General features: G+C 40.9%; 3 protein-coding genes and 1 pseudogene across 8 annotated transcripts; 3 read left to right on the forward strand and 1 right to left on the reverse strand.

The window, feature by feature from the left end:
* The first annotated feature begins 984 nt into the window (after positions 1 to 984).
* Positions 985 to 96,533, forward strand: CD96 (CD96 molecule). Of its 4 annotated transcripts, none has more exons than XM_042957253.1 (14): positions 988 to 1,321; positions 3,538 to 3,891; positions 21,936 to 22,060; positions 31,509 to 31,719; positions 34,766 to 34,821; positions 45,986 to 46,076; positions 48,899 to 49,087; positions 56,474 to 56,566; positions 78,510 to 78,578; positions 79,098 to 79,181; positions 88,161 to 88,223; positions 89,033 to 89,119; positions 92,924 to 93,047; positions 94,975 to 96,533. In XM_042957253.1, the coding sequence occupies exons 1-14, from the start codon at positions 1,261 to 1,263 to the stop codon at positions 95,081 to 95,083; spliced, it is 1,716 nt and encodes a 571-aa protein (XP_042813187.1). In that variant the 5' UTR covers positions 988 to 1,260; the 3' UTR covers positions 95,084 to 96,533. The 4 variants fall into 4 exon arrangements, with proteins under 4 accessions (XP_042813188.1, XP_042813187.1, XP_042813186.1 ...); XM_042957252.1 differs by having other exon boundaries at positions 31,512 to 31,719; positions 88,158 to 88,223; XM_042957251.1 differs by having other exon boundaries at positions 989 to 1,321; positions 88,158 to 88,223.
* On the reverse strand, positions 39,799 to 41,848 carry ZBED2 (zinc finger BED-type containing 2). Its single transcript, XM_007098590.3, has one exon. The coding sequence runs from the start codon at positions 41,087 to 41,089 to the stop codon at positions 40,436 to 40,438; it is 654 nt and encodes a 217-aa protein (XP_007098652.1). The 5' UTR covers positions 41,090 to 41,848; the 3' UTR covers positions 39,799 to 40,435.
* LOC102967494 lies at positions 84,728 to 86,045 on the forward strand (annotated as a pseudogene).
* An 18,731-nt stretch (positions 96,534 to 115,264) lies between the features above and the next one.
* On the forward strand, positions 115,265 to 165,558 carry PLCXD2 (phosphatidylinositol specific phospholipase C X domain containing 2). 3 transcript variants are annotated; one of them, XM_042957255.1, is made up of 5 exons: positions 115,265 to 115,522; positions 115,707 to 115,986; positions 146,436 to 146,896; positions 152,106 to 152,347; positions 159,286 to 165,558. In XM_042957255.1, exons 2-5 carry the CDS (start codon positions 115,824 to 115,826, stop codon positions 159,443 to 159,445), a joined length of 1,026 nt encoding a protein of 341 aa, XP_042813189.1. In that variant the 5' UTR covers positions 115,265 to 115,522; positions 115,707 to 115,823; the 3' UTR covers positions 159,446 to 165,558. The 3 variants fall into 3 exon arrangements, with proteins under 3 accessions (XP_042813189.1, XP_042813190.1, XP_007098654.1); XM_042957256.1 differs by lacking the exon at positions 159,286 to 165,558 and having other exon boundaries at positions 152,106 to 152,414; XM_007098592.3 differs by lacking the exon at positions 115,265 to 115,522 and having other exon boundaries at positions 115,691 to 115,986.
* The last annotated feature ends 119,469 nt before the right edge of the window (positions 165,559 to 285,027 follow it).

The following is a 285,027-nucleotide window of genomic DNA, read 5'->3' on the forward strand; positions in this document are numbered from 1 at the left end:
TAACCACATGCACATCTCTGTTCCCCCGGTTACATTCTGGTCTCCTCAATGGCAGAGGTGATGCCTTATATCTTAGCATCATCCATATTACTCCCAAGTCCTTGCAGAGGGACAGATCAGTATATACAAGGTAGATCAGTACACCATGATGTCACGGTACACGATGGCAATATACATGATGACAACCTGGCCAGAATTCTCTCCCTGTAAAGAGTAACCACCTCAGGAACACAGCTCAGCCTTCTTGTTTGTCTTCAGGCTTGCTGGCTGATGCCTTTATTGTGTTAGTAAAATTAGAGTCACAGAATACTTCACCAGTTGTTCATATGGTTATATGTAAACACATATATTTATTCATTTTTACTCTTTGTTCATCAACCTTATGCTGTAGTCCTCAGCCTAATGCATGTTTTCTTGAGTCTGGAAGGCCTATTTTATCTCCAGCTGGAAAACCAATATCTGGCATCATATCCGGCAGGGAAGTCATCATATACTAGGACCCTTCCCTGAACCCCAGTCTGTCTTCTGTAAATGGAGGCAGCTGGGCAGATATCACAGGCGTGGTTGCTGGCTGAGATAGGAGATTCTTTGCCATTGGATTCAGATTGTTTCCGCCTTGCTCTTTCTGGTTTTTGGCTGAGGCACGGGCAAGTTCTTCTGCTCTCAGCAAAAAACGCCCTCCAGCCAGCTGGGTGGGAAGCTTCTCTGCCTGACCTCCAGCCTCGCCCAGATGGGGGTAGAAAAGGAACCCTCCTTCCTCTCCACCCCCCCCCCACCCCAGAAAATGAAGGTTTTCCTGAAATAGGGGTGACAATTTAAAATTGAGCAGAAAAATGGATATGAAAGACACTAAGCTCACATTTGTTAAATGACTTTGTGCTCTTGAAAAGAAATGTATAAAAAGCACATTATGAGTCGCTCTGCATGATTTCCTTTGTTTGGATTTTAGAAGCAGCTTGACTGACACAGAGATCCTGAAGGAGAGAATCTTTGGATCCTGAGAAGTCTTTTAACAAAGGTGATACACAAAATTTTAGAGAACAATTTCAACATTGTTCTGTTGAAGGTTATACTTAGCTCTGAACCACATTACTTTCCTGTCTACGTTTCATTTCCTGGGGTCTTGCCAAGTGATAAACAGACCCAGGCGTGCAGCAGGTTTGGGGTTTTTCTGCACAAACAGGGTAGCTGGAGTTTGCTTCAAGGCATCAATTGACTTCTGTGATAGTGGAGATGCTGGCGTGAGGCCTTCAGGAGACGATGGAGAAAAAATGGACATATTGTGCTGTCTGTTCCATCATCCAGATACATTTTGTCAGGGGTAAGGCTTCCACTTGTCCTTTCTTGTCAGATCGGCTGCTTTCGGGGTGAGTGGGGCCTCTGTTCATTTAAAATGCGTGCGACTGCGGCTGACATTGATCACTGAAGGCAGATCGTTGCTAAGGTTTTCAGTTACATATTTAAGTGGCAGCTTTCGCAGAGATGTTAAGAGTCCAGAAATGATTACTAACGAACACTAAAAACGAGAAGGGAATGAGTAGTTTGTGTCACTGCTCTGAGACATTTTCACCCATTTCCTTCCGAAGAGGACCTCTGGAGTAACTGGGAAATTGTGCTTCTCGGAAATGAAATGCTCTCCAAATGGTAGTGAGAACAACTCCAGAATACTAAAAAAAATCACAAAGCCATCAGTGCTCTGAGATCCTCGCTCATCTTTCTCTCTCTCTCAAGGATCCTGTTTCTTTTGTATGGAACAAGCATTACTCCTCCAAATAGCTAACGTCTTTGGGAGTTGAACATATGTTGAATTTTAATGCGGCATGTGTAGGTAAGGACCCAGAAGACAAAGGAGAGTCCTTATGACAGTGGGAACCCGTGTCTTCAGGGCCTATTTAAAAAAAAAACAAAAAAACAAAAAAAACAAACACGAGGAAAGATTAGTTCTGCATTCCATAGCATGGGAGTATTATAGTGAGCTTGAGTGTCTTAAGAATTAACTGTGCTTTACAGATACAGCAACGAAGATCCTAAGAAGAATTTCTAAATCAAAGGAGACTTTGGAATACAGTGCTGTGGATAGGATCAGAGTCGTATTATCAGGCAAAAGAGAGCTTACAGGGAACGACATTAAACTGTACTAACCTCTTTCCTACCCAAACTTGTGAATCCATAAAAGTGTAATAATTCCCATTTGTCAAGTACCTTAGAGAGCCTTGTTTCTTCTCCGTTGCTTGTCATCTTTTTATCTTTTTCCTTTGTGAGCTTCAGTGGGACCTGTCATAATAGTATATCATTCCTGTAACAGTGTTCCATTAACGCTAAAACGGAGGCCTCCACTATTGAAGGCATGTCAAAGGCTCAATGCTTAACATATTTTAAGTGCCTTATACCATGTGGTCAGAGAGCTGATGGGAGAGAATCTTCTTCTTTTATGTCTAGTATTTCAAAGTGTTGATTATTGATGATCCTGACCATAGTTTATCTTTAGTGGACACCCTGAGGTATTTTCTTTCTCCCCTCAGGAGCCCCAACTGCATGAAAATAAAGGTCCTTTTGATCTTCATATATTGAAAGTCAAATTTCTTAGTCTTCTCAACCAATTTGGGAGGCAGTTTGGAGGTTATGAAGGTTACAGAAAGAGCACAGACTCTAGGCAACCAAATTCAGGGTCTTTTACTGTGAGGTGTGACTTTAAACAAAGCACTTACTCATCTTGTGCCTCAGTTTCGTCTTTGGTAGAGGGTTAACAACATCATTCTTTGGTATGTGAGAAGGATTAAATAGTCTACTTAAAAGCCTCTTGAGAACATACATTTTTATTTATTTTTTATTTTTTTAAAATGTTTATTTATCTTTGAGACAGAGAGAGACAGAGCATGAATGGGGGAGGGTCAGAGAGAGAGGGAGACACAGAATCGGAAACAGGCTCCAGGCTCTGAGCTGTCAGCAGAGAGCCCGACGCGGGGCTCGAGACGGGGCTCGAGACGCGGGGATCTCACGGACCGTGAGATCATGACCTGAGCCGAAGTCGGACGCTTAACCGACTGAGCCACCCAGGCGCCCCTGGAGAACATACATTTTTAAAACAGCTACACACGTATCAGTTATGTTTTCAGTTTCAGAAAATATTATTTGTGTGTTATATGCAGCTGTTGATTCATCAAACCAAACCAAACCAAACCAAAACAAAACCAGCCCATTAGAGTCATTGCAAAGATAGCTGTCATAATGTTTGCTGGTGGGCTTCAGGTTCTAAATAGGCTTAATTTTATTCGCAGGTAGAGAACTTAAATTATTCTTTGGACAGACCAACAGACAAAGAGATCAATATTCCCCTAGCGTCTTTAATCAAATGCCTCCTCATTTGCATTGAGTCTCTGGTTTACTGTCAGGGTCACGCACAAGCTCTCTCCTCTACCTAAGGCAACCAGAGAAAAAAATTCCTCAGTTGCTCACCTCACCGAAGTGACCAAGCTTTTTAAATAAGAGTCATTCCACATGAATCACGTAAACTGATGGCTCATGTTCCCTTTTCAGGAGTATGGGGAAAAGCATCCAATGAAGAAGACATCTATGCTTTCCCTGGCTCTGATGTCAACTTGACCTGCCAAACATGGAAGAAAGACTTGTTGGTACAGATGCAATGGTCCAAGGTCACTGACAAGTTGGACCTGATTGCTCTTTATCATCCCCAATATGGCTTGCACTGTGCCAATGACAGTCCCTGTGAATCACTGGTGACTTTCACAAAAACTCCCAGAAATGTGTCAAAATGGACCCTGCACTTAAAGAACGTGTCCTCTTCATTCTCCGGGAAGTATGAGTGTAGCTTTACTCTGTTTCCAGAGGGTGTTCGGACTAAAATCTACAACCTGCTCATTCAGACAAATGGTAAGCATAACTGGTAGAGGGAAAGAATCCCATGCTTTCACTCAGCTCTCATTCATTCAACAGGTATGTATTCTGAGCCAACCACATGCTAAACGTGGTGCTAAGTTCACAGAAGTTGAGCAGAAAGAGGTATTGCTTAGAAAGGAAGACCGGAATTAACCAAATAATTCCACAAACAAAAGTAAAATTGCAACAGTGATAAGTGATAAGGACTACAATGGTCTTGTGAAAGAGCACGTAATCGCGGCAGGGAAACTGACCCTCAGAAAGCAACACCTGAGCTCTGAAGTCTGAGGAAGGAGTGGACATTAATACCATTTAGGATGTGGAGGTTTTTGAGTGATCCCTTACAGCTTGTGTAAGGGACTTTATAGTGTTTAAAGAAATGGGAAAATGCCAGCAGGACTGCAGTGCAGAGGTTAAGAGATGAGGTGGGAGATATGGCAAGGACCGGATCGTGTCAGATCTTGTCAGCAATGTTTCAAGGGTTTGATTTTTATCTAAGAGCCATAGGAAGACATTGAAGTATTCACCACAAAAGGATGGCCTGACATTTATAGCCTGGCTATACTTGGGTCATAAAAGATTTTGCTGGCTTCAGTATAAGAATGGGGTGAAGGTGGGCCAGAAGGGAAAGGTGGGAGTGAACTAGGAGACCGTCCTCGTGGCCCAGAGGAGACAGAGTGGTAGTTTGGGTAGACATAGAAACAACAAATTATGTGCTTTGGGCATAAAAGTGAGGGCAGTATGAGGGAGAGAGAAAAATTTAGGGTGACATCTGTGGGGGAGGTTGCCACTCACTGAAGGGAAAGGGAGCAGAGGAGGTTTGTGGGGGAAACTATGCAAGGTGCTTTGGATATATGATATATTTAGTACAGGGCAGGTAAAGGCACAAAGGCGGCTGCTGCACATGTAGCATTCACACATACTTGCTTTAGGGGGCTGCGTTTGGAGGCAGGAATTCTAAGCTTAAGTTCTAGCTCCTTTCTGGCCAGAAATAAATTTCACCTGGGGACCGTCATGTCCATTCTCTGAACCCATCTGGAAAATGATGATAATATTGCCTACCCCTAAATTAGTTGGTCCTATAGTAAATGATTTCCATTTATACTAATGGAAAAGAATGAAAATGAAAGCCAACAAATGGAACATGCGCTGGAAATGAAGTGTTTTTAACTCAGGGGCAAAGTGGCCTGATAATATAAGCAAAAAGCAACAAAAATTAACTCCTGAAGGCTGTCTAAAAGAGGCATGGAACTGCCCAGGACGGGCAGCAGGGAGGGATTTATTACCCCCATCACTTCCTCTTCTTCCTTATCAGGAGATAAGGTGGTATTCAGTCCACCTGTAGACGCGGAGCTCCTCTGCCACTACTTTACAATGCCCTGTTCCCAGTGCTGTTGTCCAGGAAAAAAGAAATACTTGAGTTCAATTGGGGACGGGGTGGGGTGGAGTTGAATGAAGAGAAACAAGGAGACCTGTGTAGAACAGTGCCTACCTGCCCATACCTTGAAGTCAGGTAGCCTGGATTTGAATGCTGGCTCTGTCATTTATTAGAAGTATCATCTTGGGGCGCCTGGGTGGCTCGGTCGGTTAAGCGTCCGACTTCGGCTCAGGTCATGATCTCACGGTCAGTGAGTTCGAGCCCCGCGTCGGGCTCTGTGCTGACAGCTCAGAGCCTGGAGCCTGTTTCAGATTCTGTGTCTCCCTCTCTCTGACCCTCCCCTGTTCATGTTCTGTCTCTCTCTGTCTCAAAAATAAATAAACATTAAAAAAAAATTAAAAAAAAAAAAAGAAGTATCATCTTTGTCAAGTTATTCAAGTCTCTAAGCTTTTGTTCTATTGTAGGAGAAACATGAATGGTTATAGTACCTCCTTCACAGGTACCATTATTTTGATGATAAAATGGGGTCATCTGTAAATCACTTAGCATACTTCCTGCCAGACTGGAAGAGTTTGGTAAAGGGTAGTTTTCATTAAGAAGAGTAATAATGATAATGAGTGAACTCTATTTATCAGTTCTTATTTATAATGGGTCCTACTCCCTCTCTTCTTGCATTTGTCTAATTTGGAACCCAGCCGAACATTGAACATATATTAGCCCAAGTACACATTGACCTTGGCTTTAGATTAAGATTTTGTACCTTTTCCCTAAATCTGTGAACTGTACTATTGCATCTCTGTGGGTCTAATGTCTACTCCATTGAGAATTGGCTTGATTCTCAATGGATTGATGTACCCTATAGGAAGTAAGTCATATGGGGACATGTCCTCAACATGAGGACAGCACTGGAGAAGAGGTAGTATGTTATCCAGAAAGGAGAGTGGTGTTGCCTTCAAGGAAAGTGTGTTCCTTGAAATAAAGGGCAATTCAAAGAAACTAAGTTTGTAGCTACTAAAAACTGCAACTCTCAGGAGAGGCAGAAGCCATGTCTACATGCTTTGTGGTTGGAAATATCCCAGATGATAACTTTGCTGTTGGTCAGCTGGACCAGATGAAAAAGAAAAATGGCCTCAATGTTAGAGAAATAGTTCTGCTACTGTGTATTGAGTACAAAGCGGGCAACATACAAAAGAGCAAAACAGAACAGGAAAAACCATCCTTCATTACAGAGTGACCAAAAATGTAAGCCTGGTAGAGTGCAAAGGGGCAGACACTTAACTCAGATGAAGCAGTTGCCTTTCGAAAGCCCTATCAAGTCCCCACCCAATGACACACCTTTTCCCCCTTTATTCCTTTGATCTTCACTCACTTCTTCTCCCATTTGTGCCATTTCCCTCGTACATCCCTGTGAGATGTTTGCAAGCTAGTTGGGTAAGCAAAGCATACGCGACGTGAAAACACTTACGAAGCTTGTGAACAAAGGTGAATTGAAGTGGTGTGTAAGAATCTAAATATGAAAATCTGAGGGACCACAGGCAGTTGGGACCTCTTGTTTCCTTTCCGTTGTGCTCTGAGCCATTCTGAGCCCTGTCTGTTCACAAAACAGTATATGCCTAAATTCTGTCCCTATGTTCCTGGGGCGGGGGCGGGGGGTGGGGGTTGCTGAGAAGGGATTCTGTTCTCTTGTCAAAAGATTTTGTTCCTTGGTGTGAGTTAGTGCTCTGAGGCTGTGGACAAGTATAGAAATGTAATAAACCGTTCAGCATTTGCTTCTTTTTCACTTTCACTTGACAGGGTTTTCTTCAAAGTGAGCTTTCAACTTACCCCAAGAAATGCAGTTTTCTGAGTTAAGCCCTGGGTTGTAGTAATCCAGGTTTCCTAGTTTGAATGCAGCTGGACCCGCAGTGCCTGAGATTGTATGAGCTTGATGTGTTTTAAAATCTGAAGTTGCTGGGCTCTGTTATCAAAGTGCAACATGATTTTAATTTTCCAGATCACTACAAAAGCCTTAGAGGGCTGTTGATGTTGTGACTGAAAACAGTAGGAGGAGAAGAAGTAGTGGTAATAGAAGGAGGAGGAGGAGTGAGAAAAGAAATACATAGCATCTAATAAGAGAAATATTCTATTCTGTTGTCAGTAAAAGAATATAATATCTTGATAATATAATCTTGATACTCTGAGTCTAACTACCTTGTCCATAATTTGTTCTCTGATATTTTTTTTCCAGTTTTACTGAACTATAATTGACATAAGACATTGTATTGGTTTCAGGTGTATGACATGATGATTTAAAAAAAATTTTTAACGTTTATTTATTATTGAGAGACAGAGCATGAGCATGGGAGGGACAGAGAGAGGGGGAGACACAGAATCTGAAGCAGGCTCCAGGTTCTGAGCTGTCAGCACAGAGCCTGACGCGGGGCTTGAACCCACAAACCGCGAGATCAGGACCTGAAAGGAAGTCAGGCGCTCAACCGACTGAGCCACCCAGGTGCCCCGGCATGATGATTTGATATATAGATAGATCGATCTATGTAGCTATCTGTATATGTGTATAGTGAAACGATCATCACAATAAGTGTAGTTAATATCCATCACCTCACACAGTTGAATGTATTTTTCCCGTGATGAGAACTTTTAAGATTCACTCTCTTAGCAACTTTCAAACATATGGTACATTATTATTAACTGTAGTCACCATGCTGTACATTATACCCCCAGAATTTATTTATCTTATAACTGGAAGTTTGTACCTTTTGACCACCTTCACCTATTTCACCCCCACTCCCTGCCTTTAGCAACCACCAATCTGTCCTCTGTATCTATAAGTTCATTTTGTTCTGTTTTTGAAGATTCCACTTATAAATGAAATCATACAGTAGTTGTCTTTCTTTGTCCACATAGTATAATGCCCTCAACGTCCATCCATGTTGTCACAGATGGCAGGATTTCCTTCTTTTTTTTTTTTTTTTTTTTTTTTTTTTTTACGTATGAATGATATTTCCTTGTACATTAGAATATTTTCTTAATCCATTCAACCATCAGGACGCACTTGGGCTGTTTCTATGTGTTAGCTATTGAAAATAGTGCTGCAATGAACATGCAGATGTGTATATCTTTTTAAGATAATGATTTTATTCCTTTTAGAAATATACCCAGAAGTGGAAATGCTGGATCATAGGGTAGTTCTATTTTTAGTGTTCTGAGGAGCCTCCATACTGTTTTCCAGAGTGGCTGCACCAATTTTACATTTCCGCCAACAATGTACAAGTGCTCCCTTTTCTGCATATCCTTTCTGATACTTGCTATCTTTTTGGTAATAGCCATTTTAACAGGTGTGAGATGGTATCTTATTGTGGTTTTTACTGGCATTTCCCTGATGCTTAGTGATGTTGGGCAATTTTTCCTTGCCTTTGGGACACTTGGATATCTTATTTGGAAAAATGTCTATTCAATTTCTCTGGCCATTTTTAAATTGGGTTATTTGTTTAGTTGTTGTTGAGTTGTGTGAGTTTTTTTTTTATATTTTAGATATTAATCCCTTATCAGATAACGTGATTTATAAATATTTTCTCCCATTCCATACATTGCCTTTTCATTTTATTGATATTTTTCTTTTCTGTTAAGAAGCTTTTTAGGTTGATGCACTCCCATTGTTTATTTTTGCTTTTTTTGCCTTTGCTTTTGGTGTCAAATCTAAAAAATCATTGCCAAGGCCAAAAAAACCATTGCCCCTATGTCTTCTTCTAGGAGTGTTATGGTTTGGGGTCTTATGTTCAAGTAATTAGTCCATTTGATTTGATCTTTATGTATGGTTTAAGACAGGTGTCCAGTTTCTTTCTTCTATCTGCAGCTATCCAGCTTTCCCAATATCACTTATTAAGGAGACTGTCCTTTCCCCATTGTGTATTCTTGGATCTTTTCATAATAATATTATTATAAGTTAATTGATCATATATGTGAGTTTAATTTTAGGGTCTCTGTTTCATTGATCTATGTGTCCGTCTTTTTTTTTTTTAATTTTTTTTTTAACGTTTATTTATTTTTGAGACAGAGAGAGACAGAGCATGAACGGGGGAGGGGCAGAGAGGGAGACACAGAATCAGAAGCAGGCTCCAGGCTCCGAGCCATTAGCCCAGAGCCCGATGCGGGGCTCGAACTCACGGACTGAGAGATCGTGACCTGAGCTGAAGTCGGACGCTCAACCGACTGAGCCACCCAGGCACCCCTATGTGTCCGTCTTAAAGTTTCTTTGAAATTTGCTTATTTATTCTGAGAGAGAAAGCACAAGTAGGGGAGGGGCGGGGAGAGAGGGAGAGAGAATCCCAAGCAGGCTCCATGCTGTGAGCACAAAGCTGGACCGGAGGGCTTAAACTCACAAAACTCTGAGATCATGACCTGTGCCGAAACCAAGAGTCGGACGCTTAACCGACTGAGCCACCCAGGTGCCCCTATGTGTCTGTTTTTATAGCATAGTTTGTTCTTGAACTTGAATGCTGACTCTTCTTAAATTCTTGTATTCAATCTTTATCCAACAAATATTTTGTGTACTTAAGGTGCTAGGCACCAGGAATACAATACAGACATGACTGTCATCAGGAATCATGAAGTTCAATGGGAAGAGACAAAAAAATAGCCAAATAAGCCAAAAAATGTCAAACTGCAACAGTGAGACGTGTTCTTGTAGTAAGAAAGTAGTGTTTTGAGAGGATATAATAGGAAAATCAAGAAGGGTTTCCTGGGGAAGTGATGCTTGAGCCATAGTTAACCAGGTCAATGTGGGGAACACAGCTTTACAGAAAATGGGATGTATAAAGACTCTATTGGTAAGGAGATAGTGCAATTGTGGGGGGGTTTAAAAGGTATTATGTCTTGAGCATAGGGATTGAAAGGGAAGCAGTTGAAGATGAGGCTAGAGAGATTGAGAGGTCCAGTCAGGTTTTATCTTTATCCTAAGAGCTGTGGAAACTAACTGATAGATGGTGGTTTTGATTTTTTTTTTTAATTTTTTTTTTAACGTTTATTTATTTTTGAGACAGAGACAGAGTATGAACGGGGAAGGGTCAGAGAGAGGGAGACACAGAATCTGAAACAGGCTCCAGGCTCTGAGCTGTCAGCACAGAGCCCGACGCGGGGCTCGAACTCACGGACCGTGAGATCGTGACCTGAGCCGAAGTCGGCCGCTTAACCGACCGAGCCACCCAGGCGCCCCTGATTTTGTTTTTTTAATTGTGGCAAACGTATAGAGAATTTATTGAAAAAAGATACAGAGGATAATGTAGAGCAGTTAAAAGACAGGGCAGAAATCTAAGCGAGAGATGCTAGTAATTGAGTAGAGTGGCAGTGAGGTACATGGGGAGGAATGTTCAAATTAGAAGTATATTTGGGAGGGGCACCTGGATGGCTCAGTCAGTTAAGTGTCCAATTCTTGCTCGATATCTGCTCAGTTCAGATATCGTTGAGCCCAGTTCATGAGGTTGAGCCCAGTGTGGGACTCTGTGCTGATAGTGTGGAGCCTGCTTGGGACTCTCTCTCTCCCTCCCTCTCTGTCCCTGCCCCCCTTGCTCTCTCTCTCTCAAAATAAGTAAACATTTTTTTTAAAAACACATTTAGAAAAAAAGAAGTAAGTTTAGGATATTCACCCCACAGGATTTGGTGTTGGATTGTACATGTGGAATGAGGACTAAAAAGCATTGTCAGGAGATGCTTTTTGTTTCAAGTATGTGGAACAGAAAAAATGGGGGAATTAGTCACTGTGTTAGGAAAAACTAGAAGACAATCAGATTGTGCAGAGATTGCTTTGAGTCTGATTTTGTACATGTTGAGTTGGACATGAAGTTGACACATTCAGGAAATCTCGAGGAAATAGATGATAGATGATAGATAGATAGATAGATAGATAGATAGATAGAATTCCTGTTCTAGAAGAGAGGTTTAAGTTGAAGATACAAATTGGTGAGGCATATGAGTGTGTGCTAACTGAAGTTTGGGGAATGAAAGAAATCATTTAGGCAGAGAAATTCGAGGGAGAAAAGCAATGTGGCCCTTCAGCAGAGTCCACAGTGAGAGACGGAGAAAGATACATCTTTAAAGGTTCCAGAAGAATGGCTGAAGAGGCAGCAGTAAAATCAGGAGAGGAGTTGGCTCACAAAAACTGAGAATAGTAACATTTCATGAAAGGAGAGGCTGTCAATTCTGATGTTTCTGAGAGGACAGCGTGGTTATTGGATTGTATTTAGGAACAGGATGGTATTGATCACCTTAACAGAAGCTGTTTTTGTGGCATGGAAGAAAGATGGAAGTCGGGCTGTGGGGAGCAGAGGAGTGAGTAGGAGGCAAAGAGGCGGAGACAACAAATGTTGACACAACTTGTAAGAAGTTTGTTAGTGACCAGAAGAAGGACATACGTGCCTAAATGAGGGTTGTCATTGGCGTTGTGGCGTTAGTGGTGGTGGTTTTAATTAATGCAAGATGCTTGACTAAGCTTCAAAGCCCAGTCAAAGTTGAAAGAGAGTAGTTAAATACACCATAGAGAAAGTACAATAAGTAAACTAAGGTTTTGGAGAATATAGGGGCAGTGGGATTTATAATAGCAGTACTACAGCTACCCAGAAATTGGAAAAAGGGACCGGTTTTAAAAACTGTAACAGCAAAGGGGCGCCTGGGTGGCTCAGTCGGTTAAGCGTCCGACTTCGGCTCAGGTCATGATCTCACGGTCCGTGAGTTCGAGCCCCGCGTCGGGCTCTGTGCTGACCGCTCAGAGCCTGGAGCCTGTTTCAGATTCTGTGTCTCCCTCTCGCTGACCCTCCCCCATTCATGCTCTGTCTCTCTCTGTCTCAAAAATAAATAAAACGTTAAAAAAAATTAAAAAAAATGTAACAGCAGGGAAGGAAATTGGGATAAGTGCATTTGAGGAGGGCGTTGCCCTCATCTATTTTCTCTAAAATAGGAAACAAAGCCACCTTCAGGTAGAGAGAGGGAGGAGGCTTCAGAAAGAGATTGGAGAGAGTTTGAAATACCATCTATGAACAGAGGGAAAATGAGTTCACAAGGTAAATGTATTTGGAGTTTTGGTCAGGGTTGAACATCCAGTTGAATATGGTAACAAATTGTAGTGAAGACAAGTGTTTGGCTGCTTGGGTCTGGGCATTCAACAGTAGATCATTGGAGAGGGGTTTCTGGGTGGCTCAGTTGGTTAAGCATCTGACTCTTGATTTCAGCTCAGGTCATGATCTTGCAGTTCATGGGTTTGAGCCCTTGAGTCGTAACAGCATGGAGCCTATTTAGGATTCTCTCTCTCTCTCTCTCTCTCTCTCTCTCTCTGTCTCTCTCTGCCCCTCCCCTGCTTGTGTGAGCACTCTATCTCTCTCTGTTAAAATAAATGAGTAACTGGGGTGCCTGGGTGGCTCAGTCGGTTAAGCGGCTGACTTCGGCTCAGGTCATGACCTTGTGGTTCATGAGTTTGAACCCCCGTGTCGGGCTCGGGGCTGACAGCTCAGAGCCTGGAGCCTGCTTCCGATTCTGTGTCTCCCTCTCTCTCTCTGCCCCTCCCCCACTCTGTCTCTCTCTGTCTCAAAAACAAGTAAACGTTAACGTTAAAAAAATTTTAAATAAATAAATAAGTAAACATTAAAAAAAAGTAGATAGTAGTAATTCACTATTGTTGGATTTCTTGTATATTAGTGGGGAAGGGAGACGAACCAAGGGATTTGGGATATTAGCAAGAATATTGCTGAAATTATGGGCTATAGAATTTTAGCTCAATAATGAGGGAAATGAAATAAAGCTGATGGACTGGGAGAAAGTAGAGATCAATTCATTAAAAGACTCAATGAGGAGAGAGAACAGTTGAGATGAAGTTAGTTGCACAAAACGACTAGCAGGGTGTTTGCAAGTTTGACTTAGTGAGTTTGTAGGTGGAGCAAATATGTATGGCAGAAAAGGTCCAGATGTGATCAGGGGAGTGGATGGCATAAGTGGAGTAGGGACAGCGGAGGTAGCAGTGGCAGGACTGAGAGACCAGGTAACGGATAGGACAACGGCACTGTAACTGAAACCACTCAGGATTATATAAGGGGTTAGGCTGGCTAAGGGTGTTGCAATCCAGATACCAGCATCTTCAAGGAATAATGGATGATGATTGGGACATTTGAGTGGGCGTTGACAAGCTTGAAGGACCAGATAGTAAATATTGTAGGCTTTGTCCCTATAGCCCAGTCAGAATTGTTCAACTCTGCCATAGCATGACAGCACCTATAGACAATACGTGAGTAAATGGGCCTGGCCGTGTTCTAGTAGAACTTTATTTACAAAAACAGCCACCAGATTCAGCCCACAGGACACAGTTTTACATTTCCTGAATTAGAGGATAATAGCAGTGAATTTGGGGAAAGAGGGATTATTTAGTTTTTCTCAAAGTGTGTTATATGTAGCTGGCAGTACTCATGATGATTTCAGATGATTCATCAAAAAATTTTAAAACTTCTAATTGTGGAAAATTTCAAACATGCAAAATTATATAGAATAGTATAATGAGTTCCCATGTACTGAACATGCAACTTCAACAATTATTAACTCACAGACAATCTTGTTTCATTTAAACCCTTAGCAACTGCCACCTCCCAGATTAAGGAAAATCCAAGGTATAGTATTTTTTTTTAATGTTTATTTATTTATTTTGAGAGAGGGAGAGAGAGGGAGGGGCACAGAAAGAGGGAGAAAGAGAATTCCAAGCAGGCTCCATGCTTTCAGTGCAGAGCCTGACGTGGGGCTTGAACCTAAGAACCGTGAGATCATGACCTGAGCCAGAATCAAGAGTCAGATGCTCAACCAACTGAGCCACCCAGGTGCCCCAAAATCTTATTTTAGAATGAGTCTTTAAAAGATATATATGTTGTAATATATATACACATATATATAAAATAAAGCCATGATACCACTACCAGAATTAAAAATAACTAGTAAGTTCTTAAGACCATTAAATATCCAGTTGGCCTCATAGTTGTTATTTTTACATTTTGGTTGTTTAAATTAGGATTCACATAAATCACATAAAGTATTGGGAATCATTTGAAAAATGTCTTTTAATCTGAAGATTATTTTATATTTATTATTTTTCTTTTCCAATATATTTGTTAAGTAAATTTGACTCTTTATCCTGTAAAATTACCCACAGCCTGGATTTTACTCTTATGTCCCATGGTATCTCCATGTCCCTCTTTCACTAGTTAGGTATAGAGATTTGATCACACTATTTGTGTTTTTATTTTTTGTTTTTGGCACAAAAACTTTATAGATGGTGTTGCACAGTTACATCAGAGGCACATAATGTCTAGTTGTGTGATGTTAACAGCCTCTGGTAAGTATTGCCTAGATCCATTAATTCATTATGGGTTGATAAATAGTGATGCTCTAATCCTATCCTTCTTTCATTTTTTGGATGAAGTCTTCTTATAGAGAAATTTCCTCTCACAAATCAGCTGTTTATTGGATGTACAGATTGTATCAGAAATGCAGGATACTTGATTCTTTCCTTTTATTTATCAGATTTAAAAATGAGTTGGTTCACTAGGATTCTTACAAGGTGACCAAGAAGTATTCTGTGTTAAGTATTACGAATTCATATGAATTTAAACATATTGATGAATTCCAGCCCATTATTATCCTTATTTTTGTTACGAGAGTCCCATATATAAAATCTATTTAATCCTTTGTGATGTAAGTTGCAAATATTTTCCGAGTTTGTCAACTATCTTTCCTTGCTTGTGATATTGTTTCCAAATCAGCTTAATTCTTACTTTTATGGAAAAAGTTTCCCCATTCTCATATTACATACAAATTCACTCATGTTACTTCTAACACTTGCATGGATTTTTACTATCATTTAAATTTGTGATGCTAGGTTTCTAGTATTAAAAAACTGTGCCCAAGTTTATATTTTTATATATCTCTAATGCTTTTTTCCTATTTATTCTGTTTTTCCTTTCTGCAGCTTAGAAATTTTCTATTGACCTATATTGCATTTCACAAATCTTATTTTTTGTGATGTCCAGTAAGTTTTCAACCCAATCAAATTAGTTCTTAATTTCTGATACTATATTTTAGTTATTGTTTTGAGTAGATTTTTAATTCTTTGATGAGATTGCCCATCTTTTCATTTACTTTCTTCATCTTTTTCTTTATTCTTGAATATATTAAAGAGTTATTTTAATATTCTTGTTGGATAACTTCAATGTCAGGGTCATTCTTGTGTCTGTTTCTATGTTTCTCTCTTGCTTTCTCTCTTTTTGCAACTTCCTCCAATATTATCTCTTCCTTTTGTTATTATTGTCGAAGATAAACCCAACAGAACAGTGCAACAATTAATGGTTTAAAAAATTTCATGTTCTGGGGCGCCTGGGTGGCTTGGTCAGGTGAGTGTCTGACTTCGGTTTGGGTCACCATCTCATGGTTCGTGAGTTTGAGCCCCAGGTCGGGCTTTGTGCTGACAGCTCAGAGCCTGGAGTCTATCTTTGGATTCTGCGTCTCCCTCTCTCTCTGCCCCTCCGCTGCTCACGCTCTCTCTTTCTCTCTCTCTCCCTCTCTCTCTCTCTCTCTCTCTCCATACACACACACACACACACACACACACACACACACACACACACATACTTACCATTTCCAATGGTCTTCATTCCATCTCATGGAGTGAAGTTACTGTTTGGTATCATTTCCTGTCAGCCTAAAGAACTTACTTTAGAATTTCACATAAGACAATCTACTTGCAAGGAATCTTGTGTTTTTTTGTTTGTTTGTTTTTTTCCATTTTAATTTCGAAGGATAATTTCACTGAATGTAGCGTTCTTAGTGGGCTGTTTTTTCTTTCAGCATTTTGAATATGTCTTCTGATCTCCTTTGTTTCTGGTGAGAAGTGAGCCATTAATTGTTTTATTGGTCTCTGCGTGCGATAGCTTTGTTTTGTTTTGTTTTGTTTTTCTTAGTGATTTCAATTGCGGCTTGCATAATTTCCTCTTTGTTTCTGGCTTCCAGCGGTTTGAGTATAATATGCCTAGGTGGGTGTCTCTTTGAGTTTACCTTTTTCGAGTTTTAAAGTTCCTGAAAGTGTAGATAATTTGGAGGAAAGTTTTTAAGTCAAATATGAGGTTTTTGGCCATTTTTTCTTCAAATATTTGTCCTGTCCCACTCTCTTTCATCTCTCTATGACTCACGCGGCATACATATTGGACACTTTATACTGTCCTCTATGGCTCTGAAGCTCCTTCTCCTTCAATCCTCCTTCTCTCTGCTCTTCAGATTAGATCACTGATATTAATCAATATTCAAATACACAGATTTTTTTTTTATGTTTATTTTTATTTATACTGAGAGAGAGATAGAGAGCAAGTGAGGGAGGGGCAGAGAGAGGGAGACAGAATCCCAAGCAGGCTCCATGCTGTCAACGCAGAACCAGATGTGGGGCTCAAACCCATGAACTGCGAGATCATGACCCGAACCGAGATCAGGAGTCGGACACTTAACCAACTGAGGCACCCAGGTGCCTCTCAAATATACGGATTCTTTCTTCTGCCATCTCAAATTGGCTGTTGAGAATCCCAAGTAAAATTTTCATCATTTTTGTTATTGACATTTCAACTCTAGAATAATTATTTGGTTCATTTGGTAGTTTTCTATTTTTCCACTAAGATTCCCTATTTATTGACTCATTTTCATCATATTTTGTTTTAATCCTACGAGCATACTTATAAGAGCTGCTTTAATGTCTGTTAAATCCAATGTACTACCTATTCAGAATCAGTTTCAACCAGCTGCTTTTTTTCCTGAATAGAGATCACACTTTTCTTTTTTCTTCATGTGTCTTCTTTTTTGTTGAAAACTATACATTAAAGTAATAATAATAATAATGGGAGGACTCCGTATCTGGTGAAGTTTTTTAAGTGTTTTTTTTAAATTTTGGTAACTATCCATATTTAAATTATAAAATCGGTTTCCTCTTGATATCCCTGCTCAAGTTTTTATTATAATTCTTATGCCTTTAGTTTGGTTTCCACAGAGTTGCCTTGCATTGACAAAGTCCTTTGGTTGGTCCATCAATGAATTTGACAAAAATTGTGCTCAAATTCCTCCAGCCCACCAGGCTTCCACCTGTACATATAAATGTTGGGTAGGGGCAGAGGGGTGGTTACAGGGTGCATTCAAAGTTGCAGATAGTAATGGGGTCTCCTTTGGCTTTTATTTTCCAGTAGGCTCTCTGAAGTCTCTTCACTCACCTGTGCATTTTCCCAGGCAGCCCAGGATGGGTAGACAACTGCTTTCAGCTCTTCTATGACTCCCTAATTTCCAGAATCTCCATGTTAAATGTCTCTCTGGGCTACTACCCACCCCAAATGGAATTTGCAAACCCAAGCTAACCAAGCTGCAGTTTTTCTCTGTTTCCTACCAGGTGTGTGCCTGTTAACTAACAAAGCGTATGATCTTTACGCTCAGACCTAACTTAAGTCTGCCCCTTCTGGAAGAAAAGCTGCTGTTTGTTGTAGCCAACTCCAAAATGCGAAAATTACTTTCTCACTGGCCATGCTGGGCAAGGGGATAGAAGGATCCCCAGGCAAGAAGGCTAAAGACTCCTGCTATTTTTACTGAACTTCTAGCAATTCTTCAAGAAGAAATGCTTCTCGATGGCATGTTTTCCTTTGGTCCTGAAATGGTGGTTTTAATACATATGCTCAGTCTTATACATGTTTTCAGCCACCAGAACCTCAATCCAAGCCTTGCCCCATTTTTGATATTTACCTTTTCTTTGTTCTAAAATATATATATGCATTACTGCTCTCTTCCTTATAGCAATGATTTGTTTTTAGTGCTAAAAGTAGACATAGATTCAAGTCACCCCAGCTTTTATGTAAATGCCTCTTGAGTCCAAAGTGTATTCTATTGGAGAATCCGCAGGAAGTGCTCATGGGAGCAATATTCCCTGAGTTCTTACACGTGGCATCAACGGGTTTTATGTAGTCTTTATGTTAAAAGGCTAATTTTGCTGAATATAAAATCCCTAGCTCACATTTTCTTTCCTTGAGTATATTGAATATGGTGCTACATTATTTTCTGGCATAAAGAGTTGCTGTCAGAAGCTAATAATAATCCTATTTTCTTTCCCCATAACTGACTTTTAAAAAATACCATTATAATAATGTGCTTAATGTCTATTATGAGCCTATTTTCCTACTTTTGCAGTGTAATCTTTCAATATGTATTTTCTAATCATTATGCTTTAAGAGATTATACTTGAATTATAATTTTTTAGTATTTTTGTCTGCCTACTGCTTATGTCATTCAGTGTCTTCTATTATACATGCTTTTAATCTTCTTTGCTTATCTTTTTTCTCTTATTTTAAAATGTATTATTTATTAATTTACTTTAAAATTGCCCTTTATTCAATTTAAAAAAAAAATTAATGTTTATTTGAGAGACAGAGAGAGAAGAGCAGGAGCATGGGAGGGTCAGAGAGAGGAGACACAGAATCCGAAGCAGGCTCCAGGCTCTGAGCTGTTAGCACAGAGCCCAACGCAGGGGTCAAACTCACAAACCACGAGATCATGACCTGAGCCGAAGCCGGATGCTTAACTGACTGAGCCACCCAGTCGCCTCACCCTTTATTCAATTTTTAACTTTCTTTCACTGCATTAGCTTTTGGGCTAATATGTCCTTGTTTTTCTTGTGGTTTTCTCTTAACTTCTAAAATAAGTTATTTCCAGCTCTTTCCTGAATTCTCTCACCTATCTGTGCTATGCTTCCTTCTCTCCAGTTGATTCATTTACCAGTCTGGCTAAAATTTTTCACAGCTCGTATCACTTTTCTTATCTCTTTTATCTCATTTTCAATTATTAGGGTATAGTTTTTATTTATTTTGAAGTTATCTTTGTCTTATATGCTGTCATTGTTGTGGGGATGTTCTTTTGTTCCCTTTTCTCTCTTTTTTTGTAGTATCTTTACCTGTGATTCTATCCCATCCTTTTCCTATTGCTCACGCTTAAGGTAAATGCATGCTGATTTTTTCCATGGAAGAGTGGGCCAGGCTAGCTTTTCTGGGGTGTTCAGTGTCTCTAGAGCCATATCTTCTGTTATTTTCAAGGGAAATAATATTCCATTGTACTTTCTGAGATATACTTCCTCTCCTCCTATCCCTCACTTTTATCTAAATTGCCTGTTTGCTTTCTCCTATTGGACCTGTCCGGTTTAATTTGGATTCTACTCCCAGGGGATTCTTCTCAGTGGAGGGATATGTCTGAAAAGCACCCTCTGTCCCGGTGCTGACAAGCTTTTCCTTGTTTCCCTCGAAGGCATGGGTAATCTAGTGCCTGCAAGCCCCTTTCTCCATTTCTGCTGTTATTCTCAGATTAGTCCACATGTCTTTCTAGTGATTATCTGTTGCTTTTGGAGGGGAATTCCCTAGTTCTGAGGGGCATCAGAAGCCCAGTCAATTTTCCTCTGTTTCTTTCTGCTCAGTTGCTGATACCACAGTGGTTCAGTGATTTGTCCCCACCTGTTAATGGGAATATGTTGTTAATTGGTGTCTCTAGAAATACAGCCTGTATGTTTTTACGTTTGCTACTCTAGTTACCTTGTCTGTTTTTATAGGCAGCTTCAGGGATATTAAAAAAGTTAGGTAGTTGCATTGCCAACTTCCCAGCATCTGGATGAACTTCACAAAAGTTTAATACTTATATATTTGGGTAAGGCACATTAAAATATAACTAACATATCAAGTGAATTTCATTAGTATTAGTGCCTAGTTCTAAATTAGATATTAGTGCCTAGTTCACTCTCTGTTTAAAATAAATTTATGTAAGTACAACAATTACAGAAAAAAAAACATTTATAGTAATTTTAAGAATAAAATTAAATAGTAGTAATGATGTGCAATCCTGGCAAACAATTTTGGTGGTGGTATACAAATCCATTTGGAAGTAGTGTTATAGCTAAATTGTTTTCACCATAAAGGACAGGCTTTTTTTTTTTAATTATGGGGTTGGAATAATGTTTGGAAGCAGTAATGAAGAACAAGGACAGCAGCGATCCCATCTCCTAATCTTGAAGAAATAAGGGTACAAGAAAATAAACAACCACTATTTGAGAATGATACAAGGAAGTTGTGCCCTAATGGGAAGGCCAGGTTTCAGTTTAGGAAGGGAGGAGGAAAGAATTATCAGTAAACAGGATAGCTACTATTGCTGAGAGATTGGAATATCACCGAGTTCTAAGGGTAGACATAACATTCCAAACTGAGAAATACCCCACTTAAAAAAAAAATAGGCTGTTGATAATAATGAGAGTGCTCATACCCCATGATCCATTAATTATACTTCTGGAAATTTATCTTAAGAAGCTGAATGGTCAGGGGAAAGCTATTAGTATAAGGATGATCCTTGCTATATAGATTATAATAGCTTAAAATCCCACACTGAAAGAATACATGATCCAATGTGTTGGAAATGACAGAACAAATGATGGTGTATATAAGTGACAGAATGACATAAAGTCTCTGAAAGTTTTAGCTACAAATTGTTTAAGAATCGTGCAAAACATTTGAAGTAAAAATACAATCATGCAAAACATTTTAAGTAATGTGTATTAGTTAAGAGGATTGCAAAGTATGAGAAAACATATACATATAAACAAGATTTGTATAGACGTGGAAACAATAATATTTTCAGGATATTAGTATGATAGAGTTCTTTCCATTTATCAATTGTTTTTTGATCTTACTGTAGTTTAGTTACAAATGTGTCTACACTTTCCCAAAGAGAGGCTATGAAACTGACATTTATCTCAAATTACGTTAAAAATGAAAATCCATTAACAATGCTTCTTTAGAGTTTCCTCGTGTATTTTTCTATATCATCCGCTCTTTGGAGGAAGGTTTATAAGGTCTAAAAGGACAACTAGACATGAAGGCGGTAAAAAGATCAGTGGATGTCAGAGTTTGGCAGGAAGGAGGGACGAATAGGTGGAGCACAGAGGAATTTTAGGGCAGTGAAACTATTCTGTGTGACACTACCATGGTGAATACTTGTCATTAGACAGTCATCAAAACCCATAGAATGTACAACAACAAGAGTGAGTTCTAATGTAAGTAAACTATAGACTTGGGGGTGATCATGATATCTCAATGTAGTTTTATCAGTTGTCGCAAATGTACCACTGTGGTTAAGGGTGCTAATAGCTGGGAACATTGTGCACGCCTGGGGGACAATGGGAACTCTCTGTACTTTTCACTCCATTTTGCCATGGACCGAAAACATCTCTTAAAAAAATTACATCTATTCGGATTTTTAAAAAGACAGTTCGAGGTCAGGTTATAAAGTTTTACATTCTGACTGATCAAGAAAGTATGATCTGAAACCTAAAGCACAAACTTTGGGGCTAAAGCAGAGGAACATTTCAGATTGTGAGTTGGATTCTTTAAGAGTAGTTTCCTGCAAATTTTCAGTGACTCTCAGTGGTTCTATTTAGACAATGAGGACCTTAGTGGGGTTTTGCCTTGTCATAGGTGTGCCCTGAGGGTGGATAAGTCTCTATAGTAAAACTGTTCCTGTTTCTCTCATAAAAAAGCATTTCAGAAACCAATCGCATATTCATGTCTTTGCCACCTATGTTTTGTTATAGTTACACAGGATGAACGGAGAAGCAGCCATTTAATAGAAGTACAGATAAATCAGACTCTGGAAATACCATGCTTTCAAAATATCTCCTCAGAAATTTCGTCTGAGTTCACCTTTGCATGGTTGGTGGTAAGTGTTGTCCTTTTCAGTGAATAACTGCAATGATCTTTAAATATTAATGAAATAAAAATGAATAACAAGTAATAATAAGGAAGGAAGCACACAGGAGGAAAGCAGGCATTATGTGGAAGGTGGGGGACTGGCGGGGGAGGGAAGGGAGGGCACTAAGATTCCTTCTAACTCAGCAAGCCTCCAGGTCTATGAATACAGTAATTTAAAAATTAGTTCCTAAAGGTTAGTTTCTATTTCAAGCTATATACCAAACCATGATTACAGAGAGGCAAGAGTATGATGGTGCCCTGGAGAGGAGCCACATCCAGCAGAAACCCCTTCTCACAAATACTTGTTTTATAAACAACACGTACAGAGGGAGAAACCTTTTTTCCTAGAACCCTTGCTGCTGCATCCTGGGGAATACACAGCATTTCTTTAGATCGGGAAAGACAAACTCTAATGCTTATAAGATATAGGCAGAAGGGGTACCTGGGTGGCTCAGTCGGTTGAGCGTCAGCTCAGGTCATGATCTCATGGTTCATGAGTTTGAACCTCCCATCGGGCATTGTGCTGTCAGAAAGCCTGCTTGGATCCTCTGTGTGGGTGTGGGTGTGGGTGTGCATGCGCATGGGTCTCTCTGCCCCTCCCCAATCATACTCTTTCTCAAAAATAAATACACATAAAAAATAAAATAAAATAAAGATAACCATAAACACAGTTTTGAGAATCACCTAATCGGGTATTTCTTTAGATGATCCAAAATATGATTAATTTTTAGATTGTCATCAAACACAGGTTTTAAAAATTTTTGCAGAACTCCTAGATCTCCATGGATGTAATGGCTGATACAATTTATAAAATACTGTATCTGCATAAATTATAATGCATATTATAAGTTACCTACATTTGTATGGACTATCTTGGAAACTAGACCCTTCCTATGCAAAGATTTCTCTGAGGATGTGCCAAACCCAAAATAATAGACTTGCAAGGAGGCCTTAAAATGCAAACTACGGATGCAAACAGCAAACAGCTTTCACTGTCTAGATATTTTTTGAATAGTCAGGATGAAAAGAAAAAAATGTTCGGAAATAACTTTCTCAAAATCTTCTGAGAGCTACGGCGTCTCTTTGTCATCCATCAGAAAACACTTTTTTCCTCCCTTTATAAGGTTTGGTTTCTAAAATGCAAGTCTTCCTACCATTACACGTATCATTAGTATAATTCAATTGGTCTTAACAAACAATCGCAGAAAAAAGTTGAAAAGTGGAAATGGTCTCAAGAGGGCAGGAACTGGCTATACTAAACGTTACAGCAATGGAAGTGTACTATCTACACCTTGCTTGCGCTATTCCTGTTTCCCACCAGTGGGCAAGAATTACACTGTAATTATCACAAATTCACTATCAATGGGAATAATCAAGTTTAATCGCAATCAATAATAATATACTTTAACAAAGCTTAACTGTAGAGATTTATGCTGGCGAGTAAGTTGATCTATAGTGTTCTTATCTTACCTAAAGGGTGGGTCATCTGTTTTTCTAAGCAAGTGTCAACTGAGCTTCTCCAGAGCAAAAAGCTGTGCCCCTCATTTCAAAACTCCGTAGCATCTAATTAGTACTTAGAACACAGGCCCTCAATAGAGAATAAATAATTGAACGGATCTGTTTCTCTGTTTCTCTTTGTCCCTTTCCCTCATAGTCCTATTCATTGGACTCCTGTTAAACTGATGGTCACTAAATTCACACTGGCTATTCAAATGGTTAATGAGCAGCTCATTACATACCAATCACCAGATAACTGAGAAGACAACTTCTATCTAGCAGTTTCCTTCAAAGAAATGAAGGGGACTATGCAGACCTTATCTTTGCATCCTGCCAGGACCTTCAGGATAAATGAGGGACAGAGAGAGGGCACCTAAGGTCGCACAGCGAGGCGATCTTAAACTTCTAGAACCTCAAGCCATGCTGTCACTTTGAAGGATGCACCATGATGCAGACAACTTGAGGGATCTTTTTGATTTGAAGAAATCTCTCTTCAAAGGGAACATTGTATTGGCAAATGTGCTGATGAAATTCCTACTGTGCATTCCCTCTTTAAATGTCAAAATCTATTTACCCCTCTAGTTTACATCTGTGCTCCACAGTGTTGGCAGCTGTGGGGTTCAGCAAGCCTGACATGAAATCATCTAGTGTCCTCATATTAGGACAGCTTTTCAAGTCATGACTGTGACAGGTCTGCAGAGGACATAAATACCACCCCCCCACCCCCAGTATTTAATCTCTTATTAAATGGGCAATAATCATCTCTTAACCTTTTGTTAAATGAGCAATAATAGTCCTAATAAGACAATTGTTTTTTAAAACATGCTATAATGTGGAATTTAGAAAAAGGTTCAAGAGTGCAGGTGGTGAAGACAAAGTAAAGAGTGTAGGAACCTACTGGACTGAACTCAGTCACTCCAGGAAGCTACAAAATGCTCCCACTTCAGAGGCTGCACCAAGCCCTGGAAACGATTTTATAAACTACGATTATTGTAGTCGAGGTCACTGAAAAACAAAAGTCATGTCTTCTGTGTGGAATTTTATAAAATCTAATTAATTCTGTTAGGACCCTCATGACAAGGGTTATCATTGGGATTCTCAGTTATCATTTAAAAAATGATTTTCTCTGTGTACCTGACCCCATGCAATGGCTGTGTTAAATGTGTCCATGGAGTGGTTTCTTAGCATTTGGAGAAGTTACATTCCAGGGTGGTGAGTAGACTGAAGTAGAAAGGCATCAGATGCAAATAGCGTATCCAACATTGATGTAGCGTGAGTGGTCATCAAATAAACACAAAGGGTTAATCTGTCAGCGGGCACTGAGGGTTTCCGTATATGATGGGATGATGAATAAGAAGTCATAGGATGTTTATGTTTAGAGGGAATGCAGTTGGTAGATAAGGGACAAGTAGCCGTTTTTCCAGTTTATGTCCTGGGGCACAAGGGTATGGTCATCTGGGAAATCCTTCAGGCTTATTCCGGGAGCTTCTAAATAGAGTCTAATATTCTGTTTTCATTCCAAAGTATCACCCTGATTTCCTACAGTATAAATTTCAATTCAATCCTGCAAACATCTGTGAATCTGTTTTGAGTGTTAGGTCCTGCAGGGATACAAAATGACATCAAATATATTTCCTGCTATGAAATACAGCTTCAGTAAAAATGTAAAAAATGGCAGCATAGAGGGAGAACGGTTTGATTCTGAGCAAATGGACCTGGAAAAGTTCTTAGATTATATTTGAGCTGGATAATTAAAGAACAGTTGGCCAGCAAACCCCAGACGTGTACTACACCAAGATCTGGGACCCGTGAGTACAAGTTGGTAGTGGGGGTGTAGAGAGGTGCTGAGGGAATGTTTGTTTCTAAAGTTTGTGAAGAAGGAGAGACCCATGATTTTTCTCCTAAACATCAGGAAAAAAAGGAGAGGACTCTATCAGGTTCAAATAGTTCAATATTAGTGATAAAAGCACATGACTAAAACCTAGATGCTTATGTTTCTTTACATCTCTATAAATGCATCTTTTCCATATACTCTTCTTTAGTATTTGCAATGTTTTATGTTTAAACAAAAAGCGGACTGGCATTATAAACAATGTCAGCTTTCCATGCCTGTGGGAAGCCTTGCTATTCAGAAAATGAAACTGTCACCTTCTACCTGATAGCTGCTGACCCCAATTGTCTTCACCATAATCAGAAATAAAGTGGTAGCCAACCCACAAAGAACTGACAACCAATTGCAATGACGGGAAAAATATTGTTCTGGTGCTCTACAAAAGTGGACGTGGGGAGCTTTGCAAGCAGCCTGCTTTGACAGCACTCACTGGATGGAAAATAAATGGAGGAAGTGTGAAGATAAGAAGCAGTTTGGAGATAAAGAAGTAACAATCGATAAAATTAACAGAATTTATCGAATGAGCTCTATACTATAGCTCAATGCCTGCCATGTGGTATGGTCCTCACAGACCGGTCTGACCTGGAGCTCAGGCCAGCCCAGAGATGAGGTAATATCACTAAATCAAATAGTACCAATGCCTCTTTTCTGCATTGGAAATTCTGATTATAGTACAAAAACAGGAAAGCACCCACAAATCATTTTAAGGCTTGTTATTAAGGTCATGAAGGGACACAGGAAGAGTTTTTCATGGTTCAGTACTACCCTGTCCAACCCTCATCATCCTAATTATTTTTCCCAACTCCTGTCCAAAATGTAATTATCCATTTATTTCTCTTCTGTGGGTTCTGATTTTTTTTTCTCGTGAATTTGTTCTTCTCAAATAGACTATAAGCAGAAAAGGCAAGGACTGTTTGTTCTACTACTCTTATGAGGCTGAATATCGCAGTCATTAACAGCATGACTTTTGGAAGGAAATTGTTTTCAAAATCCTGGCTCTTGCCATTTACTAGCTGTGTGACGTAGGAGCTAGGATTAGAGTGAGGTGAGCAAGGTCCTCTCCTTAGATGCAAATTTTAAGGGACTGCCCCCCAAAATCAGTAATTAAGGTACATATTTTAATGAAATATTTTTTAAAATCAAAACTTAGAGGGGCACCTGGGTGGCTCAGTTGGTTAAGTGTCTGACTTCGGCTCAGGTCACGATCTCATGATTCGTGGGTTTGAGCCCCACATCGGGCTCTGTGCTGATAGCTCAGAGCCTGGAGCCTGCTTCAGATTCTGTCCCTCTTCTCTCTCTGCTCCTTCCCCACTCATGCTCTGTCTGTCTCTCTTTCAAAAATAAACATTAAAATAATTTTTAAGTAAATAAATAAAATCAAAACTTAGAGAAAATGCATGATGAATAAAATATCAAAATTTCAAATAAGCATAAGCCGTTGTTTGTCTGTTTTGAGACCCTGGTATGCTGTCCAAGGAGTAGTATTTTCCAATTTGCCTGTGGTTTCTGGGACTTCATGGCATCATGTCCCCCATGGCCACAACTTTACATGGTCATAAAACATTTTTTTAATTGTAGATTTTTTTAATTAATTTTTCCACTTGGTCAAAATATGGGAGAATATTTGAGAAGTGCCTACAGGTGCACACGTTTTTCCTTTTGTCTCAGAATTCAGTATGACTTTGGATATGTGGCCTAAACTAAGTTTTACTTCTTCATCTGTAAAAGGGGATGATTACAGTATTGACTTTATGCTGGTATTGTGAGGTTGTAAATAATACAACTGAACAGCTTAGCATAGTACCTATACTCAGTACATATTGCAAGATAAATCTTTAAAGGATCCATTTTATGACTCTCTATAATGCTTCAGTTTAGCCTTGCAGATAGTGGATGCTCATGAAGTACAGACTGATCATCAGCGAGGCTGGAAGACAGTCTGTATTACTTGAGTAGCTACTGAGGGTCAGGACAAGCATGGTATACTGTATGTATGCTAATTCAGTCTGTACTCTTCATTAAATCATATGGCTCCTCCAATGTGAGAATCCCATTAGGTTTTAGAAATATTTATTAATATTTTAGAGGTGCCTGGGTGGCTCAGTCAGTTAAGCATCCGACTTCAGCTCAGGTCATGATCTTGTGGTTCGTGAGTTCGAGCCCCGTGTCGGGCTCTGTGCTGACAGCTCAGAGCCTGGAGCCTGCTTCGGATTCTGTGTTTCCCCCTCTCTCTGCCCCTCCCATGCTCACACTGTGTCTCTCTCTCTCTCAAAAATAAACATCAAAAACAATTTAAAAAACGAAATATTTATTAATATTTTTTAAAGTTATCTAAATTAACAAAACTTTTTAAAAAGGCAGGCGGGGAGGGTGCCTGGCTTAGACAGTTAAGCGTCCAACTCTTGTTTCAGCTCAGGTCATGATCTCATGGTTTTGTGGGTTCAAGCTGCCTGCGCAGAGTGCGCTTGGGATTCTGTCTCCCTTTCTGTCTGGCCCTTCCCTGCTTGCCCTGCTTCTGTCTCTCTCAAAAAACAAAAAACAAACAAACAAACAAACAAAAAACACCTTTACACATTATCCAATTTTTTTCTTTGAAAAACAAGAAAAGAAGAAAAAAAAAAAAAAAAACCTGGCAAGAATAAAGATTCTGTACAAGACCTCTTACCAGTATGTTTTCAGCAGACAAGGTTACCTAAGATCATTATTAGGTAAGATCAGAGGTATACTCTCTGACCCCTATCACCAAAGGTAGATCACTATATTATGAAACAGCTTCTTCATTCAACAAATTGTCCACACCTCTGTAATCTACAATGTATATAAAGGCCTCTGGCTTCCTGGAATTCCTTTAAAATTTTTCATTCCACATACTCAGAAACGAAAAAACAAAACAAAACAAAAAGTTCTTTTTATTGTTTTGTGATTGTTTGGTTTTTATTACTACGTGTTGTCTCTGAGGTTTAACTTCCCTGGACCTGGGCATCCTCTGCCTTTTGATGCCCTGACTTAAGCACCTTCTTGCTTTGTTTGACCTTTGAGCAAATTACTCAACCTTAGTTTATTCCAGATTGTCATAGAAATAAATAAGACTCAAAAGGGGCGCCTGGGTCGCTCAGTCGGTTAAGCGTCCGACTTCAGCTCAGGTCATGATCTCACGGTTTGCGAGTTCGAGCCCCACATCGGGCTCTGTGCTGACAGATCAGAGCCTGGAGCCTGCTTCGGATTCTTTGTCCCCTTTCTCTTTGCCCCTCCCCTGCTTGGGCTCTATCTCTCTCTCTCTCCAAAATAAACATCAAAAAAAAAAAAAAAAAAGACTCGAAAGAACTTTGCACAATGTCTAAAGCATAGTGTGTGCTAAATAAGTTTAAGCTATGATTAATAAGAATATAAAACTTTAATAGTGGTTGTAGCATATTATTAGTATTAGTTTCCCCTCTTCCAGCTCCAGACATTTCATTGTCTGCCTGGGCTCCTTTTTCCCTCACCTCTTCTCTCATTTGCTGGGTGAAGGCAGCCATTCCCTGCAGATTCTTGCCTGGGCCCCCTTTATAACTCCTCTAGCAGTTAAACTACCCTGGCCCAGCCACACCCAGCAACACAATAATGGAAAAACAGCTTTTGTCTCCCTAGTTTCCAACCTCAGCTTCTGACTGCCTTTCTTCCCACTACAAAGTAACAGATGGAAGTGTTCCCAATGGGGAGACATTTACTAAGTGGCCAAAAAGCATTTTGAGCTCTGAAGATCCTCACAAAAAGAGAACCTGTGAGTGAAGCAAGAGTTATAGAAGTTAGCTCAGTGTGCAGACCTGCGGGGGGAGCCTGCTTCCTTAATTATTGGCCTCCAGATCTGCAGCCATTGAGTGAACCGCGTCCATTTTCTTCTGTCACCACCCAATGCAGAGGGCTCCTTTTTGGGCCCTGTCTCCAGAATGTAAGCTGTCTCCTTTTAATTTTCTATATGCTTCTTCACTAGGAAGATAGTAGCACAGAGTCCTAGGTCCTTTCTTATTGTGGGGTCAAAGGTATGTACATTGTTTCAGGGTAAGTCTCCGAGCAGGGCATCACTGTTTACAAACAGTACTGTCTATGTATCTGTATGTAAAGCTGATAGCAATCTTAGCCCATGTCACCTAAAGAATGGTGTCTTACGTAAGAGTTTCTACTAAGTATATTCTGGAAATATTTATATAAACTATTTAAATAAAGTCTGCCTTCATGCTTCCGCTGTTTCTGCTCCCAGATCATACTTGAATTCTCTAACTCTCCTAGCTTCTGTTTCTTCTACTCTGAATATGTATAGTGGTGTTGTTTTTTTTGTTTTTTGGGGTTTTTTTTGACAGATTTAAACCAGAGGTTCCAAGTGACAGATCTTTGTTTTCATTATTTCGTGACTTCTCCACCAAATGCATTGCTGTTTATCTCAGTTCTCTCCGTTTCCCCTGATCTCTGCACATAATGATTGATTAATCTGTTGTTTAGAGTTAGACCAGTGGTTCTCAGACCTGGATCCTTTGAGGACCTTTTTTTTTTTTTTTTTATAAATTTTTTTTTTAACATTTATTTATTTTTGAGACAGAGAGAGACAGAACATGAACAGGGGAGGAGCAGAGAGAGAGGGAGACACAGAATCTGAAACAGGCTCCAGGCTCTGAGCTGTCAGCACAGAGCCCGATGTGGGGCTCGAACTCACGGACCGTGAGATCATGACCCGAGCCGAAGTCAGACGCTTAACTGACCAAGCCACCCAGGTGCCCCATGAGGACCTTTTAAAAAATGTTCCAGCCTGAGTTTCATCCCAGAACAACTGAGGTAGAATCTGCAGAGGAGAAACTTGGTGTGTCAGAATGTTTTCAAAGCAACTCAACTGAGAATATTCAGTTATTTATAGAAGAATGAGATCATAACCCTTCCTCTATCCTTGTGCCCCTCAAGCGTCCCTTCATCACCAGCCCTTAGCACATTTACCGACACTGACCAGCATGATGATTGCCCAGCGATCTCGTCCATGGAAATTCTGGGTATGGCAAGAAGAATAGGAGCTTTCCTTTATAAATGTATGAATGGATATGGAATAGAAGAACCAAGGGCTTCAAATAAACTCTGATTTGTGGAATTTTAATTAATATTCAGAGTCTACCCTTTATGTGTCCTCTATGAAGATAGCATAGAAATAAAAAAGAGAAGGGCAAGGACCATGACTAGTCAGAGGGAAGGAGGCAAGAAAGTGCCCAGGGCACAAAATTTAAGAAGGCACTTACTCTCAGATACCCACCCTGCACTGATAGGGTCCTGAGAGTGAGTGCTAAGAGCCTCTTTACTTCATCCTGGTCCTGACCCCATGGGGAGCTAAAATGAGACCTTTTCCAAAGGAAAGGTGGAAGGGAGGACAACCATAATCATCCGGTCCAGATGAAGATTTAATTAACAAAACGGATACAGCACATCTTAGCATTAGGATTCTTGAACTTTGGGGCACCTGGGTGGTTCAGTCAGTTAATCGTCCGGCTCTTGACTTCAGCTCAGGTCACGATCTCACGGTTTATGGGTTTAAACCCCACATCAGACTCTGCACTAGCAGTGCAAAGCCTGCTTGGGATTCTCTCTCTCCCTCTCTCTCTCTTTCTCTCTCTCTGTCTCTGTCCCTTTCCCGCCTGTGTGCTTTCTCTCTTGAAATAAATAAACTTAAAAAAATAGATTCTTGAACTTGAAATAAGAATTATGATTTTTCATTAGCCCAGTGCTGTGCCCTGCAAATCCCACTGCTGATATGCACCTTATGGAAAGTTATGAAGGGGAAGTTCTAGTCAGAGGAACATCAAGTTTCTATTCTTGTTAGGAGAGGGCGACTCTAGTCATTGAAAGTCAAGTGTAATGATCTTTTCTCTAGTAACATAGCAAATATCTCTTAATTTCACTTCTTCATCCATCACCTGTATTTTTTACAAGATACAAATGAATTAATGCATGTGAACATCTAGTCTGGAGCTGACACGATTGAGTGCTGAGTAACCGGGAATATTTCTTTCAGCAGGAAGATAACGGAACTCAGGAAGCATGTATCACCCAAGGTCACTCCATCAGCAATTCCACACTATTTAAAGACAGAGTCAAGCTAGGTACAGACTATAAACTCTACCTCTCTCCAATCCAAATCCACGATGATGGCCGGAAGTTCTCCTGCCACGTTATGGTCAGACCTGGTAAAACCTTGAGGAACTCCACCACAGTCAAGGTTTTTGGTAAGAGCTTCTGTTCTCTGGACTCCCTGCTGTCCTCCTGTCCATTTTTCCTGCCTTGTTGTCTCCTACAGAGAAAGTGCTCCGGTCTCTGGAGAGCAGCCCCGCAGGGTAGCTATTCTAGAGCTCTGTTGCCCTTGATACTGGCATTCACGTTAGGGGTGAGGATAAGGGTGGGGAGTTAAAGAATGAGGATTGAGTTAATAGAATAAAATCACACTGAAAGCCATAGAGTGGCCAGTCTCCTGGTGACTACTCCTTATTTACAACTTTAATGTTTCCTGAGAATACTGGGAATCTCTTTAATTATAGCTGCCAAAATCTAATTACTGAGTTGTCTAATTGTCTTGGTTGCTTGCTGGAGTGAGGCAGAATAGGGACAGTGTGAGAAAAGGAAAACGATAAACACAGCTCCAGAGAAACTGTAGGAGTCCCCCCACCCCCAGCAGGGCCAGCTCCTCAGTGAAGGAGCCTGCAGGATGGCCCTCTGTCCCTGCATCCACTGAAGTGTGGAGCGGAAATATCCACGATGGCCCACTCAAGTTTCACAGGCTCTGCGGGGAGCAAATTTTCGGAAAATGTGAAAATTCTATTTTGCTCAGTGAGGCCAGGTGATATTAGTAAATATAAAATCCAAACCCTTGGCTTTGGATTGTTTTCATCTTTGTCCCCAAGAACTGTGTTTTTTACCAAGTCATTTTTAAGTGAAGGCAAAGAGAAAAGCAGTGATGTGGATGAGCCATTAATTGTTTTTGCAAATGAGGGAACTGGAGAGAAAATAACCTCACAAAACCTGAGCACACTAGCTACTAGATTTTCCCTCAGTTCTCTGAATGACCAGACAAATGAATAATCTTTGTTTTCACTTAGAATCTTACGGCATTATTAATAGAGATCAGAGAATTCAGTATTTTGAGGGAAATACAAAGACTGTAGTTCATAAAGATGGAGGCAGCTACAGCCAAGATTTATGTAGTTGGAAGTCTCTTGTAGATATTCTTATGTCTCTCTCTCTCTCTGGCTCCCTTTCCTTCCCTCCCCCTCTTTCCATCTCTCCTTGTGGATGGTCTAAGAGATAATTGATCACCCCTAATGATCATGTTGCTTATGGAGCCTGAACAGTGCTCTGTGAAGAGGTGGGAAAGACTGTTCATTTCTTTCATCGATATCGCTGTCGGCTCACTTACTGGGGCGTGACTGTCTTCGAACAAACACAAAGCTGACTCATCTGGCCTGACTTTAGGCAAATCAATGAAGGCAGCTATCCAGGATGTGAAAACACGTGTCGATTCTAAGCTGGGCAAACCATGTCCGGTTTGACCAAGGGTTATTGCACCCCAACTTGATCTAACTGCCTTGTCAACACTTAAACCACACCCTCTATCTCTCTGTGGCAGAGACTTCCGTCTTAGTCTTGAATGCTTTTTGATCTTTCACATCTTCCTCTTATCACCCTGTGTCTACACCTCTCTGTCTCTACGTCTCTGTTTCTTCTTTGATCTCCTCTCAGTGGATGCTTAAAAATAGGAGATTCTGCCTGCCTGTTCATTCGATTTTCCCTGCTTCCTTTCTTTCCCCTTTAGCAAATGGGCCAGCCAGGCTGTGCTTGGCCTGTCTCATCCAGTCCTTAGACTCTTTGTGTGTGCCACGAAGTATATATCCTAGTGGCCCTGGCATGGAAGTATAATACATGTCTTATTCCGAAACCACTCAGCAGTCCTCGGTGATTCTTCAAATAGGACAAACCAAAAATAAAAATTTGAAACTTCAAAATAAATACCCAAGTGTAGCACAGACCCACTGCAGTGTGGTTGCCCTAAATCCACTTTATTTCTTCGTCCTGAATAACACCTCCATCTGTAACAGTGCAGGGGCCAGAAGCTTCCCTGGCTCCTTTGCTACTTCTTGCTCTCCTCTCACTGATCTTCTTGACTTTACTTTCCTTAGCAGGGCATCACCTGCTATCCCAAGTTCGCTCCTGCCCCCTTCTAAGCCCTTAAACCTGATTGTCCTGAGCCTCAAAAGGAATGTCTCTGTAGCACCCCTGCAACTTTCAGTAACTGTTCTTTCTTTCAGGTCCTTCATTCCAATGGTATCTGTTGCTAATATGAGGTCAGAATGGCCAGAATACCCCTCCTCGCATTAGTGATTTCGGGTCTATCTTGGTTTGGGTTCCCCAAAAGAAAATACTGAGACAAGGATTTGAGTTAAATTAATTTATTTGAGGAGTATTTATTGAAGGAATTTATTGGGGGAAGCATCAGAAGAGGAGTCAGAAAGCCAAGGAAGGGAAGGAAGATAATGAAATATACGTGAACATGCCAGTTACCAGTGTGGGCTCAGAGCTCATTCCCACCAGGGAACTCTGGAGGAATACACATCAGAGTTCTCCCAGATAAAGGTAAGGAAGTTGGGGTATTCTCCAGCAACTCCCTATCTGTTCTAGCCATTAGCTCACTAGACGTCCAGTTTGCCCTGCTTGTGGACTGAGTGAGCTCCCAGAGGCCCAATAAATCCCTAAGAGAGGGTCACAGGTATGCCCGACAAAAGGCCTTCAGCAAGTAGAGGCAAATGCGTCTAGATGTAACAGACACTGACAGCCTGCGACAGGCTTACTATTTCTCCAGTGGTTCACAGACAGCCTTGTCTGCTGCACTCAAGCACTGACTTGAAGCCACTTTGGTTCAACGTAATGTACTCAATGTCTACTTTGTGCTGGTCACTGGCAAGTTCTAGAGATGGAGGGATGAATGAAAATAGGCTTCAGGGCACTTACAGTCTAACAGGATGTCAAAATCACTGAAATATCCTCCGATGTATTCTAAAATCTGTATTTTCCATGAAAATGTCAATTTCTTAAGGACAGTGAAGTTGATTTGTCCACCTTTGTTTCGTAGGCCTTTAGCATACAGCTGGGCACATAGTGGATGTTTAATTAATATTTGATGAATGATGAATACACACACACACACACACACACACACACACACACTAGTGGCCAGGTAAGATGGTATTCAGTGACACTAATTGTGTTTTATTTGCCTTTAAGCTAAGCCAGAAATCCCCATGATTATGGAAAATAACTCTACGGATGTCTTGGGAGAGGTGAGTCACATTAAAGCCTTTGAAAATCTATAGTGTAATATGCCAAGGTGTGTTTGGTTACATCATTGTCAGAATATCTTCTCAAAGGACCTTATTCCTTGGCCCTCAGCCAATTAATTGCTAGTGAGGAAGAAGAGAAGCTGAGTTGATTCTAGAGCCAAGTGGAAATCCTTACTTTCTGACTTAGGGCTCTCAGAACATACGATCTGTAATCCTTAGTCCTTAAATTTTCTGGAAGAATCATCTCAATAGTTTAAACTTCTCTTTAATGAAAATTGGAGAAGCTAGGGAAGGAAAAAATAGGACAGAAAGCAGTGTGAATCTTAGTGTTAGAATGAGGCTTTTGTTCAGCTGGCATTTAATTCATTCTAATCCACTTGCTGTACCGGCCCTTCTTATAGTCTTTGGTTTGAAGTAACAAGAGGAGAGGTGCCCTTCTATACTCCTTCAGAACCCTGCCTATTTCTTAGGCAGTAGGAGAAAGGGCAGGTGAAAAAGGAAAGTAGAGTAGGGCTGTTTGCCTTCAGTTTCTTGTAAGTGATTCCCAGCCTTGAGTCACTGGGATCTGGGCTCACTTGCCAGCTCTTCTTGTTGGCTGTGACCTTGGGCAAATTACTTCACATCTTTTTCTATCTTTTTCTATCTGTATGAAGAGGATAAGAAGAACATCTGCATATTGTTGTTGTTCTTAAGAATTAAATGAAATACTGTATGAAAAGTTCTTAGTATGCTCTATGGCATATATTAAGTGCTCAGTAAACATTATTACTGTTGTTTTATTGTTATTACTACTATGTGTGTTAATCAGTTGTCTCGGGGCATTTTGACTTAATTCAAGCTTTTCAAAATCCCAAATAAAATAAATATTCTTGTGAACTCTCAAACATTTTCTGCTACATGAGATGAGAGAAAATTATACTCATATTCTAATTTCTTCTAATCCTGAGAACACTACATAACTTATGATTTCTGATCCTGCTGAATATAAGTCATTTAATTTGACAGCTATATACAAATCATAGCTCAAACTCTATGGGATGGTTTTAGATGGGCATATATTTGTGTCTTTTGTTGATTTTGTGTATTAGTCTCTTAGATAATTGCTGTTATAGTCCCGAGTATATGAAAAAAAATTAAAATTTTTTTGTTCTTCCACAATTAACTCCAATTTTATTAGTGGACATCATTTCAATAGTTTGAATAAAACTAACAGTCTAACGGCACGTTTGGCAGGTATTTTTGTTTCTTATATGGTTCTTCTTATATGGTTCTTTATGCCAATGTTTACAGGTAATAAGGACTCAATCAAGATACAGAACCGTAAGATTGGATCCTAGAATTCCAGTTTAAAAAAAAGGACTTTCTCTTACATGTTATCACATTTCTTCTTCTGTACCCATGCTTACCTAGGTGCTGACTAGGACAGTCAGAGAACCTTCCTTCCTGGGGAATTAGTAAATAATCTCTCACCAACTCTATTTAACCAGCGACAGGACACGGCTTGTCTGTGGATCTTTTAACATTTTGCCAAACGTTAGTAATTTCTTACTCTAATATTCTTAGAGTTCCCATTGTATTTTTAATAGCTTCTTAACTCTTCAAAGTCCTTCCACATGCTTTTATTGAGTGATGCTCTGAAATAGGTGGGGCATCCATAATTTTACAGATGAGAAATGGTGGCCTGAAGAGTCTACACAACTGGCTGAGTCACTAATAAAGAGCAGAGCTGGGATGAGAATTTAGTATGCCCATAATCAGGTAGGATGATATAATGAAAGGAGACCATGATTCAGGGGCAGACAGAACTAATATCAAATCCTAATTCGACCATTTCTTGGCTACATATCTTCATCCAATAGTTAACTTCCATGAGTCTCAACTAAGTCATCTAAAACTGGGACCAGGATTAATATTTCATGGGACTCTTAGGGGAATTAAATTTACGCATAGTAATGGAGTATATTGAACATAATAGATGTCTCAGGAATATTTCTTTCCTTCCCATTATTTATCATTCACCTGCTCCCTTTCATCCACTGTTTCATCTGAAGATATATTCATAAATCTCCTATGTGATTGATTTTGGGAGACAGTATGTGATAATGAAAAAACAGAACATAGATTGTGGAATCTGATAGACCTGGGTCTGAATTCTCCTCTATCACTTATTAACTCTGACCCCTGGGACCTCAGTTCCTTAGCTTCCTCATCAGTGAACACGGACAATGATCTCAACCTCCCAAGAGTGATATAAAGATCAAATGAGAGAACACATGTAAAGTATCTGCCATCTGGCAACCATAAGTATTGGGTATGGTAACTTCCAGCCTGACCCTTCATTTCTTAGAGATTAACCAATTCAACCTGCACTTACTGCATGCCTACTATGTACTACATATTCACTCCACCAGCAGCCCTTGGAGTTAAAGTAATAGGGATTTGGTCAGTTATGAGTTATGTTTTCCAGCATTACTAAAGCAATGAAGTTTATGGTTAATTTGGTTTTCCTGAAAAATCAAAAAGCTCCCAAATTATTCTAACCATGACACTTCTCAGGTTTAGACATGCCAGCAATATCCAAAGAGAGTGTTACTCCTGTGGATGTCATGTTCTTGTGCATTCTGGGGGCAAGGCTTCACCAGGGCTCCAGCATGGCATGCAGGCTCGCCTCCTCAGCTGAGATGGAAAAGGAGTCTTTAGCTGAAACCTCAGGGCCCCTTCTTGTAGCAGACACAGTATTCGAATAAAAGATGCTGGCCCAAAGAGCCCTCAGCCCACAGACCGTGGCCCTGAATGGCCTACTCTGATGATGTAGCAAAAGAAGGCACAAGAGAGATACATGAAAACCCCAGAGTTTATTCAACAGTTCGGTCTTTCCATGAACCACATACGTCTCTCTTTTATACCCGGGCTTTCTGCTTTAACCCCTTCATCTCCATGGGTCTTGTCCTCATCACTCTCTACTTTTATTATGTTTGACAAAAGTTAAGTGAAAAAATATATAAAGAGAACTACCTAACATGAAAGATAGGAAACAAAAGTAGCTGGGGTTAAAATGCCTGAAAAGGAAGAGAAATGAAAATCATAAGAGCCATGTAAAACAGACACCATAATCTAAAAACACACATTACCATTCAGCAGGATGGTTCTGGTGTCTGTTTGCAGATTTTGATTGTTGCTCTTTATTTAATTGTGGTTTTGCAAAGCCTGAATCTGTGGATTCTTTGACCTTCTTAAGCTTCATTTCAAATGTATGGGTGTATGTGTGTTTAAGATTAGGTATTAGAGCTTCTTCCTCTCCCTCCTTCCCTCTGACCTCCCTCCCTTCTTTCCTCTTTCTTTCTTTCTTTCTTTCTTTCTTTCTTTCTTTCTTTTTCTTTCTTTCCCTTTCTTTCTTTCTTTCTTTCTTTCTTTCTTTCTTTCTTTCTTTCTTCTTTTCCTTCCTTCCTTCCTTCCTTCCTTCCTTCCTCCCTTCCTTCCTTCCTGGAATCTTATGGAACAATAAGGCTCTGATTCCCAATGTCCAGTCATGGGACTCTCAGTGGCCCTCATCATCATTTAGAAGGTGAGAGTCCCTGAGTTTTTACCTTAGCTGGAGAGGGCCCTAAAAATGGCACCACATCCCTTTGGAAAACCATATGGGAAGTGAAACCTTTAATATCAGGCAAGTTTCTAGAAAAAAATAAGGAGATTACAAGCCTACAGTACAGTCTGGGATTTTCACAAGCTATGTTTGGACTTGTGCTTGTTCCACAAACAGCTCACAGGGAAAACAGATCTGGGTGTTAGAGCTGCTGACAGTCTAAGAATGAGCAAGCAGTAAGAGGGAGCCACACAGGTGAGGACAGAGGGAAACAAGACCCCATTACTACACCAGGATCTTGTCCACTTTCTGGGAGGCTGTTGCCCATTAAGTGCTTGGATCTATCTACAAGATAATGAGAAACTGTCTTTATTAGCTCTTGTCTCCCCAGCTCCCACCATCCCTCACTCCACCTCCAACCCAGTAAAAAAAAAAAAAAAAAAAAAAAGGTTCTAGAGGAATCATCCAAATAAAAGTCAGCTCCAACCCAAAGGCCACAGTCATTGCCACTTTGGTTTAATCTATTCCTGAGTAACCATATTAGGCATACCCTCAATAGATTGTTCTTTCCTTATGGACTGGTAGGTTTCCTTTTTTCAAAGCATCTTTGAGTATTTAAAAACGAACAGTTTTTTTTAATATTTTTATGTTTATTTATTTATTTTTGGGAGAGAGCACATGCGCGTGCTCCCACAAGTGGGGGAGGGGCAAAGAGGGAGACACAGAATGTGAAGCAGGCTCTAGGTTCTGAGCTATCAGCACAGAGAACAATGCAGGGCTTGAACTCACAAACTGTGAGCTCATGACCTGAACTGAAGTTGGACACCTAACCGACTAAGCCACCCAGACACCCCCAAATTGCACAGTTTTTTTTTTAAAAGTCAGGGAACAGTTGGCATGTAGCCAGCATCTCAAAGGCAGGAATAAAATCCAAAACCTACTGTTCAAATGAATGGGTGGTCTGTGGGGACAAAACTAACGCAATTTAACTCATTAAAATTGACCTCAGAACCTCAGAAAATGTTCTCTGCCCTTCAGTCTCCCAGATAGTCTTCATCTCTCATCTTTCCATGGTGAATTTTTGAGGAGGGATCTGTCTCTCTTCTGCCATGTCACACTTCTTCTCTGTCCCTTTTTCTTTCTTTTTTGGTTTTCTGCCTCTGTTTTTTATTTCTCCTTACTCATCGCCTCTCTCCACCTTTCTTTTTTCCTTTCTGAGTTTCTCTCCTCTCTTCTTCATGATCTCCCTCTTTAACAGACCTTAATATGAAATTAGATTATATTTTTAAATATTTATGAATAAGTTTTTACCTCCTCTATTCTTAACGTTTCTTTCGAGTGAGCTGAAAAGTCTTTAATTCTCTCTGTGCTGATTATACATTAATTACGTACGTGTTGCATTGTTGAAAAGACAGGACTCAGTTTCTGCTGGTGACACAGCTTTAATGTAAGCAGACGATACAACACAGCACCAGTGGCAGAAAAGACCTACATCGGATGGGTCCCGAGAACTCAGGCTCAAGCTTCTATGTGCTTCCACAGCTGGGCCCCACAGAACAAGCCCTGTACCCAGTTCTCCAATCACCAGCAGTATGTGTGCAAAGGCCTCAGCCCCAGGAAGCCTCAGCTCTGCTCGTGGCAGAGTCCCTTAGAATGAGCTGGTCACATAGGTACATTCCAGCTACCTGGCCAACCTCAACTATCAGAACCCTCAGCTCCGCAAACCAAATGCTAGGCATAAATCCCATTATTTTCACTCATCACCACTGACAGTATGGTCCATTCTGCACCCAAACTCACAGACCCATGGTAGCAAAACAACATTGATCTTCAGTTAATACATTTTGAGGTTTTGATCAGGACAGCCTTCAGGGGCCCTGTAGAAGTATTTGGTCAATTCAGAACTGCTGAGATTAACTCCTATTATGCACTCTTTCTCTTAAAAACAAAATACTTTATATTTAAGCTAAAGTGGCTCTTTGCTGGGAGCCTGAAGTCTGTGTCTTCAGAATAGATACCTCCCAGGCTGATTTAAACAAAATGGAAAGGATGAGCTGCTGCAGGCTGCTCTTGCTCCCTCCGACAGGCTTCCTTCTCAGCTCTCACCTTCCACTTCATCTCCAGGATGGCCCTTTCTACCTCTTCCAGGGCTCGCTCTCTCCTTTCTACTGCTCTCTCCCGCCATTCCACTGCCCTCTCCCTCCTAAGCACCTCCTTTTCCCTTTGGCTGGCCCACAAAGCCAGGGTCCCCAGCTGCTCCAGGAGCCGGGCCCATTCACCCTCAATACCCATGGGGAGCTGGGGCCCCTGGGACCTGGAGTCCTTGCGCTGCCCCACCTGACCATGGCCAGTCTTCTCCAGCTCTTCTCTATGCATGCTCTTCAGATGTTTCCACAAGGCTGTGGTGCCCACGTTAACCCCCGGGCCGCGGCTCACCTGCCTGCCACACAGGCGGCAGGTGGCATATTGGTTGGGGTGGTGGCCAACACGAACAGGGGCCAGGTGGAAATATTCCCAAACCTCAGAAAACCGGGACCCCTTGTTGTTCGGCAGAGAGGTGGGCATGGCGCTCGCGAAAGGGCCAACCGGTTCTCCCTTCTCACTGATTGCCTCTTCCTCCTTCATCTCAAGGTCTCCTTTTGCCTTCATCCTGGTTCCCTCCTCTTCCTCCTCTTCCCGCCTCATCCTGTCTCGTCTTTTAACAGCTTTCCTTGAGCCAGAAGTCTTGGCTGAACCACAGCTAAGGCAAAAATGAGTAATTGGGAAGGGACTGCAGTAACTCTTGGGGATTCACAGCAATGGCCAAAGGCTGGCCACACCTGGTGTGATGTTTCCTCCTTTCCCCTTCACGGGAGAGTCAGGGTGAGTCAGAGCCACACAAAATGGCCTCCGAGGCCCCCAGGTACATTCCCTCCAGGCCCCAGATATGTATTGATCCCTCCTTGTGTACACCAGAACGACAACACAGATTAGTCCAGAAATTACAAAGTTCTTCAGTGAATTCAGGGTTCTCTACATCAACCACTTTCACGAGTGGTTTTTGAATATTGAAAATGTTAGGTTTTCTCCTGATTGTCCAATGTTTCTGGCTTCCAATGTTTCTATGGCCCTGGAGGTCTACATATGGGTTTTGGAGGTTCTGAACCCTCAGGTTGCTCGGGAACCCCAGGGCTGGGGCAACACTTGTCTTCCTCAGTGTAGGCAGAAGCAAGCACAGAGAGATGCTGGTGTGAAAGACACTCACACTTCCTAAGAACTGTTGGAACAAGCAGTCCAAATGCTGGGTAATAAAGTTCCCAATGTGAGATCGGTTTGCCCTTAGCAAGGTCCCTCTGGGGCTGAGATTCCAAGAATTCCAGCAGACTTAGCTGTTTTCAGCAGGAGGAGCTGGCCCACGCAGAGGAGAAGGACATAGAGCACATCTCAACCGACTTGTCTCCCAGCAGTCCTCAGCAAGTAGCTTACACTCTGCCTTCCCAGGGGAACCATCACCTGCAAAGCCAATAGCTGATAAGACCTCCTCGACAGCAGCTTACTCTAGATGTTTGGCTTTTGCACCCCATTTAAGTAAATAAATGGACAATTAAATTTTTAAAAATAGCCTGTTTTCTCCCTCCTTTTTTGGGTCATTTATTAAGTGATTGAGAGCTTTATCCTCCAAGCTTTGCAATCCCAAACAGTTGGTAAACACTCTCCTCCCTCCCTCAGCCCCACAGCCCTACAAGTGGGTACTTACAGGCAAGCAAGGCCCCGAGCTTGTCTCTGATGGCTTTGGTGCAGGGTGAGTGCTCCCACACACTGGGTAGCTATTAGCTGACTTCTGCCCCCAGGAGGAGGGCACCCACAGGTCCTGTTCCCTCCCACTTCCAGGGAGGGTACCTTTCCAAGTGGGCGTGTCTCTGCCTGCCCACACAAAGATGCACACATTCCTCTGTACCCCTCCCCCACCCCGGAAAATAGATGTTCTGGCAAATGTTATGTAGTAAAACAATAAGTCAAGCACCTACTAGTCTTGGTTCTGTTTCCAGATAACTAGATCATCTGGCCTCTCAAGCAAAGAAAAATATTTAAAAGAGGGAAAGGGTGAGGTTTCAGCAGAGAAACCACACGCCCCAGTAACACCTGTGCTTTCAAATGTTCTGTCCAGTTGTCAGACCATGAGTCTCAATTTTTGGTTCAGAAACTCCGGATGTTGTAAATACAGTCAGTAGAGAAGCCGGGGAGCCTGCACAAAAGGGAAGATGAAGTGAAAGGAATCCTCCCAAGTTGAAGGAAATGTGACAAGTTGAGAAGCAGATTTGCGGTTGCTTTTTATTATATTATGTAACTAGCATTGGAAAAGCTGAAATGTTATTGGCTTCTATTCTCAGTTGGAGTGAAATAAATGAATAGTCACAATTTAAGCACAAATTTTATATTTACGTATATGCTATATTTATATATGTATATTTTGGAAGGAGAACCTACCAAGAGGAGACAGGAACATTTTAAAGAGGGTGTCTGTGGAAGAAAAATCCTTGAGTTATAGAAGAAAAGAGAAATGGCAGAGTAGAAAACATGCCAAGACTGAAAGACAAATTTCAAGTGAAGAAAGAAGGTTGAGGGGAGGAAAGACTCCAAATAGAAATGAAGAGTTGGTAAACGAATAGGGGAACTTAAAAAAAAAAAAAAGATTTCTCTTTCTAAACTCAAAAGCTATTTTTTTTTTAAATGAATCTACGAGAAGCCCTTTTGAAAAGGCTCTGCCCAAACTTAGGCAAACTGAATCTGGGCTGACTTACAAATGGTCAGCATTTGAGTATTTCAGCTGTGGAAATAAGGAAATGATCATTCTTACAGCCAGATTTGGACCTACTTTTCCTGATTCCTCAGTCTCCTCGTGCTACAACCTTCCACTGGCTTCCCTCTACTTCCAGGACAATGTGCCCAACTCACACATTGGCCTACGAACCCATTCCGTCTGTCAATCTTTGTGAATTCCCCGCCACTTTCAACCACAGACCACCTGTAGCGTCCAGACCCATCTCTTCCCTGACTGCAAACTATTACTCTGCTTTCTAAGTTATTCCCAGAATTCACCTCTTTCTGCTCTCCTACAGAACTGTCCAAATACTTTTTGCCACTTATTATATAATTCTTTGTGCTATTGCTCACATATTCCATGTGTACCGAGAAAAAATGTGTTGAAGAAACCAGTTTTTCGCTTGTCTCATGGACATGACAGCCACACCGTAAGTGAGTGAGTGATTCTGACTCCTCAGCAGAAGAATGTGTGCGTGTGCACTTGTAGGTGTGTGCACAGACTCTTGTGCGTATATGCTTCATAGTTTTTTTTTTATTTTCACATGTTTTTCTTCCTACTCATGTGGAAGGTCCTACTCATGTCTGCTTGCACAGCAAAACCATATAAGCTTGGTGTTTCATAAGAGGTTTTACTTCAGTTTGAACTAGTTTAGTCTGTGGTTTTTCAATTTTAGAGAGACTGGGAGGTGTTCAGGACATCAAGCACATTCCAAAACAAAGTCTTGGAACACAGTCTGGAGGTGGTATAGAGTATTTGAAATCTGAATCACTCCATAAAATCCGAGTTCAGAGAATCCACTAGAGTTAAAGCTTTTTAACGTTTTTATTAAATTGACAAGAGATTTCTTCAGTGAGCCAGTTGCTTTTATAATATAATGGAACCCCTACTTGTTCCTGATATTACCATATCATCATCTTATGGTAGGTTAACCGAGCATGGAGAAAATGAGTCATGAGAGAGGTTAAAAGTATTGGCATTAATAAAAACCTTTACAACTTGTTTCTTAACATTTTACATCCTTTTGTGGGTCACTTGAAGGTAAACATCAATCTTTGGCATTTCATTGGATTAAATAAATTGCACTCTCTTTCTTTCACTAAATAAGAATATATTTTAGGGAACCTGGTTTTATTTTTGGCTTTCTAGGACAAAAAGTGACATATGTCATGGGTTTTTATTCCTGTCACATGTCTCCATTGTCAAGTGTGGCATGAATGTGAAAACTGGGAGCTGCAGCGTTCACTACCCACCATTTTGGATTCCACAGATAGTCGCTTCTGAAAGTCTCATGTTTGCCTTGGGCTTTTGGTAGTGGTGTGGAGGGATGCTAAACTGCACTTCAGTAGGATCTCACCAGAAAATTCTACTTTAGTGTCCTTCAATTTGGTGTTTCAGCTCTGCTCAGGACCAGATTCTTTGGGCGCAACTAGTCTGTGAAGAAATTGGCACACCATGTATTATGTATGGCTAATTGTTCTTTACTAGTTAACTAGTAAATTCATCAGTTGTGGAAAATATTTGAGAGCTAAGAACCAAGACCAGTCATATATGAAATACATACATCTCTTGATGAGACAACAAACAACTCTACGTGGTATTATAATTGGACGGTGTTGGGGTGCTTGGGTGGCTCGATCAGTTAAACATCTGACTCTTGATTTCAGCTCAGGTCATGACCTCATGGTTTGTGGGATCGAGCCACACATCAGGCTCTGTGCTGACAGTGCAAAGCCTGCCTGGGATTTTTCTCTCTGTGTCCCTCCCCTGCTCACATGCATACACACTCTCTCTCTTTCTCTCTGTCTCTCAAAATAAATAAATAACATAAATTAAAAAAAAAAAACCTCATGCAGTGCCATGTTTAAAAAAAGATCAAAATACAATTTTATAGTGTCTCAGATAAAATAATAATAATGAAATCCAGTAATTCTTTTTGGGTATTTTCACCAGGATGTTGAAAAAAACGCCATCTCACAAAGAACAAATATGGTGTTGGAAATAAAACATAACTAAACCTATCTCTAAGCTACCTGTTCTGTTTCTCTCATATTTCAGTACAATGTGTTTTACCAGAAAATACCTTGGACTGGAAATGGGGTAACTTAGTTCCCAGTTGTGCCATCAACTACATTCCACTCTCTTTAACCATCCTGTGATTTCTGTGCCTTGGTTCCCCCATCTGTCAAATGGCAATGATAAGTTGTGTCCTACCCCACCCTAGAGGACCGTTAAGATGATAACATGAAAAGTCAATTGCATAAACTCTTTAGAGTCAAAAGTGAGATATTCACAATAATGGTTTTTGTGGTTATTGCTACAAATAATACTTTACATTATTTGGGGAATGGAAACAACCCAAATGTGGATATCTTTTAGCTTAGAGTGTAACAGAATATTCTTTTCTGGTCTCTGACTGTTAGAGCTTCTTCCTTTTTAGTCTTTGGCTTCCATTTAGCACTGTTTTATTCTTCTTGGGTAGAACAGTGATCTTCTTTTTCCAAAACCCAGAGTCCAGACTTGCAATATTAGTCTAGTCCTAGATTCTTCCCAAGTTGACCTATGCTTCCACCCATGAGTTCATGACATGTCTATAGGAGACAGTCTATTTGTAACTCACTTTTTCACATAAGCTCTGAAAGGTAAACATAGCCTTGTTGAAAGTGTAGAAAATTGTTTTCTGCCAATTTGCCCCATGTGACGGCTGGCCGGGATGTAAGGGGTACCATTTTCTGCTGAATTTGCAAATAAGCCTTTCTGTGTTCTGCTTTTACCCCCAGAGAACATTTACCTGCTCCCTGAGGAATGTATTTCCCACAGCAAATCTCACGTGGTTTATAGAAGGAGGCTTTCCTCAAGGTGAAAAAGAAGGTAAGGAAATCAGTCAATGGAAATGGGTTTGGCAAAGAAAGAAAGAAAGAAAACAAAGAAGAATAGAAATTGCCATTTCCTGAGCTGATCTTGGCATTTAAGAACAATTCTCATTCCAAGACAAACATCATCTTGCCTACCAGATGCCATTTTCTGATACCCTATCTAGTGCCTCGAAGAGGATGGGAGTGGGTAACATTTTCCAAAATTAAGAAATACCCCTGATTTCTTTCACTCTCAACTGTTAGTCAAAGCAGATCTCTTACATGAGGGCAAAGAAGTTTAATTCAATATATACGTATTAATAATTTCATTTAATTCAAATAACTTGGCACCACTGATTCAAATCAATAAACAAATACTTGCCACTTTTTCTTCTAAGGATCTGAGTGGGGTGGGGAAGACTAGAGGAAGTACATATAAAGGACTAGGCTTTATGACAAGGAACTCCACCAGGAGGATTAAAAATTCTCGGAGCAGGGACACACACTGAGACAAGCTCCAATGAGAATGCATAAAGCCGTATTTTTCGTAGGCGATAAACATGGCAGCCTGTGCCAGAACAATCCCAGCCAGCCCCTGCCTGGGACAACAGACCTTCTTCTTCCTCCTGAGTCATTTTTTTCTCAAAGCTCAATATGTTTTCAACAGTAACTGAGTCACATAGCTCTTGCTACATTGTTATTTTTAATGGGTAAAAATAAAAAGTTTATATTGATGAATGATCGTATTGATCCACTGTATTCATTTTGAGACTATTACTGGTTTTGTTATTCACTTTAAAAACAATTCATCCATAATCATGACCGGATGCAATCCTGAAAATCTTTCTTAAGGGTCATTATAGGTATGGTCTCCTGTTAAGTAAGCCCTGGTTTGATGTGCCCATTACTCTTCTGGACCATAAGGCCAGACACTGTGGTCAGAATTCTACCACATGTAGTTATTACTTTGGTAAGTAACAACTTCAAAACTAGCATTTAGAGCCTTTAGTGTAAAGAAGCCATAAGGGTCCAGAAAGTTCTGGCCTACAGTGACAGATGGTTTTACGTTAATTTCCTGCTGCCATGTGTGCTATTTGGAGGTTGTACTAACAGTGGCAGTTAAACAGTTTCTATTTCTAAAGGAGACTCACAGGACCCAAATGACAATGGCTATAAATCTACAGCTTATTTCAGGAAAAGGATACAATATAACAACACCATTAAAGTAAGGGTATGCATCCCGTGTACAGATTTACAGCAAGGGGGGCAGTGAAATCAGGCACAGGCTCCTTTGCAAAGGGGAGACAACCAATATGGCACAGAGCACCTTAGAAGCAGGGAACTCCAAGTGGAGTCTTGGCTGAGCTTGTTTTATATTTTACTTAGGTGGATTCCTGCTATGTAGACACACTCAACCGCAGAGCCTTCCCAGATTCTAGCCTGGGCCAGGTGCAAATCATTAATCTTACCGGTATCAGTCAACAATAAACAATGCTGATGAGCTAAGACAACTGACCCCCGAGTTCCTTGGACCCACGGTCACCAACAAAGCAATGCTATTAATCAACACATTCCGTACTTTGACTATGGATCAGTGCCATGCAAGAGCTTGAGCCAAACAGTTTAGGGTAACTCCAGGCCTGGTGGAACAGACCCTCACTGCCCAGAAGCTGTGGTTTGACCATTTTAGACTCTAGGTTACCGTAAACTGAACCATCCCTGCCGGAGACCTGCTCCAGCAACCAGGGGTTCCCGAAGGATGAACAGCGTCGGTGAAAAAGTGAAAATAAAACAAAACTAAAAGAAAAAACAAAAATAAAAATGGACACAGACAACAGCAGTGTGTTGAACTGGCCGATTGATTGCGGCAAACGTGGCATTATATTTGCTAGTGATTTCCTTGTAGCATACGTCATCTGTGTTTTGCTAACATTACCTAATTTTGAAAATGTTCCTATGTGTAATCAACCTTTAAGAAATAACATGGCGATTTTCTCGTAATGTTCCCTCATACCCTTTGATTATTGATTAGTTTCTTGCATTATTCCATTATGCATCTGCGTTTATGTATAATCTATAGAGCGTTTGCTCTGCTGTTTTCATGAAAGGTCATCTATCGCTCAACACTTCAAGTGGAACAGTTACAGGGACATGACCTCTTGGTTGTTTCCCCAAACCATTTGTGGTTTGAGGAACGAAAGTGTTCGCCTGGGTCTGAGGTGCCAGGAGGGGGCCAAGAGGGCCTTAGAAACCCACGCCTTATACATTCTCAGAGAGACCATGCACCTAGGAACTAATGAACCATTCTGTACTTTAACCGACTGGGTTCAATCATCATCTGGCATGCCTTCTGGGGGCCAAGTGAGCCTAGGGGTTAGAGTGACTTTGCCTGTAGATACACTCCTTAGGAGTGGGGCTTTCAAATCCATATGTCTCTCCTTTTTTGGCCTCGTGTGCTGGCAAATGCATGAGGCTATCCTTCCTGTAAGTAGAGGAGTCTCCATAGGGGATGGCAAGGGCTAAATGTAAGGCCGCACAATTTCTTGCGGAACCTTATTTTCTTTCCTAATAGTTCTTTTCCCAGGGGGCCTGTCGAGGGCAATTCCCCAACAGACAATACCCCAGGTACTTTTATTAAAGCCATATTACCTAAAAGCTTCCAAGAAGCTTCATGGTCGGCGGGCCGCCTTGCAGTCACCAATCCGTCCACAGCCTGGGCCTTGCCATCAGGCTGGGATAGCTCAGCTTCCAGCACATCCCCAGCCATTCCTTGCCATCACTGTATGGCTCATAGCAGAAAATGTTGCTGACCGATCTTGTTCTTAATCTGTCTTCTAGAAATATACGTTACTAACGAAGAGAGAAAAGACAAAAGTGGATTTTGGGAGCTGAAGTCTGTTTTGACAAGGGTGTATGGTAATAAGCCAGCCCAACCAAACAACCTGACCATCTGGTGCATGGCTATGTCCCCAGTCCCTGGAAATAAAGTGTGGAATATCTCGTCTGAAAAGATCACTTTTTCCTTGGGTGAGTTGTCTATTTAATAAGGTCAATAAGGGGCGGCCAGGACTGCCATAAGCTCAGAACATTTCTAATTAGAACAAATAGAGTGCTCATTATTTCCATGGTGTTTTAATCTCGGAAGACTCTGTACACAACTCAAAATTACTAAATTTCGTAGGATCAAGCCTCTTTTGATGAAAAATGGGACTCTGCTTAAAAGAATTTCTTCAAATAAAAAGCAGCTGACTCCTGTTTCTGAAGAATTTCTAGTGAATATGGCAATTTTTTCAAATTTCATTAATAATAATGTTTTGTTAATCTACCATATAATGAAAATTAACACTAATACATTGATGATCAAGAGTGATTCTTAAAATCCTAAAATCTCTTCTGAGTCACTAACAACCTTCAATTACATATAACATTTATAATTTTAATACTTAGGAATGGATAAACCATGTATGAGATATAAAAAGCTTGAGGATAAAGACTGTATCTTAATGATTTTAGTGCCCCTAAGTTGAAGCACAGAATTGGGCAAATAGAAGATTTTTATGACTTGAAAATTGATACGTAGGATCATTCTACTTATTTACAACATTTGACGAACCGGAATATTGACTACTCGAAAACTGACGAACTAATGGAGATTTTGCTACACAAAAGATGTGAACAAATGTCTCAACAAATGCAGTGACAACAGATTGCCTATAAAAAATAGAAGTTTGTAATGACAACTAGCAAACATGCATGTATAACAGCAAAGTAATACTTAAACAGATTTGTTAGCCGTTATCACAACTCTGCAGGACCGTTAACATCTTTTACCACCTTCCTATTTTCAGAGAAATTGTAGTCTGTAACATACTCATAAAACCCAAGGTAGTTTATAAGGGAAAGTTCCTCTTTGTTTCAAGGCCAGTGTCTGCATCTTGGGTCCTACCCGGCCCTTTCATACAGGCAGCCATTTGGTTCCCGGGAGCCTTAGTTGGGAAGAGTATGTGGCTCAATACACATCCGTCCCCCTGTTCAGAAGTAGGTGCCATTGTGAATCTGGGACAGTGGCATCATGCCTGTAATGCTGCCTGTGTATATGTGTACATACACACACACAAACACATCTCCCTCCGAACTTTTAGTTAATCATCCGGAAATGATCATGGGTTTACACTAAAACATCCACACTCAATTTTGCCTAATTCCCTCAGAAGTAAATGCACCTCCTTTCTAGAAGGCTAGACACAGGCAAGGCTATGGTCTTAGAACGGGGTAAAGGCAGCTGGTTCTTCTATAGATTTGCCAGTAACTTTGGCAGACTTTAAGGCCATAAGCTAAAGACCAAACAACCTCAAATTCCTATGGAGAACCTTATTCCCATCACAGACAGAACCATATTTGAAAAACCAGTCTTTTCTGATGTTAAAATTGAGCTTGTCTTGATTTAAAGATTTTATTTTTTAGAGCAGTTTTAGGTTTACAGCAAAATTAAGAGGAAGGTACAGAGATTTCCTGTATACCCTTCCACACACATGCATAGCCTCCCTTGTTATCAACATCACTTACCAGAATACGGTTCATTTGTTACAACTGTACACATCATAATCACCCAAAGTCCATAATTTACCTTAGGTTTCACACTTGGCGTTGTACATCCTGTGGGTTTGGATAAATGTGCACTGACATGTACCCATCATTACAGCTTCAAAAGGCCCTAAATTTTCACTGCCTTAAAAATCCTTTGTGCTCTACCTATACATCCTTTACCCCCATCCCCCACCTCTGGCAACCACTGATATTTTTAGTCTTTACAATTTTCCCTTTTCATAATGCCATATAGTTGGAATTACACACTATGTTGCCTTATCAGATTGACTTCTTTCATTTGGTAATATGCATTTAGCATGTTGTCTCCATGTTGTCTCATGGCTTGACAGCTTATCTTTTTTAGTACTGAATAATATTTCATTTTATGCATGTACCATAGTCTAATATACCCGCTCACCTACTGAAAAACATTTCAGTTGCTTCCAACTTTGGGAAATTAGGAAGAAAGCTGCTTTGAACACGCATGTTCAGGTTTTTGTGTGGGCCTGAGTTTTCGATTCCTTTGTGTGAATACAAAGGAGTACAATTGCTGGATTGTAGATAAGACTTTGTCTAGTTTTGTGAGAAAACACCAAACTGTCTTCCAAAGTGGCTGCACCATTTTGCATTCCCACCAGCAGTGAATGGGAATTCCTGTTGTTCCACATCCTCATCACCGTTTCATATTGTCAGTGTTATGGTTTTTGGCCATTCTAATAAGTGCATAGTAGTATCTTGTTATTTCAATTTGCATTTCTCTGACGACATGTTATATGAAGCTTATTTGCCTTCAATATGTCTTCTTTGGTGAGGTGTCTATTAAAGTCTTCAGCCCGATTTTTTAATCAGGTGGGTTGTTTTCTTACTGTTGAGTTTTAAGTGTTCTTTATATATTTTGAATAATAGTCCTTTACCAGATGAGTCTTTTGCAAATGTTTTCCTCCCAGTCTGTGGCTTCTCATTCTCTTGAACTGTGCTATAATTTTGGGATAATAAGGGAGAGCACTGATCCTGATACCCAAAGCACACCATAATTCCAATTTTATAGGACAGTCCTTGATCTAGTATAATTTTAGGCTCTGAGCAGATGGTTATTTTTAAATTGTCAAGTGAATTTTTATCTTTCACGATCAAATATTAAAGACAATAAATCTTGAAGAGTTCAGTTTCCCAAAGTTATAGCTTACATTCTGGTCATATTCTAGCATATATCTTTAAGAATGATTTAGAAGATGCAGTAGTCTCTGTAAAGCAATGTCATCCCTGGATCATACTTCCTTACTTGTTGCAAGTTCTTAAACACTTAGTTCCAAACACTTTCTGCTTGTGGGGGCACTGCTGGGAGCTTTATGAACCCTGAAGAAAACTTCTGATGCCTTGTGTAAGAGTTACTGCTTTATCAGGCCATTACTGTTGACAGATATGGAGATGAAAATCTAGAAGAAAAATCTAAAGCAGAGAAATTCTGAGAATATTACAGAGCAGAAAGGAGGTTTAGTAAGAGGAGTTTTGGTTTCCCTTTGCTCCCAGAGAACAGTTAGAAGCCTGAAATCTAACAGCTCTCTGAGCTGTTCCCTTCCCCACCTATCTCCTGGTCTCCCAGTGAGTTCAAATGCTCAGGGATTCTTATTCTAGTAAACTGAGAAAGGGAAAGGGGTCGGCGTAGGGTGGTCAGTGGCTCATCAGGCATCTATTTGAGTACGAGGGCCTACAGATTCCTGTGATTCAACAGTGAATACATTTTTTAAAAAAATTCTTTCCAAAATACTTTACCCTGCTGCTACCAAACCCCAAGTTCAGCTGCCCCTCACTCAAAAGGCCATCAATACTCAAGAGAGTTTTGACTGGAAAAGAGTATGAGCTTTGTTCAGGAGGCCGGCCACCTGGGGAGAAGATGGACTCTTGTGCAGAGGCCGACTCTGTGGTTTCTGCCTAGCCTAAGGATGTTTTAAAGGGGCTTAGGATTGGTAGGGAGGTTCAGTAGTCTGTAACATTTCTTGATTAGGTGCAGACTTGGCGGTAACCAGCTAAAGACCTTATCTCAGTGCTGGGGGTTGTGTGAGGGAATCTGCTACCTGTTTCCTTTTTCTTTTATATATATATATATATATTTAGAAAGAGAGAGTGAGCAAGGGAGAGGGGCAGAGGGAGAGAGAGAGGATCTTAAGCAAGTTCAGTATTCAGCGCATAGCAGGACACAGGCCTTGATCCCACTGCCCCGGGATCTTGACCTGAGCGGAAATTGAGTGGGGCGCTCAACTGACTGAGCCACCCAGGTGCCCCTGCTTCATGTTTTCTGAAGGGCAGGAGTGCTCTGTTCTTTCTAGGAAAGAATCCAAAATCTATAGATATACAAAGGAAGGTTAACCAATCGCATGGTCTCAGGGGATTTGCTGAAGTTTAAAGATACTCGCTTAAGCAGGAGAGGCAGAGGTAGCTTCACTGCTAGCCTAGCTTATCAGAATGTCTAAAATTGTAGCGCTGCAGGGCCAATTTTTTGGTATATAGAAAGAGTTACTTTTGTTTTGTTTTGTTTTGAGGTGGAGGGGATGTTTTGTTTCATTTTAAAACAAAAGTTGAGTGCAAATGCCCCCTGGGGTGGGTAATGTCCTCACTGTCACCAGCTGCCATTCATCATTAAAAGGATTTCCATTTGGGACAGAAAAGAAAGTTGTGTATGTCTATTTTTTGGATGTGGAGACAGGATTAACAAGGGATATGTTAGTAGTGGGGCAAGAGAACCACTGAATGTTGAGGTGGAATATGCCAGACAAATACTTATTTCATGATTTTTCTCATACCCTGACTGATCCTTAGGATCCTGGGGATCCTAGGATATCCATTAAGGACTTTTTTTTTTAATGTTTATTTTATTTTTGAGAGAGAGAGCATGAGCAGGGGAGGGGTGGAGAGAGGGGCACAGAGGATCCGGAGCAGGCTCTGAGCTGATAGCAGCCAGCCCAATGTGGGGCTTGAACTCACTAGCTGTGAGATCATGACCTAAACCGAAGGATAGATACTCAACCTACTGAGCTACCCAGGCGCTCCAGTTAAATACTTTAATATATACATGCACATTACCCAAGGATCTTGTTAAAAAGCAGATTCTGATTCATTAAGTTGAGGTGGAGGGGCAGGGCCTGAGATCCTACATTTCTAGCAAGCTCCTAAGAGACACCATGGACCACATTTTGAGAAGCAAAGACTTTGCAAGGCCTGGAGTCTGGTTCATTTCTAGGTGGACCAGCTAAGGGCTGATTCGAGCTCTGAGGAAGTCCGAGAACTGACCAGCTGCCCTAGGGGACAGACACCTGGCCACTACTGCCCATGAGGATGGTCCTGGGCACCCTGCCAGGCCTGCTGCAGATAGGACACACTCAGGAACAGATGAAGTTGCTTTCGGCCAGCAGCTTAACCACTTACAGCATGATGGCAAATGTAATGGTCTGAAAACTGGCTGATATCTTCCTGCCAAATTCTGCATTTGAGTTTTGGGAAATAGGTTTGTTTTTTTTGTTTTTTTTTCTGTTAAGCTTTAGCCACTCTTTTCTACACCCCCTGAGTTTTGTTTTGTTTTCTTTTTCTTTGGTGTTTTGTTTTGTTTGTTTGTTTGTTTGTTTGTTTTGGCTGCACATTTCATCTTGAAAGCTATGCATCATTTTTGTTACAGAGCAAAGAGTTCATCTTAAAATACAAATCTTGCAGTAACAACTCCCTGATACACTGTAAGGTTCTGTGTGGCAAGAACTTCTCAGATTACAAAGATATGTGGTGTTGAAATATGGCTGAATAACATCTTAAAATAGAAATGTTCCATCAATGAAAAATAAATGCTTCCTATTGTAGAAATCCAGGAATGAGCACAACCTATCAACATCTTCTTTTCTAGGAGTCAACAAACTTTCTGTTTTTATCTGCCAGATAGTAAATATTTTATGCTTTGTGGACCATATGGTCTCTATCACAATTGCTCAGCTCTGCCATTGTAGTACAAAAGCAGCCATAGACATTACATAAACAAATGGATGTGGCTGTATTCCAATAAAACTTTATTTACAAACATAGGCAGTGGGTGGATTTGACTTGTGGGCCATAGTTTGCCAACTTCTGTTCCAATCAATCTACAGAGAAAAACACCTAGGCATTATTTTTCCAGGCCCATGTTCCATCTTATTAAGGTCACTACTTTGGAAGATGATGCTTATTATGCATCAGCAGTCAGATAATGTACTTAAAGTTGGTCTTCTCTCTTCCAGGGTTAAAAAGGAATCTATATTCATTCATTCATCTACCTGCATTTGCCAGGAATCAGAAACACAGAGATTTCACAATCACTTCTGTTGAGGGGTATACTGATGATATAGAGCAATAAGGCTTTTGCTAGGGTAAACACTGAGGGCTATGAGCACATTGCAAAGATCCCTAGGGTCTTTCAAGTTTGAGAAGGTGCATACCAGGAAGTCTGCGATGGGTAAGTATAAGGAAACAGCATATGCAAAAAGAAATAATCCACAGAGATCGGATTGAAATATCACCTGTTGGGTTGAGGGTATGATTTGAGATGTAAAAATGATAGGCAACTTCAGGAAATGAAGTGGGATTGTAATGGGGGGAAGAAAATAATGATCAGATTTGTATGTCGTGCTGAAGTGTTCAGATATGTTTCAGATGGTTCGGGTGGAGGAGGATGGTCATTCCACCAGCCTGTTTGTATACTCTCCATGTGACTTTCTCCCCACCCTACACCCACCTCCTCAGAGGTTAATAGCGAGGGATCATTTACATGATAATATGATAACCGGTCAGAGCCAACTGTGAGCATTACCCACAGCCAACAGCAACAACAATACTGCCAACACTGAAAATAAAACATGGATACATCTTGATTACAAAAACAAATTCCTTCCAACGTTCTATGTGCTATCTGGTGGCATAACTTATATATCCTTTTCCCTTAAAGCAAATTACAGACTAGAACCAATAGTATAATTTATAATTAAATGTCCAGATAATAGACACAGCACACCAGATGTGTGACATTACATCCAATGTCATTATATGTAGAAAATCACAAAATCCCCTAGCCTGAAAATCATTTAACCATATTTAACCCAGACATTCCTAAAGTTAATAGATCCTTCTGGCATTTTTGGATTGTTTTATACTGCTAATAGGACTATTTTACAGTTCAATAATAGAAGCTTAAGGAGGTGGCGTATGTGTATAATATGATAAAACAATGTATTCTAGGTTCCCTTTCACCCCTACCTGCCCCCACACACATTGAGAAAAGTTATAGCCAAATAAAAATTTTGTGACCAAAAAAAGGCATCTGAGAAAAAGCAATAATAATGCCATCAGTCTTAGGTTCATTGACGTTACATCCAGTTGGAGCATTACATCGTTGTTTCTCTTGCCGATAAAATTTTGCAGGCTTGTGGATTTGTAAACTGTATGATTACTTTTCAAATACTTCACGATATTAGCTGCTATAATTATTTTACCAGGTCTTGGTTAAATGTTATTTTCTCCAGGAAGCTTCCCCTGACCTTCCAATCTCGGTTGGTACCCTTTCTTTGCACCCCCGTGGCACCCCGTGGCACTCAACACAATGCCTGGCTACCTGCCTGTTATCCAGGCTTATGGTCCTTAAACGCAGCCCGATGTCTTTGTCATTCACCGCTGCATCCCACAGCCTTGCATGTAATAGGTCTTCATTAATGAATTGTTAGATGAGTAGACAAAATTGTGGGGGAAATTAAGTCAATACATCATCCTTCTGTTACAATATTATGGTCATCATTAATATCCATTTCATCCTTTCAGGCTCCATGAACCCTCCGACAGACTCTCCGCTTAATGTTGTCACACCTACCCTTGGCACCCGAACTTCTCCAGCCAACGGAGTATCTCCTACAAGTAAGCATGTTTTCACACAGCCTTCCTTTCTCTTTTTTTCTTTTTTTAATTATTTTTTTTTTAATTTGAGTATAGTCGAGACACAACGTTACATTAGTTTCAGGTGTACAACATAGTATTTCAACCTCTATGTTGTGCTGTGCTCACCACAACTATAGCCACCATCTGTCACCATACAACATTGTTAAAATACCACTGACTATATTCTCTCTGCTATGCCTTACATCCCCATGACTTACCCCTTTCATAACTAGAAACCTATATCTCCCACTCCCTTTCACCCATTTTGCCCATCCCCCCTCTCCCTTCCCCTCTGGCAACCATCAGTTTGTTCTCTGTATTTATAGATCTGATTCTGCTCATTTGATCATTTGTGTTTGTTTTTAGATTCCACATGTAAGTGAAATCATATGGTATCTGTCTTTTCCTGTCTGACTCACTTCATGTAGCATAATACCCTCTAGGTCTCTCCATATTGCTGCAAATAGCACATACGGATGCATAATATTCCGTCTTCCTTATCCATTCATCTATCAATAGACCCTTGGGTTGCTTTCGTATCTTGGCTATTGTAAATAATGCTGCAATAAACATAAGGGTGCATATATCTTTTTGAATTAGTATTTTCATTTTCTTCGGGTAAATACCCAGTGGTAGAATTATTGGATCATATGGTATTTCTATTTTTTATTTTTTCTTCATACTATTTTTCCACAGTGGATGTACCCATTTACATTCTCACCATCAGTATATGAGAGTTCCTTCTCCAACACTTTTTATTTCTTGTCTTTTTTATTTTGATTCCTCTGACAGGAATAAGGTGATATCTCATTGTAGTTTTGATTTACATTTCCCTAATGGTTAGTGATGTTGGACATCTTTTCATGTGTCTGTTGGTCATCTGTGTCTTCTGTAGAAAAAAATGTCTGTTCAGCACCTCTGCCCATTTTTTTTTAATTCAGACTTGTTTTTTAGTGTTGAGTTGTATAGGTTCTTTATTTTTTAAGCTTTTATTTTAATTGCAGTTAGTTACCATAAAGTGTTATATTCGTTTCAGATATATAATATAGTGATTCTACCATTCCATACATCCTCTGGTACTCATAATGACAAGTACACTCCTTAATCCCCATCTCTTATTTCACCCATTTCCCGCCCCCCCCCCCACCTCCCCTCTGGTAACTATCAGTTTGTTCTCTATAGTTAAGAATCTGTTTCTGGAGTTTTCTCTCTTTTTAATCTTTGCTCATTTTTTTCTTTCTTCACATGAGTGAGATCATATGGTATTTGTCTTTCTCTGACTGACTTATTTCACTTATCATTGCACCCTCTGGCTCCATCCATGTTGTTGCAAATGGCAAGATTTCATTCTTTTTTACGGATGAATAATATTCCATTGTATATATGTACACTACATCTTCTTTAACCATTCATCTATCAATGGACACTTGGGCTGATTCCATAGTTTGGCTACTGTAAATAAGACTGCAAACATGTATGTATCCCTTTGAATGAGTGTTTCTGTGTTTTTCGGTAAATACCCAGTAATACGATTCCTGGATCGTAGGGTAGTTCTATTTTTGATTTTTTGAGGACTCTCCATACTGTTTTCCACAGTGGCCGCACCAGTTTGCATTCCCACTAACAGTGCATGAGGGTTCCCTTTTTCTCCACATCCTTGCCAGTGCTCGTTGTTTCTTGTTTTTGTTTTTAGCCATTCTCATGGGTATAAGGTAATATCTCATTGTAGTTTTGATTTGCATTTCCGAAATGATAAAATGAATAATGTTGAGCATGTTTTCTTGAACCTATTGTCCATCTGGATGCCTTCTTTGGAGAAATGTCTGTTCATGTCTTTTGTCCATTTTTTAATTGGATTTTTGTTTTTTGGTGTATAAGCTCTTTACATATTTTGATTATTAACCTCTTATTGGATATATCATCTGCACATATCTTTTCCCATTCAGTAGGTTGACTTTTTGTTTTGTTGATGGTTTCATTTGTTGTGTAAAAGCTTTCTATTTTCATGTAGTCCCAATAGTTTATTTTTTTCTTTTGTTTCCTTTGCCTTAGGAAGCATCTACAAAAATGTTGCTGTAGCCAATGTCAGATAAATTACTTCCTGTGTTCTCTTCGAGGATTTTTATGGTTTTAGGTCTCACATTTAGGCCTTCAATCCATTTTTAATTTATTTTTGTGTATGGTGTATGAAAGTGGTTCAGTTTCATTCTTTTATGTGTAGCTGCCCAGTTTTCTTAGCACCATTTGTTAAAGAGATTTTTTCCCATTATATATTCTTGCCTTCTTTGTCATAGATTAACTGGCCATACGAGCATGGGTTTATTTCTGAGATCTCTATTCTGTTCCACAGATCTATTTTTGTGCCAGTACCATACAGTTTTGATGACTATAGTTCTGTAGTATATCTTGAAATCTGGAATTGGGATACTTCCAGCTTCGTTCTTTCTCAAGATTGTTTTGGCTACTCAGGGTCTTTTGTGATTGCATGAAAATTTTAGGATTATTTGTTTTAGTCCTGTGAAAAATGATGTTGGTATTTTGCTAGGGATTGCCTTTTGGCATGTAGCACTGAATTTGTAAATTGCTTTGGGTAGTATGGACATAAAATGCTGTTGGTATTTTGATGAGGATTGCATTGAATCTGCAGCTTGCTTCAGATAACATGGACATTTTAACAGTATTAATTCTTCCAATCAATGAGCATGGAATACCTTTCCATTTGTGCCATCTTCAATTTTTTTCATCAATGTTTTAGGGTTTTCAGAGTATGGGTCTTTTATCTTCTTAACTAAGAAGTTTATTCTTAGGGGTTTTTTTGGTGCAATTATAAATGGAATTGTTTCTTAATGCCTCTTTCTGAGACTTCTCTATTAGTGTATAGGAAAACTACTGATTTCTAGGTATTAATTTTGTATCCTGAAACTTTATCAAATTCATTTATTACTTCTAGTAACTTTGGGTGGAGTCTTTAGGATTTTGTCTACTTAGTAGCATGTCATCTGCAACTGGTGACTATACTGTTTTACTTCCCATGAGCTGTCCATCCTTTAACCAAGCAGATTGACAGAGAAAACATTTTCAGAAAATCTGTATGATTCGTGTTCTTTTATTATCTATACCATTTTAGGTAAACATAGTAAGTACTATTCTTATGGCTTTAAAGAATTAACATAGCTTCCAAAGCCTTTCACTTGAAGCTCTGGCAAGATTAGGGTCAATAAATATGCGGTGAGAAATTTCAATTCTGTATTTATTATTAAATAGGTTAATAAATTGACAGTCTTCTTCTAGAACTGTGTTCTCAGTGGGGTGTTTAAGAAATTGGTTATAAATGGGCATCCTGTGGATCAGATGTAGTTAGATAGTTTTAAATTTAAATTTGTTCTGGTTCAAATTAATTTTGACAAAGTTGACTGGTGAGGACTATGAATTCAGCCTCCCAGTGGCATTATTAATAATGGAGGTCAGGCTGGGTCAGTGTTACTATGGCAAAGGGATAGCAGTGACTTTCAGAAGGTCGTATTGATGCAAACAAATCATAAATTCCCATGTCTGTGGCCTTTGTGTTTAACAAAGAACCATGGTTACTTTCTTTAATACAAAAAAAATGTATATTCTGTGTAGAGGAGTACAGTTCTCATTTCTTATTTAATTAAAACTATCAATTTTAGCTCAAAATGAGAACTGAAATTGAAATAAAACAAAAGCAGTTGGTAGAAATGAACAATTCTTTCAGACTGTAGCCTTTTGGCATACAGCCTGCAGTCACTGTCACAGGTTGGTACCTCTCAGAAAATGAAGCATGTGGCAGGGTGCGAAATGTCTGCAAATCACCCATCAGAAATTTTACATCCATCTGACTTTTCCTAGTTTGTAATGTTTTGAAATTTTTATTTGAAGCTGATTTTTCTTCCACTTCTAACTCATCATTCGGCAGTAAACTATAGTAGATTATGTTACTCTTCATTCAACAAATATTAGCATATTCAAAAATAACGCCTTAAATTTCTTTAGTACTCCACGTATTATCCAGTTATCCAGTGCTACATAACAAATTGCTCCCCAAATTAGCAACTTTTAAAACATGTATTGTCTTACATGATTTTAGGGTCAGCAATCCAGGAGCAGCTAAGCTGGGTCATATGGCTCTGTTTTTTTCATGGGGTTGTCGTCAAGTGGGGATGGCTGGGTCTTTAGTTATCAGAAGGTTTGACTGGGGCCGAGGGTTCTGCTTTCAAGTTTGAGCATGTTGTCCGAAGGCCTTCGTTCCTCACCACATGGTTTCTCTCCATAAAGGTTTCTCACATTATGGCAGCAGCCCTCCCTCAGACCAACTAACTCAAGAAATAGAGTAACCAAGACGAAAGCCACACTGCCTTTTTATTGCACAGAATCATTTTGTTTTATTGTATCTGTTAGAAGTGAGTCATTAAGTCCAGCTCATACTCAAGAGGAAGAGACTTAGGCTCCACCTCTTGAAGGGAAGAGTATCAAAGAATTTGTAGACAAATTAAAACCACCATGTCCTGTCATTTAGAAAATATTTGCACATAAAATGCAATGTGGTTTGATCTTTATTATGAGAGGTAGACAGAGCAAGCATTATTGTCCCCATTTTCCAGATGAAGACACTGAGATGCTGAGGGCTTAAATGATCACACAGCTAGTAAGTGACAAAGTTAGTATTCACACCAAAGTCTTCTGACTCTAAATCTAGTTCTATCCACATGTGATACCAGGTTGTCTCCAACTGGTCTGAACACTTCATGAGGACAGGGGATATATGCTTAGCACAGAGTAGACACACAAAAATACTAGTGGAATAAATGAATGAATAAAAGAATTAATGAGAATACTGTTCCTTCACTATACAAATGTCATTTAATAGATTCCATGCTGTCTTGAAAAAGAGATGATATTTTGTTCCTGCCTTCAAAAAGGTCGCAGTGTACTTGGAAAGAGATAATATGTGCACATAAAAATGATAATTCAAAATAGTGAGGTGAAAGGTGTTACATCTTACAGAATTAAAATGCTCAGGGAGAGGTGCAGACCAGCAAGTCTCGGGTTTTAAGTAAGGAGAGATCCCATGGGTACATGGAGTCAAGAAATGTTACTAAAAAGAGAAAATAAGATGACCCTTTAAGTATGTGTTGTATTCATTTGACTCAGTTGAGAGCTTGAAGAAAACATTCTAAACCAAGAGAACAATGTGAGTAGTTGAGCGTTGGTGAGGATGTGGGTGACAATTTGACAAAATGTTAGTAGATAAGCTTGTGTCAGTGGGTGGGATTGTGTAGCAAAGAAGACTAGAAAATGCAGAATAAAGAGAACCTTAATCCCCAGCCTAAGGTTTCTCAATGTTCTCCCAAAGGAAATGAGGCTGAGAGTTCAATTAATATTTTTTAGAAAGGAAGTGATATAATTCATTTACCAAATATTCATTAAGCTCTTACTATGTCCCAGGTACTGTTCTAGGTACTAGGAATACAACAGGGACCAAAAAGAGAAAACAACTCTGCCCTCATGACATTAGCATTCTGCCAGTTAAAAGCAGAAATTCATTTCTTCTAGCTGAGTTTTCCACGGGGTTGGGTTAGTTGACATACACAACAACTTGGAAGGAACTGGAGGGTATTGTGCTAAGTGAAATGTCAGTCAGAGAGACAGATAGCATATGTTTTCACTCATATGTGGAACTTGAGAAACTTAACAGAAGACCATGGGGGAAGGGAAGGAAAAAAAAAGTTACAAACAGAAAGGGAGGCAAACCATTAGAGACTGTCAAATACAGAGAACAAACTGAGGGCTGGTGGCGGTCGGGGGCTGGGGGGCAGGGAAAATGGGTGATGGGCACTGAGGAGGGCACTTGTTGGGATGAGCACTGGGTGTTGTATGGAAGCAATGAATCATGGGAATCTACTGCTGAAGCCAGGAGCACACTGTATACACTGTATGTTAGCTAACTTGACAATAAATTATTAAAAAAATAAAAATAAAACATGACTTGCATAATGCACGTGTAGATCAAATTACCATGATGTACACTTTAAATACCTTAAAATTTTATTTGTCAATTATACTTCAATAAAGGAATGAATAAATAAAAATGTGACTTAAAAGACTACTAAAAAAAAAAAAGAAAGAAAAGAGAACAACTATGCCCTCATGACATTAATATTCTGTCAGTTAAAAGCAGAAATTCATTTCTTCTAGGTGAGTTTTCCATGGGGTTAGTTGGCATACATTAAAATGCTTCTATCAGACCAAACATCATTCTTATTTCTGTGAAGAAATGCAAGGAAAGGAAAAAGACATTTGTTCCCTTTAAGAAACCTGCAATATAAAATAGTTCTAGTATTAGGGAAGGAGAATACAGTCAAATAAACATATTTATCAAAAAGCTGGAACATATGTTACTTGAGCTATTGTCACACTAAGCTGATATGGTTGGGAAAATCCCGGAGAGTCACAAGAGCTCATTAAGAAAAGATCCTACCACACTGAACCTCAGGACTGTTTGAGATCAGTGGGTCTCACCAGGGAAGTTTTGCCACTCTCCCTCCCAAGGACATTTGTCAGTGTCTAGGGCCATTTCTTGTTGCCACGATTGGGGGAAGGGTGCTACTAGCCAAGGCCAAGGATGCTGCTACATAATGTAAGGCACGGGACATGACAGCCACCACAAAAAAGAATTATCTGGTCCAAATGTCAACAGTTCCGAGGTTGAGAAACCCTGTTTTATTTTTTGTTTTTTTTAATATAATTTATTGTCAAATTGGCTTCCATACAACACCCAGTGCTCATCCCAGCAAGTACCCTCCTCAGTGCCCATCGCCCACTTTCCCCTCTCCTCCACCACCCATCAACCCTGTTTGTTCTCTGTATTTAAGAGTCTCTTATGGTTTGCTTCCTTCCCTCTCTGTTTGTAACTTTTTCCCTCTTCCCTTCCCCCATGGTCTTCTGTTAAGTTTCTCAAGATCCACATATGAGTGAAAACATATGGTATCTTTCTCTGACTGACTTATTTCACTTAGCATAATACCCTCCAGTTCCGTCCACATTGCTACAAATGGCAGGATTTCATTCTTTCTCATTGCCAAGTAGTATTCTATTGTGTATATAAATCACATCTTTATCCATTCATCAGTTGATGGGCATTTAGGCTCCTTCCATAATTTGGCTATTGAAAGTGCTGCTATAAACATTGGGGTACAAGTGCCCCTATGCATCAGCACTCCTGTATCCGTTGGGTAAATTCCTAGCAGTGCTATTTCTGGGTCATAGGGTAGATCTATATTTAATTTTTTGAGGCACCTCCACACAGTTTTCCAGAGCATCTGCACCAGTTTGCATTCCTACCAACACTGCAAGACAGTTTCCGGAGAAACCCTATTTTAGATCAAGGCTCAGGTATAATAAGAGTAGCTAGTTCTCACTTTACAAAATCTGGACCTCTGTCAAAATAATAATAAATTATGTTTGGAACAATTTTCAGTCTGAAATGTCAAAAAAATGTTAAATCAGTGGCTCATTATAGCTAAATAAAACTTATTTTCTTAGGATAAACCCCGAATTACTACTGAAAAATCCAAATTTTGTCTTGAAAATCTGGAGGGTGATTGTGAAATCACACAATGTCTCAGAAGCTGGGAGGATCCACCCTTTGTGTTCTTTAAGAAAGGAAGCAGGATGGAACATGTCATGGAAACCAACTTCAAAAGCCTATGGTTTCAGTCCAAATTCTAAGATGGAATGCACCGTATAATTCAGTCATAATTATTAAGCTACATGGCTTGCTGCAAACATCCAGTTTGTATCTTTTTTTTCTTCTGCATCGAAAAGGTACTTTTTAAACAAATGTAAGGTAATGGAAACAATATTCTTCTACTAGAGAAGAACCTTATAACTCAGAGCCAACTGTAAGAGTTACCCAGGGAGCCCCGTGCATTTCAACCTGAACTGATGGTGTCTTCTGAGTCCCAGCTGCAACGGCAGCACTGTCCTAGGAAAAGACATGAGGCTGACAAGCTAAATGGGGAGATGAGACAAGCCAGTGGGATGGAACAGTCAGAGACACCTGACCAATCTCAGGTGGGGCAGTACATGACTCCCACTGCTGAATAGAGCTCTATGCCTTCTAACTCTGACTTGGAATTGGCTACAGGTTGTGTGACTTAAGAGAACAGGCCTCAGAAATTCCAGCAATCGTTCAAGACATTCATTCATTCGACAAATACACATTGAGTGCCTACAAGGTGCCAGGAACTTTAGAGGTGCTGAGATACAGTGATGAACAATACAAGCAGGGACCCAGTTGCACAGAGCTTACAATCTAGCAGGACCCACTTGCCTAGCATCCTCTTTCACTGCCCACAGAGCCACAGGCCTTTTGGCTCTGCCTCTTTTTATGACTGCACATGACTCTTGGACCTGATGATGTTGGTTTTGATATTAAGCCTTCTCTCAAGCTTTAGCTGGTCCTCACAGTCTAGATCCTTCTACCCCCAAACACTTCGAATAAAATACCAGGTCCAGGATGATTCTAACCATTGTCTAACTCTCCAGACAAGCACACCTGATCCTTAGCGGGTGGGGGATCAGACACTGAAAGGTACAGACTGTTGGCAGCAGCTTCCCAGGGGATGCACCAAAACTACTGATTTATGAGAAAGCATGTCAGAATGGCTGAGGGATGACACCAGAAGATATGCCATCGGACAAGATTGTCAAATGTAGATCACTGGGGGAAGCAGATCACAAGATCAATCGCAGGTCGAGATGTTGGATGTTAAAGTAAGAAAGGGCTCTGGAGAAAGCTTGCTAGCCTGCCAACGTAGAGGACTGCTGGTAACAGCGGAGGACAGAATCAGGGAGGTCTGCACAGGGAGCTGGAAGGAAATATAGACTCAGGTGGAAGAAAGATGAGAGATGGATCTTCAGACAATTGTCCTGAGCACAGATATAAAATAAAATGAGTGTCGGGCATGAGAAGACAAGCAGGGTGAGTGCTGACGGTGCTCGTTGGGTGGGCACAGCTTGCTTAGGTGAGGTGCCAGGTGACGGTAAGCTTCAGTTAAGGGCCAAGGATTTGGACTGGAACAGAATGCCAACAAAGAGCCACCGTGGCTTTGTGAGTATGTGAAAAATATGGGTGAAATAGAGGTGATGTGTATGGTAAGTGGTAGAAGCAAGGGTAGAGCATGCAGACCAAATGATGCAGATTCTAAGCGATGTAAAGTGATAATGATCTGAACTAGAGTGGGCGTATGCAGCAATGGAGAGTACTTCAACAGAAGATCCAGCATGGCTGGTTTGCCTAAATATGAGGGATAAATAAAAGCTTTTTAGCAGACTATCATACCAGTTTTTTGCCTGGTAATTACCTAAATCTTTAACCAACTACCCCAATTATATTATAGTATTAAGCAATAATATTAATAATATCTGTTAGTATTTGAGTGCCCCTGATGTGCCTGGCAGCGTTTTAAACTAGTAAATGTATTATCTCTTTTAATTCGCCCAACAACGCAATGCTACAGGCACTATTATTATCCCCATTTTACAGATGAAGCTATTGAGGCACAAAAAGTTTAAATAACTTAACTGAAGTCAGAGAAACAGCCCTAGATCCAGAAAAATTGCTGGAGCCCAGACAAGTTTGAGAGCCTGAGCCCTACTGCCTCTGACAGTACAGGATGGGTGCTCAATAAATATCTTTAGACACTGAATAAATCCATTCCCGTGTGAAGCTGGTATAGCTGATATGAAAAGGTCAACATGACAGTTATGCCTATATTAATCTTTCTCTTCTCTGGATCAGTGTTTTCTGAGAAATGCAGCCTCCAAAAGTGGGGCTAACATTTCCTCAGTCAGAAATAAATTGGAGAAAAAATCCTCTTCCATCCATTATCCTTCCCTTTTCAACATTATTATAATATAATTTCATTGCCCAGAGATATGTACAGAATTCATACAAAACTCCGGCGCTCTCCTTTAATCCTGGGAAATTCTCATCATTGCATCTTCTCAACCACCTTGCACCTGGGGCTCATGTTGCAAGTTGTTAAAGAGTTTCTCATTTTTTTCCATACCCATCCCCCATAAGCCAAGGGTAGCCTTCTTGATGACTAGTTTACTTTGAGTATTTGTTTATCCAGTTTTCCTGCTTGGGAGCAAGGTAGCTCTGGGGGAAAAAAACTATCAGTTGACCTATTCTTCTGTTCATTTCATAAAGTATTGAGTGTCTTTAAACACCCGACACAATGTGTGATGAGCTCTGTCCTGCTTCCTGTCATTTCCCCCAACCGGGTCCTAGAAACCCTTCCTAGACCAGAAATCCAGTAATACACACTGCTTTAGCCATTCAGTGAACACACGTTCCCCAAACAATCTGCCTCCCATGGGCAAAGGGTCTTGAGCAGAGATTAAGATTTCACACCATATATTTCCTTTATGCTGGTGTAAAGGTCAATATGCACATAATCCTGACATTAGGGCTTGATGAAGCCAACTCACATGTGTTTAGATGTAGTTGATGGCCTATATTCTTTTAAGTGCAGTTCTCCAGTTAATATCATTATGAGTCTAAAGGCTCTTTGTGCTGCAGGTGCATTGATGGAGTATAGTAACACATTTGCAGGAAAGGCTAGGTGGCTATGTGGCTAGATACTGTCAAGAGAATAGAATGTCAAGTGAAAATGTTACTATCTGAAAAAACAAATTATATTTTCAGATTCAGTTTTACATAGAAATAAGGCAAAGTCTTGGGGAGCCTGGGTGGCTCAGTCGGTTAAGCGTTCCACTTCTGCTCAGGTCATGATCTCACCGTTGATGAGTTTGAGTCCTGCATCAGGCTCTGTGCTGACAGCTCGAAAGTTTGGAGCCTGCTTCAGATTCTGTCTCCATCTCTCTGCCCCTCCCCTGCTCACGCTCTGTGTGTCTCTCTCTCTTTCTCTCAAAAAAAAAAAAAAAAAAAAAAGTAAGGCAAAGTCTCGGACCTTTGAGCTTGACAAACCAGATCACAGCAGCAACCTGAACTTACAAATAACTTTCACTTTTACATTTTGTTGAATAAATAAGCTAAAGTGGGTAAAATTAGCAAAAAAAAAAAAAAAAAAAGAAAGAAAAATAAAAGATTTTTCCTTTCCCCATTATTCCCTGTCCAAATGAGCTCTGTTGAATAATTTCTCCCTAGACTCTGAAAGCTTTTTTGGTGATTTTCATATCATAAATGTTGTCTGGTCCCTTTCAGACTCAAGAACAGACTTGTGTCAATAATTAAAAAGCCTTGACAAATGTAGTGTCAAAACTTGCAAAAACTAATTTGATCCAGAACTTTCTTCCCTTTCTGCCCACTGTGTGTTGGTGTACCTCAGCTGCAGAAGCCTGGGATGCGAGGTTGTGTGTTTTATGTCTGTGGAGGGTGGAGAAAATGTCTCTTTGATTGTCCAGCTCAATCCTGTCTTCCACTCCTGGTTCGGGCCTCGCTTTAGGGGTCATAGCATGCAGAAGAGAAGAGAGCGGTAGATGAAAAAGACCTTCCTTGTCAGGCTGACTGCAATCTGATGTAAGTGCCCTGTGGGTGGGGAGAATAAAAATTGCCATCTTGACCTCATGGGGCACTCTGGCAAATTTCTCAGAAATTTGGGACTGGCCCGTGGCTATTGTCCCCTTGATGCAGGATGCAGGTCCTGCCTCTCCACCAGGCTTCTGTTTATTATCCCCCTATAGCCCATGAGCTGCTGGAGGTCTGTCCCCTTAGGAGCTGTTTGCTCCTCCAGATATTCCTGGGTGAGATTTCTTTCCATGGCATTCTGTTTTATCTGAGAAAACATGCCCCTTGGCCTCCTATTTGGTGGAAGTGCTCCTCTTCTCCAACAGGGCCATATCTCTCTTCTCAACACTACTAGTCAAGCATAGGCTCCCAGTGTAGTCTCTTTAGCCTGAGTCAAGCACTGGTCCTCTTCATCCCAAACTCCAGGACACGTAGGCCAACAGCTCTGAGTAGTTCTCTTGAAACCACACTTCACTTGAGCTAAGGTAAGGGGGCAGGTTCTTCTTTTACCCACCACCCACGTGAGAGGGGACCTGACTCGTAGCACCCTGACAACTCTCTTTAAAAAAAAATCTTCACTGCGCCTAAGATGGCTCAGTTGGTTAAGGGTCCGGCTCTTGATTTCACCTCAGGTTATGATCTCCTGGTCGGTCTTGAGATCCAGCCCTGCCTGTGTTGGGCTCAGTGCTTCAGTGCTGAGTATGTAGAGGCTGCTTAGGATTCTCTTTCCCTCTCTCTCTGCCCCTCCACCACTTCTCTCTCTCTCTCTCTCTCTCTCTCAAAATAAATAAGTAAATATACCTTTTAAAAAATCCTCACCTGGGGCACTTCTGCCCCTATCAAGTCTTGAGATTGATGATGGACCATAGTTAACAGAACACACTCCACATGCCCCTCATAGGTGGTCCAGAACTCTGCTTTAGAAGTGACAATGACTTGCCCTATAAAATCATTCTTAGCCTCTGGAACCTCATCTAAAACAAAGGTACAAAGAGGTCCATTTGAAAATTCTCTTCGGTATTACTCCTTAAAATTCAGCTTTTAAAAGAAAGTCAGTGAGACCAATGATGATCTATCCAAAAAGGAAGTCAAGAAAGCAATCACATTTATAATAACATCAAAAAGACTAAAATACTTAAGAATAAATTTAAGCAAGGAGGTTAAAGACTTGTACACTGAAAACTATGAAACACTGATGAAAGGAATTGAAGGAGACACAAACAAATGGAAAGACATCTGATGTTCATGGAATGGAAATTTTAATATTGTTAAATTGTCCATGCTACTCAAAGTGATGTACAGATTCAGTATAGTCCCTATCAAAATTCCAATGGTATTTTTTCACAGGAAGGGAAAAACAATCCTAAAATTTATATTCACAAGAGACGTCACATAGCCAAAGGAATCTTGAGAGAGAACAGCATTGGAGACATCATACTTTCTGATTTCTCAGTATACTACAAACCTTTAGTAATCAAAACAGTATGGTGCTGGCATAAATACAGACACATAGATTGACAGAACAGAATAGAGAGCCCAGAAATAAACTCAACCATATATGGTCAACGGTTTTTAACAAGGGTGCCAAAAATACACAACAGAAAAGCATAGACTCTTCAATAAATGGTGTTTGGAAAACTGGATGTCTATATGCAGAAGAATGGAATTACAGCATACACAAAAATCACCTCAAAATAAAGTAAAAGACTTAAACATAAGACCTGAAGCTATAAAACTTTTAGAAGAACACATAGGAGAAAACCTCCTTGACATTGGCCTTGCCATTGATTTTTTAGATATGACACCAAAGCCTAGGCAACAAAAGCAAAAACAAGCAAGTATACTACATCACGCTGAACAACTTCTGTACAGCAAAGGAAACAACAAATGTAAAGGTAACCTATACATTGGGAGAAAATATTTTTAAGCCACATATATGATAAGGGACTAGTATCCGAAATATATAAGGAACTCATTCAACTCAATAGCAAAACAAAAAACAACTCATTAAAAATAGGCAAAGGACCTAAATAGACATTTTTCCAAAGGAGACATACAAATAGCCATCAAATACATGAAAAGATGCTCAACATCCCTAGTCGTTAGAGAAATGCAACTCAAAGCCACAATGAGATATCACCTCCCACCTGTTAGGATGACTATTACCAATAATAATAATAATGATGATGATGATGAAAATAATAAAAGATAACAAGTGTTGGTGAGGATACGGAGAAAAGAGAACTCTTGTCACTCTTGGTGGGAATGTAAACTGGTGTAGCCATTATGGAAAACAATATGAAAAACATTATGGAAAACAGTTTTTGAGGTTCCTCAAAAAAATAAAAAAATAGAACTACTATGTGATCCATTAATCTCTATTCTGGGTATATACACAAAGAAAAGAAAAAAAAAAAAAGAAAAGAAAACCAGTCACCTCTAAGAGATATAGAAACACCCTAAGCTTCCATTGGCAAATGAATGGGTAAAGAGATTGTATGTGTGTGTGTGTGTGTGTGTGTGTGTGTGTGTGTGATTCAGCCTTAAAAAAAAAAGAGAGATTCTGCCATTTGTAACAACATGGGTGAACCTGGACAACATTACACTAAGTGAAATAAGACAGACAGAAAAAAACCCTGCATGATCTCACTTATAAGTAGAGTCTAAAAGAGTGAACTACATGGAAGCAAAGTGTAGAACAGTAATTCCCGGGGCAAGGAAGAAGAGACAATGGGGAGATGTTGGTCAAAGCGAACAAAGTTGGAATTATGTAGGATTAATAAGTCTGGAGATCTAATATACAGCATGATAATTATAATACTGTATTGAATATTGGAAATTTGGTCAGAGTAAGTTTCAGGTGCTCTCATCACACAAAAAAATAAATTGTTACTATGTGAGGAGTGATACGTTAATTAGCTGACAATACTAATCATTTCACTATGTATGTGTATATCAAATCATGTTGTTACCTTAAATATATACACTTTTTATTTAAAAAAGAAAATAAAACCTGAGGCAAGGAAAATAAGAGCAAAAATAAACTATTGGTACTACATCAAAATAAAAAGCTTCTGCACAGCAAACAGTCAATAAAACTAAAAGGAAACCTCCTAAATGGGAGAAGATATCTGCAAATGATATATCTTATAAAGAGTTAGTATCCAAAATATATAAAGAACTGATACAACTCAATACCAAAGAAACAAATAATCCAACTAAAAAAATGAGCAGAAGACATGGATAGACATTTCTCCAAAGATTCAGATATCCAGCAGACACATAAAAAGATGCTCAATGTGACTCATCATGAGGGAAATATAAAGCAAAACTACAATGAGATATCACCTTACACCTGTCAGAATGGCTAAAATCAAAAACACAAGAAACAAGTATTGATGAGGATATAGAGGAAAAGGAACCCTCTTGCACTATTGGTGGGAGTGCAAATTGGTGCAGACATTGTGGAAAACTTGAAGTTCCCCTGCAAATTGAAATAGGACTACCTTACGATCCAGGAATCTCACTACTGGGTATTTATTAAAACACACACACAACTTATCTTTGTCTAAGTTGTGCGTGCGTGCGTGTGTGTGTGTGTGTGTGTGTGTGTTTTAGTAAAAACAAATAATCTAGCCCTAGAATTCTGTGTCTCCTTCAGCTTGAGATGGATACTTACGTAAATAAAACCCACCAGGATCATGGTCACATTAATGGAGGAAGAAAATGGGTGGTAAGGAAGAGCAAATATCGACAAAGTTAGCCTGAAAGTTTTCATGTTATATCCAATTTATTTTATTTCCACTACTCTCCTTTTTGCTCACTTTGCTTCACCCAAATTGGCCTTCTCACTGTTCCCACAGCATATCAGAGTTGCTTCCACCTCAGGCCTTTTTACTTTTTCCCTCTGCCTAGAAAATTCTTTCCCCCAGGGGCGCCTGGGTGGCGCAGTCGGTTGGGCGTCTGACTTCAACCAGGTCACGATCTCGCCGTCCGTGAGTTCGAGCCCCGCATCAGGCTCTGGGCTGATGGCTCAGAGCCTGGAGCCTGTTTCCGATTCTGTGTCTCCCTCTCTCTCTGCCCCTCCCCCGTTCATGCTCTGTCTCTCTCTGTCCCAAAAATAAATAAACGTTGAAAAAAAAATTAAAAAAAAATCATCTGGAATCTTAAAAAAAAAAAAAAAGAAGAAAATTCTTTCCCCCAAAATCTACATGGCTCCCACTCTCATCTTCTCCCAATCTTTGTTCAAATGTCATCTTCTCAATGAGGCTTTCCGTGACCACCTAATTCGAAACTGTAGCCTCCTCTATCTCCCTTCCAGTCCCCTTTCCCTGCTTTATTTTTCTCCACAGAATTTTTTTAGCATCCTGTAGAATTCACTAGCTTGTCCCCACAAGAAAGTGAATCCCATAAGGGCCTTTTTTTTTTTTTTCAGTCTGATTTGTCTGCTGAGGTATCTCTGTCACCTAGAACAGTGATAACACCTGGCTGTAAGTAAGTATTGATAACTCAGTAAATATCCTGGAGCTTAAGGATATTTTTTTCAAGCACAGAGGAGGAAGAGATTAACAAAGGAAAGGCTTCAGGGAGAGCGGAAGAAGGCTCTATAAAGAAAATGGCACCTGGTCAGGGCTTGAAGACAGGGCAGTCTTACAATGGGAGGCTGAGAGAGGATGATGGCAGAGACACACAGACTATCAATTATCCTGGGAGGTTGTGTGCTGGGGACCATGATTGAATTCCAGAGCTACCCCCTGGTTCTGCAGCAAGGCCAACTATACTTTATAAGTCTACCAGAGTGGAATGAGTATAGTCTCTGGTGTCAGACAGGCTTGAGTTCAGTTCCTATCTCTGCTGACTACTAGCTGTGTAATCTGGACAAGTCATTTTACCTCTCAAATACTGTTTCCTCACCTTAAAAACCAGAAGTTAGTATTATCTAGTTCATATGGTTATTCTGAGTATCAAATATGTAAATGCATAAAGAACAACTGTAAAGCTAGACCCACACAAGCCAGTCTGGAAAGGCATGCCATGATCAAAACAAGAGTCCAGCAAAGAAAATTCATCTTAAAATAAATCAAGACCTCTACTTGTATTTTTTATTTCCTTGAAGGAGGAAACAATGACCAAATCACAATTTCTTTTTTTTTAATTACCATTTTAACTTTTATCCTCCACTTACCTTGCATCAACGACTGCTCACCTGTCTCTCTCATTTGATACAGAGTAAGTTCATATTAAATGATCTTTAAAATTTTAAGTTGTTTGGAAAATATTTCAGCATTTCCCCCAAATTAACCCTCCATGAGACCTCCAGCATTTCCCTTTGTTTCCCTTCTCTGGCAGTGAGAGGGACAGTCACCAGGAAGATGGTAGGAGTCCAGATGAAGAGATTCCATTCTGTTTCATAATGTCACAAGGAGCCAACCAGAATTAGCTCTTAAAGAACATGATTCTGTCTCCTCCATTTAACTCAGAACTGACTAGAGCTGTCTTCTAACCTAATTGAATTTCTAGTGATAACATAAAGGGGTAGTTTTTAATTTCCGTGGAAAAACATTTTTAAGTTGAAATAGGAATGGGCTAGGGAAGTTTTGAAACTTCTCATCTAACCTCATGGCAGTTTTCAAATTAATATAAGCAAGACATTTTGCACAAAGTAGTGTTTTTCTCCTAAACCCCTTCTTCTTTTCTGAAACATGGGTTATTATTATGTATCTCTGGATACTTGCAAGGTTTAATAACAATAAGCATTCAAACTGAAGAACATATAAGCAACCAGCAAACAAAGCAAACAACTCTGTCACTGGGTTTGGCATATTACTCGCCTACACAGTATGTCATAATATAGAACCAAGTATTGAGTGCTGAAGAGGCTTTGCTCTATTATGAGTATAAATATAACCTTGAAACAGAAAGACAAAAAAAAAAAAAAAAAAACTGCTTTATTCACATGCTGAAATACATGATCAACATGAATCTTAAAGACTTGGCTAAGAGGAATAGAAATAGAATTCTTTTAAAATGCTCTATTTGATGTCAAAAGACCGCCAATTATGTCCTCTTACAGTTATGGATCTCCAGGCCAGGCCCTAGGAAGAGATTTCTTCTAAAAGCAAAAACAGCCAAACAAAACAACGCTGAGAAACAAGCAGTGTTTCTGCCACTAGTGGGCCACAGTTTGATCACTGTCCTCTGCGGCTGAGGCCATGGGTGTGCACTGTGACAAGCAGTGGCTCACAATCTCATACTCAGTTCAGTTCATCACACAGAACAAACCCTCCTTGAGGGCTTACAAAGGCCCAGCCCTGATAGACACGTCCCACACGTTGCTATTGCTAACAGTGCGTGAGACCGCCTACGGGGTCTTTGCACTGTCTGTGTCCTCTGCCTAGAGGCTCCCACCACCCCTCCCCTGCTCCCACTCGAGTCTGCTACATTCCCCAGGGAAGCCTTCCTGAGACTCTGCATAAGCCGTTTCCTCTTTCATGTGTCCTCATATTTGGACTGGTTTCTGTGATTCTTTGGTTGATGTCCATATCCTCTGAACTTCAACTCCAGAGGAGTGCCGCCAGTCCCAAGCACAATGCCTGGAAGATAGAGGCTCCCAAATGCTGGGTCAATAAGTGACAGAACAGAGGAAGGGGGTAGCAGGAGATAACAACATGGAGAATGTTGGAGGTCAGGTCATGTAATGCCAAAGGGCCTTGAAGCATAGTGTAAAGCCAAGGGGAGTGAGTGGGATTTAATTTACCTAAAGTACTAGATAGTTTTCTAAATGGCTTCAGCTCTGACTTGCACATGAGGATCAGGGTCTCATGGTAAAGGGATCATGCTTTCAATAACCTGTGCAACCAGGTACAGACCCTCAGGCCAAGACCCAAACCAAATTCAGCTGGAGACCAATAAAACTGAAATGAGCTTGGACTTCTTAGCGTTATGACGGGGTGTCATTGATCCTTTTGTTCCCAGAAGCTTATTGGCACACATTCAGCCCTCAACAAACTCTGCAGGCCTGTGAGAGGAAGCATAAAGCTGCACTGATATGTATGCCAGGCAAGAGACACAGTGACACAAAGATCAAGGTGGCATGTGAGCCTGGGGCAGTCAGTGTTCCTCCTCTCACGTGGTCCAAGAACAACATGTAGATGCAGTGGAATGAATGAATTCTCCTTTCCCTGCAGTAAACTTGCAGTAAGCTAAGATTTATGTCACATTATTTTCTGATTCTCCAGGAAAGAAATTTAACCAGTCATTTTAATACACATGAAATTCTCAGTCACGTTATCCCATGTCATCAGGATTCCACTGATTCCTGACAGAATTAAATCACGTGGAGCTAATGGTCAGTATGGGCAATCACTGGCTGGGGAAAGTGTCCATTGCTTGTAAGTAAGAGGTATTTTAAAATGTGATTGGCAGTTGCTTATTAGACTGAGATTTCTAGGTAACAGCAATATTGCCTACAAATAAATACAAAGGTCTCTGATGATTACCTCTTAGTTCTTTTCTTCATCATTATTATCACCATTGTTATCATATCACCACTTTAAAACCATTCCTTTCTGCTTTCACTTATGTAATCACTCAGTGAATTCTGTGGAGGTTAGGTCTCAGAATGAGAGGGGAGGGAGAAGTAAAGGAGGAAGGAAGGAAGGAAGGAAGGAAGGAAGGAAGGAAGGAAGGAGGAATGGAGGGAGGGAGGGAGGGAGGAAGGAAGGGAGGGAGGAAGGAAGGAAGGAAGGGAGGGAGGAAGGGAGGGAGGAAGGGAAGGAGGGAGGAAGGAAGGGAGGAAGGAAAGAAGGAAGGAAGGAAGGAAGGAAGGAAGGAAGGAAGAAGAATGAATGATACTGGTCTGTGGGAGGTGAGATAATAGACTGCCACCAACAATAAAAGTTTCACTCTCTCCTACATGAGGAATTGAGTCCCAGAGTAAAGAGATCCTTCTTTTTGTCCTTCTGAGAATTTCTCAAAAACTGGATAGAGTCTTTCTTCTCTTTCTCCTTCTTTCTCCCTTTTGCTTTCACCTCTTCTTCCTCTATTAATTAGGAGAAACACCTATCTCTCAGTATTTCACAGTATCCAAAGATTACTTATGACTAGTCGTTTCTATCCTTCTATGCAATTTTTCCTTGCCTTGTTTTAAAAAGGAGATGAGGTTACTTTAAAAGTACATCACAATACAGAAATTTTAAAATAGGTTACCGAAGGAATTGCTGCAGACAGGGACAAAGGTAGAGCCATCTCAGTGAGAGAAATAGAATTCAAATTCATTCTGTGATCCAGTAGCTGGAATGACACAGTCATTCAAGAACCCAGGTTTCTGGCAGTTCTGTCACCTTTCATTCGTGGGCTTCTATGCCTCCCTGCATCATAATATCTGATAGTACATGAGGGAAGATCATGGAGGATCTTACATGGGAGGTTTTATACATCAGGCCTTGAAATGACAACCATCACTCCTATTCACGTCCCATTGACTAAGACATCGTACATGGCCATAGCTAACCGACCGCACAGGAAGCTAGGAGATGCAGTTCATGCACACCAGAGAGAAGAATGGGCTTGGTGGTCAGCTGATAGTCTGCCACGCTGACCTTTATTCTCACTAAACTCTGGGAACAAGGGCAGTGTTTCTCTCTCCATGTCATCCCCAATTCTCGTACACACTGAGCACTCAATAAGTATTTGCTGGGTAAATGAAGCTGTGCATATTCAGTATTCAAAACATTTTTTCTGCCACCCTGATGCTTGTTGCCCATTTTAGTTCCTCATATGGCACCATCTGAAGCAGCCTCTAACGCATCTCCCCATATCTGACTATTCACGGAGTTTGGGCAGAGCGTGTCTTTGGTGTTCATTAGCAGGATTGCAAAACAATTGTTGTTGATCATTTCTCTAAATTAGTTATAGATGCATAAACCATGAGGCCAATTTATCAATGTGTCCTACATGTATTTTTTTTTTAGGGATTTGATTACCCATGTTTTTTTTTTTAATTTTTAATGTTTATTTATTTTTGAGACAGAGAGAGACAGAACATGAACGGAGAGGGTCAGAGAGAGAGGGAGACACAGAATCTGAAACAGGCTCCAGGCTCTGAGCTGTCAGCACAGAGCCCAAGACGGGGCTCGAACTCACAGATTGCAAGACTGTGACCTTAGCCGAAGTTGGACGCTTAACCGACTGAGCCACCCAGGCGCCCCACCTATGTTTTTTATTTAAGCATGTGATTTGCCAGAGCTGAGGTACCTGGGAGGCTGGGATACCATTCACTACTATCTAAAGCTTACAGGTGAATGAGCATACTGACCACCATACTATGAGGATATTTTTCAGAATATTATACACAGTATACAGTATTCTTTTTTAAAAGACAGGTGAGAAATTTATTTTTTAATCATAATAAAAAGAATTGCTGTGTTTCTTTTGAAAATTGACTGTTGTTATGATGGCCACAAACGGCAGAACATATACTCTTTATTTCTTGGCATTGTTACTAGAAAGTTCTGATGAAATGTGGGATCCACATCTGTTAAGAGTACATGACATCAAGAAATGCATTTTGTGTACCATCCGCACTCAGGTTTAGACAGAGGTTAACATACTTTTTCTAACCATATTTTCCTTGGCTTTAGTTTCCCTTTCTATCTACTTCTTTTGTCTTCTTGAATTGAGTATTTATGTATGCGACCTTAAATATATTTTTGAAACAAAGCAGAAATACACAAAAATAAATGCATTAAACATTTGTTTTCCCAAGAGATAAACCATGTTTTCAAATGGAGTGTGATTGGTTACTTTTCATTTTCAATCTATCTTGCTTCATCCCCTGAGGTATTTTCAAATGAATATGAATTCGTCTTTCACTTTGGGAGGAAAAGAGAGAGGAGAAGAATGGGAAATGATAGACTGTGAACATGGGGATGATTTTGAAAGCTAAGAACTAATGTAGATATGTAACCATATTGAGCATATTAAAATATGTACAATCGTGAAAACTCAGTACAAGGTAATTTCCGTGAGGACAAGCACCTCATGTTCATTGTTGAATGTAGACTGGAGCCTGGCACACAAAAGACACCAAAACATCATATTTTGAAAGTGTGAATGTGATACACTTGGAGAACTGAGTTAATATCACAGAAATGATATTGAATATTGGGTATGTAGCCACGAGCATATGCCTTTTGGACTCAGTTGCATCGTTTATAAAATGAAGGCAGTAGGCCCTGTATTCACCAAGGTTCTTTCTGATTCTGATATTCCATGCTCTGCATGCCACCCTTGTTAATTACAGTGGCATATCAAACATGGGAATGTATATACCTTAACACTTTGGGAAATTTGTTTTCAAAATAGGATATCCAGCTACATCATCAACAACCCTTGGAGACGTGGGTACATCGACTCCAAATACCATCCCTCAAAGTGAGTACAGCAAGGCTTTCCTTATGTGACTGAAAAGAGACAAAACACAAGTTTTAGTATAGCTATGACAATGTTGAGGTTTGGGCAAAAGGCTACAATTTTCACTTAATGTTTGATATTTTGGTTTTGAGTTGCTCAGTGGCAAATTGTAATCTAAATTGTGGCTATATATTGATATGACAATCACTGTAATCTTAAAAATATGGGTTGGTGAATTATTATACTGTACTTCTCATTTCTCATGGAATTTTAAGATAACATTAAAGTAATCTTGACAGTACTCCCAGTGATCTGAGCTGGTGACAGGAACAGAAAAAGAAAGAAAATCAGTGACAAGTCGGCATTAAACATAAACTACGGAGCTTTTGCTTAATATGCCAGCTGTGTTCCCGTGTAGGAAAGCATATTTTCAATTTCAGATTTCCCCAAAGTCACATAGATTAAAAATTCAGCACATCAAAGTAAAGTCAAATTACAGCTGTACAAAAAAGGTTGGATTCTGAGAATTTTGTCTTTCAGCCAGCAACTCCAATGCAACTACCCAAGGCTTCAACTACTCCTGGACCTCGAGCGGGAAAGATACCAAAAACTGCACACGTGACTGTGAGTCCCTTGGGGTCTTCTGGACCTCATTAATTCATCCTACACCTATAATGGACAACCACTATGTGCTCTGTTCATAATCATATTAACAAACACTAAACAAAGCATCTACTGTGTTTAAAGCACTGCTGCAGTTAGTTGCCAGGGATACATCTGTGAACAAAACAGAGCTAAGTTCCAAATTCTAGCGGAAGAGAGACGGGCACACGGTGATGAGTGATCGGGAATAAATAAAGCAGCGGAGGGAGACCATGAGAATCAGGTGTGAGGGTGGCTTGCTGTTCTAAATAGGGTGGTTTTGCAAGGCTTTACTGAGGAAGGTGACATCTGAGTAAAAACATACCTAATGGAGACGAAAGAGCAGGCTATGAGTGTATCTGAGGAAAGAGTGACGTATCCAGAGTACACATATCACTAACGACAATGAGAAGAGGGGGCCCAGTGTGAGGCACAGAAAGGGTCTGGCCATTTAATCTGGCTGCCTCTCAGCAGCCTGTGCTGATGCTGCTTTGGCAGGTAGCGACAGGATCTAAAGAGGAAGTGCACTGCCTCTTAGTGGTAGAAGACGAGGATCTGTCTGTGTGGTAGGCGAGTGGCAAGGGCTGTGGCTGCAGCAAAGCCCCCAGGGGCCGCTGGTGCAGAACTCTGGATTTCGCTACTAGGCCCTTTTGCACAAAGAGTGAAGGTGTGTGTCTCTTTTAGGGAAGCATTTAAGTTGTACATTTAAAGTCTCTAAAAGTCTTTGATACCCACTGGCTCAGTCATCTCACTGCTGGGAACTTGTCCTTAGGAGATTAATCGAAGAGCAAAAAGCTGGGAACTTGTCCTTAGGAAATTAATCGAAGAGCAAAAAGGAACATGTGTGATATTGCTCTTTGTCGCATTAGTTATTGATTTGATCTCTTTTGTGGACTTCAGGTGCACACATTTGGATTAAGCATAATTCTTAATTCAGGACACACTTTCACCATTAGTCCGTGCATGATTTAATTTAGTGTAATGTATTTCTTTTAGTATATATGTTAATATAATAGACACCTGTGAATTCAGTGCCCAAGTGCAAGAAGTGAAAGGTGCTCAGAAGACAGAGCACCCCCGGAGATCCACAAATAAGTGTAACCAGAGGTGGCGTGGCACATTCCTGTGAAAAGAAGAGGCAATTAGCAAATGGATCCGGAAACATTGATTATTTATAAGGAAAAAAAAGTATTAAAATATATGTCTGCCATGCACATGACAGAAAAATAAGTTCCGCGGTGTATATGATCTTTATGTCAAAAGCAAAACATTAATGCATGTAGTAAAATAAAAGTGAACTTCCTTTTGGCTTTGGGGTAAGGAAGGGCTTAAAAAAGAGACATAAAGCACGAACCATAAAAATGATAGAAAAGCTAGAATATAATAAAATTAAGAAAATTATTTTCATCAAAAGACACCTTAGCAAAAGTAAAAAAAAAAAAGGCAAGCTATCGTGTGGGAGCGGATATTTGCCACATTATATAACTGATCACTGAAAACTGATCAAGAATACATAGTTGACAAAGGAGCAGGACTTTATACCAAGAGTATATAAAGAATGGCTACAGATCAATTTTGAAAAATGCAAAAACATTAGAAGATGAGCAGAAAGGCACATCACCAAAGATATACCACGGTGGCTAGAAAGCATCCAAAGAGGTGCATAACCTAACAATCAGGAAATGCAAATGAAGACTAGAATCAGATAGCCATTTCACATATAATCAATCAACAAAAATTAAGAAGTCTGAAATTGCCAATTTCTTATATATTGCTAGTGAAAGTATAAACTGGTACCATCATTTCCCATCATTTTGACATGATATTTTAAAGCCAAACATTTTCATACCCTATCAGCCAACAATTCCACTCCTGAATGTATACTCCACCCCCCAACACACACGTTAGTATACGTATCCAGGAGATGTGTACACAAATGTCAGGGAAAACACTGATAGCAAAAACTATACATAACCTAAATGGCCATATCCAAGAGAATAGATAAGTTGTTGCATAGTCCTAGAATAAAATACTGGAGAGCAATGAAAAATGAGTAGATGACAGCCACATACAACAGCATGAATGAATCTTAGTAACATTGTAATGAGTCAAAAAAGTAAATGCCAGGTGACAATATATGGAATGATATTTTTAAATAAAATTTTAAAGCAAGTACAGCCAGACACCATGTGGCTTAAGCATAATATATGATAAATACTTAAAAACTGTAAAAGCAAGTGAATAATGGACATAGCATTCAGAACAGCATTTGCTTTGCAAAGGGCATACAAGGAATGAGACAAGAAGAAGGCATAATGTTTATAATTTATTATAATAGTCCAAAAATCTGTGTGTGTGAGTAGGGGTCTGAGGGTGTTAAGGAAAAATATGTCCAATAATAAGAGAATATGGAATAAGATGAGATCATAATTCAATGCAATATTATGAAGCCAATCCAAACAATAGCCATACTGTGCTAAGCTAGCCAGTACATCTTATTGTATAGACAAGGGTACTTGCTGGAAAATTTTTACCCATCAGATATAAATTGAAATTAAAAATCTTAGATCGGGGATGAAAGTCCATACTTAATAGACTAACATTTATCTTCTATGGTGTTAACATAAAATTAAGTTTCTAATGAACTTGACGAAACTCTCCTTTACCTACACTAGTTTGTCATCCTTGATTCTTGATAGTATAATACAAGTTAAGTCCATGAGATCTTTTTTGTTGTTGTTGCTTACTTGTATCCTCAGTGCCTAAGGTATATAGTTGGTGCTCAACAAATATTGTTGAATAGATAAATGAATTAATACTTGTTGGTTATGGGGGAAATTATGTAGCAATGCTGATAAAAGATTATTGGACAATATTATAGGAAAAAGCTGAACTCCAACTTAAATTTATGCTATAATTACATATAAATTATCCCATACTTTCATTCTCAGAATAATCCTTGGTGTCTAATGATTTCCTTTATTTTATTTATTTGATTTTTTATTGAAATTATACTGAAATGTAAGATACACAAGAATAGGGACCTAAACCTTTTCCTGCCTTGTTCACTGTAGTATCATAATGACTGTAGCCATGGCAGGCATACAATAGGTGCTCAGCAAATATTTCTTGAACAATTGAAAGAATCTGTGTACATGTGGATAAAGACAGGGAAGAAAATACATACATACACGGTGAAAAGAAATGATCTAGGGTGGCTCAATTGGTTGAACGTCCGACTCTTGATTTCAGCTCAGGTCATGATCCCAGGGTTGTGGGATGGAGCCCTGCATTGGGCTCTGTGCTGAACATGAGCCTGCTTAATATTTTCTCTCTCTCTCTCTCTCTCTCTCTCTCTCTGTCTCCCTCTGCCTCCTCCACCACTCATGCTCTCTCTCTCTCTTTCTCTCCAAAAAAAAGAAAAGAAAAGAAAAGATCACTTAATTGGAGTTTTCGAACTTTTTGTTTGCTTTAATTAAATTGTTATTACAATATTATGTGTGCCCAGAGTAAAAAATAATTCCTGTTCATCCCATGCATCATATCATTATGAAACATAGAGGCTACCCAAAGTATTTTCTGCCCCAGAAACTGGAAAACTAAAAGTTTCCAGGAGTGCAGGAAAGTGCTTTATAATTTACACAAATATATTCTTGGTCTTTTTAAGATTTCATAATGAAATGAACTATTGCCATTCTCCATATCATCTGTCCTTTCCCACCTGAAAACTTCATTTATCCTCAAACATCTCTTTATCATTCTTACCATAATAGAGCCTTAGAAAATGTGAAATCTAAGAAAGGACTCTGAAACCCAACAAACAAAATTTTCTCAGCAGTGAAAACCCACATTCCTACTTATGCAAATAAGAATATCTTGTTTACTAGTTGCCATTTTTAATCCATAAGCTTAGAGAAAGAAATTCCCTACAGTGAGTTGCTCTATTTATAATCATTCACAAAAACACATTAGGATCCGACAAGTTAACATTGATTGCTCACTCCCAAACTATTTTTGAAACATGTTTCTACTCGTTGGATTGGACCGTAATGTGACATCCAATATTAGATGATGCATTCGCCAAGATTCATGACAGGCATTGGTAATAGGATTTTTTTTCCTTCTAGTATGTTTATTTCAGTAGATTTATGAAATGTTCACAGGCAGATAAAGAATGGTAATGGATGGATTTCTGGTGAAATAAACCCACCAACACTGTTTCTAAGGCTCTTGCTATTTCCGAACACATTCTAATGGGATATTTGCTTATACATGCATTTTGTGTAGCTTATATATATTTGGATGTCACTAGAAGATTGTGAGTGCATTGCATTTTCACTAATTTATAAGTATATGTTTTCATATATTCTTTTGTTGTCATTTTATCCACTTGAGAATATTAGAATCTAATCCTAGTCCAGCTTCCAAGTTTCCAACAGTCTGGAACAGAAATGTGTATTTTACTTGAACCACTTATGAAATGGGGATACCAAATCTGACTATCTAAATGCCCAAAATATATAAGGTTAATAACATCCTGAGACATTTGCATTTTGACATTCAAGTGATCAGGCCATGGAGCAGAAAAGTGAAGCTTGATTACTTTTTTTATTTCTGTTTTCCCTGCCATCCATCGGGTCCAGTGGAGCCTAAAGCCACATGAAACTCAGTCAGTCTGTCTAAGTTAGACAAGCAGAAAAATGATATGCATCTCCACGGGCCTCTATGCCTCCAATTTGCCTCATTAACAAAATCAACAAGCTCACCATTACCTCACACACGTGCATGGCCACACACACACCCACACACACCCACACCTGGGCCTCAGAGTACTTGTTAATGACTTCACATAGGGTCTTTATTTTGTTCTTTGACCAAACATTCCTGTTTCTTCAAAATTTATGTACTTTTCTTCGCAAATCTTGCAAGTGCATTGTTTTCTCTGTCCTTGATCCTGGTTGGTTCTTTTCAGGCTTTTGGTAACTGTGCCGAATAATTTCATAGCAACCCCTTCTACTTTCCATAGGCAGAGGGGATGGAGAAGCTGGAGTTGAGGGGTTGAGGGTCAATGGCAAGGACATAGCAATGCCAGAATCTACAACAGTGTTGGGCCCTGCTCCTATTTCAGGCTGCACAATATTCCCTGCAGTCTTGATGTTCCCTGTTGGCTATGATGCTGATTCTCTAAATTCGCCACTCTTGTCCTCAAATTCGAAAACCTTATATGTCTCGGATCACTTCTCATTCAATTTTCCTCTTCTGTAAAACACTGTCCTCCTCCCATTCTGTTACCTAGGTCCTGATTAGGTCAGCTACAAATTAAAGATTTGTTTCTCTGATTTTCAGTTCTATCTTCTGTTAAAATGCCAATTTCTGAGGGCATCATGGGTCTCTCCACAGATAGCACACAAGTCTGCCTTTCCAGAGATCATGAGTGTCATCTTTTTTCATGGTCAGGAAGAGCATGAGGGTCTCATCTATAGACGAAGTGGTCGTGACAAGAACAAACATGGTAATTAGTGCCAACATTTGCATCCTGGTATAAGGAGTGGTGCTGTCCCAGTGCATATTTACCCTGAAGAGGAAGAGGGGGTAGACAACCAAGATCACTGAGATCCCTGTATCCAAGCCCTGCATCTCTGAGTATTTCTTGCCACCCATGCCATTGTTTCAGGACAAAATCAGGGACAGAAGAATTCAGAATGGCTTAAGGATGATTGGATAACTGAGACAAGTCTTGGTAAATGTAAATGTAAAAATGTACATGCAAAAATGATGCCCAAATTTCAGAGAAGTTCAACTTACATCAAAAACCATACAAAAATAATAGAAATTATCTGTAGCTTTATCAAAAAAGTAGCAGTTTATCTTCAGGTACCTATGGACTTTGATATGGCACTAAGTAGGTTTTCCTGCAAAGGGAAAAGGTGCCCGACATGTCATAATATTATTGACAACCATAAACCGGCTGCAAAAATGAATGTCAAGAAAGTTTTTGCAACTAAGGAAAAATACCATGTTGTCAAAATTGATTCTGCTTTTACCGTAGAAGAAAAATATCCCTTTATGGTAGAAAGACATGCCAAGGCACATAGGTTCCTTGTTGAACAAGCTTTTCCCAGTGCTAAATTTAAATCAATTATGGAAGAATCCGATGTTATGTTCAAGGAAGAATATAAAAATTTATTTGAAAAACTCCAAAAACACAACATCCCTGTGTTCATATTTTTGGCTGATAATGGTGATGTACTTGAGAAGGTTATCCATCAAGCTGGGATTTATCATCCAAATGTCAAAGTAGTGTTTATTCATGGATTTTGATTCAAATGGAGTCTCAAAAGATTTAAAGGAGAATTAACTCATGTATTTAACACACATAATGGTGGCTTGAAGAACACAGAATATTTCAATCAATTAAAAGAGAGTAGAAACATAATTCTGCCGAGAGACTCTCAAAGAAACTTAAGGATGGCAGATGGAGTAGCCAATGTGGAACACATTCTGAAGATTGGATATCTAAATGATAAAGTGGATGAGCTTTTAGAAAAGTATTATGTTAGTGAGAGATGAATCATTAGAGGTAGCCAACTCTATCTTACTGAGGATTCTATAAGTAAGTATTCTTCAGGAAGACCTCTTTCCTGTGGGAGCAATTGATACAACAATTGCTCATCTCTTTGTCTCGCTGAAAGACTCTTATGTATAATACATTCTCGCTCTTAAAGTTTTTTCTTTACATTACCTAAGTGTTTTCAGACATGCTGAATCCATCAACTGGAAGCTCCTTTTTCTTCATCTCTCTCAACACACTCCCCACTATATTTTTTTAACAGATTAAAAACAAATCTTAAAGCCAAAATTAGAAAAATAACTTTCGCTTTTCCAAATGGATTCTTATGTTTAATTTTATCACACATTTTCTGAGGAGTCTTTTTACACTTGGAAAATTCCTAGAAGTCTAAAAAGGAAGATTTATGAAATGGCAAATAATTTGCATAATTTTAAGTCCTACCATTTTTGTAATTTGCGTAGATCATGCCGATGGTATCACCATCTCCTGAAATTGTGCTATGCTTGGTTATTTTGCCTGAAGAAAATCAATATTGACCAGAAAAGATTGGCATTCTAGATTTGGTGAAAAAACTGTTGTTTTTTACAAATGGTCTGTATGTACTTGCTGATGATAAACATGAAATGGAAAAAAGAATCTTAATACCCACTTCCCTGAAAGGGTTACTACTTGTTCAACTATTTATATCTCAGCATAAATTAATTTATCACATCCTTTCTTACAAACAGACTTTGAAAGATAAAAAATAAAGTATCAAGCTCTAAAAATAAGTAAAGCAGGCACCAAATTGGGCAAAAAAATCTTGTAAGCTTATCTGGAACAATTTGCCTTCTTCCAAATTTTACCTAAATCCAGTCCTGGTCCCAATTTCTTTTTAATTAGTTGTTGTTATTTGTTACTCAAATCCCTAACTTAATGGCTTAGCCTTTTAAAATGGGATTTTAACAAAGGGCTCAGTCCATCATCACCTATTGACCTTGGTATTCTTTCTAGAACAGCAATAATAAAAATTAATCAAGATCACTTGTGCAGGGTCAGATAATTGTACTGAAGATGAGAATGTCTCCTTGATCTAGTCACACTCAAAATAGCTGCGTGCAAAACCCCCTTATTTCTGGGGTGACCCCCCCAGTGGAATTAGCTATGGCAGACTGCACTGTAAGCCATCCCTGGAGAGCATGTGGCCACACCTCTTTGAAGGGCCTGATAATATACCTTCAACTGCCATTGGCACCCAGGGAGGAACCAGGAAAGAGGAGGACTAAGGACTTTTTTTTAATGTTTGCTTTGGTTTTGCTTATTTGCTTTGGTCTTGACACACAAGAAGACACTTAACTTGGAAAATCGTAGATGCTAATGTTTTAAATAAATGAGCATAGTGTTGTTCTACCAATTGCAACTATGTGCGACTATAGCTATTTTACTTTACACTACACTATAGGCCTGAAATGCACAGCCTGCCAACAAGTGGAACTTTGCTGCCAGAGATGGGGAACTAAGCAAAATGAGTCGATAGATCTACTTCAAAAGCCATAGGTACTTCCTGAGTTTGCTGCCATCGACTCAAGGGGAAGGTTTGCTTCTGAATCCATCAAGACGACTCACACAGCAGCTAGCGTGGCCTATGACCATAGGGGGCTGATAATTCATATTGACACAGTTCAGTTTTCATAGCCAAACAAGAATGTCAACTTGTGCACAAATACAAATTATTTTGTTCCCTCATGCGTGTTCTACCAAGGTCTTCAAAGTCCTGTTGGCACCTTTTCTCAACAAAGGGCTACCATAACTCAGCCGGGCTTTCATTCTCTCCCACCCATTGGATGGACAAGAGAACAGTTACAACACACTCTCTGTGGCTAAAGGAACCTCTCCTAGTGTTTTCCTTCCATTCCTTCTTCCTGCTTCTAAGTGGCAATAATCAAAACCTTCCCTATTGGAGACATCTAGATCACAAGTTTTCCCTCAACTCCTGCTTTATTTTGGGACATTCTTATGTATGCTGCAGCGTAGTTCAATGATTTTACTTTACATATGCATTAATAATATTTTTTGTTTTATTATTTATATAAATTACTTATATATTATATATAAGTATAATATATATATTATATATATGTATATAGTATATACTATATATATAATATATATTATATATTATATAAGTATATAGTATATAAGTATAATATATATTATATATTATATAAGTATATAGTATATAAGTATAATATATATATTATATATATTACTTATATAAATTATATGCATTAATAATATTTTTTGTTTTATTATTTATATAAATTACTAACTTCAAGTAAAGGTCAAGAAAGGACAATAAAATAACAACTCTTATGCAGCTTGACTCTTCCAATATATTCTTCCCCTAGCAGCTCCATGGATGCCCAGTGAAACAGACAGTTCATCCCCCTCAGGTGTAGGCTCAACAATTCAAGGTGAGTACTTGGGGGAGATTTAGGGTCAAGGAGTATAATGACCTGCTTTATTTGGGCAGAGGAGGAAAAGCAAGGACAGGTAAGAAACCAATCTCAGGTATTTAAAAGTGTACCTTGATGATGAAAACAGCAATAAATAGAACCAAAATTTTTCCCAGTCACGATCATTCAAAGAAGATAGAGACCAAGTCTTAGATTTTTTTTCCTCTATTTTATTTCACAATGAAATCTACAAAATAGCATTACTCGGCTAAGCAAATTCATTAAAATTTTATTTTAAGTGTTAATTTTCCATTAGAAAATGAGATGATTTGTCAACAGAGATTTTTCTACTAAAATGTCGCAAAAGAAGTTTTGTTGACTTTTTCAAACACATTCGAGTGGGAGAATTGGTATTTTGAGTGGCTGGACCCCTGATGCCCTGGGAGAATAGAGCTAAGTCAAATTTTTCTATGGCTCCAACATAAGACATTTTCCCATAACCACTTAAATTTCTCATGGAGATTCTTTAGCAGATATTGTTTTGTTATATGTGCTATACAGCTTCTCTCTCTCTCTCTCTCTCTCTCTCTTTTTTTCCTCTAAACCAATAGAAGGTTTCACTCCTTTGGTAGCCGTTAGATCCTAAGATCCTAGCCTTGCTATAAATTGGTCCTAAGAAAACTTTATACATAGTACCATAGGAGCATTTAGGCCATTAAAATTGAGCCCTTCCAAGTAGCAAGTGAAATCTAATCATGATTCTACACCGCTTGATGGGGTTGAGGTGACTATTAGGATCAGTTCGGGTGTGTCCTATATATCTCTAGGTGATGTCTTCACCAGCACAACCAGAACATCTTCAGAAGTTCCCACAACTGCCAAATCTACTAACAACAGTCACATCCATATCACTGGTGAGTCATTTACCTGTTTAAAAAATTGTGTGTCTTACTCACTCAACAAATAATTTGTCGAGTACCTACCATTTGCCAGACCTGGTGTCGGTTGTTGGATATACACTGTGAAAGAAGTAGATCTTTCTCGTTTTGTATGTAGAAGAGACCTGCGTAAACATTGGCCTTCTGAAGATTATAATCTATTATGGATGATATACAGCAAGTAATCATATAATTAATTTGTGACAAATGCTATGAAATAGTACAAGGCATTGTCAGAATATAACAGAAAGATCTGATTCTTACTGGGAACAAGAAAGGAGCCTCTGAGGATATATTGAAATTAAAATCTGAAAAATGAGGAAACCTAGCCAAGTGAAAAGTAGTGAGAGCATTTTATCCTGCAAAAATATATCTGAGACCAGAAAGATTGTTGGAACAAAGAGTATTTATATAATTAAACTAATAACATTTTGTCAATACTAAATATGATTTCTTGTTTTATCTCATAAGAGATCAAGGCCCTCCTAACCCAGGGGCATTATCAAGTCTTTCACTTCAGGAGGTGGTCACTTGACTGGTGAATGTTCCAGTTGGGTGCCCAGCTTATTTTGCATCGAAGGTCATGCAGTCCTCAGATCATTGGAGTATCATCCTGCGCACCACACAGCACTAGGACTGCAAACTGAAGGCCCAACAGTGTCTTTCAGATATTGGTGGCTTAAAACTGCCTGGTTCAGTGATGGGCAAGATTGGAGCCCTGCTTCTCCATTGAGACATTCCTGAAGTCAGCGGTCTCATTTTCTGTATTTGGTAGGGAGAAACATTTTAAGCATTGATGTAAGACCCCTTTAAAACCTTTTGTTCTTGGGGTGCCTGGGTGGCTCAGCTGGTTAAGTGTCCAACTCTTGATTTGGGCTCAGGTCATGATCTCACAGTTCATAGGATTGAGCCCCATGTCGGACTCTGCACTGACAGCATGGAGCCTGCTTGGGATTCTCTCCTCTCTCTGCCCCTCCTCTGCTCTCTCTCTCTCTCTCTCTCCTTCTCTGTAGCTCTTAAAAATAAATAAACAAACATTTAAAAAGTAAAAAAATAAATAAAACCTTTTGTTTTTTTATGTATCTGTAACTTTGGGAGTAAAATGTTGTGTCCCACCATGTTACCAGTGTAGAGCCTAGTAAATTTTGACTTGACTAAAGTAGAACTTTGTGTAGTCTTGGGTTAGCCATCTGTATGATTGTTTCCCTTATGATTGTGATAGTCTAGTCTTTACCAGTTCCACTACTTCCATGAACTATTGTGAACTAGTCACCTGCACATACAACATAGCAAATGGGTGTGCATTATAGGATTACATGGGCTTCCAGAGTGCCCTCAGCATGTGCTTGGACAAGGCTGAGGTAGGGTGAGCCTCAGGAACATCCTAAGTCTCTAGGTGTGTGTCATAAACATGACAATGTCATATGGCTGCAGTCTAAGCTATGTAATACATAGAAAAGACTTGGTAACTAATATTTTGAACCCAGTTTTGCCTATATATTTTGAGACTTTGCTTTATAAAAAGCAGTATAATAAATCTGAGACAATAAAAGAAATTAAAAACCTGGTCTCTACCTACAAACAGTTGACAATTTAGTTGAAGGAATAAAAAAATTAATCCAGATAATTCTGACATAAACTGGATATTTTGCCCAAATGATCTACATAATCTGAAGAGTAATCAATAATGTATAAGGAATTTCACTGGAGTGTTACTAGAAATAACAAAAGCCTGGGAAAAATTTAACCCTTGAATGTTAAGAAACTAATTAAATAAACCATGATATGTCTATACACTGGGGAACTAACCACTCATTTAATCAAATAAGATAAAGCTCTATATACCTCCATGGAAAACATTCCAAGAGCATTTTTTTAAGAGAAAGAAGCCAGTGACAGAACAACTTGTATAGCATGCCCTCATTTGTAAGAAAAGAAATACATATTCATTATATATATATAATAAATATAAATATATATAATATATAATATATATGTAAATGTATATAATTATATATAAATATATATGTATATAATATATATAAATATGTATATAATATATATATATATGCTTAGATATGCATAGAAAATTTCCAGTAGGATACATAATTAGCTATTAAAATGTTTTGCCTCTAATGTGGGTTACCAGCATCTAAAGCCATAAGGACACTTCCTTTTTCATTATAGTTTTATATTTCTATACTGTTTTTTTTAACATTTTAACATTTTTAACATGATTTTAAAATGCTTTTCAAAAAGGAAAATATTAAGTAACTATGTAATTATAGACATCCCCTTTTATTGTCTGCAGTAAAATCAGTCTTATTTCCTAAGAGAGTTAATTTTCTTAATTCTTCCTTCATGTTAGAAAAAAAGTAAAACAGTCTGGAATATGATATTTACATTGCCTCTGGTCTAAAATCAACAATATTTGAAAGTCTTTGATTCACACAGCTTGACTTAGTGTTCAAATGCTAGAAATGTAATGAATAAATTGAGTGTGGCTATAATCAGAGGGGTAAGAAAAATCAGTCTACATTACACACCACTATAATTTCTACCAGTCCTTTACTTTTTTTAATGTTTATTTTTGAGAGAGAGAGCAGGGATAGGGCAGAGAGAGAGGGAGACAGAATCAGGCTCCAGGCTCTGTGGTGTCAACACAGAGCCCAACGCGGGGCTCGAACTCAGAGACTGCGAGATCACGACCTGAGTTGGCTTAACAACTGAGCCACCCAGCAGCCCCTCCAACCCTTTACTTTTGACTTCCGCCCTTTGCAGACCACAGAAAGAGCAAAACTATCTGGCTTTTGCTTTACTCCTTTGGTCACTTCTCCCCTTTCTATTGCCTAAATGTAGAGAAGGAGGAAGAAGGAAAAAGAGGGACAGTGGTAGAAAGGATTAAAAACTCTCTATTCTGGATATCATGCCTCAAGTGACATCCAAACGAAAAGTCTTAGGGGCGCCTGGGTGGCTCAGTCGGTTAAGCGGCCGACTTCGGCTCAGGTCATGATCTCGCGGTCCGTGAGTTCAAGCCCCGCGTCGGGCTCTGTGCTGACAGCTCAGAGCCTGGAGCCTGTTTCAGATTCTGTGTCTCCCTCTCTCTGACCCTCCCCTGTTCATGCTCTGTCTCTCTCTGTCTCAAAAATAAATATATGTTAAAAAAAAAAATTAAAAAAAAAAAAAAAGAAAAGTCTTAGATGATAGTCTCTTGAGCATACAATTCTATAGGTATTATCCAGGCCTTCTCGATTTGGGACTCTCAAGGCATTGGAATGTTACAGTTATAATGCCTTTTACTCTTTCTTCCTCCTCCTAATACACTCAATAAATTCCATAAAGCATTTAATGACTCCTTAAAGAATAGGAGAAGCCAAAGGTAGGGCATTATTTCACATATAAAATTTCCTCTACTGGAGTAAATTTGGGATACAAATCTACAGCTTATCACTTTTACTTCTTCCTTCTTTCAAATAACATTTCATTGCCATCATGTGCCAGGAATTGTTCAGGGCCTCAGGAAAATGAAAGGGAAAAAAAAAAAAAAAGATGGATTCTGGAACATTCTAACATTCTAAGAAAAACATTCACATAAACAGTAACCTCAGAAACTCAAAAACAGAAGTGAGAACAAGGTATAGATATGATCCCAGAGCATGACTGGAGTCAGTGGTGGACCTTGCAGAAAACATGTTCCAGGTAGGAGAGAGAGTTCAATTAGTCATGCTTTCTAGTTGCCAAAGTTTGACATGAAAGTTCGTCTCTCTATGCCCTTTGCAGGTATCGTGGTTAATAAACCTAAAGACGGAATGTCCTGGCCAGTGATCGTAGCAGCCTTGCTCTCTTTCTGCATGGCATTGTTCGGCCTTGGAGTGAGAAAATGGTGTCAGTACCAGAAAGAAATGTGAGTATCATACTGAATCTGCAGGAACAGAGATGGTTTCTCAGTACAAAACATTCACGCAGCACTTGAAGTATCACTCCTGTCCAGAGTTCCCCTCCTATGTAACTGAGGAAATGAGGCTTGGGGAAGCTCAGAGAAGCTTCCCAGTTTGCTGAGCACCACACACAGCTGGGACTAGTTACAGAACTTGTGACTTGGGGTCCCCCTCTGTTCAGTTGGTGACACTCGTCAGATGGGACAAGTCAGTGGGCATGAAATGAGAACTGAGCCTTGCCTCACCTCAAAAACTAAAACTGATTTTTCTTTTAATCTTCATTATTTTTTTCATTTTCATGCATCTCTGAACTGCCTGGGCCCAGCTGGGCCTAGATGCTCAAGTGTGAAATTGAGTGAGAAAGGTAATTTTAAGAAACTCCATCTGCTTTTCAGCAGAATGGGCTTTTACCGCCCTTTTCCCTTTTCCCCAAGGAGAAAAGAAAGTAAATGGTGGGTTGCCCCCCTTTTGTCTTATGGAAATATTTTCCAAAATTCTTTTCCTTTCAATCAGCAATCTGCAATGACATGTAAGATTAAGCCTCACTTTTCTGACTTGGCTATTTGGGATCCAGATTAGACTATGATTGGAGGAGACCCTCCAACATAGAGAGCGTCTCTTCCACATCTCTTACAGCTACTATCTAAGATGCCAGTGCCCACTGTGCAGGACCTTCTACTTAAAGTATCCTTGAGCACTCTATAATCATGTGCAGGGAGTGTTTCGTGGTGAGAAAAATAAAACAAAATTAAAAAAAAAAAACAACACTAAACCAGTAGTCAGAAATTCTGGACTTTTATCCAAGGACTACACTTTGGCTACCATATACCTTGAGGAGTTCTTAATTTCCCTGAAAAAACACAGATGCAGATTTCTTAGAATTTTTTCCACCTTTTGATATATATTGTCTATGCGAAAGCATCAGAAAACCAGGTAATAGGCATCAGATATTTTTATTAAAGTGAGAAAATGGGAATCTGAGATTTTGAATTGATTTTTTTTGATTATTCTGTATTCAGATGTTTGTGTTATATAGAGATGAGAGTCTCTCTTTCTCCCTCCCCCTCTCCCTCTAAATTTTTGGAGAGATTAAGGTGCTGTGGATTTACTGAGAAGAGTTGGAGGTGTTTGAGTCAGAGACATAAATGTTCTCACAGTTGTATTTCTGTGTCCTGATGTCAAGAGAGCTGGAGCATTTGTGCTGCTCACATGGAGGCCTGATACACTTCAAAGAGATGAGTTGTGCTAACATGAAACATTATATAAAGATGCCTTTAAGAATGTTCACAGATTCAGATGTAAGGGATTCTGGCATTAACCATCCAGTACCAACCAACTCAAGGACTCAGAAGAGCTTTTCTTCCCACCTCAAACCTATCCCCACAGTATACAGCGAATGTGTGGGTGAGGGCTGGGGGTAAGGTTGGCAAAGGGATTATTTGAACAGCTTCAGTCTTTGGTCCCAGAAGTTAAAAATTGTGTCTCCGGAGGAGTGTTTTAACCCACATAAGAGAAACACCTCTTCTATTAAGAGGCAGTTGCCATGGAGAGTGTAGGTTCTGGTTCAAAGCCTTAAATTGCTGGTCTGGTTCTCTTTAGCAGGTTGCTGAAGACCTCTGAGCCTCAGTATTGTCTGTAGAATGGTGAGAACAATATCCAATCCCTAGATATGAATTAAATAATGTCATGATAAAAATGCTTTGCCAACTATAAAATACCATATAGATATTAATTAGTGATACTAAAATAATGCAGATAACAAGCAGAAGGTTATGCAAGGAAAAATTCTGAGAGGACCGGTGGGCATGTCTCTTGCTCTGTTTCCTACTTCCCTACTTCCTTGAATCACCGCCTCACATTCTCAGCAATGAAAGAGCAATGTTTTGTTCCTAGCATGGAAAGACCCCCGCCTTTCAAGCCACCTCCACCCCCCATCAAGTACACTTGCATTCAAGAGTCCATTGGAAGTGATCTGCCTTGTCATGAGATGGAGACACTCTAGTCCCTTGAGATTTTGCCATAGAGAACTCGGCTAGAATCCTGCAAGAAGGTGGACATTGTGCTTTATTAATATAATTGCCCTCGAGCCAAGCCTGTACTGCAGCTGAAGTGGATGTCAGAAGTGAATGACCTGTTTTCCAAGCAACCCACCCTCTTTCATCTGCACATGCCTGAAATTGAGCTAGAGTGAGAGGTTATGTCACACCCATACCCAATGCAATCTGCAGAGATTTTCTTGTTTATGTTAGAAGTGCAAATCAGACTGCTGTTGTTAAAAAGTATTTGCAGTGTTTTTATTTTTCATTTTCGTTCTCTGACTGAGGTGATGACAATGGTTTCAAGCATATGTCCATGCCAGACCCTCTTCTTTTTGGATATCTGCCACCATGCTGAGCTATTTACCAAAAGTGTGATAATCTCTGAGGTTTGTTGCATTTCCTAAGAAAATTACAAAAAGAAGAAAATGTGCAAGTTCTAGCAAGAGTTCCAAATAATTGCAAGTTGTCTTTGTACTGAAAATATTTTGCTTGTGGAGGAAAACAGAATACCTTGCACAAGAACACCAGTCCCAACCCCACTTCCTCCCACCATGTTCCACCCAGCCTTCTGCCCCATGGGATGAGGAAGGATCCAAGGGAAAATTAGCTAATGACCAAGTAGCCTAGTAGACACAGGTAGCACTTCACTTGCCTCTAAAATGATCTGCACTAAGAATGGTCTCATCCTTAGCTTTATCTGTACATATGTGTGTGTGTGTGTGCATCTATCAGACTATTACAAACTGTTGTGTGAGTAAATAGGTAGCCTAACCCCAAATCAAATCCTGTAATTCTTGTTCTCTTTTTCATCTGGGGACTCTCCCGTTCATCCAATCTATACGTTTTGATCTGTCTTGAAATACGTACAGGTTCAAATCAGACTAGCATTGATGAATTAATCCTGCTTCTCCCGTGTTTTACAAAATAGTTCAAACAGAATGCAGAGGTGATGGAAAAGAAGCCTAGTTAGCCAAACTTGTTCTGTAGTCAGCAATAGTTCCTGAGTGAATAAATTGCTGATGCCCTTTGTCCCTCTCAGCCACCCCCGAACCTCTGCCCTAGGAAGCAAGAACAGATGTTGCTGTCAGATATGATAGGGAAATGCTGCAGGGATTTTAATCTCGAAAGGAACATTTAGTTCCTTTGTGCTTTTCCCTGACTATGTGTGAGAATAACTCGGAGAGTGTGTTGATGCTTTTTGAACATCATGGCTGTCCTACTCCGGAACAATTCAGTCAGAATCCCTGTGGAATGAAGTCCTGGCATCAGGACTTCTGGGTGATTCAAGTGTTCAGCCGGAGTTGAGAACTACTGAACCAGCGGAAGTCCTTTCTCATTAATCAGAATCTTGGTGGGGCGCCTGGGTGGCTCAGTCGGTTGGGCGTCTGACTTTGGCTCACTCAGGTCATGATCTCACAGTTCGTGAGTTCGAGCCCTGCGTGAGGCTCTGTGATAACAGCTCAGAGCCTGGAGCCTGCTTCAGATTCTGTGTCTCCCTCTCTCTCTGCCCCTTCCCCACTCACGCTCTGTCTCTCTCAAAGATAAATGAACATTAAAAAATTAAAAACAAAATCAGAACCTTGGTTAAGTGCTTATTTCTTGTGGTGACCAGCCTCCAGTGTGTCCTGTGTGATCCTTGCCTCTTATATAGTCCCCTGTGATAGTGACCGCAACTGACTTCTGTAGCTGACCAGGGCTAGGGTAAGGCAAGCAAGACACCTAGGGTGTAAACGGTAAAGAGGTGTTCAAATCCGGGGCCACACTCTTCCATGGGCTTGTAAATGAGTACCACTCCCAGGCCTAGTATAACCAATAAGAAGTCACCAGAGTGCGATTTCCAAGGCTAGGTCATAAAATACGTTGCGGTTTCTACCTTGATCTCTCTTTGACCACTGTGTCTGGAAGAAGCCAGTTGTCGTGACGTTGATGACACTCAGGCAGCCCTGTTGAGAGGGCCACCCGTCAAGGAACTGAGGCCTCCTGCTAACAGAAAGTATCAACTAGTGAGCCATCCTGGAAGCACCTCCTCCAGCCCCCACATATGTCTTCAGTTAACTGCAACCTCAGTTGATCCTTTGACTGGGACCTCGTGAGAGCCAGAACCGCCCGGCTAACCTCTTCTGAATTCCTGACCTGCAGACACGGTGTGAGATAATAAATGCTGGTTCTTTAACACCACTGACTTTGGGTGTGATACGCTAGGCAGTAATAGATGACGAGTACAGCCCAATGAATGGCAAAATAAACTAATGTTTGCCTGCCTAAATTGCCCTCAATTCCTCATTAATTCTCAAGAAATAAATAAGACTAACTTCATATACGTATGACTGTTGCTCCATATGTAGTCATTTTTATTTAATACAACCTAGTCTTTGGTAATTTATGTTCAGGTAGTTGTGGCTTTGTTTTACTGTCTCATTAGAAGGCATGAAAACAAGCAGAGGGGTTAGGGTGGAAGGGGCAGAGTTGGAGGATGTTTAGATTGTTTCAGTAAAGGAATGGACACTTTTACAGTACAACACAAATCCATGTCATTCTTCAGTCTGCCCTATGACAGATGTCTCACAGTGTTTTTAGATCAGCTCCTCTTGGAAGTGCCCCTCTTTTGTCTTAGAAATAAGTTCTGGTCGGCATTTGCAAATTCGTCTCCAGTGTGAATACAGTGAGTATCTGCTTACCCCCGAGAGGGACATGCATTCGGTGGGTCAGAGGAATTCTTGACAAATCTGCAAAATAAAGACACTCGAGATGCTTTCCAGGCAGGGCTGGGATCTTGATCTCCCTCATTTGACTAAAATGACATGGCCATCTCACCTGCACCTTAAAATTGTGTGTAAGTTCATAGAACCTGTCTTCAGCCAGCAACCCCTCCCTCCAGAGGTGGAATTACTTCTTTCCCACATAAGAAACAGCAACACTAGGGGCACCTGGGTGGCTCAGTCGGTTAAGCGGCCGACTTCGGCTCAGGTCATGATCTCTCGGTCTGTGGGTTCGAGCCCTGCGTTGGGCTCTGTGCTGACAGCTCAGAGCCTGGACCCTGTTTCTGATTCTGTGTCTCCCTCTCTCTCTGACCCTCCCCCGTTCATGCTCTGTCTCTCTCTGTCTCAAAAATAAATAAATGTTTAAAAAAAAACAAAAAAGAAACAGCAACACTAGAGTCGAATCTCCAAGGTTTCTGCGTGTCTTCATCACTGCCTTCATTTTCACTGAGACGAAGCCATGCATAAGCATTTTCACACCTATTTCCAAAGCACAGTGTGTTAGACGCACTTGTTCAGAAATATCTGCTTCCTTACCCATAAACAGCCCTTGACTTTGGGCTTGACCATGTGATTTGTTTGTGACAGTGGAATATCATGAGTGTAACTAACCCAAGACTTGAAAGGTGCTTGTATGATTGGACTCACTCTCTTGTTCTCAGCCATTACCATGAGAAGAACATTTTCAGTCTAGCCTGCTAGCTCCAAGCAGAAGAGAGACCCATACAGCAGAGCAGAACCACCCAAGCCAAGCCCAGTCTAGATCAAACACCCTCCAGTCTACCTCAAAGGTACATAAATTAAATATTGTATGCTCCTGAAATTGTATAACTGTTACACTGCATTATTATAACAATGATTAACCTATAAGGTCCAGAGGTAGGTATATTTTGGTTCATATGCAAATATGGTTCATATTTTGGCTCATATGCAAGTCCAGAGGTAGGCATATTTTGGCCTATATGCAAGTGCCTAGAGAGAGAGATAAAATGTGCATTCATCAAATAGTCTTTTGAAAAAAAAAATTCAACCTAAGTTTTGTTTTAACTGAAGAATATGTGGTTGGCTGGACCAAATAACTTCGCATTATAGGTCTTTAAAATCATAAAACCTTTGGCTAGGGTGGGCATTAGAGGTCATATTACAAAAAAAAGGAGTTAAGAAGCTCTGTGAAATTGATTTGCCCAGTATCACATAATTAGAAGTGATAGAGCCAAAATGATGGAAATCCAATGTCTGATTTTCTAGTCCACAGTGTGATCAATCTCCATTATATCAGAATATTTCATTGCTTTGGTGTCTCCTTTTACTATAGACAAGAGATGTTTTGTGTGCATTTAAGTAAATATTGATTTTTTTTAATGCCCAAAATTGTTGACAGAAAACAAAGAAAAGTAGAAATCATTGATCCCTGAGGGTAGAATGGCCAAGAAAGTGTGGGAGGAAAAAAAAAAAAAAAACAAAAAACGACTAAGAAAAGAAAAAAGATTAATCAAGATCAGAAGCCAAAAAGTTTAGAGAATCTGACAAAGGCCAAAGATAATGAAAAGAATGTTGTCTCAGAAGCTCTGAACAAGTGAAGAGGTTCTCGAGGACAGCCCTCTTGGCGTTCTGATTTAAGGGTGTTGGCTTTGCTTGAACTTGAAGATTGACTCCGCAGAAATACAGAAACTTTGTTCTCTGAGGGCTGACAAACACAGCCTGAGTTTTTGGCAACAGCAAAGCTTGAGTGTGCAGCAGAGACAGCTGGAATGGTGAGTGAAAGTTACCACCATGGGAGAAAAAGACATTAACTGGCAGAAATGGGCTGATGTACCAAAGAGAAACACAAGATGAGATGGTGAAAACAGGTCACTTTATCTCCCAGCTCCTACATAGGGACCATTTTCCTGGCATTCTGTGATTACTCACAGAATGCCAGGAAAGCATGAGCAGAGAGCAGGAGACTAGGTCCTTAGGCAAGATCAGGGCCAGAGCACGCTTTTGAAATTACTCTTAAACTCGGTCTAGTGCTTCGGTGATGGGTCTGGACATTAGTCGGGTGCAAATTAACACAGGAATGAGAACACGGAAGAACAGAATACAATTTTTTCTCCTCCACCAGCAACTTTGTACTCTTCTAACCTCTGTTAATGTTCTTCGCCTGGTCGGCTCACTCACATTCCTCATGTTTGCCCAACGGCTCTGTGAGATTGTGATTATAGGGAGGCACACTGAGCAGAGTAACAAATCCAAGATCACAGCATAAAGAAGAGAACACGGATGGGGTTGCATCCAGCTACCCTTGGTAAATGCCAGGTGCATGTGCACTTTTGCCTTGAACTCTGTCAGACAACTCCCAATTTACTTTCTAAAGAAGTCCTAGCAACAAATAAAACTGATTACGGTAATAAAGCCATTCGGCTGTCACCAGAAAATACTCAAAATTTCTGGGAAGGCAGAGCAGAGGGGATGGAACAACAGTTACATGAATCTTGACGAAAGATTTGGTGGTGAACCTGATAACCTGGGAACCACGCACAAGACGTAGCCTCTCTATGCTGCACTTTTTCTGGTCAAGGCATAAGTATCTGCTCATGCTGAATGGTAAGAGGAAAAGAGATTTGAGAATCCCATCTGTACTGGGTGTTGTATGGAAACCAATTTGACAATAAATTTCATATTAAAAAAATTAAAAAAAATAAAAAGTTACTGGAATAACAGAAAAAAGAAAAAAAAAAAGATTCCCATCTGTGGTAAAACCATTTTTTGCACCACTAGGTTGGGATCAGCATAATTTTACTCTTATAGGTAATTGGGTCGCATTGGATTTTTGTTATACATAAACTGTTGCACTGATTCAGAGGGCATGCTTTGATGCCTCATAGATCTGAATCTGGCATAATTTTAATAGGAATTGATTTTAATTTCTGTGGCCAGTTAATAGAAAAGTATGACAAGCACTGTTCCTGAGTACCTCTTTTAGATGGCCATTTAGGGTTTGTAGATTTCAAACTCAAGAAACTGATATAAAAAATATCTAAGAACCACACCCTCCTTGCCTTCAGTGAATATAGAATTTAATGGGAGAGACAGATATTTAAACAAATAAAAACATATGAAAAGAAGAGAGATGAATAGAGAAGAGGGTATCATATCAGGGACAGAGTATGAGAAATATTTTCAAAAAGCTTCAGAGAGGAGACTGTCAGTAGAGGCAAAGGCATGAGACATAGTTACAGGACTTGAAAACCTTACCTAAGGATTACATATACAAAGAATATAAGAAGGACTAAATAATGAAAATCTCTTAACATAATTTACCATATAAATAGGGCTTAAGAAGAAAAATATACAATTACTCTTAAAAGGTGAAGATGCTTAAAAGGCCTTTGGCAAAATTCTGTGCCCATTCTTAAAACTCTTGAGAAATGGTATATTTCCTTAACCATATGTTTATACATAATATGTGTGCATATCTATATCTATATATATGTACATATATATGCTATTATAGTGCATAGATATTATTACTATATAGTTATATTTATACATATACTATGGTACATATACATATATATGTGTTATAATATAGTCATAGTGCATATATACTGTAACTATTACTACAAATATAACTATAGAAATATGTATGTGCTGATACAATGAAAACAAAGATGGACACATTGGACTACTTAAAAATAAAGCAATTTGCATGAAAAAGATCAAAGTCAAAGGCAAATGATAAACTAGGTGAAAATATTCACAACATATATTACAGATAAGGGGTGATAAAGAATTTACAAATATTGAGGATAAATAAGTTTTAAAAACCTGTGGGAAAATGAGCCAGATATGAACCAATGATTCACAAAAAAGAGATAAAAATAACTTGAAAAATTGTTTTTATTTTTACATTTAATTTAAATCCAAGTTAGTTAACATACAGTGTAGTACTCGTTTCAGTAGAACCCAGTGATTCATAACATGCATATAACACCCAGTGCTTATCCCAACAAGTGCCCTCCTTAATGCCCATCACCCAATTAACCCATCCCCCCACCCACCTCCCCTCCATCAACCCTCTGTTTGTTCTCTGTATTTAAGAGTCTCTTATGGTTTGCTTCCCTCTCTGATTTTATCTTATTTTTCCTTCCTTTCCCCTATGTTCATCTGTTTTGTTTCTTAAATTCCACATATGAGGCAATCATATATTTCTCTTTCTCTGACTTATTCAGCTTAGCATAATACATTCTGGTTCCATCTACATTGTTGCAAATGGCAAGATTTGATTCTTTTGATCGCTGAGTAACTGAGTAACCCTCCACAGTATCTATATACCACATCTTCTTTATCCATTCATCAGTCAATGGACATTTGGGCTCTTTCCATAATTTGGCTATTGTCGACATTTTGTAAAAATAACTTAAACACTTGAATAAATTCAGTCCTTGATATTAAAAGAAATGCAAATTAAAACTTCATGAAGACGCCATTTCTTCCCCATTCATTCATGAAGAATTTCAAGTGTTTGACAGCATGCTCTCTTATCAAGGCTGTGGAGAAACGGTTACCCTCACATGTTGTTGAAGGGAATGCCAAATGGTACAACCACTATGGAGAGGAATTTGACAATATCTAGGAAAATCATATAGGAAGTTATCCTCTGACTTAGCAATTTCTCTTCAGGAATTTACCCTGAAGCTCTACTTCCAACAATATCAAATTTCATATGCACAAAGTTATTCTTGGTGGCATTATTTGTAACTGCCAAGAATTGAAAACTATCTAAATGTCCAAACATAGGAGATAGGTTGATTACACTATAGTAAATACACAAAATGGAGAACTGTACAGCTGTCAAAAGAAGAAAGAAGAAAATCTCCATTGACTGGTATAGAGTGATTTCCATGAGATAGTATTAAGAAGAAAAAGCAATGTAAAAAGACTGTATAATAGGTCACCTGTCCATAAGAAAGAAAAATTATAAATGTATAATTTATATAATACGATGTCCAACCATCCTTCATTGGTGGTGTTAATTTTGATTGTATATGTGTGCATGTGTTGTGTTTTAAGTATATAGACATGGCTATCTTTCCCAGGTATGTCTTTTTTTTTTTTTAATTTTTTTTTTTTTAACGTTTCATTTGTTTTTGAGACCGGGAGGGACAGAGCATGAACAGGGGAGGGTCAGAGAGAGGGAGACACAGAATCCGAAACAGGCTCCAGGCTCTGAGCTGTCAGCACAGAGCCCGACGCGGGGCTCGAACCCACAGACCGCGAGGTCATGATCTGAGCCGAAGTCGCTGCTTAACCGACTAAGCCACCCAGGCGCCCCACCAGGTATGTCTTTTGAAAGGACCAATGAACAAGATATTCTAGTAGCAATGAGCACACCTGGCACTCAAATTCTGCTCAGTAACATAATTTCCTGCTGAAAGGAATCAGAACTTTTCTTTTTTTTTTTTTTTAATTCTTTAATGTTTATTTATTTTTGAGAGAGACAGAAAGCAAGTGGAGAGGAACAGAGAGAGAAGGAGACACAGAATCCGAAGCAGGCTCCAGGCTCCGAGCTGTCAACACAGAGTCTGACACGGGGCTCAAACTCAGGAACGAGCCTCGAGATCATGACCTGAGCTGAAATCAGAAGCTTAACCGACTGAGCCACCCAGGCGCCCCGGGAATCAGAACTGTTCAAAGCAGTGTCTGATTGAGGGCAAAGAAGATATAGTATGATATGGAGTATTTTGTTATGTCAGAAAATAAGAACGTATTCCAAAAAACACTGGGGTATACCCGAGGGATGTAAGAGTTAGCTTGAAGGGTCTCCTATTGGCTAAATCTAGGATAATTTGAATACTGATACAATTAAGTATACTGATGAATTGGAAACCATTGAAAAAAAAAGCTGAAACTTATGAGTCCTTACCAGTAATAGATGATTGGTATATAGGCAAGGAGAAACAGAGAGAAAGAGAAAAGGCAGGGGTGGGGGGTGGGGGTGGAATCACAGTAAAGATGGGATCAGGCTAGATTCATCAACAACTGCTAAATCAAGGAGGAAGTTTTGATGACAATTACTGTATTTACATGGTCTCTAAGGATTTGCCAGAAGGATGCTTATTAGTTACAAGAGAGGGAAAAGAAACAGTAATTATGTAGTGGAGAAGTTAAATGACAACTTGACCAAGTGATCAAAATGAACATCGCCAGTGAGGAGTAGATGAACATAGCGCTCCTCCAGATGTGATACCCTAGGACACAATATCACCTATGCAGTATTAAAGCAGAGAACAAATAAACTGAATCCAATCACTGAGTAACATCAAATAAATACAAAACAGGAGATGTCTAAAAGATGAAGAAAGGCTCTCGAAAATATTCCAGATTAAAGGACGTAAAAGGATATGCCGATTCATTGAAATATCTAACCTCAGACTGGATCCTTTACTGGAGGGGAAGAAAACCTACGGAGAAAATCTGACAATTCAGATCTGACATGTGTCAGATCAGCTGACAAAATCAGACTACGGGCAGAAGACTAGAGGAAGGTATTGACAACTCTGCTGTGGTTATGTAAGAGAATATTCTTATTCTCAGGAAATACATACTGAAGTATTTAGGGGTAGATGGCCATGTATGTATACATATGTATACATATATATGTATGAGTATGTATATAACATATGTATATATGTATAAGTATGTATATAATGTACTCTCAAATGGACGTGTGTGTGCGCGTATGTAATACACACATACATTCATGCATGCACATATACGTACAGAGAGAAAAGCAGATGGTAAAGATATTAACAATAGAGGATTCTAAGTGAAAGGAATGTCTGGGGTTTTTTTTCTGTTTTTATTTTTGCAGTCTTTTTTAATGTTTGAAATTATTTCCAAATAGAAAATTTTTTTAAGTGCTTAAGTAAGACCTAATAAATAATGCTTAATTTTACTCGAAACCAGCCTACCTTATCAGACTTCGCAGCCCTTAGATGATATGATAAGACACAAAGATCTTTTAGGTCGAGGAACTTTTGCTTGACTATTCTCTGGGAGTTATTTCATCTGAAATTTCAGGAGAAAATAAATGAGGATTGATCATGCAAGTTGGCTGTTTTTATTTCATTTCTGGGTCTTATTCTGCCTTAGGTACTGGCTGGGATCCACCAAAACTTCAATCAATTTTTCTTTCTTAAGGAAATGAATAGAGCCCTTTGATTTTCCCAGGACTCCGGGGCAAGCTTTTCCTCTTACCATTAAACCATTTCATATCAAAGGAGACTAAGCTGTGTCCCTCCAGACTTCACCCAAGAGAGAGGCTTCAGTTCTTCCTAAAACCCTCGGGCAGCTGTTTTTGTTGATACCCTGGTAGAAACTATGGAAACAGATCCCTCACTCAGAGCAGTGGCAGATGTAGGCTTCCCCAAGCAGAAGCTAGGAGTAGAAGGCCCCTCAATCCCTTCCCTTCTCTTCCTAGATTACTTCGTCCGTCACCCACAAATGTTCGATAAACAGCTTGACTGATACATGTTTGTTCAATAAATACTTCATTTGAAGATACTCTCTGTTTTACTGAGACCAAACTTTTTCGTTTGCTGTTTTTACTGTATTTAGTGCAATGTTTAAATGAAAGTTTTCAAGGGGCGCCAGGTGGCTCAGTCGGTTAAGCGTCTGACTCTTGGTTTCGGCTCAGGTCATGATCTCACGGTTCATGAGTTTGAGCCCCGTATCGGGCTTCATGGTGACAGTGCAGGGCCTGCTTGGGATTCCCTCTCTCTCTGCCTCTCTCTGTCTCTCTTGCTCCCCTACTCGTTCTGTCTCTCTCTATAAATCAATCAATCAATCAATCAATCAATAAACTTTAAAATTTTTTTAATAAATAAATGAAAAATTTTAGGTAAGGAAATGCCAGCCATGAACTCCTCTCGAATGTCCTTAAGAGTGTTGAGTTGTTTTGTACAACTCAGCACGCTCAGAGTGAGGGCAAGGCCCGGGACAGGTTAGCACTCAAATACTGTCTGAATGAATGACAGGGGACAGTGAATGGGTGACTAGGAGAGAGAAAAATGCCTTGTGGAACAGAGAATTTAGCTGAAACAGGACTCAACATGGTGAGCTGAGTTTTTTTTTTTTTTACTTACTCTGTGTCACAGATGAATACATCCACTTAACATCTATGTTCTTCAGAATTTTCTTGGGGCACGTCAGCCAGACCAGGGCCTCAGTCTGGGTGTTTGGCAGTGATACCTTAGATTGAACAGGCCTCTGGATCAAAGTTTCGCTCAGTTTGATAGAATCAGTCATGTATCCACATGTGCGGAGGAAAGGCCAGATCCTGGGAACCAGTGAAGACTAAAATAAGTACATATGAACACCACGAGGGGTGATGGGAAATGGGGAGATGTTGGTCAAACGTTACAAACTTCCTGTCTGTAATAAGTTCTAGGGACCTAACAAACAGCATGGTGACCATAGTTGACAATACTGTATTTTATACCTACGAGTTGCTGAAAGAATAGATTTTAAATGTTCTCACATTAGCAACACCAAAAATGCACCTAAGCAAGGTGAAAGGTGTGTTAACTAACCTTATTATGGTAAACATTACCCAGTACACACGTAACAAATCATTACATCATACACCTTAACCGTACACATTGGTATGTGTCAATTATGTTTCAATAAAGCTGGGAAAATAAAAAAGAACACCAGTTAGCCAGGTGAGGAACCATGGTCTGAAACTTTGAGAGCAAGAACAGATCTCAGTGGGTCAAAGGATAGCCATGGAATTTCTACAGGTGAGAGTCTTCCCTAATCAAGTCAAGAGCAGAGAGTTCAGCCATAGAAAGGAGATCTTTGATCCTCTCCTCTCTTTAAGGAGGCTGTTATGTCTCTGATGGCAAGAAAAATTTAGCCCATATCCTGGGTTTTCAATCTGCTGTTGCCCCACGTTGCCTAAGGTTTAGAAAACGGACACTGTTTCAAGCTTTGGCCTCAAATCCACCCATAGTCTTGTACTTTGCTGAACCAGGTTGGAGAATGAACCAAGAGAACTTTACTGTGTATATCTGGATTCTTGGTGACTTTCCCTCAGACCTGAAATTTTCATATGAGGGGACATGAATGCTCATCAATACGAATATGTGCCAGGAAGGGCTCCAAGCCACAGGATAAACTTAGCACATCTAGAACATAATACATGTATAGATATAATATACATGTATAGATATAACAAAATTTGAATGGATTCATAAAAAACAAACTATGCAACTTGAAAGAAATGTCATGATCAGTGCTTGCCAAATGGGGCTCTGGGCAGTGTGCACATCCTCTTCTTCATGCTTGGTGGAAAGGTTGAGAAGTTCTGCCCTAGGACTGCACACGCACCAGTCCTGTCACTGTGAAGCTGTTGGAAGCCCAAAAAGGTGACCCCCATCCAGGTCATTCATACTCCTCATTCTGAGAACTTTTAGCAAGTGTTTTCTGAGGCTGGCTTCCTGAGGTCTGAGCATCTCATCCTGGGTACCAAATGTGAGGAGGGGCTAGAGAACATTTTGAGCTGTCTCACAGGTAAGAGTGTGTGACTGGTTTAAATCTCTATTAGAAAACTCCCAAGGGGCGCCTAGGTGACTCAGTCCATTAAGTGTCTGAGTTCGGCTCAGGTCATGATCTTGCAGCTCATGGGTGTGAGCCCCGCATTGGGCCCTGTGTGGACAGTGAGGAGCCTGTTTGGGATTCTTTCTCTCCCTCTCCTTCTGCCCCAGTCCTGCTCTCTCTCTCTCTCAAAATAAAATAATAATAATAATAATAATAATAATAAAGAACTCCCAAAATCACATCTCAAGATTTGGGGGATAGCAGCATGGTTTTAGGATATCAGGTACATATTTACATATAAAATGTTCCACTAGACCCAGTTCTAGCAAAGAAGTCAAAGTGAGGAAAGGTAATAGAGAAGAGAGAAAGGAAAAGCTTAACTCTGAAAAGGTAAAAAAGTATTTGCAGCTGGAATGGGTGGAGGAACAAAATATGGTTCAAGAGACCAAAAAAACTCATCTAGTCTAATCTATCAAATGCTTCAACCTCTTCTAACACATTACTATCATCCTCTTGTTGCCAAACTTGGCTTGGATGTTTCCAATTGCAGGGACTCATAACTTCCCTTATTTCATTCTGTTGCCTAACGCTGACTGCTAGAACATTCATTTTTATACTTGGCTGAACAGAAAGATGTGTGGGATAAACTTTACTTTCTTTTTTACTGATGCTACTAAAAGGAAGCAGAAGCTGTGGGGACCGATAGATTGTTAAGACAAACTACAACTTCTGCCATGAAGCAAGATGTGTGGCTGGGTTGGGGAGTTACCTGCAGAAAATTAAGCTAATCAGAATCCTTTGATACCAAATTGTCAAACAGCCAAGAAACATACTAAAGTCTTGACTATAACCTACTATTCAGAGAGCGTGGATAAGGGAAAAACACTAAAGACTCATTATTTCTATTTGTACTAAAATTTATATACCATGTTTTTTTTTTTAAATTGTTAGTCAAAGTAGATTTCTCAAACTTGTAATTTTGTTTTCTTTTAATGTTTTTTATTTATTTTGAGAGGCAGGAGTGGTAGAGAAAGGGGGGAAGGGGAGAGAGAGAGAGAGAGAGAGAGAGAGAGAGAGAGAGAATCTCAAGCAGGCTCTGCTCTGTCAGCACAGAGCTCGACATGGGTCTCAGTCTCACAACACGAGACATCATGACCTGAGCCAAAATCAACAGTCAAACACTTAATCCACTGAGCCACCTGGGCACCCCTCAAACTTGTAATTTTAATATTAAAATTGGGAGAGAATGATAGTATCTGCTCTTAATTGCTCTGATATTTACTCCACAGATAATGTGTCATCATGTAATTTCCACCTAATGTCTGCAACCCCAAATACAGAGTCAGGTCATTAGAAAGAATGCATTCTTCTTTAAGATCAAATTTGCTAAGTAAATAACAAAGGTACAAAAACCATTCTAACTGTGACTGAAGGTCAAGTGTTTACTAGTTTACAGTAGTACACACAAGCTCTCCTAATAGTTGATGTCATTCACAATGCCAAGAACCTTGAGGTGGGATAAATAAGGACAGCAGTTGGTGTTCCTGGCCACTTAAGCCAAGATCAAGCATTTCTGCCAAAACATGCTTCTCTAATTGCATACATTTACACACAATATGGATAAGAATTGGTTACTTTTCCATTCGTCCTAGTCTAACTTTTTTTTTAATGTTTGTTTATTTTTGAGACAGAGAGAGACAGAGCATGAGCAGGGGAGGGCCAGAGAGAGAGGGAGACACAGAATCCGAAGCAGCTCCAGGCTCTGAGTTGTCAGCACAGAGCCTGATGCAGGGCTTGAACTCACAGACCGAGAGATCATGACCTGAGCCGAAGTCGGACGCTCAACCAATTAAGCCACCCAGGTGCCCCGTCCTAGTCTAACTTTTTTGACAGAGAAATTGACATCTCAGAGTCTTGATATAAATAAAGCATTTGGGACATTAAAGTCCTTCTGGGAGCTTTTTAAAGGGCAGGAAAAGAGGGGTCACCCCCAGGGGATTTAATTCAGTAGCGTTAGGGGGGTGTAACGTAGGAATCCGTATTTTTGCATAAGTTCCCCTTGGTCTTACTGGTGGTGCTGGTAATGGGCATCAGTTTTAGGGTAATTGAAACTGAAAGGAAATTTACCGTGTGCATGAAGTGTGCCTTTAGTACCAGAAGGTGGCTCCATAACATATTAAATCAGGCATTTTGCCACTAGTTAACTAGGTTTTGAGGCCTTTATTTTCTCTCAATTACCTTTTTGGGAGGTAAGGAAGAGCTGAAAAAGGCAAGCAGAAAAGGATTCAGGAATGTGGTGTGTGGAAGGAATAAATGGATATTAAATGAATTTTAAAATCATCACTGGTTATTAGCTCCTCTCAAATGTATTATAGCAAGTGTTGTTGCTAAAGGAAATTTTCCTTGAAGTATACTAAACAAAACAAAACAAAACAAAACAAAACAAAAAACCCCAAAACTGGATGTCCACTAAATATAAAAGACACAGAGGCTCTCAGGATCTTCCTGAGCACTAAGCTTTCAAACCTGGGACAAACAATCTTATGGCCGGCTACTACCACTATTCACTCTCATTGACAGAATCCCAGTCGTGAGCCATAAATTCCTGGTGGACGGGAGGTGATACCACACACCAACACTTCCTGTTTCAGCTTCTGCTGCCCTCTTTCCCAGTTCCTCAAAGACACTCAGCTGGGTATCAGCAGGGCATGGGTCACAATGACATGGTGTCTGGCTCCAGCCTAATCAACAAAATAACCGGACCCCCAGCTCCCGATTGCACCCGTGATGTCAGAAAAGTCTGTGATGCACCCTATGGGTTCCTAAGGCAATGTTCTTGGTTCCCGCCCTTTCCTTGCAGGCTCCTGAATGTCTCGAGTTGCAACAATGATGTCACTCTTCCTGGAGGTAATTGCTGCTGCTGTTCACCATGTCCTCAGCACCACCCATGTTGGTGACATTTCTTCATCCTACTCTGATCCTTGTTGCACAGTGTTTCAGCTTGAATTGGGGAAAGAAGGTCTGGAATGACTAGGGATAAGCTCTGCTGATGTGAGACACAAAACAAAGCAGCCTACATCCCATATATCAGTTACCTGCCTCCTCATGTCAGTCCTTCACCCTCCCCACACCCTCCTGGCAGGACAAAAAATATATATATATATATATATAAAGGAGACACCACAGTGGAACTCAAAACATCCTGTAACCTCACTCACCTCTTGGCAATGCCACTGGACTAAAAGCATTCCTAGATTGTGATTCTCTTTGAGGTCTGTTCCTTTCCCATCTAGCACACAGACTGGGAGGTAAGATTGGGTCTTGGATTTGGAGGCCAGAGACAGCCCCAGCTGCACTGTCATTAAGTCAACATATTCCCCCTGTGATTTTTAGGGTGCCTTCAATCACATAAAATCCAGGCTGTCTAGCCCTGCCAATCACACATGGCCAAATGGCAAGCCTTTTGGGTGTTTGCTCTGGGACCCTCACTGTTCATTTATGACATGATTCCAAAGAACACGAACCCTGTTAGACACTTTCAAAATAGAATGTAGCCTCCAAAAGAGGGCAAAGCCTGCAGTCACCTCTTCAGGAATTGAGCGGGGTCCTTGATCAAGTAATAGACAAAATGTCCAGAAAAGAAAACGAAGTTTGCAGATATAGAAACAGATTTGGTAGTAGGTAACAAAAGTGGATGAACAATTTAATGAGACTTGCAAGTGATAAAAAATTCTTTCAGAGCTAGTCAGCCTGTCCACTCGGGCTCTAGAATTCTACATCTTTGGAGATGAGAAGTGGGGATGAGAGGCAAGCACCGTAATTAAGAAAGTCTATGCATTTCCTCTCTGTGTGCCAGAGTTTCTGCATGCTTTCCCACTTTTTTCTTGCTTAGATGACTGATGCCAATGATTTACTTGGAAGACTGTGTTTCTCCATCTGTTCTTCATTATACTGACTTATCTTCCTAAAGTACAATGTGAGTCATTTTACTCCCCTTCTCAAAAATCTGCAATGGCCTCTTTTGTCTATGGGGCGGGGGCGGGGAAAGGTTCACAGTCTTTAATATACTTTGGTCGTAAACAATCTTTACCAGATTTAAAACACTAATAGGTAACATAGAATGGGAAGCCACTGGCATAGTGATCAAGAGACTTGGTGTCACAACTCTGCCACTAACTAGCTATGAGATCGTAGGCAGAATTACTTTCTAAGCTTTAGTTGTCCTTAGTAAAATGGGGATAGTGATAGTTAACTCACTGGGCTGTTGTGAAAGTTCAGTGAGAATGAATGAGTCCTATTTCCCACTTGTTCCACGTACTACCACTGTAGGGGATTTTCCATTTTTCTTTCTCTGCCATTCACTGTCATAGCTTTGCTGCTCATGGTTTCTCATCAGCACATCCCTTTCTCACTCCAAAACCCTCCACCCATTTTCCACTTGCAGAAACTTTTTTCAGAATTCCAGTCTGCATTTGAATGCCTCCTCTGATAATGCATCCCTTGGCCCTCCCTACCCCCAGTCATCAAATTGTATTTGTCATCCTCTACGCATCTCTATCACCCCTTCACGCCATATCACAATGTGTAATTCACAGATTTCACTCCCTTTTCTCCTGAATCCTGTATTATCTGAGATTCCTCAGATGCCAAATTTCACTTAACTTTTCCTCCATTCCTAGCACCTAGCAGAAATATTTGTACATGATAAGCTCTCCATTCCATGAAAATTATCCCAGTCCTTCCATTAGTTTGGTCCTCCATTCCCTTAGTAACTTTTATAATATATTGACTAAATCCCAAACATTACTTTTATTTTAAAATTATTTTCCCAGAGCCCAAATTTCCATCGACTGATGAATGGATAAAGAACAGGTGGTATATTTATATAATGGAATACTACTCGACAATGAAAAAGAATGAAATCTTGCTATTTGCAACAACGTGGATGGAACTAGAGGGTGCTATGCTAAGCAAGATAAGTCAGTCAGAGAGAAACAAATATTATATGATTTCACTCATATGTGGAATTTGAGAAACCAGATGAACATTGGGGAAGGGAAGGAAAAATAAGATAAAAAACAGAGGGAGGCAAACCATAGGAGACTCCTAAATACAGAGAACCAAGTGAGGATTGCTAGAGGGGAGGTGGGTAGTGGGATGGGCTAAACGGGTGATGGGCATTAAGGAGGGCACTTGTTGGGATAAGCACTGGGTGTTATATGTAAGCGATGAGTCACTGGGTTCTACTCCTGAAGCCAAGACTACACTGTGTGTTATCTAATTTGAATGTAAATTTAAAAATATATATATTTTCCCCTAAATATCTCTGGCATAGTATACAAAATCCCACTGATAATTTGGTTTCCATTACATTATATGAAAGAAAAATCATTATCTTATACTTACAGATTCTCAGCTGAGATTCTTCACGCAAGTTTTTTAAATTACAAAAGCGATGTAAAAATATTATAAAACCTTGGAAAAGAAAGAGCAAAAGCAATACACGTTCCCACCTATCAAACATGAGCCTGTAATCTAAGGCTTTTGCTACCTACGAGTGTGGTCTGAACCAGCACAGCCACAAACTTAGGAATGCAGAATCTGTGCCCATCTCAGAACAGTGCAATCAGAATATGATAGATTTACACATTAATGTGTGAAAATCACCCCTCTAAGACACGACAGAGAACCCCCAAGCTTCTGCCTCCTTCTAACAAACAGCACCCGCTAGACACCAAGTACAAATACCGTGATTTCATCTGCAAGATCTCTCCCAGGACTGACTCAAGAATATATGAAAAACATACGAAGAGAGTGTTGCCTTCTTTGGAGCTGTTTTCTTGTCCAAATCAAGTAGTTGTGATCAAAAAAGCTGCCAATTTCATAGAGGTGCAAACCTTCTCGTCTTCAGTGATTCCACTTCTCTTGTTTTTGAATTTTCACAGTGCTGTCTCTAAGTCTAAAGTTTCACGCTTTTTTAATATGCTCACTCCTTCCTCGAAGAGCTCAAAACTCAAGGGGAAGAAAAGACATTGAAATGGACATTCCACAATAGAGCTTAAAGCACACGTTTTGCTTGCCTTGGCCAGTTTCATAAAGTTTTGTGTTTAGAAATTCTTTTTAAAAGGTTTGAAGCTCAAGGAAAGCCCAGAAAGGTGACATTTCAAAAGTAAATGTTGTGCTCGTCCTTTACAGAGTGATTTTTCTCTGAGGAAAAAAAAAAAATTGTGGACTCAAACAGACAACATATTCTCAATATCCTGTGGTGTACTTGAAAAAAGAGCGCTATATTGAAGTGCCCTTTAAATATCAGAAGATACATGATAAATAGTGTACACTTTCTTTTTATTAAACAAGGGATGGGGCGCCTGGGTGGCTCAGTCGGTTAAGCGGCTGACTTCGGCTCAGGTCATGATCTCGCGGTCCGTGATTTCGAGCCCCGCCTCGGGCTCTATGCTGACAGCTCAGAGCCTGGAGCCTGTTTAGGATTCTGTGTCTCCCTCTCTCTCTGACCCTCCCCCGTTCATGCTCTGTCTCTCTCTGTCTCAAAAATAAATAAACGTTAAAAAAAAAATTTAAACAAGGGATACTCCTCTAAGGGGGGAAAAAACTTTCTGTAATACCATGCAGCTCAGAGCGCTGAAAAAACAGGCTTAAATGAATGTTAAAAATAGCCTAGAAGAGGAACTTTGAGTAAGATGTCAAAAGGGAGTCATAGGCAGCAAGAGTTTTGTGTACTGAAATGCGGCTGGGGCGCAGGCATTGCTGCTGTGGGGGTGGGGGGGTGGTCATTCGGTGATTAAATGTCAGCCTCCAGTTTTCCCTCAGCAAAGCTTGCTGTTTGCTTTTCATATAAGCCCCTCCTGAGTCAGCCAGGAGCTGCCTGACCTGAAGCCTTCCAGGGCCTCACTATCAAGTTCCAGGTTGTTTTTCTTAATTTGCCAGTTTGCCAAGATGTTTCTGTTATTATCAATGTGCAATGTTCTCAAGTCATTAGAGACCCTATAGTTTACCACCATGAAAAAGTACCATTTGAAGGAATAGGGAATATTGCAGAAAGCATGGAAATGGGTTTGTGTGCCTACAAAGCCTCTGGGCTTGAGGATTTCATTCCAAAATAGGATTTCCAACTAGTGCCGACATAGGAACTGCTCCCTGAATGCCCCAGCAACCCTCCCTGCCTTATGTGGGTAGTGTGAAGAGCAAATGGAAGAAAGAATTTGCAAGAAGGTTTCAAATAACAAAATAATACAAATGTAAGTTATCACGATCCCCTCCTCCGTAAAATGGGGAAAAGGGGCAAGTGAATCTTCATTATGTAACGGTTGAAACAAACCATCCTTGACGTTGTCATCCAAGTATGAGATATTGCACGTTTCTCAGCCTCTTTACTTCCCGTATGTCTGCTGCCTCTGTGGTTTATGGAAAGTGTAATACGTTCTATGTAATTGTCAGCGTGTGTGTGTCTAGGGGAAAGAAGGAAGGAAAGAGACATTTGTGGTCGTGTTCAACATCTGAGTGCTGGCTGCGTGGAAGGCCGGAGGTAAGACCTGTCTGAGGTCTGACCAGCCCAGGCCAGCAAGTTTCCCTGCCTGCAGTCCCCGCAGCGGCGCCTGCCGAGCTTCACTGAGGCAGGAGTAGCGGAGGGAGGGGACCCGGCCGCGGAAGGGTGGGAGCGCTCGGAGGGGCAGCCCGGGAGGGCGCCAGCCAATCGGAGCGCGCTCCGCCAGCGGCCAATCACGGGCCGTGTAGCCCGGCAAATCTGCCCGGCAGTGCGGGGCGGGGCTGCAGGGAGTCCGGGTGCCGCCGGTTACACTTCTGAGCGCCTTCGGGAAGCCACAGGGCAGGGGGAGTGTGTGCTGAGAAGCCGGGGGAGGAGTAGTAGGCAGGCCCAGCTTCGGTGCCAGCCCAGTGACACACTAGCGGGGTAAATCTGGCTTGTGATGTGGCGGCCGGGCGCTCACGTGTGTGTAGACCCACCGGCTTCTCTGTGTGCCGTGTGGGCACCTGTCGTGTGAGTGGCTCCGGGCGTGGCTGCTCGTCGGACGTTCAGTTTCTGTAAGATTTATCTCTAGGGGCCTACCTAACCCCGGCTCCAGAGGGGAACGTAAGAAGTTTAACGGAGCCAGGTCTGAGCAGATTAAGGGAGTGGAACAGTGGCTGGGCCAGAGAGGGTGGGGACTGCGGGTGCTGGGGGGTGGGTGTGGGGGGTAGGGAACCATCTATTTGCCCCGTCTCCCAGGCAGAAGGCCCTTTGGCAAGACTGGCGTGACAAAGGTGGCTCTGGAATGTCTAAAGTCTGGACCATGATGATCACGGAGTGAGTGGCACCGGGCAGTTTGTTGACTGACAAAGAGGGATGCTAGCAGTTAGGAAGGTAAGGAGGAAACTCAGGATGGGGACCATCTGCTCCCCCAACCCCACCGGGACAAAGACATCATCGGAGGTCTGCAATGCCGACTGGATGGCCTCGCTCCCCCCTCACCTCCACAACGTCCCCCTTTCCAATCTGGCAATCCCAGGTACTCTTCTATTCCTACTTGTTCCCACTGTGTTTGCTTCTGCCATTTTAGTGTCATTAATGGATTGGGTTGCTTTTCTGTTGCGCTGAGAAAATAATTGTCAGTGACCTTACCAAACCTCTTTTTATTTCCAACCGAAACTTAACACTGAAGCAGCTGCCATAAACAGATTTAAGTACACTGCATCATTGGCAAAAGAGACTCAGAAGAATGGAACACCATTTCTTGTTTATTTGTTTGTTTGGTTTTGTTTGGTTTTGTTTTTACTTGATAGCCTCATTCTAAGAATGTTACATTCTTAATGTTGGAACCAGGCCACATGAGGGGTGCATTTACCTGAATCACTTAAAGAAAAAAGGAGAGCTCAAGAGTAATGAATAAAGAGCCATTAACAAATTTTTGATCTGGATCAAAATCAAAACTGAAAAGTATTTCGTGTCTCATTCATCTGACCTTGCATAGACGAAAAACAAACAAAGAAACGAAGTAAACAAAGATTAACATTAGAGAACAGGTTCAGAACCAGGACTGAGTATAAAGACACATGTTTTTGCTGTTGGAAAAGCCAGAATTAGAGAATACAAATGCTCATCAGAGGTCACAGGCAGTCATTAGGTGTGATGAGCTGGTGTTTGAAGATTTCTCTCTATATATACAGGTGTCTGCCTGACTGATCTAGAACTAAAGCCTTGAAAAGCACTTCTGCTCCAGCCACTGTTTCTCGCCTGGGGGTTTTATGCCTTGGCATCACTCTCATTAAATTTATTAAATGTGTCCTCTTCCTTCCGCTCAAAGGCTGGTTAAAGCATGGTTTCTAGGGAAGGACGTGTGGCCTCCAGTGATCCTGGTCTGCTGTGCTGGACAAAGTTCCAGCCGCCTCAACTTGAAAAGTACCCCTAGGGGCAGGGGAGGAACTACTGCCAATGTTTCTCCCACCTGGAGACATAACAGTTGATGTTCACCCCTAGACTACCAGACAAACTCCCAGGCATCCCTGGGAGCAGTCTGATTTTTTAGTGGCTGAAAAGATGACCTCATGCAACCCAGATCTTTGCTTTCTATGCATGAGGAAGAGCGGGGCTGGCTTCAGATGCAGCCTTTTCCTTACTTGCCTCTTCTTTTGGAGGTCTTCCAGGTTCATTGTCCCTGTGGGCTCTTGCTGCTTTTGAGCAAAGAGAGGGCTGCTAAATCTCTTTATGGTTATGATCACTTGTGTTTTATCAGCCATTGACTATAGCTCCTTGGGAAATGCCTGATGGTCATGCTCCTGAACAGGTCTTTTCCGTGTTTAATTGACGCCTGTGGAGTCATCACTGAGATGATGCACAGGCTTCTTTTAACATTAGTCATTTGTCTTCGGGCTTTCCGGTGGCATTGTTTGGTCAGATGGTGTGGCAGGTAGTATGTGTTTGCAAACAGCATGGCATCTTAGGCAGGCCCTAAATGGCTCTGTCATTCTGGGCATGTCCGGGGTAGGTTGGAGCTTCCTCCTTCCTGTTGTACTTTGGACGGCTCAAAGCACAGCAGCAGCTCTGCCTGTGGCCTTGCACTCTGACACCGTGACTCCAGAAGGGAGCTGGGCATTTGTTCTGCAATCTATAGGGTATCTCTCTAGAATTACTAGAATTGCCAGGGGAGGGGGGCAAAACAGCCAGAGCCTGATGCTGTAACTGGAAATGCTATGATTAGCCACCATGGAAGACACAGGATTTGTTCACCCTGCTTTGTGAAGTCTGGTCCTTCTATGCAGGGGGAAAAAAAAGAAAGAGAGAGAGAGAGAGAAAGGAAAAATGACCTTGACTCCTCTGACTCCTCAACATGCTGAATTCACTTCTGTGAATGCCCTTTTCCCAGCAGTGGAAGGGGCTTGAGTATATGTCTGCATAAGTCCAACACAGGAAAATCACATATTAAGTGCTAGCCATTTATGGACCCACCCCCACCCAGCCCTGCCCCCTCCCCACCGCTTTTCTTTCCCCTACCTCAAGCTTAATATTCCCTAGCTAATGGCTAGCAGTCAAGCTATGCCAAGGCTTGCTGAGAAATTCTGAAATACAGAAGGCATTCAGGAAGTGGTATTCATCATCTTCCCCCCCCATCTGCCCTCATCCTCTTCCCCTCCATAATCACCTTCATCATAATAGTTATTATTTACTGAGCACTAACCTGCAGAACCCACTGGCAAACATTGCCTCAGATCTTTACACCTCCAAGATAGGTACTAACATCCTCATTTTGGAAATAAGAACATTCTTGTCCAGAGAGGTTAATTTTTTTTAAGATCACACAAATAGTGAATAACAGTACTAACATTCAAGCCCCTATCTAGCTGGCTCCAAACCCATACACTATCCCTGTGCCTCCGAGGGGGGCCTTGGAAAGGGCAGAGCAGCTGTGTGTGTGTGTGTATTGGGGGAGGGGGTGGTAGTCTCTAGCTAAAAACCAGTTTTCACAGACTGCCCTCTGCAGCAATGAAATAATTTTTAAAATCAGGTGGTCTTTATCTGAGTGATTATGTATCACTGGGAAGAGATAGATACTCATATTTGTATAAATATCATATATCTGAGTAATATATATTTTCATGTTTATAATTTCATATGTATATATGTATTTTATATGATATATGTGTGAGTGTGTGTGTGTGTGTATATATATACGTATATGTATATATATATACATGTATATAGATATACATATATATATATATATATATATATATATATGTATATATATATATGTAGTGGTACAGAAGTATCCCTGTTTAAAACTAAAACCCAGTAAGTTTCAAATTCAAATGTATTGCTTAAATCTATTTTGTGTGGTATGTATGTGGGCGTGTGCTCCTGTGTCTGACCGACGATGTGGGATGTCTGTAAGATTGTGTCAAATCTGTCAGGATGGGGGTGGGACAGCAGTGACCTGGGAAAGGTCAGAGAAAAGGCAATAACAGAACTGGAATAGAGTAAACTGTTAGGTTCAAGTGCATCGGCTGCATTTGCCTAAGTCGTGATGGGAGAGAACATGTGTGAATGTGCACCTCTCAACAAAGCCTTGATGTATTATTTTACTTACACAACTGTTAAGGACACCTGTTAATGGCTAACATCACCCAAATATATTGAAATATCCCGGACAAGAACCTCAGAATGAATCTCATTGCCAAGTGTTTAGAATGACTGGGGACCCCAAGGGTAAAGGATCTGGAAATTGCAAAAATCAGATTTTTAAATTAGGCTTCAAAATCTACATATATTTTCACTGATGTTAATGAAAGCATGATATTCTTTTTGGACAAATGGACTGGTAGGAAAAATTTTTTCTGTAATTTGCATAGCTTTTAAATGAACTCTTTTTTTGTATTTTAGTGTATTCCTTCTCTTTTAAACCATGCTTTCCCCCTTCTTTTTATTGAAGGTAAACTCTTTAGTCTATTGGAGAGAGCCTTGAACTTAAGAAATTTGATATTGTTGATTCTGGCTGTTTGATACTGAAGAAGTATCTGAATTGCTCGGGACTTAGTTTCCTCATTTGTAATTAAGACATTGGGTTAAATTAAATATAGAGTCTTTTCCAAATTAAAAATACTTTGATTAATTGGAGGTTTTGTTTCTTTTTTAATACCTGTTCTTTACCTAAATGTGAAAAGAGATGGGAAGAATGACTTATGTTAGGTCTAAAAGCCATTTCTTTTAGGCCTCTTTAAAACAAGAGATGATTTTGGCATGTGCAAAAAAGTACTCACAATTGCCAAAATGAAGCAAGGCCCTCTCACTTTAGCATCCTAAAAGGGACTGTAGATAAGCTGACCCTGAGTGCGTTTTAAGAAACTTCCGTGCTTAGGCCTGGGGGAAGACCCAAAGATGAATTAGGCATCAACCCTAGTGTAAAGGAGCTTACGATGTAGTTTTATATACATATATTACTGTACATAATGAAAAATGATTGGGGTAAATATTAAAACAGAGATATAAAGAAGGTGTTATAGAGGCACACGGAATAGAAAGATTAATTCCCATTAGTCCCTACTTTTCAGATGAGGAACTGCTTTGTTGAAAAAAATGGCATTTAACCTTAGATTTGAAGAATGGTCAAAATTTCAAGGGATGTGGCTAGGAGATCTGGGTTGGAAGGGGACTTTCCTGGTGAAATGAGCCAATTAAGGTAAGGGATGGGGGTATATACGGGAAGTGGTTGAAGGACCGACTTTCTTGCCTCCCAGTAGTGCTTTGTTAGTACCTGTCTCCTAGCACTTCTAATCACATTATTATTTTTAGCTATCTGTCTTCCACATCGTCTATGAACAACTTGCACACGGAGAGTATGACTGATTTCTCTTTATAATCCTAGCTCCTAGTACAGGGAGGTATCTTGGTCATTGATGATGAGTGAATAATGGAATGCATGGAACTGGGGAGTAAGGATGCTGGAGAGTGGCTTGCTCACAGCCACCATCCTGTTCCATTGTGATCAGAGCTAAACTGAATAGGTCAGTGAGGCTTACGTGGTGCAAAAACCATATGAAGCAACCTGAATGTTTTCTGACCATTTCTTGTTACTTCTGCATAATGTTCCCATAGCTCTAGATAGGCTCATCACTGAGCCCCGTCAGAAATGAAAATTCTGGGGGCACCGGAGTGGCTCAGTGGGTTAAGCATCCAACTTCATCTCAGGTCATGATTTCACGGTTTGTGAGTTCAAGCCCCGAGTCGGGCTCCATGCTGACAGCTCAGAGCCTGGAGCCTGCTTCGGATTGTGTCTCCTTCTCTCTCTGCCCCTCCCCCACTTGTGCTCTGTCTCTCAAATAAATAAATAAATAAATAAATAAATAAATAAATAAATGTAAAAAAATGAAAATTCTGAGGCAGAGCAAAATGGTCAGGAGGGTCAGATGCAGAATTCTGATGTAACTTCTGTCCTAGGAACAATTCTTTCTCCCGGCATCCTCTCTGCCTCCTTTCTTCCCTTGTCAAATTTCAGCTTCTCGTGTTACCTGTCTGGCCTCAGCCTCAGTTTGCTCTCATTTCTCATTCCCCTCTTCACCTTTCTTCCACTGACCTGGCTTCTCCCTTTCCAGTGTCAGCCCTTGCTCAGATGCTCCTCAGTGCTCTCCAATTCCCAGAACTTCTCCGTTCTCATCTTACTGATGATCATCCCCTTCTTTACCTTTCTGGAATTCTATCCTTGTCCCATGTCCCATGCAGCTCTTCCTTTGGCCACGTGGTGATTTCTTTAGCTCTTCTCACATCCCACACGCATGACATGTAGACAACATTACTACAGGGGCAGGATCATTACTCAAATCCTGCTTTGGGAAGTTGGATTAGGTCTGGTGCATCTAACAGAGATTTGGGGACCCAAAACAGCATAACATACACTGTGGTACAAGAAGTTTAGGTTGGCTCTGCTTTGAGGGTAGCATGAACCATGAGTTGGCCCTAGAAAGAAACCCATCCTCCTACAGGATTTGAGGCTGTGGAAAACCAAGGACCAAGCTGAGTTTACCAGGATTGAGCCAATCAAGCAAAACAATCTAATGGGACCAAAATGGACTCTTAAGTGAGAATAGTTTTAGTTGGTTTTCATTTTTTTTTCCCTCTGGGTGGTAATGGTGAGTAATAAAAAGAGGCTATGACTTTGGTGTTCTTATTAGTAGCTGTTTCTTCTAATTCTAAGAAAGCTCATCACATCCTTAGATTTCCCCACCCTTGCCCCCCAATCACACAAAAGCCACAAGAAATTCAAGAATCACACGTGTCTGTAAGAAGCAGAACCATGGATTGGTTTAGAGCATTAATGCTAGAGCCACTCTGTCTGGATTTGAACCCCAACTCTGTCCCTCATGACTTTGTGACCTTGGGCAAGTTACTTAACCTCTCTGTGCTACAGTTTTCTTCTCTGTAAAACAAAGATAATAATGGCACTACTTCATTTAGTTAGTATGACAAATAAATTCATTCATATAGCGCGCTTAGAATAGTTTATGTCACAAAATAATGTGTCTTTAGAAAATTAATTATGATGGTCCTTTATTAAAAACCTGCACCTGGAATGGACAACCAAGAAAAAGTATAAGATCAATCCATACCCTAAAGTAATTTGCAGTCTAGTTAAGGAGCTGACCTTCCAATTAAGCCATGTGGCTCAGTGTTCCCTGTCTGATCAGATCAGGATAACTTGGTCATCCCCTCAAGGGACTTAGAATTAAGGGAAGGGTACCTGGAGGGTTGCCCAGGATGTGAGTACCGAAGGAGCTGTAAGTTGCAGGATGAGGGCTGACCAAGAGAGCCAGGAACTCCTCTTCAGCTACTTACTGTGTCCTCTCATCCCACATTCAGCTGTCCAACTTTGTCATCTGCAGCCATCCAAAGACTTTGGAAAAGACACAACTCTCTTTGACAGGACCACACTGGGAACTCCTCTTCTGCTCTTCTCATTTCCCCATCACTGGCCCTCCTTGCCTAGTCATTGTGCTCCCAGCTCCAGAGTAGGGATGTTACAGAATGCTTTCCTTTGAATAGGTCTTTTTACATACTTTATAACTCTCTCCGCAGCCATCAGAATAACCTCACAATCTTCAAACACACACACCACCACCCATTGGCCAGTGCAGGCACACTGAGCTCTGACCTTGGCCTCACCCTCAGAAGAGCCCAAATTCTCATGCCTCTTACTGTTTTCCCTTGATAAAGATCCTGCAAAACATTCCTACTGACCTCTCAAATCCTAGGAGCCCACGGCCTTCAACTACAGGCTGCTGTTTCAGATTTGCTTCTGAAGCTGAGAATCGGCTTCTATCACATGAGCTGATCTGGCCACCACCACCACCCCCACCACCCCCTGCCCCCATCTCTGTGGGACAGGTTGGCTCCAGTCTCTCCCAGGCCCCTAAGAACTTCTAAGTTCAGGCACACTGGAGGGAATGTTAGTGAGATGCTTTGCCTTTGGGAAAAGATTGGACCTCTTTACAAATGCTGAGTAACCCTAATTAGAGTTTCAAACCATGTCTTCAGAGGAGGGATTATTTATAGACATTGTAGTAGGTGTGTGTGTGTGTGTGTGTGTGTGTGAGAGAGAGAGAGAGAGAGAGAGAGAGAGAGAGAGAGAGAGGGAGGGAGGGAGAAGGGAAGGAGGGAGGGAGGGAAAGGATTTGAACACACATGGAGAACCGAACTGGCTGGGTGGGTTTGAGCAGTTCTGTACCTGGTTGAGCAGCGAGGGCCCTTCACCTTCTCTCAGCTATGGGAATTTGGATTCTATTGCTGAGTGCCCAGAAGGATCAATCAGCCGGTGGAGGATTACATTAATAGGCCTCTGGTAGCTCCAAGATGAAATGGGTTTGGCCCCAGAGGCCTTGCATTGCTCTAAGGGGGAGATATAGGTTGTGCTAACCGTGAAGGGTCAGCCAGTCTTCCTTGGATGCATCTTCTACTAAGCAGCTGGAATTTTCTAAGAGAATGACAGGTGTTGTTGTTGTTGTTGTTGAATTTCCAATTATCCTAGAACTATTGGCTATAAGGTATTATTTTTTTCCAGAGAACGTTCTGTCAGTAATTTTTTCCTCTGTACAGACCTGACAAGATCAAAATAAAGAGAGAAGTAGAAGCATTTGTACCCTGTAAAGCTAACGTCTAGGGGTGCACAGCAGTCTGCAGTAATGGTGGAACTGAACAGTTCTTAGACTCTGTCAGATTGAGATGAATATTTTATGAACATGTATGATTTGAAGGCTTTGTTGGAAGCAATATTCTTATAAAGTATAATTGAAACTGGATGAAAAAATGCCAGAGATAAAGGTGAAGACAGTAGCCCTCCTTCATCCCTGGGTTGGAGTTCAGGTCATTGACCTGACAGGAGGTGCCCGTATGGATCTTCATAAGAAATACGTGAGCACATTGTGTCAATTTGGCTAAAAATAATTGCAGGTGCTTAATCTTGGTTTTCCTTACCTACATTTGAAAAAATGTACTCATTTCAAGGAAAATCATGTACTCAAAGGATATTCATTGAGCACCTTTTGTGCCAGGTGCTGTGTTAGATGAGGTGAATATGGACAGCAGAAGATTCTTCTCCCTTCTCTTCATGAAGTTATGATCTTAGAAGAAAGTCAAAATTCAAACCCTAGGGAGAAGAATGAGTGGGGTGCTGTAACACTCAGAAAGCCGGTTCCCACTTCCGTTGCTGGTAGGAGGCAGGAAGCCCAGTCAGTTGGGCTTTCAAGGGATGACCTTTGTGGAATCAAAGAGCAAGTAGTGAATAGCCAGGTGTTACAGGTAGAGGGAAGATTGTCACAATGCAGAGGTACTGTGGAGCGAGAGATTAGCGTGACCTTGAGGAAACCCGAGAAGTCTGGTGTGGTCAGAACATAGACTTCATTTAAACAAAGGAACAGAGACGAGGCGGGGAAAGTAGGCTAATGAGCCTGGTGTGCCATGCTAGATTAAACCTTAAACATTATCCCAGGGCAGACAGCAGCCATTGAAAGACTTGGTCAGGAATGGGTGAAAAGCCCTCAAGTAACCTCATACAGATGAATAGAAACAAAGTGACACATCAGTTATTAGGAATGCTGAGGGATAATATGGGAAACTTATTTCTTTCATTCTATTTAGTACATACATATCGATTTCCTCTCACATGCCAGGCCCCCTCCTAGACACTAGTGGTTCAGTGATGATCATTACACGCTGCTCCTGCCTACAAAGAGCTTACACTGTAGTGGGAGAAATGGACATTTAATCGAGCAGTTATACTGGATGTGATGAGTCACTGCTTTCCTAAAAAACAAAACAAAACAAAACAAAACCTCAAGTAGTTCTAACACAATATACTATGATATATTATGTAGAATGATATAGTTGGAAGGATGCACAGAAATTAGCCCCCAGGATAAGAGAAGCAAGGAGAAGTGTTCTAGGAGAGGAAGCAATATGGGCGAAGACCTCTACGAGAGAAAGTGATCCACTAAACACACCAGAATCGTTCACACTAGTTGTACTGTCGGTTGCAAGGAGGAGAGGGGCAAGGAATAAGGCGGCAAGACACAGGGAGGTCTAATAAGGCATGTTAAGAAGGTGAATGACAAGGTCAGCTTCATGTTTTGGAAAGACTGCTCTGGCTGCAGTCCACGAAATGTATTAGAGTTGGGAGTACTGTCGCCAACAAGACCAGTGAGGTTGTTGATGGGGCCATCCAAGTGGGAGGAGATGTGGGCCTGAGGACAGGGACAGTGTGCTTGAGGGAAAAGGGGAGACACTGGAGATATACTGGAGCAAGTATCCATAGGACTTGGCAATTCATTGGAGGGTGAAAATAGGGGCAGAGAAGAAGGAGCAAGTTACAGGTGATGGAGGGAAGCAGGTGTGCTTAGTTTGGGGCATGCTGAGGTCGAGGTACCTGTGGGACTTACCAGAATTGGGAGAAGGGCATAGACAGCACCCAGTGGAAATTATTGCAGAGCTCAATCTTACTTTTCACAATTTGCCCAACCCTCTACCCTCACCCACAGCTACTATTATATCTAATATAAGATGATTTGAGTTTGAAATTAGTGCCTTGTATATATGTATGTATGTATGTGTGTGTGTATATATATATATATATGTATGTAAAATCATATATATATAATTTTACTTTGTTCAGGAACTCTGTCCTGAACTTCTAGTCCCAAATAAGCAACCCTCGGAAGCTCATCTAGCATTCACTCATTCTGCATGAGTTCTATAATGTCTTGTTTAATGATTTCTTCAACTATAGTGGCAGTTTGGGGGCGGGAGTCGAGGTTAGCTCTGTGCACTCCAGCACAAACCAGCTGTGAAATGGAAACTTTAGTAACTTTACCATGTCATCACATCCCATTTATGCCACACACTCATATCTAGGGTTACACTAAAGGCTTCATAAAAGCAGGAGAATTTTGTAGTAGAATATTTAGTTTAATATAGGTTTTTCTTCTACCTTAAACATTTTCTACTTTTCCCCTGAACTTTTGTATTAGTCTTATTTTTGTGTTAAAAACTGAAAAGTTGTTAAAGAGAATGTGATTATCTTAGAACTGAGAAGGCTTATCAGGGGATGATCAAGTGCCCTTTGTGAGGTGTTACTCTACCAATGATGATGCCATCTGTTCAGATACAAAGCAGAGTGATAATTAGCAAAATAGAGAAAAAATTTCTTATTAATGAATTACCTATACAATCTCTTACTTTGGGGTGGGGATCAGAGTCTACTGGATTATCTGAGGAAGAGTCTTTCAAAAGAAAATAGATACCCATCCATCTGTAGAGGACTGGGTGCTGGGGACCCAGGTGGCTCAGTCAGTTAAGCATCTGACTTCGGCTCAGGTCATGATCTCATGGTCCATGGGTTCAAGCCCCGCGTCGGGCTCTGCTGATAGCTCAGAGCCTGAAGCCTGGTTTGGACTTTGTGTCTCCCTCTCTCTCTACCCCTCCCCACTTGTACTCTGTCTCTGTTTCTCTCTCAAAAGTAAATAAACATTAAAAAAAATTTTTTTAATGCCTCCCATACACGGAATTGAAACCCCTTTGACTCACATAAACCCTAGGATGTTGAGGCCAATTCAGAGAATAACTAGGGCAGTTGGATTCTCATGGTGCCCCGCAGAGCCCCTGTGAGGCTTGGTGCCCCTCAGGACTCCTTCCTCAAGGCCAGAAGTGGGGACTGTTGGGGCAGACCTTTAACAAGCCCTGCTTGTATTTGTTTGACATATAAATACCTCTTTTGACAACATTCCAGGTCTGAAAAGCACCACTAAAATCCCTGATTTACTCCAACTGTCTAGCTCATCCAGCCAGGGAGGTGTAGACCAGGAGTAGCTCTCTGGATTCCTGGGCTAATATTGGTCCTCAGGCAGTGGGATGCCTCTTGGCTTCTGAGTGCATAAAAAGAAGTTGATCAGCATCCTCTGCTTTCCAGTGTTTTGCCTTACCCAGTTGCTTTGTTGCCTTGTGAATAATTCTGAATTCAGTAGGCACCTGATTAAAAATTAAATTGGTCACATGGCTCTCTCAGATTTTCCAGGCAGATTGACAGTTATTATTAATACTCTACCACATGTCCTATGGAAAATAATCCAATCGGATAGGTAAAGTTTATCCCTTTGGGCCAACAAGGTTTAAAGATGTTATTCTGTGGTTTGGGAGTCCGCTAAATGGTCCCCTGATCTCGAGCCTTGGACTCATGTTGACTTGATTCTGTAAAGCTCAAAGATGCCTCAGCCTTTCTGCACTTGTCAGCATGAAGTCAAATTCTCTACAAATGCTGTATTTTCCCCAAGGACCTAATTCAGGTGTGTGACATTGGAGACCCATGTTATTAGAGATGTTATTAGAAAATACTTTACACAGGCATAAGTTGCAGGAAATCTACTCTCTGGGACTTTTCCTTTTAAATTGTTCAATTCAGTGTTTTATTATAGCTCCTCCTTTAGTCATCCTTTTTGGTTTATTTTTGTCCTGTGTGTTTTCTGACATATTCCTCCTCGTTGACCCAAATAACTCAAGCTAGGACAGATGGAGATAAATGGAACAAGGTATATAGGTGCTGGGGGTGAGGAGGTGCAGACAGTGAACTCAGCCTGTTTAAAGAGGATGGATGGACCAAAGAGAAGTTTGGGAAAGGATCAGAGTCCCTAGGCTTACCTGCCCTAGGCAACTCTCTCATCTGTTCATTCAAGCAATCATGCTTCCATTTATTCTACATACATGTATTCAGTGCCTACTATATGCCAGAAACTTAGGAACTGTAGGGTTATGGGTGTGATAAGATATGCTCCCACCCTGAAAAACTCACAGTCAGATGGCAGTGACAGATATGGAGATAATTGCCACACAGTGTCCTAGGTTCATCACGTGTGGACAAAAGTCCGTGGGAGCACAACGAGAAAAGCGGTTGAATCTACTTGGCGGAGTCAGTGAGCTCACAGACAAATGATTGTGACATGGGTCACATACAAGTAATTAAAATGAAAAGGCAGGGGACAATGAATTTATTTCCAAGGACTGTGAGGGTTTTCTGTTTTGTTTTGTTTTTTTAAGCAAATCTTTTGCTATATCCCGTAACCACAAGGCCCATTTCTTATATATAACTTAGCAAATAGGTATGTTCTAAGCTCAGGCCACAGACCTACTTTTCATGCAAAATTACAATTTGTTCATATCACATTTCCACATTCATAGAGATGAAATACCTGATCCATAACACAAGATGTTTTCTATAAAAGCTGCCCTAAACATTTTCATCATCTAAAGACATGTTCATTTTTAGGTCTGTTCTTAATATTTTTTATCTCTATTTTTAGTTTTTATACACATGAGAAACAGGGTAAAAAAGTAGTTCAGAGTAGTCAAGAAGGGTTCTGTTTTAGCATACTAAGGATCAAATCCTAATTACTAGTTACATTACCTTGAATGAAAAGTTTAATCCCTCTGTCCCTTAATTTTCCCATCTGTAAAATGGAAATAATTACAGTATCTACTTCATAAGCACAAGGTTAGAGAAAACACAGTCCATAAATCTGCCCTCACTCTGACATCAATTGCCAGTTTGGGGGTCTTCAAGATCACCCTTAGTTTTGCCAGATAATTTGCTAGAAGGACTGACAACTCACTGGAAACTGTTATACTCACAGTTACTGTTTATTACAGCTAAAAGCTACCGGTTAAAATTGTCCAAGTGAAGAGGTGCACAAGACAGGGTCCAGGACAGTTCCAAATGTGGAGCTTCTGTTGTCCCATCTCCTGGAGCTATGGACAGCACTACTGTCCTGGAATTGATGGGTGACAGTACTGCTGGCCGGGGCAGCTCACCTGAGCCTTGGGGTCCAGAGTCTTTACTGAGGCTCCACATGGCTGACCTCAGTATCCAGCCCCTCTGAGGTCAAGCCTATATCTACATGACTCAAAGCCATTACCATAAATCTCATCCTTAGATTTTTTTGATGTGGCTCCAAAGTCCCCAGGTAAATAAGGATGCTCATATCAGGCAAGCTATTCCGAGGGTTCCAGAGATTACCTCACCTCCCAGGGCCAAGGAAAAAGACCAGCCCTCTCCTTGGGCAAAGTTACATTCTTCTTTCTACACAACAAAGTTGTTTCAGAATTGAATGAGATATACCTGCAATGTGCTTAGAATGTTGCTTAACACAAAATAAACATGAATTTTGGATACACAGCTATGTTATTAATAAGCCTTTTTGATTGTCCAATGTATACCTAGCATCATACTGGATACTATAGGAAATCTTTGAAACATTAACGAGGTGTAGTGTGTAATCTTGTAGGAGAGATACAAAGGTTCAAGTAAAGCAAATGAGAGCAGAATGTGGTGAATGCAACAGTAAAGAAGTAAGCAAAGTGTGCTAGGGACCTGGGAAAGGGAACAGGTACTTGCAGATGGGATTTAAGCTGCCCTGGGAGGACACCTGGGAGCTGGCGGAGGATGGGGAGGATTTTGATATGGGGAAGAGGGGCATCCCAGACACAGAGAACCCAAGGAATGAAATCAGAGATGGGAAAACAAGGGTACCTTCAGGGGACAGAGGAGTGACAGAAGGAGGTGGGAAAGGACTGGGCAGACAGACTTAAGGCAGATTGAGAGAGGTTTTCAGTGTGGTATGGAGCACTTCATGCTTTATCTGGCAGACTGTAGCGAGCCAGTGGCAATTTAGGGACCAGAGAAAACCCTGAAAGAAAATGCAATCCCTTTTCATAACTCCAGTCTTTGTACCCGCTCATTCCTCTGCCATCACACATCACAGCCTCCCTCCCGACAGCCCCCACTTCACTTGGCCCAAGACAACTCCACCTGCAAGAAACAGCTCAGTGTCATTTCTGTGCACACCTCCATTAGGGGACGCATTGTATGCCATTGGGACTGCTTACCTGTCTTTCCACTACACACGGCAGTGTTTTGTCACCTCTATATACTCAGTGTTTGGTTCAGAATAAGTACCTTGTGCAAATAAAAAGGAGGGAGCCAAAGAGAGGGAGATGGAATTTGGAAATATCTACAGAAAATTTAAGGAAAAAGAACACATATTTCTAGCTAATTTAAGGAGAAACTAGGACACAAAGAGAAAGTAGAAATACCTAAGGTAAGACAAAATCTTGTAAGTGCCTAGCAAAGTCCTCTCAGGGTATCCCAAGGCTTGATAAGATGAGAGATGAGATGAGATGAGATGAGATGAGGTGAGATGAGATAAGATAAGATAAAATAAAATAAAATAAAATAAAATAAAATAAAATAAAATAAAATAAAATAAATAAAAATAATAGAAGAACTTACTTATATAACACGTATAAAGCATTTACTAGGTGCCTGAGATTGCTGCACTTGATTGATGTAAATCTGGTTAAGCTTTACAACCCAGTGATGCAAGTGCTATTATCTCCATTTTACAAATGAAGAAACTTGAAGTTCAGAGAAGTTAAGCAAATTGCCACAAAAGTCCTGATAACAGTACTAGAATCGTAAAAATTAGATCTTGCCAAATTCATTTAAGTGCTCTTGAGTAAAAGACATTTATGGAGATGGAGATTGACCCAGTGCTGGACTGCAACTTCACTTCCTCTTGTTGGTCGTAATAAAGAACAGTTTTCTCTTCATCCGAGGCATTTGTTTCCATGCCAGGACTCTAATGCCTGAGTACCCATGAGGATGGTTGTGTTTGAAAGACTGCCTGCTAACCTGTTCCGGCTGAACAAGCCACATCTTTTTTTTTTTTTTTTTTTTTTTCCAAGACCAAACATCTAGGAGACTTTTTATTGACTCAGAACAGAAGCAGCCCAGTGGTTTAAGTGGTCTGTGTAGTAATCGCCCAGCAAGGTTCCAGCAGAGAAAAAAATCTTTCTGCCTTGATACCAGAAGATCAACAGAGGCTTTGAGCATGTGTGTAAGCTTGTCAGGACACTCATCTTCCAGAGTGGGGTGTGTTTTCATTCACTTTCCCTGCTGTGTGTAATGTACAAATTTCCTTTAAACCTATCATTTCATGTAATTTAGACTGCTACTTGTTGGATTTCTTCTCCTCCCTTTTCCCTTTCCTCTGTCAGAGTACCAAGCTTAGTCTTTCATTTACAGGACAGAGAAAAAAATCCTCGTTCCTGAGGGGACCTAGCCGAGGAGCTTCCCTGGATTGTGACCATTCTGCAGTTTGTCAAATGAATCTTAAAATAACCCTGCCCTGTGAAAAATTTCAGCCGAGCTAAGTGACAATGAAGGTGTTTTTTTTAAAGTCCCCACAATAAATTTCATAAAGATGTCCCACAGAGCCATCAAACGCCAGCCTTTGGAGTGAAAGGAGCTGTCACATAAAGGTTGAACAAGAAGTGAGCTACTGGCCAGTGTGTTCAACGTGCAGATCCACCGCTAGCCAATCGCAAGATGGGAAAATGAGGACCTCCACCTGTGTGAAGGGGAATTTCTCCAGCAACTTCACAAAATGCTCAGATGAGCCAAAAATAAATAAAAGACCACCCCTCAGGCTTGGATTGATTTGCTTCTTGCAAATATGATGAGTCAAGTCCATAAGCACATTTTCTGCTTAAGTATAGGCCGTATGAAAGAAACGTATCTTACTGCTTTGCAATGATTAATAATCCTTGTTAAAATAGGGTCATGAATTCCGTTAGTGAACTGTTACTAAATTGGAATCATCCGGTTCTTAAGGAAGAAGAGATCCTAAGGCTCATTTGACCCACCTTCCTAAATTTGCAAATGGAGCGACCAACCTCCAGTGTGAATTTGCAATGTGAAGTTCACACAAGTAATCAGAGCAGAACCAGCACTGGGATTGAAAGCTCTGAGCTGAGGAACGACAAAGAAAATGTTTCCTCAACTGAGAGAAGGTTACAGTGCCCTCGTGTGTCCCTACATAGAAATTATTCATGTCTTTACAAAATAGAGAGTCACTTTAATCTCTCCTTCAAGTTCCTGCATTGGGATGAGGGCAGGTATTTAGCACTAAAAACAAACCCTGCGATCACCATGTTTTAAGTAAATATGCAGTGCATTTGACTTATTTAATCATTAAGGATACGGAAGCAACAATATCCCTAGAGCCGCTTTGTGTGGATTCTGGTTGAACAGACTTGGATTTCTGTCCCAGGCCACTTGAGATCTCTGTAGCCCTGAACTAGTCGCAAAACCAGCCTGCCCCTCAGTTCCTCTTCTTTAAAATGCTGGTAATCACTGCCCTGCAGGATTGTGGCAGAGATGAAAATGTTGTGGGATCTTTTACCTCAATCCCCGGGGTTCGTGGTCTCGCCACTTGGAAGAATGAAGAAAGAGGTGGACACAAAATGAGCAGCAGGCAAAAGTTTATTAGAGTATAAGATTAGAAAGGAAGAACAGTAAGAAAGCTCTCTTTACAGAGAGGGGGCATTTGAAAGTGAGTGCCCACCGATAATAGGAAAGGGTCCTTGTTTTATAAGGTTCTGGTCATCCCCACCCCCCCAACTTCTCCCTTGTTCCTTCTCACATTTACCTTTATTGGCTGGATAATTAACTCTAGGTGTTGGGTTGTCCATTCCTGATTGGCTTGTTTCCATTGTATGAGGGATGGTCTAAGGCCACATCATTCCTTGTGGGTCATAGGTTTTATGGTCTACTAATTTTTAGGTCTTTTGTCAAATTCCTGAGAGAAATCGGGGTGGGGGGGAGTAGGTGGTCTCTGTTACATTCTTAAGAGGAACCTTATGCCTGAGGGGGTTTGCCGTGGTCAGACACTCCCAGCATTGTTCCAAAATACGTGTTTTTCCCCACCCAGGACCTCAGGTCCTATCCTTTCCCTCTCTGCCTACTGAATCCTATCTTTTCCTATCATAAAATGAGATCGTGTAAGCAAAATGCCCAGCTGGACATTTGGGTACATAATAAATACTCAGTAGTTTGAAGTAGTTGTTATTGTCAGACGTGAGCCCTTACCAGGGATCACCTGCCGAGTACATGAGGAAGGAATGGAATGCAAATGCTGGGGAGGTGGACAGATTGTCTTTGGGATACTTTTAGCTCTCCGATAAAGAGGTTTGCATCAGCTCCAGGGGCAGAGGGAAAAGGAGTTAATTTTTAAAGAAATATGTACTCGATATATGATTCGTCCAAAATAAATTCTTCCTTCAGATGGGGAAATTTAAATGGAACTAGGCCAAATGGCTCTCCCATAGGTGAAATTTCTTTCAGAGATAACATCTGGTCCCTGGCACCAAGGGTCCAGCAATCAAAGAAAAAGTTTCTACTCTGAAAAAAGGTCTGAAAATTGGATTTATTTATGTCATTGACCCAGTTCTTTTCGAAGTCTTTATTTTTTGAGAGGGGTAACTATATTCAGATCAATAAGAGCAGAGGTGAAAAACAATAGCTGGATGAATTCATCCTTTGATTTTAATTTGCCTTAACTGTTTATTTGATGAAACAAACTATCTCAGCCTAAGTGTTGGGCAGAACTGCAGTAAATCAAGTTCTTGCCCCAACGAGCGAAGGTTCCCTCCTCCCTCCAGTAATTCTCACAGCCATCCTTTTCATACACGTGGGAGGGAGATATCATTACATACACTACAAGGAGACTTGACTTTTTTTTTTTAATTTTTCTTATGTTTATTTATTTTTGAGAGAGAGGGAGACAGAGTGTGAGCCGGTGAGGGGCAGAGAGAGAGGGAGTCACAGAAGCCGAAGCAGGCTCCAGGCTCCGAGCTGTCAGCGCAGAGCCCGATGCGGGGCTCGAACCCACGAACCGTGAGATCATGACCTGAGCTGAAGTCAGACACTTAACCGACTGAGCCACCCAGGTGCCCCGAGACTTGACTTTTAATTGTTAGTGGAAGTGCAGAGTCTGGCGATTCTGTCTGTACCTTTCAGGAGCTTGTTGGAGAATTGAGAGAAATAGTCCAATAGTAGGTGAGCCGGAAAGGTGGTGGGGTGAAGGAACACGTCACCTATGCATTGATCCTCGATCTTTTTTGTCCTTACATCACTGGGGAAAAGGAAAGGAAAGATTGGGCCGGCCTCTGTTTTCTAAATGCTTATTCTAGATACCATTGTCCCTGGGAGGTTTCCTTAGATGATGGCACTCTAAGAACAGACAAAAGGCTGCTCAGAGCTTGCAAGCCTCGCCCCTGGGGTCGTTCATCCTTTCTGGGAATCCGGTGCCTTTAAAGAAGGCAAATGCACACACGAAGCCAAGGCATTTATTATTTATGGGCAGCTCATCGAGCTTACCTCTGTCTGTGGAGGAACAGAATGGAAGCGTGTGAGTCCCAGCAGTGAGACACCATGCTCAGCAGCACCGCGCAGCGGGAGGCAGCACGCTCAGCCACACGCGCAGCGGTGCCACGTCAGCTCCAGAAGGCTCTACTCTGCACAGTTGCGGTGCTCTTCTGGGCAGTGGCAAGCTTGAGCTGGACTCGCCTTGTGGTTGTGAATCTTTAGTCAACTAACAGAAAGGTATTGCCTTTCTGAAGAGTTTACTCACACTTGCAAGTCTCCTATTTGTATGGATTAACTGAACAATGTATAGTGTGGCTGCTCTCGTGACCTCAGTAGCATTTGTGAAACTCGCTCTTCCTGGCGTTTGTCTCCTTTTCTGCATTGTGCTCTTGTGTCTTGATACATTGCCTTTCTCCGTAGAATGGCCCTAAAATGTATACATCTTGCTTTTATGGATGCTTAACCTTGCTAGCCCTGTGATAGGGTTTTAATTCCAGCATACTTAGGAAAAGACTTTTCGTAAAGGGATCTTTTTGAAAACCATCTCAATCAGAGAGAAGCCTCCTCCTGCTTTCCCACCTTCTCCCACCTTCATGTGGCACCACCCCCACTCCTCAGCCAGGTGTACCCCCTGCCTGCAGACTCCAGCCCAAGCAGGGTACCAGAGGCAGAGAGGGACAGTCCCGCGAAGGGGAGCCCTGCTGTGACGGGACCATAAGCAGGGCTGGACAGAGACACAGTTTGCTTTGAGCAGCTTAATAGTGCAGCACCCCTTCACTGTCTCGTTAAACCCTACTGGTTCTCGACTTAGAGAAAAAGGCAGAACTGAGACGGTACCACACCTTTGAAAACTCCCTATTAGGTTTGTTCCCTCCCCTGAGTCTCCCTTGAGCCCTGCAGCCCCTGTGATTCCCTCTTTGTTCCCCCTTCAGATTCCCAGCCTTCCTCCGGGCCTCCCACCCTCCTGTCTCCCTTTCCTCAGCGGAGCCCTTCAGGGCCTTCCAAGTTTCTGTCTCCAAGCTCGCGCGTCCCACCCCCGCTTAATACTGCTTCAAGTGTGTCTGAAGCCGTTGGTGCCCAAGATGAATATTTCAGCTGTGCTTAGCAAACAAAAGATACCACAGTTACCAGGACTCACTCTGCTTAGAGGAGAGTATGTATTAAAAAGGACCTTTTTTTCCTTATCACATGTTCATATTCGAGATGAAGAGTTTACTATGTCCACTAAAAAGAGCTTTTCTTTCTCTCTCTTTCTTTCTTTCTTTTAAAAAAATCTTGCCTATTTTATAAGAAGTCACTGGTAAGAACCTGTGTCAACTGGCACCAAATCTGCAGTTTACCCAAGGTCCCCTGTGGACTGGTCCCTTCAGCTCCCACTCTGCTGGTGCACCCATCCACATGGCTGTCCCTGGGAGCCTACAGTCCTGGCAGAACTGGCCGTCATGAGTCAGGAAGATGCCAGAGAAGGAGCTGAACGGGCGTCCACAGAAAGAGCTGAACAGTAGGGGATCTGGAGTCCAGTTGAGCCAATGATCTCTGAAGGGCCAGAGGGGTCCCTCGTACTCCTTGTCACCATCTGAGTCTGAGAGTGGACACTGGTGCTAAGGGAGTGAGTAGTTCCTAAATAGCTCTTCTTTCTAAACTTGGCCTTGCTGATAAGTTCCATGTGCATACTGAGGTGTATGTTTAGCCATTTCTAAAATTAAGTAGTGGTGTCTCCAATCCTTCAGATTCTGTGTCTCCCCCCTCTCTCTACCCCTCCCCCACTCATGCTCGCTCGTGTGCTCTCTCTCTCTCTCTTTCTCTCAAAAAGAAACATAAAAAAAAAATTGTATGAAGAACAGAGTCATCTGGGTTCTAGGTAAATCAAGGCATAAAATCCTCTTATTTTCTCAGAAAAAATTTAACCCTTTAAAATGACTTAACAAAGCATCCGACTCTTGATTTTGGCTCAGGTCATGATCTCATGGTTTGTGAGTTTGAGCCCCATGTCAGGCTCTGCACTGACAGCGCAGAGGCTGCTTGAGATTTTCTCTCTCTCTCTCTCTGTCTCTCTCTGCCTCTCCCTCCCTCTTTCAAAATAAATAAATAGACTTAAGAAGATAAAAAAATATATATTTAAAAAATAAATTAATTGGGGGCGCCTGGGTGGCTCAGTCGGTTAAGCGGCCGACTTCGGCTCAGGTCATGATCTTGCGGTCCATGAGTTCGAGCCCCGTGTCGGGCTCTGTGCTGACAGCTCAGAGCCTGGAGCCTGTTTCGGATTCTGTGTCTCCCTCTCTCTGGCCCTCCCCCGTTCATGCTCTGTCTCTCTCTGTCTCAAAAATAAATAAACGTTAAAAAAAATTTTTTTAAATAAATTAATTAAATAAAATGGCTTAACAAGGCACCAGGCTGTCATCTCTGAACCTCAGAGATGGACGGACAGTATCTGGAGGAGCTATTCAGCTGGGCCTCTCAGGTGCTGATCCCAGTTCCATTTGGGATCTGTTCTCTCTTCCTTTCCTCCCTAAGAGATGGGAGAAGATTAGCCTCTTTCTTTGCTTTAACACGTAATATCTTTTCCCTTTTTAAAGTATGATACTGCTTCTCTTCTGCTGTTTGCACTTTGGGTCTAGTTGAGCCTATATTCCTACCCAGAAACCTTCTGGTCATATGAATGACGTAGCTCTGTTACAATAGAGTGTAAGCAAGGTTGTGGTCTTTTGTATTTGGGTATCCTTAATATCCTTTAGTTCTTGCTGTTTGGGGAAGGGGAGGAGTCTTCCTTGCAGCTCAGATCTTATTAACTTGCCCTGGACATTTTTTTTAGCATCTGTATTTTACCTTAATTTGGCAAAATTAATTTGACATTCAGTGCCATTTTCTGCAGCATCAGCTCCAATGGGTAACTGGCAAAACAACTGCATCTGTTTTCTTGCAAGCTGCCTGCATTACTCTGGTCTCACTTGACAGGGTATAGGCTAATAATCAGGGAAAGAACATGTAAATGACAAACCATGTGACTCAAAGTTCAAACTGAGATAAAATAGACAAGCCCTAATTGAACATTCTAACATTCCTAATAGACAATGCATACACTTTCAATGTATGTTTTAAGAGCAAGCTCATAATGGACCAGACTGTCCTAGGTGTCGATAGAGATGATACGATTAAGTCCTGATAAAAGTCTGGAGTTTACGTGGAGTTTAGATGGCACCTTAAAAAATGAGCTCAACATAATAATTGTCTTTAAAAGAAATTTTGCATAATAATTATTATGTTTACTTGAAGCTCTCTGTTGATATTAGTAAAAATACTTCCCATGAAGTGGTGCCTTTTTTTTCGATTCTTAAAAGCATACTTTTCGAAGTAATTGTAGCATGGTGTTTTTTTCCTCCTGAATAAGAAGTTTATCTGGACTTCATCTCAGATGGGCCAATTTTAGTGTCAGCATATACACACAAACATGTACATACAAGCTTTGGTAACTGTGAGACATTAGTTCCAAACACCCCTATCATGACCCCGCTATGAAGGCTCACTGGCTAAATGTTTGCTGTAACAACTTGTCAATTCATTTCACCTGGAATTCACGAGTCAAAATCCCCTCAGAATGAATTCACTCGTGTGGGCTGGCAAACACCTTGAAGTTGCAGGGATATCCAGGGGAGAAGATGGAGAATGTTGTTATCCATGGCTCAGCGGCTCACCCAGCAGGCTTGAGTTATGTGGATGTGCTCTCCACTTCCCATATCGGTGAGAATGTCTTCTAAAACAGTCAAAAGCCTATGAATAAAACAGGTGAGCCCAAGAGGCCTGGAAAGCCCATACATGCAAAGAAAATTAGGGGGTGATGAAGCATATTGAGAGAGGCAAATTAACATCAACGTGGTCATGCCCCTGTGCCTAGGAACTATGCATCAATATTTTCAAATGTGTAAGAAGATATGGAGAAACTTCTGAAAGTATTGTTGATTCTGGTATTTGGTGTTTAAACTATATTATGGAAAAATTCTTTTCTTGGATGGGTATCTCAGTGTTTGAGTGTTGCAGCGATATTTGTGAACTCTGATGGGTCGGGAAGGCATTGCCGTTTTTTCCATTTCAAATAATAGAAAGAGGCTGGATTTGTTTTTCTGTACTTGTTTTAGTACAGAAATCTCTTGAGGATGTCTAATGCTATGATGTTAAAAATAGAAAGTTCAAGAATAAAGAATATCCTTGGAACTTCCTCTCCTATACTTTCAAATTCTGTAGTCAGTGTGTTTATTTATTCCTGAGTTATTTACATTGGAGCAGACTAGAGATAATTTATTATTTTATGTTTAGTGCCAACTTACACTTAAACTGTAAATATGATGATCTGAACTTCCTCTTTTTGGTGTTGGTTCTGGATGTAACCTAAAATAAATCAGTTCAACTGCTAATTTCATTTTTCCTATTCAACCGCCACAGTAGATCCTGAATATAAAATGTTTAATGAAGTTTCACAACATTATTTAAAAACCGGATAATATCATCCAAGTGGAAGATGACACAAATTCTTTAATAGTGAAATAATAATAATGATATGTTTGAGCTCATTCTGTTGGCCAGACTCTTCCAAATGCTTACCTGAGTTAATCATCTAACCTTAACCACAAACCATTGATGTTGGTACTGTTGTTATTTCCATTTCACAAATGAGGAAACTGAGGCACAGCACTTCAGTCCCATAGCTAGTAAGCAGTAGAACCATGATTATGAACTTAGGCAACCTGGCACCAGACCCCATGCTCTTACCCACTGTGGTCACTCTCCATCTAGCTTATTCAGAGCTATGGTAATTCATCAAGTTGGGTCTCAGGACTGAACATTCCTCTTGCTCAATTGGTACCTTGTAAATGTCAAGTCTGGGTCCTTTGGGGCTGAGGAGGCAGAGAAATTACTTGTTGAACTTGGAGATGCCTAGTGGGAATATTCAGAAGATAACTGGACAAGAGGGAATCGAGTTGGTTCCCAACTTATGAGTGTTCTGGCAGCAGGGAAGAGAACCTTCCAGTACTGGGGCAATTTATGGATAGATGACCATGGAGAAACAGTTGCTGGAAGCATTGAGAGACATGCTGGTTAAGGATAAGAAGAGGTGCAGGGCCAGAGGTCCAGCCCGGACAAGTCAGATGTCCATTTGGCTACCAGAGAGTTCAGTCTAGAGTGATATTTCTCAGCCTTTTGTTTTTTTATCACTCAAGGAGTCTCTTTAGCCATTTCTATCCTGTTCACCACTCCCCCTCCCTCCACACACAATGATATTTTAATACCACAGATATAGTGTATATCTGTTGAAGTACTGTGTTGCTTTATACATAAAAAGAGTGGGATTTTTTCATCCCCCAAGAACCGATTTCTGTCCCCTGGGACAGAATATCACCCCATTGAGAACACATAGCCTGGAGGCACTGAGAGAGACATTGAATGGTGTGTGGTGGGAGTATGGGTTTCAGTAAACCAGCTTGGAGGGGGCTAATGGGCTTCAAAGTTAGAAGGGCTCACCAAAGGTGAAGTAGTATCTAGGGGGTGGGTGGGGGAGGGGGGGAGAGATTTTCTTAAATATGTGAGGTCAGAAGTTCTTTGTCATGGGGTCACCATCCCCACTTCCCCAGTGCCACCCAGAGATGTGATAAGGCGTTTCTTTTTCTCCTCCTATTCACTTAACTCTCGTCTCAGTCTTCCTTCCGTGGCTGTAGGTCACCGTGTAATCTGAATTACCATTGTGTTTTCATGAAATGTATCATTTCAGGGTGTGTGGTTTGAATTTCCTATTTTATGTAGAGACCAGCTTCCCAAGAAGCTTGCTTTAAATTCCTTTTAATTAAGTGAGTTCAGGAAAAAAAAAAAAAAAATGGCTGCTACTCCAAATTGCAAGAAATGGGTAATGAAAATGCTGTAACTAAAAACTGCTGTGTTTTGAGTTGAGATCTAGTACTTCCGAACTAACAAGCCTCAGAAAGAATCAAGTAGCAACTGGTATTCCAGATGAAGAGCAAACTGGTTGTCCCTGATGCCCAGAAGACCAGCTTATTTTCTTGGACCTGTTCTCTTCGACAATCTTGTAACCTAATGCTATCCAGGAGAAAATAACATTGAGCACACAGCTTGCTAACTCTTCCCATTCAGATCTCTTTCCTCATGATTTTGCTGCCACGATGACTTTATTCCGAACTCTGTAACCCAGCCCCTATCTCAAAGGTCCTTATTAACCTTACATAACCTCATTGAATCACTTACTAGAAAGCATGGTAAGGAAAGCTATGTTCTCCCAATATTTTTCTTCTTCACAAACAAACAATGGTTATCCAACTGATCAAAAGGCAGGAAGTAGGAATTCCTGGAATGAAAGATATGGTGAAGAAAGCTTCTACCAAGATATGGGAAAGGCAGTCCGCCCGATTATTATTTGAAGATGTGAAAGTGCTAGAAGACCAATGGGACAAGGTGATCCCAGAAGTCAGAGAGCTTGTTGGGAAAAGAGGACCTGCTATTTATGGCAGCAGGTGTCAAGCCTGGGTGCACAATAGAATCGCTTGGGGGTTTTCCAAGTTTTCCATTCTCAACGCCCACCCCAGAGAAATTCTGACTCAATGGGTCTGGATTGGGTCTTAGGCACTGTTGTGTTTAAAAGCTCCCTGAGAGGATTCTGATGTGTACCCCCTGATTTAGATTTCAAAGTGTTTTCACATACTTTAGCCAGGGTTTTGTACACCTAAAAACAGGAAAGGGAAACATTTGTAATGCCTGTTGATTGTATAAGGGAACAGTAGGAGAAAGAGTAGTAATTGTGAAAATGCAAGGTGAGCAGAAAAGAATTTTCCAAATATTGGACAAAAAAACCTCACCTTTGTAGGGCTAACGTTAGAGATGCTAGCAGTCCATTGAGTGCAGAACATGAAGGAGGAGCTTGTGTGGCCACATTTCTTGCTCTGTGTAGACTGTTCCTGAGATGACAACAAAATCCCCTACCCAGAGTCTGAAAATAGTCATCTAATATTTGATGTCTGGTAGTTCCTAAACCTTATTGAGTCCACTCTATAAATGAGAAGTATGGGAGGAAAGAAGAAAAACATTTGTTGATAGTCAAGACGTATGTCAGAAAATATCATGTTAATATTTCCAAGTCCATTTTGGGCGGTGCACATGATCTGCATGTATAGGCAGAAGACGTGCCCCAACCGTGACCTTCACAGCTTTCAAATAGTTATAAGTAATAATTCCACACATGAAAGTGGCGATTGACAACCTTGGTTATAGCTGAAGGAGAAGTAGAGCCAACACGGGGCTCTCCCACTGGGGGGAATAGAAGTCAAGTCACAAGGAGGCAGAAGAAAAGTAAGTTGTGATCAGAGAGTAAGAATTCAGAAAGTAAGATACTGAATTTTAAGATGTTAGAAATGGGTGATGACAAAGCTTAGGCTGTGACCAAGAGAGAGAGTGGCAGCTCCTGTGAACAAAGTAAAAGCTAAGCTGTTGTCTCCATGTCCACCAATAGATGAAGAGGGACAGCACTTCAGGTGCAGAAAAGAAAATCTTCCAGACCCTAAATATTTAAGATGAGGACTTCCAATTAATTACCCCTCCTCCCTCCAGTTTCTAACTCACAGAGCATGGCTAGTAAGAATAGCAATAGCTCAGCACTTCTACATGTCAGCATTGTTCCAAGCACACCGTACCCATTCCAATATTCACAACGAGTTTTGTGACAAGAGGCACTGTTAAGCCCATTTCACAGATGAGAAAACAGAAATAGGGTAAGCCGCTTATCCATTATGGGCTACAAATGCTGGAGAGAAGCTGTAGACAGGGTTAGGTGAGAGAATATTTTATGGAAAGTTAAGTTCAGCTAAAGAAGTGGACTAAGTCCAGGAGGAGGCCTGCCTATCCACGGATATTGGATACCAACAGATGCCAGGCTTCGTGTAGAGACCTGGTGAGAGAGGAGTCTAAACTAATGCACAGGGATCATAGTGAAGAGTCCTGAACACCGGTGTATGGAGTTTGAATCTGATTTGGAAGGGGGGAAGGAAGAAGAAAATGACATAATCAGCACTTTATCTTGAGATGATTCACTTTTGAATATGAACAAACTGGAGAGAGGCTGGAATGAAAGGGATTAGGTCAGGGTCCTTTTGGTCCAGATTATATGACAGATAATGAGTGTATGAGCAGGGGGGTTATCCGTTGAAGGTTAAAGAAGAGGTGAGTTTGATCTATGTTGCAAAAGTCAAATGCAAAGTTTTGGTAACTGGGTGGATGAAGAGAGTGAGGGAGAGGGGAGAATAAAATCCAAGGTTTCAAGTTCGAGTCACTGAACTACCAACAGAAACTCAGAAGAGGCACTTTGAGGGGTGAGAGGAACAGCGTGAGTAGCTGGACTCTGAAAATACGCGATTTGATGTCAGTGAGCAGGCTATCGAGGTGGGAGAGTTCAACAGGAACTTGGAAACACGTTTGGAATTTAGAATCGGAGCTTGAAACGAAGATTTTGGTGTCATCTGCACAAAGGTGCTATGGGAAACCTGGGGAATGGGTGAGATCTCTGGAGGCGGGAAAAGGAAGAAAATAGAGAACAGATCCTTGGAAAATACTTACATCTGGGGGCAAGGAGGAAGAGGAACCAGCAAAGGAGACAGAAGGAGAGTGGTAACAGAAGAATAGGAACATCTAGAAGTTTGCATCACAGGACACATGGGGATGGAAGGTTCCAGAAAAAAAAGCTGACTTAGCAAACCGTCAGAGAAACCCAGAAAAATTAAGCCGTTTGGGTTGGTTGAAAGGTTCTAAGGATCAGGAGGACAGGAGATGGCCTCAGGCGGGAAGGAGGGAGTGGAGAAAAAGAGGCAAAGGCAGCAGGGCTGGGCAACCTTGGAAAGTTTGAGCATGAAGAAAAGGAAGACAGTGGCTGCAAGGGATAAGACGTGAGGGAAAGTGCTTTGTTTCCTTCTTAAGGTAAAAGGCACCAGTTAAACCTATGTTAGAGATCGATGAGCCACAGAGAGGGATGAGTGAGGATGCATAGGTACTGTCGGTAGTTAAGCAAAAATAAGTAAGCAGCAAAAATACTGTCCACGGCAGAAGTCCCAGCAGGATGAGGTCCTAAAACTGTTTCAAACCTTATGATAAAGCAAACCAGAGCTCATGGAGCTGCCGTCCTTAACTCCCACACAACAATAAGGCCAGGGCCAATTAAACAGGCATTTCCTCCTCTTCTGGAGGAATGCATGAATTTAATGCACGCATCCCAGGGCAAAGGGGGAGAAGGAGCCGTCACTATAGGCAACCTTAAAAAGTAAAATAACTTCTATCGAGTATAGGAAGAAGAAATCTTGCTAATGAATTCAGGCTATACAATATTAGGATTTTCTTTTTATAAGAACTGTTAGCAAATTGCGTGACTTGTAAATATTCTATGTGCAGGAGAAGGGAGGGTATTTTTACCCTGTGTTTTGAAAAACAACTAGTTAAACGCACTCAGGCCTGAAGGTTACTTCACTCACTCTATATGAGGTAAAAGCTTCCTGGGGAAAAAAAACCAAAAAAGGTGGAAAAGCAAAAATATTGGTAGTGGTTAATGAGTGATGGCTGGCTTTGACTGCTGTAGGTAGTGTAGGTAGGACAATGCTGTAGAACATTCAGCAATCTGTTCCATTGTCCCATCCTTTCCTATCAAGGGGATGGAGGGGTGTGGCACTGCACATAGGATGTCAGAAAGGAAAAGAGGAATTGGAGAAGGGAACAAAGAGATAGACTCAGTGTTCCTAAGGAATGTGCACACCCTCCCTCTTCTGCGGGATGGCCTGGGCACCGTGTGTGTCCCTGTGTATTCAGAAATGGTCCCTGGGGCCCCATTGCTGTCACATTGCTGCACAACCCTCGGGCATGAAGAAAAGCATTGGAGGTTGTTAGCACATCTCTGTCTGGAGGTTGAAACTGGGCTCAGCACCAAGAGAACACCAGAAGGGATTTATCTCTTCTCTGTGCTTGGATAATGGCTATTCCCTGAGACCCAGGGAAGAATTAAGTTCAACGTGTGCCTCACACTATATTACACACTCAGTCCTGAACAGCTGGGCTGCTAGTACAATTTAAAAAGAAGAGAGAACTGGCTGTTCACCATCAATGTATAATGTATTCATAATAAATCTCTCAATGAGGAGGTATAAAGATTTCCTGTTGCTGCATAAGCCAAAGGAACAGAGCATTAGGCAAGTATCCAGTGAGTCTCATTAACAGAAACAACCAGTACGGAAAATCCAGGGGGACTTGCTCCACATTTCTGTTAGTAATGGCAATTTTTTTACCTGAAATATGCTAGTAATTTTCTCGCTTGTAAAATTGACTTTGCCTAAGGATTAATAAATATGCTTTTTCTTAATAGTTACTGAATACCCTCCATGTTCTAGAGACTGTATAACAAAACATTTCTTGTCACCTTTTTTCTTTTTTGCTTTTTTGCTTTATTTCTGAGAAGATAAAATAGTAAAGCCATCCCAGATTGATTTATTTTAAAAGAAAATGGAAATAACATATATTTAAAATTTAGTCAAGGGGAACCTGGGTGGCTCAGTCGGTTGAGAGTCCGACTTCGGCTCAGGTCATGATCTCACAGCTCGTGAGTTCGAGTCCCGCATCGGGCTCTGTGCTGACAGCTCAGAGCATGGAGCCTGCTTCTGCTTCTGTGTCTCCCTCTCTCTCTGCCCCTAACCCTCTCGCATTCTGTCTCTGTCTCTCTCAAAAATAAATAAACATTAAAAAAAATTAAAATTTAGTCAAAAGAATAATTGATAATAATGAACCCTATGAATTAAAAAATTTTGATTCTAGGGGCACCTGGGTGGCTCAGTCAGTTAAGCATCTGACTCTTGGTTTCAGCTCAGGTCATGATCTCACAGTTTGTGAGTTCGAGCCCCGAGTCAGGTCTTGCACTGACAACCCGGAGCCTGCTTGGGATTCTCTATCTCCCTCTCTCTCTGCCCCTCTCCTGCTCGCACTGCCTCTCCCAAAAAAAATAAATAGACTTTAAAAAATTATAAATAAATAAATAAATAAATAAATAAATAAATAAATAATTTTGGTTCTAAAATGGGTGGTACTGGTTAAGAACAAAGTTAGTAAGGTCAGAACAAGGACATTCTCCTCCTACACTTTGCTTGCAAAGTGCAGTCACCTATGCGGGGTCCCCAGTGTCAGAGCCAGTCACAGAGCCATCTAGCTGCTGGTAGATAGAAACCAATGACAAATGAAAGATATCTGTCAGAGATAATTTTCACACACGCACGCGCGCACACCCCCCCCCCCCACACACGATAACTTTCACTTTAAGTTACTCCTGAAATTTTTTCATACCAGAGTTAGAACTGTGTCTGTCATAGTCACTTAGACTTTCTAACAATAAGATCATCTCAGTGTCTAGGTGGATAACTACCCTCTTTTCTCGAAGGCAGAGGAATGGAACGTACATTTGATCATTTAATAGACAATTTGACTTTTTAAAATATGTGTCCAAAAAGAGGGTTCTGTTGAGTAACCTGTGTTGAGCTCTTAAAAATCATTATCTGATTTGTCAAGAAATTATTCCCACTGACTCAGGTGTTTACAATAGTAAAATAGCATGTACAATAACATAAAAAATAGTATACATAATAGCAATTGTCCTCTTTAAAATTCTGCCTTTCCTGGAATTTAAATGCCTGTCCCAGAATGATCGAGATAGATGTAGGGTTTTCATCTTTGTGTCAATGGCTGCATGAATAAAGCAGATATGCCAGCATTAAGCCACCTTCTGTAAGAGACATGTCAGCCACCTCAGTTTGTCGTCTTAGGAATATTCTTTAGCAAACATCTTTGTTTTCCAAACATTAATTTATTTCCCCAGAATAGCTTTCCTGAAATGAAATTACTGGATCAAGTGGTATGAATATTTTAAAGCTCCTCTTTCTCAGCATGTTTCTAAGCAGCTCTCCAAACGGGTATTTATTAATTCACCTTCTGTGAGTAATATACGAGAATTACAGCCATATTCCACGCTTAACAAGCTGCTAATAAGACTACATGACTTTTATTTGTGCTTATAGCAAGCTTGGAAAGTTCTGCAAGTGTTCATTTACATTTTTTGTGTGTATTTGCTAATTTTGAGCTGTTTCCTTATCAGCTGGCTTATTTTTCCCAGCTCCAGTCTCAACCGCTTTTCTCACCTCTGTTGCTTTGCACAGGCTCACATGATTCATTTAGCTACTGGGTAGATGAAAAGTCTCCAGTGGGGCCTGACCAAACCCCAGCCATCAAACGCCTCGCCAGGATCTCCTTGGTGAAGAAGCTAATGAAGAAATGGTCCGTGACTCAGAACCTGACGTTCCGAGAGCAGCTGGAAGCTGGGATCCGCTACTTCGACCTACGTGTGTCTTCTAAACCCGGGGATGCCGACCAGGAGATCTACTTCATCCACGGACTTTTTGGCATCAAGGTCTCGGATGGGCTGATGGAGATTGACTCATTTCTTACACAGCACCCCCAAGAGATTGTCTTCCTGGATTTCAACCACTTCTACGCCATGGATGAGGCCCACCACAAACGCCTAGTTCTCCGGATCCAGGAGGCCTTTGGAAACAAGCTGTGCTCAGCCTGCAGCGTGGAGAGCATGACGCTGCAGGCCCTGTGGGAGAAGAAGTGCCAGGTAAGCGGAAACAGACATGCTTGCAAGGGCACGAACGTAAGTCTGTCTGCTTTTTATTTTATTTTTCACCTATTTTGAGAGAGAGAATGTCCAAGCAGGGGAGGGGCAGAGAGAGAGGGAGAGAGTATCCCAAGCACTGCCAGCATGGAAGCGACTTGAGGGCTCAAATTCACAAACTGCAAGATCATGACCTGAGCCGAAATCAAGGGTTGGACGCTTAACCGACTGAGCCACCCAGGAGCCCCCCTTCTCCCTTTTCTATATCACCAGCTGGAGGGCAGCTCACCCCAGAGCTCTTAGGCTGGGGGGCAGAGATGATTTGGAGTGTTCAATGTACACACACCAGTTCCTGGGTGCTTGTGAACTGGGATTGACACCTGCCAAGTATTTACAATTTGCTTGGCAGACTGTTGGAAGCATCTAGGTTGCCTTTGAATGGCCTGGCCAGAACCAGCGCACAACAGTGTGGTGAAATTGGACCAGTTGGTGATTACCACTTTCTTTATCTCCCATAGAATCCCATTTTCAGGCTCCTACTTCCCCTCAGGGATAGGCCGGTCCATTCTGCCTCTACCTCAATGTCAGAAAATCCCTGCATTAGCTGACAAAGCATGTAAATGATTCAACTCAGAGGCTTAACATTTTAAAAGGCTCCCTTCACAGATTTGGGGTCATGGCTGGAGAGAGTTAAGGAAGGAAGAGCTCAACAAAGGGATCCAGGCTGGAGAGAATTCCTAGATCCCTTAAGCTTAGTAGAGCCTCCAAACTAGGCTTTGAGGAACGTCCAGAAAAGGAATGTGGGCCTCAGATATATGCTGCTCTGATCCCACAGGATGATAGATAATGGGAGAGGGGAGCTTCAGGAAAGGTCAGCCTCCCATTTGGACTATCTTTAAAAAAAGAAAAAAAAGCAAGTCCCTTTCATTCACAGCTGCTCACTTACTCCTACACGCACATCAACCAAAGCATCTTAAAGAGGCAGTTATTTTTGAACTTGGGGAAGAGCTTTTAATTAAAAATCAATTAAAGCTTTTTCACTTGCAAATATTTATTGAACACCCAAGTATGTGCCAAGCACCAGTCTAAGCACCTGAGATAAATTAGTAAATAAAACAAAGATCCTTGCCTTCATGGGGCTTTCATTCAGGTGCAAGGAAATAGATCATAGATCATCATCATAACAAAACCATTACAGAAAATGCTAGAAAGGGATGCAAGCAATGAAAACAGAAAGGCAAGTGTGATTAGGAGGAACCAGCGTTCTGTGGGTTGGAGGGTCGATCTCAATTGTAAATAGGTTGATCAGGGTAGACATTCGAGGGAGTTAATCGTGTGGACACTGGGGGAAGAACTTTGCCAGCAGAGGAACCAGCCAGTGCCTGACGTCTTTGAGGAGAAGCAGGGGCACGGGGCTGAAGAGCAGAGCAGCGAAGATCAGAGCCCGTGGGTGATTGGTTAGGTACTCCGGCTCTCACTCTGAGGGAGGAAGGTTGTGAGAGGGTTCTGAGCACAGGGTGCTGTGTCCTGAATTACACGTTAATGGAGTCTCTGTGTCTGTTAGGAAGAAGCCAGGGGTAGGAGGGAACCGGTGAGGAGAGCATTGGTAGTAAGTGGTCAGATTTGGAATCTACCAGAAGGTGGAGCCAACAAGGTTTGCTAGTGGACGGGATTCAGGGCGCAAAAGAAACAGGCTTCAAGGTTGCCTCCCAGGTTTGGCCTCAGTAACTGGAGATGCCAGGTGGTTTTGCACACCTATAAAAGGGCTAAATAAACGTCTTTGACTCCACAGAGGCTAATGAGTTAACTCTTAGTATCTCTTAAAATTTCTCTAAACCACTTTTCCTCGCTGAAACTTTGTGATAGTTTGCCAAATATTTATCACACCTCTGCCCCTGAACCTAAGTTGATATTTTTTCAGACTCTAAGGCCTAATTTGGAGAGATTTTTCTCTCAGTGGAGTCTCTCTTACGATATGAAATAATAGTAATAACAATGTCACCTTAACAGCTAACATTTATTGAGCCTCTCTGCTCCGTGTTTGGTACATGGATTGGCACATTTAATCCTCTCTGCAGCACTATGAGGTAGGTGTTTGTTATTATCCTCATCTTATAGATGAGACTTACAGAGAGGCTAAGCCTCTTGCCGGAGAGAACATTGCTAGTGAGTGGCAAGAGCCAGGATCGAGCCGCAGCCTGCCTGGCTCCCCAGAGCTCCCGCAGCTTCTGATGCCGTCCCAGCGCCGTTCCCTCACCTTGGTGGTTTTCACAACAAATATCGTGGGTTACGCTCATAAAAACATGTTCTCCTTATCCATGAGCCCCTATTATCAGAGAGTCACAGAGAGCAGAATGGAAGAAAGGGCTAGAGACCTGTAGGAGGGCCTTTGAATTTGGGATTCAGGTAAGAACAAATCTGAGTAAAGCTAAGTTTGATAATCAGATATCTGTCATAAATATAGATTTAATACTTTGTGCCCAGGGAGTATCCTGGATGGAATGCCTTCCTGCATACGAAATTGTTTGGAAGTCTGCAAGAGTAACAGGTTATCTTCAGGAATACTGACTAGGACAGACAGTGAATTTCTAGCAGCAGGGGGACGAGCTATCCTCATTTTCAAGTATGGGCTAATCTGTGTCTTCCAACTACCACACACCTCAAATTACGAAGGGAAGAGATTACGATGACATATCAGAAAAAGGGAGCCTGTCATCCATTTGAATTGGAGGATCTCCCTGTTCTTCGCTTCCCGAAGTTTTCCTTGCTGTGTCTCTTCTTAAAACCTAAACAGAGACCTCACAGTCATCAGTCACCTACCCTGTGCTGGTGGTTAAACTTTAAATATTCATTATGTAATGAGCTGCCTGGCATGTAACCCCCTGAGTATTTTATCACTACAATTTAATAGCACGAAGTGTACTACCATTCAGTCAAATTTCATTTACCCGACAGTTACGTCCCAGCTCACTGATACATGTGCATAGCGGCTATGGGTTTTGAGGTACAGTGAATTAGAAGATTTATTCTACAATGTGGCAGTATTTCGAATCTTAATGAGAAGGTGGGAGTACATAACACTCCTAAAATACAAAACGACCGATATACAATTGCAGGATAAAACTGCCCTACCTGCACTCTATGAAGAGAGGGGTTTGTAATCAATCAATTGAAAAATAGTACATAGCATAAATCTACAGCCCAGGGGCCGCCAGTAAAGGACCCATCAAAATAAGAGGAGGTCAATCAAGGAATAATTCTCAAAAGAAATTTGATTTCAAATCTGAGCCTCAAGAGAAACCCTGAACATAAATTGCTGAGCTGGAAGGGAGAGAAAAATATAGCAGGGCAATGGAGGGAGGCAGATGCGAAACACAGGCCCTGGGGCAAGAGTTACTGCCCTAGAATTCCATAGAATAAGGTTGGTTTGCTAGGTCAGCCTCCTGCTGTCAGCAGAAATTCTCCCTATAACTCTTAGGGTCAGATTGCTCAAGAAGTCTCTTGAGGAAAGGCATAAAGCCCCTTTTGTACAATTTGTACTCCTTACACCTTTTCCAAGGCAGACTAAAGAATAGCATGCTCCTCTTATCCCCTGACACTGCTCAGGGTCCAGGCAGCTCTGAAAATGGCCTGCCGGAGAAGGATCGCACAGCCTCCCGCCTCTCCCACAGTCCATTTCCAAGGCCAGCTTTCTCCCCTTCCCCAGGCTGGAGACCCCAGCCTTCCAGCCAGCCAATTACACCGCCAGCGGGAAATCCTCCCAATCTCCCAGGCAATCTGCTTACTATGAGCCTGTGATTAACCTCATTAACACACGTGTTTACCACAGGCATCATTAGCAGTCAGTCAGACATTACTCAACACCATTAAAAACAACAAGAACAACTATTTGCCTGTTGGGTGCATCCAGCCTGGTGCACCCTTGCTCTAGGCCCCCAGGAGCAGTTGGTCAGGCACCTTAGTCACTAGCTAAACACACTGCAAAGGAGACACACATTCATAGCCTTCCTTCTTGGGTGCCTGGGGGATTATGCTCTCGGGCTAGCTATCTGAGGATTGCGGTCCAGGGAGTGTAAACACGCTGGACATTCCTCCAGGAAGAGATTACTGGTGCCTGGGAGCAGGGGGACTCTATTACTTCTAGAAACCTAGGCAGCAGAGCTCTGAATTGGGACAATCAAAATAGCAATTCCCTGTCCCTCAGCTGCCTCTCAGAAACTAATTAATGCTGTGACTGTGGCTTGCTAATTATTTTCAAAATCACTACCAGTCTCCAGAGGCCCCGCTGGAGACCCATTGCCTCCTGGAAGTCATCCCTGCCTGGAGTAGTGCCCTCCCACGCCCTCGTGGGAAGGGTTATTTCATTCAGTCAGCTCGCACTGTTGAAATTCTAGGTACTCCCAGATTAGTTCAATGTGTTGGTCACAACCCCAGGAGTGTCAGTTTCACGACCGTAGGAGCCATAACTTGTAGACCGCACCAGCCACGGGGCTCTCCATCAGGGGCTCAGAGCCCCAAGGGAAGGGGCATGGGTAGAATTTAAGTAGGCTGTGAATTTGCATAGGAAAAATCTACATATTTGTTCCCTGTCACCTTTAGCTGAAAATTAGTATACTCATCGACAACGAGTGCAGGCAGTCAGCCATAGCACTATCGGCCGTACGGGTGACTTTGTCCCCATAGAAATCACAGCTATTTCCATATTACATTTCAGTTATTTGAAATATCACTTAAATTCATCATTAACTCAAAATGATGGAACTTAGTGCACTTACAACAAAATACTTTTATTTAATGTGAAGCATATACATTAATTTATTATAAACTTAATAATATGTTAATAGCTATATTTCACTCTTAATAATTTCTTTTGTAATCCTATTTTATTTTATACATTCATTTAAAACATAATCTGAGAAGGGGTTTGGGATTTTGTCATACTTCTAGAGGTGTTTGTGACAAAAATAAAGCTAAGAATCTTCAAGTCATATACAAGTACTTAAACCTTTGCTTACTGATTTTTCTAAATACATATATAATATATATAATATAAAACATATTATAATTAATATAAATATATATTAAATATAATGATTTAATTTCTATATGCTTGTATTCGTTTGTCTTTAATCCTAGCAATCAGGACAAAGCAGGGAGTTAACACTCAGCTTGTTCATAAATTGCTCTCCTTTTTCTGTTTTGAATGTTTCAGGTTCTTATTTTCTATCACTGCCCCTTCTACAAGCAATACCCCTTCCTGTGGCCCGGAAAGAAGATCCCAGCGCCCTGGGCAAACACCACAAGTGTGCGCAAACTAATCCTCTTCTTGGAGACCACTCTGAGTGAGCGGGCCCCACGGGGCTCCTTCCATGTCTCTCAAGCGATTCTCACGCCCCGAGTGAAGACCATCGCCCGAGGCCTGGTTGGTGGCCTCAAGAACACTCTGGTTCATAGGTAAGAGTTTGCTTCCTCTAACTTGAACACTGACAGTACAGAGCCTGCTTGGGATTATCTGTCTCCCTGTCTCTCTGCCCTTCCCCTGCTCGTGCTCTCTGTCTTTCTCTCTCTCGAAATAAATAAACATTAACAAAACAAAAAAAAAAATTTGCTTCCACCCCAGAAGTAAGGTTTAAAAAAAACAAAACAAACTTGATTCTCTTTTGAATCAACAGTAAAATTGTATAGTTTGAACATTTAGAATAATGACAAAACAGAAAACCTTATATTTGAAAAATCTGTGCATTTGAGGTGGTTTGCATTAACTGTGGCCAAAGGATCTCTGAATACTTTGTTGGAATATACAGTATACCGTAACTACTCTCCGAACTTTGATGCTAAGGCAAAGCACTTTAAGCCAACAGCACTCTGTTCATTTCTGGCACGTGGTCACACTGTGAACTTGCCCTGCCCTTGCAGCCGGCCCAAGTACTCACTCATTTAAGAAGCATTAAGTGGGGCGCCTGGGTGGCTCAGTCGGTTAAGCGTCCGACTTTGGCTCAGGTCATGATCTCGCGGTCCGTGAGTTCGAGCCCCGCGTCGGGCTCTGTGCTGACACCTCAGAGCCTGGAGCCTGTTTCAGATTCTGTGTCTGCCTCTCTGACCCTCCCCCGTTCATGCTCTGTCTGTCTCTGTCTCAAAAATAAATAAATGTTAAAAAAAATTAAAAAAAAAAGAAGCATTAAGTGAGGCAGCTGTGCTAGGTGCTAGGTATGCAGAGATAGCCTGGCACGGTTTGTCCCTTCCATAGTGACCATGAATCCTAAGAAGCAACTGAGGATGCCACCTGCACTGTCACAGCTTGAAATACTTCCTCAGAGCACAATTTATTCTCACTGTACAATTAGGTAGGAGAAGCTCCGGATACTTATATACACACACACACGCACGCGTGTGTGTGTGTGTGTGTGTGTGCCTATGGATATGGATATGGATAAAGGGAATGTTATAAATACATTTGGATAACAGGGCAACCGTGTTATCCAAGCTGAGGAAGTGTTGGGGTGATAAAGGATATTTACAAGACTCACTTTGGTTCCTGAGTTCCAGGTGGTAAGCACCAGCGTTTACATAGAGAAAGGTTCTTCCAAAAATGTGTCCCTGCCTGCTTGGTTCTGCATTTGGATAGCATCATTCCAGATAACAGGAGTTTACCTGGCAGGAGTTCACATAGCAGGGAGCACCTGCACTTTTGTTCGCTGCTGAAAATTCCTATGTTGCCTTATGTTGGCCACGAACAAAACCAGAAACCCTTACTTTGTGACTCTATTAAGTTTTGACTAAATTACTTGTGCTGAACTTGGAAAAGAGAATGTCATAAACCAACGATATATCTCTGAAAGACCCAGAATTACAAACTTTCTTTTTTTATAATATATGTTCATGTATCCACACTATTTTCCACATGCGTTTGGTAAATTTATGGATTAACATTATTTATTTATTTATTTATTCATTCATTCACTCATTCATTAGTCCAACAAAGATTGAGTACTTGGGAGGAGCTAGGTCTAAAGATACAAGGTAAACAAAAGATAAATAAATAAAATACACAAGGTAAACAAAAAATAAAATAAAGATACAAGGTTAACAATATAGTCTCTGTCCTCATGGAACTTAAGTCTATCAGGAAAAATAAACATGTACATTTCTATAAACATTGTGAAAATAACTATAATAAAGCCTGTACAAGGAGCTGTACTAATAAGGGAGAGGAAGTATTTAAAAATAAGGATACGTTATATCTGCATACTGTAACTCAGAATATGAATTACCTTCTTGCAGATGTTTTCATTTCATTCTTAAATTAAGCCAGCCTCCAGGTGGGCATATTGTCTAGAGCACATTATTGTCCCCATTTCAGATGGGACTCAGTAAAGTTAAGTGACTCGGACCCACATAGCTGGTAAGGGTCAATACTCTGAGACTCTGAGTCAATACTCAGAGTTAGGGTAAAAGCCCTAACTCTGGACTTTGGATTATTCTAATGTTGCCCTTTTCCATATTTACCACTGACTTGAATATAGCATATTTCATTGCTCTGCTCCTTTCTGCTCCACTGGCCTGTAATTGTCTTACTAGTACCTGAATCTGGTCGTATCTTCTTGATTACAGCTGTGAACCCACAAAGTCACAATGTCTTGCATACTTGTCAACTCCTAGAACTTTAATCTGGCTGCAAATGAAGCACAAAAGTCTTGACCTTAGTGGTAATGATGGCGGCAAATGCCCAAAGCCAAGAGATCCTAGTGTGCCGAGCCCTTGCCCACTGATAGCAAGCAGGTGTCTCGAGACTGGAAAGACACTTGGGCCTCTCCACCGTGCTGGTCTCAAGAATAGTACATGGCAGCAAGCATTGCCAGGCCTCCACATCCACAGATGGGAGAAACTCAGTCAAGAGTTTGTTCCCAAACCCCCAGCATGACATGCAGCTGTTATTTTCTCTGGGCAGTTGAAGAAGCATAGCCAAGAAGCAACTCCAACATGCCAAAAGTCTGTCCTAACTAAGGTACAAGGGTGCTGTCAGACTGGTCCTGGGCACTGGTTATCAGCTGCACCAAGAGGAAAAAGATCAGGTATATTTTCCCACAAATGTAGAGGTGCCTTTTTTTTCTTTTTCAGTGGGAAGTTAACCTAACTCTTGGGTGAAATTTTGGACCTGAGATCTTGTTTGCTATGGTTCATCACCCTGAAAGGAAGCCATGAAAAATACAGCCATTCTGACTGAATGTCTATGGTAGTTGCCCCTAGATTCTTAGAAACCTTGGACTCACACTGAAATCAACTGGAAAAAAGGTTATGCCTAAGCCCAAGGACAGAGCAGCCATGAGGCCATACAAAGGGACACAGACTGAAATCAGAGGCCTGAGACTGAAACCTGACTTGGTCCCTGTTATGGGCTGAATTATGTGCCCTGGAAATTCATATGTTAGAGCCCCAGGCCCCAGTTTCTCAGAATGTGACTGTATTTGGAGGGTCTTTAAAGAAGTGATTAAGTTAAAATGAGGTCGTTAGAGGGGGCCCTAATCCAGTCGGACTGGTCTCCTTATAAGAAGAGGGAATTTGGACAGAGAGACTCCGGGGATGGGTGTGCTCAGAGAAAAGCTGATGTGAGGACACAGCAAGAAGGTGGCCATCTGCAAGCCACGGAGACAAGACTCAAACCAAACCTGTCAACATCTCAGTCTCAGACTCCAGCCTCCAGAACTGGGAGAACATACATTTTTGTTGTGTAAGCCACCCAGTCAGGCGTTTTCTATGGCAGCCCTAGCAAACTAATGCTGTCTCTTAACAGGTGGCCTTGGACAAGTTTCCTGAGGTCTCTGATCTGTCCCTTTCTCGCCACTTAAAGAGGATTAGTAATACTGCACAAAACTGTAGAATCTTACGTGACAATGCCTACCACAGTGCCTGGCACAAAGTAGGCATGCCAACTCTACCTGTAGAGAAACCCAGAAACGGAGAGGGCCAGCGTTGTTCCCAGTGGGCTTCAAAGGCAAAGGGAAGTTTCTAAGCAACTGCTCTGCTCGTGGGGCCTGGTGCTTCACAGGCCTATCAGCAGTATCTGGCTCACCCTTCTGCACTGATCCCCCCTTGGTAAATAAAGGCCAGGAGTTCAGAAAACAGAGCAGTTTTTCCTCACAATGAGTTCTACATTTTCCTGTCGTTGTACGTAATCCTGGTTATTTGATCCTTGCCTTGAGGAAAGGTTGATACGAGCAACCTGAGGCTGACACAGAGCTCTTTGTCACCGGAGACCGCACATTTCCCACATTTCTCTGCTCAGGCTCCAGGGATCCCCTGTGGTTTGGCTCCGGCTGGAGTCACCTGGAGTTGCCACCAAGCCTTTAATTCTCATTTTCCCATGGTGACCAGAAGATGGCGCCAGCATTACATACCTAAACACTGACTGGCAGATTATCATTATTTTTTAAAGTAAGCTCTACACCCCACGTGGGCTTGAACTCACGACCCCGAGATCAAGGGTTTCATGCTCTACCAACTGAGCCAGCCAGCTGCCCCTGACTAGTACATTTTAAAAAGAAGTCTTGAATGGATCAGGCTCTGGACTGCAGTGGCCTTCCTGTGGGCCACTGTATGTATTCCAAGCCTCTATCGCCAAGGGAAGACTATTTGTGGCGCTTTGTTCTCGGCCTTCAAATATCTCTACCCTACACTCTACCATCTATGATTCCTTCTCTCGTGCCAAACACTTACATGGTGCTTACTATATCCCACGCGTAGTTCCAAGCACTTCACATGTATTACCTTATTTAATTCTTCAAAACTCTGTATGAAGTTAGTAGTATTATTATCCCCACTTTACAGGGGGATAGACTGAGGCGCAAAGAAATTAAATAAGCTGAGGTCAAGTTGAGGTTATTAAGTCTTCAGGAGACCCAGTTAAAAATGTAATTACTCATGTGATCGTGGTTTCTTAAATCCCAATTAGACTACTAATATAAAAATGCAAATTGACTTATGAGATGCGTTTTAGCCCCTGGCCAGTTATCAAGTCCACTGAGTGAGGGAAGCAACGCAGGACTGACCATCATTGTCACGGTAAGAGGAAAAGAGAAAGGAAGGCAAAATGGTACCGAGGTCTCGATAAGGTTGTCGAGACTACGGAGAGGTTAGGAAGGGCAGCTCTGAAAGAGAAAAGGAAAGGAGAAGATGACAACCAAGGACAGTGTCACCACAAGAGAAAGAAGTCCACTAAGATGAACTTATTTTCAATTTTTGCCTAGAGCAAATTCTTCCTAAAAAATCCCCAGTCCCTTAACCAAAACGTAAGCCACAGTTTTTGTCTTCCTCACGGTCTTCTCAGCTTATCAGGTATTCAGTGAGCTATTTTTCCCATGATGCAAAGCTATGAAGTTTCTGTACCGCCCATGATATTTCCATTTCCTGCTAATACAGAAGGCATCACATTAAATTGTTGTCATTTGTTTATGTCACTAAATTGTGAGCTGCTTTGGACAAAACATTCTGGCTATCACATAGAAAACCCTCAAATTGTAAAATGTAACTCACAGGCTGTGTTTGTGAGACCACTGAGTAAGCGCTGGTCCATTAAGAAGCCACACATACTCCTGGAGTAACTGTATATCCAGATGGGAAAGTGAACCCTGACCACCTCCTTCATACCATACATGAAAATTAGCTGGAGGTAGATCTTTGATCTAACAGGAAAGCTAAAACCATAAAGCTTATAGAAGAAAACAGGAAAATATTTTTGTGACTTGGGACTAGGCAAAAGTCTCCTAGATAGGTCACATAAATTATAAGAGAAAAATTGATGAGTTAGACTCCATTAAAATTAAGGAATTCAACTCACCAAAATATGCCATTGAGAAAATTAATAGGCAACATATGGGCAAGGATAAAATATCAAAAAGCATATCTGAGAAAATACTAGCATCTAGAATATATAAATAACTTCTACAGCTCAACAATTAAAAGAAAAAAGAAAAAAAAGAATAGGTAGAAGAATTGAACAAGAACTTCAAAAAGCAGACATACAAATGGCCAATAAGCACATTACAAACTGCTCAGCCTTATTCTTCATCAAAAGAATGCATATTGAAACACTGTTATATATCTTTACATACCCACTAGAATAGCTAAAATTAAAAAGACTAATCGTGCCAATGTTGGTGAGGCTCTGAAGCAACCGGAAGTCTCATATTTTGTTGCTGGGAATATATAATGGAACGATCTCTTTGGGGAAAGATCTGGAAGTTTCTTATAAAACTAAATGTAAACCTCCCGTATAATAAGGCAATTTCAGGTGTTGGTACTTATCCAAAAGAAATGAAAATAAGTGTTCACAAAAAGACTTAGATAAGAATATTCATAACAGTTTTATCCACAATATCTAAAAACAAGTAGCTTCCCATTTATTCATCAATAAGAAAATGGATAAACAAACTACTATGTTCATGCAGTGGAATACTGCAGTGATTAAAAAGGAGAACAGACTACTGGCGTATATAGCAACACAGATGAATCCAAAACCAGAATGCTTAGTCAAAGAACCTCACACAAAAAATACAGAGTGCGTGAACTTGCATGAAGTTCTAGAACAGGCAAATTTAATCAATGGTAGGACAAAAGTTGTGACAACTGTTGCCTCTGGGAGGATGGGGACAGGGATTGATGAGGAAGGTACATGCAGGAACCTTCTGGCCTGCTGGCAATGTTCCTTGTGTACCTTGACATGGGGTATGTGTTATGTGTTTACATTTGTCACAACTCAACTAGGTTACATGTAAGATTTGTGCATTTTTTTTTTTAGATTTGTGCATTTTATTGGATGCAAGTTTATGTCAAAAGAGAAACAAATTAAAACAAATATTGAATCCTCCTTAATGAGATGCATACTGAGGCGTTAGGACATGTGTGTAGATGTGTGCAGTTGGAACTTGTCAAAAATGTAAGATGTTTTGATGGAAGGATAGAGTGGTGGGTCGATGGACGGTTATGTGGCAAGTGCTGTAAAATGTTAGTGCTGGAAGCTAGATGGTGGATGCACTTACTATAAATTTATTTCAGTGTTGCAATCAATATGTTTGCAATTTTTCATGTTAAAAATAATTAAAGAGCCTACCAATAATTAGGTCTTGATCTTAGTCTTTCAAGGTCCCATTGACATGGCTGTCTCTTTGGTGCTTGCGGCAAATAATCTTGTCTTCCAGCGCAGAAACCTTGAAAGTACAATTCTCTGTTGGAGTTGACATCACTCCATCCCTCAAAGAGATATAAAGCTTAAACAGATGAACTTCTGGGGGCTTGTGCTTGTATTGACATACTTTTGTTACATTAATGGAAACGTCTTATTTCTGTTTCTGAAAGAGTCCTTTTAAACTCTGCTCCCTGCTCTCTCTTCTGTGCAGGAATCTTCCTGCCATCCTGGACTGGGTGAAAACCCAGAAGCCCGGAGCCATGGGTGTCAACATCATCACATCGGACTTCGTGGACCTGGTGGACTTTGCCACTACTGTCATTGAATTGAACGACCTCCTACAGGAGGATAGAGCTTTGGCTAAATGCTGATTTGATTTTTTTTTTTTAATTTATTTAACTTAATGTTGACTTTGTTGATCCAGACCAGAGTTCTGAAGGGTTTCCTGTTAGGATGGTCCCTGGGCAGTGATGGGGAAGTAGGAGGAGGAGGGTGTTTTCCCTTCTTCATAGGGCCATTTGGATTAAACTACAGAGATTTTAATTGCATTTTTCCCAAATGAGACTAAAACTTAAGTCCAAGGGAAGAAGCATATCTCATGTGATCAAGGTCAAGGTCTCCCCAGTGGCTCATGATGTTGGATGTAATATGGAAATGGAGTCTCCAGGTTCCATTGAGTGTCCCCTAATTGGCCCAGTTTCCTGTTTTCTTCCAGGATGTTGCATTTGAGCCTGTGAGGAGATGAATCAGAAAGGCATCCTTAGTCAAAGTAATGGCTCATTGCAGGCGTGGATGGCCCTATGGGGTGGCCCTAACATCAACCCAAGGCTTTGAGGGGAAAAAGGGCCAAGCACCAGCTCTCTCTGGCATGTTGAATGTCACCACTTCTCCCCTGAGAGAGTAAGACTTCTTTATCACCAGGCTGTACCAGCCATAATCTGTTCTTCCATAGCTTATGCTTGGGAACTGGTCACCTTCATTCTTTAGATAAACAGTACGTACTGCCTTTGGTATCAGAAATGTGTTTCCCGGTTTTAAAACATTGATCCCTTTCTATTTCTATTGGCCCCTTCTTAAAAGTGAAAGGAACAGTGGTGGAAGAGCCTTTCAGTGTGGGGCCCAACAGGAGATAGACATGCATGTTTGCTGCACGCCCGATTTCTTTGGTTTAAATCTGTAGCTTTCCCCAAAATGGCTGCCAGGTAAACTCCTGCATCATTTTGGCAAAGTCCTTTTTGAAGAATGGGATCTTCAAGCCAGATCTTGGAATCGCATTTCCTTGTTGTCTGCCTAGGACTCGGTCTGTGCTGTGAGACACAACGCTAACGGAAGGAGCCTTGTCTGTGACACCGGGGAGGCAGACACAGGAAGCATGGGAAAGTGCAATGGATTTAAGGAGGAAGCTCCAAGTGGGTTGGGAGCTGTTCTGTAACTCCTTGAAAACAAGACTACCTCGGGGACATTTAGGATGACTTGTGGGTCATCAAGTGAGAAATACCCAGTGTGGGAACTTTTCCGGTTTGTGTCTTGATTGTTCTCCTTTTTGCAGGTTGTTCTGAGCCTGCTAATCACCACTGCATGAGGGCTTTGAAACTCAAGGGGGGATTTTTTTTAATTGGTAAGAGGTACTTACCTATAGAGTCCTCTTGTGTTTTATTTATTTATTTATTTATCCACTTATTTATTTATAGATTAAGTATCTTCAGTGCTTCTTACCTCAAGAGCACTCACAAAGGAGCTTCCCGAACTCTTTTCACCCAGGCCCGATGCCGCCCTGATCTTTCTCCCTTCAATAGGACCGTGCATTTCAGCACTGTGAGTGACCTCTGACTCAGCTACAGATATTCCCAGCTCCCCCAGTCATCCTGGGACAGTGTTCATGCGTGGGTGTGGTCCAGACTTGAGAAGCCACTGCCAGGCCACGCACTGGGTCAGAAGATACAATGGGTCATGAAGAACTCTCAGTTCCTGAGGAAGACTCTCCAGTAGAAGGTTGAAAAGGAAGGAGCTGGAAAGAAAGCTGGGCATGGAGTGTGTACATACCGAGGCTCCTCAGGACTGTCTGAGGATCCCTAAGGAAATGGCAGCATCTGGATTCTTAAGGAGGAAAGATAAACGTGGAATCCTGGATGGATGTGTGTATGTGTGAAGACCGTTAGGCCACCCCCCCGGGAGCTTCCCATTTCTATTCTTCCGTGCTCACAGCTGGATCTTACCTGTCTCCTGCAATGGCGGGTATCCGGGGTGAGCTACCAAAAGCACACCCCCAAATCTTGGTCTTCCAGCCTCTACTGTCTGTAAAATAATTTAATCCCCGACCTCCAGCTTCTGCAGTTTGAGGAGGGCCACAACACAAATGCCTCTGGGAAAATCTGGTCTAACTTTTCCTGTTCTTGCATTTGAGCCCCCTCTCCAAAGAGGTTCCTGGGATTGTATCATCAAATTTTGGGGGGGCCTTCTCTGGAAAGGGGTAAGAAAGGAAGTGCCCTCACTTTCTCAATTTTTCTTCAATTCTAATATTAAACCCCAGTGACAAGCTCTGAAATTCCTGGCCACCCCTCGGGGTTTTATTTGTGGTCTCATTGTTTCAGTTGGTCTTCTTTTTCACTCTTGGTCAATTGCTAGGGACTAGGTCATTTCCCCTCTTTTAACCCTTTGTTACTTGGCAAAGAGATCAGGAGGCAAGAGGAGAATTATTCTGCTCTGTTTTATTTGAGCCTCAGCTTTGTCCAGGTGCTTGGTGCTACGAGGCCAGGTGTGTTGGCAGGGTGTCTTCAGAGGATGCCAGTGACACCCAAGGGCTGCTGACTGTTCAGTGAAATGTTTACTTGATTTTTGTTCCTTTCGTCTTAAGATACATAACTGCACTTCACTTGGGTTGTAACACTGAAGTGCACCTCAGTGGTTGCATAGTAAGAGGAAAGGCATCAAGCGTGACACAGAAGCACAGAAAATGGCCCCAAGGTCGTGTGCATGGAGTCCTACTCTATGTGGCAAATGCAGGTGTTCACTCCTTCATACTGTTTTGGGTTGCCAGCCTGGCTTGCATTTTGAAGTTCTACACAGGAGTTCTGGGAGATAGGAGGATTATTGGCAGTTCGCCCTTGATAAACACCTTGACTTGGCAGAATCTCTGCTCCAGGAAAAAAGTTGTTCGATATAATACAAAGGATATATGCATTCTGCTCTTGGACATGAGGCCAAGCAGAAGACTCAGTGACGGGACAGAGGGAGAGGAGACTTTAGTTCTATGATTCATTCTACAACTGCCAACAATAAAAATGTTTGACCCAACCGCATCATTCACTCTCACAAGATCAAACGAGCCTACCATACTTCCTCAGAATTAACTTCAAGATCAACGAAAAAGCTACTTGATTGAGCCAAAGAGGGCTTTAGTTTCATAGGATTTGGGGCCATAGTTATTCTGAAATGTAGGCCATAGGGATCCTGAAATGGTAACTCCACATGGTTTTTCATGAACTCCCTAGACCATTTGCCACATTTCCATGGCTTTGTGGCAAAGGGAACAATCACAGGTTTCAGTTAGATTGGAGCAATGTTTAAAGGCTTGAACTTGGAGCCTATTAGAGATACCACTGCGGTTTCATGGGCAGAAAAGATATCCTTAGGGTTGGAGAGAGAAGTCAAGATGGAATTGATGGAAGGGAATGATAAATTATTGAGGATTAATTTTTAAATTATTGACAGACCTAAGGATGTCATGCCCCCCCCAAAATGATATATATGCTGTATTAGACTCTCTAGTAATTTATTTTCCTTCTCTAGTAATTTATGTTCCTTAACACTGAGACCAGACCCCTGAATTCTTGAAAATAGTTGAGCCACAGTCCAAACCCAGGATTTTTATATAGACTCAAAAGCACAAGATCTGAGCCCAGGTCATGACCAAGGTTAAGAATCCTGGCTCTCCTTTCATGACCTCATATTCACATCACAAAGGTTATGTTTCTGTTCAAGAAGACAATGAAGTGAAGCCTTCTAGAATTAAATGCAGTTTTGTGGTGTGTCAGGATTTTCTGTTTCTGTTTTTCTGAATCCTGCCATAAGAAAGTGCTCCCCAAAGAGACATTATTACAACCTGGCGAGAAAGCTTAGTGCTAAGCTAAAGGTGGAGAAACAGAAGAAATTATGACGGAAATGAAACGATTTCTTTTCGTGGACGCAGTAGGGCTACACAAATTCAGGCCGTCTTACAGAATGAATTCATGGCCCAGTTGAAGTTTTTGGAATATTCTTTATTGGCTGACTGTAGATTTTTATTGTTAGGTTCTGGGAAATGGAACAACCTAATGAGTGGGGCACGCCATGAGACTTCTCTCTCATGGCTGAGCAAGTAAGCAACCCTGTGCTAAATCCACCTCGGTTCCTTAATCTGGAATAAAGATGTTTTCGGGTACCTTAGTGATGTTCTGCAAACCTTGGTCAACTAGCTCCCCAAAATGTCAGGTCCCTTATGATTAAATTAAATGCCTTATACTCAGGGGGCGAGGTGTGCAGTTATGGTAATTCTTCCTCGTGTGGCGTGTGTGAAGAAATGCTTTTTGGGTTCATTTCTCAAAAGTGTGGTCTAGGATGACAGCTGGTGCAACATTGGCGCCATAGTGATCCGTATAGTGAGATGAATAGAGCTGAATGAAATCTGCTGACACACTTGAGTTCCCAAGAGGGGGCTTTCCCAAATGCATGCTAAACAGTCATGTTATGCCAAAAGGAAGTGCACAGAAATTGATCACGTCAAATGTCCATACGAACAGGAAGTTTGTTCTGTGTGGCATAGAACGTGGTTGTCCCTCTCAATTCCACTAACTTTGCAGTAGTCCTCGGCCCTCGGCCTCAGACTGCTTCCTAGTGTTTGCCATCATGGCTTTGTCACTCAGAAATGTTGCCTTGGGACACACAGGAGTGAATTGATTAGGTGATAAGTGATTTAGCTGGAAACTTCACCCTAACTCCAAATGGTAATGAACAGCTCTTTACTCTCCCAAGAGACTTACTATCTTCTTACCTTCTGGCTTCCCCAGCTTCCTAGGAGAAATAGTGACACAAAAGGTACTATATTGCTGAACTGGCCCTTAACCTGGAAGAATACAGTACAAAATGCTATTGGTGGTGTTGAAATAGCACAGTCTTAAATGCTCAGAAAATATTCTAAGATGACTCTTTCTATCCTGCAGTGGATACAGTGTTCTAGTCTTTTCTCCAATGATACTTATTCTTAGTACTTTTCAAACTCCTTTCTAAGCCACATAGTTTGGATAAAATATTTTTCTTCTCTTTGCTGGGAATTCAATCCCACAATCTTGAGATAACCTCAATAGTCTAGAGGCATTTTCCTTCTCATTCCTTCTGATCTGCACAGAATACCACTCTCTCCTCTCCTCTTGGCCATCCTTGATCATCTGCTGATTACTGTTAATAACAGAATACCGGTGAAATTCATCCAAATAGACACACACATTCAATGAGGCCCAAGCCCACTCCTATCACAGTGGTTTTTATTGCTCCTTACTGGTCCCAAATGCGTAATTCTGACCCCGACACACACATGTGTACATGCATGGACGCGTGCATGCACACACACACACACACACACACAATCTGATTGGGGCCCAGATCTCGGGGCCAATACTTCATTCAAATCGCAGGGGCATGCTCACAAGCTTGGAGCCCAATGAGAAGCACAGCACTTTGAAGTCAGATAAGCCTTCCGTTGCTTTGTATATTTGCAGTTTAATATATGTTATTGCTTTATAGCACTAGTAACACTTCAGTCATGAATCTATAGTATCAACATGATAAATCTTAGAACATATTCTAGGCACGGCGGTACCTTGCTGCTATTATACTTACTAGTTTGCACCCCTGTGTTAATAAGCGTCACATACAGACTGTGTAGGCAGTGTTTGTATTGTGTATATGCCAACTGTTATACTTAACCTCGCCGATCAGCAGTTAGAAAATACAGAGGTTGTCATAGTGAAAATAAGTCTTGGTCAATTCAGATATGATATGTGAATCTGATAAATACTCTGTTAGATATTCTGTTTGTCCTCTATGCTTGTTTTATATTACAGTGCATGCTGTTTGCTAAGTTAAGTAACAAAAAATAATAAAATCAGAATAGTAAATTGTACCAATTTTAAGGTTAAAGTTTGGTACTTAACTTATATGCTGCTTGGTACTCTGAAATGTATTTTGTGGCTTAATTATCTTATTCACATACGTTTCACTTGGCTTCTTCCCTACGAGGAAATAATTGTTCAAATATATCTCTCCTTCTTTCTTGTAACCTGGATTATTCTGCTTAATTCAACCTAAAACATCGTAAAGCCAGATTACCTCATTTTAACTGTGAAAAAACAATTTAATAGGTATGATGACATTATGTCTTTTCTTGTATTTTATTTGAACGACCTAAATAGGCTTAAACCTAATAATAAATATAAAGCTTTAGCAGGCATGTTTCCTTGTTTCTGTATACATTTTATTGTTGACCCACTTCTGATCTTTTTTTTTTTTTTAAAGGTTATAGACCCAGTGTCAATCAAATATCTTAGTATACGACTTTGGATGAAGACATATTGGAATCAGCTGACCACACCTGCAGTCCCCAAGATGAGCCGTGCACGAAATGTGCACCCAATCTTGTCACCCACCCTTTTCTAAGCTTTGCCCTCAGCACTTCAACCATTTCTGCTAGGCTTTGGCCAGGTCCTGCATCCATATTCTCACCTGACCACCATGGTGAGCCCATGTTACTCTGAGTGATTGCCAAGCACCGAGATAAAACAATGCAGAGATTAGAGTGGGCATCCAATCTGTTGGCAAGGAAGATTCCAATATTTTCTTCATTCCTAATTCTTTTTAGTAGAATGCCTGAGCCCACTTAATTTCAGTGACTTTCTCTTTCTGCCCTATGCCCTGCAAAAATAACAGGGTCTGGTGAAACACCTGTGTATGAATTTAGCAGAAATGAAGTTAATTCTAAGTAGTCATTCATTTCACATAGTTAATGTTACAGCAGCAAATTAGGGACGATTCTATTTCTGTTCAAGTTAACATAGCAATCGAAGAACACATCATAGATTTTTCACCTATACTTTTAGTCATGGTTAGTAAATCTACCATATGGTCTTTTTTTTAAATTTTTTTTTAATGTTTATTTATTTTTGAGACAGAGAGAGACAGAGCATGAATGGGGGAGGGTCAGAGAGAGAGGGAGACACAGAATCCGAAGCAGCCTCCAGGCTCTGAGCTGTAAGCACAGAGCCCGACATGGGGCTCGAACTCACGGACCGTAAGATCATGACCTGAGCCGAAGTCGGACGCTTAACTGACTGAGCCACGCAGGCACCCCTACTATATGGTCTGATGGGCTTTCATAAGCACCACTTTCAGTCATCCCCATTGGCTTTTAGTAGAAAATGGCATGATGGAGATAGGTCTGAGTCCCAACATCCACATGGTGTATTTGCAAAGACTACTGCCTCAATTTCTGAACACACACTTGGGTTGAAACATTGCCTCTGTGAAAATGGAGTGCGTATATTATGTACAAATTAATTTTTCATAGTACAACTAGCTTATGAACATTCTATTGAGTACAGAAGCTGGGGCAACAGGCATTTCAGAGATGCATAGCCCTGTGTTTCTGTCCCAGCTCTATCACATCCCGACTGTATAACTCTAAACAAAACTAACATCTCTAAATATACAGGATATAGGACTAACAATACCTGCTCTGATGGGTTTTTGAGAAGTCTACAAAAGACACTATACAGAAAACATTTCATCACACAGCCTGGCACACAGTAAACTCTCAAGAGTAGTCAGTCTTAGTATTGGGGGTGGTGACTTTGCACCCACCCCCTCCAAAGAGTACCTGGCACAATCCCTTCAACATGGTTGACTACTAACTCTTGTGTTTATTGCTAATGACTTAGCAGGAGCTAATTAATAAGAAGGAAAGCAGATAAATTCAGAGAGTGGAAGAGAAAGTTGCACACTGGACTATCTGTGCACTGCTCTGAGAGTGAGTAGGGTTCCCACCACTGGTGGTGTGCCAGATGATGTGAGGGGGACGATGGTCATAGCTTTGAATAGAATTTATATCATCAATCACTTAATCATCCTGATTAGTGGAGAGGAAAGTCTCAGCTTAGTGACGAAAACTCTCTAACCCTTGTTTTTCTAGCAAAAACAACAACCCCAAAAAGGCCAGTAGTATCCAGCTAACATTTAATATAATTTTGTGTGCATTTTCTTTCTTTATGGTTACTCTTTTATGGTTACCTTCTCTCTATGGCAAGTGATACTGGGTTTTTCAACAGTGATATAAAATTTCCTTAAGTTTTTAAAAAAATTCCACTGTGAAGCTATGGGAATGGCCTTTGTTTATGATCCTTTCCAGGCTGAAAACCACCGTAGTTGATTCCACTGCACGCTTTTGTCAAGAATTGGGTTTGGCCATGCTCTTTTCAAACATCCTTAACTAAGTAAATAAATATATAAACACACTGTTATTTGAGCTAGAAAACCACCTCTTCTTTCATAAGGAGACTCTCAATGTCTCCTGTAGAAGTCTGTGCCCAGTCCATGCCCTCTCTCCGTGCCATCCAGTGTGGCAGGAGAAAGGTGCCTGAGTCACTTAGTCCTACGGATGGCTGCGCTGGAGATACGTGCAATGCAGAGACCAGACCCTGCTTCTTTGACTTGGAAAGTGAGTCCTCTTCTGTGAATCCCTGAGGTTAGAATGCCTGAATGCTCTGGATTTTTGGTTTTTTTTTTTTCTCCCCAAAGGAATTCTTGATCAGCAGTATGTTTTTTTGTTTATCCCTCTGCAAATCTGCTCACTGTGACTGAAGGATTGTTATTATCTTTAAGACTTGAAACCTTTCATTCTCAGAGAGGGTAGAAGGTTGCAAGGGAGGAACAGTGTCCAAAGCCCATGTGCCTCAAACCTCACCCCGGATGGCCTGGGCAAGTGCCAGTTAAACAAAAGTGCTAGTCAGACCAGGGTGTTTGCACAGCTGGGCAGTGTTTTTGGAAAGCATGGGTGGGGAAAGGGGACACAGAATTGTCAGCCTCTGTCCAGTAGCATCATGCAACTGAGAGAAGCCTTAGGCAAGCAGATGGCTTTAATCTAAGGGGCCTGGTGTCTAAAGAATGGGACTTATCCTGTGGAGAAAGGCCCTAAGAAGCAGAGCTCTTATTGCAAAAGAAGGCCACTGAAAGCTATTCTTTGTTTAACCTCTCTGCTTTGTGGCCTAAAGACTTTCCTGCTTTGACGCTTAATGGGTGTTTGCTCCATCTGGGCCCAGGAGTCTCATTTGTAGGCCTCCATGAAGTATAAATGGATCTGGAAGAAGACATTAGACTGCCTTTTGCAAAAGCTCCCCCCTTCCCCAACAACCTTGCAGGTTTAGAACCAACCTGCCACACATCAGAGGGTTCAGTGGTCTATTTCATTGGTGCCAGAATGCCCTGACATGACATACAAAATTTTGGAACTGGAGCACCTGGGTGGTTCAGTCAGTTGAGTGTCCTACTCTTGATTTCAGCTGAGGTCATGATCTCACAGTCATGGGATTGGGCCCCACATTGGGTTCCACGCGGGGCATGGAGCCTGCTTGGGATTCTCTCTCTCTCTCTCTCTCTCTCTCTCTCTCTCTCTCTCTCTCATCTCTATCTCTTTCTCTCTCCCCACGCACCCCTGCCTCTCTTCCCCCTCTTCTTTCTCTCTCTCTTTCTCAAAAAAGTAAAATAATTTGAAACTATGAACTATGAGCACATCTTTCTAATAGAGAATCCATAGCTCTCATCAGACTCTCAAAGGAATCTATGATTCTAAGAAATTTACATACCGCTGTCTTTCAAATATTTGTGAGAATTAACTATCATTTCAAGGTTGTTAAGCAAGCAAAGATGGCTGACATAGGCTAGCTCTAGAAGATTTTGGTCTTTCCTATTTAAAAAATGAACTAAATTAAGACTCATGTGAATTTGTTGATTATGGATGCTCTCTTTCAAGAGGTAAGGTTGGATAAAAGAAGATAAAAAGGAACAGACTAAGCAAGTCCAAAAGACCCTAAAGAATGAGAGTCAGATGGGCTCTAGCAAGAGAGGGCAGTGGGAGATGGAAGAAACCAGGCACAGGAGCAGATATGGAGGCATGGCTGGGTATCCCACACGAGTCCAAACAACACATTTCAGAAGGAGGTGGACAGATTGGAGCCTTTTCAGAGAAAGGCAGCTAGGAGGCTGAAGGGTCTAGAAGTGGTGTCACATGAGAACTGGGGATGTTGTGTTTAGAAAAGACTGAGAAAGGGGAGCCTGGGTGGCTCAATCGGTTAAGCATCTGACCCTTGATGTTAGCTCAGGTGATAATCTCACAATTCGAGAGCTCCAGCCCCACACTTGGGATTCATTCTCTCTACCTCTCTGAGCCTCCCTTGCTCTCTCATAATAAATAAACAAAATTACAAAAAATAAACTAAAAAAGACCAAGAGAAACATGATGGGGATATCTTCAATTATTTTTGAATTGTTGTATGACTGAGATATTAGAATCTTATGAATTTAATTTTTTTTAATTTTTTTAAGTTTACCTATTTTTGAGAGAGAGAGAAAGAGAACACAAGTGAGGGAGAGACAGAGAGAAAGAGGGAAACACAGGACCTGAGACAGGCCCCAGGCTCCACGCTGTCAGCCCAGAGCCTGATGTGGGGCTCGAAACCACGAACCATGAGATCATGACCTGAGCCACAGTTGGACGCTTAACTGAGAATCTTATGAATTTAGACGTAGAAGGGACCAAAGAACATTTGTCCAGGTGCTAATATTACAAGAGAGAAAACTAAAAGCCAGAGATAAATGACTGGTCTAAGGCAGTGCTGGAACTGGTCTCTGAGTTTCCTCCCAGGGTGCTTCCCCATCATTTGCAACTGCCCCCCTGAGTGTCTGATGTTCAAAGAGGAACTAGACTCATGGGTTGCCATTTCGAGAAGGTAGAGCTCACCATCAGGCAGAATATTTCTGGTTCTCCCAGTTTTCTATTGCTGCTATAAGTCATCACAAGCTCAGTGGCTTACAGCAACACAATACAAATGTATTACCTTTCAAGTCTACAGTCAGAAGTCTAAAATGGGCCAGCAGGGCAGTGTTCTTTCTGGAGGTTCTAGAGGAGAACTCATTTCCTTGCCTTTTTGGCTTCTAAAAGCCACCTTCTTTGGCCAGGGGCCCTTCCTGACTTCTTCAAAGCCAGTAGCGTGGCATCTTCAATCTCTCTCTGACTCCACTCCTGTCACCACGTCTCCTTTGATCCTAGCATCTTCTGAGGCCCCCTGTGATATACTGGGCCCACATGGACAACCCAAGATAATCAATCTCCATTTCCAAATTCTTAGCTTGATCCATCTACAGAGTCCCTTTTACCACGAAAGGTGACATATTCACAGGTTATAAGAATTCAGACATAGACATCTTTGGGGCCTCTTCAGTCTACCACCGAGTACTACGGAAAGTGTATGGACATTGGACATTGGTACTGGTTTTAGAATAGTGAGTTCGAATCCTGATTTAAGCACCTACTTATTGCATGACTACTACCCCTTTGAGCTTCTGTTCCCTCATCTATAAAATAGGAATAAAATTTCAAGGTTCAAGTAAGTGGCAGCCATATTTGTTCAAGGAATTTCCAAATGATTCTCACCAGGTAGGAATTCAATAGAAGAAATTCTATTAAATGAGAGATTTGTTAAAATGACCTTGAAATTGTATTCTGAGATTGCTACAGGAAAAAGAAGTGAAATAAAAGGTATTTTTCTCCCATATATACCTGTTTACTTCACAGATCCTGTTGAAAGGTCACTGCTTTTCTGGATAGTCAATAGCTAACAAATCTGCTTTCTTCCCCTGCAGTGCTGCTATCTGATTCTGTCATCCAGATCGCTGGTTGGGCTTGAGCAGGACTGAGAGCCTGGACTGGTCTGTAATGATTGGCCAGACCAGGCAGCTGAAACCAGCACAGGTTCCCTCCTTCACATCTGTCAACATACCTGCTTGCAAGCAAGTTGCAGCTCGTGACCACTGTCCGCAGGGGCCAGTGAAAGCGGGAAAGGAAATGGAGGGGAACACCTTGATTTTGTGCTTGAGAAAAAGTGAAACCCTGTGTTGATGCTTCTTACCATTGTCCCAAACTCTTCGGCCAGGATTGAAACAGTCGTGGGACACCACTGCTGAGTCAGGAAGGAAGTTGAGAGAAGAGTCCAGATTCCAAAAGCAGCAATCAAGGTAGGCGATCTGTCTGGTCATGGGCCTTTCTCTCAAGATCACAAAACAGGCATTTTGCCCTGCCTTGTATCCAGAGCGTCTCTGATGATGGTCTACTGAAGGAGATGTATTAGTTGTGGGTGCATGTTGAGAGAATTCAATCATCCGTCCACCAACGTGTTCTGCAAAGTGGGTTGTATTTTTCTTCCATCTTCTTTCCCTTTTGAAAATTGTTGTGTTTCCTCTACATATTTCAAAGGTTTAGAAAGTTTTCTATTTTTCGTCATAAAAATTGTATTTGTGATTTCATGAAATTCTTCCATTAGTTATGACTCTTCAAACATGGTTTTGTTCCAGATTTTGCTGGCGTAAGTTCTTTCCACTTTCAAGATATACCAGGACAGTTTGCATTATAATTCTGAGGAACACACTGTCTACGCAAAAAGCTTTCGAACTCGAGCGATAGGATTTCCCAGAAAGCCATGTGCATTATTCGGCTCTGGAACCTAAGGAGTTAAAAGTCTTCAAATTGCTGGAGCAGAATCAAGTCTATTTACCTAAGCTTATCACCCGGGGTGACCAGGTCAATCATTTACTGACGAAAGGCTGTTTCCTAACTTTGACAGAAGACCGCTAAAGCCCATGCCTATCTCTATAGAAGGGACACAAGGCAATGTAGCAGATAACTGTTCTCTGCAGTGATAGCTGACCAGAGACATTTTTATCCTACACAGAGTAGTAAATGCCATGGGCTCCTTCCTAGCTCAACAATAAATGAACACGAACGAGACTCATGAACGAACTGAATACCTGATGTCACCTCGGGCATAAGAGCTTATGATTTTGAAGAAGCTTCCCTTACTTCTGGAGGTCTAGAGAGAAAAAATTGACCATAGAACAAGTTAGCGAGTGATTCTTGAGGGGGGATAAGATTATTAAGTAATCACCAAAAACCATGGAATTTTTCTCCTTCAAGTCTACACATGCCAGAAATACGTTATTTTAAATAAACATTTAGATCTGAATACAACCCCTCCAGAAATGTTGTCATATTGTTACCCATATACTTGACAGGTCTGTGCAATGGTTCCTAGCTCTTCCACTTTTAGAAGTATGGTGAAAGAGAAGCTCTATTTTTCTGAACTCCCTTTAGGAGAGGGATCGGGCAATTTATTCAACAAGGTAATGTTTGACAGTATTTTTGTCAATCATTTATGGAACTGAAGTGAATCCCCTTTGGTGCGGTTTGTGGCCGGAATTTTTATGTGGCTCGGGAAGTTAACTAGATGCAGGAGTCTAAGCCACTGCAGAGGGTGGCCTGGACACAAATCCCATGTGTGATTTGGGCTGAGTCTGTGGCTAACTCCCAGGAATGTGGTGAAGAATTATGGTAACTGATACATTTCTGTGAAGATATTAACTCTGTAAAATGTTAAGTGTGTGTCTGGCTGGTTTCCAGAGAACGTTTGTAGATAGTGCATGTGATGGAGGTGGTTTGGAACTGAGGAAAGTGTGCCAGAGCATTCCAATGCATTGGCCAGATTTACCCATAATCCCTTAGGCTGCCTTAGAAACAGATAGGTCTTATCTGTCCTTTCTCTGCAGCATCTGGAATAGGCCAAAACACTCGTGGCCCTTGAGAATATATCCAGCTTTTCTTCCCATTTCATGCATATTGGATATTAGGTAGGGGGAGGTTATTCTCAGGATTGACTAAACTAGATAGACAGTATTAGTCCTTTTACAAGTCAGGAAATGAGAACTCAGAAGTTAATTCAATGTTTATTTATTTTTGAGAGAGAGAGAGAGAGAGAGAATATGTGGCAGAGGGGCAGAAGAGAGGGGGACAGAGCATCCAAAGTGGGCAGTTAGCCTGACATGAGGCCCAAACCCCCAAACTGTGAGATCATGACCTGGGCTGAAGTCAGACGCTCATCTGACTGAGCCACCCAGGTGCCCTGAACCCAGAAGTTAATTAATTTGCCCATGTTTACTCAGTCAGAAGCTGAGCCAGGATTCTACCAAATCCTGCCTCATTCCCTATCCAATGCTTTTCCAAGGCAGTCGTGGAGTTAAGCACATGCAGGAACATAAATTGTGGGTGTGTGGGTGTTGAGAGGGCAGTCACCTAGGAAAGCAAGGGTGACTAACAAAGTCAGAGGTTTTCCACTGGCCCTTGGATGTGCCATGCCGGAGGCCAGCTGGGTACCACTATTACCAAAATGGCAGCATGGACTAGACTAGACCTTCTGCAAGAGCAAGTAAAGGGAACAACGGGCTGGGAGCAGAGGGAAGTGTTCCCAGTCCCAGGAGTGACAGTCACTGCAGTCTTTCCAGTCCCGGATATTTCTTCCCCCCCCCCCCTTCTTTCATTCTTTCTTTCTTTCTTGTAATGTTTATTTATTTTTGAGAGAGACAGAGACAGAGTGCGAATGGGGGAGGGGCAGAGAGTGAGGGAGACACAGAAACTAAAGAGGCTCCAGGCTCTGAGCTGTCAGCACAGAGCCCGATGCAGGGCTCAACTCATGGACCGTGAGATCGTGACATGAGCCGAAGTCAGCCGCACAACCGACTGAGCCACCCAGGTGCCCCCAGTCCTGGATATTTCTTAAGTAAACCGAGGGAATTTTCAGGCTAGATCTCTGCCCCTTTCTATTCCAGAGACTCAAACACATGAGCCCCAACTTAAGTACAACATTTGAACTATTTCCAGGGAAACAAATGACACCATTCCAGTCCTTCTCTGGGAATGAAAATTAATAATTACAATTTCACTTCACCTTAGCTAATCTCTACTCATCTAAATCCAAGGGATTTGGGCAGACAGAGGCTTAAAGCAAGAGGAACCTTCAACAATCTATCATATCGAGGTTCCCAGTATCTGCAGCCCAAAGAGGCCCATGTCAGCTTGGAGTCCAAATGGCTTACAGCTGTCATTCAAGCAGTGAACCAGTAAGGCACAGCAGCAAATCTCCCTTTTCTCCCAACCTCCATTTTGCTTTTGTTTGGATACATCCTAAAACTTCCATAGCTGTCTGGCAGAAATTCCAAAGCAGCCACAATTCCTGAGCACTTACAAGATCAAGATAAAGAAGTGCCATCGTGAAATGTGGTTGGCTGAATATCTTTGAACAAAGAATTTCTTCTTTTTCCAGACCCACCTCATACTTAAGCGTGCGATAGCAAAGGCATTACAAATAGAGATCGCATTGCCAAGGCTACTGACTAAATACCCTTTCCTGATGCAGCTGACCCCACAAGAATTGTATTCACATGCTATCATTTTTGCTAACTAAAACATTAGGATAAAGAGGAAAAGTTGAAGCTGAAATATGAGGACACATAACAACATTTCACCTTTAACCAGTGCCTATGACGTGCAGGAAATGAACTCCTGCCTTTTTATCTACCTTTTAAAAAATCTAATCCTTATAAGAAACTTACGCAATTTGCTCAGTTCTCGTATATCAGACAGGTAGTAAGATGAGGTGAAATTTGAGTTGGGGTCTGCCTGGCCAAAACCCATGTTCTTTGGCGCTCTGTTTTGGGAAAAATACTCAGCAGTGTCTATACTATTTGTATTCTAAGGGTAAAAGAGTACGGAGTCCTTTGTAAATTATTAGCTTGGATCCTCAGGGCACATATTTATGACTCCCTCAGCCAGGCATTCTTGATCCCATACAGGCATAACATTCAACATCACAGTGGTTTTCCTCTCCTCCAGGAAAGTAACAAGAAAACACACACACACACACACACACACACACACTCACTCACACACACACACACACACACAATTGCCCTTACATCAGTTTTTCCATCCCTTTCTGAAACCGTGAAAAAGAAAATTGTCCTATCTCCTGGTTTGCGAACATTGTTTTGTTTATTTGTTTGATTTAAATGTAACACAGAGACAAATTTTTTCACTTATTGTACCCAGATTTTTTATTTCTGCGAATTTCTCTCTTTGGGAAAGTTGAATATGTCGAAAGTTCCTAGTCTGGTTTTATTTAATTTCATCATAACCCTGTAAGAAGGGTGTCATGGTAAAACGACATCCTTTCAGATAAGGAACCTAAGGCTCCATAAAGGTGACTGCTCTCTCAGAATCACTCTGCTAACAAGTCCTATAGGCTTAGGACTCCAAATTCTTCGTTCTCTTTTTTTTCTAACAAACAAGCAGTTCCCTGGATCTTTCAGGCTTACAAATGGTGGGAATGGGACAATACAAGCTATTTTCAGAAATGAAAAATGCCAACTGACTACATAGCCTGTTCTCAGGCTTCAGAGACCTACTCAAATGTTGATTGCTTTGCTTTTGGCGGAGATTCTATCAGGTCAGTGTGGTAATGTTACTCTAATTAGATTTTCATTGAGTAATGGAAATGAAGATACTACTTGATACTTAATAAAATCTGCCTTAAAGGCAAATTTGTTCAACCCATGTGCCCATAAGCAAAGAAAAAGATGGAAGGAATTCTTGCTGGGAAAAAGCTAAGAAACCACTCTCTTCTCATTGGCTATATGCCTATAGGACAGTATATGTAGGTAGGGGCTACAGGGCCCCCATAGCGTCTCTTGATATACACAGTTCCTCTCTTGGTTAACTCTATGACCAGATGGTATCTTGTGAGTCAAGAAGTTGCCAAATGATAGGAAACCCAAGAAAGTCCTTCTTCAAATCGGGAATCTGTCATGGGTGTGTCCCCGATACCTATGGAAGCCAGCTAACGTTACAGGAAGCTTTCTTGTGACTTACGAACTTCATTTCGGTCCTACGATGCTCTGAGGAGTCAGGGAGCCCTGTATCAGTTGTGCATCTGCAGGTGGCCGAATGTTTTCTTATTCCTAATACTTCACTGGGAACTGCTCCCAGCTAGCCATCTGAGTCTCCATCCCATGTGACAGTCTTGTATGTGTCCTTGCATTGGGGTTAATGTGCATTTGCATTGCACTTTTTGTCCCCATCTCCTTGCCCTCAGGGGTTCTAAGGGTGCAGGAGAACACATATGCTCTGGGAAATGAGCAAACAGAGAGAATGAAACCTCTGCCCTCCTCCACGCCAACTTGTTCCCCTCCTCTCCACAGTTCCAAGGTCAAGTTTCCCTTGGGAGCAGTTAGGAAACTGAAGGTCACAAAAAGCTGGCAGTTCACGGTGCCTTGGAGGGTTTCCCAGAAAGCAAAATGAAAATGAGATTGTTTCCACATAAGAACTCTGTATTTGGAGGATAGGATTCAGTCTGAATTTGCAGTTTCACTGTGCACTTAGGTAACCCCCACAGTCTAGTTGTTTTTCTTTTCCTAAAGTCAAAACAATATCAAAAATATTTCCTGCAGAGAACTCTAGGCAGAACTTTTTGTCATCGCTGAGCTGATGTTTTCAAGGATTCATATCTTAAGACAAACCCTTTATGGTGTGTTTAGCTGAGGCTCTTGTGTCTTTCTGCATAATGACGGCTGTGCATGGGGCCTGCTTTATTGTAATCTCATTAGATTTCACAGTGTAAGCAGCTGGAAGCTTGTGGTTAGTAAGTGAGCAAGTTGCAAAACGAAAACAAAAACAAGCAAACAAACAAAAAAACCCAGAGACCACACAGAGGCCAAGCAAAGATGTTGCAGTGAAGGAACAGATGGTAGGTACTCTATGACCCAAAGAAGGTCCATTCTTCAATCCTGAAAAGATTTGCCCTCAAGTTCAAGTATATGTATTGCACAAAATTTAGCTTTATTTCCTGGACCGGAATCCTGAGTATAGGCAAGAACCAATGGCTAGACGTCCCCAAATCTGACTGTTCACTTCAAAAATTCATCTCATTTTGTTTCTCTCTGCAAGATGGAAAAGCCCTCGATAAGAGGTATTATTATAGAATGTAGCTGTTTTGGTAACTCGTAGTCCAAACAACAGAACATAAAACATAGCCCAACAGAGGCATTCTGGTCCTGACTCCACCAGTATTTTGCTCTGTGGGTTTTGAACTTCTTGGTGGTGACTCAGTTCTGATTCTTTACTCTCTGCATCTTCCCTGTGAATAACCACAAACATTCATTGATGGGTCATCAATGGGTCATCCTCAGTTCCGCTAGAGTCACTTACTCTTTCTGAGAAACACATTAGGCACTATTTTCGAGACAAGATTAAATAATCTTGAAGGTTTTTAATTTATCAAGTGAGCCAAACCACAGCCTCCTTAGAGTCCCCTGTTTGGGTGTGTGTGTGTGTGTGTGTGTGTGTACTTTTAATTATTTGTACAGTCGTCTGAAGATTACGAGTTCTCAATAAATATTCATTGATGGTAATAAATTGATAGATGACTGGAGATTTTGTAGAGAAAGTGATTTATCTTTTTTTTAAATTTATTTATTTTAAGAGAGTGTGAGAGAGTGGGGGAGAAGCAGGCAGAGAGAGGGAGAGAGAGAATCCCAAGCAGGCTCCACACTGTCAATGCAGAGCCCGAACTCAAGAACCGTGAGATCAGGACCTGAGTGTCATGATAAATAAAGAGTCGGACGCTTAACCCACTGAGCCACCCAGGTGCCCCTGTAGAGAGAGTGATTTTAAAAAAAGAAAAAACTTTGTCATTGCCAGGGATGACTAAAGAAAGGACGAGAAGTATCAACCTATGGTGTGGAGAGAACGGTGCGTTGAAGGTACCTTGCTCTCTGGACGTGCAGTAACAGAAGAGCACAGCAGATAGGAGACTGGTTTTGTCTGATTCTGTTACTGCTGCAGCTGACGGTGCCACACTGAGCAGATCACTTCAGCTCTCTTGGCCTCAGTTATCTTTCTTCTTTTTTCTTTTTTTTTTAATGGAGATAAGGAGGTCCGCATGTATTCTTTTTTATGGTCTCCTCTAGTTGTAATATTCCATCTTCTAGGAAAAACTAGAAAAGTTAAGATTGACAGTTCTTTTCAAAAGAAAATACATTGGGGGGCGCCTGGGTGGCTGGTTGAGCGTCCGACTTCAGCTCAGGTCATGAACTCGCGGTCTGTGAGTTCGAGCCCCGCATCAGGCTCTGTGCTGACAGCTCAGAGCCTGGAGCCTGCTTCCGATTCTGTGTCTCCCCCTCTCTCTGCCCCTCCTCCGCTCATGCTCTGTCTCTCTCCATCAAAAATAAATAAACAGTAAAAAAAAAAAAAAGAAAATACATTGGGGCACCTCAATGGCTCAGTCGGTTGAGCGTCTGACTTCGGCTCAGGTCACGATCTCACAGTTTGTGAGTTTGAGCCCTGCATCGGGCTCTGTGCTGACAGTTCAGAGCCTGGAGCCTGCTTCGGATTCTGTGTCTCTCCCTCTCTCTGTGCCTCCCCTGCTCATGCTCTGTCTCTCTCAAAAATAAACATTTTTTAAAAATTAAAAAGAAAATACACATATGGTTTTTATTTCTCTTGAGCCACTTTCCCTACCTCTCAGGCATGTGAACTGGGAGGAATGAGAAACCGCTACAAAGATCTCAGGAACGAAAGTCCGAGGTTGTTATAAGATTGGAGAGGGTGGGCATCGATCTTTTCTGGAGAAGAAGCCCACTCAGCTGGAAAATCGGAGGCAAGCACCTCTGAGTTCTCTTGTCCAGCTGCCACCAAATCCAGTGCGGACACTCAGCTTTGCCACACCTGTCACTAACGTGTGCTCCAGCCAGCAGGCGGTCATGACTATTATCCTCCCTTTGTAAACAAACAAAAGTCCTTAAAGGTGACATGATTGCCCAAGGTTACAGAAACATGGCAGTGAGTCAGATGGAACTGTGTGCGTTGGTGACATTACAAGCAAAAGGCGGAAGAGTGAGGGACAGATCGGCACCTCTTCTTAAGTTCACAAAACAATGGTCAAGGACTGTGGGAGAGCTGCAAGTTGGCTCTGAATCGTGGGATCATTCTCATCCTCCTGCCCCTCCCGGAGTCCCCTCCCGGCTGCCCTGCCCAGGGTTACTCACCCAGGTTGTTGCGAACTGGGCGCCTGTGCTCATGTCCCTTCTTGTAAGCTTCATGAAAGGCTATGTGTAATGAAGAGAGGGCACAACAAGGAAGAAGAATGCATCAAAGATCTTCCCTGAGGCCCTGGACTGAAAGGGCAGTTTTTCTGGGAGACACGCTGGTTTCCCTCTTATATTCCACAGAAATGGTCATCGGGATGACTGACAGAATTAGGACGTCCCGTTCCAAGCATGGATAATTTTTATTTTTTCACCTCTGGGGTTATTTCACTCCTCTCTGCTCTATTTCTCCCATAAAAAGGAAAGAATAATGCTTGCTCACTGTGACAAGGAGAAAGCAGCCCAGGGCAGGACTATTCAAAGGAAACAGCTAATTGCACCGAGCACCAAGCACCAAGCACCAAGGCGTGACTGGAAGTGCTAGTAAAGAAAGCATACAGCGTCATGGTCCACATGGGTTTACTTATCAGTTCGGACCCACACCTGGGGAGCTCTAAGGCCCTGAAGAACCACACTCACAAGTAATGGAGAAGAACTTCTGGCCCCAACAGGAAAGCACTGAAAGAAATTAGGCATCAATGGTCTCATGCTTTCAGTAGGAAGCTGCATCACTTTGTTGCTCATTTTTGTCCCTTTTTAAAGATGAGAAGGCCGCCTGGGTGGCTCAGTTGGTTAAGCTTCTTACCCTTGATGTTCGCTCAGGTCATGATCTCAAGGTTGTGAAACGGAGCTCTGCATCAGGCTCTGCGCTGTCTTGTCTCCCTCTCTGGAGGGAGGATTCTCTGTCTCCCTCTCTCTCTGCCCCTCCCCCACTCACTCTCTCTTTCTCAAAAATAAATAAGTAAACATAAAACAAAAGAAAAGATGAGAGAGGGCAAGTCAACCTCAATTATGATCACCAAGGGATATCTGGTAATTTTCCAGGTGATAAGGGAACACCGTGAGTTCAGTAATAATAGACTGACTTCCCGGCAGGGCCCTCAAGTGATTTTCTGTTGTACTCAACAGAAATGTTACTGCATCTACACACTTTCTCAGTGTGTATTTCTAATATTTGACTCCATTTCTAGTATCTAATTGACTTCTTCTAAGGTGGTCTCTTGGGGAAAGGGATGGGTAACACAGCAATGTGTAGCTGATACTGTCCACAACCATATTGGCTAGACTCACTTTATATATTTATTTTATTTTATTTTATTTTATTTTATTTTATTTTATTTTATTTTTTGAGCGAGAGACTGAGCATGAGCAGGGGAGGGGCAGAGAGAGGAGACACAGAATCTGAAGCAGGCTCCAGGCTCTGAGCTGTCAGTACAGAGCCCGACACCGGGCTCAAACTCATGAACCTCGAGATCATGACCTGAGCCAAAGTCGGACGCTTAACCTCCTGAGCCACCCAGGTGCCCCTAGGCTCACTTTTTAGAAGCCACAAAACAAACAACAAAACAGCAAAAGTCACCCTTGGGTTGCCCACCAAATTCATTCAGCTAAGGCGGATGGGAAGAAAATAAGCTTATGATTCAAACATGGACTACCTCTTAATGAGGCCAGAAAACCAAAATGGCCCATAATTCCAAGAAGCATTATCAATGTCAAATGTAGCTCAAAGACTTCATGGAATTAAAAACAAACACTAAATAAAATAGTCAAGTGCTGAAACAAGAGACAACCCCATGCATTCTCTAATGCATGTGACAAAGTGACCAAGTAACAAAGCCCCGGTGAGTCCTGTCACAGGTTCTTCTACGGAGCCAGTGAGCACACCGTCACTTCTTGAACTGAATTCCCAATATTGGACTGGATTCTCCAGCCCTGTCAGTTTTCTAGTAGGAGAAAAACCATTTCAGAAGCAATATAATGCTCTCTGTTTTCCTACTTTCAAAAAGTCATCTGGCCATTCTTATACCTACCCATAGTCCTCACTAAGCACATAGGGGAGCCAGAGTCCGTAAGTATTCTATCTGTGCCCAAGACTCTGCCAGGTAGTGAAGTTAAGGAGGGGCTTATCCTGTGGAGACTTTCCAGAAAATGCAGAGACTGTTCCTATAATCCCATTTTTTACTGCCCAATAGTCTGAAAGGCAAAGAGGCAGCATTTTAAACCGAAGAGACTTTCATACTATAAATCTTCAGGCATTTGGGGGCAACAAGTGTTTTAACGTAATTGCAGTAAAACTAAAATAATTTATAAGTTGTGTGTGTGTGTACATGTGTGCAATGCATGGAAAGAATTTTAATATGAGAAAGGCATTAGATCAGTTGTGCAGGAAGAAAAATCTGTTATCTGAACTATTCCTGGATGTATGTTACACAAATCTAGGTACTTGTTTAATTTCTGGAATTAATTAGCAAATGTCTGTTCAAAACATGGGCTTAAATGACTTCTATTGATAGCATACCCCTTCTCTAAAATTGCTGCAACACATTTTGATCATTTTTAGAAAAGGCACACTATAAGAAGGTTTGGCATGTAAAACATTCCTTTGAGATATCTAAATGAATCCGTATATTGAATTTCATATCTTCAAGTAACTCTTGGCATGCCATATTTTATATCTCTTTAGCGTATTATTTAATATGATTTTTAAAAAAGATTCACCAATGAAATTTGAGTAAGCTGGTCAATGGATACAATGGCCTAAGTGTTATTTGGTTGCACTGTGTGCTTAGCCCACTCTCCCAAATTTTTTTCTCCTATTTCGCAGACAGGCTCTCTGACCATGTCTGGTTATGCTCAGTTTTTGGCTGTTCCCCTAAAGGGATTATCTGAAGGTCACCATTTTTCCTTTTTGAATGACTATCTAACCTAATTCCCACTGGGATACTGCTATTTTTCATATAAATTTGTATCAGAAGCTATTAACTCCCACTTTCCCCGAGCCAAGGTCATAACAGCATGTTGGAATCAAACATTTTCTATTATTCTAACACAGATCCAATAAAAAGACATTTATAGAGTGCCTAATATATGCTTCACACTGTGTTACATGCTATAGATACAGAAATGAGTAGCTCACAGTTTTGCCCTGAGGAGGACAAACATTTCATAGGGCAAATGAACCAATAAGGAGCCAGCACATCAATGTATGTATGAGGCTATAGGGACAGTGATAATTGAATATATCACAGAAAAGTTCTAGATGGATGCTCAAGAAGACCTTCAAAGAAGTTGAGGTCCAAGTGGTGTTTTAAAGAAAAGGAAATTTGTATTTGCATCCTTCCTTTTCAAGAATTCAGACTTCAAAGAGAAGGCTGCTTCCTTTTAGAAATTTGTCTGAATATCCTAAGCAGAAAAAAATGCAAGAGTAGAGATAGTTGTGGTAGTCATGACTATGGCAGATTTGATTCCCTGGAGAAGGAAGGTAAGAGGAAGGTCCAGAGCGATCCTTCTAATTGAAAGGCAGGAACAGGAAGAACTAAAACTTTACCCTAAAATAGAGTCTATGCCTCATTCACATTCCTTGAACTTGGAGCTTCAATTTAGAATCATTCTCTGCAGCCCAGGCCTCACAAGCTCTCGCGAACGCTGGGGAAATTTGCCTGGCGAACTGTCTTGTTATGAATCTGATCTCTACTCAGCTATGACCTGAATTTCATATATCCTGGGAGCAACCTTAAATAGAAACACAGAACAACACATTAGAGAAACAGCAGAGAAGTCTTGTGATGTCAGCAGCTGGCACCAGTTTGGAAGCTCAAGGTTTAAGGAGAGGGATAACCTACCAGCACCCATCCCAATGGCCTCCATTAACATCGAACTCCAACTCCAACTTTAACACCGCATGTCTGAAGCAGGACATACGGTAGAAGGGTGGGCTTAGTAGCTTTCAACCTAGCCTGGGTTGGAAGGTTGGAAATCCTTCCCAATCTTCTTAAGTTGGTTTGTGTAAATCTTTAGTGTGTAAGTGAAAATGTTCACCATCTTAAATAATGCATCCATTTCCTGAAATTGGGCCAAGAGATGGTGGAGTTGTCTGATTCTCTTCGAAACTCAGATCATAAATCACACTCATAATGGGCCAACTTACATGTTGGTTTCACTCTTTCATCCACTGGAGGGAAAAATATATGTAAAAGTTAATTAGGATAGATTTGACTACATAAATACTAATACTTAAAAACTAAATAACTTAAAACTCTTTACATATAAGGAAAGGTAAAAATAGAAACAGTGAACAGGAAAGTATATTTGCAATATAAATGACAGGCAAAGGTTACTATCCCCAAAGAGTACTTACAAATCCATACCAGCCAGAGGCACTGTCTCAGTAGAAATCTAGGCAGAAAATGAACTGGCAGTTCACAAAAAAAGAAAGATAAATAACCTATAATCATTTGAAGAGCTGTTTAGCCACCCTAAAAATGAAAATAAAGGCAAGTTAAACGATAAGATGACATTTCCTTTTTTATGAGATTGGCAAAGTTAGGGTAACACAAGGTATTGGTGGGCAAGTGGGAAACAGGTTACTTTCACACACTGAGATGGTACAAGTGCCGACTGCTGCAACCCCCTTTCTTAAGGGCAGCTTGTCAAATCATAAAAATGTCTTAATGTGGGTAATGTGGGTAATTAGCAAATTCACTTCTAGGACTTACTTTTAGACAATAATAGAAGGATGCATTAGAAACTTCCCACAGTACACATATATCTGTGTAAGGCTTGTTTATAGCAGCAAATTCTGAAAAAAGCCTAAATATTCATCAGAGAAGGACTGAATGAATACACACACACACACACGCACACGCACACACACGCACGCGCACACACCCATACTTGTGGGTACTGTGCAGCTTCACATGATGAGCTCCATCTAGTGTCAGGGACCGAACTTCGTCACCAATAGATCTATGATTAATGTATGTGTACCAGTAATGAGCTGTGTAACCCGGGTAAGTCATTTGACTTAAGCCTGTTATCTCATCGTTAAAAACAAAGACAATACTACTACCTGTGTCTTACAATGGAGCCGAATTGGGTGAGAGTATGAAAGTAAAGCACTCAGACTACGACTTGACCCACCAAGGGCAGAATAGCCCAAGCGCTGTTGGCGACCAAGCCTCTTGACCCCATACTTTCAGCTTCTGCACAAAATGACAAACTAAACAGACCCAAGGTTTGGAGTCTTGATCTTCCCAAGACCTTATTAAAATAAAAATGTTTTTAAAAAGAATAAACTCATAACAGAAAAGGAGACACTGTAAAAAGAAAACAATCTAATAAATTTTCCTTTGTGATTGAAATTATTACTGCTATAAAAAAATGGATAGACTGGAAAACAATATTGAAGACTTTTTTTTTTTCAAAATTTAGAGCAAAATGACCTTGGTGGAAATGTAAGATAAAAGATAATTAAGCAGTAATAAGAAAAATTAGAATAGCCAACATATGGGGCGCCTGGATGTCTCACTCAGTTAAGCGTCTGACTTCTGCTCAGGTCATGATCTCCCAGTTCCAGTTCGTGAGTTCGAGCCCAGTGTCGGGCTCTGTGCTGACAGCTCAGAGCCTGGAACCTGCTTCGGATTCTGTGTCTCCCTCTCTCTCTGCCCCTCCCCTGCTCATTCTCTCTCTCTCTCTCTCTCTCTCTCTCTCTCTCTCTCTCTTCCCCCCCCCTCAAAAATAAACATTAAAAAAGTTACAATAGCCAACATATACAAAAAGCCCTGAATTCGTGTCAGGCACTGATTTACATCCATTTCATGCATTATTTCAAACAGTTGTCCCAGAAAACCAATGAGGTGGCTAGTAATATTAGTCTCTCTCTTTACATTGGAGAGATTAAAGCATTAAGAAGTTAAGAAATTTTCCCCAGGTCACAGCTAGTATGTGATGGATTTTGGACACGCACAGAGCCAGTGTCGCTCTGTGCTAGATTGTTTCTGTCACCTTGCTCGCTGCCACGCCTGCTAAGGGCTTTTCTGCATCACAAAGAAAGAAGAACTGCATTTCCCAGACTGCCCTCCCCACCTGGTTTCAGGTTAGAGCCTGCTGGTGGGTCTCTGTGATTTGGAAGGTTGAAAAGAAGAGGCATTATTCTCCGGAGCAGTCGCCAGCAGATGCACAGGCAGAAGCTGCATGCGAAGTTTGAAGCAGCTTCAAGATGAACATCTAGAGAATCCACACACTGGGACTGCAGACTGAGCTAGTCAGTAACAGTTCGAGAAACTTGCCCTCTTCCAGCCTTTCTAATGTTTGTTCCTTGTATTAAAACATTTCCTACCGAAAACACACAGAAGGGCTTTTGTTTCCCTGATCAAACTTTGACTGATTCAGGTGCCAAACACTGAGACCCAATCCAGGAAGTCCCATATCTAACTCGTAGGTGTCCCAGAAACAGCACAGCAAATTGAAGGGGAAAAAAGTATCCCTTTTTACTGAGTATCCAAAAGTAGAATCTTAGCGCTCAGAAGTCACAATACTTAGATTAAAAGAGCTCACGTACAGCCAAATGAACTTAAAAGCAAACAAAAAGGGGGCGCCTGGGTGGCTCACTTAAGCATCCCTCTTGATTTCGGCTTAGGTCATGATCTCTCGCAGTTCATGAGTTCAAGCCCTGGGTTGGGCTCTGCACTGACAGTGTGGAGCCTGCTTGGGATCTTCTCTCTCCCTCTCTCTCTGCCCCTCCCCCTTTCATACACACACTCTCTCTCTCCCTCCCTCCCTCCCTCAAAAATAAATAAACTTTAAAACAAACAAACAAAAAACCCAGAGAAACAAACAAAACAACTAAGCCACCTTGTGATATTTTAGAATACCAAAGATTAAAAGAATAAAAGAACATTCAGAGGAGAAAAAAGAAACCTACAAGGAATATGAATTAGACTGGCTTCTGACGTCTCATCAGTATCACGTATGGTGCCCATAGATGTTGGGAAAATGCTTTCAAAGATCTGAGAGGACATGATTTCAACCCCAGATCCTACACCCAGCCAAACTATAAATGCAGGGTTAGAGTACAGTATAGGCATTTTGGGTAGATACACTAAGAACTCCAAAATTTTAACTTCTTTGCACAATTTTTTTTTTTATTTTTAAAAAAAAATTTTTTTAACGTTTTATTTATTTTTGAGACAGAAAGAGACAGAGCATGAACGGGGGAGGGGCAGAGAGAGAGGGAGACACAGAATCAGAAGCAGGCTCCAGGCTCTGAGCCATCAGCCTAGAGCCCGACGCGGGCGGGGCTCGAACTCACGGACCTCGAGATCGTGACCTGAGCTGAAGTCGGACGCTTAACTGACTGAGCCACCCAGGCGCCCCATCTTTGCACAATTTTTTAAACGACAAAGTCCTAGTCCACTTGACAAACTTTCTGTAGAATGCAAGATGGTGTATACTTGTTTTAGTACTACTGGTTTATTTCCACGAGTGTGAAAAAACATATAGCATAACAAGCTTTCACATTCACGTAAATTATTTAGAACCAAAGTATCGGAGGGATATAGGAATCAAAAAGAAATATAATAGAACAGATAGTATATGAATATGGCAAGATTGTGAAGATACTACATGAATGACTGACATTTGGGAAACACTTTGCTAAAGTTAATGGCTTAATATATTATCTCATCCAAATATATTTACATTTTAGAAGAAGAGCCTTAAAAGACACTGCAGAGCCAAAAGCAGATACTCATCAGCCACAGCAAAGCCAGGGCAGAGGAGCCCAGGGACTATTATTTGTGACTTGCCCCCTGAAGACAGCCCAGTTTCCTTGGCTTAGACTCCATATTCCTCACCCTCCCCATGGAAGCCTCTGACTGTTTTGGCTCCTCAGAAAGGTCTCCTGCAGGGAAGAGAGTGTGAGGATCCATTGAAAGGAATGCCCTCATTTGCCTACAAGTTCCATTTCTCATTATAAAGTAGGACATTTAGGAACCTGGCTCAGGCGCCCATACCTTTGTTTGCAGACTCCTATTTCTCACTATTTTTTTTTAAATCTTATTGTGTCTTTCTGTGTTAATTTCAAATCTTATTTGGACTGAGGAAGAGTTTATCTAAATAATATCAATGACACTAACCTACGAACCTGTGGACACATGGATACACTGGAGTTTCTGGTCCTAAGTGGCTGGAATTAACCTTGTAGTCAGGGTTCTTGGTTCCACACACAGACACTAACTCTGCTTTAAGCAGAAAAGGATTGACTGGAAAGATGTCGCATGGTTGACGGAATGGGTAGGCAGGCTGAAGAGAAACACAGGAGGAAACAGGAAAGACAACACAGAGCCAAGATGGCACCACAGAACAGTTCAAGATGCTGTCACACATACGAGCTATGGTTCCACCGGCCACATCTGGATGCCACCCTCCCTCGGGGGCACTGGCCATAATCTCTAAAGGCCTCCTGCACATTTGCAATCCTCAGCGAAGCTCAAAGTCTCAGGCAGATGCAGCTGGCGGCCTGAACTGCCAGGGAACTGGGGTAGGAAACATCTGGCCCTCTGGGCCTGGGTCTCTTTGTTGGGATTCCCTGAAATAGGAAGGCAGGGCAGGCAAAAATGACAAAAGCCCACTTCACTTGGTGACTTTGTGAGGCGGAACCAGAGCAACCATGTCTCTCTTTATTCTCACCTCACTTCCCTTGTTAAATTGAGCAGTTTGCCAAACAGAGTAACTTGTGTTGGATTAAATACATTTACATAATATATATTTCCTTTCCTTTTAAAGTCAGGCTTCAAAAAAAAAAATAAAGTCAGGCTTCAAACATGAGATTCTCATTTAAAATGTTTGAGTCTTTCTATGTGTACTTCTAAATAAACTTGGACGAAGCTGAGGAGTATTTCCTGTTAAATTCTATTAGGACATAAGTTTCGAATTACCTGTGAGCCTTTTTGATTAAAAAATAAATTCAGTTTGAAGATAAGCTCAGAGACTGAGCTTTCTAATGTGATTAATCGCCAACAATGTAAGATGCTTATTTCATGAATTCTTGAAAGAGATTTTAAACTGTGATAGCACAAAACCACTGAACTGCTTAACTTGAGAACCAAGTAGATGTCTCTGGTAAATTCCGGTAAAAAAAAAAAAAAAAAATCTGTGGGGAAATAGACATCTGTTTTAGCGGTGTATGAGAGATGATGTAGGTACATATAAAACGTAATTAATATCACCTACGGGTTGATATTCTGCACTCAATTATATTCACAAGTAAGATTTTTGTTTTACTGGATCTGACTGTATACTGTGTGATTCCAGTAACATTCCCCATGTTTGTTTTAATCTCCTTTACCTTCTATGTCCTGGAGGGTGGTGGTGTTAAATTTAATTTGTCAACCTATGTTAATTTTACAAGAATCCAGATCAAACTGCTGTGTAAACAAGAAGTGCCTTGCAGAGTTTTTTGGTGATTAGGCTGGAGAAGTCACAGCTGAACTCAAAAATATGCTGCCAGGGGTAATTTTTCATTTTTTCCCCCTATAATTTTAATGGCTCAAATGAAAGAGCTGTTTTTCTTTAACAATAGTATCCTTGTTAAAAGTACTTTAAAGAGCTGTTCCACTACACTGGAACAGTCTAATTAAACCACTAATATAACAAAGATACCAGCAGTTGCTAAATCCAAAGAATATAATTCCATCTCGTGGGAGAAATTTTAAGGGTGATTTTTGTTCAGTGTTTAGCTTCATTCCCAGTTTAGGGGACTCCTGTCCATTAGACATTTCTTTGCACAGAAACATCATTAATCTGTGAGACTCACTACAATGGGATATTATTTTCCTCAACAGAGGCTGTTATTGAAACTGCATATTATCAAGACAGCTGTCCTGTTAAGTTTTTATAAAGGATTAGGGGGTTATATGAGTACCTAACAGCTGCACCAGCAAGGATAAAACTGGGGTTCCTAAATCGTATGCCTCTGGGTGTATGCAATGAAATGATATATTCTTTACGCATGTAGCAAAATACATTTACAGGGAAAATTAAATTAGGAACAAAACCTTATTCACCTGAGAGCAAAACACTGTGTGAACACAAATGAAGAATAAATAGAAATATATGAAACGTTACCTTCCTCTGGAGGAGTCTGCCATAGTCTCAGTAGGCACGATGAAAAATTTCAAAACACTCAATAAAATGAAAGGTTTAAGCGAATGTTTGAAGCATTGAAGAAATTGGTGCATGGGTCACTGCTGAAGAATACAGATAGTTGCTATGGAATTTTAGGAGGGAAGAGCGTTTGGGGGCCAGAGGTTACAGAAGACGGTTGATGTCATTTATCAATGAAGGCCTCTGAGAAAAGTCATCAGGATTGTCTAAAGTGTAATGTGTTACAGTTGGAAGTGACTCGGGAGATCATCGCCTCAAGTGTTCCCTAAACGTATCTATTGACAAGAATCATAAGAGATACCTGTTAGAACTAAAAGAAATAAATTAAATATAAGTAAAATAAATAAAATAAAAATAAATTGGGTCGCCTGGGTGCCTCAGTTGGTTCAGAGTCTGACTCTTGATTTCGGCTCACAGTTCATGAGATAGAGCCCCACGTTGGGCTCTGAGCTGACAGCACGGAGCCTGCTTGGAATTCTCTCTGTCCTCCCTCTGCCCCTCCCCTGCTCATACTCTCTCTCTCTCAAGATAAATGAATAAACATTTAAAAAAATGTTTTTAAAAATAAGGTAAGGGGCGCCTGGATGGCGCAGTCGGTTAAGCGTCCGACTTCAGCCAGGTCACGATCTCGCGGTCCGTGAGTTCGAGCCCCGCGTCAGGCTCTGGGCTGATGGCTCGGAGCCTGGAGCCTGTTTCCGATTCTGTGTCTCCCTCTCTCTCTGCCCCTCCCCCGTTCATGCTCTGTCTCTCTCTGTCCCAAAAATAAATAAAAAACGTTGAAAAAAAAAATAAAAAAAAAAAATAAAAAAAAATAAGGTAAAAATACACTTAAAAATAAAATAAATAAAATATACAATGCCTTCCTTAGCCCTACTGAACATATATGCCAAGGAATATGTGAACCTTCTTTTATTTATATTTAAATAATTACATATAATTTCATTAAATAATGCTAAACCGACTCAGAAGGCCCAAGAAACTGTATTTTTGCCCCAGGTGATTATTTTCAACTGGGAAGTTTGAGAAAAACTCTTCTAAGTCAACTTTGTGACCTCAGAGAATAAAACATTAAACAAGTACTAAATGTTAAAAGAAAAGAAAAAAAGCAGATGGGGACAAAGATGTTTATGTGAGTGAGTGGGTATGATCACCTTGAGGCAGAGGAGGGAGAGAAAATCTGTGCAAAGTCCAGGGCCGAACAGCTATAGCTCAGTGTCTTTCTCATCATTGAGCTTCAAGAAATACCTGATGCTGGCTGAAATGAAAATGAAGCAAAGACCAAAAAAGTTATAACCCTCAAGAATGACCTACTTCTTACCACCTTATATTCAGTTCATTTTGTGAAATCTCTGGTTGGAGACACACACACGCATCTTAACGAGTCTCTGGTGCATTGGTGTCGCAAGAGGGGGTGCACTCAGTGCCTGGGAAAAGGTGAAACACCAGGGAGGCAAAGAGATCCGAGTGGAGAGCTGAAATGTAAGGAAAGGAGACTCCAGGCTGTGTCGCATTGAGCATATCCAGATGCTTATTAGATTGTGGTAGATTTGGCTGGAGCGTATGATAGCGTGAATAGTTCACAAAATAATTTTAAACTGACTTAGAGAACCTTGAAGAAAATTACTTAAAACGAGCCCAAGCCCTCAGGAAACCGCAGAAACATAAACTGCCGTATGGGGGATAATCTCACTGCGGCGGGTGGAGCAGATGACCCAACGCTTCCTCCACCAGCTTCCATCGCGCATGCTCTGCTTCTCTCTGCCTCCGTCTACCAGGGGCACTTTCTAAACGTCAGCGTGTGCGTGTATGTGGTTTTTGTTTGTTTGTTTGTTTTTCAAAAGAAATGCCTGTACTTATGTCCTAACACATTCTAAAATTCTCTTTTTGCACAGACTCCCCACTTTTTTAATCCTGAATTTGTGAGGGACCTTAATAAAAAGTTTATTTATAAAACGCATAGAAATAATAATGTTTTGACATTAAAAGTTTATTTCTTGACTTTTTGAGCACATACGTTCTTTCAATACCAGAATTACAATTTATTAGGAACATCAAATTATCATTAAATTCTTTTTGAACAAAATATTTCAAATGCATATTTTTTTGCTGTGGGTATAGCTTGAAGAATCCATAGCTTGACATGGGGTGAGTCAACCACCATGATGAAACCAGGACTGTACTAGGCTCGGGAGAGACAGATACAACAAGCCGTACTTTGCTAACAGGTCCTAGCAGTGTGGGCCCCTGCCACCTTGAGCCTGGATGCGTTACTCAGGATGCCAGGATTAAGGCTGTAGAGTTCACTGTGAAATTTAAGGAAAGAAAAAGAAGAGAAAAATTACTGTTTCTCAGAGCTGATTGGAATGAAAATGTAATACACACACACAATTATTTATCCATATATATATATATATATATATATATATATATCTCCCATATATATGTATATGGGCAGTGGGGAATTTTTGTTTTAGCATATAAATTTACTGTTTGTACCAACTGAGTGTAAGATGCAAATAATAATAATAATAATAGCAATGCTACTAAATGCCAGCATTGGACGTTACCCAGATCAGTCTTCATAGCAACCCTATGGTTATCGTTTTTTCCCCCCAATTTATAGGGGAGGAACCAGTCTCAGAGAGGTTAAGTAACTTGCCTCAGGGCACACAGCTATAAAGAGACAAGTCAGATTTTGGACTCAGGCTTATCTTTTTCCAAAATTTTTATTCAAATTTTTATGTTGCAATAAACAATATTTATTGTTGGCTCCTAATAGCAGCAACGTGCAGTTTGTAAGGCAAGGGTCTTTGAGACAGAGAACTTGGTGTATGTGTCAAAAGGGAAGACCACGTAGAGTCCCAGTTTCGTCATTTTCCCTTCCTGAATTTCGGCTGTAGCCGCAACACTTCTGCAAAAGCATCTCAGGAAAGATCTCTCGGCTGGGTCTCCTCTTCGTTTGCACGTTGCTAACCCCCACTCGTGGCTGACATTCTTCAGTAAGTCTACAGTGAATTAAAATAAGACTGGATTAGAAACACAAAGTACTGAGCAAAAAATCCCTTTTGAAACTCAAAACCAGTTTCTGGCAACAGAAACCAAGTTTTCGTTTCTTAAATTCTGATTTTACCTCATTTAGAGACGTAAGACATACCTCAGGGACCCTCTCAAACCAGAACTTCATGTCATGTTTATCTCTGCTGAGATAAAAGAAAATGTCCCACCCCAACGATGCTAATATGGGTCACATCAATAACCAAAGCTTCCATTTTCTGGCAGAGTTGAATAAAATTCCCTACTAGGAAAAGCGGCATCTCAGATGACACGAAAGGCTTTTATAACAAACCAGCAAACTTGGAATACTTCTCATTGAAAGTGAGGCTTGCATGGTTATTAAAAGGCAGATTTGTGTTGGACTGGGGACCCATTTTACACTAGTCTCTGGGGAAGGAACCAGAAGGAAGAAATTTTTTTCTTTTTTCTTGTTTCTGCAACGCCCATTCAGTTTTTTTTCCCATCGAGAGACATGTGGGGTCAGGGAGCCCAAGAGGCAGAGCTCACATTAAAAAATTAAAGCAATCGTTTCCCCCATTTTCAGCTTTAATTGCTTCACCTTGTGCCATTAATATTAAGTAGTGGGGTGCAGGGGGGACAGTGGTACACACTGTTCAGAGCCTTTAAAACTAAGCAAGTTTGGAACGCTACCCCAATTCTGCAATTCTTCAATTCAGCCTAGAACCTCAGCTTGAATAAACCTTATTTTTCTCCTCTGACATAAAGAGTAACTTGTAGCTAGTCACCCAGACTGGAAATTGGGCAAGTGGTTCCTAGAACAAAAGTGGGGTATGGGCGCACATGGGAGCGGATAAAGCTAAAAGTCTCCTCAGGCACGTCGATTCAGAAAGGAATAGACACTGTTGATGACATTTATCACACAGGATGGGATGCGAGCAAATCCTTCATCCTAAAAAGGACAGAAACCCAGAAGGGAATGACTGGGGAGAATGAGTCACCAGCAGCTGTTAAGAATCATAGGCCTCTATTCCTGATTTAACTCCCTCTTTTATCTGCCCCAGAGGCTCTTGGTTCTCGCACTGTCTGCTCAGAATCAGCTTCAGGGCTTGTTAAAGGACGGATCGCTGAGCCAAGTCTTTGGGGTTTCTGGTTCAGTAGATCTGGGCGGGGCCACAGACTCTCATTGCTTACGTTTCCTGGTGGTGCCGATGCTGCTGGTCAAGGATATTGAACTCTAAGAACCTGGGGCTCCAGGTACTACCCATTAAAGAACTGAGCCAAAGGGACCAGGACCAGTCTATCTACCTGGAAAACCAGCCCAATATTTCTTAAAAGTAGGGACTTCCATGTTAACCTGGAAGGGAAGCTGCTAAGAGCTAGGATGAGAGGCCAAAGGACCAGACTTCATCAAACAAGTAATGTCCCCTATTCTGAGGGCCATCTAGAGAATTCTCACCAGATTCTACCCAGGACTAGAGCAGTATGGGCCAAGGTCAGCTTGTCCTTGGGGAGGCAGGATAAGGTAAAAGTTCACTGGTGCCAGACTCGACTTAGATTTGAGACCCAAGTCTACTACCTAAGATTATGACCTTGTTTGGTCACTTAGCTTTTCCAAACCGCAGTTTCCTCACGTGTAAAATCGGGAAATAGTGCCACTGATCTGAGTTGTAAGGATGAAGTGAGATGGCGTTTAGAAATCTTTAACATAGTGACTCAAGTGTAATAAAGCTTCGGTAAACACTAGCTGTTAGGTACTGTTCAGTAGTAATGTAACTAGCCTTATTACGCCATTATTAAATAGCCTTATGTATAGCACTTTTATGACATTCAACAAATTTTGTAGTGTCTGTCTTATCTTCAGATATTGGAAACTGAGGCACTGAGAGGCTAAGCGTCTTGCCCAGGAGCATCCTAGGGAGCTTTCTGAAGTTATGCCCCAAGGTGCCGCTATGATCCTCATTCTAACCCCAGATATTTAAGTGTGATCTGATCCAGAACTTCTGGACAGCCCTCCCCGAGAACCTGGCCACACTCCTCAGGATTAAAGGAGGAGATGTTATTTCTTCAGGCCCCCCTGGATTCTCACTCTGCCTTTTTTGGCCCGCATGCTGCTGTATGTAGTTTGTGTCTGAAATGGAAAATTTCTGTAACACAATACCCAGCTCTGATCCCTACAGACTCTCAAGTTGGTTGTTGTTTTTTTTTGTTTTGTTTTTGGTTTGGGTTAAACTATGACTTCATGTGCAAAAAGAAGCCTCATTTCCCAGTGTTCTCAGCAGAACACTGGTGCCTAGGAATTCCAAAGAACTAATTTCACTTTTCCGAAAAAGCAGAGCCACAACTAAGAAGTGAGAAAAGAAATGGGAAAATTAAAACTACCTGCTCTTTTGATGCGGGACATGTGGCTCTGTGGGCTGGCCTCTTCTTCAGCTCCCCTCCTGTGGCGTGCTGTAATTTCCGCTCCCACTGGTACACCAAGGAAAGACAAGAAAGCCTGGCTGCCCTTAGCTCGATGACCCTGCCTGAAACTGGGTGTGTCAGACAATCAAACCATGGAAAGCAAGGATTAGAGTTTTGAGTCACTGACTCACTAGCATTTTTCCCTCCTAGGGCATCAACCCTTCACAAACTGTGTCTAATGCGAGCTTGGACCGATCTCAACAGGGCAATGGATTTCCACTAAGTGATTTGCCTCTCTGACAAACTGCCCCGACCTAGTGGGGGACTGCACAGCCTCTGGAGCCCAGCTGCCTGGCTTTTATTCCCAGCCCCGCCCCCTTACTAACCCGCCGGCTGACTTTGGGCCAGTTTCTCGACCTCTCCGTGTCTTCGTTCCTCATCCAGAAATGAGGCTTGATCCCCACCTTGTAAGATTTTACAAGGAATGAGTTATTTAATACATTATACAGTGTTCAAAAAAGTTCCTGGCACACAGTAAGCTCTACAGTTGGTGCTATTATTATTATTACTACTTCTGCCCTACGGCAAGTAATAGAGCAGTTCCGGCTACATCTGCTCAAGAAAACATAATGGCATAAGAGGAAGGAAGCAGTCTGGTGTTCTGGTAATGGCACACCTGTGGAGTCAGGTAGACTTGACCTTTTGACCCTTAACACTGCTGCTTGAGTTAAGTGACCTTGGGTAAGTTATGAACCTCTTTGAGATGCAGCTTTCCGTTTATAAAATGGAGACAGTAACACCTGCCTCCTAGGGTTCCTGGGAGGATCCAATGAAGTAATATTTAGGAAGCACTTAGCCTTTGGTCAGTAGCCAGAGGATGGGGATTATATGGTAAACTGGTCACATAACAAAGAAACCCCTTAACTGCAGAAATCACTTATGACCGCCCTACTTGATACAACTGACTAAAATAATTCCAACATCTAAGATTCTTACAAAAAAAAATATTAGTGGGGGCCTGGGGGCTCAGTCAGTTAAGCAGCGCTCAGGTCCTGATCTCGCGGTTTGTGAGTTCAAGCCCTGCGTCAGGCTTTGTCCTGACACCTCGGAGCCTGGAGGCTGCTTCGGATTCTGTGTCTTCCTCTCTCTCTCTGCCCCACTCTGCTCGTGCTGCCTCTCTCTCTCTTTCTCTCTCTCTAAAAAATAAACATTTAAAAAAGTTTTCAATAAAAAATAAAAATATGTGTATATTAGTTTCCTGACTTACAGTGGCTTGACTTAGGATTTTTCAACTTTATGATGGAGCAAGAACAATATGCATCCCGTAGAAAGCATACGTGATATTTGGAACATTGATCTGTCAGGCAGTAGGCAGCCCACCTCTCTCCCAGGATGTTGGGCAGCCGGGCGAGCCACAGCCCCCAGTCGGCCCCATGATTATGAGGGTCAACCACCGATCGATACACTTACAACCATTCTGGTCTTCACTTTCATTACCATTCCATAGATGACAGGAGATATTCAACACTTTCTTATCAAACGAGTTTGGTGTGAGATGATTTTGCCCAACTGGAGGCTAATGGAAGTGTTCTGAGCATGTCTAAAGTAGGCCAGGCTAACCTGGGATGTTCTGTGCATTAGGTGCACCCCATGCATTGCCGACTTAGGATATTTTCAATTTACCATGAGTTCATCCCCGTGGCAACCTCACTGTAAGCCGAGGAAGTTCTGTCTTGTCAAAGAGTACAGGGTAAAATAGCACGTTCTTCTGTCTCTTGCGTTAAACTTGGCTTGCTGTCTGGATTGATAAATTACTTCTCATCCCTATGTAGCCTCAATTTAGCCTCTTTTCTTTGTTGATCACATTTTCGTTCCAGCGTATGCGTGTTGGTGTGGAATTGCCAGGTTTCATAAGGGAACCAGGATGAACGTATTGCCCAGACTTTCAGATTTCAACCTCCAGAGGATGTGAAATCTTGTGATGAAGTGAAGGTCCTTAAGGTATCACTAGCAGGGCAATAGCATTGCTCAACTCCAGGGATGGCGGATTCTGTCACATTGTGTTACAACTGTGCTTCAGGGGTGACTTTGACAGAGAATACAACAGAGCAAGCATCCCCTGGAGTTGTGCAACAGCATAGCTCTGATCCCAAAACACAGGATATAAGGTCCACCTATTCACACTCGGAATCTAACCACCCCCACCCCCCCCGACTTTCCATGAGTCAGACTCTGCCTCCCAAGCCTTCGTGTATACTTGCTGAGGGGGAATGTGCTCATCCCTGGGTGATCTAGCCATGAAGAGGAATTGCAGAATCACCGATTCTGAGAGTTGGAAAACCTACACAGGTCATCAGGCCAACCCTCTCCAGTGCCCCCGGGGGAACTTGTCAGCACGCTTCTGTTTTGCCTTTTGTTGGGAGGAAAACCACTTGCGAGGAGTGTCAGAATTCCCGGACCTGTCATTCCCACAGCAGGAGGGTGGGAAAACCAGGAGAGGCGATGCACCCTTGGGCCTTGGCTACCTCCACCAGCATCTGTGTTTGAAGTGCCTAGGTATGACATTCAGGACTTCCTGAAGATGCAGGAGAAAGTAGTGATGTCGCCACTCAAGGTACATACAGTGAGGAAAAAATGGATGAACCCAGACACCAGCGGAAAGAGATCATGGAAAGTGATGACTCCAGGAGCCCTAACCAAGTGGATGTTATTTTGCTTTTATACTTCCCCTTCCCCACACTCCACTTGCTTCTTCCACAACAGTATCATAGAAAAAGCAATTTCGAGCTATAAGTCATCGACAAAATTACCTCGTCCTAAGGCTCTCAGTTCGCAGACGAGGTAACAAGTCCCAGATGTCAGGCAGTACGAAGCATCCAGGAAAGATGATCGATCCAGAAGTCACTTATGCTTTCAGCTGCTTTTTAAAGGAGAGAGAAATGTATTTGGGTCAGAGTGAATGGTATTTTTAGCTCCATTATGTGGATAAAGAAACTACAGTCCAGAAGTAAACGGTGATACATTTCTTTTCTGGTTCTTTAACTACTCTGCTGGGTTGGGCGATGCCTCGGGGCCTGAACTAAAAACCAGAGCCAGCTTCTCTCAAGCAGTTTCCCGAGAAGTGAAACTGATAGATGGCTGGGAGGACATGGTGCCATTCTTTGACTCTTGAGGTGGGAAGAAAGCCAGTCTTCATTTAGTAATGTTGAATCTACTTTGACATTTCATTGTTGTCCTTTCTTTCTCTGCATGCACTCATATACACACTCTGCAAGTGGGAAGAACAGGCATCCGGAGTGAGAACACCAGGCTTTTTTATAGGCTACCTGTGTCATCTTTCACAACTTCACATCTTCTCCTTCTGTAAACTAAGGACTACAATAATGTCCTTCACATAGCATTGCTGTATGATAAAATAATGAAGTGTGACTGCCTTTTAAACCATGAAGCAGTAATTCCAAAGTAGTTTGGTTTCAGATCTTTCTTAAGAATTTAATGAATGCTAAAGACCTTCACCAAAATTCCTGCATGTAGACGTAAAGTTTTACATGTAATTCCAGAGGGCTCACAGACTACCTGAAGAGCTCAGCGTAACACCTGCTCTAAAAGTGCTTACCAAATGTGGAATATTCCAGTCTGAACAAATGAAGAACTTTCCCACGGCGGCATAAATTAGGGTGTGGCATTCATTTATTTGATAAACCCTTACTTGTGTCTTACCAGGTACTGGGTCTGTAGAGGCACAGATATCCTTATCCTTTAGGAGTTAATAATCCTAAAGCTGTATTAAAGCAAAAGAGTTCCTTCTTATGCTTTGTATCAACTGAGAAGGTCACCTCACTCTGGCATCTGACCTCAAAGCCCCTGTCCGGTTACTCTGGTCAGTTAGAGGGCAGTGGGGTCATAGCTTATTTGAGACAGGGAACCTGTGTACAAAAATATCAAGGGATGTTTCCCAGCTCTGTGAAGGAAAGATCTGGGTGCAGACAACCGGAGGGAAACTGTATTCAGCTTTGGGCAAAGCACTATTCCTCACAGTCTTTGAGTCTCCCAGTGGGAACCCTTTATGCCAATAGAAGGGCATCTGTAAACATCTGCCATTTTTCCACATTCTACTAAGTAGAATCTTGCAGATTATTGCTGCCAAACTAGAGAATCAAATATTTCCAGTAATATAACCCCAAATCAGAAATTGGCATTCTCACCGTGAGGAAAGGTTTTCTTTCTTTCTTTCTTTCTTTCTTTCTTTCTTTCTCTTTCTTTCTTTCTTTCTTTCTTTCTTTCTTTCTTTCTTTTCTTTCTTTTTAAATTCCTTCAATCAACCTACGGTTTAAATTACTCTACCCTTTCCAGTTTGAGAAATCATAAAAAAGCATATTTTCTTTCTGAAAATACTCATGACGTCTGCATTTAGTTGTGAGATTAAATGAGATACTTTATATAAAGTGTTCACAATGATTCCCGGCACTTAGTGATAGCTCAGCAAATGGTAACAATTATGACTATCATGACCCCGTTCCCAACAGCTGTATCCTTAGCTATTGCCAGAGGCCCGTTGAGTTTACTAGCAATGGGAAACATGTTTTGTTGTAGCTGCTATTGTCCAGAATATTATTTTAGAGATCTGGCCACTAGATTTGTCTGCCAAGATGTTAATTTTTTGTAATGACTGAGGCTCGGTTTTCCAAGCTCTGGACTGAGAGGTATATGAATTGGGTTTCACAGGGGAAGCAGGTAGAATTTGAGAAGAGCTGGTAAGATGTGATAACGGGTGAGGCTTGGAAGTTAAACTGGAAGTGAAGAAGCAGAAAGAGAGATGATTGATCCTCACTGAGAGTGCCCAGAAGAAAATTAGGAAAAGGCAAGAAGAGAAGCAACCAGTGGGTGCACTTACCCTTATTAGGAAGGAGTTAGGGCAATAGATTGTGTTAACAACATGAATAATGTCCAGGAAAATGATCTCATTTTGTTTTGGATGGTTTTGAATGGAAACTGGATCGCAGAAATAAGAGAATCTGTGCTTGGGGCAGAATTGGGAAGTGATGCCACACACCAAGGAAAACAGGCACGTTATCATCAAATCCTGTCCCATCAACCTGGCCTCCATGGCTGACTTTCCTACGTGTATGTAGTCTGTCACAGTGTTTTCCACACTGAAGTAAGGTTATTATTCTCTGCATACAGCGGACTAGGTTCCGATGGCCTGGGGAGGAGGGAAATGTAAGAGGACAGTTGGTGAGAGCTGAGGTACTGACAGCATGATGTACGGAAGGCCCTTCTCTCTCCCGGACCAAACCTTGACCCAGAGTGAAAACACTGGAAGTGACTAGCCTCAGGCATTCAGGGACTACCTGGAGAGTTGTAGGTCCACCCATCGGTGAACCAGTCGGCCTCCACCCTCACCCTCTGGCCACAAACACGTGAATCACCGGTGCGGCTAACAGACACTTGCCAACCAAAGGTCTGTACAACTGCCTACGATTTAGACGGCTTCCTACTCACTCCCAGCACCCAGTCTCCTGCATTCTCAGAGTTCGCTCTGCCTTGCCAGCTCATTTTGCATTGTCTGGCTGGGCCTACGTGCAGAGGTCCTCAGAGACAATACTCAGATTCACGTCTGGAATGCTTCAACATACCATCCAACCAACTCCCACTCTCATTTTTGCCTGAGGGAGAGATTCACAAATGCCCAAGGAGCCCTCCGGCCACCAGTGAACAACGTCTTGTGTCTTTAATTACGGGCCAATGCAAACAGGGCCTTCAGTGAACTGCTGCTTTCCTTTCACCTCTGACCCGTGGTCAGACACGTGGCCATGAGTGTTGCCAGATGGAAGTTGTTAGTGAAGATCCACATTCAATGGGACTTTTATTTGTGACCTAAGAGCAGCACGCCTCAGTTACCCAGTGGGCTTGACTCTTGTTTAGTATACGAGTTCAATCTTGTGTGTGAAAACTTGTGTTTGGATGTGACTTGGCCTGTGGGAGAGAAAAGAATCTGCCCCCTTTGATTTCCTTCACAAGCACCTGGGCCAGAGGGAGAATGGAAAAGCCAGTCCATATATTAGGGCCTACTGGTCTGGGAGGGAGTGCAATGTCCAAATAAACGTTTTTACTTGGGTCCGGAGCCTTGTTCGGCCATGCTGTCACACACCTTCCTCTCCCCATATTCTGACAGCCCAGTGATTATAAAAACAACCTCTTTTGTCTGACACGACCCTGCCAACCAAGTAGTCATCATCTGCCTGCCCTCAATCTGAACATCTTACAGCTCTAAATCAAGGTTTGTTGGACTTTCACCACTCTATTCCCAAATAAGAGAGTCAAAGTGCTAATGGCGCGTGCCAGCCTGTGTAATCTACTAGGAGAAGGATGCTGGAGAATTGGCTGTCCTCATCCTCACAATTTCCCAGGCCAAAAATGCACACGGGGAAACTGTACGTACACTCTTAGCTTTCTGCGTGTGCAATTCTGTCTACTACCTGCTGCTCTGGAAAGTTTTCCCATCAACCCTCTGTGTTTTGTTCCATCCCTAGACCGTGTGATCTTGTGCAGCTCTGTTCAGTAAGTGTTTGGGCAGACGGATGCAAACTGATGAAACACACACAGTTTATACAGACGGAGATGAAGGGCCCTGCTGGCTTGGGATGCTTGACCAGTGATTGCCACAAGGGTCCTGGTGGTTTAGAAGAGAAAGATAAATTAACCCGTAGAATGTATTGCTGAATTTTAGTTCCTTTGTTGTTTTAGCTTCTCATGTAATTTCACACTTGAGTTCACTTTCAAGGATCCCAACATAGTATTTTAGAGAGAGGAGCAGGGGGCGCCTGGGTGGCTCAGTCGGTTGAGCGTCCGACTTCAGCTCAGGTCATGATCCCGCGGTCCGTGAGTTCGAGCCCCGCGTCGGGCTCTGTGCTGACAGCTCAGAGCCTGGAGCCTGTTTCGGATTCTGTGTCTCCCTCTCTCTCTGCCCCTCCCCTGTTCATGCTCTGTCTCTCTCTGTCTCAAAAATAAATAAACATTAAAAAAAAATTTAGAGAGAGGAGCAGGATCATCGATTCATAAGTGGAAAACTGAGGCGATGAGAAAGACAGGCCAGAGCCCCATAGTCGAGAATGCCTGGCTGTGCCAGAGGCCCCTGTCTCCCTCAGCAGAAGGTGCTTCCTCTGGGAAAGGTTCTCATTACATCATCAACGTATTTTTCCAGATACCAGGCTCCCTTGGGATGTTGAAACTGTCTGGTGAAACATTTATCATCCCTAAGCAAGTATTTAGATCTGTGATTGTTCATTACTTTTTCTTCTAATCTCCCCGTGTGTATGTGTAGGTTTGTACACTTTTCCTTAGAGATTATCAATTAGTAAGACTTTGCAGATTTAGTTTGGCATTTATTTGTTACTGTTTTTCATGCAAATGTTAAGTGACTGTCCTCTGTGACTTTCGTGCTGTACTTTTTTTCCAGGAGCAATGATTTTCTCAGCCCAGACATGTGCACACACACACACACACACACACACACACACGCATGCCCATATACCTGAATCTACCAGGTTATAAGACTGCAGATGCACACTTGGGAAAATGCTGGACAGTGTACAAAATACTTTTATGTTATTATAGGAATACTATGACAAAGCTCACTGTACCCATTTCACAAATGTAAAGCTTCTCAGACATATGAAGTCACATGCTAATATTACGTGGCCATGTTACAGAGCTAAAATGAGAAACCCAAAGTAAAAAATCTGACTTCTCAACTCGGGAACTTGCCAGTATATGCTGTGAGGCTCCCTTTGGAAGATGAGCAAAGAAAGATAATGTTAACATCCTAGTCCCAGTGGGCTAATCAGGGATCTGATCACCAACAGAGAAGAGCTCATTACAGAGAGGAGTGGCCCCAGCACAAAACAGTAACTGGGACAATCCAGTAAGCCGGAGTAAAGGCTGGTAGGTCTCTGTAGCAAAGACATGGAGCCCAATAGCCTCGTGGCATCCCAGACCACCTTCCCAAGGTTCCTCACACACCAGTGTGAACCTGTCCCTTTTCCCCCCAATTCTGGTATAGTCAACCCACTCAGGTCGATCAGCAAGCCTAGGGGGAAATGTATTCACTTCCGAGGGCTGCTGAAACAAAGTGCTATATACTAGCTGGCTTAAACAGCAGAAGCTTCTTGTCTAATAATGCTACAGGCTAGGATTTCAAAACAAGGTGTAGACAGTTTGATTCCTTCTGAGGGCCAAATGAGGGAAAATTCTTTTCCATGCCTTGCTCCTTGGCTTCTGGTGATTTGCTGGCTGACTGCAGTGTTCCTTGCCCTATAATGTATCACTCCAATTTTGGCCTTCTTCATTACATGGCGTTCTCCCCTGTGTGCATGTCTGTCTGTGCCCAAACTTCCCCTTTTTATAAGGACACCGGTCATTCTGGAATAGGGCCTACCCTAATGACTTCATCTTAATTTGATCATCTGTAAGAATCTATTTGCAAAGAAGGTCACATTCATAGGCATTGGTGGTTAGGATCTCTGCATCTTTTGGGGGACGTACTTCAGTCCATAGCAGTAAATGCAGTGTTCCTTGTTGAAGATCAGCCTTACTCCAAAATAGTCACCCTTGACATGCCTATTTTGGTTTCATCTACCCTAACCATAGCAATTAATTATTTTTTTAGAAAGATCAAATTTTTTGCCATCAGGCTTTTAAAATTTCTGGGGGCGCCTGGGTGGCTCAGTCGGTTAAGCGTCCGACTTTGGCTCAGGTCACGATCTTGCGGTCTGTGAGTTCGAGCCCCGCGTCGGGCTCTGGGCTGATGGCTCGGAGCCTGGAGCCTGCTTCCGATTTTGTGTCTCACTCTCTCTGCTCCTCCCCCATTCATGCTCTGTCTCTCTCTGTCTCAAAAATAAATAAACATTAAAAAAAAATTTTTTTTTAATTTCTGTATTTTGACAAATGACCCTTTGAATTTAGTACAGGATACCTTCACTCTTACCCCCCCCCCCCCCGGAGATAAATGCTCTCTTAAAATACAAAGTTGCCATCATTACGGGAATTTATTACTTCTCTCTTACTTGAATTATGAATTCTGTCCACTCACATCATGGAGAACAAGCAACATACTTAAAATGGATCAAAATCTATATTATTATTATTATTATTATTATTATTCAGGAGACCTTGTTCAGAGGAAAGTTTTTTCCAGTGTGATGCTGGAAAAGTTGTACAAGGTGTATTTCTAAAGGATTTAACCTTATATTTCTGATTTATTTTTTAAAATAAATTACTTTATAGTTTCTATAGTAAAAGATTTTTTTCACAAGGTGGGGGGGAGTGGGAGAAGAGGGAAAGAGTAAGAAGAAGGGAGAGGAGAGGAGGAAGAGGAAGCCCACGAGCAGTGAGCGTGTAAATGCCTGTGGCTACAGGTGTCCGTGACTGTGTGTCAACCCCAAAGCTGGAGAACGTTTTGAAGCTCTGCGTGCTGTCTGATCTCTGGGCTCAGAAGTGCCCGCGTCATCCCTGTCTTAGCCAGACGCTGGGAATGAATCGCTTGCTTGTTATGAAGCAGTTTTGTGCCACGTCTACACTCTCTTTTTGATATGCGTTAGCATTCTTCTCGGTTTGGATTCACAGGTGAAAGCATAAGAGAACAGCCAACGTAGCTATCTTCATCAAAGGGCTTAGCGCTTACCTATTTCCTGAGAATGTATCTGTTCTCCTCATATATCCTCGTGCCTCGGGGAAAGACAGTATTTCATTAAAGAGACCCCTCACACAGCCTCTCTCTGCACCCTTTCCTCAGAGGCCCTGCAGGCTGCACTGCCATGTGAGGGCTGGGGCAGATGAGGACTGCAGTTTGGGCTTTCTCCACAGAGAGATGAGAGGCCCAGACCCCCTCCTCTGTCCACTCCCATTCATGTGTAGATCAGACACTTCCGATTCCCAGTATATTTTTCCTATAGTTAAGCACAGAAGCAAACAACTCCAGGAAACAGATAAGTCGTTAACTTTCTTGCTACTGGGATTGCATCCGTAAAGGTCTGAGCCCAGCCCTTGGTGGAAGCAAACGGGAGATTCCGTGCTCTGACAGCATTACTCAAGGTGCAGTCTGAGAACCACTTTGAGCAGAACCAACTGGAACGCTTGTGAATAAAAATGAGCAAGGTTTCCCAGGTTCCGCTTTAAACCAACGTAATCCGAACTTCTTACAAGGAATCTCACAATACAAAAGAATCTCATTTGTATTGTTGCCCAGGTGCCTTCAACACACAATAAGGTATGAGAGCCACTGCATGACCCACATGTACGTGAGGAGCCAAGGGTTATGTGAATATGGATCCCAACATGTCCCTGCGTGTCCCTGGAGGACCCAGAAAATCAGTGAGTTGTCACACCAGCTTTAGAGAAAGTTGGACTTTAGGTAGGCTCTCCCATGACTCCTGACATCTCTGCTAAGTGCGATCCTATACCTCAGTGCTTTCTCCAACGCTTCGCACACCCTCCAGGCTGTTGGATTTTTGTGATCACATTTACCTGAATTTCTTTCTCGGGCAGAAACAAAGGCTTATTATCTCTGCAACTCTATATATCTTGGCTTGGCAGTGCTCCTGCCTAATAAACCTTTGATGGTTAAATAAATAAACATAGTTGCTTCACCCGCCGGGAATTTAGCAAGCAAAGGATTTGTGTTTAATCTCAGTAAACTATTGAGGTTTATTACAGCACAGGCTTACTATGAGGCCAGGTCTGATTGGACCTTTAGCTTTATTCTTTTTTAATTTGTTTTAATGTTTATTTATTTTTGAGAGACAGAGAAACAAGTGGGGGAGGTGCAGAGAGAGAGGAAGACACAGAATCCGAAGCAGGCTCCAGGCTCTGAGTTGTCAGCACAGAGTCCGGTGTGGGGCTTGAACCCAGAAACTGAGATCATGACCTGAGCTGAAGTCGGATGCTCAACCGACTGAGCCACCCAGGCGCCCCTGGACCTTTAGCTTTATTCCTGATATCCCCAAACTGTTGAGTTTGATCACAAATGCTACCCCCATCACCTTTCTTTTTTTATCGATGTATAGGTTGCACACAATGTTACATTAGTTTCAGGTGCACGACATGGTGATTCAATTTCTCTACACATTATGCTCTGCTCACCACAACTGTAGCTACCATCTGTCACCACACGCTATTACAATCCCATTGACTATATCCACTAGGCTGTGCCTCTCATCCCGGTTACTTACTCAGTCCATAACTGGAAGCCTGTTCCTCTCACTCCCCTTCATCCACTTTGCCCATGGTTCTGCTTTTGTTTTTTCACTTGTTTTGTTTTTTAGATTCCACGTCAACTCTCGAGTTGGAAACATGTTTAAGCACTCTCTTCTCACCCCTTTTGGAAACGCTGTGTTGATAGCAGGTAGCAGGAAGGGGCCCGTGCGGCCGTATTAGAAAGAAAGTGGCAAATGGTGTTTAGTTGACATATACATTCAGGACTCTGTCTATCTAGCCAAGGCCTAGGAACACCTACCAGAGGCACTAGGAAGGTGCTGGTCTCTGCATATTGCTATTACAATATGCAGAGGGAATATGCAATGTGCAATATGCACAGGGACCACAGACTCAGTAGAGAAGGAAGATCAGTGCCCGGGAGAGCTGCTCATGCTTGACTCCTCCTTCCTCCCTGTGGAGTGTTCTTGAGGCTCCCAGAGGGCTCCGGGAGAGGCTGGCAGGCACCCGGTGCCGATGCGCGACTGCACGAACAACACCCACTGCGGGTGCTCTACGAACTTACTCTTGGCGAAGCGTTTACCCTCTGACTAGTGACCCTTCAGGGATGATTTAGTGGTTTAGGAAATTAATAAAGTCAGAAACAAACAAACAAATTTTGTCCCAAGTCCTGGCGCTAACAAGCACTCTATCTCCAGGAAACTAATGGGAGATCGGACAGGAAAAGGCCGGGGATGAAAGCGCTGAGCGCTTGGGCACATCTGGTTTGAGACGGGCCGACTGAAGAAGTGCCAGGACCCGAAATAAGAGGGGGAATACGGGGTCCTGGGAAAGGGCACCGCCACCGTGGCTTGGGGTGGTTTTCAGAGCTTTTTTTTTTTTTTTTTTTTTCTGTTTTCATCTTTTAAAAAGAAAAAAGCTGAAATAAAGCTGACTTGAAAGAATTTCAGTCGTATGGATACCCTAACTCCGGCACATTCTGTGTCCTGTTAACTTCCCTGCATTTCAAAGAGCACTGTCAATTTACAAGGCCCAAACTTCATGGTGTTTTTAATTTAAGCAGAGGGTTTTGCCAAGCCTAGCCCTAAGAGAAATATTTTCATTATCCAGCTCTCTTATTGACTCCGCAGCTCGGGTGTGGTTTCACTCCCCGGTTCAGCAAGCCTCTGGCCGCTGAGAAACAAACACAGTGGTTGGCTTGAAATGTGAAAATACCGTGGATGGGTCGGCTGCCGCCTGTATCTGATGAGAGACGCACCGTGGCGAATGCAATGCAGAAACAGGAGAACCAAATTAAGATTTATATTTAATAGTGTTACATGTGATATGAAAAATATGAAGGTTTTTATCAAAACAATTCCCAGCAGTTATGAGAATCATAGCTACCAATGACCGAGCCCCGACTATTGCAGTACCCTCCTCTAGTAGCTTTGTAGATACATCATCATCCCAACAACCTATGAGTGGACACTATCATGGTCACCATCATCGTTTACAACCGAAGCAGAGGAGCAGGGCGACAAAGGGAGGTGGCTCGGCCTATCATTTTGCCAGATATACAGGGTCGGTCCACACCCGTAGTAAAAGAACTCAGGTCTAATCTATCCTCCCCGCCCCCTCCCACCCGCCCCGGAGATTAAAAGGTGAGTAACCGTGGAAAGAAATCACATGGAAGGGCATGTAGATGACTGTCTAGAAAAACTAGTGAGTCAAGAAGTAAGGGTCGAAGACGCAGAGTGTATGGCCTGAATTTGCTCCAGCCCAGAGCACTCTGGTGGCAGAAAGGGTCTTGGAAAGGGGCCTGGAAACTCCTAAATGACAGATTTGGCAGATTTTTGGCAGCCTCTCTCAGACCTTCTTCTAACCGTACATTTTTTTTTTTTTTTTAACGTCATGCAATTCGTATGCATGAAATCTGGTTTATCATGGAGGTAATGTAGACTAAGCAAAAATAATGTTCTTATAAACCTGGGCATAATGAAATTTTCACTTGAAATTTGACCCGGGGAATAATTATTTTAGATATGTTTTTCTCTAGCAAATACATTCTTATATTTTTTTTCTACAGTTTAGGAATCCATTTATTTCTTATTCCCAGATTAATGAGAGCCCAAAATTTACACTGACTTTATGAAAATGTACACTCGTTTCTCAAATAAGGTGTTTAAGTGTGCCTCATTGCTTTGCTATAAAATCAGCCCTGAAGAATTCTCAGAGCGGCTGGTGCAAACTTCGGAACATAGGTAGCTGTTTTTCAGAGATGTTGAGCTCCCCCACAGCAATGCCAAAGGCAGGAGATCCTGAAGCATAGTGTGACAGCACAGAAAAAGCTCTTGCGCTGAGGCTGAAGTGCATGAGTAAGTAGAATGAGAAACCCTGAGAAACCCTGGTGACTGCTACTGGAGAATGCACTCTCGAAGTGCATTTAAATGTAGACTGGGGAAATACCATATAGATGGATCTGGATGAGAATCCCCATTGTTACATAAACTTTCCTGAGTCCTATTCTAAATCTTTCTTCATTAATAAAGTGGAACTATGGGGAGGAAAGGGAGCAGGAAAAGGAAGAAGATGGAAAAGCAAAGCCTCTTTCTTTAGTATGCTGCATAGGGCAACATTTCAATTTATGGAAAGTCCCTTTCTACTCTTACACCGTATTTCCAAAATACTTATGATTTATGGGCGCTTATATCTGTCTTATAAGCCAAATATTAATTTACTAAGTGCACATTCCTACAATTACGCCTCACCCTCCACGTTGATCCAGTTGGGATCTCCCACCATCATTCTGGAAAATCCAGCTTCCTGAGGATAAATCTTTCCCTGCCAAAATACTGAATCAACTGTACCTTATCTTGGAAAATATGAAGGAAGGGATTTGTAATGATTCATGCACCTGGATGTGAAACTCAAAGAATCTAGGCCAGCATAAGAGTATAAAATAGTCACAGTTCACCCTTGATATTGCATGTAACCTTCACCTTTTCTTAGTTATAGGGAAGTTCAATAACATGCATTTGCCTGTAGATTTGGCAACTGGCCCTGGAGCCAATGGTAATGATTATACTTGCTCCTTCCTAATCTTTCTCAAAGATAGAAATACATTCTATCCAAAGACGCTTACGCTGAAAACACTTAAGTATATTGCTAAGGAAACGGAAGATAGATTCTTAGTCTTAAGGAACTTCTGGTCAAGCTAAGAAAATTTGGAAAGTGTGTACAGTTTAAGAGCCAAAAGAAGAAACACCTCCAGACAGCATAAAAAAAAGAGAAGACAGAAAGGTAAGCCAAGAGGCAGTCTCATGCAATGACACAGGAAGCCTAGACAGAAAGGCTTTGACAGAAGGCAACGTCATGTGCCATAGGAAGTTCTGAGAAAATGACTCTATGTAGACAGTGGTTCTTGCTAGTGAAAGATGCCTCTACTATACAAGAGGAATAAGGAAGTCGTTATTAAAATTGAGTCATTATGCTTTTCCAAATAAATATATAGGGTGTTTTTTTCTTTTCTTTTTTTTCTTATAAAACAAACCCAAATATGCAGAATATGATTTGAAGTTACTATCTAGCTCTAAAATTTAGGCTCAGAATTTATGGTATTTATTTTCTCTTTTTTTCTAACAAAGGGACATTTAATATGTTATTATAAAGCAGACCAGTCTACTCTCAAATGTGAATATTTAGAAGAACAAGAAGACCAAAAGCACTCTGGTTCCAGATTGCTAGAAACAGCCTTTTTCTTCTCTGTGCATCTTTATGTGATTTCTTTCAATTGCATACCACATTTTTCTTTCCTTCAAAAGGATGCTGGTTTGTGGTAACCCTCGAATGCATCATGTTCTCAACTCGTTTTTGATGCCATCTGTGCGACACAATAGAAAAGAATTAAGACTTCTGTCACGTCAGCTGAATTCATTTGATCCTCCTCCAAGGAATATATGGCACTATTCTAGTGGGCAAAAATCAGGGGCGCTAAATCCTTCAACTAGTTTCAGATGTGAACCGTGTTTTCCCCTGAGATAGATGTCAGGTATTTTTCCTACACCATTGTCCCCACACCCTTATCCCAGTACGGGGACTGGTTTCTGGCAAATCCAGACCACTGGACAAGCCCTAGAAAAGATATTTTATATGCATAGGGGTCAGCAGAATCATGTGGAGGGCTTTGGGTTTGCATGCCATCACCCAACCAAACTGAAAATAGGTATACTACCATGGGTTGAATTATATACCACTCCCCCCCATTCATATGGTGAAGTCCTAACTCACAACAGCTCCGGTTGTGACCTTATTTGGAAATAGGGTCTTCACAAAGGTAATCAAGTTAAAATGAGGCCATTAGGGTGAGTTGATGACTGATGTCCTTGCAGAATGGGGAAATTTACACATAAATACACACACAGAGAAAATACCATGTGAACATCCACATGTCAAGGAGAGAAGAATGGATGGAACAGATTCTTTTTTCACAGCGCTAAGAAGAAACCAACTTTGCCAGCATCTTGATTTGACTTCTAGCTTCCACGACTGTGAGTCAACAAATTTCTGTTGGTTAAGCCACCCAGTTTGCGGTATTTTGTTATGAGAGCCCTTGCAAACTAATACAGAGCCCATTATAGATCCACCTCACTGGGCTGTAACTGTTTCAGGGCTGGCGCTGCCCTTCCTAAAACTCTGCACTTGACTACAGTTTCAATGAAATTGGAAGACAACTCATGCTCTCACATGAAATGTACTTCAGCTCTCATTACAATATCCATGACCTTAGAGTATCTTGTATAGAACATCTCTGCTTACCACCTAGGGCTCAAAACAGGCCAAGCTGGTCCTAAGAAGCCCAAGACCCATTCTGAATCCCTAAAAGAAGCATGGCAATTATTGTGTAGAAATAACTGGGCAAAACCTGGAACTGAGGGATCTATAGAGATCAAGGTTCTTCCCCAGTTCTCTTCTGTCATGAGATCCATTCTCCTCTACCTACAGTCTTCTTTCACTCACACAGAGTTCCTCAGTGACTCACTTTAGTTTCTGTGTTGTCCATTAGGCCACTCAGATAGCCTCTCTTTGGCTACTTTTACAAGATTGGTTCTCAAACTTCATTGACATCAGAATTACCTGAAGGCCTTGTAAAACTCACATTGCTGAGCCCTACTCACAGACTTTCTGATTCAGTAGGTCTGAGGGAGCACTAGCACATGTCTGGGTGATGCTGATTCTGCTGGTCTAGGGACCACACTGTGGGAACAACTGGTATATAATATGATGTTTCTGCTTCCGTTTTCACTGATTACTCATCAACAACCCTTCAGGTTCCCAAAATCAATATTCTACGTATTTATTTATTTATTTACTTATTTACTTATTTACTTACTTATTTGAGTAGAGTTGGTACACAATGCTACATTCGTTTCAGGAATATGGCTTAGTGATATGACGATTATACATTAGGCTACGTTCATCACAAGCATAACTACCATCTGTCCCATGACATCACTTTATAATATCCTTGACTATATTCATTATGTAGTGCCTTTTGTTCCTGTGACTTATTCATTTCATGACTGGAAGCCTATAAACCTCTCTCCCTTTCATCCATTTTGTTCTCCTTCCACTCCTCTCCTCTCTGGCAACCATCAGTTTGTTCTCTGTATTTATAGGTCTGATTCTGCTATTTATTTATTCTTTTTTTTTTCTTAGACTCCAGTTATGACTGGAATCATATGGTATTTGTTTTTCTCCATATGACTTAGTTTACTTAGCATAATCCTCTATATCTGTCCATGTTGTCTGAAATGGCACAATCTCATCACTTTATATGGCTATATGGCTGCATAGTATTTCATTACATCTATGTATCTATCTATCTATCTATCTATCTATCTATCATCTATCTATCTAATCTATCATCTATCTATCTATCTGTTCCACAATTCCCTTAGCCATTTGTCTATTGATGGACACCTAGGTTGCTTTTATATCTTGGTTATTGTAAATAGTGCTGCATTAAACATAAGGGTGCATATATCTTTGCAAATTATTGTTTTTGTTTTCTTTGGGTAAGTACTCAATAGTGGAATTATTGGATCATATGATTTTTTATTTTTACCAAAAATGATATTTTTAAAAGAGCTCTGGGGCGCCTGGGTGGCTCAGTCAGTTGAGTGTCCGACATTGGCTCAGGTCATGATCTCATGGTTTGTGGGTTCAAGCCCTGCATCGGGCTCTGTGGTGGCAGCTCAGAGCTTGGATCCTGCTTCTGATTCTCTCTCCCTCCCTCTCTGCCCTGCCCTACTTGTGCTCTGTCTCCCTTTCTCTCTCAAAAATAAAGAAACATTAAAAAAAAAATTTTTTTAAGAGCTCTGACCTAAATCTTTTTGACTTAGCTACATAAGTCCCTGACCATCATATATATTGGAACACTTAGTGTAAGTAATAAAATCAGCTGTGGCCAATAAAAGATTAGGTATGTGTCCCCACATTTAGTTACTTCCACCCCCCTACATTTTATAAGTAGGTCCATCGGCCAAGGAGTCTACCATGGTCTGGTGTACAAAATGTGAGCCAAAACTTGGGGCGCCTGGGTGGCTCAGTTGGTTGAGCGTCCGACTTCGGCTCAGGTCATGATCTCACAGTTTGTGGGTTCAAGCCCCGCATCAGGCTCTGTGCTGACTGCTTGCTCAGAGCCTGGAGCTTGCTTCAGATTCTGTCTCCTTCTCTCTCTGCCCCTCCCCCGCTCACGCTTTGTCTCACTCTGTTTCTCAAAAAAAAAATTAAAAAAAAAATTAAAAAAAAAACAAAAAACAAAATGTGGGCCACAACTTTATTTTTATAGATATTTGTCACAGTGAGTTCTCAAATGTTGACTTCATACTATATTATTATTAAAAAGCATAGCATTTCAAAATCATACTGAACAGAGTCATGCTAAGAAAAAAGCACCTTCATGGTTCTAACTCAGGCTTCCTAGAATTTTTATCTCATAGAGATTCTTCAGTAAAATTATGATGGACTGTGGCAGACTTGTAGCTCTAGTGACAAGGGGATGGACTCAATTGCAGCAATAGCATCAGAAGCAGGGACAAAATGGGACACTTGAGTGGCTCAGTCAGCTGAGCACCCAACCCTTGATTTTGGCTCAGGTCATGATCCCAGGGTCATGGGATTGAGTCCCACATCAGGCTCCATTATGAGCATGGAGCCCACTTGAAATTCTCTCTCTCTCTCTCTCTCTCTCTCTCTCTCTCTCTCTCTCTCCCGCTGCCCCTCTCCCCTGCTCACACTCTCTCTCTCAAAATAAAAAAATAAAGGTAAAATCTATAGGGGATACTTGTAGGTTTTATTTTTAAGTTTATTTATTTATTGTGGAAGAGAGAGTGCAAGTTGGGGAGGGGCAGAGGGAGAGAGGGAGAGAGAATCCCAAGCAGGCTCTGCACTGTCATTGGAGAGCTCGATGCAGGGCTTGAACTCACGAACCGTGAAATCATGACCTGAGCCCAAGCTGGACGCTTAACCGACTGAGCCACCCTGGTGCCCCTGTAGGAATTTTTACATGCGGGTATATTAACTGAGTGTGTCTTTATAAGTAGACTCTCTGCTCTTCTACAGCATACTAAATCTTGGTTTTCCCCTGGGTCAAACATAGAGCTGTATACATAGTAGATGTTTACTAAGTACTTGATCAATGAATGTATGGTCACCATTCTTTATATTTGTGTAGTAACAGAATCTTTCCATTGGCATCATCTCTGCCATTTTTCAGCTTTCATGATTCAAGCTGACACCCCTGTGGTCCAATGACAGAGTAATATCACAGGTAAAGAAAAATCTAACTGCTAAAAAAGAAAGTTCAAAATATAACTACTTTACTTATTTCTGAAGAACTATGAAGGGAATCTGTTGACCATGGTGATCACTTCCTTAAAATTTCTTTTTCCTTCTCTACCTGCTTTTCTCTTCCCAAACTTATTTAACACTCCCAAGGAAACCTCTTTCTCACAACTCCAGCCCCCATGCCTCTCATCCTTCTCTATCTTTCTCCCTTTGTTCCAAATTTTGTAACAAACTCTGTATTAAGGGTCTTTCTAAGGCAAGACTACAAAGAGAGTTTGGTGGAATACTCACATTGCGCCCAAATACTGAACTTAATTGAGGGTTTTATTAGGATCTCCTCAATAACAGTAGCCTCATCCCAAGAGCCCATTCTTCCAGGATTCTTCACTTCTGCTTTCTAAATATATTTAACGAATCACAACTGACTTACTCCTCTGTGGACATTCACAGAAAGTTTGGGCTCATGCGGAAGGTAGAAATGATCATTAGTTTTCCAAATATGGTTCGACTTAAAAGCAAGAATTTTCTTCAAGCTTCTGCAGATGCATTTCTTTCTCCCCATACTCTCAACTCTCAAATTCTTAAGCACAGGAGTTTTGGGAATTTTTTTTTTTAATGGAGGAAAACTTGAGAGAGATTTGCTTTCCTCAGCCTTCATCTTGGTGCAGATGAAACACAGCCCTCTGTACTTGAAGTATGAGGTGGCAGCTGTAGACAGAGGCAGTATTGCTTCCAGCACCAAATTACCCCAGACAAAGGGCCATGATGCAACCTGCCTATTCTGAATTTATCAAGCAAGGAACCAATGACTTCGCTCTGGCTCTCTCAGGCAAAAACTCTATTTACTCATTTAAAATCTCAGGAATGGGACAAGTTCCAAGGCCAGGACCAAGATAGGGTGAGGGGATTTAAAGGAAAAAGACAAACCATGAAGCCAGAAGTCACAATCAGCATCCAAATGACAATAACAACAGAATGTGGAGATAGGCAGTGACTGCCCTTACGCTAGATAGCAAATGTCCAGATTTGTACTGAAAATGACCTTAGGTAAGTATGAAACCTATTCCAAGTTAAATGGTCAGTCTTAGAAAGGACGTTAGGCTCCAGACAGTTATGTCAAACCTTGAGCTGGTTCTGTAGTTCATGTTCCCCACCTGTCAAATGCAAAGTGAGAGTGGAAAGAAAGACAGGTGCTCTGTGCCTGCATGACTCCCAGAAATGTTGACCACTCTTCCAGTTCAAGAGCTCAAGTTCAAGCTTTTATAGTTAATTAATCTTGTAAGGTTTTTGTTCCTATTATTCCTCAATCTGGAATGCTCTCTGATCTCCTCTTTACTATGGCTAGTCCTTGCTTATCGGCTAGTCCTTGCTTATCGTTTTGATTTCAGTTTAAACATCATTTATGCCGGACACCCTTCCTGGGCCTCCCTTCTCCCTTTATTTTTCCTGGGCCTCCCTTCTCCTTTTATTTATTTTTTTTTTTAATTTTTTTTTCAACGTTTTTAACTTATTGGGACAGAGAGAGACAGAGCATGAACGGGGGAGGGGCAGAGAGAGAGGGAGACACAGAATCGGAAACAGGCTCCAGGCTCCGAGCCATCAGCCCAGAGCCTGATACGGGGCTCACGGACCGCGAGATCGTGACCTGGCTGAAGTCGGACGCTTAACCGATTGCGCCACCCAGGCGCCCTCCCTTCTCCCTTTAAACCAGGTGAACTAACTCCTGCCAGAGCTTCTGTAGTGCCAAGGACAGATCCTGCAGATTATTCGTCACACTTCTCTTCCTGTGTAGTGATGATCTGTGTCTCTGGTCAGAGGTAACTCCGTGAGGGCAATGACGCTCTCTACTTTCCACATCATTTTGAACAGCTGCTTAGCACATACAAAATGGCATGTAGAGCTTTGATTTTGTTCTCAGCTCATTCAGAAAGAAGAGAAATTTTGAAATATTTCTATATATACTCTCCACTTTTATCTTTATATGTATTTGCATATTATTTGCATAGTTCGAGTGAGTCTTTACATTCTAACCTTATGTCACATATCATTTCATTTTACTTCCAGTTTTGGTTTTTGTTTTCCTTCTTAGTTCCTATTTGCTTTCTTCTCCTCTGACCCAGCAGCTATTCCAGGACAGTACTTTCCAAAATTCAAAAGCTCTCTGTGTTTCAGCATTCTGAGAATTCTTGCTTTACGTGTTTATTTCTAGAAACTGTGCTTGCTGGAGTTCTGAGGTCTGTGGCTTCAGCACCAAGGTCATGGGAAAACCCTTACCATACAGAAGGAGGTTTCTGGAGTCCTCCAATGAATACGCTCAAGTCCTCGACTGAGTAATCGCCTAGGAACCAACGCTTGATTACCTTTGCATAAAATACTTCTCTCTCAAATGGGTAGCCTCAATAGCAACAACATCTAGAATGTCCACTGTGCTGTGGAATTTACTTCCACTTTTCTTAAGGACAAGTTCTTTAACAAGAAAGAATGGAACAAGCATGGCTAGAAAGGAACTGGAGCATAAACAAGGCTAGGAGATAAGATAAAACATTTCCTTTAATTGCATTCAAGTCTCCAACTTCAGATCATTCAGAACAAACTTGTAGATCCATCAGAGAACCCCCAGGGAGAGAGGCATGCATATGAAGGAATCTGTGCTCCAGAGACAGAAATGTCCTGATTTAGAGATTAACAAACTTGCTATTTATTGGTCCTTAGCAAGATTCTAGGTTGAACATTAAATAGCCAATTTGTGGACAGCTGGGACAGAACACTTTACGTTTGTCCCAAAGGAGCTTTGTTAAAATCAAGGTTTGTCAAATTTAAGACACTATGTCAGATGAATACCAGAGAGGAATTCAATTTTTATTTCAGTAAGGCTCTTTTCAAAGTTTGTTATCATATCATTTTAAGAAGCAGATGGTAAACTGCGGACTATATGAAAACAGTGGCGTGGGTTCGAAGTTGAATGAACAAACATATTAAAGGGAATTCTTTAGTGCAGCCATGTCCTTGGGAAGGAATAGTCTCTCTAACAGGTCAGAACACTCATCATCATGTTGATGATGATTTAGATGATGTTTTTAGAAACTGCCAAAAGCACAAAACTGGAAAGGAAAATATGTTGGTTGATGGAATCAAGATCAAGATTGAGAAATATTTTAACAGGCAATAAATAAAATCACCAACATTCCACAAACTTATGATGAAGGATATATGTGTGAACGGTAATTTTTATTAATCAAACATTCTACACGTTGGTATAGAGCGGTCAGAAAATACAAACAAGCAAATAAGAAGGAAAAAAACGTCAGTGTGGTAGTCTTTAGAACTGCCCAAAAAAATCACAGTTTTCCTTCCAAGTTCATTGTAAGATTGCACTTCCTTACTCCCTTTGACATGAGACATGACCTTGTGATTTTCTTTTTAACAACAAAATAGCAGAAATGCCATGCAGCGTGTGCAAGTTGTTCCATTCTATATTCCTGTCTCAGTGGTCAAGGAAGCTTCTGGAGCCTCCATTTTTCTGTGTTTCTGAGTGAATGATGAGTAGGCCCCCTCTCTCATAGCATGAGTTGGGATATAGCATATGCAAGAACTAATCTTTTGTTCTATTAAGTCACTGAGTTTTGGGGCACCTTTGTTACTGCAGTAAAACCTAACCTATTTAGACTAATAAACCAGTATTTCTGAACACAAAGATAAGCAGAGATGTGTTTATGGTACTCTATTTTGTAACATACCGGTTCACTTTATTATATTGTAAAGCAAATATGTTTCTACAGCATCAGTTCTACAACTGCATGGTAATAATAGCTCACCACTTGGACATTGCATTCATTACTGAACCAATCCCCTATTTTTGAACTTATTTTTCCTATTATGTGATAATTAATGTTATGATGACACTCTGTGCATATCCTTAGTATTTATGTTGGTTAAATTTAGAAAAGTGGTATTAGAGGAAAAAAGATTATTGCCTTATTGGGCTTTTCTTATATATTTTTAAATTATACTAAAATAAGTACTACAAATATATAGTCCCGCCAGCTGTGCGCGAGAAATCCTGTTTTGTCAGATACTCTTCTACGCAGGATGTTGGCTATTTTCATATTCACCACTCTAATTTCGACAGCACCTCTAGTAGCTAGTTTGTTGAAGGATTTCATCACATGTTTGAAGGTTATTTCTTTTCTTTGTTACTCAGTTGTTCATGGTCTTTTTCTGTTGTCTATTTTAGTTGATTCACAGGGGCTCTTGAGATATTAAGTCTACTCGCCCTTATCATATATTTTGCAGACATTTTTCAGTTTTCTAGTTTTTTAATATTATTTATGTTTTTTGCCACATTGAAATTTCAAATTTTAGATTAAAAAAAAATATGGCAGTAAAGGGCGCCTGGGCGGCTCAGTCAGTGGGGCGTCAGATTTTAGCTCAGGTCATGATCTCATGGGCCGTGAGTTCAAGTCCCACGTCAGGGTCTGTGCAGTCAGCTTGGAGCCTGGAGCCTCTTCGGATTCTGTGTTTCCTTCTCTCTCTGCCCTTCCCCCACTCAACCTCTGTCTCCCTCTGTCTCTCAAAAATCAATAAATGCTAAAGAAAAAAAATATGGCAGTCTTTCCCATGTGACTTATGTCTTTGGAAGTCATTCTTAGAATATGTCCTCAAATCTCCCAATGAAATATAATATTTTCCTCAAATATCTTATTTTCTACACATGCTTTTTAATCCATGTACAATTTCCTCATGAATATTGAATATAATAGGAATCTTTTCTTGTCCCCTCAAAAAAAAAAAAAAAAAAAAAAGCGGGGCGCCTGGGTGGCTCAGTCGGTTAAGCGTCCAACTTCAGCTCAGGTCACGATCTCACAGTCCATGAGTTCGAGCCCCGCGTCGGGCTCTGGGCTGATGGCTCAGAGCCTGGAGCCGGCTTCCAATTCTGTGTCTCCCTCTCTCTCTGCCCCTCCCCCGTTCATGCTCTGTCTCTCTCTGTCTCAAAAATAAATAAACGTTAAAAAAAAAAAATTAAAAAAAAAAAAAGAAAAGAAAAAAGGACCTAGAGTTTTTAACTGACCTAAAACACAGTAAGAAGCAGCAATGAGGCAGACAAACAGATTAATGCAACTTTAAATTTCCTTCACAAAAATCTAGGACGCACAAGAAAGGAAGTAAATTCTATTGCATTCTCCATACATTGGACCATACTTATGAAGTGCACTCTGTGTCTTACATCTAAATTGGAATATTGATAAATTGGAGGATAGTCAGAGAAGGGCCATCAGAATGAGGGTGGTTCCAGAAATCCCGTCTTTTGAAAAACAATTCAAGGAATGTTTTGCTTGGAGAAGAGATTAAAGCTGATGAAAATTATATTCAGATTTAAGAACGACTGCTGTGAAGAAGAGCTAGGTTCATTCCATGTAGTTGTAGATGTCTGCACTTGGTGCACTAGAAGGTATAGAAATGTTTATTTCATTTAAATAAAGGGAAGAATTTTGTGTCAGTGAGATCTGTTCAGAAAGTTTTATTTATTGATATTCCCATTACTGAAAGAGTTCGAGCAATGACTAAATTCTATCAGAAGTTTGTAGAGGAGATCCTTGCCTGCCCTGGGATATCGGGCCAATGATCTTTAAGACTCCTGCAAAAATCTAAGAGTTTACAATTCTGGAAAATGTTTGACCTGCCTGAGGAAAATGGCTTCATAAATAACCCTTGTTCCCTTCAAACTAGTAGGTTTGAGTTCCTAAAATGGCTTTTGTTGAAAATGGCTTAAACAGTTAAGGGACACGAGCACTAAGTTCGGGCCTTGGTGCACTAGCCCAGGCCCCACCGCCCGGTCATAAGCAGTAGAACCTTAGACACATGACTTATGTTTCTGGGGCTATAGTTTGTCATTCTAATTAGAGAAGTGAAATAAAATATCATCATTAGATGATTTAAGGGCCCTCTCACAGTCTAAGATACTATAATTTTATGTTTAATAAGTAGGTGAAATAAACTTTATAATCATGTTTCCAAATAGAAACCCATGTGCCTGATCTAACAAATCTTGGTCATTTCAATACCTTATCTCATTGAGAGCCCTTAGAAGCAAATCCAAAGGATAAACCCAAGGTTCATACATTCATTATTCATTAAAAAAAAAAAATTAAAAACCTGTTTTGTATCAGGCACTGTGTTAGGCACCAGAGGGTCAAAGATGACTAAAATGAAGTCCGTACTCTCACAGATTTCACGGTTTAGTAGTGATGACAGCCTAGTAGACTAACAATTACAATACAATGTGATAGGCGTGGTGGGTGTCTTTAAGGGCCGTAGGTTCAGACACAGGCATCTTTTATCCAAGTCTCTAAATGGTAGGTCTAGCTGATATCTGAAGATTCTCCCAGCTGTACATCTTGCGCACCCTTCTAAATCAGAGGGAAGACTAGCCTACCAAGCCCACTTCCCCAGGGCTAACCAGTAGTTGTATTAAGACAAATGCTGAGCAATGCCCCCAAGGCTCAAGTCAGAGACTCAATTACAACTGCCTGTTTAAGATTAAAGATGCCCCTGGAGTCTGTCAACCAAACCACAAATGACCTTCATAAATCCCTCCTGATAATTACCTTCTGTGAACATTTTCCATGGTGCCGGCTCATCTAAGATTTCTTAGTATGGTATAAATAAAACCTAATGTGATATCCTTTTTGTGCTTTAGTTATCTGCTCAATAAAGGCACATTTTGTTTCAGGGAAGGGTCTAATGACACACTGACAAGTGATCATATCTTCGTGTGTAATTGTAATGGCAAAGTTCACTGATTTGAGTAATGGCTGGAAAGTGATTCATGTGGTCTAAAGCTGGCCTTTGCAGAGATAGTTCTAAGATCTGCCTCTTAGAGCCTGCAAACAATTGGGGCAGGATTCTAATATTATATTTTGTATATCACTGAGCCCTCAGACTCTCACCTTATGAAATCTCAGCTTTTGCTTCAATAGAAATAACCTGCCAGCTCCTCATGATCAGGAACAGAGGAAAGGAAAGTACGTTAGCTGACAGAAGAGAACATTTCAACAGTCCCCTGACGCATGTGATTGTGTCTCCCACTACCAGATTTCAAATAAAAACACCTCTCCAGGTATCCCACAGCCCAACAGAGAAAAACATGTCCTAGAATAGTGGTCTCAGAATCATCTAGACGGCTTGTGGAAACATGGAATGCTGACCTGTATCCCAGAGTTCTTGATTCATATAGGTATGGCGTGGCATGTAAGAATTTGTATTTCTAGCAAGTTCCCAGGTGATGCTGCTGCTGCTGGTAGAGGCATCAAATTTTGAGAGCCATTGTTCTAGAAGATAGTCAGCTGATGCTTGACAAATGCTTTCCCATCTTGAAGAACTTCTCAAGACAAACCAGGCTTCTGTATCCACTAAGGGTCTTCAGAGAGAGTTCTCTCAGAAATGGAATAAAGATAAGATTGGAAGTAAATATCATTAAGAGTTCCCTTGGGGCCAGAGGAAATGATATGAATAGAACAATGACTCTTTGATGTATTGTATAGGTGGATCACATCCACAATAGGTAGACCCAGTGACCTGATATAAATCAGCATGAGGAAGATAGGACACCATTTATGAGGGTAACATACTTAAGATTACAGTTGTCTCTCTCCCATTCTTCAGTAGTATCCCAGTGCTTCTGTTTTCTTGGTATTTATGGTGCCTACTGTGGAGCAGTAGCTATTGGGCCGTTACATACTCCATATAATACCTGAGAAACTCCAGCTTACAATTCTTACCCTCATGATTTCAAGGTACTCAAAGTGAATGTATTCTCTATTTAAATAGTTCAATAATTCACCATTTAGGGGCATTTATTGTACTCTCTTTAGCAGGCTATGCTATCAGAATGTCTTTAGAGAATAGCTAATGTCAAATCAGATGGTCCTTAGAAGTGAAAGATTCTTCTTTCTCTTTGGGCACTTTTTTTGCAGTTGGGTTTCAAGGCTGGAAGTGAGGACTCTCTCCACTCTGTCATCCACAGACTCTCTTCCTGACTTTGTATGGTGTGTGATGTGGCCCAGCACCTGCCACAGATTAGAGCACTTTCAAGCTGGAACTGCGATGCTCAGTTTGCTTCTATAGATTTCCAAAGACATGGCTGGTGGCCTGGGTTGACTCTGAGTTTCTCTCCCTTGTTCTCTGAAGCTCTGCTTCTGACCTTGCCATTTCCCTTCTGGTCCACCTTGCCTCGGGGAAGACAGAACCCCCCCCCCCATGGGAGAAAACAGAGACATTCCACAGCCACAGCCAGAAAGAAAGGACCACCCCAGGGTAGAACCACTGGCAGCCCACCCAGGCTATTCTCGGGTGGATCCAGCCTTCTTGCATATTTCTCTAAAATAAAACATCAAGTTGAAGATACACCAAATACTTTTTCTACAGTTTTTAAAACAAACATAGACTTTGTAGGCCCCCAAAATAAGCCTTTGAGAATAAAGCAGTAAATTTTTCAATAAATATATTAAAAATAGATGGTAAAGAACTCTGTAATCCAGCAAAGACTGGAATGGGAGCATGAATGGGAAATGGGCCAAGATTCCTAGTCACAAATAGGTTCCTCACTTTAACCAGTATGATCACCTCGTGCATTCTGAACTGAGGGGGTCATTAGTTTCCAGGAAGAGAGTCGATAGAACATTCCAGCCTTAAATGTGGTTAAAGGACAAGAGAAAGGAATTCAGGCAAAGGAACTAGCAAGTGGAGAAAACCATTACACATTTTCCTTTTTAATTTCAAAGTACTAATTTAGATAGATGTCTTTTTGTGTCTTATGAATGCCACAGGATTCATCTGCATGGTTACCCTCCTCTGACTAAAAACTAAGACTGACATGGTGATAGACTCAGTCCTGATCAGAAGTAGAACCTGGAAATTGTGGCCATCAGTCCTGCTATTTAATGTCAAGGCCTTTAGACTCTAATGGTAGAAAAGGCCTGGAAGAGAAAGAATATGCCAATATCACCTTAAATGACATTAATTTGAGGGCGCCTGGGTGGCTCAGTTGGTTAAGTGTCCAACTTCGGCTCAGGTCATGATCTCGCCGTTCTTGAGTTGGACTCCATGCTGACAGCTCAGGGCCCAGAGCCAGCTTCAGATTCTGTGTCTGCCTTTCTCTCTGCCCCTCCTCTGCTTATGCTCTGTCTCTCTGTCTCAAAAATAAACATTAAAAAACATTTTTTTAATGACATTAATTTGACACTCCCTAAATGGAAAGGCTCCTATAACACTTCCTTTTTTTGTGTGGGTAGTTAATGATTTTTTAATATATTGTTGGATTTGGTTTGCCAGTATTTTTTTTGAGTGTGTGTGTGTGTGTGTGTGTGTGAGTGTATTTATATTTAAATCCAAGTTAGCATATAGTGTAAGAATGGTTTCAGGAGTAGAATTTAATGATTCACCACTTACATATAACACCCAGTGCTCATCCCAGCAAGTGCCCTTTGACCCTTCTCTTAATTCTCTAATTGATCTACCTTTTATTTTTCTCTCTGAAGAGAGACTGAGATGTGGTGGCAAAATTGAAACGAATAGAACTACCACATAAGGATACTTTAAATATTAAAGGATAACTTATGGGAAAGAGCCCATCATAGACTAACCCCTTCTTCTTCCCTTGTTGGCAGAGCAAACACATTACAAGATGTGGGCACAGAAGTGTCATTATAAGCACTCCATGAGGTTCTGCCCCTCGTGGGAGTTAAACTGGTAAGAAAGAAACCAAGGTCACACATCCAATCCCTTTGTGACTCTTTTGCGAACTGAGATTTATTCTCTCTGGTTATCACTTCAGGCTTTAGAACAAAGCACTGGACAAAGAAGTGCTCCTCACAGCCAAGGAAGGTACTACTAAACAACAAATTATGCCTGTAGTTGAAGCTTCTATCAGATTCCTGGCATCAGATTAGGATTTCCTTTGAAGGAAAGATTGTTGTCTTTGATAGAACTCCTTATTAGTCCTCTTTCTTAGAAGGTATAATAATATACTTTCTATGGGAACCAGGTAGTCACTTGGTCAACCAACAATTAAAGAAATACCATTCATATTTGCTTATACAATTAGCATACATCTTCCTGTCTGGGTGATTTCAGAAGCTATAAGAACAAAATAGTTTTGCTGTAAATACTTATAAGTACATTTCCCATTAAAAAAAGAGAAATAATTAAATGCTCTGCCATATACACATGGGAAACCATGTGAATGAGAGTATAGTTTTGGGTTCAGTTGGTCCTGAGTTCAAATTTCTTTACTAGGTTTGTGGACTTGGGAAAACTATTTAACCTTCATGGAATGCAGTTTTCTCCTCTGTAAATGTCAATGGTAATAGCTTACCTTGTAGGGTTGTTAAGAATTACATGAGGGGCGCATGGGTGGCTCAGTCAGTTAAGCGTCCGACTTAGGCTCAGGTCATGATCTCATAGTTGGTGAGTTTGAGCCCCGCATCAGGCTCACTGCTGTCAGCACAGAGCCCTCTTTGGATCCTCTGTCTCCCTCTCTCTTTCTGCCCTTCCCCTGCTCACTTTGTCTCTCAAAAATGAATAAATATTTTTAAATATGCCTTAAAAAAAGAATTGCATGAGAAAATGTGTATTATGCACTTAGTTCATATAGTTTCTGACCCTATAGGGAATGGAACAATAAACAGTGGTTAATATAGTGGTAATGACTACTAACTGCCAGAATCAACCAAGCTACCATCACTGGGGGGCTATGTGCCTTGTGCATTTTTGTTTGACCCTTATCTTCAGCCAAATGAACAATGCAAGAAGGACTTCCTAAAAAATCTTGGAAGCAATAACCTCTCTGATTCTCACCAACACCATATGTGAAGTCCATGTTCTAGTCAGTCAGAGTCTGTCCAGACAAAACCACCTTAGAACTTTCGAAAGGAGTTCATCGCCACCATATCTGCTAAAGTGTCTTATGAGCTTGAGTAGCTTAACTGGGGTGAAGGGGGTACAGAAAGCTTCAAACAAAATCTATTTTCCAGATTTTCAGTATTGTAAAAATACTTTGATGAATAAATAACATTGTAGGTAAATGGATCTTACCATCACCTCAGAGGTGTTTCAGGTCAGTCAGCTACCAGGAAGTGGAAGCCTAGCTTCTTAATGTTTGTTTCTAGTCAGAAAAAGGCTAGGGTTTTCATAATTCTGAAGAGCTCACAGCATGGCCCTGAATATTCAGCCTCCCCTATCAGAAATAAAGGCCATTCTCCACTTAGAGACTGGCTAAGACAGAGGCTCCTGTTATTGGAGCACTACATAGACTCACTCGATTGCCCTTTAACTCCAGGCAGGCTCCAAGTGCCTCCTTTCTGTCCACTAAAGCAGATTAATTCAAACTCCTCAGGTAAATGTCTCCTCTGATAAGGAACCAAGGTCCAAAGTCCTTGAAGATTTTTCGATTTACCTTCTAGAAGTTTCTAATCCACACAATGAAGAGCCTGTCTCTTCACACTCTTTTCATAACACTTAAGGCATCAGGACTGTCTCATTAGGTTGATAAGGGATTTCAGTTAAGGAGCCAGACGATGACAGTGAACGAACTAACTTGTGTTTGTGGCCACCCAGGCAGGGTTTGACCAAGGAAGATAAGCTCGTTTCACGGATGCAGTACAAACTTTTGTTTGGTGAGGTGAGCATAGTGTAAGGAAGGCTGCCTACCACTCTGGACAGCTTTTAGCCCAAACAGTGCTCTGGTTTGATAAGGTTTGTTTTCCATTTGGTTTGCTTCCTTTTACAGGTACTTTAAAAAATGTGTGGGGTGCCTGGGTGGCTTGGTCAGTTAAGCGTCCGACTTTGGCTCAGGTCATGATCTCACGGTCCGTGAGTTCGAGCCCCGCATCGGGCTCTGTGCTGACAGCTCAGAGCCTGGAGCCTGCTTCACATTCTGTGTCTCCCTATCTCTCTGCCCCTCCCCTGTTCATGCTCTGTCTCTCCCTGTCTCAAAAATAAATAAGCGTTAAAAAATTTTTTTTAAATGTATGATTATTAAAAGGAAGCATAATAATACAGAGATAAAAAATTTTAAAAAAATTAAATGTTTTCTGGAAATCCACCAATACCTGCTATTAAGGTATAGCTATTAAGGCTATAAAATGCATCCACTTAACCTATTTTTAATGTACATATTCATTTTTTAAATGATGTCGTGTTGAGCAAACTGATTTGTAATATGCTTTCCCCTTGACATATTATAAACATTCTTCATTCTTCATTCCTCTGTAATATGGTTTTAACTTACTGCCCAATAATCCATGTATGTACCACAATCATTTAACCAAGACTGAATTGTCGCTCTTTGAATAGTTTCCAGATTTTCAGTATTACAGAAATACTTTGATGAATAACATTGCAAATAAATGTTTGCCTTAGTATCATCTCCTAGTACCAACTCCTAGATACAGCCTTTGCTAAGTGAAAGGCTGTGTGCAGGATTTTGCTCACGTGAAGAAGGGTTCTCTGAGCATTTCTACACAGACTCCTACAGAGCAGATGCAGTGGTTTCTCTCGTGGGAGTAGACTTTCTGGGTTTTAGATAAATGATCATATGGCTTGGTTTCCCCGTGGCAGTCTCAGTTAATTCCTGCTGACCCAGGGATGCACCCTACATGTGTCCTTTTTTATTTTCAAAGGTGTCTTGGATTCGGCAATATATAGTCATCCCAGCCATAGGATAGATGAATGCTCTCCTTTAGGAGATAATGCAAAGCTGTTTTTCAAAGCTATTGCACCAACTCAGACTATCCCAATAACATGTACAAGATACTGAGGCTCTATAGCCTCTCTGACACCTGGTACTGGTTATCAATCAATGGGTTCTCCAATGCTATTTTATTATAATCATGATTTACATTTCCTGGTTTCTGCTGATGCTAAATATCATCTCATATTTTTGTGAGTTATATATTTCCTATTTTTAGAAATTTCCGTTGATACCTTTTGGTTATTTTCCACTGGGGTGTTTGGATTAAGTCAGTAAAATCTGAACAAAACCCAGATGCCCATCAAAAGAAGGCGTGAATGAGCTGTGCCATATAAAAAGTAAAATCATTCTGCAGCCAAAAGGAGTGAATCAAAGTAACATGCAGCACTATGGGTATCTTACCAATATATTATTAAATGAAAAAAAAATTGCCCATAAAAACTAAAAACACGTGCTCACACACGTATGTGTGTGCATAACAAAATAAAATTTTAGAAATACAAATGTCACAAAAAAAATCTACATCAAAACCAAGGCATGGGGTGATGAATATGAGATTCAGATGACTTCAGATAGGAGGGAAGCAAAAGGATGAAATGCATAGAACTTACAGTTAGATGTCAGTTATCATCAAGATCTGAGCATTCGGGGGTGCCTGGGTGGTTCAGTCAGTTAAATGACTTCGGCCCAGGTCATGATCCTGCACTTTGTGGGTTCCAGCCCCACCTCAGGCTCTGTGCTGACAGCTCTGACCTAGGAGCGTGGAGCCTACTTCAGATTCTGTGTCTCCCTCTCTCTCTGTCCCTCGCCTGCTTACGCTCTGTCTCTCAAAACTAAATATTAAAAAAAAGTTTTTTTAAAGATCTGAGCATTTGTTTTGAGTGGTACATTCTAAGAATTTATCACAAATAAATAAGCTAGTGAGTAAACAAATAAACAAAATAAGGCCGTGTGTGTGCAATTAACCAAGATTGTGATTAATTCATTTGCAATGAGGAGAATGGAGGAAATTCACATTTGAAGGCTATTTATAGATATCACCAGATCCGCCCTCAAGAAAAATTAAACAATGTATATTCCCACCAAAATGTACAAGTCCCTGTTTCTCTTCATCCTGAATTACTTTGTAAAGGGAAAGTGGTTGAATTGGATCTGTGTGGGCCCTAGTATGAAGAATGAGACTGGAACCCCTGTCCCTGATGCATGAATGGCAAGCCATTTGATCAACCTTTACCCTGTTCATCTTTGCTGAAGGCTTCCGATTTTGGTCTTGTGTTGGAAGATGGGACACGAAGGAGGGGCTAGGTAGCACTTGAATGAGGAGTGGAACCATATGGAAGGCCTCTCTTACCATTGTTTCCAAAGGCTCTCAGATGTGTAGAGAACCACATGCGCTCCGGCTGTTTCCATTTTTATTTCAGCCACAACCCGGTTTTCAGTAACGTTTTTTAAAATGTATTTGCCAATACTATTCTATAAACTGCCTGCTGTCCACCGCTATCATCATTAAAGGTAACAACTAATGTGTGGTTTTTGTTTAAGGTGCTGCGTCAGGTATATAGATAAGAATAGCTCCTCTACAATCAGATATACATGTATTTATATATTTATTTATTTATTTATTTATTTTTAATCAGATAAATATGCTTAGGTCTCTGCCCTCTAGTCATAGGAAACTGCATCTCAGCAATATTTAAGAGCTCCTTCCCCTTGCAAAGATGCTATGAGAATAGAAATGGATGAGAAGATGATGGTGCCCTAACTAGAAAATTTAGTTCATCACCAAAGTGCATACTGTCCAAGTCCATTTGAACATGGTTACCTCTATTCTCTCTGTGGAAGGCTGGAGCTGGGGACTTTCTTTTCTTTTCTTTTCTTTTTTCTTTTTTTGTGAGAGAAAGTGTGTGTGTGTGCACGCAGGAGCAGGGGAGGGAGAGGGAGAGAGAGAACCTTAAGCAGACTCTATGCCCAGTGCTGAGCCAGATGCAGACTCTATCTCATGAGATTGTGAGATCATGACCTGAGCTGAAATCAAGAGTCAGACGTGTAACCGACAGCTACCCAGGCGTCCCTGGGGACCTTTCATCAAGGCCCTCCACACTAGCCTCCACAATGGCTTCCATTAAAGATCTCTCCATCCCCAGTGAGCTTCATGGGAGCAGAACTAGGCCCCGACCATATTTATTTGAAAGTAAATACACATTTAATAAGACCACCCACTTCCACACATCTTCAAGTCTCGAAAACTCCTGCTCTCTTTCCCACCCATGCTGCTTCCTCTAACCTCTGCAGCTCATACCCCTGTTGGATAATCCCTCAGGGTGTCTCAGTCCCTAACTTTCATAAATAAAGTCCTTTTTTCTTGAGGGGAAATGGAAAAATACTTCTCCATCTTTGGAGTCTGCTAGAGTAGTGAAAACAAAGTAAGCTAATATCTCTTAAAAACATTCCAGAGGTGTTAAAACATTGTCCTTGTGGTTCTACTTTCCAAATTTATGTCAAAGAGCCACCCAATTCTCTCCAGCTCCTTTGCTGTCATCTAATTCAAGCCACCATCATCCTTATGTGTACTCTTACATCAGATATAAACAAATCTCCTTGAATCCATGCCTGCTCACTTCTAAGGGATTCTTTATAGAAGAGCCATTGGGAGATTTTAAACATACAAATCTGATTGTGCTCCATCCCTAATTGGTATGATATAAAACAATAAGAATAACAATACAATTAAATTAAGATCCTTATCAAGTTCTACAAGGCCTACAAGCCTTCGCGCCTTATTCTCTGCAGCTCTTCTCTAGGTACTTGACACAACCAGTTTTGTTTGTTTGTTTGTCTTTATTTTTTATTTTTAAAAAAATTTTTAATGTTTATTTATTTTTGAGAGAGAGAGAGAGAGAGCAGGGGAGGGTCAGAGAGAGAGGGAGACACAGAATCCGAAGCAGGCTGAGGGCTCTGAGCTGTCAGTACAGAGCCCGATGCGGGGCTCAAACCCATGAACCGTGAGATCATGACCTGAGCCTAAATCCATATGCCCAACTGACTGAGCCACCCAGGCACTCTTTAAACTCTCCCTAGCTCTTCACTACCTCAGGTTTAATCTATTCCTCTGCCCGAAATCTTTTCCTGCCTACCTCTCACTCATGTCTCATGTCTTACCTATATACTATTTCCTCAGAGATGTCTTTCATTGATTCCAGAATCTAAATGAGTCACCCTGTTTGTCATTATATCCTTTATTGTCCTTCTTAGCATTATCATAATTCATTATTATCTATGTGCTAGTGTAGTTAGTTATTCAATATCTGTTTCCCCTACTGACCTCATAACACCAGTGATGAACAAATAGTCGACACTCAAGATATTAATGAAAAAAAGAGAATGATATGGAATCTTCAATGGCTTAAATTCTATTTAGGAGGATGCACACACACACACACACACACACACACACACTAATCTCATGGGTCATTGAACAGCCCCACCCTTTCTTAATTCTCTGCTCAGACACTGGATAAGTAACTACAAGGCCCAGCCATTGCCACAGCATTTCTGTTTCTTTTTTTTTTTAACGTTTATTTATTATTGAGAGACAGAGACACAGAGCGTGAGCAGGGGAGGGGTAGAGAGAGGGAGGACACAGAATGCGAAACAGGCTCCAGGCTCTGAGCTGTCAGCACAGAACCCACGTTGGGTTCTGAAATCACAGACTGCAAGATCATGACCTGAGCCGAAGTCAGTTGCCGAACCAACTGAGCCACCCAGGCGCCCCAAGCATTTCTGTTTCTTGTTATTGTTGACTACCATACTTGAAAGCAATTCAATCCATGTGTAAGGATTCCACAACACAGTCTGTCATGAGACAAAGGCCAAAATGCCTTGGTTCTATATTTGCTACAAGCTGTGCCTTTTAAAATCCATCCTATATGTGGCCTTTTTGATGCCTGGGAGACCTCTGTCAATCTACCAAAAATGTTTACAGGCTGAAACACTAGGAAGCTGTATCAAAAATAAATATTGAATTATCTCCCAAGCACAAACTGAGAAATATTTGTCCTTGCATTTAATCAACATTAAGAAGAATCAGCCTCCTGAGGCACACCCCACCACCTTTCCCCTTTCACTGTGACTCCTCCCCAACACCTCTCCACCCTCCCCCCACTTCTCCCTTGGAGTCATACGCTTTTAGAACTAGAGTGAACATGCAGGATCCTCTTAGTTTTACATAAGGCAGAACTAAGGCTCAGCAAGATGAAGTGACTTGCCCAAGGCCACTCAGTCATGATTACACAATAGTTAAGGAATGGAAAACACAGTGTAACAAGGTGAGCTTTTAAAAGCAGAGTCCCAATAACTGACAGGCAAATTTTCAACTTAAAAAAAAAGAAGCAAGTAACATTCAGAGAGAGAGTTCTAACTTTTCAAAGGACATTTTAAAAGTTATTATTACCATCAAACTAGAGAAAAAAAGGACATAAGACCTAAGAATTTTTTTTTAATATTTTTTTTTACGTTTATTCATTTTTGAGACAGAGAGAGACAGAGTACGAACGGGGGAGGGTCAGAGAGAGAGACACACACAGAATCTGAAACAGGCTCCAGGCTCTGAGCTGAGCTCTCAGCACATAGCCTGACGCGGGGCTCCAACTCACGGATCGAGAGATCATGACCTGAGCCGAAGTCGGACGCCCAACTGACTGAGCCACCCAGGCGCCCCTGACCTAAGAATATTTTAAAATAAAATCATTTGGTACAGGAATATCTTCACATGATCTAGGCTTGTTTGCATTTACTTTTTTTTAAATTTGTTTTATGAATTTTTTAATCAAGTAAGATTATGTAAAAATTATCTGGACCACAACTGCAATGAAATTATTAAAACATTAATTTAAAATGTTGACTTTTCTTTAATCTGAACAATTCTAGGATCCAGCATTTTTTATGTTCACAATATAAATGATCAATTACAACACATTTACTGGATTCTTATTCTGCAAAGGACAGTATTCTGAACCCCCTGAGGGCCAGGAGGATGAGCTTGAGTTGGGGGTGGCTTGGAAGAACTCGCACTTAGTTGTGGTGACAGAAAACCCACAGCCAAACACTCACATCCAAATTGGCCATGGTATCAACACAGTTTGAAAAAGAACTTGTGTAACTATAAGAGCAATACCAGTCTCCAAATTGACTTTTGGGAAAAAGAAACATTAGAAAGGAAAACTACCCAAACTTTGATTCTTCACATTGATGAAGCAGAACGTTTTAGTTGGTCTGTAAAAGTATAGCTCGATTGTTTAGAAATTGTTTTTTTGAAAGCCAGGAGTTACTCTGAAAAAAAAATTTCATACCAAATAGAAAATATTTCTTTTCTTTTTGTCTTCTTTTAATCTTTATTTATTTTTGAGACAGAGAGAGAGAGAGACAGAGTATGATCGGGGGAGGAACAGAGAGAGAGGGAGACACGGAATCTGAAGCAGGCTCCAGGCTCTGAGTTGTCAGCACAGAGCCGGACGTGGGGCTTGAACTCATGAACCACAAGTTCACAACCTGAGATGAAGTTGCTTACTACTGAGCCACTCAGGAGCCCCAATTAGAAAATATTCCTAAAGGTAGTTGGAAGACAAGAATAAAGAAGTATTTGATGTCTCTAAGTCATTGAGTACTGAATTAGTTTCTCCTTCACATCAACTTATAGAGACTTCAAGCAGTTTCACTGCTGGGAATTTATCCTGTGGATACATTCCCTATGTGAAGATCTTCATTGTGATTTTATATAACTTCTCCAAATTGAAACAACATAAATGCTCATCAGAAGGGATTGATTTAATCTGTGGTGTTCGACCTATGTGGTAGAATACTATACACTCCTGAAAAAGAATAAGGGGGGATCTACAGGTTGCAATAAGGGAGAATATCTAAGAAATATTACTACATGAAAAGGCAAAGAACAAACTATGTATAAAGAGGATCCTATTTGTGAAAAAACAACATTGTATAAATATACTATTCATAAAGCATTTCCAGAAGGATACTCGTGAAACTCGTATCTTTAGGAAATAAAAGTATGGGTTGGGGTGAAGAGAACTTGACTTGCTAACTCTATGCTCTTCTGTACCTTTTGATTAATTTTTCTTAAGTTTATTTAACTTGAGAGACAGAGAGAGGGGAGAGGGGCAGAGAGAGAGAGAGAGAGAAAATCCCAAGCAGGTTCCACATTGTCAGCACAGAGCCCTACTCAGAGTTCAATCTCACAAACCTTGAGGTCATGACCTGAGTTGAAATCAAGAGTACGACACCTAACCAACTGACACGCCCAGGCACCCCGTGATTAATTTTAATCATGGATAGGTATTACTTTTTATTAGATTTTTACACTATTATATAATTTTAAAGCTATCGTGCTTTTAAATTACAGTTACTTGCGAAGCTGTCCTAACTGCTTTTCTTGTTGTCCGCCTTTAGTTTCTATAGCCCAGTGACCCTGCCATGGCCAAAACATATGCCTTAGCTTTTCCCATCTCCAATAACAGCAAGCCCTGGCAAATGTGAATTTTCATTTCCCCTCCTGAACTCTTTCATCTTGCTTTTTTTGAGAAGTACTTTCCAGTTTCTTCACAGAAATCTATTCATACAGTGCATTTTAAAGTTCCTGCTATAATTAAGTTAAAAATTTAAAATCTTATGGGTTCCTTAGTTTTTCAACGAACCGTTCACTCAACCTATCTTTAGGGAGTCTTGAGCACATAGCATTTTACAAGTTACAAGTTGATGAAGACAAAGTAACTGACTTTAGGGAGTATAAAATGCAGTGAGAGAGAGAGAAATTAGTTTTACTCTATATAACATAGTTGAAAAAAGCCTCTTACAACACCAAGAGGGTGTGGGGACACAGATGGAAAGTTACTAAATTACACCGGATCCAGGATGATTTCCAGGGAAACTTAACAATTAAGATGAATCTTGAAAAAGAAGAGATAGTTGGCATCACTACACAGCCTTCACTAGAACATTTTCCATGGCCTAAAATTAGAGAATTTTAGACCTAGAGGTGACTTTACAGAATAAGTCTAATCCTCTAGTTTTAAAATAAAGAAACATTATCTTTTAAAATAGCAAGGGCTGTGGGGTTAGATTAAGCGGCCAGCTCAGAATGGATGCTTAACAAACGTTCATTTCCTCCAGGATCAGCTACATCATTTACAAGGCCTCTTGTTTGAAAATTATTAAGAATCTCCAGACAGCTCCAGTGAAGTGTTACACTAAGATTGGGCTCTTCTGAGCACTGAGCCCTATGCACTTGCCCATATATCACTCGGGCTCCCGAGACAGGGCTCCCTGCCTCCACTTACCCACCTTTCCCAGAAGCCCCTCAAGGCAGAATCTGAACAAGAACCCCGCATTCTCAGGTTCTGTTCCATGCCCTGTGCTCTTCAGATTTAGAACAAAAATCCAACAATAATTGGCAATGCCAATGCCATGTATAGAGGCTAATGTTCTAAGCCTTGTCCTTTTTCATTTTTGCATATTATAAAAAGCAAATGAATGTTTAATGCCATTTTAAAAAATGTCTAGAACAAGAAAAATCCCTACCGAATATAGGAAAGCATTCTTCCAGCAAGGCTGGTGGTAATACTCAACCCTTTTACCTAGATGGACAAAGACTTCTCAAAATTTAAAAATTCATAAATAATTCATTAACCTAAACTTTTTTTAACTGAGGGGGATACAAAGGTCTCACAATTATTTGTATATATTAAGTAACAAATGTGTGCCTTCATTTATTCACATAACAGATACGAATCAATGTGTCCCAAGAGTCTAGGACATGGCCGGCTCATGGTGGGTGTTCAGTGAAAGATGGGTGACAATAACAGATTATTGAATAAATGAGTAAAGAACCACAATGGAGTGTTACTGGCCACAAAAAGGGATGAAATATTGATACATGTTGCAACATAGATGAACCTTGAGAACATTACGGGAAGCAAAAGGCAAGCCCGCGGAGACGGAAAGCAGATGAGTAGTTGCCAGGGTCTGGGAAGAGGGAGGAATGGGAAGTTATTGCTAATGGGTACAAGCATTTGGGTTTTTTTGGGGGGGGGTGATTAAAAGGTTCTGGAATTAGGGACGCCTGGGTGGCTCAGTCAGGTAAGCGTCTGACTTCGGCTCGGGTCATGATCTCACAGCTCATGGATTTTAGCCCCGCTTGGGGCTCTGTGCTGACAGCTTAGAACCTGGAGCCTACTTCGGATTCGGTGTCTCCCTTTCTCTCCACCCCTCTCCCACTCACACTCTGTCTCTCTCTCCTTCAAAATAAATAAATAAATAAATAAATATAAAAAGGGTTCTGAAATGAGAAAGCATTGATGGTTGCAGATGGTTGCTTGTGAATATACCCAAAACCATTGACTTGTACACTTTAAAGAGTGTGGATATTACAGTACATGACTTATAACTCAATTTTAAAACCTTTTTAAAATAAATAAGCCAAGATTAGATATTTAAATTACTTGCTAAAGATCAAATATCGAGTAAGTGCAATTCTGAGACTACCACAAAGACTTTGGGCTTCTAAGGAAGGCTTTCAGTCTACCAAGCTACTACCCCTGCAGAAATCTGCAGGGCCCCATCAGCTCTCTGTACGGCTCGTAGAGCACTGTGCTTACATACAGGAAACCACCTGGACTAAAGCATTAACACAGCGGTAACTACACCTTGATTCCAGAGGCTCTGGCCTGTGAAGATTGTAGCATAAAGCAGAGGAAAGAGAGAGCAGTGGCAGAGCACCTTCCTAGAGGTTCCTCATTTTCTCTCTGTCTTCCTAGATGCCACTCAAGTAGGCCTTGTGCCTCGGGTCTTGCTTGAGAATCCAGAATAACTAGCCAAATACCCCTATGGTGCCTCTGCTGTGTTCCATGATCCCATAGAACATTTATTTCCTGTTTACCAAACCTGATTTATTTCCAGGCTAGCATAGAGTAAGATGACCCATAACCTCTTGTGAAATGCTCGGTATTTGTCCTTCAGGACAGATGTTAGGTCTGTTAATTTGGTTAATAATAAAATAACAACAATCACACCTTCTCCTGGCTTGTGGGTGACATAAAAAGTTTCTTAAAGTCCCTTTTATTTTGTACATATGTTCATTTGTCACAGCAGAATGAGGCAATAATCGTGCATAATGTCTCTCTTGGAAAAAATGGAATGGAGGTGCCTGGATTGGTCAGTCAGTTAAGCATCTGACTCTTGGTTTCTGCTCAGGTCATGATCTCATGGTTTATGAGTTTGACCCCCGTATAGAGCTCTGTGCTCCCACTGTAGATCCTGCTTGGGATTCTCTCTCCCTCTCTCTCTGCCCCTTTCCTGCTCATGCTCTCTCTCTCTCTCTCTCTCTCTCTTAAATAAACTTTCAAAAATAAATTTAAAAAGAGAATGAACATAGGGTTAAAACCTCCATCTTCTGCAACTGAGTTTATTATTCTTTCTTCTTCCCTGCCAAGGGAATCAAGCAGTCTTTCTTGCACTTAATTTTTATTTTGCCGAGATGATGGGGTGAGGTATAAGGGACGTAGGTGATGGGGACATGTGGTTTTTGTCCTCTGAAGAAACGTTAAAGGCCAAGGTACTGTTCCCAAAGGATAGAATTAATCATAGTTAAAATGGCAACCTGTCACTGGAAAAGGAAAGGAAAAGCAGAAATACAAAATAAAGCAGATACATAACATCAGGTAGCACCAAAGAGATGAAAGATTTCACTCTAAATGTGTGTAGGAGATTTTATGCGAAAAGTTTATACTAATCAGTAGGCACAAAAGAAAAAGCAGACTTGTCCACATTTTCATTATGATTATTTGGCCATTGCTCTAATTTTGAAATCAGGGATTATTCCTTGATGTGTGTGGTACTTGGGAGTGCGGTAATGGGAGAACACAGAGAACAAAAGCTCCGCTTTTTTGCTGTGAAGCCGGGAGAACAGGCATCTCGCCAACACTCATGTGGTTCCTCAACTTTTGGTCTGGATCCGAATGTCTCTCCCTCACCAACCAATAAGGAATGTAATGTAAGATGGTGACTAATGGGTTCTCTGCAACCCTGAGACCGGTTCTGTTCAAGCTCTTGGATGCCTGTTAGCTCCAGTCCTTTGAGTCTCCCCGAGGACTGCCCCCTCCATAGAGTGGGCACCCCCTCCGCCACCCACAGCCACACAGGACTCCTGGCGTACCTCAGTGACAGTTCCACCCTGACTGCTAGTCATCCTTGGAATTTGAACTATAAGAACCCATCAATTCCTGACTCAGGCACTTGAATCAATTTTCAGTGCATGAAGGATAATTGAATGGGACACCATCCCACCAACCAGCAAGCACGAGGCCTAGAAAAACCTGGGCTTTGAAATCAAACAAACCCAGAACTTTATCTCAACTCTGCCCTGTATTCTTTGTAGAACTTGAAAGTGTTCATCTCACTGAGCCTTTATTTCCTCCTCTATTAAAAAAAAAACAAAAAACAAAAAAACAAAAAAGGAGATGTCAATATTTTTCTTGCAAGTGTCACTTTAAAAAAAAAATGAGGTAAAGAATAAAAAATTTTTAATTTACAAGTATTTCTTAACAAATCTTAGGTTTCTTCCTTCCTGTTTCAAAGCTAATGACTTCAGGCCAAGCAGTATCTTGAGAGGGATCAATCCCAGACCAAAAGCCAGTAGTCATTAGACGACATTTGACTTAATCAGTCCCCTGAAACTGTTTACATGTCCTTTCTTGTCCTCTCTGTATTCCAGTATCTCTAAACCTTTTGTTCATTGCCACACTCCCATAGAGCCTTTTGGACATTTTTTCCTAATCGTCCTCTCCGTCATGAAATTTAATTCCACAGAGATACTATTAGATCTGATTATGTACTGCTGTGTATATATGTGCTTTATACATAAAAAGAGTAAAATTCTTTTACCCCTTCCCATGCCCAGAACCAATTTCTGCCCCTCTTGGGGATGCGATGGCTGCCATTGAAAATGCGTGATCTATCTGTAAAAGCTTAGAGGAATTTATGAGGAGAGTTTTTTTGAAGCCTGCGGAGGAAGACATTATTGGAATCCACTTCAGAACACTCTTCCTATCATCATCTCATTACTCTTCAAGGTAGAAAAGAGTTAGGCTAGTTTTAACAAATTTTTTATTTCCTATGATTAGCTGCTCAAGGCCCAGGTGAATATGTCAAACATATAGGAAGAAGCTTAGGCACAAAAACTAAGTGACATGAGTCTCTTACCTTCTGATGTGTTTCTCTCAACTCAGAGGACATCATGACGTGCCATCTGTAGCACGAGGGCACAGATAATGGGTCCAAACTTCCAAAAACCAGTCCACGTCAACTGATTAATTGGTTTCTACTTTGCTCTTTGAAGATATCCACATTTTGCTCGATTAAACTTTTATTCTTAAAAAAACAAAAAATTTTTATTCCTGATTTAAAATGACAGCTTGTCCCACTTTCATCTTAGTGTACACGACTGAAATTTTTATGAGAACATTGCTAAACTGCAGTGTTTGTTTAAATTTTTAAATGACTCCGATGACAACCAGTAAGATTTAATTTGCACACTGAGCTTCTGAAAAGTCTGGTCATCGTTCTAATTGTTTTCAGGAAAACTCGAAATTTTGTGAGAACAAATTTCGTTTAAAAAATTGTGTTGATATAAATAATATGACAGTATCAACTTTGAGTCAAATTAAAAGCAAAAATATAAAAAATATAACAACAATAGAGTAAAACTTAACTGTCAGGAAGGTTGTAGAACAACAGAAACTCTCCTGTATTGTTGGTGGAAATCAAATTGAGAGATAGCCGCTCTGGAAAACAGGTGTTTTCTTAACAAGTTAAATATATACTTGCATGTTACAACTCCACTCCTAGATGCGAGCATTTGCCCAAGAGAAATGAAAATACAAGTCCAGGGATGCCTGGGTGACTCAATCAGCTAAGGGACCGACTCTTGATTTCTTGATTTCTAACAATTCGTGAGACTGAGCCCCGAGTCGGGCTCTGCACTGGCAGCACGGAGCCTACTTGGGATTCTCTCTCCTTCTCTCTCAATCCCTCCCCACCCCACAAAATAAATAAACATTAAAAAAATAAGAAAATACAAGTCCACAAATGATTTGCATACAAATGTGTATGGTGGCTTTTTTCATAATAGCCAAGAACAAATTGTGATACATCCACTGAGTGTAATACTACTCAGCAATAAAAAAACTAATTACTGATAAGTGCAACAACCTAGATGAATCTCAGAAACAATATGTTCAGTGAAAGAAGCCAGACACAAAAGGGTACATACCGATTCCAAATTTATGGAACTCTGGTGAAGACAAATTTAATCTATAATGACAGAAAGCAGGTCTTGGTGACTAGGGCCAGGAGCCGTGGGAAGGGGTTGGCTGAGAACGACACAAGGGAACTTTTTGGGGTGATGGAAATGTTCTGTATCTTGATTACAGAGATGGTTGCATAAATGTATACATTTGTCACGAGTTCCCAACTTCAAACGTGTGCATAAAAAAGGGAGGCCAAACAGACCAAGAAATAGACTCTTGACTATAGAATAAACTGATAGTTACCAGAGAGGCGGGGGGCGGTGGGGGGGAAGATGGGTGAAATAGGTGAAGGGGATTAAGGAAGGCACTTGTGATGAGCACTGGGTGATATATGGAATTATTGAATCCCTATAGTGTATACCTGAAACTAATATTACGCTGTGTTTTAAGTAACTGGAATTTAAATAAAAACTTTTTAAAACAAGTAGGCCAAAATGTTGTTAAAGATGCAGCATTTCATGAAAGTTACTTGTCATGGAAATGCCATAAACAGTATTTATAGAATTATTATAGGGGCCATCTTGTAGTACAAGACTCGGTACCATTTTTTACAGCTTAATTGAGGTGTAATTCACACACCATGAACTTCTCCTGTTGCAAATGTATAGTTAGATGACTTTTAGCAAGTGGCTACAGTTATACAGACATCCCCACATTCAGTTGAAACCCCCCTCTCATCACCCCAAAAAGTTCCCTAGCACCTCCTTCCCAGTTGGTCCCCATCCCAACCCTCAGCCTCAGGCAACTACCAAACTACTCTCTGTCTCCATGCTTTAGCCTTTTTTAGAAATTTCATATAAACAAAATTTTATATAACACAAAATGTAGTCCGTGACTGGTTTCTTTTTCATGTTCTCTTATTAGTTTATTAGTTTTCTCCTCCTTTTTTTTTTTTTTTTAAGATGAAATTCAAGTCCAGTTGGGAATAGGACTCGTCTGAGTTCACACGTTGGTAGCAGATCCAGGACAAGAGCCCACATTTGCTACTCCTCAGTCCAGGACTTTTCCACGAGAGCATGCTCTTGTTGGGATGCAGGATGTCAGAATAGAAAACCATGTGGTTCAGGGGATCCACTCTGCTGTCACTTTAGCCGGTGTGGGCTTAGGCAACCAACACAACTTTCTGAAGTCAAGTTCTCCCTTAATAAAATGAGGATGATAATACCGAATGCATAGCTCTGTTTGAGGAATAAATGAAGTATACAAAATGCTTAAGACAGGGCTAGACAAACATCAGGAACTTGGTAAATGACAGTTATTGTTGACTGGAAAATCACTTAAAGCACATTCCATCTTGAGACAGAGGACATAAGGAGGGAAAGCAATACACGTTAGTAATTGAAGATTGGGGTTTAAACATTGACTTATTTAAATTTTAAAAGAAAAACTAATCTCACAGACCAAAGATAGTGCCAACAAAATTGGGGTAATTTGCTAAATGCAGTTAACTGAAACATTGCTTTATCTCCTTCGTAGTAAGAACATTTTATGATTAATCTCTCTCTCTCTCTTTTTTTTTTTTTTTTTTTTTTTTGCCTGAGTTTATGCCTAACTCCATAGTTCCCAGTCCTGACTGCACATTAGAGTCACCTGGGGAGTATTAAAAATTACCAGTGCCTGGACCCCAGCCCAGAAATCCTGACTTCATTGCTCTGAGGCACTGTCTGGGCATTGAGGATTATAAAGGTTCCCCTGGCAATGTTAATGTATAGCCAGAGTGGAATAGTCATGGCCAAGTTAAATTTGATTCATTCCCTGGGCTTTAGGAAACGGGTGCAAAATTGTGGATTAAAGTATTTTTAGAGTGTACCACTTCTGACACCTTTGGACGAGGCAAACCACAGAGCGTGCTGGTCCCCACTCAGAGGTTCCATCCACAGATGATCTTTTCTCATTTTCTAAGCAGCATGGGGTAAGTTTGTGTAATCAAGCGTGAAGGCTTTGTATGAATGACATCCGCTACTTCTGTTTGGAAAGAGGAGGCCATCCTCCCCCCTCCGCATCCTATACTGCCATTTTCTCTCCTCCTCAGAACTGGGTATTTAAAGACCTATTCACAAGTGATAAGTGCATCTCACATGAGTAACAATATCAAGGAGACAAAATCTGCCTGGACTGCTGCGTTAACGTAAGAGCTCTGAAAGACCCAGGAGGCTTGAACAAGCCTTCTACCTTCTCTGGTCCTCAAATATTTAATTTCTAAAACTAATGGAATTTATTCAAAGAACCTTAAGGTATTTTCCAGTTACTATGATCTGATGGTTGTAATTCGCATGACTAATATAACAGTGAGCAAATTATTTACTTAGGGTCCAATTTACAATTCAATACCAACACCAAGCAACTTGGAAATGAGGGTGTAGCTCTCTGTTGAAGCCGTCGGCATGTACACATAAATGATATATTTGATCTTTGAGCAGTATATTTAAATTGCATCTCCCAAGATAGGCCATGGTTCAGTTTATAATTCCCAGAAGGAATTGACAGCTACAATCAAGGAAAAGCTACATTAATAAATTATCATTCTTTACAGATAAGGTAATAACAGGACCCCGACTGATCTCCTAACTGGTCACCTTCGGCGTTGCAGAGGTGACAACCGTTACCTGGTAAAATGACGAGGACCTTACTCGTGATGCTGCTGCTTCCTGGGAAAATCGCTAACAAACCCACATTAATCAGAAGCGCCAGGAGAAATCTCCTGCTATGGAATTGAAGGAGACTTTGCTTAAAGAAAGGAAAACAACTCTAAATAGTAAAATAAATATTTTCCGCTGCCTTTGGTGACCTTATACTCAACCTCTTCCCTTAAGAGAATGCCGTCTCCAAGCCTGTGGTTTTGTGGCATGTTAGTAATTCCTGAGATCCTACCCGTAGTCTGGCAATGGGCCACTTCCTACCCACACAAACCTTATTTCTTCCTCTTTTCTCCACAGAAACCTCTGTACTCACCAGCTCCCTCTTTTCTTAAGGTGGATTCTTTCTTTAACGCCAGTTTATAACTATATGTCAGGTCTTTGTCCCTGAAATCAGGACTTCTTTCCTCATTTCTAAGGCATGGTCTGGCAGATCTACCAGTCATATAGCATCTCTGCTTTCCGACGGTACTAATGTCGGAAGACAAGTAAGTCAGCAAAACAACTTAGCTGAAGAGTCACTTTTTAAATTAAGTTGACTGGTGGGGCACCTGGGTGGCTCGTTGGGTCAAGCGTCCAACTTCGGCTCAGGCATGATCTTGCAGTTCGTGAGTTCGAGCCCCACATCGTGCTCTGTGCTGACAGCTTGGAGCCCGGAGCCTGCTTCAGATTCTATGTCGCCCTCTCTCTCTGCCCCTCCCCCATTTACTCACGCGTGTGCGCACGCGCGCGCGCGTGCTCGCTCTCTCTCTCTCTCTCTCAAAAAAAATAAACATTAAAAAATTAAATTAAGCTCAATGGTTTAGTAACTTGTAAAAGGGTTAAGGACAACGGCCCTGATGTAATCCAAGAGAGTATACAAGCCCTAGAGGTCAGATACTGCCTTCAGAATATAATAAGGTATAAAGTTTTAGTTATGCAAGATGATTAAGTTCTAGAGATCTGTTGCACAACGTTGTGCTTACGGTTAACAACATTTTATTGCATCCTTAAAAATTTTGTTAAGAAAGCCTTAAGAAAAGAATATAGGGGTTCCTGGGTGGTTCAGTCGGTTAAGCATCCAACTCCTGATTTCAGCTCAGGTTATGATCACACGGTTCGTGAGTTCGAGCCCCACGTCAGGCCCTGTGCTGACCACGAAAAGCTTGCTTGGGATTCTCTCTCACCCGCTCTCTCTCTGACTCTCTCTCTCAAAATAAACTAATAAACTAAAAAATATGTTTAAAGAAGAATATAATAAGGCAGGACTCACTGCATCGTGTCACTGCTGACAATCACAGGTGAGGCCTCATTGTCACAAGTGCTCTGGAGCTGTCTGACAAAAGCTGGAAGCTAACAAGCCAAACGAAAACTTCCTCACACGAGGGCATACACACCAACCAGAGGGAACCGGAGCCTGGAAATACGTGTTGCAGGGGCCAGACTACCACATGTTCCTGCGCTTTCTAAAACCAGGCCTTCTCTTCACGACTCTCTCAGTCTGCTTGTGCTACAGTAATGCAATACCACAGACGGGGCGGCTCACACAACAGAAATTTATTTCTCACAGCTCCAGAGGCCGGGAAGTCTGATATTGGGGTGCCCACATGGCCAGTTTCTCATGAAAGCCCTCTTTCTGCCTTCCAGACAGCCACCTTCTTGCCGTGTGCTCGATACTGCCTGTCTCAGTGAGTGTGCATGGGAGGGGTGGGCAATCTTCGTCTTATAAGGCCGTCAATCCTATCAGATCAAGACTCCTCCAGTATGGCCTCATTTAACCTTAATTACCTCTAAAAGCCTCGGCACTAAATACAGTCAGATTGGAGGTTAAGTCTTCAACATATGAATCTGGGGGGACACAATTCAGTCCATTGCAATGACCCAGCAACCCACCCAGAAAATCCCCAAACACAGAAGTCACTTTTACTCTTTAAAACAACATTTTACAAACGTCTTGTTTTTGGCAATAGAACATTTGGTACTAAATAAATTTTACTAAGATATCCCACATACAGTATAAAAATAAATGAGAATTGGGGCCCCTGGGTGGGGCAGTTGGTTAAGCGTCCAACTTTGGCTTGGATCATGATCTCAAGGTTCATGAGTTCGAGCCCCACATCTGGCTTTCTGCTGTCAGCTCAGAGCCTGCTGCGGATCCTCTTATCTCCCTCTCTCTCTGCCCCTCCCCACCTGATGTGCTTGCGTGCTCTCACTCTCTCTCAAAAATAAATAAACATTAAAAAAATAACAGTAATAAATGAAAGACTAAATAAATAAACTGGAAGATGAGGTTGGAAAATGTGTTCAATCTGTGTGGGAGTGGATGGTTGCTTCCACATTAAGCCAGTTCTATGAGAAAACACAGAGGAGATTTCGAGGAGCTGTCTTCCTGTGCAAAAGGCTCAAACACATGAGGAAACCCCCAGGGAAAACATCATCTGTGCTATCACACAGGAGAATCTGTAAGAGCAGCTGCACCTCATGGTTACCATGGAACAGAGTGGCACCAAATATGACCCTGGCTACATGAAGAGACTCAACCAGAGGGTGTCTCATCTTGAGTCATCAGGTTATTTCTCAGGGGGATGGAAGCAACTGGTCTTGCAAGTTAAAGCTTCTTGAAAGAATGTACACCCTTTAGCATCTTGCTGATAAAATCAAAGTACCTGCCAAATGGGAAGCTTTGCAAACAGGATGTAATCACTGCTCTAGGAAAGTTCATATTTCCTCATCAAATCAGGAAGAAAATGCATTGGACTGGGGTCAGGAGCACCCTGCTCTCACCCATGTTTTGTTACTAGCTAGCCTTGTTGGACAAATGACCCAGTGTCCTCATCAGTAGATGGAGGCTGGAGTAGCCCAGTGTCTCCAAGTTCACTGTGTTTTCTGACTTGTAGTTCCCCCCAAATTCTGCTTTGGTTGCTCTGTGGCAAGACCCAGGAATTCTGTTTACTGGCAGCCTGCTGATTGTGATACAAGAGATTCCAGCCTACACACACAGACACGCATGCCCACGTGTGCACACACACACACACACAACGCACACACATTAAGAAACACTGATAATTAAAGTCCTTCTACCTTTCAGAGTCTATAATTCCATGTCTGTCAGCTTCATCTGAGAGATGTGATATCAGGCCTACACTCTTGACTTTCAATATGTGGTAGAATTATTAAAAACAAATATCTTTTGCTCACTTTAAGCACATTGGACTATGTCATTGTGATAAAGTCCAGGGGAGAGAGAGAAAATAATGATGCCTGAGTAGTGTTTATGTTTGCGACCTTCATCCTAGGTAAGCAAGTGATTTTCCATTTTCAGTTTATTCAAAACAAAGCCCCAAGTGAGAGACTTGGAATATTCCTTTAGCATTCTCCACTCTTACTTCTCTCCTGCTACCAACAATGTCCCTGGGAGCTCTCAGAACCTGAATCCTGGTACTCGAAAGAGAAACCAGTGCCTCCTTGCTGTCTTTAATGTCCAATTCCATTTCCAAGGTCACTAATGTGTTTGAGGCCAGATAGATGTTTTTGTAAGCATTGTATCCTTTTCGAGGATATTCCCAGTCATTTAGAAACTCCAGGGCATCTTTCTGTGATCACTATTTGTTTTCAGTTGGTATGAATGGAACTTGAGACAGTTGCAGAAGAGAGGGATACCATACATGGATTGTGTCTTTATGAAAAGTGACAGTGAACACGAAAGCCAGTACTTTGGAAGAACAGTACTCTGGAAGGGAAATGGGGGAGGACAGCACAAACACATGGCATCTGAGTCATCTAATGAAACCCAAATTTATTTGGCAATACAGTGGAGGGGCCAGGGAACTAATTTTTTCATAATCCAAGATTTAATAATGTCTCTGCTTAATGTTGGAAGGGACCAAAGAAGGAGGAGGGATAATGACATCATTAGGACATTGTCACTTGGTCTCTTTGATTCTATGAGGCCATGTCCAGGCTTAGGATAAGAGTTCACTTACTGTGGGTCATCCTGGGACAGTTGCTTGCTGCCTGGTTTCACCTGCACTGTTTCAAGCAACCTTCACGGAAGGTTTTTGAGGGAAGGATTCCAACTGGGACTCCATCAAATATCACTTGCCTTTGATCCTCTGGAGAGAAAGTCAAAGAATATAGTTCAGAGTCAGACAAATTAGTTTTTTACATTGTCTGTTTACTTTTAAATCTTGTTCCAAAAGCTTAGAGAGAAGAGAACAGTTGGGCAGGCTTCACGGCCATGGCTCAGAGTGAAGTTCTGTGACCCCGAAAAGGAGATTTAGCCGAGAAGATACTACAAAGACTTACAGGATGCTTCTCCAATAGCCTTAGCACATTGCTTGTGCTGCTGATTTATGTAACTATCAGTCATCGGACTGAGAGAGCTTCTCTAAAGGAGACGCCAAGTATTCCATCCCCTTCAATCTAGCAGAGTGCTTCAGCGTATAATAGTGGTTTGTCGCTGATCTGAGAGAAAGAACTAGTGATGACTAGAAACTTTCCATTCAAGTCTTTCAAAAGTGTATAATACTTTCTTTGGTGTTTGAGCAGCCCAGAAGTTTTTGAAAAGGGGAAAATGAAGTGGCATTTTCAATATGTTTGGGTTTCCCCTCCTTTTGGTCTTTAGTTAATCCATAACGAATGTAAAATAATTAAGTGAGAGGGAAAAACTTTATGATGTAAGGCTCAAGCAAACCTATCAGGCTTTGTGCTTTTATGTTTTTCCTTCTACACGAATGTAAACATTTTGATTGAAAGTCTGAAACAGAATGGTACACACAATTGGAAATTGTACAAAGATGTGGAAAGAACAACTAAAGGAAAGGAAGGTGGAAAAGTGCCAGAAATTGTTAATAACTGCAAAGCAATTGGAAAAACTATAAAGCATATCTGAGGCCTGAGCCTGGTTTAGACTTTCTTTTCTTTGCCATCAGCTTTCGAGCTGAATAAAGAGGTAATATATTCTGAAGCCCACGATTCATGACGTGAGTGTGATATTTAAGCCAGTTAATTAGGGTGAATGTATAATTAGGGTGAATATATAATTTTTTTAATTGTTTTTTAACATTTATTTATTTTTGAGAGAAAGACAGAGCATGAGCAGGAGAGGGGCAGAGAGAGAAGGAGACACAGAATCGGAAGCAGGCTCCAGGCTCCGAGCTGTCAGCACAGAGCCTGACGCGGGGCTCGAACCCACGAACCGCGAGATCATGACCTGAGCCGAAGTCAGACACTCAGTCGACTGAGCCACCCAGGTGCCCCAGGGTGAATATATAATATATAATCATCTGGGACACCATTGCAAGTAAAAGGGGGCACTAAACCAGGTCTGTCTCTGGTAACACAATACACGTGCCTGTTCTTCTCTCCATCCTCTTAAGGGACTTCTTTTTATTCCATGTATTTTGTTCAAAATGTTCCATATTTTAAACAGAAACAGACTCATAAACACAGAGAACAAACTGGTGGTTGCCAGAGGGCAGAGGGTCGGGGGATGGATAAAATAGGTCAGGTAGATTAAGAGGTATCAAATTCTGGTTATAAAATAAAGAAGTCACAGGGATGAAAAGTACATCGTAGGAAATACAGACAATAGTATGGTAATAACAAAGTATGGTGACGGTGACAGATGGTGACTACACTTATCATGATGATCACAATGTAATGTATAGAACTGTCAAATCACTATGTTGTGCACCTGAAACTAATCTAACATTGTATATCAACTATACTTGTATAATAAAATTTTTTAAATGTTCCATATTTTTCTCAAAGGGAAATCTTAATTAGATTCCCACCATGGGCCAGCCTGAAGCAAACATAAGTTTGCTTCAAACACACCTGATTGCAGCTCAGTTGTGAGAACATGGCCCAGATCAGTGTTTCCCAAAAGGTGGAATGCACAACCACATGAGGATCTGATTTGGAGTCACAAAGGACAAGAAACACTGCACAAAATAACATCACAGCAAGCAGGAAGCTGGATCTATATGCTATATTATCACCTCTCTAAAAGTTACTAGTCTCCCATTATAACGCATAACAGAACTCTAGCTCAGTCAGGTTTTAATGTACTGACATCAATAACTTTGCTTTGCTTTTACTGTATTTATTCCAGATGATCTATTTATTGCAAGTGATACTAGTTTTTCATTTATAATAATGCCATTTTCTTTAAAAATAAATTAAGCAGAACAAAGAACCAACTAAATTACAGGTGATATGTTGACACTGACAAAAGGAATCTTTAAAAAAATCTTCAAGACCGAACCACTAGACGAAGTGATGAAAGAATTAGGAGTTCTGACCTAACGTGTTCATTTCTGATCCGTGGAATTGGCCTGTTTTGCCCTTTGAAAACCCTAATGCAAAAACTGGTACCTAGCCAAGTCTAACTGCAGTGATTTGTGATGAGTTTATAGCTTAAGTAACCAATTCTCCAAGTTAATAGGTTATAGGCTCACCTCAGTGATTCCCAAAATGTAAAGTACTTTCACTTGACAACAGGAGAGATGGCTTTAAATGGTACACTCATGCAGCCTAAGATAATCACCCACAAAGTGAGGGCTTTTTCAATTTCCTTTCTATCTTTCTGATTACATCAAGGAGTAAGTCCAGTGGTGCTGTGTCTTCTACACCTTGCTAACACTTCCCAATCTGCTTCTTTTGTTTTTTTTAACGTTTATTCATAGTTGAGAGAGACAGACAGACAGACAGTGCATGAGCAGGGGAGAAGGGGAGAGAGATGGAGACACAAAATCCTAAGCAGGCTGGACGTGGGGCTGGAACTCACGAACCGCAAGATCATGACCTGAGACGAAGTCGGAGGCTCAACTGACTCAGCCACCCAGACACCCAGTCAATTTGTTTTTTTAATAAAGAGAGAGTAGGTTTTGGGCTACAGCTTTCTTAAGAAGCAATATTTAACTAGAGTGGAATAAGTTGTAGAATTTTCTGTGTATTTCTTTTTATGGCTTTCTTCTATTTATTTTATAGTAGTGATACAAAATTTGCTTTCATGAATTTAAGTATTAAAATGTGAGTTGATTCAAAGAAAAAAATAATGGTCTGGTAAATATACAGCATGGTAAAAATCATAAACGGTGCAAATGAATGACTAAAGTTTTGGAAAAGTTGCCTAACGGATAAAGAGCCATGAGCAGGTTAGAGCAGTCCTTAGAATAAGATTAGAAAACAGGTTTTCATATTGTAACCCATGACATTATTAAACATTTATGTCTCATGTTACTTTATGCAAAAGAAGAGCAGCTCATTTAACATTTCTTGCATGCACGGTAAGATATATAGGTATATCTTATATAGGTATAAGGCGGTGAGGTGTGGGAGACAAAATCCACCTTTTCTTTCTATGGACCATATGCAAAACAACAAAACCCAAGAGTTGCTTATTGGTTGAGGGTATGGTCTGTTTTTACCACTTACACTAGTAATATCAGTATTTACCACATATTACATATGTATTTAGTAAGTACATACATCTATACATACAAAAATATTTATATTTAAATATATGTATATTTAGAAACTAAATATGATGCCCAACATATAGAAGGTACATAATACAGGCTTCTTATTCCATTGTTATTTAAAATATATGTATATTTAGAAACTAAGCACGATGCCCAACATATAGAAGGTGCATAATACAGGCTTCTTATTCCATTGTTATTCCATAGCTGCTACTCTTCATCATTTTTTAGGAATAGAAGTAAATCATTTTGTAGACCATTCAGCCTTTATCTCTTCTCTGAGGCACTATGGCTCCTTATTTTTATCAGTAACGTTTTTCTCATTTTTTATATAGTAATGTTTATTTCTGAGATTGATTTCTTACATGAAAGCCTTTGGTAGAAGGTTGTGGTTTCTGTTATATATAAGCTGAGTCATAGAAATGGGTTTTGGGAAGCCAGCTTTGCTTGAAAAGAAAGAAAAAATTAACTGCATGTGTGTTTGTGTTTTTAGTCGGTAAAGTATCAGAGAGAAATTTAGTGGTCTTGTAAATGGAGCTATAATGGTGACTCCCTCTTGGAGGCTGTATGCTGAATAAATGATACAATCTGCTTCCTAAACTTAGTTCAAGCACAGGAAACTATGGAGCTACTACTGTTCCGGTCCAAGATCACTGCATTAAAGCAAATATTGCAACAAAGCAAGTCAAATGAATTTTGGGGTTTTCTAGTACATATAAATGTTATGTTTATACTATATTGTAGTCAATTAAGTGTGCAATAGCACTATGTCTAAAAAAATGTAAAAACCTTAATTTAAAAATATTTTATTGCTAAAAAACGCCATCAACTGAGCTTTCAGTGAGTCGCAATCACTGATCGCAGGTCATCATAACAAATATAATAATGATGAAAAAGTTTGAAATATTGTGAGAATTACCAAAATGTGAAACAAAGACACAAAGTGAACACACGCCATTGGAAAAAAATGACACCAGCAGACTTGCTGAATCCAGGGTTGCCACAAATGCTCAATTTGCATGAAATGTAATATCTATGGGGGGGCCTGCGTGGCTCCGTCCGTTGGGCGTCCGACTTCAGCTCAGGTCATGATCTCGCGGTTTGTGAGTTCGAGCCTCGCGTTGGGCTCTGTGCTGACGACTCAGAGCCTGGAGCCTGCTTCGGATTCTGTGTCTCCCCGTCTCTCAGCCCCTCCCCTGCTCATGCTCTGTCTCTCTCTGTCTCTCAATAATAAATAAATGTTTAAAAATTTTTTTTAAATGTAATATCTATAAAGCACAACAAAATGAGGTATGCCTGTGTGTTCACCAAATATGATCACATAGGTTGTTGTTGCTGTTATTACTTAGTTTACCATCTCCCCCGACATAGACTAGTCCTACTGAGCCTGGTTTCCCCCAACAAGATCTACTCTCAAGTCTCCTACTTAACCCCATTATCCAAGAACTCCAGGAACTGACTTTACCCCAAGTAAATTAGTCCTACTTCCACTCTCCAGGTTAAGGGTCTGATTGGACCACGGTTGCCATGTTTTCTTAATATCAGATACTGTCACTGTTGAAGATGGGTCTTACAGGGTCAAACCTCTCGTAGCGGTAATGCCTTGTTAGTTGGAGTCTTGTTAGCGTTGTCGTAGGACCCAACAGTGAGGCCTCAAGGCTGCAGCTCTCTCATATCATCTTCCACACGGGTGACACCAGTCCAGACTGGGTGAATCCTGAGGAAATTCTGTCATTCACAACATGCTGTACCATAATCATTCCTATACATCTTGAACTCTGGTCACCAGACTAGGTGCTTCCTTTCTCTGAAGTTAGGTTTATTTCACAGACCTTGTTGCTTTTCCCTTTCAATGTGTCTTCCCAATGGCCACGTCCATTCTAGTTCACAATGACAAATCTTCTTAACTTCAGAGATACAGAATTCTGACAAATTTTTCTGTATGAGAATCTAAGCAAAAAAGAGCAAAACGGGGCCACCTGAGTAGCTCAATCAGTTAAGCATCTGACTCTTGACTTTGGCTCAGGTCATGACCTCACATTTTGTGAGTTCAAGCCTCGCCTTGGACTCTGTGCTGACAGCATAGAGTCTGCTTATGATTCTCTCTCCCTTTCTCTCTCTCTCTCTCTGCGTGTCTCTATGCCCCTCTCCTGCTCGCTCACAATAAATAAATAAACAAATAAAATAAACAAATAAACATAAATAAATAAAATAAAATAAACAGTAATAATAAATATTTAACAATAAATATCTAAACAAAACAAAAACAAAAAACAGGGTAGATAACCCATCTGAATTCAAGGTCACTTAGTCTCATTCATGTCTAATCACATGATGTGGAAAGCCTGTCTACATCTTTAACACATGATGTAGCCCAAGATATCCCAATACACTCTGACTGCTTCCCACCTGGGAGACACTGAGTACAGGAGAGCTTCATTTCAAATTCTAGTTTGTTTACTTGTTTGTTTCTTTTCTGGAGAATTTACATAACAGGGAGTTTTGAGAAGCTGCTTGAAATGTCCAAAAAACCAAAGTGGGTGTCCTAGAAATATAATTAGTATATTCTCTATGGGTATACTATACTTCCTTTGAGGAAACAAACCCCTTATTTTCTCAACCCTGATGTTGTTTATCCTTTAGGAGATATCCCCTATCACATCATGGCCCATTCTGGCTTTCTTTTATCTGTGTACCCCAAAGACAAACAAACCCCAATAGGGTTTGTGAATTTAAATCTCAAGATACATCCGTGTTTATCAAATAAATTCTTGGGCTGGAAACCAAGCAAGGTTGGTGAGAGCTGTCAGACCTCATTTACGAACCACACATGGCATGGAATGAAATGTCTCTCAGGCTTTAGTGGTCATAGTGGCATGGTATGAAATGTCTCAGGCTTTGAAGTAAAGCAGTGTTCAAGTGGAAGTTTCAACCAAAGGAAACTTGGACTAAGGTCAAACCATCCTTGCCCTAGTGGCTTGAGGTTGTTTCTCTTTGTTTTTCTTGAGCTCTCTAGAGAGAATCTGACCACATTCTTCTGCCTCTAATTACCACATGTAGCATCAGAGTTGGCAAGGGACTTGGTGGTCAGCTAGTCTGACTCTTATCTGAGTCACAAATTCCTTCACTGCTGTAATGACTGACATAGATGATCAAGAGTGCAAATGAATACTCTATGTCTAAATATTTAAAAGTTTAAAAAAGCTAGAAATGGTTAAATAAATATGTTTTATCAGTCTTAATAAAAAATACCTTCATAACCACCTGAAAAACAAGGTCCAAATATAGGATTCCAAAGCCCTTAGAATTCCACTGTAAAACATAGCAATGCAGGGAAAGCCTAACCCTGGCCCTGAGACCCTTCTCTTTTTGATCCCAGATCCATTTAACACCGTGTTGCATTTTACACTCACTCACACCTATTAATTCAATCCACATTATCTGTGAGCTGTTGCCCCACGGCCCCTCTCAGACTAGGATAGTAAGTATCTTTTCGAGACAGATCTACACAGGCTATAAACAGAGACTTTGGGCATGGGATTCCCAGATCTGGATTATTCACTTTGTGGTCAAGAAGGAGAGGGAAGAAGAAGAAGAAATCCAGAAAGGCAGGCCCAGAGGAGCACGACCAGAATGGGGTCTTCATAGTATGGGACCCATTGCAGGGCTCTATTTGCTCAAGTACAAGAGCAGTATTGTAGTTTACTAATACGAAGAGTTGTCAGGACGTTAACTCCCTTTTGAATTAAGATAGCAGCATAACACTAGAACAAATTGCAGAGTCAGACACAATTCTGCCTTCAAACCTCAGCAGCTATAATGTGCTAGTTGAAAGAGTGCAATTGCAGAACCAGAGTTAGTTCTAAGAAAGTGTCTGAAGTTCTCCCTCCCTAGAGAGCTCAAGGAAATTCTCCTTTTAGGCCTTATATGGGTCCTATGCTAGGATTCCCGAAGATTCTGGATTTCTAGTATGACTCTGAGATGAATCAAGTCTGCCTTGAGAAACTCTCCCAAGAGGGGACCCAAAGAAACAGATGTCCTACCACCTTGGTGAATTCACATTCCTTTTCTGGGCCAGATGAGACTCTGCTCTTCTAAAACTCAAGACACTGCGTCAGAAAGCCCAAGAGATTGGCTCTTCCATGGTTTTAAGAGATGAAGGTATAAAGACCTTGTGCCAGTGTGATGGATGTCCATCCATATCATCGGCTAAATGGGCAGAGGACCACAAAGGAACAGCCATGGCCTCAAGGGAGAGCTCAGGGCTGGCTGGTGGGTCCTCATGGAGGGCTTGGCTTAAATACAGATGACTTACTTTAACATAAAACGAATAAATAAGCATGATTCATTTTTGAGGAATTGGCGCATGTGATTACGGAGGCTGGCAAGTTCAAGATCTGCAGGGTGAACTTGCGGGCTGCAGACTTGGGAAGAACTGATGTTACAGCTCTAGTTCGAAGGCAGTCTGCAGGCAGAATTCCTTCTTTTCGGTGGGGTAAGTCTCCTTTTTCTCTCTTACCCACTCACATCATGGAGGGTAAGCTGCTTTACTCAAAGTCTATTCATTTAAATGTGAATCTCATCTTAGAAAACACTCTCACATCAACATCCAGACCAGTGTTTGACCAAATCTCCAGATTCCAAGGCCTAGCCAAGGCCGCACAAAATTAACTGTCACAGGCTACATGACCATGAATCTGTTCTTAGGTACAACGACAGTGATGATACTAAAAATAGGCCCTCATGTGCCAAGTGCGATTACATTTTTTAAAGTTGTATTTAAACATATCCATCTACTGTTCTATGGAGGAAAATGTCAGCAACCTAAGGGCTGCCCAGTGGGCTGCCTGATGGTCAGAAACGGTAGGTCTCATTTCCATTCCAGACTGCTGGCAGGCAAAAAGTCAGTGCTGAAAAGACATATAACTTTCATGGGCTAACAGCTTTACTGGGCATGATCACATTCCACAGAACGAGTTTTGAGTTTCGGTTGCCAGGAAATCCTGTATTTGGCAAATAGGACTGATATGTCAAGCCCCATAAATAAAAGCAGGCCAGGTTACTTATAACCATACTGATTACCTTTCCAGTCCATTTTTTGAAGCCAGGGACCTTAGGTTGTAAAGTTGGGTGGTAGTGTCTCATGTGGTATTTTTCTCCACTTCTTTTGCACTTTGCACTGGGGCAGGTGGGCACAGGGAAGGAATCTCCCCCATTTTATATATAAAACTGGTTAAACTTATAGTTTTGATTTACATGGTTTAAATTAAAAGTTTTTAAATATAAAGCTTCTTTATATATATAAAATGAAAGAGATACTTGTTTTCTATCTATAAAAATAATCTGAACTCACTAAAGGATTTTAAGAATCCAAATAAAATTTCCTATGCTTTACTGACACCAAATTAGAAGCCACAGGGCTCTGTCATCCGTTCAATATAAACGAACCAAAGAGGAAAAGGGAAGGAAATTTGCAGGATGCTAAGTAGGAATATTAAATATAATAATAATAATAATAATAATAATAATATGGATTAAATACCAATTATATATGCCAAACACTGTCAGGCATATTATGCATACATTATTTCTAGTTCTAGATATAAGATGGTGTCATTTCTCCCAATTTTTAAGGTAAGAGAAGACTCAGAAAGTTTAAACGACCTGCCTAGGTGCACTGAATACAACTTGCTGGGCTAGCATTCAAGCAGTGGTTTCTTCTCTGACTCCTCTCCACCTCAGGAGTATCCAGAAAACTCTCAGAGTTTTTTTTTTAATTTTTTTTAACGTTTATTTATTTTTGAGACAGAGAGAGACAGAGCATGAATGGGGGAGGGTCAGAGAGAAGGAGATACAGAATCTGAAACAGGCTCCAGGCTCTGAGCTGTCAGCACAGAGCCTGATGCGGGGCTTGAACTCACGGACCACGAGATCATGACCTGAGCTGAAGTCGGCTGCTTAACCAACTGAGCCACCCAGGCGTCCCAGACTTTCAGTGGTCATAGAAAATAGCCCTGACTCCCAGAACTGAAAATCCCTTTGTGCAGTCTCCAGACCACCTCAGGTTTCTGGAATTTTCTCCCTCCCTCTTAAAGAGGGAGAATTTATTCCACTGCCATGAAAATTCAATGAAAAGGACCTAAGAGTCAAGATCACAATCTTTTTCCTATGAGCTCCAGGCAAGATTGGCAAATTGCAGAAGAGAAAGCCTGAGGGATTACGTTGACGATTTTGAGTTCTCTTCTTGCTCAGTCCCTCCTTGGCCCAAATCAGTGACAGAGAACAGTACCAAAGGTCACCAAAACTTTTCTTCCTTCATTTATTCTCTCCTTTATTTATTGATCACATAATACATACCAGACATAGCACCACACATGAGGACATGAAAGGCACGGTCCCTGCCCTTGAGGAAGTCACTCCCTGGCCCTGGAGGAAAACAAACATACACATAATTATAATATATCTGCTTAAGTAAAGTGACACATTATATAATGGATAGTCTGGGAGCAAAGAAAGGGCCTTAAGGCACCAAACATTTGCTTTCCTGGAGGAGCCTCAGACATGACGACTGGGTCAGGTGACTGAAGGAGCAGCTTCAGCGGTATTGGCGGCACATGGGATCACCTGTGACACTAGGGTGCTCAACCAGCGGGACTTCCAGAGTCACCTGCAGCCAGGTGACCTCAGGGGCCAGGAGGAAGATGAAATGTTGGATCCTCTCTTCTGCTTCCGACCAGGATTCTTGATTTGACTAGAGCTGCAAGGCCAACCGTGCTATGGCTGCGAGCTGAGATATGGAATAGATGTTCTGCAATTTGAACCCGTTTGTACCTGGGGCTAGACTGAGAAAATGCTTGTTATCATGTTCGCAGAGACTTCCCAATAATATGTCGTTTGAATCAACTCAATCCAGAAATTTTAAACACAGCAGCAGCATCACATCACAACGGTTGGAAAAGGTGGTATTGTTGAAGGAATTGTGGAATCGTGTGTCTGTAGATAATAGGAAGCTAAGGCAAATAATCGCTGATCTCCAGTCCTCTGTCAGGTAGACACTTGCTCTGCCATTTAGAACTGTGGGTTAGGACTGAGCATAAAGTTCTTTAACTAGCCCTTGGGCCCACACTGACCTGTGTCCACCAGGCTTTCATAAACCTAGCAAAGGCCTGTTTACACCTGCATGGAGACAGATACATTTACAGCAAACTTAAATTGGAGACAAATTTTAATAAGTTATATTACAGTTTTCCTTTTTCTTTTTTACTTTTTTTTTAGGTTTAATTATTTTGAGAGAGAGAGAGCACAAGCAGGGGAGGGGTAGAGAGACAGGGAGAGAGGGAATCCCAAGCAGGTTCCATGCTGTCAGCACAGCATTGAGCCCGATGCAAGTCTCAATCTCAAGGACCATGAAATATGACCTGAGCCAAAGGTGGACACTTAACCAGCTAAGACACCAGGTGACCCGAGGAGACAAATTTTCAATCACGATCAGTATGCACTAATATCTTTTGGATCTTTAGGATGACCTGGTCATGACAAAATGGAGAATGTATGCTGGGTTCACTTTACCATTAAGGGATGTAGAAAAAAAAAATGTGTCTTCTTGATTTCTCTGTGATTAGCCTGATGTTCTTCACCAGCCTGATTTCTTCAGGTAGCAGTGTGTGTGTGTGTGTGTGTGTGTGTGTAAGGGGTGGAGAGGCATGGTGTGGACATTTAGTCCAACTCAGTAGTCTTATCTGTCTCTTGAGATAACTTGGTCTGAGCTTGGATTACTGACACAAATGTTCAGTCTTTCAGAGCCCCATTTCCTCTGCCTATTAAGAGATGGACATGTAGCTCTGGGTCATGGAGACGAGGTATGGCTCTAGGACCTATGCAGTGCTGCCTGGAACTTTGCTGGTCCCTTCTGGGGAGCGGCTGATCCCAGCTGCTCCCTGGGCTGATGATTCTGTTGGCATCTGCTGCCGAAAGCCGCAGCTGGTGTACTTCATAATTTATGGTCTGTTCTTTCAGCTCATCTGGGCCCAGGAATTTCTCCTGATGACTCCTCAGCGGTACTGTGCATCCCACCTGAGGTCTGACTGCTCTTCCGTAATGGGTCCCAGCTCAGGTGTTTGGGACTGCAACTCCAGAACCACTTTGCCCCCACTTGGTGACTTTCAGCAAACCTTCCCACCACTCCTGGGGCAAGTGGGAATTTTTGAGTCTGTCTATGCCATGTGGGAGCTAAGCTAAATTCCAGGCCTGTCTAAGCTATACCACTTTTACTTTCATAGGACAACTTCTTAAGGGTTGAATCGTGTCCCCCAAAACATATTTGAAGTTCTAACCCCCAGTAACTCCCCAGAATGTGATCTGGCCTGGAAATAAGGTCATGGCAGATATCAGGTAGTTAAGATGAGGTCACATAGGAATAGGGAGAGCCCTTGATCCGATATGACTCATGTGCTTATAAGAAGAGAAGAGACAGGGGTACAGACACAGCAGGGGAGAATGTCATGTGACTACAGAGGTGGAAGGACTTCAGCCGCAAGTCCGAACCATCAAGGGCTGCCCAAAAACACCGGGAGAGAGGAAGGATTCCCAGCAGGGTTTCAGAGCAAGTATGGCCCTACCAACACCTTGATTTCAGACTTCTAGCCTCCAGAACCGTGAGACAATCAGTTCCTGTTGATTTACGCCATCCAGTTCGCAGCACTGTGTTAGAGCAGCCCCAGGAAATATCACAACCAGCCCAGCAGAGAGGTGGGATCTTTTGGGTCCTATGAGGGGACCTCCTTCCAATATCCCAAACAGAAGCAAGACAGACACTGTGGGTTCTCCTCGGTCTGATATGGCCCTGCCCCACCCCCACCCCCACCCGGACCACCTCGCAGCCCTGGAGGTCTGGGCACATTGCTGACTGCCTGGCTCCTGACAATGCAGCAGAACCCAAGTGGTCAAGCGTCCCTAGCTAGCTTCCTTTTCCTATCTGACTCAGACACCTGTTTTCTAAAGCTCTACAATTACATCCCCCAGCCTTACTTTTTGGTATTTCTAAAAATTTATTTAATTTGTTTCAAAGAAAGTTACGAATTTAATTCTTTTATGATACATTTACCAATTAGCCCCCCAAAAACTTTGCCTTAAAAAAAATGAGTCTAAAGTTTTGTGTTAAGTTTCCCTTAAATTATTATTTTTTTATTAGAATTTATTGTCCAGTTGGCTAACACACAGTGTATACAGTGTGCTCTTGGTTTCAAAGGATTATTCCCGTGATTCTTTGCTTACATACAACACCCCGTGCTCATCCCAACAAGTGCCCTCCTCGTTGCCCATCAGCCATTTTCCCCTCTCCCCACCCACCCCCATCAATCCTGAGTTTGTTCTCTGTATTTAAGAGTCTCTTATGGGTTTGCCTCCTTCTCTGTTTGAAACTATTTTTCCCCTTCCCTTTCCCCAAGGTCTTCTGTTAAATTTCTCAAATTCCACATATGAGTGAAAACATATGATATCTGTCTTTCTCTGACTGACTTATTTCACTTAGCATAGTATCCTCCAGTTCTATCCACGTTGTTGCAAAGGGCAGGATTTCATTCTTTCTTATTGCCAAGTAGTATTCTATTGTGTATATAAACCACATCTTCTTTATCCATTCATCAGTTGATGGACATTTAGGCTCTTTCCATAATTTGGCTACTGTTGAAAGCGCTGCTATAAACATTGGGGTACAAGTGCCCCTTTGAAACAGCACACCTGTATCCCTTGGATAAATTCCTAGCAGTGCCATTGCTGGGTTGTAGGGTAGTTCTATTTGTAATTTTTTGAGGAACCTCCACACTGTTTTCCAGAGCAGCTGCCCCAGTTTGCATTCCCACCAACAGTGCAAGAGGGTTCCCATTCCTCACGTCATTGCCAACATCTGTTGTTTCCTGAGTTGTTCATTTTAGCCACTCTGAAAGGTGTGAGGTGGTATCTCAATGTGGTTTTGATTTGTACTTCCCTGATGATGAGTGACGCTGAGTATCTCTTGGTATTTTAAAGAACCCCCGCCAATCAAGACAGAAATTTAAAATATACTTTTCTCCCTCCCATCCCAAATCTGGCTTTTGAGCCTCTTGCTTTGCTGCAGACTCAAATATGCCACTTGGGATGTCAGCAGCTGGCTATGGCTGTCTCATTGTCTTTACAAGTCTAAGGCTCATGCATGTGGAAGGGTCATCACATGTACCCATGATGCAAAAGCTCAGACACAAATGATACTTGAGAACAGAGCCGTCAGGTGCAGGATCATTGCTCTGTTCACTTCCCCGTGTGCAGACAACTTGTAACCATGCTCTTTCCTCTCCCTGAGAAGTGAAGAGATCCTAGCAGTATGCTTTCATCCTTCAACCCACTTATTGGTCTGCGCATTTGCCTCTGGCAGCCAGAACCAGAAAGAGTCTGCCGGGCACACTGTCAGCCATGGGGGTCCTCAGGAGTCAGGGGCAGGTTCTTATAAATAGATCTTTTATCCGACCCATTTGATAGCTTCAAATGCCCAGTCTTACTATGTGTTAATGGTCATGATGGTTTTTCTACTTACTGTATAGCCATGTCCTCTCAGGATCTCTGGAGTGAACATTACTGGTGACCTTCAGCCTTTGCTCTTCTTTCTTCCATTCCAATAAAACTGTGATATTGTTTAGGTCTCCATCCCTTTCTGACATAGCCCATGTCCCTCAGGTGAAGAGGTTATCCTGTAACTTCCTCCTTTGATTGGTTCATGAGTGGGCATGTGACCCAAATCTGCCTATGGGGCTCAAAGAGCTTCTGCTGGAGACTTCCAGGGAAAAAGCTTCCTTGTCTTTAAGGGCCCTTCAAAAAACCAGTCTCCTTTACACTGAAAGTGGAGGAAAAAGCATGTGACCCTGATTGAAGCTGGCAGCTGTCTTGTAATTAGGAGGAAAACTGTCCTTAGGATGAAGCTTGTGTTCAGCACAGCTCAGCAATGAAACACCTCTGGTCCTCCAACTGAAACCCAGTGAATCCTTAATGTCCAGTTACATAAGTCAATGACTTCCCATACTGTTTAAACTAATTTGATGGACATGTTATTGAAAGTATCCTAATATATATAAACTATACTGGACATTTTAGAGTAGGTACAATGTGGGGGAAAAGCCACAGATCAGTTTAGCTTGTCAGTTGAACATGCATGAATAATTCCACCTGGGTGTTCTTGAAACCATGTGGATTTGTTCCTTATATCTCTACTTCTAGACACTTTGCCTTTTTATGCCATCTCTGGATAGCCCCGTCTCACTTAACATTTAACCTATAAATTCAACGAATGGCTGATTCCATAGTGTACTTCTGAGAAGTGGTCTTTTTTAGCTTTAAGAGTTCCAGTATTACATAGGTGAGAAAACAGGAATACTAAAAAGAAAAAGACTTGCTTAAGCCCACAAATTTCCATAATCTAGGTAATTGTCACAGACACAAATCAGTGTAGAATAATTCAACAAATGTACAAAAGGCTGAGATTTTCTTTAAAGAGCTGCATCCAGCTTCCTAGCTTTGTGTCAATCAATATTCTTCTGTTTTGGTGATATATGAAGATTCTTGCACCATCAAAAGGAGAGATCTGTAGGGAGAGATTAAGTTATTAGTTTCAAAAGATTCTCATGTTTTTGAACTCTTAATAAAGCCAAGGGTACTGGGAAATGTTTGGAGTAAAGTAGGACAAATAGACATTTTCCATTGAAATTACCCACTAAACCACACTTCCTTTTAAATAACCTTTTAAGCACTAAATTATTATTAAGGTTTTTCATTTAAATGTTCTCAATTTTTGGCTCACTTGAACCATTAGCCTATAAGGGAACTGAAGAAAGGAAAGAAAGATTAAAATACAATCAATTTCCCTTCGGTTGTCTTAAGAAGCTTAATTTAGGAAAGAATTATCTGGAATAAAACTTGAATTACCTTTAAATTAATATTTGTCATCCATTTCTAGTATGTTTGTTACAATTAATATTAATATAATATAAAATTAAATATTGGATTGTCTTGTCAAATAGTTTTTCAAATAAATGTAACAGTCAGAGTGCAGCCACTCTGGAGAATAGTATAGATGTTCCTCAAGAAACTGAAAATAGAAAGACTCTATGGTCCAGCAATTGCATTATTAAGTATTTACCCAAAGGATTAAAAAAATACAGATTTGAAAGAATACATGTACCCCAATATTTACAGCAGCATTGTCAACAATAGCCAAACTATGGAGAGAGGCCAAATGTCCATCAATTGATGAATGGATAAAGAAGACACACACACACACACACACACACACACACACACACACACACACACTGGAATATTACTCAGTCTTCAAAAAGAATGAAACCTTGGCATTTGCAGTGATGTGGATGGAGCTAGAATGTATTATGCTAAGACAAGTAAGTCAATCAAAGACAAATACCATATGATTTCACTCATATGTGGAATTTAAGAAACAAAACAGATGAACATATGGGAAGGGAGGGTGAGAGAAGAGAGGGAAACAAACCACAAGAGACTCTTAATGATAGAGAACAAACTATGGGTTGACAGAGGGAGGTGGGTGGGAGGAGGGCTAGATGGCTGATGGGTACTAAGGAGGGCACTTGGATGAGCACTGGATGTTGTGTGTAAGTGATGAATCACTGAATTCTACTCCTGAAACCAATATTGCACTGTATGTTAACCAACTGAAATCTAAATTTAAAAAAAGGAGAAAAAAGTATACCAGTCAGATAATACTTTTTCAATATGGTATTTGCTGGAATTATCCAGTTATTCAAAAGGATAAACCTGGCACATTGGGGATAAATTTACCAACATGCTCCTTACTCATGTCTAGAAAGTGTAGTTTTCTGAGGTCTATGGATAATATTAAACACTTGTGCCATTTTTCCTTACTTTGCCCAAGCACTGAGGAATCTTGGCAGCCTAAACAAGAATTGGACCCTACATTTTCTCTCAAATAGGTAGAGTCAGAAACCAAGAAAACATGATAACACTAGAACAAGGAGGAAATCCTTAAAGCCTAACAGTGGTGCCATAATTTGGGCCCATTAGCCAAGGAAGGAAGCCAGGAACTCTGCCATCCCACATTCCTTTAGCAATTCTGCCCAGGGAGGTGTGGTCATATGGTGAGGAGGTGAGAGTAGGGGCAGGGCGTGAAGCTCGATGAATCAGAACCCTCTGGGAGAGGCAGCCTATCTCTGGCAGCAAACCAGGGTTACATATCTGTAATTTCTCAGTGTAGGATTGATTCCAGCTAGGACTTGCTGGGTGGCTTGGAATCACATTAATCAGTAATTCCTTCACTTGTAACAAGAACAAGTCCATTCACTGAGAATGACAAGTTGTTCATTATGGCACTTTGGGGTTTCTAGTTAAACCTACAATGTTTGGAATAAGTAATGCTAACACAAACGTTGAAGCATTCACAACCCTAGATAAACAAATCTCTATCTTATTTATGTAAGTTAATGCTAAACGAACATAAAGCAACTCAGTCATCTCTACCTTATTAACGTGGATGGGAATACAAATCTAATCTAAAGATTTCCAAGAAATAAAACTAGTAAATTTAAAGTACTATAATGATTTGATTAACTTAACTGAATTAATTGGATGCTTTGACCTGTACAATGCCCTCCTTTGCTTTCTTTGTTCTGAAAGCAAATACTGAGGACCTCTGGATAATGATGCTAAGTTAGGCTTATATGATAGAGCAAACCTAATGAAATTAGTGGCTATTATCTTCCCTATGCTTAAAAGAAATTGCGCATAACACATGTTAGGTGCTTAGTCAGTAGTTGTTGAAAATTGAATGAATAATCTATAGCAAAAAACAGAAAAAAACAACGAAACCAGAAATCAGTTCTCCCAGCATATTTTAATTATATTTTATAGAATATTTATTTAAAGTTGACTGTAAAATTCATTCAGTATATATGTTTGATGGAAGATGAAGACATCTTTATTTGACTATTAAAACTTAGCCAAGAAGTCATTAAATTGATTATCTATGTACAAATAATGAGCAATATAGTTCATGATTTTAAAGTACATCACAAACTTTTTTCACGAGCATATGAATCTATTAAATGAAAATAAATCACTCTCTTTAGAGTGAATTTAAAGTTGACCCAAGGATCTGGATAAAGCTCTAGTGAGACGCTGTGTAAGAAAGCACTTGGTAAAGTGCTATGAAGCTTCTTATAAAGAACAGAGTCATCAGGGGGCGCCTGGGTGGCTCAGTCAGTTAAGAAGCCATGACAGCTTAGGTCATGATCTCATGGTTCATGAGTTCAAGCCCCACGTCCGGCTCTGTGCTGACAGTTGCTTCGGATTCTGTATCTCCCTCTCTCTCTCTGCCCCTCCCCTGCTGTCATACTATCTCTGTCTCAAAAATAAATAAACACTTAAACAAAAAGACAAAACAGACTCATCAGAATGGAAGATGAACTCAGGCTCTAGTTTAAGTACCAGGTCTGCTCCTTGCTGGCTGTGCACCTTTGGGAAAGTTATTTTAACCTTGTAAACTTTACTTTTCTCGTGTGTAAAATGGAAAAAAAAATAATACTATCTATCTCATGCATTTTTAGTGACTATTAAGTGAGCTAGTACACAAAAGCATTTTAGCCTAGTGGCCCTTTATAACAAGAACTCAATTGACATTGGCCATCATGATCTGCTTTTTCTTCATCATCATCATCATCATCAATCATCAGAGGTGGGAATTCCTGACTGCTCATCCTACAAAATGTCAAGATTGCCAAGGGTAAAAAAAAAAAAAAAGGAAAGGAAAGGGAAAACAAAAATAAGCAGAGATGCTACTAAATCACATTCGTATAATTTCATACCTGGTCTTTTCAGGCTTGTCCTCCTCAGATCAGTCCTCCAAGCTATTAAAGTGACCTATTCAGAACAGAAACTTGACCATATCACTCCTCTAATATCTAACACAGTTGTTTGGTACCTAGGAGGCAGCCCAGGGCCTTTGCTGTGGTGTCTGAGGAGGGTCTCTCAGAACTAAGCACCTGTTTGCCCCTTGAGCTCCAGTTCTGATCAGGCAGACCAGATCAGATCTAGCACATCAGGGAGATCTGGCTACCTCCTGGCCAGATCCTACTCCATTGTGTCTCAGTTAAGAAAACAAACAAACAAAACTGAGCAACTCAACTCAGACTTTGTTACCCCCTGGGAAGCTATGTGCTCACCCACTTGTCAAATTGCTTTATAAGAACACTACACTGTAAGCTCTGTATGGGTAGGGTCCCAGGGCTTACTATTATACTTGGCATTTTCTAAGGGCTCACTAGCTATTTCCAAAACAATGGCAGGATGAATAAATGAGTGAATATGCATCAGATAACCAGATGCAAAGTGTATAGATGCATAGAATTTCCGGAGCCAAGTACCCTTGTAGGGCTTGAAGAGGACAAGAACATAACATTCTTTTCCCAATCAAGTTTGAAAATGACGGAAAGGTGGACACGGGAAAGTCTGGCAGGGGATAAAATGTCATCTTCGTTACTGATAAAGCCATTAAAGAAGGGTGTGGCTTAGGTACACAACAACAGCAGACTTCTAAAACTGCACTCCATAATTAGACTTACCCACCGGTCACCACACAGCTCCTCATTAGAGGACTTGCCTCTGCACAACGTAGAATATGAAGAGGCAGACCAGAATGTGTAATTCTTAAGGTCAGCTGGCTTCCAACTACTATGCAGAGCCAGGTTATTTCCTGAACATACCGCTGGGAGAGTTGCTCCTTCTCCGAGTCAGTGAGTCAAGTAGGAGAGAGAGGCCTACAGGGTGACAGCAGCTCACATAACTTGGACTGGTAAACGTGGGACTGGTAAACATGGGGCTCTGCTCTGTTCCTGGACAGCCTCCTGGGCACTGATTGATTTATGTGCTGGCGATGTTTTCCCACAAGTGATAGGAAAAGTGCATCACAAAGATACCCCTAAATTCACATCTGTCGGTAGATTATCTGCTGACTTCCCTAATTCCTCTTTTTCAGTTGACCTGTGAACACAGATGGAATGACGTACTTAGATGAACTTCTTATCAAGATTTAAAAATTGTTTTGGCTTCTAAAAGATTATGACTCCTCTCTGACTCAATCATTTGAAATCTAGCAAATAGTCATTGAGACCCCACCAAGTGCCAAGTGCCACGAATATAAAGATGCACGCACCAGGGCGATCCTGTGGAATTTACAATCCAGTCAGCATCTACTGGGTCTCTTCTCTTAGGGAGAAAAAAGGGAGTTCCGTCATTTATGAGCTCAAAATGAACAGAGACAAATATTTGCAGTTTTTTTTTCTAATGTTCAGATGTTTTTCTGAGTGGTCAAATGACTGTTCACCCAGAATTTAAGACATTTCTCTTCTCCTATCACCAGCATTAATTAGAGCCAAGATATTCATGATAAAGATCATGGAAAGCCACTGGAGACTCATTTATCTTCTCTCACTCTGTCCCTATTGCGCCATCTCACCAAGGCCTACAGTCGGCAAAGAGAGGAACAGGGTGAAAGCATGTAGATGGTTTGTTCATATTCATCACAACTGAAAAACAACTCATATGAGTGGGTGGATGCTTCTATCTCCCTGAATGAAGATATCATACTTACTCCTTTCTTATCCTGGATTTCTGTATCTTCCATTATTCTCTTGTTTAAAGAAGGAAAACACCTTGATGTCTTACATTTCTAAGAATCTCTATTTTATTTAACTAGATTCTGGAAGACTACCCACATTATTTCACTGGGCCTTAAACTTGCACTTTGGTCTGGTTTGTTTTTACCTCATTTTGTCTTTCTCACCACCAGACCAACAGAACCATTCAAAAGAAATGGGGGTTAGGTATGATTCCAGTTCCTAACAGATTCAGATTCAGAGTCTATTCCCACGTACAACTTTTTCAAACCATCATGGAGCCAAACTGTCATGGAGAAATTGGTAATTTTGTTCCCCCCAGCGGTAGTAAAGGATGCACAGAAAGCTACTAAAGTTTGGCAGAGGCCTCCACATCCTAGCATTGTTCCTGGTTTCAGAAAAGAAGCTTCTCTTCTTCCTCTGGTTCCTGTACGTCTACTAGATAGCAGGAAGTAATGATTTTCACTTTGGAATAGCTTGGCAGGGTATACTGCGGGAAGACAAGCAGGGAAACCAAGTCTGGCATTTCTGTTTGGGAAAGAAAGAAACTGACAAAGTTAAAGCAATCTAAATTCTTTGCTTGAAATGCTGTATTTTTTCTATTAATTTACGAGGTAGCATATACATTCATAGCAGTGATTTAAAATATACACATATATTTTATACAAATACATACACACTTCTTAGGTAAGTAATAGTCACTTGTTTCTAAATGTCATGAGTAAAGAGAATAGCAAAAAACGTGAACACATCCCAGAGTCTAAGAATATCATTGTCAGCATGAAGGGCAGTGAGATTTTAGGCAACTAATATACTCCCATGCCTTTCTTCTTGCTTTGTAAATAAAAAAGGAAAAGAAAAGAAAGGCATCATGACAAGGTTTTTTGTTATCCCTATATCTGTTCAGAACCTACAGGAGACAGGATACATAAAAGGAAACTGACAACAGTAGAATTACAAATATTTGGGGGACTTCGGCTGAGAGCTTTGCATATGCATTTCTAAAATTTCAAATGTATTATTTAATAGTTCTCCAAGGCAATGTGTATTATATATTGAACAGACTTTAAAGGAGGCTTTTCATGTATTAAAAAAATTCATTAGTGTGCTTTGAGGATAATATTCACTTAATAAAATACACAATGTTTCTTTTTTGCCCAAAGCATTTTGAAGCCATGAAGGGAAATGAGATCTTCCCAGGAGCTATGATAAGCACATTTCTAGGGTCAGTAGGCTAGAAGGCGCCTTTTTGCAAAAATTTTCTTAGAGTCATCAATTTAAATCCATCTGGAGAAGCAGTCAGTAATCCTGTAATAAAACCCTGGCTCTACAACATACCGCTATAATACCTTGTGTGGAATCCATTCTTATAATATATTTACCCTACATTTAATACGTCCTAATACCTAGTATTGGTCAGGGCTAAATTTGAATAAATGCTGATTATTTTATATGAGAATGTGCAGGCAGGATATTTATTTCTGTCCATATCTAGACAAATCTACAGATAATATAGATGCTATGAATATAGATTTAAACATAGATATGAGTATAGCTATAGATATATTCCAGGTTAAAAATGTAAATAAGTTCATGGTGGAGATAGATAAATTTATGAAGACGACTTTTACCTGTAGGAAGTTGTCCTACCTACCGACTTTCATATTAGGTCAGAAGGTCCAGAGTTAATTATTATGGAATCACATAAATGGCATGAGAATAAACAGGCTTTTGGGTAAACAGGCTGTGTCAAAAAGAGTTATTCCCTCCAGTGCTGGGACAGGCGGAAGTAGAAAAGATCTGTGGTGCTTGCCTCTGATGCTCTCAGCTGCAAGCCCCACCTGATCGTCCACATCTCCTGACTGGCCCTACCAGAACCAGATTCTAGAAGGCCTTCCCATGCACACCTTCGACGCTGCCAAAGATTACAACTCCAACCATGATTCAGCCCTTTATGCCAAAAACACATTAATCCACATTGAATCATCATCGATGCCCTGAACCTAATAGTCTTTTCAGACTTTACTGTTTCTGTGAATGATACTCTTTGCTCATAATGGTATCAGATTTGTGAACTTAAAATGTGTTTTTCATGTTTTGATTAAAGAAAAAAAAGCAAAGAACAACAAAAAATCAAATTATACGAAGTTTTCAAAGTATCTATTTTAAGACCACTTCACTCCCACACCCTTCCAAAATTCCCAGTTTCCAGAGGAAAATAGCATTAATGTTAATGTTTTTTTTCTTTCTGACACTCAGGCTTTTCTTCTGCTCTTAACAAAAATCAGATAGTATACATATATATAATATACATATATGTATATCTGTTTACAACATGCCCCTTTCACTTAAAGCTTATTCAGATCAGTTTATTCAGAGTTACTTCCTTCTCACATTATTCCGTTGTATAGACGTACCATACTTAACCATTACCTGGCTGATGGTTATATTTAAGTACTTTTGCTGTCATTTCTTAATAAGGCATATTTTCAGAAGTGAGACTGCTGAATCATACATCGCCTATCCTATGTGAATAATTTTTAATAAATTCTGCCAAATTATTGGGATCCATTTTGGACTTCTTTTTCTTTATTCTAATCTTCTCCTTTATAGGCTCCAACTCAAAATCTATAGAAACATCCTTGGTAATATCATCCTCCCATTTAATCCTGGCCTGACATTCTCCTGGCTACGTTTTTTAGGTACTGTTTAGATACTAACATGCTTGGACACTGACTTCACTTCCTCACCGGTTTTTGCTTACCTGGTCTCCCGTTCCATGCCTTGCAGCCATATTAATCTTCTCAAAAAGTTTCCATATGCCTATCACATCTCTATAATCTTCCATGAGTCCCCATTACCTAAAAAAAAAAAAAAAAAGAAAAGAAAAGAATCTTAACCGTGCATTCAAGATCCTTTGCAATCAGGCTTCAGTCTTTCTCATTTTGTCCTTATCTCTCTTATTTAAAAATTAGAACTGTGGCATCTAGAACTTTGACTTAAAATTTAGTATAGCTGACAGCAAAATGTATGTTCTTACTATCACATCATGCTTCAATTCAATTCAATAAGTATTTATTTGGCATATACTCCATGCCACACACTCTATTAGGTGCTATAGAGGATTAACATTTAAAAAATAATGACGCACAATTGACATTTAATCCTGGTGCTTGCCTTCTTGGCAGCAACTGTGCTCTGCACTATGTGACCTTGCCTCTGACAACATATAGGAGGTTAAAACAAATGTAGGCACCTATCCTGCCTGTCTGTTGCTACCTAACAAGCCATCCCAAAACTCAATGGCTTAAAACAATGACAACACTTATGTGGCTCACACATCGGCAATTTATGTAAAGCTCAGAGGAGATAACTTGTTTCTGCACTGCTCTGCTCAGCATCAGCTATGGTAGCTTAAAGGCCAGGACTGCGAATCATCTGAAATCTTGTCCACTCACCAGTCTGGAGGTTGGTACTGGCTGTCGGCTGGGTCCTCGGTGGGGACCATAACCTGGGACACTTTCACATAGCAACTCTGTGAGGTCTTTCCCCTTCCTTGGTTTCCAAGCGTAAGCACCCCCAAAGGGCCAGGCAGAGTTGTTTTGCCTGTTAGGACGTAGCCTCTGAAAGCACATAATATCACTTCCACTGCAAATACAAGCCCACCTAGATCCAAAGGGAGGAGGTATAGACCCCATCTCAGGAGGGACTGTCAATGTCACATTGCAAGAAGGTGTCACGTTGCATGTTTGGTGGTGTCGCCATCCTTAGAATACAATCTGACACACCACCTATAGATGTGCCTGTGACCTGTCATGGGAAAATAATTCAGGACAACCAAACTCCCTTTCAAGTAAATATAGCTTGAGAACAATTTAGACAATGAATATAGCTGCTGGAGATTAATCTGGAAGAACATAACAAAGAAAGAGGAGGAGGGCATGATGAAGCATGTGTTCACTGAAGTTATGGGGCCATAGAAACCGAGAGTAAGAACCCAGGTTCTGTTCATTTTTATACATACATATCCCTACCAGGGCATAGTACCAAACATGTAATAGATGCTCAGATATGTCGTAGGAAGAAATATGTGAATGACTGGAAAGGGAGAACACAAAAGGAGGGGTAAATTTGGAGGGGGAAAGATGAGATTCTATTAGAATTATATCGACTTTGAGGTTCCAGTGATAGCCCCCCACTGAGATGTCTGGCAAGCAGTTAGTGAGTGGGTCTGTGGCCCAGAAGAGAGAACAAGAGTTGGGGAAAGGGTTTAGTAAGGCGTGGACAAGGTGAAGCTTCGACTAGATGAGACTGCCAAGAAGGAGCGTGGAGGAGCAGAGGAAGTAGAGGAAGAGCAATGACTAATGCTCAAACAAAATAAGACTGGTTAATACTATCAACTCAGAGTCCGAACACCTGGATTCAATGTCTGTAATACCTGATTCACCACTTAGTAACTGTGTGTTTTCTTAGGTTTAGCTACTTAATCTCTCTTTACATCGATATCCTGTCATAACATTGTTATAATAATAAAACCTACTCCATAGGGCTATGGATTAATGATATAGGGCCCGAAAAGTACTTTGAACAGAGCCTAGCATTCAGGAAGTAATCAATGCATACCAATTCTATAACTACTTTTATTTTTTTTAACATCTAAGGTTTAGGAATGAGCAGAGGACGAGACAGAGACTAGTATTGAGAACGAAGGCCCTATGAAACCTTGTATAATAGTCCTGATAAGTGGCTGCAAGTTGTATGCATTAGTGAGTTGACAAACATCAGAGGTGCTGATTTTGTTAATAAAAAAGGGGGTGACACGGTGAGTTGTATTTTCTCTCCCAACATTTCATAAAGCTTGTGCTTTTTGGGATTGGTATAGTAATGTGCTGTGTCAAAAAAAAAAAAAAAAAGTGTGTTCTATAGTCAAATAAGTTTGAGAAATGTTGCAGTAAACAAAATTAAGTAGATGTTTCCTTAAATGCATATGCTAATATGAGCCACAGTGTGCTAAGAAGGGGCTAGGGAGAGCATTATTTCCCAGACTCTTGTAAGTTTTTTTAGGGATCATTCTGCAAAACGTGTGTGTAAAACACAACTTCTCAATGCTAGTCAAGGAAGAATCTCTTGAGAAATTTCTTTAAAAAATATGTATTACTGGATTTATTCCACAGATTCTGATTCAAAAGTCTGGACTGGTATTAAGGAATCTGTATTTTTTAATCTTCCCTGGTGTGGCCTTGTCTCTAGGCGACCAGAAAGTGGAATTTTGCCCCTCCCATAATCCATCTCTTTCCAACCTTTTCTGAGATAACACGGCTCCTACAAAGAACGGTAGGGGAAAAAAAAAAAAAGAAAGGTGTGTGTGTGTGGGGGGGGGTTATTCTGCCACCAAGGAGATAAGAAAATAGAACATCAACATTCAAGAATACTTCCGCTGAGTTAGCCTCAAGAAGCATGGATCCCAGGCACTAAAAGAAATCTAGAATTTGCCACAAAAACCTGGCAACTCTCCATGTGATCATTCACACTGGCTCCAGAAACCTATCTGGACTCCAGAAATAAGGTGCTCTGTCTCTCCCCCACTCATTTTCTTTCTCTTTTTCTCTTTCTCTCTCTCTCTCTCTCTCAAAATGAATAAACATTAAAAAGAAAAAACAGAAATAAGGAAATCCAATAATGTATCTGGGTAGGTTAATGAGCACAAAGATTCATCAAACACACATAGCATGATGGTTACCTATGTATCTGTTATACTTTTAAAAGCCTTCAGATAATTGAATGAAAGCTAATGATATGATCCCAGAAAAAATATAGTTATGGAAAAGTAGTTGTAGGCTCCACATGTAAAGAAATTTGAACTATCATTCCATGAAATTAGTGGTAATTGAACAGATTTCCAAAAATTCCCAACAGAACTTTGAAGCAAATTCAGACTAGAATTTTTTTTTTTTTTTTAAGCTTGCTTAGAACCCATATCTAACACAATGGGGACAGTTGTATTCTTTGTGTGCTTGTATAAAATTTAATCTAAGAATATACTCCTTGGGGCGCCTGGGTGGCGCAGTCGGTTAAGCGTCCGACTTCAGCTCAGGTCACGATCTCGCGGTCCGTGAGTTTGAGCCCTGCGTCGGGCTCTGGGCTGATGGCTCGGAGCCTGGAGCCTGTTTCCGATTCTGTGTCTCCCTCTCTCTCTGCCCCTCCCCCGTTCATGCTCTGTCTCTCTCTGTCCCAAAAATAAATAAAAAACGTTGAAAAAAAAAATTTTAAAAAAAGAATACGCTCCTTACCTGAGATTTACTTGGAGATCATACCTGAGAATATACAACCTAAGAGACCTTGTCTTAGAACCATTTGGAAAGAAGACATTTTTTTCCCGTGAATATTCTATCTAGGAAGAATTCAACAAAGAGTGAATGATTTAACATATTTCCACATTCATATTCTATTTCAAAACTTTTATAGTAAAAATAAGAGAAGATAAAAGGCATGGCATCATTTCCAAACTTCTCTCTACACATTCAAGCAATTATTCATTTTCTATGTCTGGCAGGATAGTTTGGGCTGTGGTCAGTCTTGGCCTTTTCTGATACCCCTGGTGTAGAGGGGCGGGAGTGAGGGTAAATTAAGAAAGGCCACCCATGCTACACTTTTACAGGGTGGAAAAAAGACTAAAGAGATACAACCACTAAGTGCAGGACATGATCCTAGATTAGCTCCTATAAAGGATATTGTTGGGGGTGCCTGGGTGGCTCAGTCGGTTAAGCATCTGACTCCAGCTCAGGTCATGATCTCACAGTTCATGAGCTCAAGCCCTGCTTCTCTCTCTCTGCTCCTCATGAGATTCTCTCTCTCTGCACCCTCACTCACTTGCGCCCCCTCTGTCTCTCAGAAAAAAAAAAAGATACTGTTGGGACAATTAATTAAACTTAAAAGAAGTTAGTGAATTCAATGGTAGTGTCAATGATGATTTCCTGATTTTGATCCTTATATTGTGAGTTTCTGGAGAATGTCCTTGTTTGATGAGTTACATCACTAAACTATTCAGTAATGCCGGGCACCGTATTCAAAACTTACTTCCAAATGGTTCCAGGAAAAATATTTGTTGTGTTATTCTTGCAGCTTTTTAAAAAAATTCATTTTATTTTATTACTTTTTAAAATTTCATTTAAATCCAAGTTAGTTAACATATAGTGTAAAAATGGTTTCAGGAATAGAATGTAGTGATTCATCGCTTATATATGACACCCAGTGCTCATCCCAACAAGTCCCCTCCTTAATGCGCATCACCCATTTAGCCCATCCCCCCACCCAACACCCCTCCAGCAACCCCTCAGTTTGTTCTCTATATTTAAGAGAATGGTTTGCCTCCCTCTCTCTTTTTATCTTATTTTTCCTTCCTTTCCCTTACGTTCATCTGTTTTGTTTCTTAAATTCCACATAAGAGTGAAATCATCTGATATTTATCTTTCTCTGACTGACTTCTTTTAGCATAATACATTCTAGTTCCATCCACATTGTTGCAAATGGCAACACTTTTTGATCACTAATATTCCATTGTGTGTATGTGTATATATATATACGACATCTTCCTTATCTATTGTCAGTTGGTGGACATTTGGGCTCTTTCCATACTTTGGCTATTGTTGATAGTGCTGCTATAAACATTGGGGTGTGTGTGCCCCTTCAAATCAGCACTTTTGTATTCTCTGGATAAATACCTAGTAGTGCAATTGCTGGGTTGTAGGGGAGTTCTATTTTTAATTTTTTGAGGAACTTCCATACTGCTCCAGAGTAGTTGCACCAGTTTGCATTCCCATTTTGCAGCTTTTCTGAAGGTTGAAGTTATTCTAACTATAACAAAACTAAAATTGGCCCTAGTAAATTAGCATTTATTTTATTGTTTGTGTTAGTTTATGGTTGATTTCCTCAGGTTCTCTGAGTAAGCTGTCATATCATTGGAAAACAGTTTTAGCTCTTTTCCAATTCCTGTGTCTCTTATTGTTCTGCCCTTTTACATTGTATTGGCTAATGCCTCTAGAACAATATTCAACAGTAGTACAGATGGTAAGCATTCTTGACTCTTTCCTAATCTTAGTGGAACTATCTCTAGTATTTCTCACTAAGCACAATGCTGATTTTAGGACCAAGGTATTCTGTTTAGGAAATACGCATCGATTCTTATTTTCTTGAGTGTTTTTATCAGGAATCTTTTGTCAAAAGCTTTTTTTTTTTTTTTTCCTATAGGGGATAATCACATAATTATTCCACTTACATCTACTGATGTGGAATTTTATATTACTAGATTTCTTAATTCCCAATCATCCTTGCATTCCTGAAATAAATCCCACTTGATCATGGTATATTTTCTTAATGTGGTGTTGGATTTTGTTTTCTAATATTTAATCAGTATTTTTGCATTGATATTGGATGATCGCTTCTGAATATATCTAGATATTTATAATCATGTTTCTCCTTACTGCTTCTAGGAGAGCAATCTCCATGAAAAGGAGCTTGGTGACAACAGAAAGGATGTGGGAGGTGGGGTAATGGAGAGATGGAGAGACTTCAGAGTCACCTGGACCTTTTGAAGGTTGCTGGTCCCCTCTGCAAACTGACTTGGTGACCTTGGAAAAGTTATTCTTTCTCTTCTTCCTTTTATTTTCTCATCCGTCACGTAGGAGAACCCACCATAAGAAGTTAGGTGATGACGAAATGTTGTCTATAAAAACTTCAGTACGATGTCTGGCACAATGGAAGCCCACATAAGCATTGGGATATTTTATTACAAATAAATATTTTCCTTCTGCTGATCCTCACATTATTTTTAAAAAAAGTGGTATTGGTGAACAGTTGCCATATTTCCTCAGGAGGTACTTAGTGTCTCAGTTTAAATGGTCCCCAGAATTTTGCTAGGATTACTGAGCACAGAGGAGATTAAGCAGACCAGTTTCAGTGAACCAGGTTTGTATTTTGTCTCTGCTTTTACAGTTCCCCCTTTCTGCTCTGGAGGTCTGCATGTGAGTAATAAGCACTTGATGAGTGCCAAGTGGGGACAAGAGGGAGGACAGTGAAAGGAATGGAGAAAGAAGATAAAATTTCTTGAACCCCTACTCCACTGCAAAGGCCATTGTAGGTATATGTGCAGTTAAATAGGTGAGGAAAGCTGAGAGGTAGCATCAAGACCTCAAAACCTGAGAGAACCATCTTGAGAAGCAACTTGGTAGGAGCATTGCTTCTCTAAGAGTTAAGATTAGCCTCTGTTCTTCTCATCCACAATTTCTCTGGATAGAGGAGAATGAAGAGACACCTTCTCTCTGGGTGGAGCTCTTGGCTACTTTATCTCTTAATCAGTGTCCTGAACAGCAGGAAATCGCTCTGTACAAGGTAGCAGTCCTGCTTCTAAGGCCCCTGGGTGCGAAGGAGGTAAAGAGAGTGCTAATTTATTGAGGTATGTATTCTGTAACTCTTTATTAGTGTTGCATTTATTTTACAACCCTTACTTGGGATGGCAGAAACGAAGACACTCTGAACTACTCTAAGGTTGGTAGAGTGCTCCCATAAAATGTCATGGCTGGGCCAGCGAAAAGAGGCTGGCCTAAAGACATTGGCATTTGTGCTAAACCCAGAAAGTTGAAGCTAAATGGGACAGCAAAATTTGTGGGAAGTAGCATAGTGCAGGTATTTAAGAAACAGGCTCCTCCTATTGGGATGAGCACTGGGTGTTGTGTGGAAACCAATATGACAAGAAATTTCATATAACAAAAAAAAAAAAAAAAAGAAGAAAAAAGAAATAGGCTCCAGGTGGACACAGACACAGGTCTATATATCTTGTCTCTGTCTCTTTCTTGTTATTAACCTTGAACAAGTTCCTCACATTTTCTGAACTTTATTGTCTGCACAACAAGGAAAAAGTACCTAATACACATGTGTTTGTGGCAAAGATTAAAGGAGATAATGTAGGTAAAACACTTAGCACAGTGCCCAGCTTGTGAATCCTCAAACATAATGGCTATTATTATCATTATTATCTGGTCTTCAACAGTGTTCTTTCATCCATGCCTCTGTCCATAGTCTTTTCCTTAGACCTCAAGCTTCATTTTTGAAAACAACTTACTGAGATGTAATTCCCATACCAGAGTATACATCCATTTGAAGTACAGATACCAATGGTTTTTAATGTATCTGCAGAATTTTCCACAACCCAATTTTACAACATCTCCATCAACCCCAGAAGGAAACCCCATACCCATTAGCGGTCATATCCTATCGCTCTTCCACCTCTCCCCCACACCCAGCTCTAGGCAACTGCCAATCTACTTTTTGTCTTTATAGACTTGTTTCTTCAGGATACTTTATATAAATAGAATCATATATGATGTGATGTGACTTGCTTTTCTCACTTAGCATAATATTTTCAAGGGTTGTCTACATTGGAGCATCCTTTCCTTTTCGCTGCCAAATAATATCCCATTACACAGATATACCACATTTTCTTTAACCATTCACCCATTGAAGGACATAAGGGTTGTTTCCACTTTTTGGCTCTTAGGAAAAATGAAGATATGAACATTAGTATTCAAGTTATATGTGAATGTACATTTTCATTTCTTTTGGGTATATACCTATGAGTGGAATCCTGGATCTTGTGGTAGCTCTATGGTTAACCGTTTGAGGAATCACCACATCGTTTTCCAAAGTGGCAATTTCCATTCCCCCAAGCCCTTACAAGTATCCTCTCCAACAACTTGTTACCTGTCTCTTTCATCATAGACACCCCAGGGGGTATGAAGCGATATCACATTGTGGTATTAATGTGATTTTCCCTGAGGGTTAATGATGTTCAGCATCTTTTCACCTGCTTATTGGCATTTGTATATATTCAAATCCTGTGACCATTTTGAATTTTAAGAGTCATTTCATATTCCAGATACAGGTCCCTTATCAGATGTATGATTTGCAAATATTTTCTCCCATTCTGTGGGTTGTCTTTTCCCTTTCTTGATGGTATTACTTGTGGCACAAATGCTTTTCAAGCTTCTTTTTAATACAACTTATGGAAGACTATATTTCTGCATTTATCTCCTACAAAATGTTCAAGCTGGTGGACTTTCTTTTTTTTTTAAGTTTTTTTAAAAAATTATTTTTCAAAGTTTATTATTGAGAGACAGAGAGAGACAGACCTTGAGCAGGGGAAGGGCAGAGAGAGGGAGACACAGAATCGGAACCAGGCTCCAGGCTCCGAGCTGTCAGCACAGAACCCCACGCGGGGCTCGAACTCACGAACTGCGGGATCATGACCTGAGCCAAAGTCGGACGCTCAACCAACTGAGCCACCCAGGCACCCCAAAGCTGGTGGACTTTCAATGGGAGAGTTGACCTTGTCCTTCACTGACAACCATGAGGCACACAGCCTGTAAAAATCCACTACTCTTACTGCTTCCTGACACACAGTCATTGATCCATGTAGGCATCTATCCTCATCACCTTTCCCCTATGTAGTCTTTTGAAAGGAGGAGCACTTCTAGCCAAGGCCAAACCTCCAACTGGGCTCTTGACCCAATTCTCACCCTTTCTCCTATGACCCTGATCCATCACTTAATTCTTCTCTTCTAGATCTTCACCTTTTCCCTCTCTATCTTCCCTCAGCTTCTGAACCAGCTTAGCTTGCTCCCTCCTGTTTTGAGAAAAAGCAAAACCTCTCATGACCTGACCCTTCCAATTTCCAACTCCAACCATGATCTCCACCTCACACTTTATTTGGATGCTCTGCTGACATATTCCAAATCAACATATCCAAAATTGAATTCCCTTCCTTGCTTTCCATCTGTTCCACTTCCTGTATTTCCATTCTTGGATAATGGCACATTATCTATCAGCTACCAAATCACACCAGACTCTCCCCTTACCCACCTGCCAGTACCAGTAAATTATCTTGAGTTCTCTTGGGCTGATGAGTTATCTATCTCTATCTCTGTCCTTGTGCCTATGCCTATTTCTGTATCTACAAATATATCACAGTTTGAACCTTATTATCGTAAACAAATGCTCTACTTTATTTTCTTAACGTGTCTCCCTGGAAATATTGTATAGACCTCTAACTGTCTTTCTGCTTCTAGTTCTACCACCATTAAAATCCATCCTCCTTAATAGATTAAGAACAATTTAAACAAAACCTGATACTTTTTTGGCATCTGAATGGTAGATGAGGATTGTTACCTTAAAAGGTAGCATGCATTACTGGTTATGTGATTTTGATAACTCTCTTCTTCTTCCTGAGCCTTAGGTCTCTCATCTGTAAAATGGGAATGGTAATACTTAGTCTTAGAGTCATTGTGAAAATTAGATGAGGAATATTTGGCATAGCAGATGCACAACAGATGAGATCCCTCATATGGCCGTGGGACCACATCATCTCCTGGGGCATCCCTGAGTCTGCAGAGAAATCTAGACACATACAAGAGCTGAGAAAGGCCTGACTTAGGAGCTCTTTGGAAAGCTCTTAAGAGCAAAGATACTGACTTCCTTTTCTATAATATGAGATTTTATAAAAAGTAAAAGAAATAATAAAGACAAAGAACCTAACAGGATGACTGACAGAGCATGGGATGAAAAATATACTATAAAGTAACATCAAACTCCAGGTCGAAACAACAATGTTGAGAAACTGGTTCTTCTGTCCAAGTATTGACCCTTACTTGTTTGCTGGCATCTGTTGTGGTTTTTTTTTTTTTTGTATTTGTTTTTGTTTTTTAATATGTAACAATTCTACCAAAAATATACTTTTGTTGGTAGTGGTTAGTGGCGATGGTGTTGAAATTTGTCTTTCTAAAGGATAGTCAGCAGTGGGATTATAGGATGATCCAAGATGTCTGTTTTTCAAATTCAACAGCAGTTAGTGTTCCCCAAGTGTTAGCTCTGTTGACCTTCAGTTCTCCAAGGTCACCTTGGCTTCCCAGTCATGGTACTTTTCTTTTCTCAGTTTCTCCTTTGAGATTTAGAAGAAGATCCTGATGGAGGAGGATTATACCCAGAGAGAGGAGCCCAAGCAAGAGGGAACTGGTGACGTGCGAATCGGTAAGAAGTCTCGGTGTGCACTTTATTCTCAGAGATTTTCAGTAAATATTTACCAGTACCTATTCTCTGTCATCCTACTGGGAATGATCTGGCATTTTTTAGTGTAAATGCAGAAGTCCAGCAAGCACCAGAAAAAATAGCCGGAGGCTGGCCATCCATGCCTAGAGCTTTGATCATGTGCTCGCTTACCTCACTGAAGACATGTTGAGGTTTGTTTAGACCAGAGGTTGAAGACAAGCAGTCCAAAGCGGCTGGTGTGGAGACGTCTTTTTCAGTGACTCATCAGTCATTCAAAAATCAAAGCCCACACAAAAAAGGGTGAAATGGGACCACAGACAAAGGCACCCCATTTCTAGGCTCTCTTGAAGAGCAGCTGATTTTGCGCCTCCTTCCAGGAGGGCTGAGGCCCCACCCCGCTGTTCTACCCTCCAGCACTGATATTGCTTGTGTTGAAATCTTTGTAACATGTTTCCATGTTTCCCTGCATTCAAAAACAGAATGAGTGGACTCATAAAATGTATATTTTCCTCATTATTTTTTATTATGCCTCAGATGATCAAGTCACCGGGGGGCAAGGGAGGGGCTGTTCAGGAATGTGCTGGAGACCAGGTTAACTCACTAGTATTTCCCTGACACGAGCTGATTATCTCTGCACTGCAAAGTCCTCTTCTATTGGGGGGGAGGGGGGTGATTTCATGCTAGACTTAACTTTTCATTTATTCATCTGCTAAGTTCTAGACATAGGAAGAGTTAAAATAGAAAGCTCCTGTATTAGTATAGGTTCTCCAGAGAAACACAATCTCTGTATAAGGGGCGATGGGTGCTGAGCTGAGAGAGAGAGAGAGAGAGAGAGAGAGAGACTGATTGATGGATTGATTGATATTACACAATTGTCTCCTGTGGTTGTGGAGCCTAGCAAGTCTGAGGGCTGGTCATGAGCTGGAAATTCAGGCAGCGTTTCTGTGTTGCAGTCTTCAGGAGATTTCCTTCTTCTTTGGGAAACCTCAGTCTTTCTCTTTAAGTTCTCCACTGTTGGATGAGGCCTGATCATGTTAGAGAGGGCAATTTGCTTTATTCAAAGTCTACTGACTTAAATGTTAATCATATCTGTGGGAGCCTGGGTGGCTCAGTTGGTTAAGCACCCAATTCTCCATCACAGCTCAGGTCTTAATCTCAGACTTCTGTGTTCAAGCTTCGTGTTGGGCTCCATGCTGGACATGAAGCCTACTTAAAAAAAATTTTTTTTAACGTTAATCATATCTAACGAAAAAAATTTTCATAGCGACATTAGAATGGCATTTGACCAAACAACTGGGCACCATAGCTTAGCTAAGTTAAACAAAATTAACCATCACTGCCTTCTTACTTTACCAAGGCCAGAGATAAAGTTGGGAAAAGCTTTTTGGAAAGCGTGTTTCCTGAACTATCCCTGCTTATTAAGAAAGAAGTGAATGAATATGACACATGTAAAAAGCCACTAGTAGTGTATTATGATCAAAACTGCCCCTTCCTGCAGGGAGAAGAGGGAGGAAATGTTAAGCTACTAGGTAGGAAAATAACCTGAACTAACCAAATGGCTTATTTTTTGTTTATTTGTTTAAAGCTAAGCTGAAGATTCTGGGTTTATTTTACCCTAAACGCTTAATGGAGTCACTGAAGAATTCTTAAGCATTGAAGTGATAAGATTAGATTTTCAGTATTCAAGACCAATTCATATAGTTATTCAACAAATATTTCATTTTTTGCTTTTTTAAAAAATGTTTATTTTTGAGAGTGGGGGCAAATGGGGGATAGAGGATCCGAAGCGGACTGACAGCAGCAAGCCAGATGTGGCGCTCCAACTTCCAAACCAAAACTGTGGATCATAACCTGAGCTGAAGTCAGAAGCTCAATTGACTGAGCCACCCAGGGACCCCTCAACAAATATTTGACAGTGTTGATCATGCCTGAAGTACTGTGGGAAGCACTGGGCATATGATGGTGACACACATAGAGGGTCCTTGACTTCAAAGCTTAGATTTTAGTGGGGAGATGAGAAAAGAAAAGGAAAATTAAATAATTATGAATTTTAGTTAGTGCTATTGAGACAAGAGCCTTGGTTTAGAAGCTTACAGTTCCGATGTCTGTCTACTCCTGTTCCACTAGACCATCACATTCCTGCCCATAAGTGCCAACTTCAAACGCAGAGTAATCACTCAGCAACTGCCATTTAACCCCATCCCCTCTCCCACTCAAACACACAGGGTCTTAGATTTGATACTTCCTGACTCTCTCCCCAAAATGTGGATCTTAGCTGTCCCTTTAGTCTCTTCCATCTTCCATTGCCCTGGGCGAGGCTTGCCAGCCACACACCCATTGTCTCTCTAGCTCCAAGTCCAATGAAATTATATCTCCCCTGGGCCCTGGGCTTGCTCCTGGCCTTCTCTGGGAGTGAAGTTAAGAATACCAGGTGATCGGGGTGCCTGGGTGGCTCAGTCGGTTAAGCGTCCGACTTCAGCTCAGGTCACGATCTCGCGGTCCATGAGTTTGAGCCCTGCGTCGGGCTCTGGGCTGATGGCTCGGAGCCTGGAGCCTGCTTCTGATTGTGTGTCTCCCTCTCTCTCTGCCCCTCCCCCGTTCATGCTCTGTCCCTCTCTGTCTCAAAAATAAAACGTTTAAAAAAAAAATTAAAAAAAAAAAAAAAAGAATACCAGGTGATCAATGAAGGCAAAGGGGATGGAGAAAAGAGTACTATTTAAGAAATTTAAGAGGTAAAAATGGTATGGTTTGGCAATGGATTGGTAATAGGGGTTGGTGAACACGAGAGACTGAAAAAGTTTTCCAGACTGGCAGGATTGGATAACTGAATTAAGAGGTGACTTTTATTTAATTATAGACTCTAACAAAGAAGGAGGGTTGAGGGATGCACACGGGATAAGGACAGGATGATTTGGGCATGCTGGGTCTGCTGTGCCCAAGGGACTCCCTGTACAGTATGTGATGACCACCTTCCTTCCTGTGCACTCCTCAACCCTCCTCTTCCTTGTTCTAAGGATTGTGACAGTTAGAATGGAAAACAGGGAGTTGATATTTCCAGCAAGAGCAAAGCATTCAACTATTTACGAAGTCCTAGAGAATTTAACATGAAATGCTAATAGCCCATGAGAGATGAAACTTCCTTTTGAGAACTAATTATCAGTGAGTTATTTATTAGCGGTAATGTTGCTCTCCATCCATATGGCTCCTTCAAAATTGACTGTGTAAGGAATTTTCCACCTGGATAGTCACTTTGATGAACTTCAGGAGCCAGATGGGATGAGAGACAAAACTAGTGTGTGCAATAGGAAAACAATAAACCACATTAGGGCTTGTCTTAATTACATTGCCTATTGATGTTAACAGACGAGAGGAATCGAGAGCGCTTAGGTGATTTCTCCCCACCAGCACTCCTGCTGTTGGAGATCCTCAGACTTTATCTGGGCTTTTGTTGAAGAGGAGAGCAGGGGATAGGAGGAGAAAAATGCCCCCTTTAAATGTATCCATATTTGCCTTCTTGACTAGCAAATTCATCTCAATGTATGTAACTTTTCTCTTGTACTTTGTTGGGTTGATAAGCCTTTTACAGAGCTAACTTTAATATTGATATTAAAGGTATAGTACATTCACCCACCCATGTTTACATACTGGAGTTTCCTATGTCAGTCTTATAAATACAATACCAGTACGTCAAGAATCAGCCTCTTGAAATGAACAATAAGAGAAGGACCTTTTAAATAGTTTCTTTTTGTTCCTGTTTGAGAAACAGTAAATAAATTTCGATCATCTTCTTTCGGCATAATTGTAACTCATAAAAAGTTGGTTCTTGACAATAGCCAGAAACTCAAATGAGTCTAAAAGAACTGTGCTAGCTATAACCATCACCGTCTGTATCTCAGAAATAAGAGCTTCAAACAACCATTTATAACTTACTGAATACTGACACTAAATCTCTAATCAGAGCTGGGTTCTATACATAAATGTTTTTATTAGCTGTCTTAACAACTCCCCCAAGAGAAACAATGCAATTATCCCCATAATGTGAAACATTATAAAAAGTAAGTGGCCCCAAGCCCCTGGTGACACAACCGGTTCATTGCAATTTCCAGTCCAACACTTGGCCCAAAAGCTAACAGGTACCTGTTTCGTGCTTATTTCTATGAGAATCTTAAGATCTGTAACTATGGGATCATCATAACGTGAAAAAAAGAATGGCAGTTAGGAGTGGGCAGAGGGAGTCAGTGTTTTAAGTGGGCCCTTAATGATTAGTCAACTGAGCAGTCTTGACTTGGATTGACAGCTTTGTTTAACATATTAGGAAACAGAATCCTATTGCTTTATTGGAGTCTTTAAACCCTGTGGCTGGAGCTCATCTCTCTCTTTCATCCTAGCCCCATATAATCAGTTTCTACTTCCTACACAGCCGCCGGCTCTTCCTGTATTTGTCCGGTGAGAAGGAGCCAGTGCAAGTTTAGAGCAAGGAAATGACCTAATTAAAACGGCATTCGACATGAAATCTAAAATTCAAAGACCTATTCTTCCCCTCCCCAAATCTGGCCCCAACTCCCCCGTCTTATCTCTCATGCCTCCATCCATGTCCCATGGGCTCAGGCAGCCAGTGTTACTCACCACTTCCCTAATCAGCCTTGGCTTTACCGTCTCCTTGCTTTCTTAATGCTCTCTCTTCTGTCTAAAAGGTCCCTTTTTTCCATAGGAAGGTTACATACAAGTAGCTTTCTTGATAGATTCATTGGGCAGAGATATCCCCTTCTCTGAACTTATTTGCTTTACTTTTTTACAGTAGGTTTTATAGCACATTACCACATTACAGTTATATGCTAGGCAGTAAGTTCCTTATATAGAGACACATAACAGATGTCTTTATTGTGTCTCCATCTTCCACTCCTCTGGGCACATTGTGTGGAACAGAGTAGGTGCTTAATAAATTTGCCTTTGTGTTTAGCCTTCCTCATGTTCTGAATCCTGGCTCCTGCTTTGAGTTGTCAGAAGTCTCTAGAACAGTGAGGTCTGTATATATCTGACACATCAATTCAAACACTTATCCCTGTCCAACGTGGCTCCATAGAATTGTATTATAGCATAGCATAGCATTAGGGAGTTTGAAATAAAGGAATGGGATAACTGGAGAGAGATGAAAGTCAGATGAAAGAAAAAATGAAGAGGAGAGACAGAGAAGCTGAGTTTCCTGCGGTATTGAGGAGTGGTGCTCACGGAGTATTGCTTTTTTCTGTGATGAGCAGATAAGCTACAAAGAAAACTCCTTGTTTTAAGTCTGCTATACTGGAAAAGTAAATCAATTCAGGCTCTTCAAGTGATTAGAAAAGAAAAATGGGCCTGATAAACACTGCTGGGATAGGTTGATTAAAGTTTATACACACACACACACACACACACACACACACACACACACACACACACACAAAGCGTCCTTTTCCTACCTGATTCCAATACAAACTCACAGAAAAGGTTGCGGGCAGGGGAGAAAGATAACATTTGATGCAGAAATTAATCAGATGTTTCAAATGTATTTAGATTATTCTCATAATTAGAGAAACAATCTTAATAGTTCGAACATAAAGCTGTACAGGGGTAAAAATGTCCACTTTAATTTTGGTTAACATTATGGTGTTAATTTGAAGAGCTAAGGTATTTTGTATACTTCATATGTTTAAATATATATTTGAGAACACAGAATAAAATCCAAATATCCAATAAGGTTGTTGAAATAAAAAACACATCAAAGATGTTTAAAAAAAATGGTAGGAAGCAAAATCTTTATTTCCATAGTACAATCATTTAATGACTTTGAGCTTCCTGGAAACCAGGATACAAAGGGAAACATGGGTTTACACAGTTCTCCTTAACAACAATGGCAAATCCACTGTGAAAGTAGACAAAATACCTTTTCTAAGAAATGAAGGAACATCGATTTTTTAAGAAAGAGAAACTTTATTTTAGTACTACATTCTAAAATGAGTTTATGATGTGGAACTCAACATAGGATAATCCAAACAAAATGGTTGATGTCATTGACAACAGTTCCACAAGAGAAGACAAGTGTGGTTGGAAACAACTCTTTCGGTGAGGACTTTAAATATGCCAGACATGGAAAGAAAAGAACTGCATGATCTCACTTATATGTGGAATCTAAGGGTCGATTACATAGAAGCAGAGAGCAGAAACATGATAACTGGGGGCAGAG

Source organism: Panthera tigris, chromosome C2 (genome assembly GCF_018350195.1).
Source record: "Panthera tigris isolate Pti1 chromosome C2, P.tigris_Pti1_mat1.1, whole genome shotgun sequence".
Lineage (NCBI taxonomy): Eukaryota > Metazoa > Chordata > Mammalia > Carnivora > Felidae > Panthera > Panthera tigris.

Bases quoted from the DNA above. Each gene is read 5' to 3' on its own strand.
- CD96 (XM_042957251.1), top strand. From the start codon at position 1,261: ATGGAGAAAAAATGGACATATTGTGCTGTCTGTTCCATCATCCAGATA. The intron at 46,077-48,898 runs GTAAGGAAATCA...TCTGTCTTCTAG, and splicing joins TCCTCAAGGTGAAAAAGAAG to AAATATACGTTACTAACGAA. The intron at 89,120-92,923 runs GTGAGTCATTTA...TGCCCTTTGCAG, and splicing joins CAGTCACATCCATATCACTG to GTATCGTGGTTAATAAACCT.
- ZBED2 (XM_007098590.3), bottom strand. From the start codon at position 41,089: ATGAGGCGGGAAGAGGAGGAAGAGGAGGGAACCAGGATGAAGGCAAAA.
- PLCXD2 (XM_042957255.1), top strand. From the start codon at position 115,824: ATGCTAGCAGTTAGGAAGGTAAGGAGGAAACTCAGGATGGGGACCATC. The intron at 146,897-152,105 runs GTAAGCGGAAAC...TGAATGTTTCAG, and splicing joins TGTGGGAGAAGAAGTGCCAG to GTTCTTATTTTCTATCACTG. The intron at 152,348-159,285 runs GTAAGAGTTTGC...TCTTCTGTGCAG, and splicing joins AAGAACACTCTGGTTCATAG to GAATCTTCCTGCCATCCTGG.